The sequence below is a fragment of the Peromyscus maniculatus genome, chromosome X, assembly GCF_049852395.1.
Source record: "Peromyscus maniculatus bairdii isolate BWxNUB_F1_BW_parent chromosome X, HU_Pman_BW_mat_3.1, whole genome shotgun sequence".
Classification (NCBI taxonomy): domain Eukaryota; kingdom Metazoa; phylum Chordata; class Mammalia; order Rodentia; family Cricetidae; genus Peromyscus; species Peromyscus maniculatus.
In genome coordinates, this window is record NC_134875.1 from 70,936,120 (window position 1) to 71,224,477 (window position 288,358).

Here is a 288,358-nt window from a genome sequence, read left to right on the forward strand (position 1 = left end):
TAATCATATGTGTGTGTATGTAGACTGGTAAATAATAGATGCATGATAGGTGGGTAGGGCAATAGATAGATAGATAGATGGATGGATAGATAGATAGATATAGATAGACAGATAGATAGATAGATAGATAGATAGATAGATAGATAGATAGATAGATAGATAGAGAGTTAACTGTCAACTTGACACAATCCAGAAATATCTGGAAATAGATAAGTATCAGTGAAGAGTTGTGCACAGTGGGTTGGCCTTTAGGTATGTCTTAATCATTATGGGAAGAACCAGTTTACTATGGGCAAAATGTCCAACTCATATCACTCAGCTTTAAATTTGTTAACTTGTGGTGTCCCATAGAGATATTGCTTTCCTATATACAATCATTTCATTTAGACTCTTTTAAAATGTGGATATGACTGTATTTTAGGAAGCTCAGTTGTCCTAGGTTTTCTTGTGAGATTTTCAACCTGTGAACCTTGTGAGCTACAAAATTGACAGTATTGGCAAAACATTTGCATTGGTGCATGTCCTGGTTAGATTTTGTTAAATTGATACAAAGCAGAGTCATCTCTGAAGAGTTAACCTCAACTAAAAAACAAAAACAAAAAACTCCAGACTGACCTAGGAAAAAGTCAGTGAGGCATTTTCTTGACTGATGGTTGATGTGGGAGTCCATTAAGCTTGAAATATGTTTGAAAATATTTCTCTATTGATTCTTTCAGGTAAAATAAAACAATTATAAACTCCTCTTAATGTTAAAAAATAAACAGCCTTAATGTGGAAGTAATATTATGAGCATAAAAAGTGACATTCACAAATAGTCAAAATTAAAAAGCCTTTGTTGTTCTTATAAATCATACTGTAAATAAAATGATCATGGAAATTCAACACATTGGAAGATCTCTCCACTGTTGAAAAGAAATATTTACAATCAGGAATTAATATTTCCACATAGCATATGAAATAATTTATTTCTCATTATCAAACTTTCCCTCAATAGTGCTGTCCTGTCCACTTATGTACCTCCCATCATAATTGAATCCCGGGAGTCAAATATGGGAACAACTGATATCAAACTTCATGGTGTACATCCCAATCATATTGTGGGAAATAGACTTTCCCTGCCTCTCAAAAAGCTCATGGAAAATGTTTATTCACTATTAAAGATGTGTCAATACCTAATATTTTAACCTAGCTTATATTATGATGGAATAATTCAATGTACATGAACATGTAACATAAAATTATAACATACTCAAAATTATCACTCCCCAGACACAGATAATTAAAAATTATTGGATATATACAAAAAGAAATGTTGTTAGTGTAAAACAAATATTTCAATAAGAAAAATACTGGCGGATTTGAATTCTATATTCTAAAATTTCCTTATAAAATTAAATATAGAATCCGATGATGACAAAAATTACCAGTTAATTTGTATGTGAGACACTTCTGTAATTAATCTATTTTGGTTTAGAGAATTTAATCATTTCCACTAATTTGTGTTCTTTTTGTTAGGTCTCAAACCCAGAACAAATGGCTGAGATGCCTATTAACATATCAAAAGGGGCACTTGATGCTAGGTTCTCCCAGCATCCCTCAATCCTGTTACATACCCTGCCACCTACCCTAATCTTTTTATTTGTATTTTTCCCCCTCTTTGGCTTTTTGGGCTCTTGGCTTCCTGGCTGTTGCCCTTTTCTCTCTCCTCCCCTCACATGTCATGCCCACTCTGGACTCTCTCAGATGTCTCAGATGTCTCTGTCTCTGTGCCTTTCTATGTTCACCCTCATATCTACAATAAACCTTCACCATACCTAGGAGCAGTCATGTCATTCTTTATGGTGATATTTTATTTGTACTGAAATATGATTTTAATTTTATGTTAATAAATAAAGTTGCCCTGGGGTCAGAGCTATTAGAGCCATAGCAAGAGCGTGGTGGTTAGAAGAGCTAGGTAGATTTCTGTGTGTTCAGGGATACAGCCAGTATTGGAGACATACGCCTTTAAGACCTTGAGGGCGGTACTTACAGGCAGTCATGTGGTTGGGTTTTCAACCAATGAGAAGGCAGAACAGAAAGACTATTTAAAGACAGACAAACAGGAAGAAGCTCTGTTGCTAGAGTTTTCCGCCTTGCCCACAGTCAGGACAAATCTTTGTCACCCGCCAGTCCCACAGCCGCTCAGACCCAAACAAGTAAACACAGAGACTTATATTGCTTACAAACTGTATGGCCGTGGCAGGCTTCTTGCTAACTGTGCTTATAGCTTAAATTAGTCCATTTCCATAAATCTATACCTTGCCACGTGGCTGGTGGCTTACCGGCATCTTCACATGCTGCTGGTCATGGTGGCGGCTGGCAGTCAGTCCTTCTGCCTTCCTGTCCTTTTATTTCTCCTCTCTGTTAGTCCCGCCTATCCTTCCTGCCTAGCCACAGCCGATCAGGTTTTATTTATTGATCAATCAGAACAACTTGACATACAGACCATCCCCCCCCAGCACAGCCAAGTGCAGACCATTTCAGACACCTGCACTCAGGCCCATGGTCCTAATCATCCTCTATGCGGACCTGCTGGGTAACGCCACAAAGAACCCAAGAAGGGCTCCCACAGGACATACAGAACATCCCACAGCAAAGCTCTCTCTCGGGGAAGCTAGGAGCACTGCAGGAGGTAAGATTTTATCTCTGAGCTCTGACCTCTCAGCTTTCTCTTTTACATTGGCTCTGTGTTTCTTATTTTAATAAGACGATTGGTTACATCTACAATCCTTTTAATATCCTTTTTTATCCACTTTTTATTTATCTTTTATTTATTGTTTTAATTGTTTCAGTGAGTTCCATTTCTTTACTGGGAAATTTTATTGACTGAAAATAGATATGAACTTTCAGAGAACTTTTTTGTAATTTAATTTTCAGTTATTATTTGTGCCAGATATCCATATGAGACATGCACATACATAAACTGTTTTCTGAAAGATGAAGATAGAGTCCTATTCATGCATTCCAAAGGAATTCACATGATTACATACACACACATACATATATACACATATATATACCTGATTTTATATACATGCTATTAAATGTGACAAAGATAGCCCAAGTTTATTTGGCTATTTTGGACCTACAACAAACATTCCAACCTACTGAGAATCAGTCACATTTGTACAATATTTAGTGTAGGTGCTGCATTTTTCTGTGAACTTGAGCTTACAAATGTCAGCCCATCTTTGGCAATTACTGTCTTTTATGTTACACAATTTTGTGTAGAGCAGGTGAATCATGATATTTCTGCCAGTATCTGAGTCCTCCACCTTTGTGGTGAACTTAAACACCCCAGAGATAATCTAGAAAGACAGAAAAATATTTCTGGTGACATGTACAGAAATCATGTGGGTTTGCTCTGAAGATTAGAACATTGTATATCATGGTTTCCTCATTTAAGAGCAAACCCAACTGTCTCACATATTCAGAGGGCCTGATCCAGTTGGGGGCCACTCAGCCTTTGGTTCATAGTTCATGTGTTTCCATTCGTTTGGCTATTTGTCCCTGTGCTTTATCTAACCTTGGTTTCAACAATTCTCGCTCATATGAACCCTCCTCTTTCTCACTAATTAGACACCCGGGGCCTAGCCGTGGATGTCTGCATCCAGATTCCTCAGTCCTTGCATGGAGTTTCTGGCACAACTATTAGGGTGTTTGGCCATCCCATCACCAGAGTAGTTCAGTTCTCTGTGAGTTTGAGGCCAGCCTGGTCTCCAAAGCGAGTTCCAGGACAGTCACAAAGCTACACAAAGAAACCCTGTCTCAAAAAAAAAAAAGTTCCAGTTGGATTTGCTCTTTTTTTTAACTTTTTTTTTAAATTATATTTTATTTTACAATACTATTCAGGTCTACATAACAGCCACAGCCCTTGTTCTCCCCCTTCTGCCCCATCCCCTGCCCCCCAGCCCACCCCCTATTCCTACCTCCTCCAGAGCAAGGCCTCCCCCCCTGAGGACTGATAGACTCAATCCAGGCAGGTCCAGTCCCCTCCTCCCAGAATGAGCCAAGTGTCCCTGCATAAGTCCCAGGTTTCGAACAGCTAACTCATGCAATGTGCCCAGGACTTGGTACCACTGCCTAGATGCCTCCCAAACAGACCTGGACATGAGTGGGAGCAATGAAGGGCAAGGGTCGAGGAAAAGAGAGTGGGAGATCCCAGCTGGATCAAGAACAGAGAGGGAGAACAAGGAATAGGAGACCATGGTAAATGAAGACCACACTAGAAAAGGAAGAAACAAAGTGCTAAAGAGGCCCACAGAAATCCACAAAGATAACCCCACAAAAGACTGCTGGCAATGGCCAAGAGACAGCCAGGACTGACCTACTCTGTTGATGGGATGGCCAAACACCCTAATAATTGTGCCAGGAACCCCATCCAAGGACTGAGGAATCTGGATGCAGAGATCCATGGCTAGGCCCCGGGTGGAGCGCCGGGAGTCTAATTAGCGAGAAAGAGAAATATGAAAATTCTCTTGCTACAAGTGAACTACATTGTTTCATTGCTGATTTCAATGAAATTGATTCAACTTTTTTTTCAACTTAGGATAATGTTTACTGTGGGTTTGTCACAATATACAGCTTTTATTATGATTAGATATGTTCCCTCAAGTCCTATTGTCTCTAGTACTTCTATTTTGAAAGTATTTTAGATTTTGTCACAGGCTTTTCTGTATCTATTGTGATTTTTGTTTTTATATGCATCCATATGATTTAATATACTTCTTGACTTATATATTTTGAACCATCTCTGCATTATGAGATGAAAAAGTCAACTTTATAATGTGGAAGATCTTTTTGATATGTGCAAATCTTTTACTGAGAATTTTTCTAGCAGTGTTGGTCAGGGATATTGACCTATAGTTTTCTCTCTGTTTTGTTGTTGTATTTTCCCTAGGTTTTGGTGTTAGAGTAATACTTGCTCCATAGAAGATGTTTAAGAATGTTGCTTCTTAGCCGGGCGTTGGTGGCGCACGCCTTTAATCCCAGCACTCGGGAGGCAGAGGCAGGCGGATCTTTGTGAGTTCGAGGCCAGCCTGGGCTACCAAGTGAGTTCCAGGAAAGGCACAAAGCTACACAGAGAAACCCTGTCTCGAAAAAGCCAAAAAAAAAAAAAAAAAAAAAAAGAATGTTGCTTCTATTTCTATTGTAGCAGGAATCTTAAAAGTTCTTATTAATAAAATCATACCTGAGCCAGGTATTGGGGTGAACACTGGAAGATCAGAGAGACAGAACAAGCCACAGCTAACCTCACCAAGACACAGCTAACCTCACTTGGCCAACTTCTCAGCTGGTCTTGTTTCCTCAGAATGGAAGCTTCTGTGTCCTCATCCCAATGGCTTTCAGCTGAACTGTGCTGCTCAAAAGCCTGAAGCTTAACCAGCTAAAAGCCTAACCAGCCAAATGCTTCTAGCTCCTGGTCTTAACGCCTTATATACTACCATTCTGCTTTCTGTCATCACTCCCTGGGATTAAAGGCTTGTTTTCTGGGATTAAAGGTGTGAGTCACCATGCTTGGCTGTATCATTGAACAGATGGATTTCTGCCTCCAGAATGCTAGGATTAAAGGCGTGTGCTACCACTGCCTATTCTAAGTATCTAGTGGCTTTTCTGTTCTCTGACTGCAGATATGTTTATTAGGGTACACAATATTTTGGGGAACACAATACCACCACATTTCCTCTCTTTTTGTCTACAATTAAAAAAGCTTATAACTAATACAAGAAAAAATATATCCAATAAGTATATACAATATACACAGTCAAGATTACATTAACAATGTCTAGTCCATTTGACAAAAAACTCCATTAAAATATAACAATGTCCAGTCCGGTAACATTTGATAAACAAACTCAGACAAAAAAGTTTTCATTACTTATCCTATTTAAAATAAGTAGTTCCTTTTTAAAAGTATTTTTTCTTTTCATAATAGGTTCAGTAATCTACCTTTTGTCATTTTATATCTTCCCCTTTTTCTTTTTACAGTAGATTCAGTGATCTACCCATTTATCCTATTATTTCTTTATCTTTTTTTCTCAGAGTAGATTTGATGATCTACTTCATATCTACATTCTTTTTTCTTTTTCTTTCTTTTTTTAAACAAAACCTCTGAATATAATCTCCATGTTCAGCTTTTTTCCTGACAATTAACAATTAACAACTTGTAACCAACCATCATAAACAATGACAATATCCAAAACTCATTAAAAGACCAAAACCCTCCCATCCCACCTTGGTGTTAGAATAATACTTGCTCCATAGAAGATGTTTAAGAATCTTCCTTCTGTTTCTATATTTTGAAAAATTTAAGAAGTATAATGTTCTGATTGCTTTTGTCAATTTGACACATGTTAGAGGTATCAGGTAAGATGTCCTTCAATTAAAAAATGCCCCCATCAGGTTGCTTGTAGACAATTCTGTATTGTATTTATTTTCTTGATTACTAATTGGTGACAAGTCTAGTAGAATTCTGCTATGATTTCATCTGGGCCCAGGCTGTTTTTAGTTGGGAGAAATTTTATTACTATTTCAAATGCCTCATTTGTTATGATTGTGCTTAGATTGTTGACTTCTTCTCAGTTTAGCTTTAGTGAATTGGCTGAATCTAAATGTTCTTCCATTTCTTTATGATTTTACAAATCCTTACCGTATAGATTTACAGTATTACCTGATAGTACTCTGAATTTATTTGCTGTCTGTTGTATTTTACCTTATTCATTCTTTATTATGTAATTTGAATCTTTTCGTCTTTCTTTTTGTTAGTTGTATCAACGGTTTGTTGATCTTGATTTTCTTATTTCTATTTCATTAACTCCTGCTTTGATTTTTATTATTTATTGCAATCTACTGGATTTGGTTTTGGATTATTTTTTCTTTGTTCCAAATTGCTCAGTTGCATCATTAACACATTTGTTCTGTTTTTTTTATTATTATTATTTTATTTTTTAGTTATTCTCACATGTATTACATCCCTACCTGAGTTTCCCCTCACTCCTCTCCTCCCATTCCCCTCATTCCCAATCCAGTGCAGGCTTTCCATGATATCAAACAAACATGGCATATCAAATTGTAATAAGATTAGGTGTCTCCCCTTTGGAGGCCCACAAAGGGTTCCTAGTAAAATCTGAGCTTGTTTTACCCAGCAGGGCTGCACTAGAGGATTGTTTGACAACCTGTGTGGTTATCATGTGATTGGAAGGGTCTGCACTAGGCTGTTCTAGGGAGAGGCCTGTTGCTCCACCCCTTGGCATTCCTCTAAAAGTTCCTTTAGTAGATACAGGAGGGGCTGGTGGATATTGATCCAGGCCCTCCTGAGGCTATTCTGTGTTTCTATTTGTTTCTCTCCCCTCTATCCTTCTATCTAAATATTTCTCACTCCTTTCTCCTCAAGAGTACCCTGGGGAAAAAGTGGAATTGGACCTCCCACAGAGAAATGGGTAGGCCTCTCACATTCCCCTCATATTAAGGCTGGATGGGGCAACCCAGTAGGAGGGGGAAAGTACCTAAAACAGGCAAAAGCATCCAAGATAGGCCCTGCTCCCACTATTAGATAGTCCCACAAGAATGCCAAGCAATACAACCATAACATATATGCAGAGGGCCTAGATCAGACCTATGCAGGCTCCCTGATTGACGGTTCAATCTCTGTGAGCCACTATGAGCCTCAGTTAGTTGATTCTGTGGGGTTTTTGTTTTGTTTTTGTTGTTGTTGTTGTTGTAGTATCCTTGACCACTCTGGCTCCTATAACCCTTACTCAAGTCATCCCTACGATTTTTGACTGTGTGTCTTTGCATCTGTTTCTATTAGTTGTTGGATGAAGCCTCTATGACAATTATGCTAGGTTTCTCATTTTGAATATAGGAGAATATCATTATCATCAGGAATTATTTCATTTACTTTTTTTTTTTTTTTGGCTGGGTATTGGCCCCTCCCACAATTTCAGTGACACCTTTACCCCAGCACACTTTGCAGGCAGGACAAATTTTAGATTGAAGGTTTTGTGGATGGATTGGGGATCCTAATCCCTCCATTGAAGCCTTGCCTGGCAACAGGAGATGACCCTTTTCAGGCTCTGTATTATCCATTACTAAGAGTGTTAGCTAAAGTCACTCTCACAGATTCCTGGGAGGTTCCATTGTACTAGGTTTCTGCCTCACACTAGAAATGTCCCTCCCCCACCACCATTTCCAGTCATCTCTCCCAATACTCTATCTCTCCATCCTCTCCCAATGTGATCCCTCCAATTCCTGTTCCCATCTACCCCCGACCACCCTTGATATCTATTCTAATTCCTCTTCCAGGGAGATTCATACATTCCCCCAGAACTCTTCCTATTACTTAGCCTCTTTGGGTCTCTGGTAGCATGAATAACCTTTACTTTAAAGATAATAGCCACTTGTAAGTGAGAACATACTATGTTCGTCTTTCTGGGTCTGGGTTACCTCACTCAGGATGACTTTTTTCTAGTTCCATTGATTTTCCTATAAATTTCATGATGTTATTATTCTTAACACCTGAGTAATACTTCATTGTGTAAATGTACTACATAGCTCAGGCACTAAGATTGACAATTAATAAATAGGACCTCGTGAAATTGAAAAGCTTCTGTAAGGCAAAGGATATTGTTAATAGGACAAAATGGCAGCCTCAGAATGGGAATATACTTTTACCAACTCCATATCTGAAAAAGGAATAATTTCCAATATATACATATATATAAATTCAAGAAACTAGATATCAACAAATAATCCACTTAAAAATGGAGTACGGATCAAAACAGAGAATTCTCAACAGTGGAATCTCAAATGGCCAAGAAGTACTTGAACATTCAAAGTCATCGGGAAAATGCAAATCAAAATGACTCTGAGATTCCACCTTACACCTGTCAGAATGGCTAAGACAAAAAACACAAGTGACAGCTTATGCTAGAGAAGATGTGAAACAAGAACATACCTCCACTGCTGGTGTGGGAGGGGTAAAAGTGTACAGCCACTTTGAAAATTTATGGAAGTTTCTCAGAAAATTGGAAACTGATCTCCCTCAAGACCCAACTATATCGCTCCTGGGCATATACCCAAATGATACTCCATCCATCCACAAGGACACTTGCTCAACTATGTTCATAGCAGATGTATTCATAATAGTCAGAAACTGGAAAGAACCTAGATGACCCTCAACTGAAGAATGGATAAAGTAAATGTGTTTCTGATTTTTATAACATAGAAGCATAGTGCTCTACAGGACTGTTAGGACTTCTAGGACTGTTTTTAACGTGTCCCCAAAATGTTGATCATATTGTGCTTTTATTTGCATTTAGTTCCAGGACACATTTTTATGTTTATTGATGTTTTCATCATTCAATAATGAGTTGTTTAACCTACATGAGTTCCTATATCTACCAAAGTTTTGTTTGTTTGCTCTCTGTTTTATATTTTATTGAATTATAGTCAGATAGAAGACATGGGTTTATTGCAATTTTTTTTCTAGATTTCTAAAGTGTGTCTTGTGTTCCATGGTGTTTTATATTCTGCAGAAACTTCAATGAGCTGCTAAGTTGAGTATGTATTCTATGTGTTTGTGTAGAATATTATGTTGGTGTCTGTTACACCCATTTTATGTCTGATGTAATTTTATTTTATTCTGATGTTTCTCTGTTTATTTTATGTCCAGAGGAATTATGTTGGAGAAAGTAATGTATTGAAGTCACTCAGTATTATTTGGTTAGTATTTAATCTGTGTTTTCAGTTCTGGTACTATGTGTTTTATGAAATTCAATGTGTCAGAGTTGGTGTGCACATGTTTAGTATTGTATGGTCTTCTTGGTTAATTACCCCCTTGTTCAGAATGAAGAGCCCTTCTTTATTTATTCCAATTAGTTTCAGTTTGAAGTCTATTTTATCATTTAATGGGATAGCAATGCCTGCTTACTTCCTATTCCTATTTACTTAGAGTTTTTTCCTCCTTCCTTTTGCTTTTCATTTAATCCTATCAATAAAACTGACTTTCTTGTGCACAGAAGGAAGACTGATTTTGTTTGAATCCATTTAGCTACCCTGTCTTTTTATTAGAGAGTTGAAACCACTAATATGTGAAGTTATTTCTGAAAAATGTATGCTGATTACATTTTTCTGAAGTTTGTGTGCTTACTCATAATTTTTTGTTTCAGTAATTATAGCTTCATAATTTCTTTTCCTTTTTAGAGTCTCATGGGCATGCTCACTCCTTCCTTCAGTTCAAAGTATTTCTTCCAATACTCTCACTAGGATTGGTTTGGTGGACAGGAATTTTTTAACACTGTTTGTGACATGTAAAATTTTTATTTCTCCTTCAACTCTGGCAGATAGTTTTGCTCCTTACAATAGTCTAGGTGGGAAGTTAAGGAATTCTAGAGCTTGGGATGCATTACTGTCAACTCTTCCTCTTTTTAAAGTTTCCATTGAGAAATCAGCTAATATTCTGACAGGTTTCCTTTATATGTGGCTTGTATTTGTTTTCTCTTGATGCACTCAACCCTCTCTCTTCTGTGTTTTTAGTGTTTTTACTATGATATACCATGAGAAGTTACTTTTATGATCTTATCTATTTGGTGTTTTCTGTGTTTTTTTTTTTTTTGTACCTGAATAGGTGTATCTTTCCGTAGTTTGACATTTTCTTCTATGAGTTTGCTGAAGATCTGATCTATACCATTGATTTGGGAATCTTTCAGTTGTATATTTCTATAATTCATTTGTTGGATATTTTATGCTGTTCTGTATTTTCTGTGTGTTCTATTATCATTTTTTAAAAAATATTCTTTTCATGTGTGGCATAATTTCTCTACTTTATCTTCAAGTCCTGGTACTTTACCTTCTACTTGATCCATTCTACTTGTAAGGGTTTCTTCTGAGTTTTAATTGTGTTGATGAGTTTTTCAGTTCCATTTGAGTTCTCTTTAGTATTTATATCCTTCTATTGAATTCAATTTTCACATAGCACATTTTATTCATCATTTTCATTCAGTTGTACATTTGTGGTTTTTGAGCATCAGTTGTTTATTGGTATCCTCTTTAAGTTCATTGAACTGTTTTTTTCTACATTCTTTAAAGGCTTTGAATTTTTTGATGAAGTTTATCATTGTTTTGAGTTCTGTGTCTTGGTTCATCTAAGTAGTTTTAATGGGGAAACATTTCTATAGGACTAGTTGATTTGGGGGTGGGTATACTATCCTTTCATATTGTTTGTGTTTTTATTGTGAGACCTGGGTTTATAGGCTTTTTTTGTTGTGTGACTAATTACAAGAGTTTATGCTGCCTCAGTTGAGGCCAACACAATGGCCTGGGGGTTGGGCATGATGCTGTAGGAGATGTTTCAAAGACACACCAGCCTGGATTCTCACATAGATATATTATCTAGAGTTGGGTATGGTAAAGATGGTATATGGTGTGGGAGGATATCCTGCTGTGGGATGTTCTGTATGTCCTGTGGGAGCCCTTCTTGGGTTCTTTGTGGCGTTACCCAGCAGGTCCGCATAGAGGATGATTAGGACCATGGGCCTGAGTGCAGGTGTCTGAGATGGTCTGCACTTGGCTGTGCTGGGGGATGGTCTGTATGTCAAGTTGTTCTGATTGATCAATAAATAAAACCTGATCGGCTGTGGCTAGGCAGGAAGGATAGGCGGGACTAACAGAGAGGAGAAATAAAAGGACAGGAAGGCAGAAGGACTGACTGCCAGCCGCCGCCATGACCAGCAGCATGTGAAGATGCCGGTAAGCCACCAGCCACGTGGCAAGGTATAGATTTATGGAAATGGACTAATTTAAGCTATAAGCACAGTTAGCAAGAAGCCTGCCACGGCCATACAGTTTGTAAGCAATATAAGTCTCTGTGTTTACTTGTTTGGGTCTGAGCGGCTGTGGGACTGGCGGGTGACAAAGATTTGTCCTGACTGTGGGCAAGGCGGAAAACTCTAGCGACAATATCCAGACTAAACCTGTACACAGGAAAATAGGATAGAAAATCAGGAGGCTGAAGAGAGTGTAGGCCCATTTAGATTTGTAGAACTCACCAAAGTAAGCTCAGGCCGAGTCTGTGTCACCAGCTCCAGGCCTGGAGTTTCGAGTTTGGTGGTGGGAGCTAATGTAAGGAGTATTGATCAGGTTTGACTGGTACATTGGATGTGGGATCAGTCAAGCATGGAGGTGGAAACAATGTAGTTGAAACTGGTCGGATTGGGTCTGCAGACAGTGTGGAACTTGGACTAGGTCTGGGGACAGGATGAGTCTAAAGGTAGACAGCTTCAAAGAATGCATTGGAACTATACTAGGCTGATTGTTGATGGGGAACTATGCAAAGCCTGGGGCTTAGGTATAACCAGGAACACTGCAGTGGACAGCTAGGGGAGGAAGAGTCAAGTTGTTTTATCTAAGTCTGCACCACATGTAGTGTTTCTGGGGTCCTTTGTAGGAAGCAATGTTAAAGTCACTGGTGAGTTCCAAAGGAAAGGAGGTGGACTAAGAGGAGGGCTGAGGCAAGTTGCAATGTCAGAACTAGGGGAACCTAGGGAGACCAGAATGGGGAAAGGAAGGCAGGAGCATAGATGACCTACCAGAGTATTTACAACTTGTAGTGACTCTAGGAACTATGGTAGAATGTAGGACTGGGGTCTTCTGCAAATTCCAAAGGAATGGAGTTGGAATGATAGGGTAGTATTGGCAGGATTATGAGAACCATAGGGTGACCAGAATAGAGGCAGTAAAGGAGGACAAACATAACCTACCTGGGTCCCCAGTAACTGTGGTGGTTGTGAGATTCCTGGAAGTAAGCCACTAAGGTTTATTTTTATCACTATTTGTGGACTTCTCTGGTTGCCATTCAAACTTGAGGCTTGTAATGAGTAGATTAACCTTGCTTATGCAGGTAAGAACACAGGCATTGTTTCAGTGCTCCCTGGTCTTCTCATTTTGACACCTGACAGCTGATTTTCACCTCAGCTACCTCTAATTGTAGTCTACCAAATAGTCTAGCTGGAGTTTCAGAACATATTTATCTTCTCAAAACTTCCCTTATATTATTACTTGTCATATTACTTTATCGAGTAGGAAATGAGTTATTATTAGTGTCTGTGTTCTTACATAATAAATATATGCTAACCTGTCCACCACCTCCTGAAGCCTTTTTCCTATAAACTATGTCTTGGTTAGAACCATTACTTGCTTCTAACTTTCAAGGAAATATGCAAAGAACATCTATGAATAACTGCAGTGTCCTTACAAGGAAGTTTAAGCTTGATTCATAGTGACTTCCATAATGCCCAAACAGATGCCCTTATACTTTCTAACTTTGTTGAGGATTGTGAATGAAAATTCTTGGAAAGAAGCCTTGCTTTTTTACTGAATCTTCTGCAGGGCTGATTAACTGATTTGAACTTCAAAGATTGTAGAAAGTTTATAATTTTTCAGGTCCAGTGCCTAATTAAAATTTGTCTCAGACTATCTTTAACACTCTTATTATCCATTCCTTTGCCATCTCTGTATCTGATTTAATATCCATGTGACTATCAGCAGAAACTTTTTTGAAGTGTATTAACTTAGCAGTGCCTAGTTTTCAGTAACTGAAAAGCTAAAGTGTTATCAAGTAGCACCTCAGGCTTACAGCTAATATTTCCAAGCTTTGCTGTAACTCATTACCTAATGTGCTCACAAATGTAAGTGAAAACTGCCTAGATTTGTGACCTTATTTATTCTATTACAATAGAAATGTTTTCAAAAACTATTACCACTTTGTAGCCTAATATTAAGGGAAGCCTAAGTCCTAGGCCATGGTTATTATTTTTGCCTCCACAATGAACTATTTCTTATCTCCTCTCAGATAACTTCTGTTGTATTATTTTAACTTCTCTTTAAAAACATATTTATTTTTATAAAATCTTTTTTATTTTCATTCTTGTTAGGAAGTCTAATAATTTTGCATTGGATAAATTTATTTCTAAAGGTTCAACATTAGTTTACATTGTTTTATCTTATTAATTTCTCTTCTTACTGAAAATGACTGAATAAAGAAACTGGCTAGACAGCTAAGAGAAAGCATGCCTTCTGATAACATCCTTGATGGAAAATAGGAATACTAGAAGAGAGTTCTGGTTTTAGTTGCCTTTCACCACTTCTGTTAAATGAGCACCTCTACTTAGAAGTTATGTGTGAGGGTGTGATACAAACTCCAGCACAAACACTAATTCATTCTGGTGAATAGATTTGACTCTGAATCTCTGTATATTGATGGTCAAATGGGATGTATCTAATCCTCAATATCAGACCATCTCCTAACTGTTTCAGAAACTCCACTTAAGTAGTTATAAAATAGAAAATTAAAAATACCAAAGTATTTCTACAGCATTTGAATTCCAGTTATGAACTGTTGTTGTTAAAACGCAATGGAAGCTGGGCGGTGGTGGTGCATGCCTTTAATCCCAGCACTCGGGAGGCAGAGCCAGGCAGATCTCTATGAGTTTGAGGCCAGCCTGGGCTACCAAGTGAGTTCCAGGAAAGGCGCAAAGCTACACAGAGAATTCCTGTCTCTAAAAACCAAAAAAAAAAAAAAAAAAAAAAAGCAATGGAATAATTTCTTCAATGCTTGCTTTGTGTTTAAGTGAGAATAATATTAATAAGTGGAAGTAAATAAAGTTTCATGTCAATTTCATAGAAGATTCAATTCTGTGGCTTTAAGGTCCAAGTTCATGTTAAATTTTTAACACCTAAGCCGATAACCTAATGAACATATTTTGTAATTTTCAGATTACATCATTTATGTCCAAGTCATAAGTGACAAATGACCTTAAAACTTCCTAAATAGAGGGAGTATGTGTACCTCTTTTATATTACCCCCAAACAAGATAATATTGGAAGCAATAGAGCTTCCTAGATAGGATAACAATTTTTAAGAAACTCATAAGTAGCAGTAGCACTACTCATAGTATTATCATTTAGTTTATAAATCTCGCCTCTGAAAACCTATGATTATTCATGGCATCCAAAAGGGGACTACTGTATACTTAATTACAGGATCAACTTAATAGATGTTTTTGTGCCAATCAACCACAGCCTTTTATATTGACTTTTGACCAGTCAAGTGTGCCTTCTTGTTCTTACCAGAAAGAACATTAGAAGAAACTCACATCTGTTTAGAAAAGATAGTAGAAAGTCTTTCAAGGCAATGACAAAAAGCTACATTAACTCTTTATAGTCAAACAACGATGAACTAGATTTTGTACAGTCACCACTTAGCTTATTATTTTGAGCATACTGAGACAACAGGGAATACCAAGTAATGTATATATTTCAACCAGATGAATGTACATCAAAGGTCCCAAGTGAGAGATAAATCTAAGCAAGATGTGGGGATCTACCATATGGTTAAACATCTTACGTTATGATAATCATGCCATGAATGGTAGTAATAAATACATTTATTGCAATATAAAGTGTTACTGTGTTTCAAACATAACTCCATTGAAAATGATACCAATTCTTTACAACACTAGACATCAATTTTCTTTTTTTGGAGGGAGTTCTTTTTTAATTCAAATTTCTTTATTCATTTTACATACCAACCACATATTTAGTTTTAAATTAGTATACAATGCATTGGGGTTCACTATAGTATTTTCTGGCATCGATGAAAATATGCTTTGTTCTTATTTTTCCTCGTCCTCTGCTGACCTTACTTATTTCCCAATTTTTTTTTGTTGAACACATTTTCCCCCAGTAGCCTATAATAATGTTTTCATTACACATGTATGTCATTATCCTTTCTTTTCTACTTCTCCCTCTTCATTAAGTTCTCTTCTTCTCTCACTATCCTTTCACTAGTTACCAGTTTCATGGCATAGCCATACATATGCACATGAACATGTATAGAAAAATTAATGATGATGCTAGGCCCACTTTATCCTTTTTCAAAATCCCAACACATGGAGTGTGACCATTAACATTCAGATGGGGCATTCTCAGTTAAGTCTTCCTAGAAGAGACAGACCCAGAGGTGTGGATCCAGATAATTTTAAAAGCAATTAAGTTGACAATGAAGATTGACAGTGACATACTTCTGTCCATTTAACTGAATATATTTTATGATTACTTTTTATGGTTGTAGAAATTGTAAATGAGGTTTGTATCACATTATCTTTATTCATCCATTCATTGACATCTAGGTTGGTTTCATTTCCTGGTTATTTTGAATAGTACAGCAATAAACATGAATGTGAAAATATCTCTAGGGTGTACCTACTTAGAGTCCTTTTGATATACATAGAAGTATAGCTCAGTTCTGTAGTTTCATCTTTAGTTTGATGAGGTATCACCATATTAATTTTGCTAGTAGTTATATCAATTTGTAATCCTATCAAATGTGTATTAAAGATTTTCTTCTACAGTATATGTTCTTGTCATTTCTTTTTAAAATGGCAGCTTTTCTGACATAGAACTGATGAAATATCAATGTAGTTTAATTTACATTTCACTGATAACTAAGGGTATTGGATGTTTTGAAATAGTTTTAAGATGTGTATAGTATATATTTAGTTCCCTGACCCATTTATTGAGTAGATGTCTTCTAACTTTTTGGTATTTAATTTTTACAATTCCATATACATTCTACATATTAATATTCTCTATATATGAATTATATATATTAATCCCTTATTAAAATATAATTACCAATGCGGTCTTTTATTTTGTATTCTGTTAGCTATCTCTTCATTTTGGTTATTTTTTCCTTTGATATTTAGAAACATTTAAATTCATGTAATCTGATATGTCAATTTTGGCATTATTTTCCAACTTATCAGAATCCTTTTCAGAAATCCATTACCTATGTCTATATTTGAAAGAATATATTTGAAACCTATGTTTTCTTCTAGCTATTTCAAATATTAAAATATTTATTTAAAATATTTCTTAAATTTTGAATTGATCCTGTGTATGGTCAGAAATGTGAATCTAGTTTCTTTGCTTTTAAAGTAGATATTCAATTCTAACAAGTCAATTTTTCTTCAAAGCCCTTGCTTAGATGAAGAGCTACAGACACTTACTGGCTGCTAATAGAGAAAGAATAAATTTTCTCCAGGGATGTGCCCTCTTGTAGTTTATTGAATACCAAGTATTTATCCATAAGCACACATACATATGATGATTGTATATATGTGTGAAGTTATAAGAAAGTTAGGAGGAGATTGTGGAAGAGAGAGTTGTGTGGAAATTATGTAAATACAGTTCACACATGTGAAACTCTCAAGAAATAATATATGTAAAATATGAACAGAAGAACTTACTATTCATATCTTTCTCAAAAGGGCAAGAGTGAATGGGATGTCATTCCTAAGGGATGCATATTCTTAAATCCTGTGCTCTTATTAAGCTGTGATTGATATATTGGTTACTGATGGCCGTCATAAGATATGAGAACAACAGATATACTGAAGCTCAATATTTATTTCAAATGTATTCCTTCATAATCTTATTTAATAGCACTAAAACAGATTAATGATGAAAATCAGAGTTGATTACTCTGATAATATCATAATCCATCCTTCCCTTGGGCCAATTCTATGAACCACTTATATGACCAAGTAACAACTATAATTTTAGTGTTATTAGAATACTTAGAGTGCCCTTTGTTGGTAAATGAGCTTACCATTCAAACGTACTATAGATCAACAAACTCACAGTACAGAAGATAGGGAAATAAATTCTCCATGTGATAACTGGAGAGAACCATAACTCACTTCTGCTCACCAACTTAGAGAAGCAAATTATCTACTTGAAAGACACAAATAATAAAATGTCTTTTAGTTCAAAGCATAGAAAACAATGAAAAACTGAACATTTATAGTCTCAGATGTGATATTATTCAATATGTCACTTTAACTCTGTGTTATCAAATATATATTAGGAGGCAAAGTTAAATCCACACAATTAGCAGAAGTTCTAGCAAGGAACTTCATCAATGTTTCCTTAAGTGGGAGATACCCATTTTCTAGCAAGAATCTCATTAAAACGTTTGAATGACAGTACTTGTTTTAGTTAGAGTTTCTTTTGCTGTGATAAAACACTATAATTAAAGCAACTTGGAGAGGAAAGGGATTATTTTTCTTATACTTCTACATCACAGTCCATGCTCAAAGAAAGTCAGGGTAGGAACTGGGAAGTAGGGACTGATGCAGAGATTATGGAAGAACATTGCTTTATTGGTTTGCTTTCCATGACTTGTTCTTCTGCTTAACAATACAATACCATGCACCAAGGCCTGCACTCTCCAAAAGCAAATGGCTATTAAGAAAATACCGAAAAGGATTACTGACAGGCCAATCTTTTGGGCTCATTTTCTCAATTGTGGTTCTTTCTTCTCATACAACTTATGTCATGTGGACAAGAAGAAAGTACTGTATCAAGGGTTAAAGCTCAGTCAATAGCTAGTCAGTTGGACATTCAGCAGTGTCAAAATGTGGATAAGGAGAGGTTTTTAAACTTATCTCATACATACATTCTACCACCAGCTCCACCACCACCACTACCACCACCACCAAAACAACAAAATGATGGATTTTAGTGTGTGTACATTAGATTAAGAAATTCAGTAGTTGGCTGATCTCCACTCAACAAGTCATTCTATACACTTGGTTGTGAAGTCTGTCCTTTATGGTGCATACCTTCTTCCAGGTAATAATATCGCTTCCCATTCTGTGAACTGTCCTATAGATTCATATATAATTCTCTTCTCTTTTTCAGATTTTTATTTACTAAACTTATTCCTTCTAAGAATATGGACCATTAGGAAAGGCATTTTTAAATAACCCTATACTTTAATTTTTTTCTATTTATTCTTCCCTCATATAATACATCTTGATTCCAACCTCTTCTCCATCCACTCCTTCCAGTCTCTCCCTCCTACCTCCCCTCCAGATCTACTCCTTGTAGATGTAACCATCTTGTTAAATAAAAAACACAAAGCCAATGCAGAAATGAAAGCCCAAGAGGTCAGAGCTAAGAGATAAAATCATTACCCTTCACTGCTGCCGTCCTCCTCAGCAAGAGAGCTACTTCCTGTGTGTTTGTTTTTATATAGACATTCTATTCTGCCTTCTCATTGGTTGTCAACCCAACCACATGACCTCCTTGTCACTGCCCATCTATACAGACCTCCAGGTCTTCTATGGTTGGTATTGAGATTAAAGGCATGTTTCTTCATGCTGGCTGTATCCTTGAACACACAGAGATCTGCCTAGCTCTGCCTCCCAAGTGCTGGGATTAAAGACATGCACCACCATCACCTAGCTTCTGTTATGGCTTGCTATAGCTCTGGCGCCCAAGCAACTTTATTTATTAACATACAAATAAAATAACATTTCAATACAAATAAAATATCACCACATTTCCCCTCTTTCTCTTTTAATAAAAAGAAAAAGGAAAGTTGTAACTATTATAAGAAAAACTATATACAAAAGTACAATAACTATATACCATATATACAAGCAATAAATACCTAAGCAATGTCTAGTCCATTTGTATTTGATAAATTCAGAGAAAATAATTCCATTATCTATCCTATTTTGGTAAGTCCAAAATGCACGTAATTCACTTTCTATCCTAAATAATCTTCAACTCTAACTAATCTTCAACTCTAACTAACTTACCTTCAACTCTATTTAACTAATCTTCAACTCCCTCAGAGACCCAAGAAGGAAATAATATTACCTAACAAAAATAAAAACAGGAAGTGCATACAAGCAACTTCCAAAAAAATGTGAGTTGACAGAAACAGACAGCTGCCTGAAAAGTCACCTGAGGTTTCTCCGCAGTGTTGGGGCATCATCTTCACCCTATCTGAGGATGATATATAGCGTATCTGACAGACTCATTTGTGAACTAGGATGTACACAAGGTCAACAGTTCGACCTCACATTTGGTGAGAGCAGTCCATGTACCAGAAACACATGAATTCCACTAGAAACCTGTCATGATTCAGGATTTTAAATTCTGGAAATTGTTGATTATTTTTTTTAATTCAGCTGTCCATCCTTCTTGGCTGTGTGTGTATGCGGTTTCATCTCAGTATCCCATTCTTTTCCACATCCCTCTATTAAATGCCAGTCTACTATTGAGACATGTGAGCTTAGTTACTCTTCAAGAATAACTGTTACAGATGCTGTTCCACTGCACATCAGAAGCCATTGGCCCACTGCCTGTTCAGCTGCCTTCGAAGAAATGGGCACGGTACATTTTTCAGCTTGCAAAGGCCACTTCAGGGATGGTGCCATACTGTCCTGGCCCCAGAAGATGCCTTTTGATAAAGCCACCACACTTGTTTTGGCTAGAATCAGTAGTCCTTTGTTTCATGTCCTTTCTCTCCTGTTTGTCAGCAGTTGATTTAAGGATACTTTGTTGTCCAGTGGCTAACTTTTGCCACAATGAAAGTTAACTCCATATGTAGTTTCTTCAATGCCCATATTTACTCTGAAATAGATTGGTACTGCCAGGAGCCGACATGTCTCATAGTCATAACAAAAAACAAAAATTTCTAAGTTATTAAAACATTTTAAATGCTGTATTCTGTAGATCTCTGAAGGGTTTGAAGATGACCAGTCTATCTAAAATATATCTGCTCGATCTTGAAAACATACCTAATTTTTAAAACATATCTAATATGACTACAATTTTATTGTAATGACTAACTACTAACTTTAATTTCTTTATATCCTAATAGTAGGTAATAATAACATTCAAAGATCAGCAAATTGCATTACATTGTTACATGAATCGTATAAGTACAATATTTTGAACAAAATTAGAAATATACATATAGCATTTTCTAACAATATCAATTTCAATATATATGATTTGTATACAATATAAAAAATACAAAGAACATATAAAAATCCAACCCAGTGTAAAGTATTTGAAACTAGTAATTGTCTTTTTCTTTTTCTTTTCTTTCTTTCTTTTTTAAACAAGAACCTTAAATCTAATCTCTTTTGCTTAGCCCTTTTCTTAACCCTTGACAACAACTTGTAACCAACCCCCCTAAACAATGAAAATTATCCCAGACCCAAAACCCATTAAAAGACCAAAAAAAAACCACCTGCCCCATACCACTTCTTTGGGAATGTGGGCATCGTATTCTTAAAATTGCTTCCTGCTGTGTATGGGTGAAGGTATCTTTACTCTGAAAAGAAAAAAAATTGGGGTTAATTGTCAAATTCTAGGAAAGGTAGCTATATCCTTCGTTATCTAGTCTGTGTAATGCCAAAGTTCAGGGTTTATCTCAAGTCCTTATTCAAGTAGTCTTTGAGACTGGATCATCCCAGCTAGCCCTCTCAAAATTGCTCTGAGCACTTTGTAGTCTAAAGCAGATCTATAGATGATGTTTGTCAGTTTAGTGATATTATTATTGTCCATGTGGAATTGTTGTTGTTGTTGTGAGGCCCCATCTTCTTCCTGGAGACTTCAGTTAATGTTAGGCCTGGCCGTGATTTCCTGCAGAAAACTGATAAGAGACTTGGACACAAAGATATATATATATATATATATATATATATATATATATATATATATATATATATATGTAGGTAATTGAAGCCTTTTTTCTAGAATTAGTACTCTATATGACCACTCATATCTTAACAAAGTTTAAAATGTACATATATATATATATATATATATATATATATATATATAGTAAATTTTGATATAAAATTCATACTTTAAGGAAAGCTTAAAGTATCAGAATAGAATCAAAGAACTGAGATTAGTAGAAATAAAATAGTCCCTTAATTAATTTGGTTTTTCTCCTGTCCCATAGCAGAAGATGGCTCTTCTGGCATGATAAAGGGAGTTTGCATTTTCCCCTTAACAATATGCTTGAGTTTAAAGAAGGAGAGAGCCATTCTCCAACTCCAAAGTCAACTTCAAATTTTAATTGAACTGGGACTACAAGAAGAGCAATAGTGTAAAATTTAGAAAAGCAGAAATATAGTTAAATTTAGAAAATAGAGAAAGGCAGAAACAAACATTTAGGAAGATATATATATATATATATATATATATATATATATATATATATATATATATATATATATATATGATATACCCATAGGCCATTTCACTCTGTTTCCTGGGATAGATGATTTTTCCTTATTCTTCAGTTGTCTCACTTGTCTAGTGTTCTTCAGATTCCTTAGCCTTCATTCTCCTTAAAGACAAAACAAAAACCTTTACACAAGACTAATTTTGGGGAGGTTCCTTTTTTGCAAGTTATTATCTGATTAAATGAAAAGGCATAGGTTAATGGTATAAGTTAGTTTAAATTGGATGGTTATTCTGGTTGATGAACTATCACCTCCTCTAATTAAGAGGTCTCTCTTGTTTAAATCGAAACTTTATCAATTTTGATGGTACCCACAGCTTATCTTCTCCAGTAGAAACAAAAGCAAAACCTTGTCCCCAACGTAACACAAATCCTGGTTTCCATTCTGAGGTCAGCACATCCTTGCAGTATATAGGCTGATTTAATTCTGTAGTTTTTTCTATTATTAAATGTCTGCAGCTGATGTTCCTTTCTCATTAGTATTGAGAAAATTCAAAGTTAATAAAGCATTATTCAGTCTATTTCTGGGGTGTTTTGTTACCCCTTTCTGTTTATTTAGCATGTTCTTTAGAGTTATTTTTATATTTCTATAACTGCTTGACCTGTAAGATTATGTGGTATACCTGTAATATGCTTTATATTGTAATAAGCAAAAAACTGTTTCATTTTAACAGAGACATATGATGGAGCATTTCAGTTTTAATTTGTGCAGGTATACCCATGACAGTCATAATTCTAGCAAATGATTGATTACAGAATCAGCTTTTTCAGAACTCAAAGCAGTTGCCCATTGAAATCCCGAATAACCCTGCCCCAGACTTCCCTTCTGGACCAGAGGTGAGTATCCAGGTCCAACCCGGACCCCATCCCTGGGCACCAGCCACTCCGGGAAGACCTGCCCAACTTGGCCACAGGTTCTGGCCACCAGGCAGCTCCCCTTCTAGCCCCACCGGGAGGGATCCCCTTTTCCAAGCCCCCCGGCAGCCCCTGCAATCTCTGCGCCCTGCCCCCACGCCCATCTGACCGAGAGCCCAGCCCCATCCTGAGACTTAGAGACCGGCCCCCAGCTCCCATTCTGCCCCTGACTTACCTACTGGACCAGAGAGTTGGAAAAGAGAACTCCCGTTTGGACAAGAGAGACAGTCTTCCTGAATCTGTCACCTCTTTCTGAAACAAGTACACTGATAGGACCAAGAAGGAACCACAAGGAGATGGGCAGACATCAAGGCAGAAGTACATACAACAAAATGAAGAGCAATACAGCATCACCAGAACCTAGCCCGCCTCCAACATCTAGACCTGAACACCAAAAATTGGAAGAAGCAGAAGAAAGTAGCCTTATGAGTAACTTTATGAAGAAGGTAGAGGCTTATGTAGAGGAAAAGACAAGAAAATTGGAAGAACGCTGTAAAGAACGAGAGGAAAGGGCAAACAAATTAGAAGAAAACAATAGAGCCCTCCAAGAAAACAATAAAGTCCTGGAAGAAAACAATAAAGCGCTGAAAGAAAATCATGAAAAAGCAATGAAACAAACAAAGTAAACAGTCCAAGAACTGAAAGGGGAAATTGAAAAAATAAAGAAGACACAAACAGAGGGAATGCTGGAAATAGGAAACCTGAGTAAAAGATCGGGAACTTCAGATGCAAGTATAACCTACAGAATGCAAGAGATGGAAGAGAGGATTTCTGGCATTGAAGATAAAGGAGAAGAAATAGTTTCATCAGTCGAAGGAAACACTAAAGCCAACAAAGTCATGAACCAAAATGTTCAAGAAATTTGGGACACCATGAAAAGACTAAACCTACGAATTATAGGGATAGAAGAAGGTGAAGAATACCAACTCAAAGGCACAGAAAATATATTCAACAAAATTATAGAAGAAAACTTTCCCAACTTAAAGAAGGAAATGCCTATGAAGATACAAGAAGCCTATAGAACACCAAACAGACTAGACCCCCCAAAAAAGTCCCCTCGACACATAATAATTAAACAACTAAATGTACAGAATAAAGAAAGAATATTAAGAGCAGCCAAGGAAAAAGGCCAAGTGACCTATAAAGGTAAACCCATCAGAATAACACCTGATTTCTCAATGGAGACTTTGAAAGCCAGAAGGACCTGGACAGATGTAATGCAGACACTAAGAGACCATGGATGTCAGCCCAGACTAATATACCCAGCAAAACTTTCAATCATCATAGATGGAAGGAACAAGACATTCGAAGACAAAGCCAGATTTAAACAATACCTATCCACAAACCCAGCCCTACAGAAAGCACTAGAAGGGAAATTCCAACCGAAGGAAGTCAGATACACACTCAAAAACACAGGCAATAGATAAAGACACAAAAGGAAACCCCAAAGAAGGGAAGTACACACACACTACCACCAAAAATAACAGGGATGAAGAATCACTGGTCATTAATATCCCTTAATATCAACGGACTTAATTCACCTATAAAAAGACATAGACTTACAGAATGGATACGAAAGCAGGACCCATCTTTCTGCTGCATACAAGAAACACATCTCAAATTCAAAGACAGACACTACCTAAGAATAAAAGGCTGGGGAAAGACTTTCCAATCAATGGTCTTAAGAAACAAGCAGGGGTAGCCATCCTGATATCCAACAAAATAGACTTCAAACTAAAATCAATCAAAAGAGATAAAGAAGGACATTACATCCTCATCACAGGAAAGATCCACCAAGATGAAGTTTCAATTCTGAATATTTATGCCCCAAACACAAGGGCACCCACATATGTAAAAGAAACATTATTAAGGCATAAACTACATATAAAACCACACAGATTAATAGTGGGAGATCTCAACACCCCACTTTCACCACTGGACAGATCTCCCAAATCGAAACTTAACAGAGAAATAAAGGACTTAACTGATGTCATGACCCAATTGGACCTAATAGATATCTACAGAACATTCCATCCTAACAAGAAAGAATATACCTTCTTCTCAGCACCCCATGGAACTTTCTCTAAAATCGACCACATACTTGGCCACAAAGCAAAGCTCAACAGATACAAAACAATTAGAATAACCTCCTGTGTTCTATCAGACCACCATGGTTTAAAGTTAGATTTCAACAACACCAAAAACTACAGAAAACCTACAATCTCATGGAAACTGAATAATGCTCAACTGAATCACCAATGGGTTAAGGAAGAAATAAAGAAAGAAATTAAAGACTTCCTAGAGATCAATGAAAATGAAGACACCACATACCCAAACTTAGGGGACACTATGAAAGCAGTGCTAAGAGGGAAATTCATAGCACTAAATGCCCACATAAAGAAGTTGGAGAAATCCCACACTAGTGACTTAACAGCACACCTGAAAGCTCTAGAACAAGAAGAAGCAAAGTCTCCCAGGAAGAATAGACGCCAGGAAATTATCAAAGTGAGAGGTGAAATTAATAAATTAGAAACTAAGAGAATAATACAAAAAATTAATGAAACAAAGAGTTGGTTCTTTGAGAAAATCAACAAGATAGACAAGCCCTTATCCAAACTACCCAAAAGACAGAGAGAGAGAATCTAAATCAACAAAATCAGAAATGAAAAGGGGGACATAACAACAGACATAAACAAACTCAAAGAAAAAAAACCACATGATCATCTCACTAGATGCAGAAAAGGCATTTGACAAAATCCAACACCCCTTCATGATAAAAGTCTTGGAGCAATCAGGAATACAGGGAACATACCTAAACATAATAAAGGCAATTTATATCAAGCCAACAGCCAACATCAAATTAAATGGAGAGAAACTCAAAACAATTCCACTAAAATCAGGAACGAGGCAAGGCTGTCCACTCTCCCCATACTTATTCAATATAGTACTTGAAGTTCTAGCCAGAGCAATAAGACAACATAAGGAGATTAAGGGGATACAAATTGGAAAGAAAGAAGTCAAGCTTTCCTTGTTTGCAGATGACATGATAGTATACTTGAGTGACCCCAAAGATTCCACCCAGGAATTGATAAAGCTTATAAACACCTTCAGCAACATAGCAGGATACAAGATCAACTCAAAAAAAGCAGTAGCCCTCCTATATACAATGGACAAAGAAGCTGAGAAGGCAATTAGAGATACATCACCCTTTACAATAGCCAAAAATTACATAAAATACCTTGGGGTAACACTAACCAAGCAAGTGAAGGACCTATATGACAAGAACTTTAAGTCCCTGAAAAAAGAAATGGAAGAAGATGTCAGAAAATGGAAAGATCTCCCATGCTCATGGATAGGCAGGGTTAACATAGTAAAAATGGCAATCTTACCAAAAGCAATTTACAGATTCAATGCAATCCCCATCAAAATACCAACACAATTCTTCACAGACCTGGAAAGAATAATACTCAACTTCATATGGAAAAACAAAAAACCCTGGATAGCTAAAATAAACCTGTACAATAAAACAACTTCTGGAGGCATCACAATCCCTGACTTCAAGCTCTACTATAGAGCTACAGTAATAAAAACAACTTGGTATTGGCATAAAAACCGACATGTGGACCAATGGAATCGAATTGAAGACCCTGACATTAACCCATATACCTATGGACATATAATTTTTGACAAAGAAGCCAAAAGTGTACAATGGAAAAAAGAAAGCATCTTCAACAAATGGTGCTGGCATAACTGGATATCAACGTGTAGAAGGCTGCAAATAGATCCATATCTGTCACCGTGCACAAAACTTAAGTCCAAGTGGATCAAAGACCTCAACATAAATCCAGCTACTCTAACCTGCTAGAAGAGAAAGTAAGAAGTAGTCTTGAACGCATTGGCATAGGAGATCACTTCCTAAATATAACACCAGTAGCACAGACACTGAGACAAATAATCAATCAATCAATGGGACCTCTTGAAACTGAGAAGCTTTTGTAGAGCAAAGGATACGGTCAACAAGGCAAAGTGACACCCTACAGAATGGGAAATGATCTTCACCAACCACACAGGTGACAGAGGACTGATATCCAGAATATATAAGGAACTCAAGAAATTAGACATCAAAATGACCAACAGTCCAATTGAGAAATGGGCTTTAGAACTAAACAGAGAATTCTCAACAGAGGAAACCCAAATGGCTGAAAGACATTTAAGGAATTGCTCAACATCCCTAATCATCAGGGAAATGCAAATCAAAACAACTCTGAGATACCACCTTACGCCTGCCAGAGTGGCTAAGATCAAAAACACTGAAGACACTTTATGCTGGAGAGGTTGTGGAACTAGGGGAACTCTCCTCCACTGCTGGTGGGAATGCAAGCTTGTACAACCACCTTGGAAATCAACATGGCGCTTTCTTAAAAAATTGGGAATCAATCTCCCCCAAGATCCAGCTATACCACTCCTGGGCCTATACCCAAGAAATGCTCAATCATACCACAAGAGCACTTGCTCAGCTATGTTCATATCAGCATTGTTTGTAATAGCCAAAACCTGGAAACAACCTAGATGCCCTTCAACTGAAGAATGGATAAATAAATTGTGGCACATATACACAATGGAATACTACTCAGCAGAGAAAAACAATGACATCATACAGTTTGCAGGCAAATGGATCGATCTAGAAAAAATCATCCTGAGTGAGGTGACCCAGACTCAGAAAGACAAATATGGTATGTACTCACTCATAGGAAGATGCTAGATGTGGAGCAAGGGTGACTGGACTGCTGCTCATATCACCAGTGAGGCTACCTGGAAAACGGGACCCCAAAAAAGACATGGAGAAATGGATGAGATCTACATGAACAGCCTGGTCATGAGTGGGAACAATGAAGGGCGACGGTCGAGGGAAAGAGAGTGGGAGATCCTAGCTGGATCAAGAAAAGAGAGGGAGAACAAGGAATAGGAGACCATGGCAAATGAAGACCACATGAGAAGGGGAAGAAGCAGAGAGCTAGGGAGGCCCACTGAGGTCCACAAAGATACCCCCGCAAAGGCTGCTGGCAATGGTCGAGAGACGGCAGGAACTGACCTACTCTGGTGATGGGATGGCCAGACACCCTGATAGTTGTGCCATAAACCCCATCCAAGGTCTGAGGAATCTGGATGCAGACATACACAGCTGCGCCCCTGGTGGAGCACTGGGAGTCTAATTAGTGAGAAAGAAGAGGGTTTATATGAGCGAGAATTGTTGAAGCCAAGGTTGGATAAAGCACAGGGACAAATAACCAAATGAATGGAAGCAGAGGATCTATGAACCAAAGGCTGAGGGGCCCCCAACTGGATCAGGCCCCCTGAATGGGTGAGACAGCCATTTGGCTTGATCTGTTTGGGAGGCAGCTGTGTGTTGATGCCCGGTCCTGGGCTTGTTGAAGGAGTTGGGTGTTTGAATCCTGGGACCTATGCAGGGACGCTTGGCTTTGTCTGGGAGGGGGGGACTGGACCTGGCTGGATTGAGTCTACCAGGTCGATCCCGGTCCTCAGGAGGACCTTGATCTGGAGGAGGTGGGAATGGGGGGTGGGCTGTGGGGATGGGGAGGGGGGCGAGAGGGGGCGAACAGGGGAATCTGTGGCTATTATGTTGAACTGAATGGTGTTGTAAAATAAAAAAAAAAGAAAAGAGAAAAAAATAGCCCTTTTGAATAAAGTTGTGGGCTGGTGGATAAGAATCCAGGCCCACTCAAGTTTAAAAAAAAAAAAAAAAAGAAATCCTGAATAAGTATCGATGGTGTATATATTTCAATTTTCCAAATTCTGCAAAGTGAAATACGTCCATCTGCCAGAATTCATTCCTCTGAGTACCCTTTGGGTTGCATCCTGCTGGTCTGATTGTAAAAGGAACAAGTAGGACATTTCTTTATAATTTCCTTGGCTTGTTGCTAGGTTATGGAAAAATCCTTTTTTTAAACCTTTACTATTGACATGATGTTTTTTTTGAAATTCTGAGGTCTCCAGCACATTTCCTATCAATAATTTATCAATCTCATCTTTGCCTTGTGCTAGAGGCCCTGGCAGACCAGTATGGGATCAGATGTGAGTTATATATAAAGGATGACTCCTTTTCCTGATTGTATCTTGTAATTGAACAAATAGTGAAGTTAATTCTGAAGCATCAGGGATAAATTCTTCAGTCTCAATATGTAACACCACTCTTTCAGCATACTGAGAGTCAGTTACTATGTTGAGAGGTTCTGAAAAATCCATTAATACCAACAGAATAGCATACAATTCTGATTTTTAAACTGAATTATAAGGACTTTGAACCACTCTACTTAAATTTTCTGATTCGTAACCTGCTTTTCCTTGTTTGTTGGCATCTGTATAAAATGTACGAACTCCAGATATGGGTTTTTGCCGTACAATTCGAGGCAAGATCCAATCAGCTCTCTTTATAAGATCAATTCTATCACTTTTGGGATATTTGCTGTTAATTTCTCCCAAAAATTACTGCAAGCTCTTTGCCAAGGTTCACTTTCTATCCATAATTTTTCAGTGTCCTCTTTAGTTAAAGGAATGACCATTTCTGCTGGGTCTATTCCTGCTAATTGACAAAGTCTCAATTTTCCTTTCTAAATCAAGTCAGAGATTTTTCCACATAAGTTTTTAATTTTTTATTTGGTTTATTTGGTAAAAATATCCATTCCAATATAATATTTTCCATCTGCATTAATATTCCTGTAGGCGAATGCCTAGGAGGTGAAATAACCAAAATGCAATCCAGCTTTGGATCAATACAATCCATGTGCCCTTCATGTACTTTCTTTTCTACCAAGGCCAATTCTTTCTCAGCTTCAGGCAATAATTCTCTTGGACTATTTAAGTCCTTGTCACCTTCTAAGGTTTTGTACAAATTATTCAGCTGATCATTTTTTACCCCTACAATTGTTTGTAGATGAGAAATGTCTCCAAATAATCGTAGAAAGTCATTAAGAGTCTGTAGTCGATCTCTCCTAATTTGCACCTTTTGGGGTCTAATTTTTTGTAGCTCTATTTTATATACTAAATAATTAATAGAATATCCTCTTTGCATCTTTTCAGGAGCAATTTGTAATCCCCAGCAAGGTAAAATTTTATTTACTTCCTCAAACATTCTTTCTAAAGTATCTGCATTTGAGTCAGCTAGTAAAATATCATCCATATAATGATAAATTATAGATTTAGGAATTTTTTTATGTATCACTTCCAATGGATGTTGTACAAAATATTGGCACAGGGTTGGGCTGCTCAACATTCCCTGTGGGAAGACAATCCATTGAAACCTTTTAACCGGTTGAGAATTATTGTAAGTAGGCACCATTAAGGCAAATCTTTCTCTGTCTTTTCTTATAAGGGTATTGAAAAGAAACAGTCTTTTAATAACTATGAGAGGCCATCCTTCTGGTAACAGAGTTGGCAAAGGAATTCCAGGTTGTAGAGATCCCATTGGCTGAATTATTTTGTTAATTGCTCTAAGGTCTGTTACCATTCTCCATTTACCAGATTTCTTTTTAATAACAAATACAGGAAAATTCCAAGCGCTGGTTGATTCTTTAATATGCTGAGCATTTAACTGTTCTTCTACCAGCTCTTCTAATGCCTCCAGTTTCTCTGATGTTAACGGCCATATGCTTGTCTGTTAACCATTTTAAAGGTAGAGCTGTTGGTGTCTTTGGAAGATCATCAGTTGTTGTGCCCTGTTCTTGTATAATGTGGATGGCTGGTGACCACTCATTAGAATAATATCATGTAGTATTTCTCTCAGAAACATATGCTAGTTTATGGTTTGTTTCTGAGGTTGGAGGGATGTTAATCTGAGTATTCCACTGTTGCAACAGGTCTTGACCAAACACATTCATAGTTATATGTTAGCCACATATGGTTTTAATTTTCCCCTCTGTCTTTCTGGACCTACACAATTTAGCCATCTTGTACTCTGTTTCACTTGAGATAATGTTCCAATTCCTAACATTTGAACGTTTACTTCCTGAAGAGGACAAGTTGGATGCCAAAATTCTGGTGAAAATATGGTAGTGTCAACACCTGTGTCTACCAGACCAGACAACAAAATACCATTCATTCTTATTGTTTATAGAAGTTTGCCAAAAAATTTTCTTCATGTTTTCTCCTGAATTTTCTATTCTCTGTTTCATCATCTGGAGCAACCTGGTTCATTCCAATAGGCATTTGGTTATTTAATTGCTCTGAGTAGGGGTTTCCTCTATGACTGCAGGAAAGGTCTGAACTGGATTTGCTGTGGGGGCCTCCCTGAGGCCCCTCTGGGAATTTCCCAAAGACAGAGGCAAAGGATTACCTTGTCTGTCCCTTATTCATCTACATTCGTTGGTCCAGTGTTTTCCCTTACTACACCATCTGCATACTCCACAAGAAAGGGGCATTCTGTTGCCACTCTTCCTTGAAGAAACATTGTTTCTAGGAATGCCCTATTTACAGTCCCTTTTCAAATGTCCTTGTTTCCACATCCCAAACATCTGACATTCCTCAAACCTCTTGAAATTGTTTCTTCTATCCACATATAATCTTGGTCATGAGCCTCAACACTAATCGTTTCTTGAATCCAATCTTCCAAGGGTGCAGATCTTGTCTTTAACAGCCTGATTATTATCTTGCATGCTGCATTTGTGTTCACAAAAGCCAAAGATTCAACTATTATCTGACTGGCTTCTTAATTCAAGACCATTCTCTTTACTGCTGAAGTCAGTCTTTGTAAGAAAGATTCTTTTGGGCCCTGTATAACCTTTCTAAATGACTCAGTTTTCTTTCCTGGTTGCCCAACTCTGTCCCATGTATTCATGGGACACCCTGCACCATGAAACACCCTGCACCTACTATTATGAGTCCCATAACAACAAGCTAAAAAATCACAGCATGAATAGAGCAGACCTAGCAAAGACCCTCTGCGCACCTATGATCATTGTATACTTGTTTTTGTGGTCTGTGTTCTCCTGTAGGTCTCTGTAATTTTACATTAGACTATCAAGATGATTGCCTTTATTAATTTTATTTATTGTCACACTTAAATTAGACTGATGTGAAATATCAGTGTACATTTTCATGTGAGTCAATTGTATAAACTGATCCATCTAAAACAATTGAGACAATTTTATACTCTATTATTTGTGGATATAAAATACAAAAATGCCAAGGGTATATGAAGATGGAGAGTTTGGAAGGGAAATATAGATAGCAGCCATTTTTAAAGAATATTCTTGTGTCTCATGGTTTTCTTTACCATAGTCCTTTAGATCATTTCTACCATTAAATAGAGAAAATTTGGGAAGACAGTTATGTTGAATTATTGATGGATTTCATGATAATAAAATTGGCTCAGATAATAAGACCCAATTCTATTATCCATTCCTATTTGGTGATCAGAATGTCATATATCCTTGGCCATAGATTTGTAGCATATTTGGCTAATTTTTCTCCTTGACTATATTACTAGGGAAAATATTTTTTTGTCCTTTTGTACACAGTTAATTTTGAATCCTTATTATTAATTTTATTTTGTTTTCTATTATATAAATAATTTTATATATGAAGACAACTTCAAAGCACTCATTTATTTACACAGAAGTTCTTTAAATTTGGTCTGAGAAAGTAGCTCATCCAGGAAAGTGCTTTGCCTTTCAATTGTATATTCTGGGTTTGATCCCCAGGGCCTATATAAAAGTTGTTTGCTGTGAGATGTCCTGTATGCTGTGAATATATGTTGCTATGATAGATAGATAAATAAAATGCTGATTGGCCAGTAGCCAGGCAGGAAGTATATGTCGGCAGGACAAGAGAGCAGAGAATGCTGGGTAGAAGAGGGCTGAGAGAGATGCTGCCAGCTGCTGCCATGGGGAGTAGGATGTAAAGTACTGGTAGGCCATGAGCCACGTGGCAAGGTATACATTAATGGAAATGGGTCAATTTAAGATATAAGAACTGCCAGCAAGATGTCTGAGCCATTAGACCAAACAGTTTAAATAATATGAGAGTCTGTGTGTTTTATTGGGCCTGAACGGCTGCAGGAGCCTGGTGGACACAAAAATACTTCAGCATCAGTTTTTGTGTATCATTTCATGTCTTTGTAATTTCAGCATTGGGGAGGTGAAGGCACATGGATCACTGAGGCTCACTGGCAAGCCAGTCTAGACTGATTGATAGATTCTGACAAAAAAAATCCATCTCAAAGGAGGTGAGTCATATTCCTTAGGATGGCATTTGAAGTTGTCCTTCATAAATGTACACATATGTGCACAGCCTGACACCCCGGAAACATCAGTGCACACATACACACACACATGCATAAAAATAGTATGAAAAATTCAAATATATCAATTTTTGAAGCAAGAAAAATATTCCTAAATGGATTTCAGAAGTTCATATTTTCATCAGTGAAGGCTTATAACAATTGCTCTACAGTCACTCTTAATCACTCGTATCTCAAGATATCCAAAATTAATGTGATACTATTCTTATTTTTCTTACAATTTTACTCAGTTTCCAATTATATTTTATATTTTTGTTAATGTTTCTGAGTATTTTAAATTCCATCATGCCCATCAAATAAAATAGAAAGTAAAGCTCCTTTAAAATAAGTGCCTATCAGAGTGAACATCCCTCTAGATTTATGTCTAAGGAAATTCTTTGCCTAGAATACACATTTGATATTAGCTGATCTTGGATGGTCATGCTTTGCAACAAATCTTCATGAAATCTATATTTGTTGATTAAATATATCCTAAATCATATGCATAAAATGTTGGACAGATGTGCTGTAGAAATAAAGCAAATATGAGTATCATAATATATTATATAAACAGACAATAATGTGTTAAAAAACATCTGCTGTGCAAAAGAAGAATAAAAGATACATAACACAACGTTTTGAGTAGGAATTTAATTCAGGAGGAAAGTACCCAAAATGATTCTTTTGGAAGATATTTTTGCTGCTATTATCATCTTGAGGTCTAATGAGATCTTTCCCTTATTATTGTATTTCATACCACATCCAAAACTCTATCTCACTCAAATTTCAGTCTGATTTTATTATATCAATTTTTAATTAAGCTATTATACAGTTTGTTGTAGAAGTTATAAATATTTTAATCAATACTATAGGTACAGATTATAATAATTTAACTGAAAGGAATACTTTGGGATGGATATGTCCCTCAGTTGCTAGAGTGCTAGCCTAGCATGCATGAAACCCTACATTTGATCAGAAGCAACACATCAAACTGAGAATGATTAGCACATGCCCGTAACCCCAGGTCTTAGGAGGCAGAAGCAGAAAGATCAAAACTGAATAGTTTTTATCACCTGCATGGTAAATTTAAGGACACCCTGGAGTATATAAGAACCAGTATCCCAAAAACAAATGAACAAACCAACAAACAAACAAATAAATAAAATGGAACAATTTTTCCTCTTGTACATCTGTCTGGAGTGTGTGTGTGTGTGTGTGTGTGTGTGTGTGTGTGTGTGTGTGTGTGTGTGAACTGAACTGGATATAGGGTAAAGTTATATGGGAAGAGGAATCTCAGTTGAGAAAATGCCTCCATCTCAGTGCTTGTAGGTAAGACTGTAGGGCATATTTTGGATTGGTGATTATGTGTGAAGGCCCAGCTCACTGTCGGTGCTGATGCTCTTAGATAAGTGGTCCTGGATTTTATAGGCAATCAGGCTTAACAACCCATTGGTAGCAAGCCAGGAAGCATCTATCCAGGCTCTTACCTTGAATCCCTGCCCTAACTACCCTTCATGAAGCTGTAAGCTGAAATAAACGCTTTCCATGCCAAGCTGGTTCGAGTCATGGTATTTTATCATTACAGCCATGGAAACTTAACTAAGTCAACATCTTAAAATCAGTTCTACTTTCCCATGTTATTTATCTGGTAAAAAAATCAATCCTAGACATATACAAAGTGGTCATAAAAACTGTTGATAAAATGTCCTGTAGCAATTAATAATATATTAATATTGCCTCTAAACATTAGGAATAAGAATGATTTTATTATATTTTCTCAGGTAGAATATGGCTGTTCTTGGTATTTAATGTTTGATTTTGTTTGTCTTGTCAACTTCAGTTCTTATTTTAAAAGCATTCAGAGATTACTCTTGAGCCATTTTGAGTTACTGTTACCATGGTCCAGAAAAACAGATATATGTTAACCCAAATTCCAGGTTTCAATATGGGCAGTTTCACGAAGATTTTATAGTTTTGCAGAAGAAAGAAAGACATAAAACAAGGAAAATTTAAAATGAATTTGTGGGCACACCAGAGTAGGAAGAACGAGATGCTAGCTGATGACATTCTTAGCTTTTGCACTGGTGGAAGCTAGTGATTTGCTAATTCAATAGATTCTAAAAGGTTTTCATTTCTTATCACAAACTGTTAGTTCTGATACAGAATGGGCCAAGGAATGGCTGTTCCAGAAGGATAAAACTAGCCAAAACTTGGCCTCTGAACCTGAAAAATTCCAGTCTCTCCATAGTACTGAGATTACAATCAGTCCAATGGTCTCTATAGATATAGACTTCTTCCAGGAGATTTTTGTTCACAGCCAGATACAGTGTCATTTCGTTCATAGTCTCATGTTCAAATGTTCAGTAAATAAATCTTCCATGTTTCTTAAAAATAATTTTAAGAGCAATCTCTTTATTAATCATTTTGTCAATTGGTAATTCCTGTAACAAAATTGCCATTTGATTATGATATATTTTATTTACTCCCAGAGAGCTCTTCTTTGGGGTTTAATAATAAAAGTTGTTAATTAAGGGTAGATATTATTCTCATTTTTCTTCCCCATAATATTTACAGCTTTTTTTCAATCACATGTGCTTTTAAGGTTCTCAAACTAAATGAAGAAATTTTTCATTGAAATTTTCTGAGATGCCAGATATGTTCTATATCAGTTACCCTATCACAAAGGAACTTAAGCAAGAAGACTTCTGTGAATTGGAGGCAACCTGGACTACATAGTGAGTATCATATTTAGTTGTTTTGGTAAATTTGACATAAGCTACTGTTACCTGGGAAGAGGAATCTCAATTGAAAAAAAAAATGCCTCATACTGAATAGCTATAATGTAGAATATGAAACTAGATGCTTAGTGCTCACACAGCATACGCTCATTTTCATGTGGATCAAGGGCTTCAACATAACTAACCTGATATCTTGAACCTAGTTGTAGGAAGTAGAGGAAACTCTGAGTTAGTGAAGCCCACAGTGAATGTGTATTTTTGACATGCCACATTAAGGACCCCAATGACTCAGCTGCATCTGATGATAAATCTTTCCCTGAGCGAGTCTCAGAATGATGTCAAAGCGTTCCTCAGGATCTGAGTATGACAGATTGATCAGTGCATGCAAATCTAGCAACTTCAGCTTCCCCTGCTCAGATGTTAACAGCCTGAGACTACATACAAACAGTCATGAAAATGTGGTAATTGACTCAACCCACCTGACCCCAGATTTTCTTTAACTATGTCTGACCTTTCTTCATTGCTTTGCCACTATTAGTCAGGATTCCAGGACAAACCTATGTGAGTCATGGCCCCTGACAGAGGAAAATGTAAAAATTACACTTATAGGTTGAGAGGACATTTTGGACAAAACCCTGGGAGTGCAGATATTAAATCTAACAATTGACTGATGGTATCACATGAAACAAAAAAACTTTGGAGTAGCAAAAAAATATCTTTCTTAGTATGAAGAAGCAGCCTACAGAATGGGAAACATATTTGCTAGCTACCTCTGTGACACAGAATTACTGTCTAGAAAGTAAAAAAACAACTCAGAAACACAAACATCAAAGAAAAAACATTCAAATGAAAAATGCATCATGAAATTAAACAGTTCTCAAAATATAAAATGCAAATGTCTGAGAAAAATTTTCTAAATATTCAACATCTTTAGCTGTCAGACAAATGTAAATTAAAAAGTTTGTCATTTCATTTTATCTCATTCAGAATGGCTAATACTTTTTTAAATGACTACAAATTTTAACATGGTTCTTGGGAAAGGGGAATACTGATTTACTGTTATTGACAGTGTAAACTTGTATAGCCACTATACAAGTGTGGAGTTGTACAAAAAGCTACAAGTGCAGCTATGCCATTCTTAGACACAAACATAAAAGACTATATTTATTCCAGAGACATCTGCTATTCCATGGTCATTGCTATTCTATTTACAACATTCAGGAAATTGAAGCAGCTTAGTTGTCCATCAATCGATGAATAGATAATGAAAATATGGTATATTTACACATTGGCAACAGTATTCATCTATTAAAAAAACATGAAATTGAAAAATTTTCTGATCAAATGATGGAACTGGAAAATATCTTCCTCACTGAGGTTATCCAGGCCATGATAGAGAAATAACATATGTTTTCTCTCATTTGTGATGTTAGCTCAAAATCTTCAGAACTTTTGTTCTATTTTTAATACACATAGAAGTCAGGAAGCCGGGTGGTGGTGGCACATGCCTTTAATCCCAGCACTCGGGAGGCAGAGCCAGGTGGATCTCTGTGAGTTTGAGGCCAGCCTGGGCTACCAAGTGAGTTCCAGGAAAGGCGCAAAGCTACACAGAGAAACCCTGTCTCGAAAAACCAAAAAAAAAAAAAAAAAAAAAAAGAAGAAGTAAAAAAAAAAGAAGTCAGGAGATTAATAATAAGCTATTATGGGAAGATAAAATGTCCAAGGAGTGGCATACAGATAGTGATATACAAAGAGAACAGGAAGTAATGGAATAGGAAGTATTAAATGGAGTGGGAGATGGGAAAGCACAGTACAGGAGGGAATGTAGAGAAGGATAATTAGCACTAAAAATCTTCTGTGAAAGTCATTTGTAAAACTACTACTTCAGTTGCTTTATAGAATATAAACATGTAAAAAGATTTTAAGTGGAGTACCCTCTATTGGGGCAATAATATACCTAATAGATACCATAGGCTGACAAATACAAATTACAGTGACTGAATTGCATTTTCTCATTTGGAGTTGTTGTCAAATGAGGTACTACAGACTCCCCAAATTACATTGCCATTGCTTTGTAGCTGGAGTTATTTCTAGACCCGTCTTGGCCTGCAGTCACTCAGACCTAAATAAACACAAATACACTTATAGTATTTAAACTGTTTGGCCTCATGGCTCAGGCTTCTTGCTATCTGGTTCTTATATCTTAAATTAACTCATTTCTATTAATCTATAAGTTGCCACGTGGCCTGTGGCTTACCTTGCTTCACATTGCTTCTCATGGCGGTGGCTGGCAGCATCTCATGATTCAGCCTTCCACTTCCCATAATTCTTCTCTCTCTTTGTCCCATCTATACTTCCTGCCTGGCTACTGGCCAATCAGCACTTTATTTATTAACCAATCAGAGCAAAACATTCACAGCATACAGCATACATATATCCACAGCAGACAAATACAAATTCCAGTGACTGAATTGCCTTTTCTCAATTGGACTTGTCAAATGAGGTACTAGAGACTCCCAAAATTACAAGCTATTGTCATTGCTTTTGTTTGCCCTCTAGAACTTGATAAAACCTTACTGCTAAAGATACCATATAATTTTTTCACAGAACATAGAGAAATCAATCTGATATTAATCTAGAATATTCATCTCTGCTGGCTTGAAACTGCCATGTATACTACTGGAAGAGTAAGGGTGATCATTAATCTTACACAACTGTGAACCCTGTGAGTTACAATAATGACCATCCTGGCAAGACATCCCCAGTATTACAACTGTTACACTATTGTCATGGGAATAACACACCATTTTCTGAATGGATTTAAGTCTTGCTTTGCAAGGCAAAATCCATGCATGTCACCACAACTGGGGCCAAGAATCTGTGCTTAGACAAGGAACAATCACCAGAAAATGATCTCCCTTTGTTACTCTGATAAAAGATCATAGTATTAAATTGACTCCTAATATCCTATCATTGATTATTCTCATAGATTAGTGCAGTGTCTTGGGTGGAGAGTTACAAAGACACACTTAACTGGTCAAGGTGCTGACAATAAGAGTATGTAGAGTTCTCATGCCCAAATTGGACATCCATATCAACCAATTCTTTATTGCAGAAATATGGGTAGACAGAATGCAAAATAGAGGCATTGCAAAACTACAAGGAAACGATTTCTGGACACAATGGTGATTCTGCGTATATAAACTTAATGGTTGTGAAAGTATGTATAACACCTGTGTTAAATCCCAAGCCACAACAAATATCACCATGAAGATGGAAGATGGGCATGAAGTTTTGCCTCCATCAGAGTTAAAGCTATTGGTAATTGATAACTGCTGGGGGAAGTGAGAGTTAATTATCTTTAAGTGTGTGATCCCTGTTAGGTCAACCACCCAAGAGAACATGGGCAACACGAATTGGACTCAGTGAGCTTAAACAAAATGAAGACACATAGTTGGGTGGGGTGGGAGAGGGGTGGATCAGAGAGAAGTCTGAGGACATAGATGAATATGATAAAAATACAACTCATTAAATTCTTAAAGAATCAGTAAAAAGAGACCACAGTTAGATGAACTTATGTATATTTACTCACATATCATGTTAAATAATTATCCCTCGTATACAAAATGGGTGTTGATTTAGGTAAAAATTACATTGTAATATAGCAGAAAATAACAAGAATAAAATTTGAAGTATATTTCTGTCATTTACTATTGCATACAACTTATGATTTAGTTAAACATTAATATTTAAGTTTTATAGATGAAGCATGTAAATCCCAGTACATTCTCAGTAACTTTTTTTTGTTTGAAAAAGAATGTTAGTATTATAACAAGAAGATATATTTATTCAAGATAACATTGATTAGCTGTTATTTCATAAAACCAAACAATAAAACATTACTGAGGATTGGCCAGGTAAGACAAAGGGTAAAGTTTCTAGCTGTCAAGACTGGAGACCTGAATTCAGTCTACAGATTCCATGGAAGATGTAAAGAAGGAACTCAAAATGTCCTCTGAACTCAACCTATACCCTGAGGTATGTATACATATGCATGGACATGTGCCCACACATATTCATATACTACTAATTAATATAATTGAAAATACTAAAACACATGAACTTTATAATCAGAAGTAATTCTCTGTAGTTTATTCTCTGAGGAATATAAATGAATGTAATTAGTGGTAAACATAACTACACTCAGTTAAAATGTTTACCATTATATTACTGAATTGAAAGTGTTAAGCCTATAATTCCCATCTATTTTTGCCTATGTTATGTATATAGATCATGTTTATGCAAGAAGAATAATCCTAGAATTATTTCAAAGTATTGATTTTATCTTTTTCTCATCTCACCTAACCTGTATTTCACAATATGCAGCACTCTCTTAGTTAACAAATTAATGCAAGTATTTGTCTATAGGTAGCATCATTTTTTGTTCATTCATGAATTTTAGAAAATGAGGCATTTCTCAAGTTGCATTCTGCCAGTCTTCAAAAAATCTTCCATTATTTATGAGCAAATAATAAAATGTTATCTAGTAAGTGTGCTCTTGCTGGCGAACCTATTCTTATTGATGATTTTTGTATTATTGAGAGTTTTGAAATACAATGTTAAAATTGTAATATATTAAAGAGCCATAGAATTGAGTATTTAGAGCTGAGCATAGCATTACTGGAATGTAATCACAACACTCAGGAAAGCTGAGGCAGAATAATTTCAAATTCAAGACCTGTCTGGGCAGCAGAGAGTGTTGAAAATCATTCTATACAACTTACCTACACCCTGTCTCAAAAGAAAATATGCATAAAGGAACCATGGACATAGTGTAGTGGTCAAGCACTTAGCCTAATATCAAGTACTAGTACTTCAAAATTTAATACAAATGACAATAACAATGATGGAATAAAGAATAAATAGGAAATTGGATATTCAGAATAGCTATCCTTTTTTTTTCTGTAGTATGAGTGATATCAGAAAGTCCCCTTACAGAGGACTATGAAACAGCAAAAAGAGGTCTTAAGATGTGTTGGGAAGAAAAAAAAATTAGGCAATACAATATAAAAGTACAGGTGACAGAAAAAGAAATAGAACTGAGGCTATTGGAGTAAAGAGAAGACCAGCAGGGGTGGGAATGGATCTCTGCCTTCCCAGTGCTGGGATTCCAGTTACATGTTGCCTATCCCTGACTTAAAAACAACAACAACAAACAAACAAACAAAAACATGAGTTCTTGTGGGGCAGCAATGGTGCACGCCTTTAATCGTAGCACACGGGAGGCAGAGCCAGATAGATCTCTGTGAGTTTGAGGCCAGCATGGTCTACAGAGGAATCCAGGAATGGCACCAAAACTACACAGAGGAAACCTTGTCTCGAAAAATCAAACCAAAACAAAACAAAGCAAAAGCAAAACATGAGTTCTTATGAATCAAACTTAGACCTGCATGCTTGCATGGCATCTACTTCACTAGTTGAACTAATTGATCCATCTCCCCAGCCTACAATTGTACAAATTTTGTAATACCTTCCTAAGGCTGGAGGGTATTTCAGTTTTTACATATGCATAATTTGCTATCTTAAAGAATACTTGATTCTTTGTAAATGTCAGTGTCATTGTTACTGGGTTTGTAAACTTGTCAAAACTCATTAAGTTGTATAACCCGACACTGGGAAAAGGTTGAAACAAACAAAGGGAAATTAAATCTTAACAACTTTTCAGATTTTTTTCCTCCTGAAAGAAAGGAAGAGTTTTCTTAGCAATTCAGTGAACATAATTTAATTTTGTAATATTGTTCACACAGTCACAGTAAAATGATTTAGGCTTCATGGTGACCCAATATTAAATCTATCTTGCCTGTATCGTTATTTAATTTAGATTTGATTATTTACTACTGTTTTGATTTGAATTGAAAGCCCCCCATCTCTGTGTGTGTGTATCTGTCTCTATGTCTGTCTCTGTCTGTCTCTTTCTGTCTGTTTATCTTTCTGTCTCTCTCTTTCTCTCTGTGTCTCTCTCTGTGTCTCTGTCTCTGCTTTTCTCTGTCTCTCTCTCTTTCTCTCTCTCACACACACACATAACACACACACACACACACACACACACACACACACACACACACTTAGTCAAATTTTTCCAGATGATGACACTGTTTTGTAGATTTTGAATCTTTTAAGACATGCATATATGTAAGCAGAGGGTAGGTCTTTGAGTCAAAGACCAGCTCTGCTTCCAGTCTTGGTATCTGCTTTGTAGTCTGGAATGTCTTCTTACTGCCAGGGAACGACTCTGCCTTGCTTTCCTTGCATGAAAAACCTCTCCTACCTTCTGAAACACGGAAATAAACCTTTTTTCCATATATTTGTTTCTATCAAGTTTTCTGTCACAGCAGTGAGTAAAGTACCTAATAGAAGTCTTATTAGAGTAGTTGTTGAGTTAACTACTTAATCAGTATCAACAAATCACAACTGTTTCTAACTGGAGGCCAAAATTTATATAAAAAAATTATGCCACTTTTTCTTTCTCTCTCCTGCTAAGATGATTCATTTCCATGTCCCCAGGAGATTCAAGCCCTTAAATTTCATTTATTAAAAATATTGATCCAATTGGCACATAACCCAAACAATGGTTTGTAAGTAAATAAGGCCAGAAAAGAAAAGCTTCCTACAGGCATTCTCCTTAACTTTGCATGGACTGAATCAGAGGAACCAATGGTATTTCTGAAATGAGGATTTATCTCTTTCAAGGGCTGTATATTGGATTCATCTGTGTCCTTGTGATATTTCCTGGCTATTGATTACAAAGAAAGAAACTGGAGTCTCCTGTATTCTATTTCAGTGTCCTCCCATTTATTTGTACTGTGCAAAGAGTCCTTGGAGAGAGCGTTCAGATTGCAATAAGGAAATTGCATTTTCTGGATATAGATAAAATGGACCCACTGAAGCACTCCTGTGAACTCTAGTGGTTGTGATAGTCCTTGAATATGATTAGCCAGAGTGCAATGAGATATGTATGGTCCATGGAGGTGACCCACTCAGTTAAAGTAGACAAGATTATGATCTTAAAAAGAAAAAAATATGCTAAGAAGAGTTGAATTCAGCATAGGAATACACTATTCTAGAAATTGCCTTAGCAGTACCAAATATATGAATCAAAAGAAAAAGTTTTAAACAATAACTTAACTTGTTTATATTTCCCTTGGCATAATTTATTTAGAATTTTAGCTTTCTCTGTAGTCTTAATATATACTATACTATGCCTCAGTTAATTATATGTCCACATTATTTTCAAGAAAATGTTTGAGATTTTTTCTTAGACCTGTCAGAATTGCTAAGATCAATAACATAAGTGATAGCTCACAGTGGTGAAGATAGGGTACAAGAACACTCCTCCATTTCCAGTAAGAGTGGAATCTTGTACAGCCACTAAGGAAATCAGTATGGCAGTTACTCAGAAAACTGGGAATCGATCTACCTAAAAACCCAGCTACACCAATTTTAGGCATATACCCAAAGGGTGCTTCATTCCCCCACAAAGACAGTTACTCAACCTTATTCATTGTGCTTTATTTAAAACAGCCAGAAACTGGAAACAACATTGATTTCCATCAACCAAAGAATGGATAAAGAAAATGTGCTATATTTGCAAAATGTATTGTTATCCAGTTGTTAAAAAAAAAACTGACATCATAAAATGTGCAGGCAAATGGATGCAAGTATAAAATATCCATCCTGAGTGAGGATAACCCAGACTCAGAAGGATAAATATGGTATGTATTCACTTATAAGTGAATATTAGCCATTAAATAGAGGATAACCAAGCTACAATTAGTAGACCCAGAGATGTTGCATAAAGAGGAGAGGTCACAGGCTGAATCTCCTTGTGAAAGTGAAATAGAATAGATAGATTTTACAGGTGTACTGGAGCAGGAGGAGGGGATTAGAGAAGGAAGGATAAGGTTGAGGGGAATGGGATGCAGAGAAAAATTGGGAGGCATTTGGGGGATGAGGTGAAAACCTAATGCAGTGGAACTTCCTGGAATCTACAAAGGTGATCCTAATAAGGACTCCTACCAATGGGGATATGGAGTCTCAACTTGTCATTGCTTGTAGCCAGGTAAGATATACAGTGGAGGAACTGAGCTGCATTTAATTGAGTTGTTGGTCAATGGGGGAATCCCATGGAAATCCCCAAACAAACCAGGCTGATGCTAAGAGAAAGGATTGCTTTTCACAAACTGACAACAGGGTCCTATTGCTGTGGGCAACATCCACACAACTCATTTAACATGGACAAGTTTAGCTAGTGCCTATATGGAGCCTTCACTTCTATGTTCTAGTCTCTTTGGTACAGGAGGGTAATCTGCAAGTTACCAAAAGAGAAACATGGTCAACAAAACAGCCATAGAACCTTTAACCTACAATCTGTCCCGCCTTCAAAATATAATAGGGGAATGGTGGCACAGAATTTGTTGTAGTAGCCAACAAATATCTGATTTGCCTTAAGGACCACTCCATGAAAAGGAACCTATACCTGATACTACTTTGGTGACCAAGAACTAGTAGATAGTCCAGAGACTTAGGAAAAAAAACAAATACTACTGGTCTAAAAAAGTATAATAAAATGATTCCTAATAATACTGTGCTGTATTCAAAGATCAGTGCCTTCTTCCTGAAGCAAATGGGAATGGATGCATAGACCCACATCCAGACATTATGAGGAGAGAGTGTAAATTAGAGGTCTCTATCAAGTCCTCCTCTCTGAGCTTAGGGATTCCTTGTGAAGAAGAGGTAGAAAGATTAAGAGTCAGAGGTAACAGAAGATACCAGGAATATCCTGGTCCTCTGAATCAACTAAGAAAGGCACATTTGAGCTTATACAGACTGAAACAGCAGCAAGCACAGGGCCTACATGGGTCTTCACCAGTTCCTCTGCATAGCTATTAACTTAATGTTTTTATGGAGTTCCTGAGTGTGAGAACAAGTAGGTCTCTGACTCTTCTTTCTGCCTGCTTTTGGGACTCTTCTTCCTGTTGGATTGCTGTATCCAACTTCAATTTGATGATTTTGTTTGATCTTATTTATATTTCATTTAGCCGTGTATGGTTGTCATCTTTTAGAAACCTGTTCTTATGTAGTTAGAGACAGAAAGAGAGTAGATCTCAAGAAGAGAATAGGTGGGGAGTAATTGGGAGAAATAGAGGTAGGTGAAACTATAGTCAGGATTTATTATATGAAAAAAAATATATTTTCAATATGAATAAAAAATAAATATTTTGGAGTAATAACTATTTATGGATAGTTCTACAGAGAAGGAAAACAGAAATGAAATGTGCTTTTGTTGACTTCTTCATTTTTATTTAGTTAAAAGAAGAAATAAAATTAAATATAGATATTGTGGAGACCGGCCCCCAGCTCCCATCCTGCCCCTGACTTCCCTTCTGGACCAGAGGTGAGTATCCAGGTCCAACTCAGACCCCATCCCTGGGCACCAGCCACTCCGGAAAGACCTGCCCAACTTGGCCACAGGCTCTGGCCAACGGGCGGGTCCCCTTCTAGCCCCACCAGGAGGGATCCCCTTTTCCAAGCCCCAAGGCAGCCCCTGCAATCTCCGTGCCCTGCCCCCATGCCCATCTGCCCGAGACCCCAGCCACTTCCTGAGACTTAAGAGACCGGCCCCCAGCTCCCATCCTGCCCCCGACTTCCCTTCTGGACCAGAGGTGAGTAACCGGGTCCAACCTGGACCCCATCCCTGGGCACCAGCCACTCTGGGAAGACCTGACCAACTTGGCCACAGGTTCTGACTACCGGGCGGGTCCCCTTCTAGCCCCACCAGGAGGGATCCCCTTTTCCAAGCCCCCCGGCAGCCCCTGCAATCTCCGCGCCCTGCCCCCAGGCCCATCTGACCTTGACCCCAGCCACTTCCTGAGACTTAGAGACCGGCCCCCAACTCCCATCCTGCCCCCGACTTCCCTTCTGGACCAGAGAGTTGGACAAGAGAACTCCCTTTTGGACAAGAGAGAGAGACTTCCTGAATCTGTCAGCTCTTTCTGAAACAAGTACACTGATAAGACCAAGAAGGAACCACAAGGAGATGGGCAGACATCAAGGCAGAAGTACATACAACAAAATGAAGAGCAATACAGCATCAAGAGAACTTAGCCCGCCTCCAACATCTAGACCTGAACACCAAAAATTGGAAGAAGCAGAAGAAAGTAGCCTTATGAGTAACTTCATGAAGAAGGTAGAGGCTTGTGTAGAGGAAAAGACAAGAAAATTGGAAGAACTCTGTAAACAACTAGAGGAAAGGGCAAACAAATTAGAAGAAAACAATAAAGCCGTCCAAGAAAACAATAAAGTCCTGCAAGAAAACAATAAAGCACTGAAAGAAAATCATGAAAAAGTAATGAAACAAACAAAGGAAACAATCCAAGCACTGAAAAGGGAAATTGAAAAAATAAAGAAGACACAAACAGAGGGAATGCTGGAAATAGAAAACCTGAGTAAAAGATCGGGAACTTCAGATGCAAGTATAACCAACAGAATGCAAGAGATGGAAGAGAGCACTTCTGGCATTGAAGATACAGTAGAAGAAATAGTTTCATCAGTCGAAGGAAACACTAAAGCCAACAAAGTCATGAACCAAAATGTCCAAGAAATTTGGGACACCATGAAAAGACCAAACATACGAATTATAGGGATAGAAGAAGGTAAAGAATACCAACTCAAAGGTACAAAAAATATATTCAACAAAATTGTAGAAGAAAACTCTCCCAACTTAAACAAGGAAATGCCTATGAAGATATAAGAAGCCTATAGAACACCAAACAGACTAGACCCCCCAAAAAAGTCCCCTCGACACATAATAATTAAACAACTAAATGTACAGAATAAAGAAAGAAGATTAAGAGCAGCCAAGGAATAAGGCCAAGTGACCTATAAAGGTAAACCCATCAGAATAACACCCAATTTCTCAATGGAGACTTTGAAAGCCAGAAGGACCTGAACAGATGTAATGCAGACACTAAGAGACCATGGATGTCAGCCCAGACTAATATACCCAGCAAAACCTTCAATCATCATAGACGGAAGGAACAAGACATTCGAAGACAAAGCCAGATTTAAACAATACCTATCCACAAACCCAGCCCTACAGAAAGCATTAGAACGAAAATTCCAACCAAGGGAAGTCAGATACACACTCGAAAACACAGGCAATAGATAAAGCCACAACAGTAAACCCCAAAGAAGAGAAGTACACACACACTACCACCAAAAATAACAGGGATGAAGAATCACTGGTCATTAATATCCCTTAATATCAACGGACTTAATTCACCTATAAAAAGACATAGACTTACAGAATGGATACGAAAGCAGGATCCATCTTTCTGCTGCATACAAGAAACACATCTCAAATTCAAAGACAGACACTACCTAAGAATAAAAGGCTGGGAAAAGACTTTCCAATCAATGGTCTTAAGAAACAAGCAGGGGTAGCCATCCTGATATCCAACAAAATAGACTTCAAACTAAAATCAATCAAAAGAGATAAAGAAGGACATTACATCCTCATCACAGGAAAGATCCACCAAGATGAAGTTTCAATTCTGAACATTTATGCCCCAAACACAAGGGCACCCACATATGTAAAAGAAACATTACTAAAGCTTAAACTACATATAAAACCCCACACATTAAGAGTGGGAGATCTCGGCCGGGCGGTGGTGGCGCACGCCTTTAATCCCAGCACTTGGGAGGCAGAGTCAGGCGGATCTCTGTGAGTTCGAGGCCAGCCTGGTCTACCAAGTGAGTTCCAGGAAAGGCGCAAAGCTACACAGAGAAACCCTGTCTCGAAAAACCAAAAAAAAAAAAAAAAAAAAAAAAAAAAGAGTGGGAGATCTCAACACTCCACTTTCACCACTGGACAGATCTCCCAAATCGAAACTTAACAGAGAAATAAAGGACTTAACTGATGTCATGACCCAATTGGACCTAATAGATATCTACAGAACATTCCATCCTAACAAGAAAGAATATACCTTCTTCTCAGCACCCCATGGAACTTTCTCTAAAATCGACCACATACTTGGCCACAAAGCAAAGCTCAACAGATACAAAACAATTAGAATAACCTCCTGTGTTCTATCAGACCACCATGGTTTAAAGTTAGATTTCAACAACACCAAAAACTACAGAAAACCTACAATCTCATGGAAACTGAATAATGCTCAACTGAATCACCAATGGGTTAAGGAAGAAATAAAGAAAGAAATTAAAGACTTCCTAGAGATCAATGAAAATGAAGACACCACATACCCAAACTTATGGGACACTATGAAAGCAGTGTTAAGAGGGAAATTCATAGCACTAAATGCCCACATAAAGAAGTTGGAGAAATCCCACACTAGTGACTTAACAGCACACCTGAAAGCTCTAGAACAAGAAGAAGCAAAGTCTCCCAGGAAGAATAGACGCCAGGAAATTATCAAAGTGAGAGGTGAAATTAATAAATTAGAAACTAAGAGAATAATACAAAAAATTAATGAAACAAAGAGTTGGTTCTTTGAGAAAATCAACAAGATAGACAAGCCCTTATCCAAACTAACCAAAAGACAGAGAGAGAGAATCCAAATCAACAAAATCAGAAATGAAAAGGGGGACATAACAACAGATATTGAGGAAATCCAGAGAATAATCAGGTCATATTTCAAAAACCTCTACTCCACAAAACTGGAAAACGTAAAAGAAATGGACATTTTTCTGGATAGGTACCACATACCTAAGTTAAATCAAGACCAGATAAACTATTTAAATAGTCCAATAACCCCTAAGGAAATAGAAACAGTCATTAAAAGTCTCCCAACCAAAAAAAGCCCAGGACCCGATGGTTTCAGTGCAGAATTCTACCAGATCTTCAAAGAAGAGTTAATACCAATACCCTCTAAATTGTTCCACATAATAGAAACAGAAGGAAAATTACCAAACTCCTTCTATGAGGCTACAATTACCCTGATTCCTAAACCAAACAAGGATGCAACAAAGAAAGAGAACTACAGACCGATCTCCCTCATGAACATTGATGCAAAAATACTCAATAAAACACTGGCAAACAGACTCCAAGAACACATCAGAACAATTATCCACCATGATCAAGTAGGCTTCATCCCAGGGATGCAAGGGTTTTTCAACATATGAAAGTCCATCAATGTAATACACCATATAAACAAACTCAAAGAAAAAAAACCACATGATCATCTCACTAGATGCAGAAAAGGCATTTAACAAAATCCAACACCCCTTCATGATAAAATCTTGGAACGATCAGGAATACAGGGAACATACCTAAACATAATAAAGGCAATATATAGCAAACCAACAGCCAACATCAAATTAAACGGAGAGAAACTCAAAGCAATTCCACTAAAATCAGGAACGAGGCAAGGCTGTCCACTCTCCCCATACATTTTCAATATAGTACTTGAAGTTCTAGCCAGAGCAATAAGACAACATAAGGAGATTAAGGGGATTCAAATTGGAAAGGAAGAAGTCAAGCTTTCCCTATTTGCAGATGACATGGTAGTGTACTTGAGTGACCAAAAAGATTCCACCCAGGAATTGATAAAGCTTATAAACACCTTCAGCAACATAGCAGGATACAAGGTCAACTCAAAAAAAGCAGTAGCCCTCCTATATACAATGGACAAAGAAGCTGAGAAGGCAATTATAAATACATCACCCTTTACAATAGCCAAAAATGACATAAAATACCTTGGGGTAACACTAACCAAGCAAGTGAAGGACCTATATGACAAGAACTTTAAGTCCCTGAAAAAAGAAATGGAAGAAGATGTCAGAAAATGGAAAGATCTCCCATGCTCATGGATAGGCAGGGTTAACATAGTAAAAATGGCAATCTTACCAAAAGCAATGTACAGATTCAATGCAATCCCCATCAAAATACCAACACAATTCTTCACAGACCTGGAAAGAATAATACTCAACTTCATATGGAAAAACAAAAAACCCAGGATAGCTAAAAGAAACCTGTACAATAAAACAACTTCTGGAGGCATCACAATCCCTGACTTCAAGCTCTACTATAGAGCTACAGTAATAAAAACAGCTTGGTATTGGCATAAAAACCGACATGTGGACCAATGGAATCGAATTGAAGACCCTGACATTAACCCACACACCTATGGACATATAATTTTTGACAAAGAAGCCAAAAGTGTACAATGGAAAAAAAAAGCATCTTCAACAAATGGTGCTGGCATAACTGGATATCAACGTGTAGAAGGCTGCAAATAGATCCATATCTGTCACCATGCACAAAACTTAAGTCCAAGTGGATCAAAGACCTCAACATAAATCCAGCTACTCTGAACCTGCTAGAAGAGAAAGTAGGAAGTAGTCTTGAACGCATTGGCATAGGAGATCACTTCCTAAATATAACACCAGTAGCACAGACACTGAGAAAAACAATCAATCAATGGGACCTCTTGAAACTGAGAAGCTTTTGTAGAGCAAAGGTTATGGTCAACAAGGCAAAGCGACAGCCTACAGAATGGGAAAAGTTCTTCACCAACTCCACATCTGACAGAGGACTGATATCCAGAATATATAAGGAACTCAAGAAATTAGACATTAAAACGACCAACATTCCAATTGAGAAATGGGCTTTAGAATTAAACAGAGAATTCTCAACAGAGGAAACCCAAATGGCTGAAAGACATTTAAGGAATTGCTCAACATCCCTAATCATCAGGGAAATGCAAATCAAAACAACTCTGTGATACCACCTTATGCCTGTCAGAGTGGCTAAGATCAAAAACACTGAAGACACTTTATGCTGGAGAGGATGTGGAACTAGGGGAACTCTCCTCCACTGCTGGTGGGAATGCAAGCTTGTACAAACACTTTGGAAATCAATATGGCGCTTTCTTAGAAAATTGGGAATCAATCTCCCCCGAGATCCAGCTATACCACTCCTGGGATTATACCCAAGAAATGCTCAATCATATCACAAGAGCACTTGCTCAGCTATGTTCATATCAGCATTGTTTGTAATAGCCAAAACCTGGAAACAACCTAGATGCCCTTCAACTGAAGAATGGACAAATAATTTGTGGCACATATACACAATGGAATACTACTCAGCAGAGAAAAACAATGACATCATGAGGTTTGCAGGCAAATGGGTGGATCTAGAAAAAATCATCCTGAGTGAGGTAACCCAGACTCAGAAAGACAAATATGGTATGTACTCACTCATAGGAAGATGCTAGATGTGGAACAAGGATGACTGGACTGCTACTCACTTCACCAGTGAGGCTACCTGGAAAACGGGACCCCAAAAAAGACATGGAGAAATGGACGAGATCTACATGAACAACCTGGTCATGAGTGGGAACAATGAAGGGCGACGGTCGAGGGAAAGAGAGTGGGAGATCCTAGCTGGATCAGGAAAAGAGAGGGAGAACAAGTAATAGGAGACCATGGTAAATGAAGACCACATGAGAAGTGGAGGAAGCAGAGAGCTAGAGAGGCCCACGGAGATCCACAAAGATACCCCCGCAAAAGACTGCTGGCTTTGGTTGAGAGACGGCAGGAACTGACCTACTCTGGTGATGGGATGGCCAGACACCCTGATAGTTGTGCCATCAACCCCATCCAAGGACTGAGGAATCTGGATGCAGACATCCACGGCTGGGCCCCTGGTGGAGCACTGGGAGTCTAATTAGTGAGAAAGAAGAGGGTTTATATGAGCAAGAATTGTTGAAGCCAAGGTTGGATAAAGCACAGGGACAAATAACCAAATGAATGGAAGCAGAGGATCTATGAACCAAAGGCTGAGGGGCCCCCAACTGGATCAGGCCCCCTGAATGGGTGAGACAGTCATTTGGCTTGATCTGTTTGGGAGGCAGCTGTGCGTTGGTGCCGGGTCCTGGGCTCATTGCATGAGTTGGCTGTTTGAACCCTGGGACTTATGCAGGGACACTTGGCTCGGTCTGGGAGGGGGGCAATGGACGTGCCTGGACTGAGTCTACCAGGTTGATCCCGGTCCTTGGGGGAGATCTTGATCTGGAGGAGGTGGGAATGGGGGGTGGGCTGTGGGGAGGGAGAGGGTGGCGAGAGGGGAAGAACAGGGGAATATGGCTATTATGTTGAACTGAATGGTGTTGTATAATAAAAAAATGAAATAAAAAATAAATAAATTTAAAAAAAATAAATAGACATTGTGTATTATTTCCTTAATATTTGTCACCTACTTCATCATTTATAAATAATCACTAAAACATTTATATGGAAACAAATGAACACTATTGACAACTGAAAAAAGTCTCTGAAATTAAATATCATGTTAGTAGGTAACATTACATATGTGTAAAACATTGTAAAATTGTGTAATGCTATTTTGAAATAGTTAAAAATTTAAGAACATACTCTTGATACATAGGGTACAGAATAGAAGCTAAACGTTATACTTTTCTTTAAATATACACATCTCTTATTCCACTTTGCCAAGGTTCACTTTCTGTCCATAATTTTTCAATGTCCTCCTTTGTTAAAGGTATGACAATTTCTGTTGGGTCTATTCCTGCTAATTGACAAAGTCTCAATTTTCCTTTGCAAATCAAGTCAGAGATTTTTTCCACATAAGTTTTTAATTTTTTATTTGGTTTATTTGGTAAAAATATCCATTCCAATATAATATCTTCCCTCTGCATTAATATTCTAGTAGGAGAACGCCTAGAAGGTAAAATAACCAAAATGCAATACAGCTTTGGATCAATATGATCCACGTGTCCTTCATGCACTTTCTTTTCTACCAAGGCCAATTCTTTCTCAGCTTCAGGCAATAATTCTCTTGGACTATTTAAGTCCTTGTCACCTTCTAAGGTTTTGAACAAATTAGGCAGTTCATCATTTTTTACCCCAACAATAATTCGTAGATGAGAAATATCTCCAAATAATTGTAGAAAGACATTGAGTCTGTAGTTGATCTCTCCTAATTTGCACCTTTTGGGGTCTAATTATTTGTAGCTCTATTTTATATCCTAAATAATTAATAGAATATCCTCTTTGTATCTTTTCAGGAGCAATTTGTAATCCCCAGCAATGCAAAATTTTCTTTACTTCTTCAAACATTATTACTAAAGTATCTGCATTTGAGTCAGCTAGTAAAATATCATCCATATAATGATAAATTATAGATTTAGGAAATTTTTTACATATCACTTCCAATGGCTGTTGTACAAAATATTGGCACAGAGTTGGGCTATTCAACATTTCCTGAGGGAGGACCCTTCATTGAAACCTTTTAACCGGTTGAGAATTATTATAAGTAGGCACGGTAAAAGCAAATCTTTCTCTGTCTTTTTCTTGTAAGGGTATTGAAAAGAAACAGTCTTTTAAATCAATAACTATGAGAGGCCATCATTTTGGTAATAGAGCAGGCAAAGGCATCCCAGATTGCAGAGAGCCCATTGGCTGAATTACTTTGTTAATTGCTCTAAGGTCTGTTACCATTCTCCATTTACCATATTTCTTTTTAATAACAAATACAGGAGAATTCCAAGGGCTGGTTGATTCTTCAATATGCTGAGCATTTAACTCTTCTTCTACCAGCTCTTCTAAAGCCTGGAGTTTCTCTGTTGTTAAAGGCCATTGTTGGACCCATACAGGCTTGCCTGTTAACCATTTTAAAGGTAGAGCTGTTGGTGTCTTTGGAAGATCATCAGTTATTGTGCCCTGTTCTTGTATAATATGGATGGCTGGTGACCACTCAGTAGAACAATATCTTCTAATATTTCTCTCAGTAACATGTGCTAGTTTATGATTTGTTTCTGAGATTGGAGGGATGTTAATCTGAGTATTCCATTGTTGCAACAAGTCTTGACCCCACAGGTTCATAGTTATGTTAGCCACATATGGATTTAATTTTCCTCTCTGTCCTTCTGAACCCATACATTTGAGCCATCTTGCACTCTGTTTCACCTGAGATAATGTCCCAATTCCTAACAGTTGAACGTTTACCTCCTGAAGAGGCCAAGTTGGAGGCCAAAATTCTGGTGCAATTATGGTAATGTCCACACCTGTGTCTACCAGACCAGACAACAAAACACCATTTATTTTTATCGTTAATTTTGGTCTTTGTTCGTTAATAGAAGTTTGCCAAAAAAAATTTCTTTATGTTTTCTCCTGAATTTTCTATTCTCTCTGTTTCATCATCCTGACCAGCATGATTTATTCCAATAGGCATTTGGTAATTTAATCGCTCAGAGCAGGGATTTCCTCTATGGCTGCAGGAAAGGTTTGAACTGGATTTGCAACGGGGGCCTGCGTGAGGCCCCTCTGGGAGTTTCCCGAAGACTGAGGCAAAGGATTACCTTGTCTGTTCTTTGTTGATCTACATTTGTTGGTCCAGTGTTTTCCCTTACCACACCTTCTGCATACTCCAGAAGGAAGGGGCATTCTGTTGCCATTGTTCCTTGAAGAAACATTGTTTCTAGGAATGACCTGTCTATAGTCCCTTTTCAAATGTCCTTGCTTTCCTCATCCAAAACATCTAACATTTCTCAAACCTTTTGAAATTGCTTCTCCTACCCACATATCATCATGCTCATCAGCTTCAACATTAACTGTGTCTCTAATCCAATGTTCCAAAGGTACAGATCTTGCCCTTAATGGCCTGATTATTCTTTTGCATGCTGCATTCGCATTCTCAAAGGCCAAAGATTCAATTATTGCCTTACCAGCTTCTGAATCCGAGACCATTCTCTTTACTGCTGAAGCCAGTCTTTGTAAAAAAAAAAAAAAAAAATCTGTAAAAGACTCTTTTGGTCCTTGCATCACCTTTGTAAATGACTCAGATTTTTTTCCTGGTTCCTCAAGTCTGTCCCATGCATTCAACGCTGCCGTTTGACATAAAATTAGGGTTTGGACATCATATAAACATTGTGTTTGTACTGAAGCATATTGGCCTTCTCCAATAAGCTGATCCTGGCAAACTTGTATTCCTTTATCCCTCCATTGCTTTTCTATGTTTTTAGCCTCATCCTTAAACCAGATGAGAAATTGAAGTCACTGGCTGGTTTCCAGAACACCTTGTGCAAGGTCCCGCCAGTCTTGTGGTACAATCCTATTATATGTTGACCAAGAGTTTAACATTTGCTTCACATATGGGGAATGCATGCCATAAGTTACTATTGCTTCCTTAAACCTTTTTAAATCCAACATTTCAATTGGAGCCCAAATATTTTGTGTAGCCATTTGATCAGGCATCTGCTGTACGGTTACAGGATAAATTAAGGGTGACTGTGTGAAAACAGGCTTTCTTTCTGTAACCTTATGATCCAGACTTGAAACAACTTCACTGTTAATTTCTTCTGTCTGAATTTTTACAGGTTTAACAAGTTCTTCTAAAGCTGTTATCCTGGCACTTAAATTGACTATCTCTTTAAATATTAAAATGAGGATTAGCATAGTGATAAACTGCATAATTCCACCAATACTAATCTTCTCATATAGTTGTTCCATTGTCAGACTGCCTAAAATTTCAAACAAAAACCAATTTTCTTCCAATGTACACATAAAACCCATTTTTTTAATGTGGAAAAAATTCTCTTTTAGATAGTTTCCTTTAAAATATCTGATATGTTTTGACTTACCAAATCTGCATAGAACAGTAGAAATCCGAGGGGATTTTCAAAACAGCCACCTAGTGTCCGAGGTGTAAATACAGAGAGAGAGAGAGAGAGAGAGAGAGAGAGAGAGAGAGAGAGAGAGAGAGAGAGAGAGAAAGGAGAAAGAGAGAAAGGAACGGAGAGAGAGAGAGAAAGGAAAGAGAGAGAGAGAACGCACAAGAAAGCGTAGCTGGCTAAAGCTTAAATCCAGCCACGTGTTCCCTCTTGTGCCGAGTCAAGGCTTGGGTCTGGCTTCCTTAAGATCCGACCACATGCATTGGCTTTACAGGCAGGGCCCTGTTCGGCAGGGCAGGTCTGAGTTGTTTGTGGCACCGGCTTTAAGCAAGCAGGCTTTAAGCAAGCAGCTCAGTTAGTCTGGCCTGAGGCCAAGCAGACCTAGGCCCGGGCTAGGAAGCCAACCGCTCAGACTAGGGGGTCACCGCTCAGACTAGGAAGCCAGCCACCCGGCCTGCTGCCCAGCCTGCTGCCCGGCCTGCTGCCCTTGCGGGAAAGTGGACCTGCCTCCAAGCCAAGTGGGTTTTAATGGATTCTTGTCATGTTGGGCGCCAGATATAGATGTAACCAACTCTCTTATTAAAAAAGAAACACAGAAACAATATAAAAGAGAAAGCCAAGAGGTCAGAGCTCAGAGCTAAAATCTCACCCTTCCTCCTGCTGTCTCAGCTTCCCAAAAGAGAGCTATTTCCTTGTGTGTCAGTAGTTTCCAAGTCATTCTGCCTTCTCATTGGTTGTAAACTCGAACACGTGACTGCCTCGTCACTGTCTGTATGTACAGCCCTCTAGGTCTTAAAGGCGTATGTCTCCAATGCTGGATGTATCCCTGAACACACAGAGATCTATGGGATTAAAGGCGTGTGCCACTACCGCCATGTTCTTTCTATGGCTCTAATAGCTCTGACCCCCGGGTAACTTTATTTATTAACATACAATCAAAATCACATTTCAGTACAATTAGAATACCACCACAACACTGTATCTTACTCTATATCAGGTTCTAATGTGATGTTTTATAACATGATTTATTGGAAAGAAAATTAGTCTAGAAATGTATGATTTTAATCTCAGCCAAATATTTCTCTTAAAGTACTTACCTTTCTGTTACCTCTGTCTTCCACACCCATGAGTACACATATATGTCACTCTTATATACCTGTACATACATACACAATTCCCCCAACCTAAATTATTATTTCTAGCATTCTATGCTAAGGAAAAAAATTGTAGGTTCTACAAACTCTTCCCATACACTGTATCATTAAAGTTATAGCTCATGGCTTCTCCAATGGACTATTGCTGTGGGATAATGCTTTGTATACTGGTTTAATAAAATGCTGATTGGTCTGTAGCCAGGCAGGAAGTATAGGTGGGATAAGCAGACAAGGAGAATTCTGGAAAGAGAAAGGCTGAGTCAAGTGATGCCAGCCAGCTGTCCAAGGAGCAGCATGTAATGATAGATAGTTAAAGCCATGGATAATGTGGCCACACATAGATTAACAAAAATGGAATGAGTTTAAGTGTAAAAGGTAGTTAATACTAAGCCTGAACTAATGGTCAAGCAGTTATAATTAACATAAGCCTCTGTGGGTTTACTTGGGTCCAAGCGGCTGCAGACCAGGGGACATACAAAAACTTCCAACTACAGGCTCTTAATGTTTGTATCACTAGTAGCCAGCTAAGGAATTACAAACAAGAATATAGTCCACATCCTGTGCAATTGAACAAATTATTCATGCATTTTGATGCATAAAGAGAAGTAAACCTGTTGGGGGAAAATAAGTAAATGCATGACTGTATCATGTTAATGCATACTGTAAAAATAAACACATTTACTAAAATCATGAACTGAAGTTAGGCAACTATATCTATATCAATTATGAAAGGACAAATCGTACCTTAACTTCTTAGAAGCTAATTTTAGTCACTGCTATTAGAAACATATTTTATTTTCCCTTGGTGTTTAATAGCAATTTATATTGCCATATGTTATTCACTCTGTTATATAATAGATACAACCTTTATCCATGACTTTTAAAATATCTTTAGACATAACTCAGTTTTCTAACATAATTGTGGAGTTGGAACTATTTTCTTTTGACTATGTAAATTGAGAAAAATATTTTTAATAATGGTTTCTTCGGCTACTAAAAATTATGATTAACTTTTCTTGGTGAGTGGTGAGAGCTAAATTTATCTGTGCATATAGTGATTAATATTTAGAATGTAGTCAGGATTTTTGCCAGTTGAGTAAAATGGTGGTTGTAGGTTCTCTTCTAAGATCTATGACTTCAGTACGGCTAAGTTCCAGGACTAGGCATAATTTTCATCTTGTGGAGAAGGATTTAAATCAATTATTGGTTACCACCCAGGTATTTATGCCACTACTGTACCCTTAGGGTTATTGTGCAGTGTTCATTATTTGTTGTGGCTCATAGGCAGAAGACACTTGATTATGTCTTTCATATGGAAGCTTTCATGGTACCATGAAAGGTAGTCCCCAGGAAGAATGACTTTCAGAATAACAGATCCAACTTGAGGGCTCTGGATCTTGTGTTCAATGTACATAGTGTCTTCAACAAAGAGACTAACCTTCCATCTCTAAAAGAAAACCAAGGATAATAGCAGTAACCTATAAAGTTTTGGGAGTTTATTGGACAACTCTGATCAAGAATTTACAATCTAAAAGAGGGTTCTTATGCCTGGCAATGGAATTTTGTTACATGGTCTTTGGCTTTTGGAGGGAACATTGTCAGTCTAGATGGAAAATTTTAATTAAATTACATATGTATATTTATACACTAGCCTAGGTGTATTATACATTTTTTAGGTATATAGTTAATTGTATGATACTTTATGAATTTTTCAGAGATATTTTCTGTTATTTTATACTCCTCCTTCATTCTCTTTTTATCTTCTTCCCCCTCCCTATTTAGATTCCCCTTCACCACAATTCCCATCATCCCCCTTTGATCACTTGCTAAGGAAATTCTCTTTATAACAAATGGAATTCATTACAGAAAGTAATACTAGTAGACCAATAACAGAACTCATGGGTTTTTTTTTCTGTTGTTGTTGTTGTTTTTTGTTTTTTGTTTTGGTTTTTCGAGACAAGGATTCTCTGTGTAGCTTTGCGCCTTTCCTGGAACTCACTTGGTAGCCCAGGCTGGCCTCGAACTCACAAAGATCCGCCTGCCTCTGCCTCCCGAGTGCTGGGATTAAAGGCGTCTGCCACCACCGCCCAGCTCAGAACTCATGTTTTTAAGGCTTGGAGATCATTGCAGAAGGGGGAGAAAAAAGACTGTAAGACCCAGAGGAACAGGAAGTTTGCTTTGAGACTGTGTCTCCTAGAATTGTGAGAAGTTACACACAAGAAGTCTCACTTACATGGCTACTTAAACATAATCTAAACAAGGATGACGACAATAAATATAATATTATAGATAGGGGAAAGTTCTTGAACCCTTAACCCTAAACAATGTATTACAGGCAACGAAGAAATACTGAGAGTAGGAAATAATCTTCCTCAGGGAAGTGTGTAACAATTTGTTGTCTAACACCAAATGATCAGCCAAGAAAACATATATACATGTAACATTATTCAGGAGGGCAGGTTGGATTTATATACCAAAGAGAATACACATATCAAAGAAAAAGAGGCCATGAATTTGAAAGAGAACAATTTAGAGGGAGGAAAAAGAAGGTGGAAATGATGCAATTATATTATAATCACAGAGAATAAAAATATTTTTAAATTATGTGTAAATATGAATATTGTTACAATGATCAAAAGAGAAAGTATGTGAAGAACATAGGAATGTACATTCCTTAGAATAATAAAAATTATTTAATTAAAAAAATAAAATATAGCTTAGAACACAGATTGTAGAAATGTATAAGAGGTATTAGAATACTGTATTTTCTACTTTCCCTAACATAATCAGAATGGATTTGCAATTATCTACTATGATAACAATGTATGAAAAGATAAAATAAATTATGAGTTAGTGGGTTGAGGAACTGATGGTGTAGGATGTTCTTATATCTACATTAAATGTTTATTGAATGGAGATTTTGGGGATGCTCCTTGTTTGTTTTATTATTTAGCAGTTTATCCTTGGGTTTTTCCTTAGTTACTTGATAGAAGAGCAAGCAAGAAAGTAAAAATCAAAAAGTCTCAGAATGTTTAGTCTCAAAATAAGAACTCATATTCTGCTCTGGCAGTTTTCTCAGAGTAGATAATAATGCTAGTTCCTTAGCAAGGGGTGGTAATAGACACTGCATCTCATTAGAACAGGTGAAAAGTTACATGATATAGACTGTTGAAGAGAAAAAGGAGGACATCTGCAATAATATTTGCAATCAGTCAATTACATATATAATCAAGTTTCTACATATAATGTGACTGAAAGAAGGATGTTTTGGATGGCCATATTAAAGAAAGATGCTATAGATAGTAAGAAAGACCAACCTAATAAATTAGAAGCATCTCTGAAGCTTTGCTTATCAAATCATTTATGTTGAATGTATTCTGTATCTTAGAACTTAGGTAACTTCACTGTAACTATAACCTTTGATAAGATGCTGTACAATGAAATATGTCACTACAGAAATATAAGCACATGGAGAAAGATAAGATGGAAGTTGCAGATGACTAAGGAAACACTGAGCAAATAGAAACTAATGTATGCCTAAGCATAATAAAGGACTGGCAGTAAATTTTAATCATTACCTATGATACCTTAATTCCTTGTGATTTATTATTTTACTTGATTTTGACATAATTACACATATATTAAAACTCTTCTTTTTTACTACCCCATATGAGGAAAAGTAGAGTTTAAACACTGATGAAATTCAAACTCTATCTGTTTTCAAAATATTAAAGTGATGTTAATCATTGAAGCAACCCATGGTTTAAATAATGAAAGAATTTTGAAATGATAAAATACAGTAAGTTTTACAGAATTGGTAATGGAACAAAAGAACATGATTGATGGAGGAATATCTTTCTGGATGCTGCAACATATGTTACTCTGATTGGCTGATAAATAAAGCTTTGGGCCTATGGCAAGGCAGCTTATAGGCAGATGGGAAATTTAAAGAGAGACAGGAAGAAGGTGGGGAGATGTGTCAGGGAGCTGTCCAAGGAGCAACATGTAATGGGACACAGGTAAGGTCACAGAACATGTGGTGATACATAGATATAAGAGCTAGCTAGCAAAAGGCTTGAGCCATGGCCATGTGGTTATAATTTATATAAGCCTCTGTGTTTACTTGGGGGATGTGAGTGGAAGAGATTTGTTCCAATCACCTGCAGGCTGGGACACAGGAAATCTTCCAGCTACAAAGGACGCCCAATGACTCAAGTTTCCACTTGAAACCTGAGAATATTTAATAAGCAATTCTAAATGTAGCCAAAAACAATTTCTGCTTCATGTCTCATGCAGTCAGTGAGATGCCACAGCATTTGGGCTTGAGTGCAACATGGCAGATTCCCACTGCAGTACACAGAGGCATTTCCAAGCTTCATAGTACACTGTGTAGTGGATTTAGCTTTTGCTAATACAAAAAATAAATAAAATAAAAAGAAAGAAACAAAAGGTTTTTGGGCTACATACTACTTTAATTGAGGCATAGACTCACTGCTTCTGAGAGTTGACGGTACATGTGGCCCAGAGCTGGACGTGAATTACCTCCATCATGTTGGGAAGCTGACATGGGTGTAGACAGAAGCCAAGGCTTCTGTTTCAGTACTAGCCACTGCAGTTTAAAGCAATAGATTCACATTAAGGCAGATTCAAATAAAATAAGACTTTAAATGATTTACAATGTATGTAGGCTTAGAAGAGAGAAGAAAATGAATATAGACAGTTATATGAAGAAATAATTTTTAAAAAATAAAGTCTTTAAAGGGACAGTAAAAGTAATTAAAAAATAAGCCACATAAAGATGGAAATCACACATAGAGTCCTGATTGTCTTTGGGATTTTTAACTACAGAGAGACATTTGATTGTAAAAGCTGCTAAGTTAAATAAATATGAATATTTTAAACATATTTTGAGTTCAAAATTTATGTCGATGAATTCATTGCTTTGAAAAAGAGGTTCTTCTTTTCTTTCCACAGAAGATGAGAACCTGTGGATTGCTTCCAGGCTAATATGGTTTGACCAGCCAAGATCCCCTGAAAGGTCTCCAATGACACCATGGCCCAGATTATCCAACATTCAAAACCAACTTCAAGGCAACTAGCTCAGAGAATACAGCCTCACAGACTACTCCAGTCAGAACTTGACCATAATTCTTAATTTTCTCAGGATCCCCATTAGATTGCCAGCTCTCTCATCTAGCAGGAAGTAGTATGAGAAGCTATGCAAATTCCAAAAATATTATTTATGAATGTTTATTTTTTTAAAGCAGGTTGATTATAAATGCAGTCTCTTTCTAAAGAAGAAAAGGGGATAATATACATATGATAGGGTGAAAGGGTAGATGAATGAACCTACTTTTAAAAAGCAACAACTTGTTTAAAAGTGTTTTACATTGCTATGGATTTTAATTTATTGATACAAATTTAAAGTTAATTTTGTTATACTATATGTATATTTTTATACTTGTTTAAAGTATTATGTTTGTACAGCTCATTTGAAATTGCAATGCATAATTAAGAAATACAGATTAATAGTTAATCATCTATAATAATAAAACATGTAGTTATGTTAGTTAAGTTTTCTAAGAATACATAGATATATTTCAGATAGATAGGTAATCTTCAGACATGTCAAAGACCTACAGAATATGGCATTTAAAATGTTTTTTAAAATTTAGATTTTCTGAGGAGAAGTGGATGAGATCTGCATGAGCAGAATGAGTGTGGGAGGGGTGGCAGAAGGCGAGGAGTGGGGGATGAGACCATAAGGAAATGGGAAGATCAAGATGGAACAGGGACAGAGTGTGAGGGCAGGGAGGGAGATACCATGATAGATGAGGACATCATGGGAATAGGAAGAGGCAGGGTACTGGGGAGGCTCTCAGGAATCCACAAGAATGACCTCACCTTGGACTGCTGGCAGTGGTCCAGAGGGTGCCTTTACTGGTCTACTCTATTGACCACCCTAGCAAGTAACCTAGTTGTCATCATAGAGCCTTTGTCCAGTGACTGATGAAGGCAGATACAAAGATCCATGGCCAGGCACCAGGCTGAGCTCTGGGAAACTAATTGATGAGAAAGAGGAGGGATTCTGCAGGTGGGGGACATTGAGATCATGATGGGAAGATATGCAGAGATGACCAGCCACACTAGTGGAAGCCCATGAACTGTAGACTAGTGGCTGTGGAGCCTCCATTAGACTAGACTAGGCCCTCTGGATACGGATGATGGTTGCTTGGCTCAAACTGTTTCGGAGGCACCCAGACAGGGGCATCGGGATCCATCCCTGGTGCATGGGAAGGCTTTTGCGAATCTGGTGTCTGTAGTGTGACATATTGTGCAGCCTTGGTGCAGTGGGAAGGGGCTTGGACCTGCCTAAGCTCAGTGTGCCAGGCTCTGCTGACTCTGGAAACTTTGATTTGGGGGGTGTGGGGATGTGGGGTAGCTTGGGAGAGAGAGGGCTGGTGGGTGGGAGGAAGGAGGAGGTGGGATCTGTGAGTACTAGGTAGAGTGAGTAGAAAATTTCTTAATAAAGAAAAAATGAAAAATTGAGACTTTCCAGGCAGTGAGATATGTCTGCTCTTGACAGGTCTGATTTACTTCGGAGAGGAGGATGGGCATTGAAGACACTCCATATAGAGATGATCTTCTTGGCAAAAATAGCCATTTGTGCAAGAAACTATTCTTGCCTGGACTGCTTGACAAAATGTTTCATTGACTGGACATGTAGGGCCCTTAGGAAGGTGACCACTGAACTTTTCAAGGTGAGATGGTCCTTTAGGTTTGTGCTTCAGAGCTACACATGATAAATATACAAGTGGTGCTCCAGAAGATGTAACAATACATCATAACTTTGGGTGTGGAGAACAACAAAAAATCCCTTCTCATAGTTTTGGTGCCCCGGAAGTCTAAATATGATGTTTTAGCAGATGCCATGTCTTTTGAGGGCTTACTTTTTTATGGATGAAAAATCTACTCATTTTATTTTTACAAGATCAAAAGTTGTAAGCTTTTAGGGGCATGTTTTATAAGGTAAGTAACTAGTCATAATTATGAAAGGTCAACATTCATGAACTAATTGTCCATCAAGGCCTCTACTTCTAAAATTAATTTAAGTGTTATAATTTAACAACATAAATTTGGGGTAAATGCATGTGTCAGACAGCAGTAAGCTCCCTTTGGTACACCAAACATCATGTATTTCTCAATTATAAATTGTCTTTCTGCCATTTCAGTAGTGTCCCAGATTTTGACTTGTCCCAGCTTCAACTCTGAAATTTTAAGTCTTATCTTATTAAAAATAGTTATAGATAATACTGAAAATATGCCACCCCATGAAGCAAATTATTCCTCATTTTTTAAACCTATGAAATTAAACATATCATGTGCTCCCAAAATATAATGGTGCGAAAGAAGCAGGCATTTAATTTGTAAAAGGGAGCATGGGGAAAGAATAAATGAGTAGCAGCCCCGAATAAGGGCATAATCCAACAAGAGAAACTGATATTATGCTTCCACTTTCTGGACTCACTGGGGACAAAGGCAGACCCCAGCATTCTAGACACACTAGGGAAATAACATCGGTCCCATAGATTTTCACTAATGCCATAGTTGAGAAAGCTTCTGGCCGCTATGTTTCCTATGTCAGAGACTTCAGTTATATTCTAATAGTTCCCTCAGGCTTGATTGAAATGCCAATGCTTTATTGGTCCAGGGTTTAAAAGGTCATCTCACTTACACAGCTCTCATAGACATTACTTTAATGGGCTCCAAAGTGGCATTATGTTTACAAAAGTACTATGTACTCATGATGTAAATGATAGTGCCAATTATTTCTGAATTAACATTTAAGATCATGCTACTATCATGTTTCCATGTCCAGTTTAACTTCTATTTGATGATAGAGTAATCTGTTTATCACATAGGCATTTGGCCACACATTTAGACTGCTTATATGAACACATTTTGTGTGTGTGTGTGTGTGTGTGTGTGTGTGTGTGTGTGTGATTTACAATATAAACAGGTGGAGAGTTTCTCATGTATTTGTATTCTGTTCCTGTTTGAATGACAGTTTATACTTAAATAATTTCTCATCTCTCATACTTTACTCAGAGCAGCCAAGAGAAACCAAAGCAGACATTTGATACATAAATATTTCCTCATCCATATCCAATTTCATTGCTTATGAGCTCCACCTTCCAGAAAACATTATATCACTGTATCCTCAGCCAAGTAAGAACAGTTTTTTTTCTTTGACTAAATAACAAGTTTCTCATTTTCATAAGAGACTGCAACATGGTGGCTTATCACCATCAGCCTTTAATCATTCTGGTGACTACCACATAGATGTTCTGTAAGACATTGGAAACTTTGTCCATAGCTCTTAGTTTCTTATGAAATATCAACAGAACAACCTTTAAAAGTGTATTCATATTAATGTAGACTTCCTACAATGAGCAACTGAAAACTCTGCTTGCTATTGCATATTACACAGTTCCAACTCTATGCTGTCTTTTCCAGTATTATTTACAATAATCACCTTCACTTCATGGTAACTGATTTGTCTTGATTTCTAATAGATTACAGGCTAGAAAGTCAAAGAGTAAACTATAAGTATATTGACTACCTAAGCAAGGATAGATTCCATATATATATATATACACATTTTTGCTGTCTTTTCATAAGAAAAAAGAGATGGGCTAGCATTGAAGGATTTTTATTTTCTAAAAACCTTATTTAGAGGGCTCTACCCTTATGAGCAAAACAACTTGCAAAAACCCAAAGTTTTCAAATCCACTTCTTATGATTACAATTATAGCATACAAACTTTGAAGGTACATAAATATTCAGACTATAACGCATGGATTGAAAAAAACTTTAGAACAGCCCCTGCTACCTATTAAAATTCAAAGGACAAAGCCTATATATAGAATTTAAGATACAGAAAATAATGATGGGTGAAAAAGACAGAGGATAAATATCAGAAATATACTTCTGTGGTGATATTTTATTTGTACTCTAATAAATAAAACTTATCTGGATATCAGAGGGCAGAGACAGCCACTAGATTAGATATAGAGACCAGATAGTAGTGGTATCCCTCAAGAGACAGAGATCTGTCTGGACTTCTGTGAGTTCAAGGCCACACTGGGAGTAGAGCCAGTTATGGTGGCTCACATCTTTAATCCTAGCACTTGAGATCTTATGTCTTTGTTTGGGAAGGACACAGACCTTTAATCCCAGGAAGTGATGGCAGTAAGCAGAAAGGTATACAAGGTGTGAGGACCAGGAACTAGAGGCTTTTAGCAGCAGTTCAACTGAGACCCTCAGGGGTGAGGACTCAGAGGCTTTCAGTCTGAGGATTCTCGGAAACAGGATCTGCTGAAAAGTTGTCAAGGTGAGGTTGGTTGTGACTTGTTCTGCTTCTCAGATCTTTCAGCTTTTACCCCAGTATCTGGCTCCAGGTTTTTTATTAATAAGTCCATTTAGCAATTCATGTTAGCAAATCTCAGATGTCAGCAGCAGATGAAAAATGAAAATTGGTAGTTTAACTGCTAAAATCTTTCAACAAAATGTCTTGAAATTTAGTTAAAAAATAGAAAGCATAAGGCTGGAAAATGGAAAAATAGAATGATGTGACAAGAGAGTTGGGGAAATGGTATTGACACACTTCTTAACACAATTAATGAGATGCATTGGGACAAAAGGGAGAGCCTAGTATACTCTGTACCATGCTTCACAATGTACAGGCTCATCGTTAACTTTGAGTAAGAAGTGAAAGGAAAAGCTATTGGATATCTTATGGAAAATGGATAGTGAGTTTTTTTTTTTAATATCTTGAGATATTCCCAATCCACTTCCCCTTTGTTTATGTTCAGGAAAGGGCAGGCTTCCCACCGATATCAACAAAACATGATCTATCAAGTTGCTGTAAGAAAGGAGGGTAGAAAGGAGGGAAGGAGGGAGGGAAGGAGGGAGGGAGGGAGGGAAGGAGGGAGGGAGGGAGGGAGGGAGGGAGAGAGAGAGAGAGAAAGAGAGAGAGAGAGAGAGAGAGAGAGAGAGAGAGAGAGAGAGAGAGAGAGAGAGAGAGAGAGAATGCCACATATCATTAGAAATATTTAGAGATAATTATGTCCAAATGACTTTGGACTTTGAAACAAGATTGAAACTCTTATAGACTATGGGGACTTTTGAAGTTGGGCTGAATGTATTTTTATTTATTTTTTGCATTATGATATGGTTATAAGTCTTTGGGTGCCAGGGCATCGAATGTGGTGATTTGAAAGAAAATGGCTCCCAAAGGGACATCACTATTAGGATGTGTGACCTTGTTGGAGAAAGTGTGCCACTGTGGGGGCAGGCTTTGAGGTTTCCTTTACTCAAGCTTTCCTCAGTGCAACAGTTAGTTGACTTCCTGCTGCCTTCTAGTAAAGCTGTAACACTCTCAGCTCCAGCACCACATCTGCCTGTATGCTTCCATGTTCCCTGTCATAATGATAATGTACTGAACCTCAAACTGTAAGCAAGCTACCCCAATTAAATGTCTTCTTTATAAGAATTGCCATAGTCATGGTGTCTCCTTACAGCAATAAAAACGCTAACCTAGACACTCCCCCTCTCTCTGATTCTCTCTCTTTGTGTCACTGTCTCGGTCTCTCTCTCTCTCTCTCTCTCTCTCTCTCTCTCTCTCTCTCTCTCTCTCTCTCTTTCTCTCTGTTATGAGAAAACCAAAAAAGGATCGTTATTCAGTATGACCACATTGGGAAACAGTATAACGAGATAAACTGAGTAACACCTGTAGCATGAATCTTAAAGAGTCTTATTAATAAAAACAAACCTGGAGCCAGGTATTGGGGTGAATGCAGGAAGATCAGAGAAGCAGAACAAGCCACAGCTACTTTGCCTTGCCAGTTGCTCAGCTGATCCTGTTTCCTCAGACTGGAAGCCTCTGAGTCCTCATCCGAATGGATCTCAGCTGAACTGCTTCTTAAATGCCTGAATGCTTAACCAGCTAAAAGCTTCTAGTTTCTGGTCTTCACTCCTTATATACCTTTCTGCTTTCTGCCATCACTCCCGGGGATTAAAGGCTCACTCTTTGGGATTAAAGGCGTGAGTCACCATGCTTGACTGTATCCTTGAACACACATAGATCCAGGTTGATCTCTGCCTCTGGAATGCTAGGATTAAAGGCGTGTGCTACCACTGCTTATCTTCTTTGTTTAATATTGTGGCTGTTCTGTTCTCTGACACCAGACATGTCTTTTAGCGTGCGCAATATTTTGGGGAACACAATACCACCACAAACATCTTACCCCAATTCCAAGTCCCTCTCTTGGTTCTGGCATGAAGGAAGGGTTTAAAATAAAAAGATTATATTACCATGAAGGTCAATATTCACTTTCTAGTCCAGTCACATGCATGTTCCACAGCTGTGGGTCTAAAGTTTGTGAGTTCTTTGAGCTTGGTTCATTTGTCTCTGTAGGTATCCTCATCATGATATTGATGCCCCTTGCTCATAGAATCCCTCTTCTCTCTCTTCAACTGGACTCCTGGAGCTTGGCCTGGTGCTTGGCTGTGGATCTCTACATCTGCTTTCATCAGTTACTGAATAAAGGCTCTATGGTGACAGTTAGGGTATTCACCAATCTAATTACCAAGGTAGGCCATTTCAGGCACCCTCATCACTCTTGCTAGTAGTCTATTCTGGGGTCCTCCTTATGGATTCCTGGGAATTTCCCCAGCTCCAGGTTTCTTCTTTACACCATAATGTCTATCAAGATATCTTTTTCATTGCTCTCTCTGGTGCATGAGCTGGCTTTCTGGGTCCTATTACCTATGATCGGTCACTTTGCTCATCCTTGATGCATTGGAGAGGGGCTTGGTACTGCTTCAACCAAATGCACTTAGCTGTTCTCCCATGGAAGAATTTACCTTGTTGAAGGAGGGGATGAAACATGGGTTGGGGGGTGTACGTGCAGGGGAGCAGGAGGAGGGATGAGAGGGGAATCTGTGTTTGGTATGTAAAATGAATAAAAAAAAATTTAAAAGCTACACTACCTACTACTCTCTCAGCTCAAAGGCTCTTTTACAAGGTCAGCCACTCCTGCAAGGTCATTGAATAAGTTCTTAGTTCTTACAAGTTGATTTTACTTGAATTTTGTGGTATGTGTATGTGTGTGTGCACTGGCATGTGTGTATGTAAGCACATAAATATTGATATGAGTGTATCTTTTGGATTTTCATGTAAATCAAAATGATTAGTGGTGACTACACAAAATACTACTTTTGAATGAGGATCATTTTACAATGTTTATTTTGTCTATTTTATAAACTTGTCTCTGAATTAAACCTCCCCAAATAAAGGCATATTTCTATAAACTATACTTAATGTCCCTAACTTAGTGCTATAATTTAGAAAGTATTTAGCTCACTGAAAAACAAGTTTTATAGAAATGATTTTTGGAAAGTTCATAGTTTTCTTAATGTTTGAAAAATGAATTATGATTTTCTAAGTTACAGCAGTTAAACTTAGAAATATGTAATTTCTAGGCTTTGACCTTCCCCAAAGTACTTCTTATAATATTCATTAATTTTTCATATTAATTAACAAGTTCTTATAACATGCAAATAGTTACCCTACAATGACCTCATTTATGTTCAGCACCCTAGGAAGCAAGTTATTAGGTTTTCCAGGTGCGAATACATCAAAAATATTCAAATTAATTTTCACTAGGTGTTTCCAAAGACTACTGTACTGTCACGTTTTATAAGCCTGATTATTACTACTTTTCCTCAGTAGCTATAAATTAAAATAGTAGAAGAGCGATGACTGAACATTAATTTTTACTTTATTGTCCACCTTGGCTTTTTTTTTGACATAATTGCTTTAAGTTCTTTCAAAATTTGGTCTTTTCTTTCTCATGCATGATTATATATGAATAGTAGAAAAAATCTATATTTTACTCTTTAAAGAAATCATTCTACTTTATTTTTGTTCTGTCTCTATTAAATGGTATTCAGTAATTTTTTTCTGTGCTCTTTTTAAAATTTTTTCTTTCACCAGTATAAAATTTCATCAAACTTTAAAAATCATGCAATATTTGTTCAATATTTGTTAACTGTACAAAACATTGTGGTGTTTCATTGAGGGCTTTCCCTAGTAAATGGATGAAAAGTAATGCATAATAAATTTATAGGAATTGAGCTTTGATAATTATTAGGTCATTATAAATGATAAAATAATTTAAGAATTGACTCAAATGGACACTCTAGAACAATTTTATTATGGTTTCATAATAAAAATATGTGGTGAATAATTTGTAAATTTCAGTAGCTACCCAAAGAAGGAGAATGGAGAAAAGGTGAGAATAAAAGCCATGTCAATTGAGTTCTGTTGACTCAGAGATCAGCTGTATGTTAGGCATATAGCCACATAATGGGGAATGGAGCTCTAAAAATGTTGAAAGTGTTAGGGAGAGCATCCTTAGAAAGAACTACAAAGCAGAAAAACAAAATGCTAACAGTGACTGTGCTGGGGCAATAGGAATTCTGTAAAGAAAATGAATCATTCCATTCAAGGACTAGTTATACCTTCCATCTTTTGAACTTCCCAAGGCATGATTCCTTGGTTAGGTTTTTAACCTGACCCACTGGATTTTCTTTTATGGGAGGAAACAAAAACTTATCTCTAACTAGCAGCAGAGTCCTGACTTTGCTATAACTGTTTCATGGAGGTACATTAAATAGTTGTGTTTAATGAGAGTATAACTTGATCAAATCTTAATGCCTATTATTTCTATTTATAATTTTATAGTATGAGAAACAATAGTAAATTAGTCCTTGATGTATTGTGATGTCCAATTGTTGTTGCCAACTTGACTACATTTGGAATCAGCTAAAACTCAAACTAATCACAAAATTTTCTTGATGAGATTATGTGAAATGAAAAGACTGGCTGTAAAGCTGGGCAGCTTTCTGGTAGCAGCTACAATAAAAATAACAGGAATCAACAAACAATGCACAGTGATAACTCTCAATCTTAATTCCCTAATAAAAAGAAAAGGAGTAACAATTGACTCAAGAACAGGATCAATCCATTTGCAGGTTCTAGGAAACATGCCTTAACATCTAAAGGATAGACATCATCTAAGGGTAAAAAGATAGAAACATATTTTCCAAGCAAATGGACCTGGTAAACAAGCTTGAATAGCCCCTTTTTTATCTGACAAAATAGACTTCAACCCAAAACTTTCCTATCAGAAGAGATATGGAAGGACACTAACATATTCATCAAAGGAAAAAATCTGTCAAGAGGGCATTTCTCTTCTTTTCTTCTTTTTTGTTTTTTGAGACAAGGTTTCTCTGTATAAGAGTTATGGCTGTCCTAGAACTCATTCGGTAGACCAGGCTGGCTTTGAACTCAAAGAAATCTACCTGCCTTTGCATCCCAAGTGCTGGGATTAAAGGTGTGTGCCACTACAACCCAGCAGATATTTCAATTCATAAAACAGCAATATTTTAAACACAAGGCCATACAAGTTTGCACAATAAACAGGGAGAAATATTTAATTGCCAGTACCCATATAAATCTGTATTAAGCAAATAGGAAACATTGATATTTGGTCCTACAGAAGATGTCTTTGCTGAACTACATGTAAGTTGTAAGAGTGAAAGCAATACTCAAATATTAGCAAATTTGTAATTTGTAGATTTCTATCTATATTGCAATCTATCTTCTTGAGAACAAATGTGAAGGAAAGAAGGAAACAAAAACAGATTTAATTTTAAATTATTGACAATAAATTTGTTTGTCAAAGAATTTATAATATAATTATTTTTCAGTAATAAACACAAGCATCAATAAAATAAAGTAAAAGATCTCTTCACACTAATCTTCAACAGTTAGGTCAAAGTCTACCTGATATAAGCTACCTAAGATTTGAGGTAAGAAATACTTAATGTAGTCTCTCATTCTATACAAATTCAATATTTAATTAGCGATTTCAATTTCTTCCAGCATGCCTATACACATCTATTTCCATGAATGCTGTTAATTTTTGAATATTTCATTAGAATCTCATTTCAGCCACCAGTCTCTTGTATTTCTTAGTTTTTTATTGATTCTAATTATTTCTTGATATATCATGATGTTTATTGATGATTTTCCATTTACTAGCACTGATTAAAGCTGGATACAAAAGTGATAACATACTCTGAAGCTAATAGATGTTCTGGTATGCTAAAACAAGGAGAGGACCCTAGCAAATATTTCTTGATCTCTATCTTATATAAAAATAATAGAACTGAGATATTCTAGAAATGAAGGCCACAAGCAAAGTGAACTTTTTATTGAAGTTAATATTAATTACTTAAACTTTTTGGTTAAATGGATCATATTGCATTGCCTTTGTATTTTCAAAACAAAATTGTGTAGAAAAGAAGCTAAATCAATATAAAAAGCTATGTTTGTGATTGTATTTTAGGTTTCAATAAGTAGAAGAAAGTTATGTTTCACATAATCTTCAAAAGCATGAAAGTGACATTTATAGAGGCTTACCTCATGAAGATCAAATCCTTTGCATTGCAAGTCTTTATAACAGTGTCACAACCTTGCCTTGATCATCTGAAGATTTCACTGTAATATATAAGATCCAATCTTATAGGAGAATGTGAGTAATAAAATGTAGGCCTCATAAACTCAGACTATGTACCAGAACTGCATCTTAATATGAACTCTCTACTTTCAGTATCATTAAATCTGACATACCAAATTTTATTCTCTTTAGCCTTGTTGTTAGGATGAGTGACCACAAAATATGAATCTTATGTGGAGATTGCTTTACCTTGATACTGTTCTTTCCTGCTTCAATTAACTTTAATACTTACCCTGTTTCAATTAACTGTGTAACTTCTGTTAGAAAAGTCTTATTATTAATGCAGAACATTCTTGTAAGAAAGTAAAGCAGATTCTAAATGTGTCGTATCATGTAGGTGTATTACTTTCACAATGTAAGTGGATGGGAGAACAAGAATTAGAGGATATAATAAACAAGACTAACACTACAAATCATCATTTCCTTTCTCTCCAATATTTATAACCATTTCGTCCTCGCTTGCTATCAGCACTATTAGTATAGAACTGTATTGTACATCCCAAAGCAAAGAGTTCAAATTTAGCTAGCACTGTGAGATTAATGTAATACTCTATTTATTAGCACATAATAGAGCTATGAGTGGTCATATGGTCTTATTATATAAGACTTCTAAGGTCACATTTGGAAAATATTTTCTAGTTGAGTAGAAAAATATTAGATATGATCTATCCTGGGTATCCAATTGCTGCATATTAATATAATATCTGAAAATATAAAATCCATATTGAAGCACTTAAAGGTAAACAAAGCCACCATGACACTCCTAAAATGCCTTCTAAAACCATTTACTTTATAAATATTCTTATCTATGAGAAAGGTAAACATATACTGATAATTTAATCAATGATAGTCAATAATATTATTGTGATTATAACTTACTCCAGCTTTTGTTTCACCAATGGCCAACCACAGGTCAAATATATTATAAGTATTTACTTCTCAGTCCTGAGACTTTAGGTTACTCATTATTTTGTTAATATTTTCTCATTTTTATTTGAACTCAGCAGAAGACTGGGACATAAATATTTGATATATTTTCCAATTTGGGGACCCAGAGTGAATTAGTATCCATTACTTGACACACTTGATCATATAGGTAACTACTGGATTCTCATGGGAAATGTCAGTGATGAGCATTTTTTACAAATTTATGTCATCTGTCCACTTAACAAATAAATTATATCCTTAAACCAAACATTACAGAAATATATCCTCACTGCAGAGGAGAAAAGATATGTGAGCATATTTATTTATTTAATTAATGCAATTTATAAAAATAATTTTGATTATGGATTTACTGATATGTCATAAATCATTTAATCTTTATTTTATGCTTACAAAATATAATTTCATATAATAAGTATAATTTAGAAAACTTTGTAAGATATTTCAAGAAAAATCATCAATAAACATCGTGCTATATAATAAATAATTATAAACAGTAAAAAAACTAAGAAATACAAGAGAGTGATGGCTGAAATTAAATTCTAATAAGATATTCAAAAATTAACAGTATGCATGGAAATAAGTGTGTATAGGCATGCTGAAAGAAATTTAAGTCACTAATTAAATATTGAATTTGTACAGAATGAGAAACCACACTATTTCTCACCTGCACATCTGAGGTAGTTTATATCAGGAAAACTTTGACCTAACTGTTGAAGATGAATGTAAAGAAACCTTTTATTTTACTTTACTGATGCTTGTGTTTATTACTGAAAAATAATTATATTATAAATTCTTTGACAAATAAATTTATTGTCAATAATTTAAAATTAAATCTGTTTTTCTTTCTTTCCTCCATATTTGTTCTCAAGAAACAGATCGCAATAGAGATATAAACCTACCATTAGATACTTTCCAATCACAAACTTGCTAATATTTGAGTACTGCTTTCACTCTTACAACTTACATTTGGTTCAGCAAAAACATCTTCCATAGGACCAAATATCACTACTTCCTATTTGCTTGATACAAATTTATATGGGTCCTGGCAATTAAATATTTCTCCCTGCTCCATTGTTAGCTGATAATTCCATGAATCAGAAAAAAAGATACCATGAAGACTTTCTTGATGACTTCTTATAACTTATTGAAAAAGCAAAGAATTTATTTTAATTATTTTTCTATCACTGTGTCCAATTTACCTGAAATAGACCAATTAAAGGAGGAAAGATTTATTTGTGCTCATGATTTAAGATGATTCCTATGTCTACCATGACAAGAAGGCATGGCAGAGAAGTACAAATTCACATTATGACACTAAGCAAAGAGAAGTTATTGCTTCTTCCTGGTTTTCTTTTTTTCTCAATTGTGTAGGTTCCTAGCCAATATGCTAGTGTCACCCATATTCAGTGTGAGTGCTTTCTCCTCAGTTGATCCTCTTGATATGTTTTCACAGGAATATCCAGAAGTTTGTTTCAGTTACCTATAGTGTTGTAAAACTGGTCAGATTGAAAACTGACAGTAACAATTACTGGAACATTATTATATCCAAATACTATTTACAATAATATGGGAATAGTGATAAATGATAAATCCATAAAAACCCATTGTAGCAGGAATCTTAAAAGTTCTTATTAATAAAATCAAACCCGAGGCCAGTTATTGGGGTCCATGCTGGTAGATCAGAGAGACAGAACAAGCCACAGCTATCTCACCTCGCCGGATCCTCAGCTGGTCTTGTCTCCTCAGACTGGAGGCCTCTGAGTCCTCATCCGGAATGGGTCTCAGCTGAATTACTGCTCAAAAGCCTGAATGCTTAACCAGCCAAAATCTTCTAGTTTCTGGTCCTCACGCCTTATATATCTTTCTGCTTTCTACCACCACTCCCTGGGATTAAAGGCTGGCTTTCTGGGATTAAAGGTGTGTGTCATCATGCTTGGCTATTTCCAATGTGGCCTTGAACTCACAGAGATCCAGAGGGATTTCTATCTCTGGAATGCTAGGATTAAAGGTGTGAGTGCCACCATTTTCTAGCCTTTGTATCTAGTGGCTGTCTGTTCTCTGACCCCAGATAAATTTATTAGAGTACACAATATTTTGAGGAACACAATACCACCACAACCCATACTCATAAAAATCGATAACTGTTGGTATAATAGTGAATGTGAAATGAATAGTAGTTACCATTATTATTAAGCAACTGTTTACCAAACCCCATTACCACAGGAAAGCCTGAAGTATGCTCTAATTTCATGTTAATGATCAAGTAGTTAAGAAAAAATGATTATACTTGTAAGTAAATAAGAGTTATACAGAGTATTTTTCTTTTGACGGTAGCAAAAAAAAATAGACTATAATAAGGAATGAGAAAGTTAAGTTTGGCTAAGAAAATGTTATGAGGTTTTATAATGTTTCATATCAGGCTTTTATTATTTTTTAAGTATAGATGATTTGTGAAGCAGCAAAAATAATTTCAACTTCAAGGAAATACAGTGCCTAGATATAGGTTCATGTAATGGTTAGGTTTTGTAAACTTGATACAAAGTATAGTCACCAGGAAGGACAGAACTCCAGTTAAGGAATTGTCTTCAACAGGATGGCTAGTATGCATTTCTGTGTGGGAATTTTCATGATTAATGATTGATGTGGGAGCACCCAGACCAATGAGGGCAGGGCCACCACTCACTAAGTGATCCTGGCTTTTCTAAAAATGTAAAGTGGTCAGAAACCTGGTAAGTAGTTTTCCTCCATGGTCTCTGCTTCAGTTCCTGATTTCTGGTTCCTCCCTTGAGTTCCTCCCTTGGATTTTCTTGGTGTTGAACTGGAACATTTAAGCTGAAATAAACTCTTCTTACTTAAATTTCTTTTAGTCATGGTGTCTATGAGAACAACAGAAAGCAAATTAGGAGAGTATGCAATCTAGATACCAAAATCAAAAGGAATAATAAAATATAGATTGTGAAAAATAACATAAAAATAATGTGATAACAATCTTAGCCAATAAAAGTATTATAACATATATGTGAAAAGTAACAATGGTTCATGAACATTTCTAATGTAGACCAAATTTAGTTGAATCTGAATGTAAGGATCTAAAATATTATCATAATATTTCATGCTGAGATACGCTAAAATTACACAGGTACCCCATGAAGGAAATTTAAACAAAGCATGAAACCTATGACATAAGGAATTTTTCTAACTATGAAGTCTTTTAATACTTGGAAATAGTGAAAATACAGCCAACCTTGTCTGAGAATATACTAGTGAATATTCATATAGATTTTATAATCAATAGAGCTTGTAAAATGCTCCTTTCCCATAGCTACATCACATTAACTTGAGAAGGCAGCATTTAGAGAAAAGTCAATTTTATAATTCAGGCAAGATTATCTCCCATAAAGTGCTAAAACCCATAATGAGCAAACAAAAATTAACACACAATTGGAACATAACAAAGAAGAAAACATAGTTTGCTGGTCATAAATGAACACAAAAAACTCTTGACAGCAGATTAAATTAGAATACTAATTAAAATAATTAAGAAATATTGACCAATTAAAATATTGCTTGTGCTGGTGAATATTTACTTATATTAATTTGTCAGAACAGTTGAAATTATGTAGTATTTTCAATTGTAGAGAGTTGAGGAATTACCAGGAGAGAAGTCAGAGACCAGTTAGTATAAATCCTAATGAAATGAAAAGGTTACTTGAATAATATTTTTGATCAAATATAAACACATCAGGTCATACATTGAAGTCCAAGTAAGTATGATGTATTTCATGACCACATTTAGTTTTCTCTTTTGTTTCCATGTAAGTTTTTTTAAGGTGTTAATTCTTAGGTTTATATACTTTAGTTTTGCATGCTGTTTGTATGAAATAATGTAAGAGTTCAGTTTTTTTGGATATGTGTGTCCAGGTTTCAAAGAATCAATTTTTTGCAGATATTAATTTACCATTTTCATAATGTCAATTTTATTATTACAAATAATATTTTTAAATAAAAAACTATATATGTACATATAAGCATGTATATATACATAGTAGCAGCATTTGATAATTTTATAAAGCATAAATAAGTAAAAATAATTAAAATGAGCATTTAAATTATAAGTGACAATAAATGAAATTATTTAAAATAAAATAATATTAAACACATTATTATTTTTATAAATATCCCATACTAAGCAGAAAAAATACATATACCCCAACAATAAGTATTAGAAAAACTGACTTTTATGGCATCTCAAGATATTCATATTTTAATTTGTAGTTTACCATTTTTCAATGAGGGGTGATCTGAGGTAATTGTGAAGGAACTATAAAGGGAGCTTGATAAGCTTGTGAGGCTGTGGGAATTCACAAGGAGCTTATTCTCTGGTACAGTAAATTGAACATAAGTGGACATGAGTAATAACAACTGTATGTATTATTTAGCACAATATTAATATGAAATGTCCATATTTCAAATTCAGAAATTGTCCCTAAGTTGCCAATATGGAGAATAGTTTGCAATACTTTAAGGATGAAGTAAGAATGGACAGAGCTAATAAATGAATACAGAGTCATGAAATAACTTATGAAATATCATAAAGCCATGTAGCACGAATTGTTAGAAGGTCTTATTAATAAAAACAAACCCAATGTCAGTTATTGGGGTGAATATTGGAATATCAGAAAAACAGAACTAGCCACAGTGAACCTCACCTCACCAATTCCTCAGCGAATCTCATTTCCTCAAACTGGAAGCCTCTGTGTCCTCATCCGAATGGATCACAGCTGAACTGCTGTTCAAAAGCCTAAAAGCTTAACCAGGCTCTAGTTCTTGGTCCTTTACACCTTTTTATACCTTTAGGCTTCCTGCCATCACTTCCTGGGATTACAGGTTTGTGTCAACTTGCCTAGCACCTCCCACTGTGGCCTTGATCTCACAAAGATCTAGATGGATCTCTGCCTCCAGAAGGCTAGGATTAAAGGTGTGTATTACCACTGTGTAAACTCTACATTTAATATAGTAGCTATTCTGTTCTCTGACCCCCAGATAATTTTATTGGGGTGCACAATATATCAACCACATTTTCCCTTTTTTGTCTAAAGTTTTAAAAAGTTTATAACTAATACAAGAAAAACTATATCCAATAAGTATATACAATATATCCAGTCAAGGATTACATTAACAATGTCTAGTCCATTAATATTTGACAGATTTAGACAAAAAAATTCCATTATATATGTTAACAATGTCTAGTCCATTAACATTTGAAAAATTCAGACCAAAATTTTTCATTATTTATCCTATTTAAAACAAATAGTTCCTTTAAAAAAGTAGATTCAATAATGTCCCTTTTTATCTTATCATATCGATATTCTCTTTCTTTTTTTGAGTAGATCCAAAAATCTACATTTTATCTTATCATTTCTATATTTCCCTTTTTTTCAGAGTAGATTCAATGATCTACCCTTTTCTATATCTTCTTTTTTCATTTTCTTTTAAACAAGAACCATGCATCTAATCCCCTTTGTTTAGGTTTTATTTTTTTTTTGACCATTAACAACTAACAACTTGTAACCAACCAACATAAACAATGACACGTCTCCATAAGCCATTGAATGACCAAAAAACACCCACCCCACCTCTTGGGAATGTGAGTGTCATTTTCTTAAATATACTCCCTGCTTTCTGGGGGTGAAGACCTCTTTAGAGGATCCCAAAAAGAAAATGTTTGGGTTAATTGTCAAGTCCTGGGAGAGGTAGCTGTATCATTTGTTGTCCACTCTCTGAATAATAGGAAAATGTAGGGCTTGTCTCAAGTCCTTGCACAAGTTGTCTTTGAATCTGAATCATCTCAGCTAGCCATCTCAAAATTGTCCTGAGCAGTTTGTAGTCCAAAGTCGATCTTTCCGTGGTGTTAATCAGATTAATGGCTTTACCATAGTCCATGTGAAATCATTGTTGTGGGGTCCCATCATCCTTTTGAAAATTTCAAAGTTGCTGTTAGGCATGATCATGGTTCCCTGCAGATTTTTTTTTTTTTTGTGTGTGTGTGTGTGTGTGTGTGTGTGTGTGTGTGTGTGTGTGTGTGTGTGTCTCCTCTATGGTTTGGAGCAATCACAATCTGATTAAATGTCTGTCTCTCAGAACCATGAATGTTCTTCCCAGAATATCTTCACAGCAATTTCTCCTCACCATTTGTCTTGACAAACTTTTCCAAACTGACCTTTGCTGATGTTTTCTTGTAAAAGGATGGCCCTGGCAATTCTCAGAACAAGCAGCAGTAAACTCTTCATCCCAGGTAGCAGCATCACCGCAGTCACCAACATGATGAGAAGCAGCCAGCAACTCGGAGCAGCAGTCTCTGTCTCTATGGTCCCACCGCTGTTTGTGGCTCGGCCCAGGCTGAAGCTTCTCTTTAGCAAGCCTCCTAGGCCGGCCTCAAACTCAGGATCCTCCTGCCTCTGTCTCCTTCAGTAAATCCAACCGATATGCTACCACAACTGGCAATGTGTAGCTACGGTCTGAGCTGGGGCCCAGAAGGCCACAGGCAAGTAACTTTTTCTCAAATTCATACCAAGAAGGTTGGGAACAAGATGTAGCACGAATCTTAAAAGTTCTTATTAATAAAATCAAACCCAGAGCCAGGTATTGGGGTGAACGTTGAATGATCAGAGAAAAAGAACAAGCCACAATCACCTCACATTGCCAATTGTTCAGCTGATCCTGTTTCCTCAAACTGGAAACCTCTGAGTACTCATCCAAATGGATCTCAGCTGAACTGCTGCTCAAAAGCCTAAAAGCTTAATAAAGATGTAGTTCCTGGTCCTCACACCTTATATACCTTTCGGCTTCCTGCCATCACTTCCTGGGATTAAAGGTTTGTGTCAACATGCCTAGCAGCTCCCAGTGTGACCTTGAACTCACAGAGATTTGGATGGATATCTGCCTCCATAAGGCTAGGATTAAAGGTATGTATTACCACTACCTAAACTCTATGTTTAATATAGTGGCTATTCTGTTCTCTGACCCCCAGATAAGTTTATTGGTGTGCACAATATATCAACCACAAAGCTAAGCTGTGGAGAATTTAGTATTTTACTGAGTGCATAAAAGGAATATAAAGAAGAGGAGAAGATTATTTTCCAACTTGCATAACTACATAGAGATTTGTGTCAGTTACAACTACACAAATTACAGAAGTTGTAGCAAATATGATGGAGAAAGAATTAGTGAATACAGTCATTGTTTAAAAATGAAATATCTATGAGGCTAACAGATGTATCTATTGTTAGATGAGTGGATGGATTTGTTAGGAATGTCATCATTGCTGAAGAGGTGTATTTGAAAGTTGTTAGAACATAATGTGATGTTTGAATACATAGCTGTTTGAAATATTATATATATATTGTTTGTATAGAATGAAAATACAGTGTGCATCATAATGAAACTTAAAGGACTATCAATATTTAATATAATACTAATCAAAGAGGAGCCCTAGAAAAGTAATATATGGAATGCTCTCAGATATTAGAGAAAGGAAGGAAAGGGGAATGCCCTTGAAATCAAGGGCAGAAGCAAAATTCCTAGGAAGAATTAACAACATAAAATAATATACAAAAATAGGAGAAGAAGAGGAACAAGATGTGCTTGCTAAAAATGTCATTAACAGTTTGACCTAACTCAAAAAGAGAATAATATTTATTTGATAATTTTTAATTTAATTGTTCTTTTACTCCTGAATGTACAGTCCAGCAAATAATTGAGCTTCTATAAGATTTCCTAAAATTGCAGTGGTTCTTACTGATAATTCCAACTAAATTCCTTTCCAACAACTATAATAATTACAGATATATTTATAACAAATTCTTGGTTGAAACTCTGAGTGGTGATTATGCTACTGAGTCTCAGTTTAACTGCTGCTTAGTTCCTTCTTCCTCAGGCTATATACACCTTTCTCTGCCCTGCCATATTACTTCCTGGGATTAAAGGCATGTGTGCTTCCCAAGCAAAGGCAAGAAATCTCAAGTGCTGGGATTATAGGTGTGTGCCACCACTGCCAGACCTCTATGTCTAATCTTGTGGCTGGCTCTGTCCTCTGATCCTCAGGCAATTTTATTAGAGTAAGCAATATATCACCAGAAATAGCAGTGTAGAAATCCCTACCTACATGACTATCTGAGGTCATAGTCTTTGACTTGCATAACCACCAAGAAAATTTTCCAACAAAGTTAGACGCATTTACAGAAACAGACACTTGCAGGTAGTAGTTAAAACATTCCTTCCTTAGCAAACAGGATCTATAGTTTGACCATATAACTGTGTAATCCTTTCTTATGGCAATTTCCACAAGTTTTTGCCTTCCCTAGATGAGAGGAAGTGGTTTTAACAAGCTAGCAGAACTTAACACACTCAAATATTTCAGAAGCAACAATTTGATCCTTCTCTATTCCTACACAGTCATATAGTTTCTAGTCAAGGATTGCTATAAGGTTTTCATAGTACTGAGTACTGATTTGATTTTGTATTAACATGTATATATATTCTTTCTTCATATGGGTTTAAATAAAAGAACAATTAGAGCACTTTGTATTGTTTGAAAATCTACATATTATTCAATCTTTGATGCAATATTATATAACTTTCAGATCTGTTAAATGATTTATCATTACACTTCAAATTTAAATATAATTAGTAAAAATGAGTATAAAATAAAGGAGTGAAATCAAATTATCACCCTGGAATGTAGATTTTATTACTTCATTTTTTCCTTATTTCACCTACCATTTAAGCATTAGAGAAGGAATGCAGCATGAATCTGAGTAGACTAGGAAGTTATGAAATTGAATTACAATGAAAAATTTGTGCAGGTTAAAATAATAGTATTGTTTATGCATTGATCATTATTGAAAATATGTATCACTTTATTTTGCAATGCATACAATATAAGTAAAAATGGTGACACAACAGAATATGAAATCCATAGGGAAATGGAAAAACATGTAAGAGAAAAATGTTACTGTGTTTTATTCTCTGTTTAAAAACTTAACCTGCTAGACTACAGTTGCCAAGGTCAGATTGTATGAGTTCAGATCTTAATTCCATCATTTTTAAACTGGAAGCTAATATTTACCTTAGAAAGTTTGCCTAACGGGTTTTCAACTACCGCATACATATGACTCAAGCACCTACAAAATCAATAGATATTTGTATAAAATTGAAAATAAAACAAATAAAATAAACTTTGCCTGAATATTTCTATCTGTTTTAATAAATTGACTACTACTATTGTGAGTAAAAATTATTTTATGAAATGAATTACAGCCAATATAAAAAGTATGCCTTTGAGAAGTATTTCATACTTATAAGGGGGAAGGTAGTTAATATTGAACATTTCCATTATTCAATGTTTCTAATTTTATAAGGATTTTAAGTAAGTTTCATAGTCACTAAGTAGTTTTGGAAGGTAGGATTAGTGACACTTTTTCTTCATGCTTTTAAATGACATGACAAATTATTTTATTCAAATAATTTTTTGCAAAAAAGAAGGTTCTGTGCTAGTTGTCTTTGAAAGTTTTCATACTATTTCAGGAACAGATTTGCTGGAATGGATTTGATGTCACCTAGGCCTGAGAGAGAGCAAAATTGTAGAAATTGTCCTATATCTTCTGTGTGTACTGCGAACTCAGTAGCACTGCTTATAGGAGTCTGCTGAACTAGACTGTTCAATAATTCTACCAAATTCTAATCTGAGCAGCAGATAGGGTTTGCACAAATTCCATGGCTCCAAATGGGTGTTGGCTTCCTTCTCCAGCCTCCATGCCAATAGGTAGCCAAATATGGCAGTGTCCTCAGCACCTCTGCCCAACCAGCGGCACCACCCCAGGCTGGAAAAGAGAAATTCCAAATCCACTGTCTTAATTGAACTCAAGAACCTTGAAGAATTTACAGGAAAGAATGTGCTCCTCCACTACAGAGTGACAGGAGAAACATGGGTACATATTCTGAATATTTATAGCTTACTGCTATGATTTTAAGAGTAATTGTTAGAATACATGATAGAAAAATATGAAATGTTGTAAAATATACACAGGTTTCACTTGATTAAAGAAGCAGAGTTAGCTCTTAAATAACCAGTGTATGTGTAGTTTGATGCAATGGAACATAAAACTCTACATAACTTGCCACCTCTGTATCAAATGCTAAATTGTCTCAAATTATATATTAAGTATTATAATGGACCTACCATATCTGCTGGTTGGATAAACCGGGCGTGCCTCCCCAAGACGTGTAAGCACACACACACACACACACACACACACACACACACACACACACACACACAAAGTGCAACTCAGCTGGACACCAACAATGGAAGAAAATACAGTATCAACATAGTCCAATTTGTTGAGACCAAGGAGTTTTTCTTTCTTATGAAGGATTAATTATAGGAATGTGGATGATACTCAAAAAGCTGCAAACTCCTATGCTGTGGGATGTTCTGTATGTCCTGTGGGAGCCCATTCTCAGGTTCTTTGTGGCGTTACCCAGCAGGTCCGTATAGAGGATGATTAGGACCATGGGCCTGAGTGCAGGTGTTTGAGATGGTCTGCACTTGGCTGTGCTGGGGGATGGTCTGTATGTCAAGTTGCTTTGATTGGTTAATAAATAAAACCTGATCGGCCGTGGCTAGGCAGGATAAAAGGACAGAAAGGCAGAAGGAGACGCTGTAGCCGCCGCAATGACCAGAGAGGCTGCAGCCGTCGCCATGACCAGAGACACTGCAGCCGCCGCCATGACCAGCAGCATGTGAAGACGCCAGTAAGCCACCAGCCACATGGCAAGGTATAGATGTATGGAAATGGACCAATTTAAGATAAAAGCACAGTTAGCAAGATAAGGACAGTTAGCAGGAAGCCTGCCACGGCCATGCAGTTTGTAAGCAAAATAAGTCTCTGTGTTTACTTGGTTGGGTCTGATAGGCTGTGGGACTGGCGGGTGACAGAGATTTGTCCTGACTGTGGGCAAGGCGGAAAAATCAAGCTACACTCCTACTCTACCATAGATGGTGACTTCATGGAAAACTACATTATTGAGTGCTTCTTTCAATTAAGTTTTTGAACCATGTCATATATAGTCTCCAAGACCACTTAAAGCGGGAGAGGAGAGTAGGAGGTTGTAATAGCTTGAATCCCTGGGGATGTGTCAATGATTCTACTTTCAATGCTATAGACCTGGCCACTATTTTATTTTTCTGCTCTAAATGGTACAACTGTTGTGCCAAGGTGTCTCCACTTGAAGATATCATGATACAGGTAAAAACACCATATTGCACTATTTTTATAAATACTGGTCATCTATATTGTGACATCACACTGAAAACATAAATCTGTAGCATTTTCTTAGTTCTAAATTAATTTATATTAGTACAAGAAAGTAGGCAAAGATAATCCTACAAAAGGCAATGATATGGGTGATTTGGAAACCATGTTCATTTAAACAGAATGTGTGATTTCAGTAAGTACTTTACTAAGAAAAATATAGTAATACTCACTTGGAAAATTACAAAAATGAAGAGGGGCATACCATATTATACTGTGAATCTATTCTTCAGGTAGCAGAAACATTGACGATTATAAATACGATCACAACTTTCTTTCTGTCTATATTTCTTTGACTTTTTGTTGTAGTTCAAATTTTTGGGGTAATCTTACAAAATAATGTCTTTATTTATGACATTTTTTGCTCATGTATATCATTGTACTTTGTTCAAATTTACCGTCCCTGATGTGCATAACTTCAATTTTCTTCATTTTTTTTAACTTCTGTAGTTGTATTAAACTTTCTTTTGAATCTCATTTCTAATGAGCAGGGGTAAATATATAATCAGGTTTCTTTAAGAAAACACTACACTGTCTTTTTTGAGTAACTGATCAACTAGTATTCTGTTTGAAATTACTCAGTTTCTAATTCAAACTTAGTATCAAAGATATTGTTACCTCTTAATAAAAGTTCTTTCTCTCTCTCTGTCCCTCTGTCTGTCTGCCTCTTACATAATACAAGGGTTGTTCACAACTTCAGCATTTGGAAGGGGTATATAAAGCAAAAGTACCAAAAAATCCAGGAAAAAAACTTACTTTTAGTATGGGTATACTCTGTCATTACTGTTCAATAAAATATATCATGGTCTAGTCATTGTGTTGTGGACACTGTACTTAATTTCTTAACAGTATTATATATTGGACAATTAGGAGATAATAATTTGTTTGGAGGCCACAGTTCATCAAATCCAAATGATCTATGACTGTCACTGGGAAAGTATTTTAATATTATCCCCAGATCCTCACTATTGAGTTGAATACAATAACTAACTGCAAAATTGAGTAGTAATAGTGCATACAAGTATATAGATATATGACAATAATTACTGAAATGCATATATAGTAAAAGCACTGAAACTAAATACCCAGTATCAGAAGCATAGCATGTTTCAGAAACATTTGCTGGTTATTGACTAGGTTCCTTAACAGGATGTTCATTTATTTTATAATTTATATTTTACCTGGTCCAAATTTTATGAGATTGCTCAATTCAATGCAAATAGTTAGATGAGTTTTTAGAATGATAAAAATGGTTTTTCAACAAATATATCAACTGATGAATTGTATTATGGAAAGTCACAGAAAAATTTATGTCTTGATTCTCAAAAATAGTGAAAATGCCATTGGATTTATGGTTCAGCCATGTTTTATTTATGTCTCAGTTCTTTTACCTAGATCTTTAATTTAGATCCAGGGGGTCTTTTCATTTTAATCATCTATAAAAATTGAGTAATAATAACACATAATTCATGTACTGCCACTCAAATTATGTGGAATAATAATCATGAATATCAAACACAATATCTATAATTTAGATTATGATCAATATATAATAGGAATTTTCTATTTCTCAAGTTCTTATTCTTCTCAAAATATATGTTTGTCAGATATCCTAGTCCATAAGACACTAAAACCACTCCTAAGGGTTTTTTCATCCTTGAGAAAATGAATCAGTGAAGGAGAAGGTTAGCATAGAATGAGATTAATTCTACAGGTTTAACATGCTCTAAAATGTACTGGTAGTTTATATCTTTATAAAGATTTAGAGGCATGAAAATCCTTATCCATCCTGGAGATCATTAGCTTCTTACTGAAGCTATGATGATGCTATTCTGCTTGAATCTACCCCAAATATTTACATGTTCTCATTATGATTTCCATGTATTGATACATCCTTAATGTCATAGGCAGTATGCTGTAGACTATGCGACAGTTGATGTTAGGAATTACTATAAATAATAATAAATATTGTTCCATCAGGTGCTTATTTAGTGACTTAAATATGAATAAATTTTCCTCCATTCTGGGTATAAAGTAAAGCACAATAACATTAAATAAAGGTAGCTAAACACAGACCCTTTGTTCTCAGCCTCAAAAAAATATGTGCTCATATGATTAAATTGGGTTCTTTGCTGAAACTCAGTGTAACCTCCCACTGTGTCACACTACAGGTTCCACAATGAGATTTTTCTTTTTTTTTTCTTTTTCCCTTAAATTTTATTTTGTTTTATTTTGGTGGAGAGGGTACAAAGGCAGAGGGTAGATACAAAGAGAGAGGGAGATGAATGGGATCAAAATGAATGATGTGAAAGACACAAATAATAAAAAGAAAGTTTGAAAAAAGGTGTGCATATATGGCATTTTATTATCTGTCTACCTTATTGATACTGATAAGTGTCTGTCACATAATTAATTTCGGTTCAAATTTATTTCAGCATCAAAAGTTGTAGGTGAATAATAACTGGTGATCTGTTATTCAGTCCATGCAAAGGAAGTTAATTTTTCATAGTTTTGCCTACTTGTCTCCTCAGTAAGAAACTCACATAACATTTTACACAGATGGATGATTGAAAGAATGAAGTAGTCCAAAACAGCAAATGGAGAGCAAAGAAATAAGTAATATTTTTGTTACCCAATCTTGTTTCTTTCACATCACATCACTAAACTCATGAATCATTTCTAGGATATTTAAAAAAAAAGGTTCTTAGAGAATTTCTGCAATCTGTTCATCACAAACACAGACTATTTTATTTATTCCTAATATATATGCTTGCATTACTTTTCCTTGCCTTACTGATCTACCAAGTGCTTCCAGTATGATCATCTTTGAGAACAATGAGAAAGAATTTATTTCCTTTGTTCTAGCCTCCAAGAAAGCATTAAGTCACAACTACTATGTTAATTAGATATTTTACATGTATTTTTTTTACCAGTTTGAATAATTAAATAGTCTTCAGTTTGGTGAAAACTAATTGTTTAAAAAGTGGATTCTCACATTTAATGAAGATTTAATTATAATATGTTGAATTGATCACATCTTTTTCTCTTTTAGTGTATTAATTCAGCACATTGCATTTTGATTTTAAGTTGTTGCATCACCAATACAAAGTCAATATTGATATATTTTACTGTTTCCTGTGCATAGTTGGACTTGATACTTCTAACTAATTTTTGCAATTCTTGCATTTGTTTGCTGGCATGCTTTCCTTGTTATTGAGAAATATTTGTATCTTTGTACTTTTATCTTAAACCAAATTTAACCAATTATCTTAAGGTTTTCATTCTCTTCTCATTTCTAGATGAAGTGCAGAATTTCTTTTAATTGATATGTAATTTGTATATATATTTAATGAAATCCTTCCTTCTTTATAACCCTTTTTCTGTAATTTTCCTTTATTGTTTGTGAGATTATAGTAATGACTTTACCACAGAATTTACTGTCATTCCATATCTGTAAATATTCTCTTATGCTTTCTTTGCAAATTTTAATTCTTCTTTTGATGCATCTTAGAGAACTACTACTAAACCTTGTTTAAGGTTATGTTACCAATATTTTTCTGATTTGTGTTCTTTGCACTTGAGGATTTCTATGGTTTTTTATCTAGTTTTGTTTCTGTCTTCTCAAATTTTCATTAGGTTCTTTATAATGTTTTCATCTCTCTATGAAATAATTTATTTTACATTGCACAGCATTCACTGATTTTCTAGATAAGATCTTTATATACAAATCTGGCTAAGCTCCCAAGTGCTAAACCTGTAGTCAAATGTCAAAAAGACCAACATTATTTTTCTGTACTGTTTGATGCTTTTACACAGTAGTGATACCTACACTAAATGCCTTAACAAATATTTCTAATATCTAGGCTACTTCTGGACCTGAGTGTACTTAATCCTCTGCATCTTGTGTATATGCTGACCTATTTTGGACTTTTCACATTTCTTATAATTTGGGTGCTGAAATCAGACATGTTATCTTAACAGCAGTGAAAAAAGTAAAGTTAATCCTAGCAATGATTATGCCATTATTTCTACTGGATTTTAGGTCTAGTACCTATGCTCACTTTCTTTTACTGTAGTTGAAGTTTAGTCAGAAGGCCTACCATGTCCTTAAATTGCTATAGTAAAATGATAGTAGGTTCCAGCAATATCAGTTGATAATGACTGGAATATGGAAGTAGATGTACACATTCAAAGAATTTTCTATATGTTATTTAAACATTTTAAGATTAAGAGGTTCACCTAGGTAGATCTTAAATGCAATAATATGAATCCATTTACAGTAAGAAACAAAGGAATATTTGATGCAGATATGTACAGAAATCAGTGTAAACATACAGTTAGAAATTTTAGAAATTAGTGTGATATAATTTTAAAAATCTGTAACATAGCTTCAATAAGCTAGAAGAAAAAGGCAATGAATAATTCTCCACAGGTTTTAGAGGTGTGTTCTTGCCATCATGTTGATTTTAGCCCACTGATGATGATCTTAGACTTTAAGAGGAAACAGAAGCTACACACATGGACACACACACACACTATATATATATATATATATATATATATATATATATATATATATATATATATATATATATATATATATATATATATATATATATATATATGAGAGAGAGAGAAAGAAAGACAGAGAGCAGAGAGTCTTTCAATTCAATATAATCTGACCTCAAAGTTACTATGTAATACATGGATTCAGCTTGGCAAATTTCTTGCTATGGTTTTGGCCTAGTCAAATTTCTATTTGCCTATTCACACTTTCATCCATCTGTACCAGGTGTTCATCATTTCATATGGAAATGATCTTGACCTTGGCTTTCCTTCACCACTTCAGTTCAACTCTGACTGAAAGTCCAGTAGCTCTAATAGATTTTCAGCTTATTCTGTGGCTGTATTACACGAGTTTTCCCATCCCTTCACATACTTTTCATTTCTCTCACTCTCCCACATTTGGCCTCACAGCTCTCTTTGAAACTCCTTGCCCCTTTAGCCCTTTGTAGATATCCTGTATCCCACATATAGCATACATACATATAATTATATGGTTGATAGTATGGGTATATTTACTATAAGATGCTTAATGTATAATAATTGCCAAATTTGGAATAAATAAACCAGTATTTGCCTTATTCAGACTATCATGGAAAGAGGAACTATCTAGAAAATTGCTGTCAAGGAAACCACCTTGTGAGTTAATGGTTAGTCAATCAATTCTGACATAATGAATTTATACAACATAGATAATATAGATTTATATGAATGTATTAATCTGTTTCATATATAGCATACAAATGACAGAAACTTTATATGTCTTACACAAGATATTTTAAATATCAGAGCAGATATTTTGTCACATCTCCCCCCTTATTTTATCTAATACTATTTTTCATATGCAAAAAAATATTTTCCAAGAACATGAGAGGTAAGCTAAAAGCTGAATGTGAGGAAGGAGTCTTTCCTCAAAGACCTTCAAGCCTCCTAATTTGTAACTATTTAGCAAGCTAACTTTACAAGCCATTAAACTATTCCTATGGTAGACATAGTTTATCTGTTGGACCAATTGTATACTTTTTTTTTTACTAATAATGCTCCAAATGTTTGAAAGTATCATATACATATACTATTTAATCAACTTTCTAAAAGAATAATCACTGAAAACTTTTTGTGGTTAAATATTAAATTTTAATTTGTTCATTCCCATGACATTGTATTCAAATTTGCATCTAATTATTTTAACAAAAGTCCAGATATAATGAAGATATGACCTCTTGTTTTTGATATAACAATTTATTTTCCGCATTTCTTTTACATTAGTCCTATGCCCTTTTTGGGAATCTGATTCTTTCTGATCATATATACGTAAATATACACATGTATTTCTGCAACTGTATTGAATAAAAACTGTCAACCAAATGACATATTTCCTGTACATCTAAAATGAAACACTTCTTGACTGGTATTTGCCCTGCCCATGACCTTGGGCTATATGGCCAGAAAGAGGCAATGCGTCTTGCCTTTTGTAAGTGATCTCTTACAAGCAGAGAGAGAAGGGTCAAGTGCTTCTTGGCATGATTTGACACGGGACGGCCAAGTGCATTCTCTCTGGGACAGAATAGAGGATGATTCCAGCTGTTTACTTGGTCCTGTATTCATGAGTGTATTTCCCCAATTTATATCTTTTTTATTTTATAATGAATTTAATTTTACATATCAGCCATGGATTCCCCTGTCCTCCCTCCTCCCATCCCCCAGCCTTCCCCCAAAAAACAACCCCCCATTCCCACCTCCTCCAAGGCAAGGTCTCCCCTGGAGATTCAGCTCAGCCTGGTCCATTCAGTTTAGGCAGGTCCAGTCCCCTCCTCCCTACACCAAGGCTGAGCAAAATGTCTCTCAGCATAGGCCCTAGGTTCCAAAAAGCCAGCTCATGCACTAAGGACAGGTCCTGGTCCCACTGCCTGTGGGCCTCCTAAATTGTTTAGGCTAATCAACTGTCTCACTTATCCAGATGCCTGATCCAGTTCCATGGGGGCTCCTCAGCTATTAGTTCATAGTTCATGTGTTTCCACTAGTTTGACTATTTGTCCCTGTGCTTTTTCCAATCATGGTCTCAATATTTCTTGCTCTATAATCCCTCCTCTCTCTCACCAGTTGGACTCCTGGAGCTACACCTGGGGCTTGGCTGTGGATCTCTGCATGAAGAGATCCCCAATTTATATCTTATTAAATCCCAATTACCTATTCAATAGACTCACGTGAATTGATCTTAACACACTTCCCCTAGTGCTCATTGCATTCATGTAGCACAGAGGTTGTTAGCTTATAAGCTTTGCAGTCAGGTGATAGTAATGGACACATCATACACTTGTCTTCTCTGTGCTCAAAGGGTTCAGCAATAACACTAATGAAATGTTTCTTCAAATAGCTCCCACCTCCTTTGTGGGAAGTTTTTTTTTATAATATGCACATTATTAGCTTTAGTTTTAATCACTGTTTATTAAATTTGTTAAGTATATCATGTCATACAGGCAATAAATTTGGGATGATAAATATCCTTTCAAATGTCTTCTTTCATGTAGAATAGAAGAAAATTTTGGAAAGCAAATACTTCTTCTTACTATGAATTCTTGAGACCTAAAATTATTTTATTATCCAAGGACATTTTTTTCTCTACTTCAGCCTATGGGAATAATTAATGATATTTTATTTGATTATAAGTATCTATGTTAGGAGGAAATAGAAGTTAAAATAAAATGGAATCTGTGGAGCAGAGGGGTGAATGCTGACTTACCACAATAGAACTTAGGTTGTTTCGCATACACTGGACTTCTTGGTTATTGCATTCGGGTTTCCATTTATTTTAAAAGCAAAACATTCCAGGTTTAACATCAGAAATGTGTTTTACTTTCAGATTAAAAAGTTCAAATCATATACATATTTTCATAAGTCAATAGTAATTATATTAATATTAAAGTAGAATAATTAATGATTTATGAACTGAGAGAATTTTATTTACATATGATGTACTGCAAATATCATACACAGTAGCTCTTTTAAAAAATAGCAATTTCAAGTCAGTTTAAAAAGAGATAGATCTGTTCTACTAATTCATAATTTCTATTAGTTTCATGACAATGAAAGAAAAATTAAAAATAAAAACTAATAATCATTTATATTGTTTACACATTTAATTTAGGCATTTATAATCAAGAATATATATTTACATACTATATATGCTGATAACTGTCTTCTCATCAAATTTTATAGGCTTTTATCTTTCTAAAACATAGCAAATATTTTCATTTGAGCTTTTAGTGATGAAACAAAATGAAACTTTTTTTTTCTTTGCTAGCTAGCTGAAAATACCGAGTCTCAGAGAGGTGAGAAAACTTGCAATGTGTATAGGATGCCAGATGTTAGAGCTGTGATTGGCCTCCTAGGCTGCCAGATGACAAATACTTCACATTCTTTGCCTTTGGGATTCTAAACGTCTGTGTTGGTGTGATTATTCTCTTGTTGCTCCTGGTGTCTTTAAGGAAATCTAAGGTTCAGAGATTTTCAGTTTTCTATCCAAATATCACAATTCTCTTAACTTGAAGAAATGATTAAAGTGCAGATTTTTGAAACCTCTATAGTCATTGTTTTATATTTTCCATGCTGAATGCACTGTTAATAAGAAGTCTTTAACAACTTCCCCTCTTGGTCTGACCTCAGCTTGCATAGATTATGCACATTCTATCAGCTATCAGCTGTGAACTCATATCTGCAACTGCTCTCCTATGTATAGAAATGTGTTTTCTTGCAATCTTCTATGACCTCAAGCTCTTACAAACTTTCGGGAGCCTTTTCCATTAATTACCCTCTTTGAGATATAATGGACTGGACCATCATACTGTCCATCATATTTCCTTTAGTGAATGCATATATCCATGCTCCTTTGAAAAACAAACAAAACAACAAAAAGAAATTTTTAGTCAAGTATAGATGTGAAAATTAGCCAACTCAGTAGACACTACAAAAAAGTCACTACACGACACTATTTCTTATATGCAGTAATTCATTTATGTGTTTTCCTTGTATATACAGCCATTAGAATTTTGTGGGTTTAAACCACTCATATTAGCTCTCACTTATAATCCTAGCATTCAAGAGGCTGAAGCAGGAGAATTACAGCCAGTGAGGGATACAAAGTAAGACCTTATCTTGAAAAAAAAAACAACCATATCTAATATAAATAGATGATTATAGTTTTACTTTGAGGTCTTTGTTTCAGGTATGTTTGCTCAAAAATAGAGGTGGTGATTGCTGCCATTTGATCATCGTTCGTTTGATCCTTCCATGTACTTCAAGTCACTTTAAAATTAGCTGTTATTATTATTATTATTATTATTTATACATATAGATATTATTAATTCCAGCCAAAAACCTGGACAGCATCTCTGTGATCATGAATGCTAAGGAGAGTCTTTGTTTCCACCTACACTCAAGGCCAAGCCTGAAGAGGCAGTCTATTATTTTTCCTTCTGTGAGGGAAGACAGATATCCCTGACTTGATTTTTCAGCTTTATGATGTTACAAAAGCCATACACATTCAGAAGAAACTATAAATTGAATTTTGGATTTTAATTACAAGCAGCTACATGTGGTAAAATTCTCTCTAGCAGTATGCAGGGAAAAAATGTCAATGAGGTAGTTCTTGGCTATGCTAAAACAAAGCAACAGGGTGTAGCTCCTAATCAAACACAGGATCAGAGGGGCAAATGACTCACAGCTTATTCTATTGTTACTATGTTTTTGATAGTGCATTATATATTTTTCATTCTCCTACTTTGTTAAGAAATGTGCTTTGGGTTAAATGCCATTGCCCAGCTACAGGCTGATTCTTAAACTTACAAAGCGAAGTTTGAGTATATCTAAGTTAGCCTAAGCAAGGCTAAAACATTTAATAAAGGTGAGTAAATTAAATGTATTTTAATATGCTGCATTTTAAACTTTAGTTTATTAAGATATTACTCCATTGTAAGTTCAGAAGTATTACTATATTCTTCCATTGTAGCCTGAGGTTCCTAATCGTTCTTGATTAAAGAATAAAGTCAGTGATGAGTATGGTTCCCACTTTTGCCATGTTGGAAAGCTGAGGATGATGGAGCCAGCAGCCAAAGTTGCCATTTCAACCTGAGTCAATTCTTTAATTTTCTTTAATTTTGCCAAATACAAATAGACTAGCTATTATAACAGTAATTCTTGCTTGATAACTGTTCTATTATATGTAATTTTACTATGTTAGAGTTAAAACCTTCCTTTTTGATTAGACAGAAAAGGGGAGGTGCTGTAGATGTCTTTCTGTAGGCTATGGATATGTGTTGCTCTGATTGGTTGGTAAATAAAATGCTGATTGGCCAGTAACCAGGCAGAAGTATAGGTGGAATAAGCAGACAAGGAGAATTGTGGGAAGAGGAAAGATGAGTCAGGAGACACCAGTCCACTGTCCAGGGAGCAGCATGTAATGACCCATGGAAAGCCATGGAAAATGCGGTGACATATAGATCAAATGAAATGTGCTGAGTTCAAGTGTAAGGGCTAGTCAGTAGTTAGCTTGAGCTAATGGCCAAACAGTTTTAATTAACATAAGCCTCTGTATGTTTATTTGGGTCCGAGCTGCTGCAGGACTGCTGGGTGAGAGAGATTTGTTCTGACTGTGGCCCAGGCTGGACACAGAAGACCTTCAGTTACACATTTCAGTTCAACAAGAGGAAAATTGATATGTTCAGACAATAGGTATGCTAATTAGATTGATTCAATAAGTTTATTTCTATAATATAGCATCACTTTTTAATCACCAAATATACATAATTACAGTTTTGAAATATCTCATGATTATATGAATAGACAGACAGATAGACAAATTCTTAATGTGGGCAGGCCCTGAATTTCTTGTCTTCCATATGTATGGCTATAGAATTGCCACACACATACACACACGCACCTGCGCGTGCACGTGCGCGCACACACACACACACACACACACACACACACACACATATATATATATATATATATATATATATATATATATATATATATACATACAGAGAGAGACAGAGAGAGAGATGGAGGGACTATGTGTTTGCCTGGGTTTACATATGTGAACTACATGCATACAATTACAATGAAGATTGGAAAATAGCCTAAGATCTTTTGGAACTAGGTACTAAGTGGTCAGTTGTGTGATAAATTGTAGGGTCTGGTAACTGAACATGGGTCTTCTTCAAGAGCAGGAAGTCCGCTTAACTGCTTAGCCATCACCATAGCCTCATTTTTTCATGGTTTTTATCATGGAAGGATATTGATTGTCTTCTGTGTCTTTTGCAATGATCATGTGATGTCTTTTCTTAGGCTGTATATTCTATTACACTGACTGATTTGTATTTGTTAAACCAAACTTGTGTGTCCAGAGTAAAACCATTTTTTCACAGTATATGATCTTCTTAAATTATTTATTTGTGTTTATTTATTTACTTATTTATAAATTTTTATTTATTCTTTATTTATTTTTTGGTTTTTTGAGACAGGGTTTCTCGGTGTGGTTTTGGTGCCTGTCCTGGATCTCGCTCCATAGAGCAGGCTGGTCTCAAACTCACAGAGATCCACCTGGCTCTGCCTCCCAAGTGCTGGGATTAAAGGCATGTGCCATTGCTTCCTGGCCTTAATTTAATTTTATATAATTAAATTATAATTACATCTATTCTACCCTCCTCTTCCTTACTACCACTACCATGTCTGCCTACTCCCAAAATTCAGAGCCCACCTCTTTAACCATTGTTCTTAAATATACATATAAAGTAATAAAAATGTAAATACAGGTAGCATACTCTCATCAGCGTGTGTGTGTGTGTGTGTGTGTGTGTGTGTGTGTGTGTGTATTTAGGCCTGACAACTTTGTACTGGATAATCATTTAGGGGTCTTATCCCTGAGGAAGACTAATTCTCCCTCTCACAGTCATTAATGGTATGTATCTGTTCATCTATGAGTGGTGCCTCGTGTGATTACACCCATTCATGTTGTCATGTCAACTTGTGTCATAATTTAGGCCTTGTATAGGTAACATAATTAAGATTTCATGGGTCTGGCTTCCTTGTCATCTCTAGAAGGCACAATTTCAAAACAGACTTCCTGGGCCTTTGGTTCTTGCAATTTTCTGCCCCCCTTCTATAGAGATGTTTTCTGTGACTTAAAGGCAGGAATTGTGTTGTAGATATATTCATAGGGGACAAGAATCCCATTATTAGTCTTTCTCTGCATTTTTACAGCTCAGTGTTTTCTGTATACAAAGAACGCTTCTCTGTTTCAGGGTAAAAGCTGTACTTATGTAACTAGGCCAACTCACAGGAGTTGCAATCATGACAGAACCTGTTGGTGGGGAACAGATCTTCATAATACACTATGGAACTTCATTTGCAGGTGTTCTAGTTGATGCTTTACAACTATGTTCATAAGGGAAATTTCTCTCAATATTTCTTTTTACTGCAATTTCAGTATCAGGATAATATTGTATAGCTAGAGTTTTCCAGGTCCTGTCTGGCCCACAGTCAGGACAAATCTCTTTCACCTGCCAGTCCTGCAGCCACTTAGACCCAACCAAGTAAACATATAAAGAGACTTATATTGCTTACAAACTGTATGGCCACAGCAGGCTTCTTGTTATCTAGTTCTTATATCTTAAATCAACCCATTTCTATTAATCTATAAGTTGCCACGTGGCTCATGGATTACTGGTACCTTACATCTCGCTTGTCATGGCAGCGGCTGGCAGCATCTCTCTGCCTTAGCCTTCCTGTTCCCACAATTGTTTTCTTTCCTTGTCCTGCCTATAATCCCTGCCTGGCTACTGGCCAATCAGTGTTTTATTTATTAACCAATCAGAGCAACACATTTAACACAGAGAACATCCCACAGCAATATTGGTTCCATAGAATGAGATTGATAGTGTGATCTCCTTTTCTATTTTCTGTAACATGAAAATTTTTGGATTTTAGCTCTTTTTTGTTTTTGTTTTTGTTTTTGAGACAGGATTTCTCTGTATAGCTTTGAAGCCTATCCTGGAACTCACTCTGTAGACTAGGCTGGCCTCAAACACACAGAGATCTACCTGCCTCTGCCTCCCAAATGCTGGGTGGTTTTTAGCTCTTTTAAAGGCTGTGAGAATGTACATTTCCATTGATAAGTTTTGCTTTCATTTTAATTTGATTCTAAGGATTCTTGAATATGCTCCTTGACTTCCTCAATGACCCGCTGGCCATTCAAAAATGTAATGTTCACTTTGTCACTATTTATGTAGTTGATGTAGTATTCCTTTTCATTTAATTCCAGTCATTTCACCATGATCTGATAAGAAACAAGAAATTGTTTTTGATTATTTTCCATTTGTTAAGCCTTGGTTTTTGGCCTACAATATCCTCTGCTTTAGTCTAGTTTATTTGTATTTTGAGAATAATGATTATCTTATATGTATTGTATGGAATAGTATAGAGATATTTGTTAAGTACATTTTAATTATGTTATAGTTTATTTATCAATTTTCATTTTGGATGACACATCTTTAGATGATAATGATGTATAGAAGTTACTTATCATTATTGAACCAGGAATTTTATGACTATTTGTTCTTATTGGCATTTGATTTATTAATTTAGTTCCCAATATTTGCTAAATATGCTTTTAAAATTATTACAACTTCTTGATGGAAGATTTTTCCCTTTTGTAAATATACAATGACCTTCTTTTCATCTTCTGACGAGTTCTCAGATGACTTTTAGTGGAGTACATTCCTTTTTACATAAAGGTAATATAGATACAGTGAAATATTTTTCTAACAACAAATCATATTTTCATCAGTTTTGCCCATGATACTGTTAGTGTCTACCTGCTATATAGCAGCACTTTTCATCTATAGCACAGCTTACTCAAGTCTAAAGTGGTTTGTGTGGATATAAAAAGGTGTGCACCTAACTGGATGGTACAGAAATTAATTCAATCAAATCTCTATAAGGACCATTTATATCTAATCTTTCTCTGCTGGAGAATATTATGGGTAGAGCAATGCTTAGTCTACATGATCTTTGCAGAAACTGTATACTGCTATAGGTTTCCTCACCCTGTTTATCAGATGAAAAATAGAAAAGAATAATGAAATACTTAATACTCAAAAATATACCAATTGATAAATGACATAGTCCAAATTAGACACCAATTTGAGTTTTCAAATCACTGTTCTAGTTTGCCTTCTTTGTAATCTAGCATTTAATAATTTATTGAGGCAGCTAAACAAAAATACAACTATTTACAAGGCCCTGTGCTTTTGGGTAACTTCTTTAGTGTTTTCATTAATTTGTTTTTTTCTTATTTCAACTCATTTTGAAAAAATAAAGCATTGAATGGTGAATAAATGGTAGTTGTTATAAATCTTATTAAGAAATAGGTAGACTTAATTTAGAAAGCATAAGTGAGCAGCAAGAAAAAATTGTGAGGACCTAGATAAAATAATTAAAGTATTAAAATGTGTGATAAACCTTATTTTGTTTTTGAATTTGTAGCACCAAAAATTATCAGGCTTTTCTATTTCCTTTTCTCCTAGATGAAATTAAATAAGTACTTAGGGAAACATTGGGCTAACACTTTAGGGAAATAATTTACAAATGGGATTTTACTTCAAAGTTGACTTCTGATTATGTACGCTTGGGTTTTCCTCATTGCAGGGTTGGGAAAACTGCTATGCTGTGTGGGAAAACAGCTTGGATCCAATTTGGTAAATTCTCATTTGTTTTTAATTCTCTAAGCCAATTTTGCTTCTCATTTATACGTTGAATCTGAAGATGACCAGATGTCAGTTTTACATATTGTCCTTTGAGGATTGCACATGGAAACAGTCACTAAAGACCACAAAGAAGTTTATCCTATATTCAAACATTGGTTACAGAGCCACAGCAATGGAAGTGATGAGAGCAGGCTCCAGTGTATTTGCATTCCCTGGCAGACAGTTTACTACTTAATTTCCTGTCCAGGTCAGATGGTTATAAATATCATTTGAAACAAATGTGCACTCTCTCTAAATGCCTCCAACTACATGCCAAATCAGCTTCAATTTGGAGAGGATCTTGAAGAATGTGTTCACCTTTTATTAAAAAGAGCCAGAGGAAAATTAATTGAAGGATTTAATTGAAAAAATTGCATTTGTTTTAACATTAGTGTACCCATTTGATTCAAAATTGTCTAATTTTGAATCTTAAGATTTGTAGGAATTACTATTTCCAAATAATTGACTCTTTACTTTCAAACAATAGAGTAAATGCAAAATCGTATCCATGATGCCCACCTGATACTGACATACAATTTTCAAAGGACAGATATAATGAAGAAATAGAGGACCTATCTTCTAAATTAAATCATAATTTTATTACATTTATATATTTATTGGTTGTGTGTGCATGTATGTATGTGCCACAGACCTACTCATACACTTAAGTTGACCATTATCAGTACAATAACACTAAGGTAATTCTATAGGTGTATCTCAGGCTTAAAAGGCTTAAGAAAAAATTCACTTTCCAGGAATTTTTCTTTCTTCTTTAATAAGCTGCTAGGTTAAATCAGAGGATAACTTGTGGGGCTTGGAGGATTTCTTTCCTTTAACCATGTGGGTCCCAGGGATCAAATACAATTTAGTCTATTATGAAGTTCTTTTATTAACAATTTGCTTTTTATTATTAATTTATTCTTTGATAATTTCATACACGTACATACTACTTTCTGGTCATACTCATGCCTCTACAAGCTCTAATCCTTCTCTCATCCCTGTAACATGAATCTTAAAAGGTCTCATAATAAAAAAAAACCCAGAGCCATATATTGGGGTGAAAGCTGAAAGCTCAGAGAAACAGAACAACCACTAGCTTTCCTCTATGAAATCCTCAGCCTCAAGAGAGCGAGTTCCTGTTTCCTAATGCCTTATATACCCTTCTGTGTCCTGCCATATTACTTCCTGGGATTAAAGGTGTGTGTCATCAATGCCTAGTTCTGTGTCTCTCTTGTAGCCCAATGTGGTATTGAACTCACAGAGATCCAGACTGATTTCTGCCTACTGAGCAATAGGATTAAATGTGTGTGCCACCATCTCCTGACTTCTGTGTCTAATTTAGTGACTGGCTCTGTCCTCTAATCCCCAGGTAAGCTTCATTGGTGTACACAATGTATCACTGCATGCCCCATCAACTAGCCTGCATTTTTTCCACTAAGTCCCTATCTCACTTTCTTGTCTTAATGTTTACTTTTATTTTTGTTTTGTGACATACTGGATTTAACAAGGGCTACTTGTGATAGCATAAATGTGACACACTACCCACGAGAACAAGGATAATTCACCAGTTGTTATATTACTGAAGAAAATGAGTTTCTCTACACCAGAAGCCTTCAAATGATAGTAGCTTTCTTGAGTGGAACTCCATGAAACCCTCCTCCATTGATAACTGAATATACACTGGTTTAGTCTTTACTGGACCCTATGCAGGCAACCACCACTGATGTGAAATCTTTCTAGAAGTTGCTATGCAGAAAGCTGAAAGAGAAAAAATCATAAACAGTTTTAGCCAGCTTTAGAAATTGCATGCTATAGCACCGTTTTACAAGCAAGAGGAGCTTCTTTCTTCAATAGTCATCTGATTGTTATAGGAGTAATCAACTTATTTTTTATGGGATCAGAGGCCCAGTCTATTGGAGCAATTTCATTCTTGGTAAATATTGTAGATGTGGCCAAAGTTTCATGACTGGGGAGGTCATAGATACTAGGAGTGAGCCTATTGCTATTGTCTTACTAGTTGAGAATGTTGTCAACATACTGCTTACATATTTACACTTATACCCATAGAGAAATGCTACTCTCAACCTCAATCAAAGAAGCTTCTCATTGCAGTAAAAAGTAGGCAGTGGTAAAGGCAGAGACTTATTGATGGTAAAGGTCCTGAGAATAATATACCACTTATTATTAGCATTAAATGTGACACGGTATCACCCTCATAAAGATTTAATGTATATCATGAAAGAGGAGGTAAAAAAAATGTAAGAGCCAAAAATAAGGAGGTGGGCAATGAAGTTCTATCTTGTGGGCATGGCATGGCAGGGACACTCATAAATTGATATTTTTACATAGTCAGTTTTGTGAGACACTGTGGCTCATTATTGGTTGTGGAACTATATATAATTTTCTTCCCAAAGTTATCTGATGAATAATCAACAACCTCAAATAATTTTGAACATATATAGTAATTTTTGTGAAATGCAAACCCATCTGCAAAATTTGATAATCTCTGTTGTAGATAATCATTGGCATAGATAATATAATGTCATATTGTCAATTCCATAGTTATATGCCATATACAGAAAATAGAATTTTCTCCCTGTTGCTGCCGAGTTTTCTCTCCGGGTCCCGCCAAGCCTCAGCAATCTGACAGCCCACTTATAAAATAAACACACAGATGCTAATAATATTTAAACTGTTTGGCCTAATGGCTCAGGCTTCTTGTTAACTGTTCTTATATCTTAAATTAACCCATTTCTATGAATCTATACCTTGCCACGTGGCTCGTGGCTTACTGGCAGAATGGATAGGTATAAGATATTATGGTAGATTATTGTATACACTAGTAAACAAATTTAGTAAAATAGCAGCCTTAGATAATTTACATTGTCATTTGTACTGTCATGAATTCTTATATGTTGATACAAATATAAACTATTTTTATATTCATGTTTAAGATAATTTGTATATTGATACATATACAGAACTATATTTGTTATAATATACACATATTTTTACTCTTATTTGAAATATTTGTATATTGATACAAATGTAAATTTATATCTATCACACTGTATGTATGTTCTACTTCTGTTTAAGATATTCTGTATGTTGATATATATTTAAGATTATTGTCATATTGCATATTGCACTATGCATTCATGCCTCTGTTATAAATATCTTATGTATTGTCACAATTTTGAAGTCATCGTCCTTTACCATACATTTGCTTATAGACTGTTCACCTTGTTTACGGGAAGTCTTAGTCCTTAGGTTATTTAAGTAGATAAGACTTATAGATTTATAGTCACCTATGCTTGTCATCTCTATAGTTGTTAGTTAGGTTATTCAGACTTACAGATACATAGGTCAGATGGACAGGTAATCTTCAAACACTTCATAGACCTAGAGAATATGGCATTTAAATAACTTAGAATTCTGTTAACATGAGACACAATTGCTCCTGGCAGAACCAATTTGATCCTGAGAGAACGTTGGGCTTCTAAGACATTTCTATTTGGAAGTATGTCTTCTGGGCACAAAATGGACTATTGGGCAAAGAACTGCCCTTGCCTCAACTGCTGACAATACGAGTGCTGTCATTCTGGACAAGCGGGACACAAGGAAAAGTGACTTCTGAACTCTGCCAAGACAGGGTATGATGGTCTTTCAGAATTCCTGCTTCTAAAAATGGCCTGTCAGATACTCTAGGCCTATAGCCAATTTGAATGCACCAACAATGCTGAGAAACATTAGGTGACTGTCCAGGCTGCCAGCTGTCTCTATCTACTCTTGCAAGATTCCCGAAAGTTGCTTGCATCCATCTTCCATTTCTCAGGTACCATTATATTCCTTCTCAGGTCTTTGATGGGATTGAAGATTCGCAGTTATAGCTACAACTTTATATGTATATAAAGTATAAAGATTGAGGTTTTTTTTAGGGTAGGACACCTTTTGGAATGATCTTTGTAACATGCCATTTACCTATACTCGATACTTCTCTGGATTTTAGTATGTGTTTCTTGCTTGATATTGTTTGCATTGGTTGTAGTTCCATCTTATCTAGGTCATTATCCCTCATTATTCCTGGACAACATTTGATAACCATTCCTTTGTATATAGTCTTGTATTAGGTTAGAACCTTCTTATTTAGACAAAAGGGAGAGATGTAGTGGGTAGCCATTCTAGCTTTGGTCTGGAAGTTCCAACCCCCATTGAGGCTTCGGTAACTGTCACACCTACAAGGTGAGGCCAAGAGAGGACCCTGAAGACCCAAGATCAGGATGAACTGGCTCTCTTGGTTCCTGGACCCTGGATGCTGGAGGTAAACTAAGCAGAATTCTCCAAAGAACACTGCCAGACTGTGCCACGCCTTTCCCATACTCTGTAAACTACCCATTCACTTGTAAGTTACCCCACAAAATAAACTTCCCTTTTAACTATGTGGAGTGGTCTTAATAATTTTACCAATACTCCCCAGTTATGCAGTACAGTGTTTTTCATCTTGATTGTATACATTAGAAAATACCACATATGTTCTGTGACAGGCTTTATAAGGCAGTATTTGTAGAGTTATAATGAAAGTCATATTAAATAATAGGGTGATATAAATAACAGTTTTCACATTATTCGTATTGTAAGTAACTTGCTTCTTTCATTATTTGCTTAAAGTATGTGTTTCAAGACTGGTACCTTATAGATTCTGACTTAACAGGACTTGTTATATTTTCCAGTTCTTTCTTTTTTTTTCTTTTATTTTATTTTACAATACCATTCAGTTTGACATATCAGCCATGGATTCCCTTGTTCTTCACCCTCCTGCCCCCCTCACCTTCCCCCCAGGCCACCCCCTATTCCCACCTCCTACAGGGCAAAGACTCCCCCAAGGACTGACATCAACCTGGTAGATTCAGTCCAGGCAGGTCCAGTCCCCTCCTCCCAGATTGAGCCAAGCATCCCTGCATAAGCCCCAGGTTTCAAACAGCCAACTCATGCAATGAGCACGGGACCCCCAGTACCACTGCCTAGATGCCTCTCAAACAGATCAAGCCAATCAACTGTATCACCTATTCAGAGGGCCTGATCTAGTTGGGGGCCCATCAGCCTTTGGTTCATAGTTCATGTGTTTCCATTTATTTGGCTCTTTGTCCCTGTGCTTTATCCAACCTTGGTTTTTGGTTTCAACAATTCTAGATCATATAAACCCTCCTCTTTCTTGCTAATTAGACTCCCGGAGCTCCACCTGGGGCCTAGCCATGGATCTCTGCATCCATATCCCTCAGTCCTTGGATGGGATTTCTAGCACGACTATTAGGGTGTTTGGCCATCCCATCATCAGAGTAGGTCAGTTCTGGCTGTCTCTTGACCATTGCCAGCAGTCTATTGTGGGGGTATCTTTGTGGATTTCTGTGGGCCTCTCTAGTACTTTGTTTCTTCCTTTTCTCATGTGGTCTTCATTTACCATGGTCTCTTATTCCTTGTTCTCCCTCTTTGTTCTTGATCCAGCTGGGTTCTCCTGTTCCCACTGGCTCTCTTTCCCTCGAACCTCGCCCTTCATTACTCCCACTCATGTCCAGGTTGTTCATGTAGATCTCAGCCATTTCTCGGTCATTGGGTGATCACCGTGTTTTTCTTGGGGTCCTGTTTTCCAGGTATGTAAGAAACTTAAGAAATTAGAGATCAAAACAACCAACAGTCCAATTAAGAAATGGGCTATAGAACTAAACAGAGAATTATCAACAGAGGAAACTCAAATGGCTGAAAGACATTTAAGGAATTGCTCAACATCCCTAATCATCAGGGAAATACAAATCAAAACAACTCTGAGATACCACCTTACGCCTGTCAGAATGGCTAAGATCAAAAACACTGAAGACACCTTATGCTGGAGAGGATGTGGAACTAGGGGAACTCTCCACCACTGCTGGTAGGAATGCAAGCTTGTACAACCACACTGGAAATCAATATGGCACTTTCTTAGAAAATTGGGAATCAATCTCCCCCAAGATCCAGCTATACCACTCTTAGGCATATACCCAAGAAATGCTCAATCATACCACAAGAGTAATTGCTCAGCTTATGTTCATATCAGCATTGTTTGTAATAGCCAAAACCTAGAAACAACCTAGATGCTTTTCAACTGAAGAATGGATAAATAAATTGTGGCACATGTACACAATGGAATACTACTCAACAGAGAAAAACAATGACATCATGAGGTTTGCAGGCAAATGGATGGATCTAGAAAAAATCATCCTGAGTGAGGTAACCCAGACTCAGAAAGACAAATATGGTATGTACTCACTCACAGGAGAATACTAGATATGGAACAAGGATGATTGGACTGCTACTCACATTTTTTCCAGTTCTTATGATCGGGTGAATTTGGGCAATAATACTTGTGCAATTGTTTCCTCCTGGTTGAAACTTTCCCTTTTCAATGAGGAAGGAGGCTCATAGGAGTCATGGAACTCACAATAATCTTATAAGAAAAAAAGGATGCTTTTACAAAAAGATTATATTAGAAAAAAAAGAATTACTAGTAAAGAGCAGTTTCTTAAGTGGAAAGACATTTAAATGATTCAGGAAAATACAATAATTTGTTTTTACTTGTTGTCACCACACTAGGATAGATATTTTGGTGTTGCCATTGTTTAAATCACCATTCTTCTGTGGGTAACTTCTCACCCATTTTTCTGTGAGTAACCGCAATAAAGTAGTTAGTTTCACAAACTCTATTTGGGTGGAATCATTTCTTTTGTATGTCATTATTGCCTAGTAAAATCATGTTTGTTATGTCTTCAGGAAAAGCCACACAACAGAATGCTAACCAATACAGCTAACAGTGATTTTTTTAAAAAATATCTTTTATTTATTCTTTATGAATTTCACATCATGCATCCCTTTTATCTCTCCATCCTTTCACATCCACTCTCTTCCTTTGCAATATCTCCACCAAAATAAAATAAAGACTAAAAACAGAAAGTAAAAAACAAAAACAAACAATTAAACAAGAAAAAGTCTCAGCATAGAAGCTGCAGTGTGACACAGTGAGTCATACTGTCCCAAAGGATATGCTTCTTTACTTGTAAGTGTTCATTGCAATGAGTCATTGGTCTAGTTTGAGGTCTCTGGCATCTGATACAACATTAATACCGGGCCTTCACTGGAACTTCTCTTGGATATTCTGTTGTTATCTTGTGTCATGAAGATCCTGTAGCATTGGATCTTTAGGCCCAAGCACCATAGATTAATTTCTGTATTAGCTCTGTCCATACACTTCAAGAAAATGCAAGAATTTATAAAACCATGTCTTCCTTGGTGTCATGAAAGGTCAGCCTGGTCCTCATGAAACAAATTACCAGGCTCCACCCTTGCGACCTACCTGAGGACAAGGGCTTGCTTCCCATATCTGACTCTTCTAGTGGACTGTCTCTATACTTATTTTTATCAATTTATCTATTGATATTGTTTCAGCGGATGACCTGAAGCTTTGAAAAAGGATATTGGCAAACTCTTTACCTTGATAGATACTGTTCACACACACACATGATGATGGACTAAACCAGTTTACTAAATAAAATTTGACCATGAGAAATGTTAAAATAGAATACTAGAAAATCTCTTTGTAAAATAAACAATATTTTGTAAGATCTAAAGAGGTACCTTTTGTGTTTTTGATCAACAGTTCATAAGTACAAGGAAAAGATGGCCTAATATTACCATTTCTTTTCCTGAAGTCCTAACCAAAGAAAGAACAAAATTAAATGAAATTATGAATAAAGAATGAAAGAGAAAGGAAGAAGAAAAGAGGAAGACTAAAGAGAGAGAATGAAATAAAGAAAGAAAGAGAGAGGAAGAAAAGAAAGGTAGGTCAAAAATTATTTTGCAGTTTTTGGGCAATCATATCATTACTTTAGACTACTAAATGGGAAACTGTAATTTTTGAATGTACATGCAAATTGTCGATAGAAAAATACACAGTTATAAGAGAGCATGTATTTTTGTAATAATTAATTGGGTCAATCTGTGTACCACCCAGGGATATCCAAATGACCTCTGTACTTCAGAATGAGAAAATCTGCTTTCTAACTCTGATATCCCAAAGGCACCTGCTGTTTTTGCCTGCTGTTGATTTTGTAGTCAATCCAACCATAAACACATTTTTAGTTGTCAAAAGGTGTATAACACATATGTTATTGATTCATAGGGTATTAAAAGGTACAAGCTTAATTAAGTACCTTGAAAAACATATTTTCATTATTTACCATACAAGTCTTATTTACTTGCTTATAAAATGTAAAATTTCACTATGCTATTTTGTCCATATATTGGAAAGTTTACACTATTTCAGTGAATTACACTTTCTATGTGGTATCTTTCAAATAAATATTCAGGCCCTCATTTCAGCATTTCTAATGCTTAGATTTTAATATTTGATGAAACACCCAGAGTTTATTTTTTATGGTTATTGTAATTGAGTCAGTAATTTACCATGCATGTCTCATAATATTAGAGTTTTTATAGATAAGTTAAAAAAACAACATTGTTATAGGGTTTGATGACATATAAACTATGCACAAAGGACTCTTCTTCCCCACAGAATATTATTTTTAGTCCTTTGTTGGCTCTAAGCTTTCAGCATCAATGCCCTAGACCCATGTAAAAAGAAACAATTAAGTGGGTAAAAAAGAAGTCATAGTTGTTAGCCTGAGTTTTATAGAAGCTGTAGCATCAAAGGGAATATTGATGAAACCAGTGAATAGCAACTTTATTGTCTCTCCAGACACAATAATATTCATTAAGAAAGATGAAACAGATATACTTCCTTGAATATACACTTCAATGTTTTTTATGCAAATATGATTCTTACTCTTTTAAAATGATTATGCTTTAAATTTATTCTTATCTTAGTTTTTGGAAAATCATGTAAAACCAGATCTACTCTCTTTGGAAACTTTAAAATTTACACTATAATATTTATAGTTATTAGCATGATGTATCATTAAATATCAAAGCTTGAGTTCTTTATGTGTGGTATAATTAGAATACATTGTATGGCACTGGTATAAAATTTGTTCCCTGACACATAAGAAAGGAAATGAAACATGATGATTAATGGGTTAGATACTGACTGCATTTGTGTAACTTGATCTTATATCTCAGTTTTGTGACCTATATGACACAGCTTGTCACATGTATGCAATGACAATGACCAAGCCATTTTAACCTCAAAGTCTTTTTATTCTACATGTAAATTGAAAGCTATCAATTGCCTTTCTAAAGGGGTTATGGCAGTCATGAAAATTAGATAATATTGTGAAGCCATTATAAAATATCAAATTAAACATCTAACTCAAAATAAGTTATTAAGTCTGCTTTTACAATAAGCATTTCTAAACCTGAAAGGAAAGATGAAAGGAGTATAGGTCAAAAACAAGTTTAAAATTATATTATATATTTATAATTATTTCAGGAAAATTTATGTCAAATCAGATCAAGACTCTGTTCACTTTTTAAAATATGTACTTCAGTAGATAGTTATTATCATGATGTATCATTAAAAAATTTTTGGAGCTATCATTTTATTAAGTCACCCCTGAGAATGACTGTAACATCTTCTCATGCACAGTAATTGTATTATTTTTATTGATAGATTGATTTTTTGATTAATTTATTTTAATACATCCTGACCACAGTTTCCTCTCCCTCCATTCATCCCCTTCCTGCATCCCTACTCTACCTCCTATCTCCTCCAATTCCACTCCTCCTTAGTTTCCATTCAAAAAGAGTAGAATTCCCAGGAATATCCACTGTACACGGCATAACAAGCTACAATAAGACTAGGCATAGGCAACCCACTGAAAAGGTCCCAGGAGCAGGTGAAAGAGTCACATATTCCCCAATCTCCACTACTAAGGGTCCCATAAAAACACCATGCTCACAATCATAACATACATGCAGAGGACTTATTGCAGACCCATGCAGGCTCTGTGATTGTCACTTCGGTCTCTATGGGCCCCTCTGGGCTTTATTTAGTTGAAGTCTATGGGCCGTGTTCTCCACCCCTCTGGTTCCTATATTTCTTACTCCCCTTCTACCACAGAATTCCTAGATCTCCAAAGGGAGGGATCCAATGTCGATATTCAATTTAAGCTATCTCTCTGCCTAATGTTTAGCCTTGGGTCTCTGAATCTGCTCCCATCACCTGCTAGCTCTAGTCTCTTTGATGAAGATTGGAATAGGCAACAATCTAAGTATATATGGATATCATTAGGATTAATTTTATTGATATTGACTTTTTTTTATAAATCCCTGGGCTCTCCAGCCTCTGATTCTTGGTCATTCAGGTGGTGTCAGGCATAAGCTCTCTCTCATGATATTGGCATCAAATTAGACCCACCTTTAGTAGGCCAGTTTCACAAGTTCTATGCCTTATTTGTCCAAGTACATCTTCCAGGCAGGATAGATTATAAGTTGAAGGCTTTGTGACTGGGATGGTATCCCAGTCACACCTCTAAAATCTTTGCCTGATTACAGAAGATGGGCAGTTCAGTCTCCACATCCTCCATTTTTAGGAGTCCTCACTAGGGTAACCTTCAAAACCATGAGAATTTCTACTGCCGTAGGTTTCCTCCATATCACCCTTCCTCAGTACCCTCCAATTCCAGTCATCTCTCCCAGTACTTTCTCCCCTCATCAAAACATCCAGCCTCACCCCTCCTGTTCTCATCCTCACCCACCCTAGTCTACACACAAAATCTACTTTTGCTTCCCAGGGAGATCCAGGTGTTCCCCCTTGAACATTCCTTGTTACTTAATCTCTCAGGGTCTGTGGACTGTAGGATTGTTATTCTTTATTTTATAGCTTATATCCACTTATGAGTGAGAATGCATGTAAATACCATGTTTGTCTTTCTCAAGTTACCTCATTCAGGATGATTTTTTACTAGTTCAATCAATTTGCCTGCAAATTTCCTGATGTCATTGGTTTTAACAGAATAATAATTCTCAATTTTGCTAGTGTGTCATATTTTCTCTATCTATTCTTTGGTTGAGGGACTTCTAGGTTGTTTCCATGTTCTGGTTATTACAAATAAAGCTGCTATAAACATAATAGAGCAAGTGTCCTTGTGGTATGACTAATCATCCTTTGGGTAAATAGCCAAGAGTGGTATAGCTGGGTCTTGAAGTAGATTGAGTCCCAATTTTATGAGAAGTGGCTATATTAATTTCCAAGGTGGCTATAAAAGTTTGAACTCCCACCAGCATGGTTGGAGTGTTCCCCTTCCTCCACATCTTTGTCAGTACGAGCTGTCAATTTGGTCATTCATCTTAGTCATTCTGACAAGTGTAAGATGGAATTTCAAACAAGTTTTGATTTTCCTGATGGCTAACCTGGTTTACCAGAGTCCATGCATACTGCTGGAATTCCAGGTAGGCTGCATGACTGCCAAACTCCCCCACAATCTCAGTCTTTCCATGTCTGCCCACCCTACCCCAAATTCCGTGCCCTCCTAATTGCTGTATCTCAGCTTGCTCCAATTGGAGCATACACTCCTTGTTTTACCAGAAACTATGCTGGCAGCCAGAAGTCCAGCCCCCAACTTAAGTGGAGGCCCCATGCTTAATCACAAGTCACACTGACCAGAAGACCAGAAAGGAAACAGAAGCCAAAGAACAAAATACCTATCCAATAAAGATAAGCTCAGATATCGGCACTTAGATCGATAATTACCCCAAACCCAGATGCCTAGACACCAGTCTAAGTACACAGTCAAAAATAGCCTTAAAATCAACTTTATGAAGGTGATAGAGGTCTTTTAATAGGAAGTAAATACATGCATCCCTTAAAGAAATCCAGGAAAATACAAACAATAGGAGAAAATGAATGAATCCCTGAAAGAGAGCCAAGAAAAAAAATCAAACAGTTGAAAGAAATGAATAAAACTGTTCAAGACATGAAAGTGGAAATAAAAGCAATAAAGAAAACACAATCTGAGGGAATGCTGGTAATGAAAAATCTAGGTAAATGAACAGGAACTACAGAGGCAAGTATCACCAACAAAATACAAGAAGTGGAAAATATAATAATTACAGCTAATAATTTTTTTGAAATTTTGGAGTTGGTGATTTTCATATATTATTTCAATTATCCCATTCAAGTAAATTTATATTTAAAATCAGGACGCATATAGACAGGAGAATCTACCATAAAAGTCCATATATTCAAGTTAATATAATAAATATGATGCAAGGAGTTTAAAAATGGAAAACTAGATGTAAACTTTCCTTTTGGCAGTGTGTGTTTTTAAATGTGCTGTTTAAAATCTACACAGAGACATAAATGCAGGCAAAACACCAATGAACAAAGAATAAAAATAAATTTCATGTGTATATATTTTTTAAAAAGCATTTGCTGTTACCCCAGGTTCACACAGGAGTACTCTGTAGTAGAAACTTCCTGCAATCTGTTAGGGTGACCCTAGAGAAAACTCCTAGTAATGGAGGACAAGGAATCTGAATTGGCCATCTTTTGTAGCCAAGTAAGGTGGAACTGGATTACATTCAGTTGAATTGTCAGCTGAGGATGTCCATAGAGATCCCTGAACAACCCAGGGTGAAAGATTCTAGGACAGAATATCCCTCTCTGTAAAGTGATAGCAAGATCCTCATTGCCAAGGATAACTTCCACACAGGTCATTGAACTTAGAGTGGTTGAACTGATGTGGATTTAGAGCCTTCATCCCTACGTTCTAGTTTCTTTGGCATGAGAAGGTACTCAGCACACTATGTATAGAGAAACCTAGACCCTGAATAGGCCACAAAACCCTTGACCTACAATCTATCCTGCATGGAAATTTTGCTGGGGCAATGACTGTGAAGAAATTATGGGAATGGTCAATCAATATTCTGTTTAACTTGAAGCCCATGTCAGGGTGTCCATTCCTTACACTGCTTGAATGGCCAGAAACAAGAGATTGGATAGCCCAAATAGGACTCATCTAAGAAAATCAATGAAATGATTCCTAATGATATTTTGCTAAACTCATAGATCAGTGTCTTGTCCAGTCAACATCAGATAGGCTTCTTGAATAACAGATGGGAGTAGATGCAAAGACCCACAGTCTGACATTTTGCTGACAGAGAACCTAAATTGGAAGTCTCCATCAGATCCCTTTCCTTGGAGATTGGGGAACCCTGTGAAGAGGGGAAGGGAAAACTGTAGGAGTTGAAGTGATGAAGAACACCAGTAGAGCATGGCCAACTGAATCAACTAAGCAGGGCTCACATGGACTCACAAAGACTGAAGCAGCAAACATGAGGGCTTCATGTGTCTGCATCAGGTCATCTGTGTATGTGTTATGGCTGTTAGCTTGATGTTTTTGTGAGACTCCTAACAATGGTAGTAGGTACATCTTCAACTCTTTTGCCTGTTCTTGATAATCTTTTCCTCCTATTCGGTTTTCTTGAACAGGGCTTTTGACTAATTGTATATTGTTTGTCCTGTATGGCTGTTGTCTCGAGAACAGGCAAAAGTGTTGAAGATACAACACATCCCAAACACAGGTTCCCCTCCCTCCCCTCCTCCCAGCCCCATCACCTACCCCTCTGTTTACTCTTCAGAAAACAGCAGACCTCCAAGAGACAACAGCTAAACATGACAAACAAGATCCAATAAGACAAGTCAAAAGCCCTCCTATAAAGGCTGGAGAAGGCAACCCAATAGGAGGAAAAGAGTTGTCTGGGGAGGAGGGGAGGTGGGTGATGGGGTTGGGAGGAGTGGAAAGACGGGAACCTGTGGTTGAGATGTGTTGTATGAGAGAATAATTTATTTTCAGTGAAAAAAAAAACCTTGTGAAAAGAAAACATTCAAAACAAGACACTAACACTTCTACAAATTTTGAATAATGACAACCATCTTTTAAGGCTGAGGTAAATAACAAAATATTTGTTATTACCATAGTTCTTTTTACATAACAAATACTCAAAGTGGGCTTATATTTTTAACAATAAACAGCAAAACTACTCTATAGGACTTTTCTAGGCTCCAAGGACTTGGGAGTGGTCACTCTCTAGGCATTTTTTCTTTCCTCCTGAATAAACTGATAGGCTGTCTCCCACATTACTTTATAACTAGATGGAACCTACTGATTTAATTGTGCAGAGGAATATAGAAAATAATGATATAAATTAACTCCAAGCAAGGTTCACAAATCTCTAATGTCTCCATTTCTTATCAACCAGCTGAATTCAGTGCCCTGGAGAAATCTTGGGAGATAAGCATTAAAGATAGCAAGGCCTCTGGAACACTTAAAGTATAGGAGCAGAAATCTTGCCTCCTCTATCTTCTACATCCCTTTTTTCTACTCTTTTTTTTTTTTTTTTTGGTTTTTCGAGACACGGTTTCTCTGTGTAGCTTTGCGCCTTTTCCTGGAACTCACTTGGTAGCCCAGGCTGGCCTCGAACTCACAGAGATCCACCTGGCTCTGCCTCCTGAGTGCTGGGATTAAAGGCGTGTGCCATCACCGCCCGGCTCCCTTTTTTCTACTCTTAACCTATGTGGTCTTAGCTAAATAACCTTTTTAAGATACAGTTTTTTGTTTGCAAAATAGAGAATTCATTGGTACATAGGTGTCATGAGCATATTGTCAGAAATAGAGGTGAATATGGATTTATCTTTTCAGAATGTTAGTATTATTGAATAAAAATGAATTCACTAGATTTGATGGTTTTGTTGACTACAATTTGCTTAGTAGTCCTGCTTTCCTTAATAGCCACCCAAGCAAAACATGCCTTCTTTCATTCCAGCATTAATTGGTAACATTAACACTTAGATCACACACTATATATCACATCACACAGTAAATATATATCTGTATATCTGTGTGTGTGTGTGTGTGTGTGTGTGTGTGTGTGTTTGTATTAGATTGTATTAGAAAGTGAATACAAAAGGCTGAAGAGACCCTAGATGAGCTCAAAGATTTTTCAAAAGCCTGAGAGGTAAAAGCTGTTAAGTGTGTAAAGGTAGTGTCTACAGGTATATCATAATGAACTTAGTCAAGAGATTTTGCTGGAGATACTTCTGCTGCCATTGCCTTAGACTTAGTATATAGAGTTGACTTGATCTGCAGAAGCAAGGTATGGTGGAAGCAATGATGACTATGAGCAGGGCCTGGTGGTACACATCTATACTCCCAGCACTCTAGAGGCAGATGTAGGCAGATCTCTATGAATTGAAGGCCAGCCAGTTCTACATAGTAAGTTCAATGTTAGCCAAAGCTACTACATAGTAAGACCCTGTCTCAAAAATATCAAAACAACAATAACAAAATAAGGATGAAACAAAGGGCTAATGTAGGTCCAGATGAATAAATGGGAGATTTGGTGTCCAGACAGCCATTTCAGTAGCAATGTATAACAGTGGAGACAAAGCTTATCTGAATCTGTTGGAATAGTTGGGAGTCTGCTGCATGTTGTTCCCTTGATTTACACACTGTGTGGCCAGATTACATTTTAGTTGGACTGTTTCAACTACAGTGTTAGGTGTCTCCCTTTTTTAGAAGTTCAGGTAAGTGAGTTGTATACATACTCTTTCCCCAGTCTGGTATGCCCTATAATTCTCAGGCCCATATTTTTGTGTTTGATTTTAATATTCCAATTTAGTTTGATAAATTTATACAGTGGAACAGTTTCCTTTTTTTGTATTAATTATTTATTTGTTTTTATATCCCAACCACAGTTCATAGTTTCTCCTCCCTCATTCTCCTTCCCAGCGCCCCCATCCACTCCTCCTCCTCCCTTTCTCTTCAGAAAAGGGCAAGTCTCATGTAGATATCAGCCAGCCATGATATATCAATTTGCAAAGATACTAGGTACCTCCTGTCTTGTTGAGGCAGGATAAGGCAACCCGGTAGGATGAAAGGGTCTCAAAAGCAGGCAACAGTCAGAGACAGCCTCTGCTCTCATTGTTAGAAGTCCCACAAGAAGGTCAGGGCACACAAATGTAACACATATTCAGAAGGCCTAGGTCAATCCCATGCAGGCTCAGTGGAACCATTTCTACTACTGAAATAAGTCACTTGTCATTCTGTGCAATGTGGGTGGTGCTGGACACTTGGAGTTCCTTCATATGTTCACCTAGATAGGGAGTTATCCTTCATCCTCAAAATGGAATCAGAGCTGCTTATAAAGTGGAGTCACTTGTGGCTAGGCAAAAATCTGAAAATACATTGTTTTATACAACAAGGAGTAATTAAGGGCAGAGCATGGTAAGAGCTGAATACATTCAATAGATTATTTTTGAGGGAACAAATAAACTTATGTGAAACAAAGGCCTGTGGTTTCTAATAATAATCAATGATAATGTAACAAGAGATTCTGAGGAATAGTCTGGGCTCTGGTATCTCCAGTAGGCTAGACTGGGGCCCTGTTCCAATATACCAGTTAAGAGACAGGTAATGTGTAGAATAGAGAGGGGAGGTTAGTTCATTGTGGAACAGGTAAAGGGGCCAGTGACCCCCAAGTCCTTCTTTGTGATATTGACAAGACCTATATGAGACTCTTAATCTCAGGGTCATGGGTTCGAGCCAGATGTAGATGTAACCAACCGTCTTATTAAATAAGAAACACAGAACCAATGTAAAAGAGAAAGCCAAGAGATCAGAGCTCAGAGCTAAAATCTTACCCTTCCTCCTGCAGTGGTCTTAGCTTCCCGAAAGAGAGCTATTTCCCTGTGTGTAAGTCGTTTCCAAGTCATTCTGCCTTCTCATTGGCTGTAAACCCAAACACGTGACTACCTCATCACTGTCTGTATGTACAGCCCCCCAGGTCTTAAAGGCATATGTCTCCAATGCTGGCTGTATCCCTGAACACACAGAGATCTATGGGATTAAAGGTGTGAGCCACCACCACCACATTCTGTCTATGGCTCTAATAGCTCTGACCCCTGAGCAACTTTATTTATTAACATACAATCAAAATCACATTTCAGTACAATTAGAATACCACCACACCTATAGGTTCAAACAGAGGAAGAATCAGGAAAGAAAGCAAAAATAAAACAAATAAACAAACAAAAAAACAGTACTGACCAAGCTATGGTCTTATGATCCTCTCAGCTCCTGTCCTACAGCTGGTCCAAAGGCATCCTTATTGCTGAGGAGAATAGGCTAGATTTCAGGAGATGATTACTGGCCTCTAGGGTACTATCTTACTTCTATGGATAATAGTTCTCTTCTGAGGGGTGATCATCCCTGAGAGGTCATGATGTTCTAAGAACCTGAGATGAATCAACAGAAAAAAGTTAAAGACTGTGACCTATCAGTGTGGCTTCTGCCAAAGTAAAGGAGACAGACAGATACAAAATTTAAGTGAAGATGTCAAATTCTGTCCTATTTTTACCTCACTACTGGGTCCAACATGAAGTTGAGGCTTTTAAGCAACAGCAAGTTCTATATGTATATTTTATTATTACAGTTCTTTTCAATAAAATAAGAGACAGGATTTTATCCCATGCTAAAACTAAAAGATTAAGGAAGGAAAGAGGAAAAATGACTATTCTGTAAAAATATAATGAGTCAGTAAATGAAGAACAATAGAGTCAATCAGCATAAAACAGAGTCTATGACAGATTTCTAGTTATTCCTCTACACAACCAGAGTTGCCTTCTAATACAGAACCAAAGACAAGAAAAGAACACTAAGGGACTTAAGAACACTAAGGGAAGGTGGAAATTAGAATAAGCCCCTCCACTGCCATTTAATCCCATATCTTGACTTTTTTCCACTAGTAAAAAAAGTGTGTTTACAATCTTGAGTGACAGAACAAATGTTGCACATAAAAAATGCTATCTCATTCCTTTTTGTAGCCTTGTAATTAAGGACATTTGATCTTTAAAAGGTATTTTTTTTATTGAAAACCAAAGTTTAAAGTTCATATTGACCAAACTCAAAGGATGTATGCTTGTGTTTATTATATGTAATATTGTTAAAATATGTTTCCTTGCTTCTATTATAATTTTATGTAAGAACAAAATTAGATATGTGGCATATGACATTACAGAAATTCTGCATACCATGTTTTTCAAAGTTAAAATTTCTAATAATTTCTTTCAAATATCTATTATGCTTGAAAATCACTTAAGTTTTTCTCTATTAATTTGTCATGCTTAAAGACAACTTTTGGGAAGAAAATAAGTATGTAGTAGTGACCCAAATTATAGAAGAGGCACTTCAAAGCTGCTTTTGCTAGACAATTGAGTTCTCATTTGGACACACACCAAAGCAAAAAGCATGATGAAAATCTTATTATCTTTGCCTTCACAGTTTTTCTTTCTTCAGCTGAATGCACAGAAATAAGGAATTGTCCTCAACCATTTCTCGAGTCCCCTTGGATTCTGGAACCCACAGAACCTTGAAATATAGACTATACTCTAAATAAGGACAGCTATCCATGAGGTGAGGTAGCACCATGGCTCAGAAGTGATAGTCTCCTGTTTCCTCTTCTGGTCACTTTTCCATGATCAAATTGACCACAACAAGCCAGGACTGCTTAATTAAAAATACCCTTTGCCTTTTCCCCAATCCTGCCTCTTTTAAAACATATACTTCACAACTGTGCCTCAAAGACAGATATGGAGTCAGTGAACCTCTGTATCTTCTTCTCTTCTCTGTGTGGCTGCTATGAATAAATCTCCTTTCTCTGTTTTTACCATTACTTTTTGCTGTGGGATGGTCTGTATGTCAAATTGCTCTGATTGGTCAATAAATAAAACACTGATTGGCCAGTGGCCAGGCAGGAAGTAGGTGGGACAAGGAGAGAGGAGAATTATGGGAAGCAGAAGGCTGAGGCAGAGAGACACTTCAGCCGCCGCCATGACCAGCAGCATGTGAAGACGCCGGTAAGCCACCAGCCACGTGGCAAGGTATAGATTTATGGAAATGGTTAATTTAAGATAAAAGAATAGTTAGCAAGAAGCCTGCCACGGCCATTCAGTTTGTAAGCAATATAAGTCTCTGTGTTTACTTGGTTGGGTCTGAGCGGCTGTGGGACTGGCAGGTGACAGAGATTTATCCTGACTGTGGGCCAGGCAGGAAAACTCCAGCTACAACTTTCTCTTTTCTTTTTTCTTCTTCTTCTTCTTCTTCTTCTTCTTCTTCTTCTTCTTCTTCTTCTTCTTCTTCTTCTTCTTCTTCTTTTTTTTTTTTTTTAATTAGCGAATTGAAGACAAGTAGCTGAGCCTGACTTACTGGGGTGACCAGAGACAGGCTTCTACACTAAAAACTGATTAAAATCAGAGAAAGACAAACTTTTTAAAGATATATTTTGTTATCTGATGAAACAAGCATGAAGTTAATATATTAATTTCTTAGTCTGTATTCCTTGAAGTGTATGTTGCAGAATAGCTCCACCTGCTGGCAGCTGATAGTGTCTTGAATTCATTTTGATTTAAATGTTTCATATTTGCTGTTTTCAAATAACTTCTCTGAAAAATAAATTGGAGTGGAAAATATTTGATGTGCGTATAATTTTTAATAAGTCGTGGATGAACTTCTTTTATAACTAGAGTCTTTGTCTTCTGTGTGATATACTTTACTTGGGTATTATGAGGGGGGATGCTATTGCTCTTAAAGTTTAAAGTGAAATATAATCAGTGTCTGCAACAGATAAATGCATTTGAAAGGAAATGTTAGCATATATGCAGTGTGGGATATTTAAAGATAATGAAAAATCTATTTAGGAAGACAGCAATAAAGAATCTCAACAATGTACTTTATGTAAGTGGCAATTACAATGCTGGTGTATCATTGAATTTAATTCTCTATCATGCCTTTCAAAGCATAAATATACTATCATCATATTATAATTCAGATGGTTAGGTTAACTCCTGCATGGGAGCTAATCTGAATAGTTATAACTAGCAAAGTAAAAGTCAATAGGAAAAAGACTAAAATAGGTTAAGAGCAATTTGGCTAAAAGGTAGAAGATGACTTCAACCCAAAGTATTTCCATAGCATTTGGCTGAAGTTTTATATAAGGAAGGGAAAGCAGTTCCCAACCTTGTTAACTGTTTCATTTCTCTGAGTGATACTGATCATCATCAGACCATGTAGAGATGCTCCCAGCCACATTCGAACTGCGTAAATGACTTTACACATCTCAAGCAGTGTTTGGCACTGTCTCGTGAGAAAATAGACTCCCTGTCATCTGCAATGTGTGCTTCACAGCCGCATATGTTTGTTCAGAATAACATTTCACGACTCATGGCAGGGAGCGGGTGTCTAATTGTGATCTGGATTGGAATTCATGGGAAGGAAAGCTCTCCATCTTCACCCTATAATAGCAGAATTAGAAAAGGAGAGTGAGGAATTTTCTCCAGAATGATTTTGCCACCTTCAGAAGTTGACATCTTGGTACTTTCTCACAGCCTTCTCATGCTCCTTTAGATATATGAATACTCTCTCTACTTAAATGATGCTTTTTTTTTTCCATCCTGCACTGTGCCTGCGTACAAAAGGCTTTTCTTGAGGAGATTTAATTGCTAAAAGCTAGGTTCTTAAACAGCAGTTTCCCAGATTTGTGAGATGTCTATAAAAGGGTAATTCTTAACATTACAAGGAAACATTTTAAAAGGAAACTTTAGAAATGCAGAAGAGACAGCAGAGTGAGCTGGAACAGATGCATGACAATTTTAATTTCTTAATGACACCAGACCAGTACAGCCCTGACTCAACTCAAGGGAAAAGGTTACTTTGAAGAGTACAACCACACCCTTCATTCTGACATACTTCTTTGCCATTAACCTAGGAGATCTTAGGTCATATAGTCCTGTCTAACTCTGGATGGGAAAAGCATAGATAAAAGGCACAGATTTTCACAGCATGAAGATGATCCCTTGTGTGCTGTGTTGTTAGGTATAGAGTGAATAATAAAGCTTTAAACCTGTAGAGATGTAAACCTTTACATTCCCTACTGAAATAACATGTAAATACTCAGAATTTATGAGTAGCATACCAAATCAGTTGTGCTGTGCACTTTATGGACTTCAAGATGGTTTGTTTTTCTTTATGAAAGGATAGTGTTTTCTCAGACTTTGAATTTGGAGCACAAACACATTTTTTGTTGGTAAAATTGGTGTGTAAATTTAGTTTTCATATTTACTTCTTTCCAACCAAACATATGAATCTTATGATACAGATATGATGAATTAAAGTATCTTTTTGTTCTCATTGTGAGAAAATCATTATCCTTGTTTCAAATAACAAGCAGTTTCTTACCTGCTTCATTATGTCTGAGGTCTTAACTTAGTGCTATAGCTCTTTTGATGAGATGTGATTTCCAAGTTGAGAATGTAATGGTTTTTGTTTGTTTGTTTGACATAGACATATTGAACTCTTTATGATGGTTTTCATGAAAAATAAATATCATTAGCATTATCACTAGCATGGAAATTTGTGAAAATAAATAAATACAACTCAGAATGAAATAAGAGAATTACTTACAAACATTCTAGCAAGACTGTGGAAACAAACATGTTTTCCATAGCTACAATAGAAAAGATGAATAAGAAATTCACAGTTTACAATAATAGACATCTCCTGAATTAATATCCAATAAACAGAAGATGACATTTACTTGATTACAGTTATAACAAATTAAAAATGATTGTATCAAAAATTTAAATATGCAACTTCATTGTAAATATTTCAGGTATAAAAGTTTATTTCTCATTTAATTAACTTAGACCTGATTACAAGTACATAAATCAACATATTCTTTAAGACATTCATGATTTGGTGTTTCTGTTGATATTTTCTGAGGTTTATTGATTTAAGATTTTTCATTGCCTACCATTATTTTGTGAAAAATACAACTTAATGAAATTTGCCTTCTATTTTTAGGAAATTTTAATACAGAAGCAATGTAGCACACTAAAAAAATATGTTTGATCATATCAAAACATGAATAAAATTTCTACATAATGTAGCTTACCTGTGGTATAGAAATCAACATTTAAGTTAGACACAAGCAAATATACAAACAAATCTAATTGGCTACTGAATGTAAGAATACTGGTGTGATGAATTGCTAATGCAAATGTTACATGTCCTGGTGCACAAATTATTGATGTGAAATAAACACACTACATAGATAGATGATGAATAGATGGGACTCCTTCCAACAGCATAGAGGATTTTCTTACTTCTCATTCATACTAGACAATTCAACACCTTATTTTTATTAATCTAAAAAATGATGAAGGCATTATAATTTCTTTGTATCAACAAGTCTCTAGTAATGAGATAAATGATAAAATTTCTTATGTGAACATCCTCGAACTTTAATAATGCTTAATTAATATAATTAACTCTAATACTAAATGCTATTTTCCTGAAAACCCTTTAAATATTATGATTAAAAATAGATTTTCATTCCTTGTCTATTTTATATGTAAAATAATAATAGTAGTAATAGTAATAACAGAAATAAACTTTATAGAGAAAATAATAGAATCTCAACATAATTATTCTCAGTGGTGACATTTATTAAAGATTTGTGTCATAGAGTCAACATCTGTTTGTTTTAAAATATAAAAAAAAAACCTTACTGAACTTGGGTATCATACAAACCATTAGTTATATAAGTACTACCTTTATATCAGATAAATACATATTAATAAAATGTTTAAGACACATTGTGATTGTATTTTAAATATCAAAATATATAAAAATTGAAGTTTGAGAAACATGGCTCATGAATGAAGTATTTGTTGATCAATTATGAGAACCAGAGTTCAGATTCCTTAAACTCATGAAAAAAGTTGGTGCAGTAGTTCATGCCTGAAAACCCAGTCCTAGAGAGGTGTCAACAGGAGGACCACAGTCCAGTCAAATCTGTGATCTCCAACTTCAGAAACATATTCTGTAAAAAGATAAGGTAGTGAACATGCAAAGAAGACATCTGATATTCACTGCAGCCCTTGTCATGCCCAGACATGTCAGTACATAAATACACACACATAAATACCACACAGACACAGAGACACACACAAAGACTCACACACACACACACACACACACACACACACACACAATTTAACAATGAAGACTATAAAAAAACACCATCCTTCCCTGAAACTTCCTAAATTGGTTGAAAACATTCAACCTACAAGTTACTGCTACCAATGTCAGTTTAAATAATAGTTTAAGAGGTTAGAATAAGCACTCAGTGGTTAAGAGCACTGGCTGCTCTTTCAAAGGACCAGGGTTTTGTTCCCAGCACCTACATCATGGGTTACAATCATCCATATGTCCAATTACAGAGACTCTAACACTTTCTTCTGGCCTCTGCAGGCACCAGATATCACCTAGTATGTATACCTACTTGCAAACAATGCATTCATATACATAAAATAAAAACAAATAAATCTTTAGACAATTGTTGTAATGAAACTTAAAAACCCAGATATTTAATGACTATTATGTCTTCATGCAAGTTTAGTGCCATGATGGAGCCCAAAGGTTTTTAGAAAATGTCATTATCATTCATTCTTACCAAGAATAAATGATTAGAGAGATGAACTACTTTGAATTTGTAACACCATATGATTCTTTTTAGCTGCCTTTGTTATAAGGTAAAATTATGAAAATTTCATGTTATTTCTTACTAAAATTATTCTAACTACAGACCAATCTCCCTCATGAACATTGATGCAAAAATACTCAACAAAATATTGGCAAACCGAATCCAAGAATATATCAAAACAATCATCCATCACGACCAAGTAGGATTCATCCCAGGGATGCAAGGATGGTTCAACATATGAAAATCAGTCAATGAAATACACCATATAAACAAACTGAAAGAAAAAAACCACAGGATCATCTCCTTAGATGTTGAAAAAGCCTTTGACAAAATCAAACACCCCTTCATGATAAAGGTCTTAGAAAGATCAGGAATACAAGGAACATTTCCAAACATAATAAAAGCAATTTATAGCAAGCCAACAGCAAACATCAAATTAAATGGAGAGAAACTCAAAGCGATACCATTAAATTCAGGAACAAGACAAGGCTGTCCACTCTCCCCATATTTATTCAATATAGTACTAGAAGTTCTAGCTAGAGCAATAAGACAACAAAAGGAGATCAAAGGGATGCAAATTGGCAAGGAAGAAGTCAAACTTTCACTATTTGCAGATGATATGATAGTATACATAAGTGACCCCAAAACCTCTACCAAGGAACTCCTACATCTGATAAACTCCTTCAGTAAAGTGGCAGGATACAAGATCAACTCAAAAAAAATCAGTAGGCCTCCTATACACAAATGATAAAAGGGCTGATAAAGAAGTCAGAGAAACATCACCCTTTACAATAGCCACAAATAATATAAAATACCTTGGGATAACACTAGCTAAACAAGTGAAGGACCTTTTTGATAAGAACTTTAAATCTCTAAAGAAAGAAATTGAAGAAGATATCAGAAAATGGAAGTATCTCCCATGCTCATGGATAGGTAGGATTAACATAGTAAAAATGGCAATCTTGCCAAAAGCAATCTACAGATTCAATGCAATCCCCATCAAAATCCCAACACAATTCTTCACAGACTTGGAAAGAAAAATACTCAACTTCATATGGAAAAACAAAAGACCCAGGATAGCTAAAAGAATCCTATACAATAAAGCAACCTTTGGAGGCATCACCATCCCTGACCTCAAACACTACTATAGAGCTATAGTAATAAAAACAGCTTGGTACTGGTATAAAAACCGACATACGGACCAATGGAATCAAATTGAAGACCTTGACATTAATCCATGCACATATGAACAACTGGTTTTTGACAAAGGAGCCAAAACTATAGAATGGAAAAAAGAAAGTATCTTCAACAAATGGTGCTGGCATAACTGGATGTCAATATGTAAAAGATTACAAATAGATCCATATCTGTCACCATGCACAAAACTCAAGTCCAAGTGGATCAACGACCTGAACATAAATCCAGTTACACTAAACTTAATAGAAAAGAAAGTAGGAAGCACTCTTGAACGCATTGGCACCGGAGACCATTTCCTAAATAAAACACCAACAGCACAGACCCTGAGCACAACAATTAATAAATGGGACCTCTCGAAATTGAGAAGCTTTTGCAGGGCAAAAGACACAGTCAATAACACAAAAAGACAGCCAACAGAATGGGAAAAGATCTTCACCAACCCCACATCTGACAGAGGATTGATCTCCACAGTATATAAGGAACTCAAGAAACTAGACATCAAAATACTGAACAGTCCAATTAAAAAATGGGCTAAAGAGCTAAACAGAGAATTCACAAAACAAGAACTACAAATGGCTGAAAGACATTTAAAGAAATGCTCAACATCCTTAATCATCAGAGAAATGCAATCAAAACGACTCTGAGATACCACCTTACACCTGTCAGAATGGCTACGATCAAAAACACCAGTGACAGCCAATGTTGGAGATGATGTGGAGCAAAGGGAACACTCCTCCACTGTTGGTGGGAATGTAAACTTGTACAACCACTGTGGAAATCAGTATGGTGGTTTCTCAGAAAATTAGGAATCGAACTACCTCAAGACCCAGCCATTCCACTCTTGGGCATATACCCAAGGAATGCTGATTCATACCATAAAGATAAATGCTCAGCTATGTTCATAGCAGCACTATTTGTAATAGCCAGAACCTGGAAACAACCTAGATGCCCATCAACAGAAGAATGGATGGAAAAAGTGTGGTTCATATACACAATGGAGAACTACTCAGCAGAGAAAAACAATGAAAGCATGAAATTTGCAGGCAAATGGATGGAACTAGAAAAAATCATCCTGAATGAGGTAACCCAAACCCAGAAAAACAGTCATGGTATGTATTCACTCATAAGTGATATAAAATAAAGAACAATCAGACCACAACCCATAGAACCATAGAGGCTATATATATATATATAGCATGGAGGTCCCTAGGACGACTGTGGCTTATAATAAACTTCGGTTTTACTCAATTATTGAAAAAAATAGCCAAATGAATGGAAACACATGAACTATGAACCAAAGGCTGAGGGGCCCCCAGCTGGATCAGGCCCTCTGAATAGGTGAGACAATTGATTGGCTTGGTCAGTTTGGGAAGCAACTAGGCAGTGGGACCAAGTCCTGTGCTCATTGCATGAATTGGCTGTTTGAAATCTGGAGCTTATGCAGGAACACTTGGCTCAGTCTGGGAGGAAGGGACTGGACCTGCCTGGACTGAGTCTACCAGGTTGATCTCAGTCCTCGGGGGAGGATTTGCCCTGGAGGAGGTGGGAATGGGGAGTAGGCTGGCGGTAAGGTGAGGGGGTGGGAGGGGGGAGAATAGGGGAACCCGTGGCTGATATGTAGAACGGAATGGTATTGTAAAATAAAATAAAATAATAAAAATAATAATAATAAATAAAAGAAAAGAAAAAAATTATTCTAAAAATGTCAAACTCTCAAGCTGGATTTTGCAGAATATACTTATGTTTCTAGCATTTATGATGTAGAAGTCAGAGGATCACAAGTGGGAGGACAGCCCTGGTGACATAGTACGAGACTATGTCAGTAAATACATAAACAAATAAATGAATATTGTCATTAATTATGTAATAAATTACAGTTAGAATCTGACTTTAAATGATCTCAATGCATATCAGTTAACCAACTTTTGACTTAAGCTAAAAGATTGCTAAGCAATCTTTTTATATAACAAAATTTTTAATGTTTTTAATCATTTCTTTTTAGCTTTTGAGATTAAATTTGATTACCTCATTTTCCACTTTCCTTTCCTCACTCCAAACACTTTTATATACCTCTTCTTGCTCTCTTTCAAATTCATGCCCTCATTTTAATTGTTGTTACTTATGTATATATACATGCACCTGCACACACACATACACATATACACAGATAATTTTTTGTTTCAATATTAGACATTCTAGTACTGAGCATGATATCTAGGGACACTAGAATCTAATCAATTAAAAGAAAAATATGTAAAAGCTTATTTCAAACTGCTACTTAAAAATCAACAGTGTAATTAAAGAATCAGAAAAACTGGCTAAGCTGATAGTTTATATATCATCCTACAAACTAGAATGACTACTATTGTTAATGCCTTTTATATTGGTTTCAGGTAGGGAGTTAACTCATAGTGAGACTAACCATAGGCTTTCTAAAATATGTCATAAAAATTATGGTGGTCTCTCCACCTGGACAAGCTTAGGGTTCTAAAACAGGATTTAAATGTAGTGGTGGTAGTTTGGTGGTCACGATAATACAAAAAATATTGGTGGTAATTTCCAGATAAGGCAGCTCAGTGCTCCAAAACCAGACAGCAGAAAACAATAGGTGGTTGTGGTCAAATTCTCAGCCTGCTTTTTTTCTGAAGAACATGTTTTTGCTTCCTTGCTTGTTCTAATTAAACTCTTGACTGCTTCTTTTAGTATGGTTTCCTGTCTGAATTCTTCATGTTAGGGAGCACAAGAATCGAGACTGGTACTAGGGTTGAGACTAGAGAAAACTGGATTTCTCCTGATAACACTGGCATAATTATATTTGCAGGGCATCTAGGCTTCTTCTGTGACAATGGACATTTCATTAACTGCAGTTAAAACTTTCTTTAAATATTCAGAGTTAAAAGTAAAGCATAGAAAATGCTTAAGGTGTAGAATTAATAGCAAATCTTTTCCTGAAAACGGAGCTTAGTACAGCATTTAAAGTGAGAGTTCTAACATAAATTTGGAGACATACAGGCCTTAAAAGGAAACATAGAAACTAATACATTAAAGTCAGGATACCTTCCCCATCACAACTTTGCATGAGAGATAAACCTAGCCAGTAGATTGTAAAAATTAAACTACACCAGCGATTTTTCCTTCTTTTTTAAAAAACTATTATTCATTCATGAATGTATTATTTTCCATGTTTCCCTGTTATGTTACGAAGCTGTCATATTTCTTATTAAATTGCACAAGCTATGGAGGTTTCAAAATTGTTGTATTTTTTTCACTTATTTGAGTATAATTTCTGTACCGTGCATTGTTACTCATGAGACGTGTAAGAAGAAAAGATGCCAAAGAACTAATGTGTTTGCATATTTTAAATTCTCTGCAGTGATTAAAAATAAAACATATGACGTTAAGAATATTGATAGCCAGTTTAAACAATTATAAATAATTTTGCATCATTATCTTTTATATTGAAAATGATTCTTTTGATTTTGGGCATATGGAACCAAATTGAACAATTTGCTTTGGGAAATCCTCCCAACAGATTATGCATATAATGTATGTAGCCTCAGGTTTGCTTCTGAGGTAAAATCTACATAATTTGCTGTTTTATTTCCCTCCTGCAGTATCACTTACTGGTGGTGATGCATCTTAACACAGCTTATCCATTTCGCAGGAGGGGGCTACAATATCATTGTAGTTAGGCATTGATAATAATGTATGATTAAATGATGAAGGAAATTGGTCTTATCCTAAGGGAAATGAGCTTATTCTTTACAGGATACTGACAGTGTAATTAGAGGCATCAATATTAAAGGCAGGAAGTATTGGTCAGAGATGAAAGCTATTTTAACTCTTACTTCTGTCAATTTTAGATGTTTACTAATAATGCTTAATTGCAAGCTATATAAAAACAAATTCTAAATGGCTCCATTCACAGTTGTTTGCACGCTGATGCAGGTTTTTACACAATTCCAATTCATGCAGTACTCGTTTTTTTTTGTCTGGGATCTTCGACAAAAGCCACAATCACTGACAAATTGTTGCTGAATAAAGAAACATAATCCAATGGTTTATAAAGGGAATGAACACATATACATTTTTAAAACACAATTTGAAAGTTAGAACAATAATACAAGCAATTGGTGTGGCATTTTAAAGTGCGCAATAATTCTTCAGAATGTTGTTTTTCTTTTTTCCTTTCTTTCTCCATGTGGGGGATCAAATACAGGGCCCTGCCTTTACTGAGCAAGTGTTTGATCATGGAGCTAAATCACTAACCCTAAGAATACTGTTTTTAAATTACATAAGGAACATATATCTTTTAAAAAATATAAATATTAGAGACAAGCCAGTAAATCTTGCAAATGGAATTAGTACCCCCAGGAAAATTGCAAAACTACAGAATTTCAACTTGTACAGTGATTTTAAATATTTACAAATGTTTTTATCATCTATTTTGTGTAATATTAGGGGAGTTTGTGTTGTGGTAAATATTTAAACAGATGTTTAAGAAACAGAAAACACTGTTAAGATATAGTAGCATTAGTTTCATTTTGACTTGTATATGAAGAACTGAATAGGAGTCCCAAATAACCAAATACTTGAACTTTTCCTATAAGAAAAATACCCTTGAAACTATTTTGAGAACATTACAATTATTTTGTGAAGAGTAATTTTCCTACTTTTCTTTCCTTTTTTTTTGTTTTGAATAAACTGGCACACATACCACTGTAGAATGTGAAAAACTGGATTGCTACAGTGTAAACCTTTGAAAATTCTATAAAGCAGCATGAGACATAGTTCTTAATTTCAGCTATTGATCCAACTGAATACTTGTTTAAAGACTGCCTCTGCAGCTTTATTTGTACACAAGATATAGTTTATCTTTACAGAGAGGGTGTTTGGGCATTTTGTTTACATGGAGGACATCTTATGCATAAAAACTCCTCATGCTGAGGACAATAAAGTAATTCTGTCCCTGAAATTTATATTGTATTTCTCTAATGCCTTGTGCGTAAACAAACTCATGCATATGTAACAAAAAAAGTGATTAAAAGATGGCATATGATCAATTCTTTGAGGATTAGAAAATAATGCAAATATAAAGTTAAATGACTTAAATTTCTGTGTCTTTCCTAAGCAGTACATCTGAATAGACTTCAAGAGGCCAAATAGCACGCATAACAAATTTGATATTTTTCTGATTACAATACTTTTAAATTCTGTAGAGGATTTTAGTGCACACTGAGAAAATTTATAAATAAAAGAGCATTCTTCTCAGAGGAAACATGTATGTCTGTGATATATATATATATATATATATATATATATATATATATATATATATATAAAATTAGTTCCTAGTTATCAAATTATAATTCTACTAGGTAGTGATGCAACTCCATAAATGAAGCTATCGTCATAAAGATAAATAAACCTAAGAAAATGTGTTTAAAAAGGCTGCTGATTTACTAGAATAGAAGTATGCATGTAAGAATAGTGGAAGTGTTTAAAATAAAAGGTGACATTACTTATTTTATTGGTTTCCTTTGGTTTCTTCTCTCTCTCTTACTCTAAATCTCTTTCTCTCTATTTAATTTCAAGAAATGGAGAACTGATTCATGACTAGGTTCACAAAGTTCAACTTCTAAGTAATATTTTCCACAAACCATGTAATTATAGTCTAGGTGAAAATGAAAGAAAAAACACAATAGTGAAATCTCCAACTGCATCAGTTTATATATCTTGATCATTGCTGTTGCAAATAATATTATAATAAATAATTTGTAAATCAGTTTTATATAAAGTAAAATTAATGCAAAAGTTGGGATAAAGGTAAGTAAGTCTGAGATTTTGTGAAAATTCTTATGACCATCAATCTTAGTATTTTAAATGTGTTCTTTGACAATTTTATACATGTATACAACTTATTTTGATCATACTCACTTTCCCATTTCATTACTCCAACTCCCTTCAGGTTTCCTAACATGTTTCTCTCCTGACTTCATAACCTGTTCTCTTTTTTAATATATTTGATAATTCAAATTTCTTCATGTGGCTTCATTTAGAGATTAAGGAAAAATCTTAGCAACCACATAGTATTTAAAACTTTACTTATTTTTAAATTTATGAGTGTAATATTAAAATTATATGCTTACAATTATTTCATAAGTTGAATAAAGATTCAATTAACATGCTTATATGCATATGTAGATATTTCTACATTTAAAAATACGAAGTTACTGTATTTTTGCATTTCCTAATATATATTATTTGAATTTAGTATTAATATCAATCATGGCTCTGATGATATAGCTGAAAATTTTGAAATTTTTACCAGAACTATGTCAGTCATAGCCAAAATAGTTCTCTCAAAAGGTCATCAAAGCATCTATATTAAAAAAGAAAAGAAAAAGATATCAAATAATTCAGATGGTTTAATAAAAACTCCATTCTTGTCTTCTAGAAAAATGTCTCACAGATTTCTATTTTTCTCTAATCCTTAACAAGAGTAAGATCTAGAAGTGAGATGTGAAAATTGAAAATTAGAAGTCAGTGTCGCCAAGCCAATTTATTATGATTTTCTATGTGATATTTTGAACTTTATTTATTCTCTTTTCCCCTCTCTTATTCTCTTTTTTTTCTAGATATGTCAATATTTTCATATTTGCAAGATAAGGAAACAGAAGCATTATAACAAAGAAAAAATTTACCTGAAGAAATGAAGAAATCAGGTTTTAAATTTGATTGAGCCTGTTCCTGTAAACTAGTTACTCAGTATCAGGCATTACAATGTGATGTTTAAAACTATGAACTTTCAAGTCAAATAAACAATTATTTGATATTAGGGTTTGACCAATAGCTGTGGAATTTCACAATCTGTCTTTGTCACCTTTAAAATATATATAACACCAGGAAAAATCATAATGTTGTAAGGATTAAATAAATTAATGTGGGTATTTCATTCATAACTTCATGTGTCCTCACAGGGTAATCATTGCTCTGAATGTTTTATCTTCCACTGCAATTAGATTGTGCCTTGAGATCAAGTTGTGTTACAGTTTCTAAACAATAGGTCTGGATATCTTACTCTTCAGGATTATTTGATGTGATACAATAATGAATTACACTAAATTACTAACATGATGAAAATAGAATATTGACTTAGTATTTCATATAGTATTATAAGCTTTTGTAAAGCAGTATTGACTCATTTTCAGTGAGAATGTCAGAATATATGAAAAGGAAGTAAGAGTAGAAAACATTATGGCTATTTTAAACATGTTTATATAATATATATATACATATATATACACACACACACACATATATATATATATATATATATATATATATATATATATATATATATATATATATATATATATACCACTGTGGTTTCCTAATCTGTTGCTGCATAAACATGATGATAACATTTAAATCTTATCCAAGCATAGAAAGAAGGAGGGAAGAAAAAAGTAGATAAAAAGAAAATTAGAAATATATATCCATGTATCCAAAATTGTGTTCATTCTTTTTCTGACATGCTATATAAAAAATTATTTGTGTTACAGGTTCTTGTTAAAATATTTACTTTGTCAAATATACTAGCATAACTAGACTTGTCATTATTCCAATCAAAACATATTTACTTCTGTCCCCTAAAGCAATTGTCACTGTACCTTTCTAATTGTTCCTCTGCATGAAAAGCTGTGCAGCAAAGATTAGTAGTCAGGGACCAAAATACAGATATGTTCCTTCATATAGTAATTTTACCTGTGTTTTATATATTTTCTAGCACAAAGAAAAAGATCACTATGACTAAAATAGATTTCAGATATTAAGTAGCTTATTTCATGAAAGTCAAATCCCACTCTGTGATTTATTTTTAATTTTTGGCTTATTATTTTTATTTAGAATACAAAATAGTGGATTTTATTATGATATCTTCAACCACATATGTCATTATTTTCTCATAAATATTTATTACTATTTTCCTGATATCTTTTCTTTTCCAAAATAATCTCTTGCTTGTAGACTATTTCTAAATTATCTTATTAAATAAAAAACATGGAGCCAAATATAGGGGTAAAAGCCTTAGAGATCAGGGAAATGGGGAAAGCCACCAGCCAACCATACCTCACCAACTCTGCAGCTTCTAAATGGCATGACTTCTGTCTACCCAGGCATTATATGCCTTGCATTTTTGCCCTTTCATTGGCTCTTAGCCCAGCTACCTCGCTTCCTTCTCCTACACAGCTCTGTCACTGTCTCTCTGTAAAGACCTCCAGGTTTCTATGGTTGGTACTGGGATTAAAGGTGTGTGTCTCCACGCATGGCTCTCTTCCCTAGTATGGCCTTGAATACACAAAGATCCTGCCTGCTTAGGGATTAAGGGCATGTGCTGCCTGACTTCTTTGTTTACTTAAAATGGCTGGCCTTTTCTCTCTGATCTCCAGGCAAGCTTTATTTATTAAAGCACAAATATAATATCACCACACGTGCTAACAGAGCTATCTAAGCTTTAAATAGATTCTGATGTTGACCTTGTTTTGGATTTTAAGAAAATTTGAATTCATTCTGATACAATTTTGTTGGAGACAAGGACTTAAAAATACTTTAATTTTTAAATTTTTCTATTGAATATTGTCATAAGCTCAATTTTTCCTATCTAAAACTTATGTTAAACCTACTACATCAAAATATGACTATTTTTAGACATGGGGCCTTTTATGTGGGAAATAACTAAAAATGTATTCTTTGGAGCAGATCTAAAACAAATTTGAGTGTTCTAAGAAATCATTAGAATACATGCAGAAGTGTATGTAAAGTGAAGATCATAAACCCAAGAAGAAGAAAACTCTGCCAACAGCTTGATCTTGACCTTCCAGTTTCCATAATATGAGAAAGTAAATTTTTGTTGTATATGCCATCAAGTTCAATAAGATTGTTCTAGAAAACCAACATTACTATGTAACATTTGTTCACTCCACATTTCTTCAAATACATAAACTTTCCATCTTGAAAGGAAACCCATTAAATGGATGTTAAAATGTAAATGAAGGAACAGGATGATCTAACGGGATGTGAAACATTCCATCCTGCAGAAAAGCTCCTTAAAGCTCAGGAAGTAAACAACTTAATGGCTCTAGGAAGTACCTGGAAGTGGTTAGATTCATTAGGACACTTCATCTGCATAAGTATATCTGTAGGAAGGACTGTGGAGTGACACTTGCAGACAAACAAAACTGTCCAGAAGAGGCTCAGGAAAACTGCGCCACCTGGAAATGACATTTTCCAACCTCTTGAGGTTCTTGAGGTTATGCAGTATGCTCTAGAATACCAATTTTGGTGAGCTGCCAGAGCCTTGTGGGGTGGGCTTTGGTGACATAGCTATCTTTGAGTCATTTCTGCTCAAATGTGTGTAGCCCCACATCCATATTCCTGAAAGTAACCCCAATAAAATTCATGGGTTCACCAAGCTGGCCTTCAGTTGTATCCATGTTTTGGTCTTTCATCAATTTCCAATATGGAATAAGTAAAACATTTGATTACATCTCTCCAGAAATAGTATCCCTTAACATAATTGTGTCAAAATATCATTATATGTATGTAAATTAGTAGCTAAATAAGTTCAGAAATTATGTATATAAAGTAGTAGCTAAAGAATTTCAGAAATTAAATTCTTCTGCAACATCTGCCATAAAACATTTGGCATAGGGTAGCAGAACACCCCTGCAATTCCATCATTTAGTGTTATAGAAGGTTAGTCAGTGGACACATGAGTTTAAGATCAGCTTGAACTATAAAATAAGAGTTTGTGTTAAAGGAACAAATGCCAAAACTGTAGCTCTGTTGTAGAACTCTTATCTAGAATATGCAAGGCCTAGGATTTGATCTGAAGCACCATTGGAGCATAACAGAAAAGTGAGGGGAAGCAAGGAGAAAGAAGGTAAGATTGAATACACCTTGGCTTGTACTTGACACGATATATTTAATGTAAGTTTTATAAATAGCAATTATTTATTTTTCAATTCAATCATAATATATGATTTAGATAATTCAGTCTGTTTCATAAAGTGAAATCTCAACACAATTAAGATTATAAGAAACAATAACTGTTATGAAAGAATAGCTAGATAACAAATTGCAACCAATTTGTCAGCAGCAGTAAGTTTGCTGCCTTAATTCTAAATGCCCTTTTTTGTCCTGTCCCAGTTAAGTTGTTTGTGTGAAAAATGTGCAGTTGGGTTCCGGAGGGTGCTGGAGATCAGTTCCCCTGTGGTTTTTCCTGTTTGGAAAACTGTCCGGCTTGCCTCTGGATACAGAGTAACCATTCCTTGACTCCTGCTATTGGAGGGGTATATAAGCCCATGTTGGTATGAATAAAGAGAGCTGCTTCCCTGATGAACTGAAACTGGGTGTCTAGAGTGCTGTTTAACCTTGGCGTCCCTGACCAGATTTTGTGCTCCAGCTGTGCGGGTCACAGCACCATATCATTTTCCTTAAAACTACATAACAAGTTAATCGACTCTCCATTCCTACTATTCAAAGGATGTTAATGGCTTGTTGTAGGTATTTGCAAGCAGTTTTCTTCACTTACAGTAAATAAATATACTTATATATGGCGATAATTCTCACTAAATCTTGAAAAAATATGAACATGTTCAAAATAAAAAGAAGAAACTTATAGAAATAAAATATTCTTTTCTCATACATATAAACCAAGAAAACAAATAAAAATAGGACCAACATTTAGGGAGACTGAATGGGACAAACCTGGGCCGTTTGCATGTGTGTGACAGTTGTGTAGCTTGGTCTGTTTGTAAGGCTACTAGTGGTGAGATTCAGACCTGTCCTTGATGCTTAGCTGGCTTTTGTGAACCTGTTCCTCATTTATGCTCAACTTGATGATTCCTGCTTTGTTCAAGACCATGGAGGACTTCCATTTTCTGAATGGAGACAGAAGAAGAGTGGATGGGGAGGTAGATGGGAGGCAGTGGGGTGGGACAGGAGGAAAGGAGGGAGGGTAAAATGTGGTTGGTATATAAAATAAATGAAAAATTGTTAATTAAATAAAATAAACTTAAAAACAGTAAATTAAATTATTTCTTATGGTGATATTTTATTTGTACTGAAATGTGATTTTAATTTTATGTTAATAAATAAAGTTGCCCTGGGGTCAGAGCTATTAGAGCCATAGCAAGAGCGTGGTGGTTAGAAGAGCTAGGTAGATTTCTGTGTGTTCAGGGATACAGCCAGTATTGGAGACATATGCCTTTAAGACCTGGAGGGCGGTACTTACAGGCAGTGATGAGGGAGTCATGTGGTTGGGTTTACAACCAAAGAGAAGGCAGAACAGAAAGACTATTTAAACACAGACAAACAGCAAGTAGCTCTCTCTCGGGGAAGCTAGGAGCACTGCAGGAGGTAATATTTTATCTCTGAGCTCTGACCTCTCGGCTTTCTCTTTTACATTGGCTCTGTGTTTCTTATTTTAATAAGATGATTGGTTACATCTACATCTGGCACCCAACGTGACAAGAATCCATTAAAAACTGCTTGGGGCCGGCTCCCTAGCCTGAACAGCCACTCCCTAGCCGGAGCAGCCAGCTCCCTAGCCCCGGCCCAGGTCTGCTTGGCCTCAGGCTGGACTGTGAGCTGCTTGCTTAAAGCCAGGGCTACAAACAACTCAGGCCTGCCCTGCTAAACAGGGCCCCTGCCTGTAAAGCCAAGCCTTGACTCAGCTCAAGAGGGAACAAGTGGCTGGATTTAAGCTTTAGCCAGCTAGGATTTCGCTTTCGCTTTCTCTCTCTCTCTCTCTCTCTGGATTCACACCTAGGACACTAGGTGGCTGTTTTGAAATTCACTCGGATTTCTACTGTTCTACGCAGATTTGGTAAGTCATAAAGGAAACTATTTAAAAGACAAATTTTTTCCACATTTAAAAAAAATGGGTTTTCTGTGTACATTGGAAGAAAATTGGGTTTTGTTTGAAATTTTAGGCAGTCTGACAATGGAACAACTATATGAAAGGATTAGTATTATGGGAATTATGCAGTTTATCACCATGCTTATTCTCATTTTATTATTTAAAATATAGTCGATTTAAGTGCCAGGATGACAGCTTTAGAAAAACTTGTTGAACCTGTAAAAATTCAGACAGAAGAAATTAACAGTAAAGTTGGTTCAAGTTTGGATCATAAGGTTACAGAAAGAAAGCTTGTTTTCACACAGTCACCCTTAATTTATCCTGTAACCGTACAGCAGATGCCTGATCAAATGGCTACACAAAATATTTGGGCTCCAATTGAACTGATGGATTTTAAAAGGTTTAAGGAGGCAATAGTATCTTATGGCATGCATTCCCCATATGTAAAGCAAATGTTAAACTCTTGGTCAACATATAATAGGATTGTACCACAGGACTGGCGGGACCTTGCACAAGCTGTTCTGGAACACAGCCAGAGACTTCAGTTTCTAACGTGGTTTAAGGAGGAAGCTAGAAATGTAGAAAAACAATGGAGGGATAAAGGAATACAAGTTTGTCAGGATCAGCTTATTGGAGAGGGCCAATATGCTTCAGTACAAACACAATGTTTATATGATGTTCAAACCCTAATTTTATGTCGAATGGCAGCCTTGAATGCATGGGACAGAGTTGAGGAACCAGGAAAAAAACCCGAGTCATTTACAAAGGTTATGCAAGACCCAAAAGAATCTTTCACAGATTTTTTAGAAAGACTGGTTTCAGCAGTACACAGAATGGTCTCAGAATCAGAAGCTAATAAGGCAATAAGTGAAGCTTTGGCATTTGAGAATGCGAATGCAGCATTCAAAAGAATAATCAGGCCATTAAAGGCAAGATCTGCACCTTTGGAAGATTGGATTAGAGAAACAATTAATGTTGAGGCTGATGAGCATGATGATATGTGGGTAGGAGAAGTAATTTCAAAAGGTTTGAGGAGTGTTAGATGTTTTGGGTGTGGAAAGCAAGGACATTTGAAAAGGGACTGTAAACAGGTCATTCCTAGAAGCAATGTTTCTTCAAGGAACAATGGTAACAGAATGCCCTTTCCTTCTGGAGTATGCAGAAGGTGTGGTAAGGGAAAACACTGGACCAATGAATGTAGATCAACAAAGGACAGACAGGGTAATCCTTTGCCTCATTTTTCGGGAAACTCCCGGAGGGGCCTCATGCAGGCCCCCCTAGCAAAACCAGTTCAAACCTTTCCTGCAGCTGTAGAGGAAATCCCTGCTCTGAGCGATTAAATAACCAAATGACTATTGGAATAAATCATGCTGGTCAGGATGATGAAACAGAGAGAATAGAAAATTCAGGAGAAAACATAAAGAAAATTTTTTGGCAAACTTCTATTAATGAACAGAGACCAAAATTAACGATAAAAATAAATGGTGTTTTGTTGTCTGGTCTGGTAGACACAGGTGCGGACGTTACCATAATTGCACCAGAATTTTGGCATCCAGCTTAGCCTCTTCAGGAGGTAAATGTTCAACTGTTAGGAATTGGGACATTATCTCAGATGAAACAGAGTGCAAGATGGCTGGAATGTATAGGTCCAGAAGGACAGAGAGGAAAATTAAAACCATATGTGGCTAACATAGCTATGAACATGTGGGGTTTAGACTTGTTGCAACAATGGAATACTCAGATTAAAATCCCTCCAATCTCAGAAACAAATCATAAACTAGCACATGTTTCTGAGAGAAATATTAGAAGGCATTATTTTGAGTGGTCACCAGCCATCCATATTATACAAGAACAGGGCACAACAACTGATAATCTTCCAAAAATACCAACAGCTCTACCTTTAAAATGGTTAACGGACAAGCCTGTATGGGTTCAGCAATGGCCTTTAACAACAGAGAAACTCCAGGCTTTAGAAGAGCTGGTACAAGAATAGTTAAATGCTCAGCATATTGAACAGTCAACCAGCCCTTGGAATTCTCCTGTATTTGTTATTAAAAAGAAATCAGGTAAATGGAGAATGGTAACAGACCTTAGAGCAATTAACAAAGTAATTCAGCCAATGGGCTCTCTACAATCTGGAATTCCTTTGCCTACTCTTTTACCAAAAGGATGGCCTCTCATAGTTATTGATTTAAAAGACTGTTTCTTTTCAGTACCCTTACAAGAAAAAGACAGAGAAAGATTTGCTTTCACAGTGCCTACTTGTAATAATTCTCAACCGGTTAAAAGATTTCAATGGAGGGTCCTCCCACAGGGAATGTTAAATAGCCCAACTCTGTGCCAATATTTTGTACAACAGCCATTGGAAGTGATACGTAAAAAATTTCCTAAATCTATAATTTATCATTATATGGATGATATTTTACTAGCTGACTCAAATGCAGATACTTTAGAAAGAATGTTTGAAGAAGTAAAGAAAATTTTGCCTTGCTGGGGATTACAAATTGCTCCTGAAAAAATACAAAGAGGATATTCTATTAATTATTTAGGATATAAAATAGAGCTACAAAAAATTAGACCCCAAAAGGTGCAAATTAGGAGAGATAGACTACAGACTCTTAATGACTTTCAAAGATTATTTGGAGATATTTCTCATCTACGAACTATTGTTGGGGTAAAAAATGATGAACTGCCTAATTTGTTCAAAACCTTAGGAGGTGACAAGGACTTAAATAGGCCAAGAGAATTATCACCTGAAGCTGAGAAAGAATTGGCCTTGGTAGAAAAGAAGGTACATGAAGTGCACGTGGATTGTATTGATCCAAAGCTGGATTGCACTTTGGTTATTTTACCATCTAGGCATTCCCATACTGGAATATTAATGGAGAGGGAATATATTATATTGGAATGGATATTCTTACCAAATAAACCAAATAAAAAATTAAAAACTTATGGGGAAAAGATCTCTGACTTGATTTGGTAAGGAAAATTGAGACTTCGTCAATTAGCAGGCATAGACCCAGCAGAAATTGTCGTACCTTTAACTAAGGAGGACATTGAAAAATTATGGACAGAAAGTGAACCTTGGCAAAGAGCTTGCAGTAATTTTTTGGAAGAAATTAACAGCAAATATCCCAAAAGCAACAGAATTGATTTTATAAAGAGAGCTGATTGGATTTTGCCTCGAATTGTACGGCAAAAACCCATATCTGGAGTTGGTACATTTTATACAGATGCCAATAAACAAGGAAAGGCAGGTTACCAATCAGAAAATTTAAGTAAAGTGGTTCAAAGTCCTTATAATTCAGTGCAAAAATCAGAATTGTATGCTATTTTGTTGGTATTAATGGATTTTTCAGAACCTCTCAACATAGTAACTGACTCTCATTATGCTGAAAGAGTGGTATTACATATTGAGACTGCAGAATTTATCTCTGATGCTTCACAATTAACTTCACTATTTATTCAATTACAAGATACAATAAGGAAAAGGAATCATCCTTTATATATAACTCACATCCGATCTCACACTCTTCTGCCAGGCCCTTTAGCACAAGGCAATGATGAGATTGATAAATTATTGATAGGAAATGTGCTGGAGGCCTCAGAATTTCATAAAAAACATCATGTCAATAGTTAAGGTTTAAAAAAGGATTTTTCCATAACCTGGCAACAAGCCAAAGAAATAGTAAAGAAATGTCCTACTTGTTCCTTCTATAATAAAACGCCATTACCAGCAGGATGTAACCCAAAGGGTACTCAGAGGAATGAAATCTGGCAGATGGACGTGTTTCACTTTGTAGAATTTGGAAAATTGAAATATGTACACCACACCATTGATACTTATTCAAGATTTCAATGGGCAACTGCTTTGAGTTCTGAAAAAGCTGATTCTGTAATCACTCATTTGCTAGAAGTTATGGCCATCATGGGTATACCTGCACAAATCAATACTGACAATGCTCCATCATATGTCTCTGTTAAAATGAAACAGTTTTTTGCTTATTACAAAATAAAGCATATTACAGGTATACCACATAATCCTACAGGTCAAGCAGTTATAGAAAGATCAAACAGAACTCTAACGGATATGCTAAATAAACAGAAAGGAGTAACAAAACCCCCCAGAAATAGACTGCATAATGCTCTATTAACTTTGAATTTTCTGAATGCCAATGAGAAAGGAACAACAGCTGCAGAGAGACATTGGATAATAGGAAAAACCACAGAATTAAATCAGCCTATATACTTTAAGGATGTGCTGACCTCAGAATGGAAACCAGGGTATGTATTACGTTGGGGACGAGGTTTTGCTTTTGTTTCTACAGGAGAAGATAAGTTGTGGGTACCATCAAAATTGATAAAGGTTCGATTTGAACAAGAGAAACCTCTTAATTAGAGGAGATGATAGTTCATCAACCAGCATGAACATCCAATTTAAACTAACTTGTACCAGTAACACATGCCTTTTCATTTAATCAAATAATAACTTGCCAAAAAGAAACATCCCCAAAAATTAGTCTTGGGGAAAGGTTTTTGTTTTTTGTCTTTTAGGAGAATGAAGGTTAAGGAATCTGAAAAACACAAGACAAATGAGACAACTGAAGAAAAGGGACAAATCATCTATCCAAGGAAACAGAGTGAAACGGTGTATGGGTATATATTATCTAAAAAATTTTATGTCTTCCTAAATGTTTGTTTATGCACTTCTCTAAAGATTTCACACTATTGGTCTTCTAATAGTCCCAGTTCAATTAAAATTTAAAGCTGACTTTGGAGTTGGAGAATGGCTCTCTCCTTCTTTAAACTCAAGCATGTTGTTAAAATAAAAATGCAAACTCCCTGTATCATGCCAGAATAAAAGAGCCATTTTCTGCTATGGGACAGGACAAAGCCAAATTAATTAAGGGACTATTCTATTACTAATCTCAACTCTTTGATTCTATTCTGATTCTTTAAACTTTTCTTAAAGTATAAATTTTATATCAAAATTTACAAGATTAATATATATATACATTTTAAACTTTGTTAAGATATGAATGGTCATATAGCGTACTAACTAATTCTAGAAAAAAGGCTTCAATTAGCTGCATATATATGTCTTTGTGTTCGAGTCTCTTATCAGTTTTCTGCAGGAAATCACGGCCAGGCCTAACATCCACTGAAGTCTCCAGGAAGAAGATGGGGCCCCACAACCACAACAACAACAATTCCACGTGGACAATAATAATATCACTAAGCTGACAAACATCATCTACAGATCAGCTTTGAACTACAAGGTGCTCAGAGCAATTTTGAGATGACTAGCTGAGATGATCCAGTCTCAAAGACTACTTGAATAAGGACTTGAGATAAACCCTGAACTTTGGCATTATACACAGACTGGATAATAATGAAGGATATAGTTACCTTTCCTAGAATTTGACAATTAACCTAAAATTTTTCTTTCAGGATAAAGATAACTTTGCCCATACCCAGCAGGAAGCAATTTTAAGAATAACAGCCACATTCCCAAAGATGTGGTGTGGGGCGGGTGGTTTTTTTTGGTCTTTTTAATGGGTTTTGGGTCTGGGATAATTTTCATTATTTAGGGGGGTAGGTTACAAGTTGTTGTCAAGGGTTAGGAAAAATGCTAAGCAAAGGAGATTAGATTTAAGGTTCTTGTTTAAAAAAAAAGAAAAGAAAAAGACAATTACTAGTTTTAAATACTTTACATTATTACCAACTATTAGGATATAAAGAAATGAAAGTAGTTAGACATTACAATAGAAATTGTAGTCATATTAGATATGTTTTAAAAATTGAGCAGATATATTTTAGACAGGTCATCTTCAAACCCTTCAGAGATCTACCGAATATGGCATTTAAAATGTTTTAATAACTTAGAAATAATTCTTTTTTGAGACATGTAGGCTCCTGGCAGTACCAATCTACTTCAGAGAAAATATGGGCATTGAAGAAACTGCATGTGGAGTTAACTTTCATTGTGGCAAAAGTTAGCCACTGGACAACAAAGTATCCTCAAATCAACAGGACAAAATGGACAGACAGAACACGAAACAAAGGACTTCCGATTCCTGCCAAAACAAGTGTGGTTATGGCTTTATCAGAAGACATCTTCTGAGGCCAGGACAATATGGCACCATCCCTGAAGTGGCCTTCACAATCCGGAAAAGGTACAGTGCCCTTTTCTTCAAAGGCAGCTGAACAGGCAGTGGGCCGATTGTTTCTGTTGTGCAATGGAACAGCAGCTGAAAGCTCATGCCTCTCGAAAGTAGACTGGCATTTAATAGAGGGATGTGGAGAAGAAGGGGATGCTGAGATGAAGCCATATATACACAGCCAAGAAGAATGGACAGCTGAATTCAAAAACCGTCAACAATTTCCAGAATTTAAAATCCTGAATCATGACAGGACACTAGTGGAATTCAGGTGTTTCTGGTACATGGACTGCCCTCACCCAATGTGAGGTTGAACTGTTGACTTTGTGTACATCCTACTTTACAAATGAGTTTGTCAGATATGCTAAGCCTATAGGCTGAAGATGATGCCCCAACACTGCGGAGAAACCTCAGGTGACTGTCCAGGCAGCTGGCTGTTTCTGTCAACTCACAAAATTTTTGGAAGTGGCTTTTGTGCACTTCCTGCTTTTATTTTTGTTAGCTAATATTATTTCCTTCTTGGGTCTCTGAGGGAGTTGAAGATTAGTTAGTTATAGTTGAAGATTAATTAGGATAGAAAGTGAATTAGATACATTTTGGGCTTACCAAAATAGGATAGATAATGGAATTATTTTCTCTGAATTTGTCAAATACAAATGGATTTCAAGGGTAGATAAGATAGATTATTTGCCTCAAATGTGCAAAGCCTTGGTTTGATTGCCCCACGCTGAAAATAATAATAAACTGATTTTTAAACAAAAGTTATGGAGGTGTAAATTCTGGACACAGAGAAAGGATTTCTAAAGAATTGCTGATCATTATAATAACATCAAGAAACTCTTTTTATTTTTAAATAATTAGGCTTAGAATTTATGACACCCAATGTTATAGCTTTGTTTCTGTTATTTTGTTACTCTAACATTATGGTCAGAAGCAACTTGGGTAGGAAAGAGATCATTTTACTTGCATTCACTCATTACAATTCTTAACTGAGGGAATTCATGGCAAGACTTCAAGGCAAGAACCTGAAACCAGGAACTGGAGCAGAGATCTTGGACAAACTACCCTTATTGAATTGATGCCCATGGCCTGTTCAGCCTGATTTCTTACACAATCCAGGATCACCTTCCCAGTGATGACACCACCCACAATGGATCAATGTTCAAGAAAATTCCTCACAAACTTTCCTCTAGTCCAGTCTGATGGGGCCATTTGCTCAATTGTGTGGTTCCTCCTTCCTAAATGGCTTATGAGAAATGTGGCACACATGCACACACACACACACACACACACACACACACACACACACACACACACACAAACTAACCAGGTCCCACACCCTCCTCATTGCCATGTTCCAGCTTGGAACTTAGGCAGAAACTAAATGCATTATAAGAAGCTTAATAGGATGCCAGAAGTCCAGTTAGGCCACCAGTCCTCTATTGGTGTCTCCAAAACCTCTACCCGTTCCTTGCCCACCATGGCACTCTGTACCAGACCCCAACTCAGGCTGAGACTCTATGCACTACCAGAGGCCACATCAGCTTCCAGAAGTCCAGGCAGGCCTCCTATTCACTGACAGTTAAGCAAATAGTTAAAAGAAACAAATAAAACTGTTCAACACCTAAAAATTGAAATAGAACCAATAAAGAAAACACAAGCAAATGAAAATTTGTAAATGAAAGCTCTATATAAGCAAACAGAAACTGCAGATGCAAGGAACACCAACAGAATACAAGAGGTGGAAGAAAGACTCTCAGGCTCTGAAGATGAGATAAAAGAAATAGTTAAATCAATTAAAAAAAATCTCATAGCTAAAATATCCCAGACACAAAATGTCCAAGAAATATGGAACACTATGAAAATACTAAACCTAAAAATACTAGGGATAGAAGAGGGAGAAGAAGTCCACCTCAAAGACCTAGGAAATATTTTCAATGAAATCATAAGAGAAAATATTGCTGACCTAGAGAAGGAGATGCTTATAAAGGTACAAGAATCTTACAGAGAATCAAAGAGATTGGACCAGAAAAGAAATTTCACTCAGCTCATAATGAAACACTAAAGATTCAGAACAAAGAAAGAATACTAAAACCTGAAAAAAAATGACCAAGTAACATATACAGGCAGACATAATGGAATTAAACCTGACTTCTCAAAGAAAACTCTAAAACACAGAATGGCCTATTCAGATGTGTTGCAAACTCAGAGACCACAGATACCAACTCAGCAAAACTTTTAAGCATCATAGATGGATAAAACCAGATATACCATTTAAAAGATAAACTTATACAATATCTGTCCACAAATCCAACCCTAAAGATACTAAAAAGAAAATCCAACCCAGAGACTTAACTACACCCCTAAAAACATAGAAAATAATTGATATTACAGAAGCAAAACCAAAAGAAGTGGCATTCATGTGCATATGCCCACACATACCACCACCACCACCACCACCATCAACAACAACAAACATTAACATTCATTGGACATTGATATCACTAAATATCAATGGGCTCAATAATAATAAGACAATATCAATGAAGTCGCAAATAAAAAGACACAAGTTAACAAAATGGTTGCCAAATTGGGATCTACTCTTCTGCTGCACACAAGAAACATACATCAACATTAACAAAAGATATTACCAAAAGGTAAATGTTTGGAAAAACATATTCCAAATAAATGTACCTAAGAATCAAGCTGGTGTAGCTATTTTAATATCTAACAAAATAGACCTCAAACAAAAAATTAATTTAAAAATACAGGGAAAGACACTTCATACTTGTCAAAAAAACTATCTACTAAGATGATGTTTCAATTTTAACATATATGCCCCAAACACAAGGGTATCCACTTTTGTGAAAGAAACATTAATAAATCACACATTGGCTCTCACACAATGATAGTGGGAGACTTCAGTACCCCACTCTCACCAATAGACCAAACATTCAGACAAAAAGTAAACAAAGAAATGCTGGAGCTAACAGATGTTATGACTTAAATGGACCAGATAGATATTTACAGAACATATAATACATATAATACATATTCTTCTCAGCAGCACATGAAACATTCTCCAAAATTAACCATGTTCTTGGTCACAAAGCAAATCTCAACAGATACAAGAAAATTTAGATAACTCTCTACATCCTATCAGACCACCATGGATTAAAGCTAAATTTCAACAACAGAAAGCCTAAAAATTCCTGGAAACTGACCAAATCTCTACTAAATGAAACTCAGTCAACCCTGGAGTTATGAAAGCAATTAAAGGCTTTTGAGAATTCAATGAAAATAAATACACAACATACCCAAACTTATGGAATACAGTGAATGCAGTGCTAAGAGGAAAGTTCATAGCATTAAGCACTTACATATACAATCACACACACACACACACACACACACACACACACACACACACACACACACAAAACCAAAATTTGGAGAGATCTCATACTAGCAACTTAACAGCACACCTTGAAGCTCTAGAACAATAACAAAAAATAACAAGCACATTTAAGAGGAATACACAGCAGGAAATAAACTGAGGACAGAAATCAATAAATAGAAACAAAGAGAACAATACAAAGAATCAAAGAAGCAAAGAGTTGATCCTTTCAGAAAATTGATAAGATAGACAAACCCTTATCCAAAGTAACTAAAAGACAGAGAGAGAATATATACCTTATCAAAATCAGAAATTAAAGGGGGTGCGCAATAAACACTGAGGAAATCCAAGGAATCGTCAGGTCTTACTTCAAAAATCTGTCCTCCACAAAATGGAAAATCTAAAAGAAATGGTCAATATTCTCCATAGGTACCATTTACAAAAGTTAAATCAAGATCAGACAAACAATTTAAATAAACTGATAACACCTAAGGAAATAGAAGCAGTCATTAAAAGTCTCCCAGGCAAAAAAAGAAATCTAGGTCAAGACAGTTTTAGAAGAGAATTCTACCAAACTTTCAAAGTAGAGATAATGACAATACTCCTTAAATTATTCCACAAAATGGAAACAGAAGGAACATTGACAAATTCATTTTGTGAAGCCACAGCCAACCTGATACCCAAACCATACAAAGATTCAACAAAGAATAAGAATAACATAGCCGGGCGGTGGTGGTGCACGCCTTTAGTCCCAGCACTCGGGAGGCAGAGCCAGGTGGATCGCTGTGAGTTCGAGGCCAGCCTGGGCTACCAAGTGAGCTCCAGGAAAGGCGCAAAGCTACACAGAGAAACCCTGTCTCGAAAAACCCAAAAAAAAAAAAAGAATAAGAATAACAGACCAAGCTGGGTGGTGGTGGCGCACGCCTTTAATCCCAGCACTTGGGAGGCAGAGCCAGGCGGATCTCTGTGAGTTCAATTATTATATACTTCAAAAGAACTATACTCAACTTCATATGGAAAAACATAACTAAAATAATCCTATACAGTAAAAGAACATCCAGAGTTATCACCATCCCTGATTTCAAGCTGTACTCTAGAGTTGTGGTAATAAAATGCATGATATTTTTTACTGCAATAATAGTTTTTATATGCAATTTTTTTACATGTAGCAAACAAAACAAAAACAGACAGATTCATCAACATAATTGAATCAAAGGCCCAGAAGTAAATCCATATACCTATGAACATCTGATTTTTGATAAAGAAAAAGAAATACGTAATGGAAAAAAGAAATCATCTTCAGCAAATGGTGCTGGTCTAACTGGATGTCATCATGTAGAAGAATACAGATAGATCCATATCTATCATCCTGCACAAAACATAAGTTCAAGTGATCAGAAACTTCAACATAAAACCAGATATACTGAACATGAACATGATAGAACATGATAGAAAAGAAAGTGGGGAATAGCCTTGAATGCATTGGCACAGGAGAAAGCTTCCTAAATAGAACACCAATAGCACATACACTAAGATCAACAATTAATGAATGGGACCTCATAAAACTGAAAAACTTCTGTAAAGCAAAGGACACCATTAATAGGACAAAATTACAAACTGCAGAATGGAAAAAGAGTTTCAACAACTTCATATCTGACAGAGGGCTGATCTCTAAAATATATAAAGAACTCTGGAAACTAGATGTCAACAAGCCAAATAAACCAATTAAAAAATTGGGTATAGTTCTTAACATGGAAACATAAGAGAGAAAACCCAGATGGCTGAAAATTGCTCAAAGAAATGTACAACATCCTTAATCATCAGGGAAATGGAAATCAAAACTACTTTGAAATTCCATTGCATACCTTTCAGAATGGCTAAGGTCGAAAACGTACATGACAGATCATGCTAGAGAGGATGGGGAACCAGGGAAATATTCCTCAATTGCTAGTGAGAATGCAGACTTCTACAGCCACATCCAAAATCAATATGGTGGTTTATAAAAAATTGTGAATCAGTCTACCTCAAGACCCAGATATACTACCCTGCTCATATACTCTAAGGACACTCTACTGTACCACAAGGACACTTGCTCAACTATTTTTACAGTAGCTTTATTTGTAATAAGTAGAAACTGGAATAAACTTAGATGTCCCTCAACAGCAGAATGGATACAAAACATATAGTGCATTTGCACAGTGGAGTGTTACTCAGCTGTTGAGAAAATTATACCATGAAATGTGGAAGCAAATGGATGGAAATAGAAAAAAAATTGTGAGTAAGGTAACCCACACCCAAAAAGACAAACATGGTATAAACTCACATATAAAAGGATATTAGTTTGAGAGTTAAGGGCAATCTCGTTACAATTTTTAGGCCAGACAGGCTAGTGATAAATGGTGGCTGTAGCTGGAGTTTTCCTGGTCCTGCCTGGCCCACAGTCAGGACAAATCTCTCTCACCCGCCAGTCCTGAAGCTGCTCAGACCCAAGTAAATACACAGAGGCTTATATTATTTACAAACTGTATGGCCTAAATGCTCAGGCTTCTTGCTTGCTAGATTTTACGTCTTAAATTAACCCATTTCTATAAATCTATTCTTTGCCATGTGACTCGTGGCTTACTGCTACCTTTACAGGGGGCTCAAGAAGGGGAAGCATGAATCTCTTTGGGAGAGGAAATAGACTTACTAGGTGGATTAAGGGTGGGTGTACATGGGGACAGGAGGGATAAGGTGAGAGCAGGATGGAGCAAGAGCATACTGGACTATGGTAATTGAGCTAAGATATTTGGGGGGTTAGGTAGAAATCTAGTGCAATGGAAACTCCCTAGCATCTACAAGGGTGACTCTGAGGAAGACTCTAGTACTGGGGGATATTGATATGAACCAGCCATCTTCTATAACCAGGCAAGACGTCCAGTGGAGGGATTGAGACACCAACCCAGGCACAAAACCTTTGACCTACAATTTTGTCCTCATACATGCAAGACACACTTAGGTAAAGGTGGTGTAGAACTTATGGGTGTGGCCATCCAATGGCTGGACCAACTTGAGACCCTTTCCATGAGTGGGATACCATGCCTGACACTGACTGGAGGGCCATGAGTCAGAGCCTGGATAGCTCAGAGACCTAGAATAGAACCAAACAAGACTGGACAAAAAAATGTCAATGAAATGAAACATAATGATTTTTTGCTATACTTGTAGATGGGTGCCTAGCACAATTGTCATCAGAGAGGCTTCATCCCAAAACTGATAGGAGCAGATGCAGAGACCCACAGACAAATGTTAGAGGGTTCTTGAAGAGTCCTGCAGAACATCCATAAGATATATTGTAGGAGCTAGACATGTCAAGGACATCATAAGAACACAGCACACAGAATCAACTAAGCAAGGCTCATAGGGTATCACAGAGACTGAACTGACAATCGGAGAACCTATATATGTCTGAACTAGGTCTTCTGCTTATCTGTTATGGTTTTGTAGCTTGGTGTTCTTGTGGGACTACTAACGGTGGAATTGGGGACTGTTTCTGACTCTTAACATTTTAGCTTGCTTTTGAAACTCCTTTATTCTCACTAGGTTGTCTCATCTAGCCTTGATATAAGAGTTTGTGCCTAATCTTATTGTAACTTGTTATTCCATGTTTGGTTGATGTCCCTGGGAGGCCTGCAATTTTTGAAGGAAAAGGAGGAAGAGTAGCAAGGAGGTGAGTTTTTGAGGTACTAGGAAGAAAGGAAGGAGGGGATATTGTAGTTGGGATGTAATAGATGAGAGAAGAATAAATAAAAAAGAAAAAGATGAAAAGAAAGCAAAACAAAACAAACAAACAAACAAACAAACAAACAAAAAACTAACCAGGATGCCTACCATGGTAATCCTGTAATTTAGGCCAAAACAAAACCATTTCTACATGATTTCTCTTAGGTTCTTCATGGACAGATAATGAAAATAAGTGAAGGAAATCCCTTCTGTAACCTGCTATAATCAATATCAAATGGGAAAAATAAGTTGTTGTCAATAGACTTCCATGTAGCTGGAGTTTTCTCCAGTCCTGCCTAGCCCATGGTCAGAACAAATCTCCCTCACCCACCAGTCCAGAGGTGCTTAGATCCAACCAAGTAAACACAAAGAGATTTATATCACTTACAAACTGTATGGCCACAGTAGGCTTCTTGTTATCTAGTTCTTATATCTTAAATTAACCCATTTCTTTTAATCTATAAGTTGGCACCGCAGCTCATGGCTTACCGCTATCTTAACATGTTGCTTCTCATGGTGGCAGTTGGCAGTGTATCCATTCCTCAGCATTCCACTTCCCAGAATTATCTTCTCTGCTTGCCCCACCTATACTTCCTGCCTGGCTACTGGCCAATCAGCATTTTATTTATACAGAGTGATATCCACAGCACTTCACTTATTTTTTTAAAGGAAAGTTTTAACTTTCACATAGTAAAATTACATAAACAAAATAGTAATCTAGCAATAATTACAATTACAATATCTAGTTTATTTATAATATCTAGTATATTTGTATTTAGCAAAATTAAAGAAGATATCCTATCTATCCTATATTTGTGAGTATGGGGTTTCATATCTAACATATCTTTTATCATAACTGAGGAAATTATAACAATCTAGTTTTCAACTACATCAAAGGCCCCAGAAGGATATAATATTATCTGAGAAATGGAAGAAGAACACAAGCAACTTTTGGGAGTCTTGTGACAGTAGACAGAGACAGCTGGCAGCCTTAATAGTCACCTAATGTTTTTCTGTAAAGTTGGGGCATCTGTTTTCAGCCCACAGTCCTACAGTCTCTCAGTCACTTCTCTCTGTAACCTGTAGAATGTCTGGCAGTTTCCTCTGTGAAGCAGGAACCTGAAGGACCAAGAAAAGTTCAGTGGTGACCTTCCTATGTGTCCTACATGTCCAGTTGATCAAGCAGTCCAGGCAAGATCAGTTTCTTGCCCAAATGGCTATTTTTGTCAAGGTGAAGATAAACTCCATATGGAGTGTCTTTGATGCCCATCCTCCTCTCTGACATAAATTGGTGCTGCTAGGAACAGACATATCTTACTGTCCAGAAAGTCTAAATTTTTAAAACATTTTAAATGCCATATTCTGTAGGTATTTGAAGTGTTTGACGATTACGTACCTAATTGAATTATATGTATGTATACCTAGAAAACAACTAACATGCTACAAGATTGAATATCATAGAAGACTAATTATTAATCTGTATTTCTTAATTATCCATTACAGCCTAAATGAATTACATAAACATAATACCTCAAATGAGAGTAGAAATTATATATATATATATATATATATATATATATATATATATATATATTATAACAAAATTAAGTTTAAACTTGTATCAATAAACTAAAATCCATATCAATGTAAAACCTTTCAAACAAGTTGTTGCTCTTTAAAAGTAGATTCATTAATCTATCCTTTTATCCTATCTCTTTTTTTCTCTTTTTTTTTTTTTAGAAAGAGATTACATTTATAATCAACCCGTTTTAAGTAAAAGTATTGGTTTTTCTGTCCCATGCCAGAGGGCTCTTCTGATATGGAAAAAAAGGAATCTCTCAACTTTTCTTTTTAAGCAATACATTTGGGTTTAGAAAAGGAGTGAGCCAATTCCATCTCCAAAGCCAGCTTGGTATATTTGGGAATTTTGGTGTAGCTTCTCTCCTGCTGGAGGGGGGGGGGGGGCACTATATTTTATGGAGACAGAAAGAAAATTTTAGGATTATGGAGTGGTCTGTGAGGGTGTATCATCTGAGCCAGTTGCTTTGAAACCATTCCAGATGTTGGATCATTTGGGCCCTGGTATCATCGGAGACCTTTCAAGGGGTCTTGGCTGGTCAAATCTGATGTATCTTAATCTGGAACAAATCCATAGCCTCTGGCTTTCTGTGGAAACTAAATCAGAGCCTTCTTTCCAAAGCAACATATTCTTACATCCAAAATTTGAAGTCAAGGTACCTTTAAAATATGCATATTGACTTAACTCAACAGCTTTTATGATCAAATGTTTTTCTGCAGTTAAAAATCCCAAAGACAACACAATCCAGAATGAGGCACCTGCCAGCGGCACATTACGCTGTGTGGTAGATTTAGTCTTTACTAGTATTAAAAAAAAAAGGTTTCTGGGCTACACGCTGCTTTGATAAAAGCGTAGACCTACTATTTCTGAGACTTGATGACTCCCAGAGCTGGAGAAAATGTACCACCCCCATGTTGAAAAGCTGAAGGGGGCAGAGCCAGCAGCCACAGTGCCCTTTCAGGCTTAGAAGGCTACAGTTTAAAGAAATAGGTTCACAATAAGACTGATTCAGATGAAATAGTTTATAATGCATGTAAAAATGTACATAGGCTTAAAAGAGAAAAAAAATATACCATTATATAAACAAATAGTATCTAAAAATAAAGTGTTTAAAAAAAACAGTAAAGGTAATAAGCCACATAAAGATGGCTATCACACAGAAAATCTGGATTATGTTGTCTTTGATATTCGTAACTAAAGAAAAACATTTGAATGTAAAAGCTGTTCAGTTATGTCAAAATGTAAATTTATTTATTTATTTATTTATATATTTATTTATTTATTTATTTATTTATTTTTGTTTTTTTGAGACAGGGTTTCTCTGTGTAGCTTTGTGCCTTTCCTAGAACTCACTTGGTAGCCCAGGCTGGCCTCAAACTCACAGACATCTGCCTGGCTCTGCCTCCCTAGTGCTGGGATTAAAGGCATGTGCCACCACTGCCCGGCTCAAAATGTAAATTTTAAAGGTAACTTGATTTAAAAATTTGGCTATAAGGATATGTTACTTTGGAAAAGAGGTTCTGCTTTTGTTTCCACAGAAAGCCAGAGGCCATGGATTTGTTCCAGATTAAGATACAACAGGTTTGACCAGCCAAGACCCCGTTTAAAGATCTCCGATGACACCATGGCCCAGATGATCCAATATCCAGAATGGTTTCAAGGCAACTGGCTCACACAATATAGCCTCAAGGACTACCCCATAGGCCTAAAATTTTCTTTGTGTCCCCATAAGATACAGCACCCCCCTCCAGCAGGAAGTAGTAAGAGATGCTATGCCCAAATTCCCAAATATACCAAGCTGGCTTTAGAGATGGAATTGGCTCACTCCCCCTCTAAACCCAGACATATTTAAAAAAATGGTTAAGAGATTCTTGTGTCCCAAATCAGAAGAGCCCTCTGGTGTGGGACAGAGAAAAACCAATATTTTTATGTAAAACAGGTTGATTATAAATGCAATCTCTTTCTAAAAAAGAAAAGGAGATATGATATATATATATATATATATATATATATATATATATATATATATGATATAAAGATGATAAGATAGAAGGGTAGATTAATGAACCTACTTTTAAAGAACAACTTGTTTAAAATGTTTTACATTGGTATAAATTTTATGTTTAAAATGTTTTACATTGGTATAAATTTTAGTTTATTGATAAAAACTTAAAGTGAATTTTGTTATCCTGTATATATATTTCTATTCCTGTTTGAGGTATTATGTTTATGTAACTCATTTAAAATTGTAATGGATAATTAAGAAATAGATTAATAAATAGTCATGTATGATAATCATATTTATAGCCATGTTAGATAAGTCTTCTAGGTATACATAGATATATTTCAGATAGATAGGTAGTCTTTAAACACTTCAAAGACCTACAGAATATGGCATTTAAAATGTTTAAAAAGTTTAGACATTCTGGACAGTGAGACATGTCTGCTCCTGACAGCACTGGATTTACTTGGAAGAGGAGGATGGGCATCGAAGACACTCGATATGGAGCTTATCTTCACTTTGGCAAAGATAGCCATTTGGGCAAGAAGCTGTTCTTGCCTGGACTGTTTGATCGACTGGACATGCAAGACCCATGGAAGAAAGACGACTAAACTTTGCTTGACAAGATGGTCGTTCAGGTTCCTGCTTCGCAGAGAAAACTGCCAAGACATTCTACAGGATACTGAAAAAAAATGACGGAGAGACTCTAGCCCTGTGAACTAAAGACAGATGCCCCAACTTTACAGAGGAACATTAGGTGACTGTCCAGGCTGTCCGCTGTCTCTGTCTGTGCTACAAGACTCCCCGAAAGTTACATACATCTTTCTGCCATTTCTCAGGTAATATTATATCCTTCTGAGGTCTTTGATGTGGTTAAAGACAAGATAGTTATAATTCCCTCAGTTATGATAAAAGATAAATTAGACATAAAACCTTAAACTCACAAATATAAGATAGATAGGACATCTTCTTTAATATTGTAACAGTAATACTTGCTCGATAATTGTTTTGTTATATGTAATTTTACCATGTTAAAGTTAAAACCTTCCTTTTTAAAAAAAGAAGAAAAGGGGAAGTGCTGTGGATATCACTCTATATAAATAAAACACTGATGGCCAATGACCAGACAGGAAATATAGGCAGGACAAGGAAAGAGGAGAATTGGGGAAACAGGAAGAAGGGGGAGAGACACTGCAGCCACCGCCAGGACAAGCAACATGTAAAGATGCTGGTAAGCCACAAATGATGTGGCAAGGTATAGATTTATAGAAATGGGTTAATTTAAGATATAAGAACAGTTATCAAACATGGGATTGTGAAAGGGAAGGCTAAATTGAACCAATTTATTGTTGAGATATATATATATATATATATATATATATATATATATATATATATATATATATATATATATATATCAACAAATGTTATAGCTAATCTTTCCAGACTTGGCCATTTTCTCAATTATCCCAGGGACCCCTAAAGATGTCTTCCCCCACAGACAACAGGAAGCAGTCAAGAGAACATAATGGCCACATTCTCAAGACATAATGTGGGTAGTTGTTAGTTATTTGGTGGGTTGTGGAGGTTTGTTATTGTTTCGAGGAATATAGGATAAAAAGACAACTATTGATATCAGATATTTTACATTGGCATGGACTTTGGTATATTGATACATATTTGAAGTTGTTTTTGTTATACTGTATATATGTTTCTACTGTTGTTTAGGGTATTGTGCTTATACAGCTCATTTACAAATAAAATGTATAATTAAGAAATGAGTTTAGTAGTTAATGTATAATAATCAAACTTGTAGTAACATTAGGTAATGTTTTCAAGGTTAGACAGGTATATTTTAGACAGATAGGTGATTTTCAAACACCTATCTTCAAAAACCTACAGACTATGGCATTTACTATGTTTCATAGCCAAAGCTTTTTCATGACAATGAGACACATCTGATCCTGGCAGCATCAACATACTTCATAAAAGGATGATGGACATTAAAGAAACTCTATATAGAATCTGCTTTCAATGTGGCAAGGCTAGCTATTTGGGCAAGAAACATCTCTGACAATATGCTGTACAGACTGGACAAGCATGACACTGGAAAATGACTGTTGAACTTTGCTAAGACAAGGCAGGACAGTACTTCAAGTTTCCTACTTCACAGAATAGTGTGTCAGATAATCTGCAGGACACAGAGGATTGTGACTGATGAACTTTGCTGATATAATGTGGTGATATATTATTTGTGCTCTAATAAATAAAGCTTGCCTGAAAATCAGAAGAAAAAGCCAGCCATTGAAAGTTAAACACAAAAGTCATGCAATGTTAGCAATTACCTTTAATCCTATCACTTGGGAGGCAGGGATCTCTCTGGAACTATGTGAGTTCAAGGCCACACATGGGACAAAGCCAACCATGGTGGAACATTCCTTAAAATTCCAAAACCAGTTAACCATGGAGGTATGGAGGTCTGTACAGACAGATAGGAAGTGAAAGAACTGGGCATAAAGAGAGAGCAAATCAGATGGCAGAACGGCAAGACATACAGGCATGGGTATACAGGAAGTATCTCACTTTTGGAAGCTGTGGAGTTGTTGAGGTGGGTTTAGCATGTGGCTGTTTCTATTCCTCTGATCTCTCTCAGATTTTCACCCCTATATTTGGCTCCATGATTTTATTTAATAAGACTGCTTAGAAATTTGTTTACCATATAAGACAGGACAGTCCTTCAAATTTCCTTCCTCACTGAAAAGACTTTCAGATAGTCAAGGTTTGTAGGCTGAAGATGGATGCTTCAACCTTGCAGAGGAACTTTGGATGACTTTCCAGGCAGCTAGATGTTTCTATTGTTTTGTAGTATTACATCCTTCTGGCATCTTTGATGGAGTTAAAGAGTATATAGTTAATTTTCCCTTAATTATGATAGAAAGTAAATTAGGTATGAAAATTTGGAATCATTAAGATAAGATAGATAATAGAGTATTGTAGCATGAATCTTAAAAGTTCTTATTAATAAAATCAAACCCGAGGCCAGTTATTGGGAGATCAGAGAGAAAGAACAAGTCACAGCTATCTCACCTCACCGGATCTTCAGCTGGTCTTGTCTCCTCAGAATGGAGGCCTCTGAGTCCTCATCTGGAATGGGTCTCAGCTGAATTACTGCTGAAAAGCCTGAATGCTTAACCAGCCAAATGCTGCTAGTTTCTGGTCCTCATGCCTTATAGAACTTTCTGCTTTCTACCTTCAGTCCTTAGGATTAAAGGCTCGCTTTCTGGGATTAAAGGCAAGAGTCACCATGCCTGGCTGTTTCCAATGTGGCCTTGAACTCACAGAGATCCCAGATGGATTTCTGCCTCTGGAATGCTAGGGTTAAAGGCATGTGCTATCACTGCCTAATGAGTGGCTTTTCTGTTCTCTGACCCCAGATAAGTTTATTAAGGTACACAATATTTTGGGGAACACAATACCACTACAGAGTATATTCTCTAAATTTGCTAAATACAAGTGGAATGAATATTGTAAGTGTAATTGTTACTTGATTACTGTTTTGTTGTTAATAGTTTTAGTATGTTAATATTAAAACCTTTCATTTTTATTTAGACAAAAGGGGGAACTATTGTGGCATATTAGTTTAAGTTGTGCTACACTCATTTATGCTGTGGAATATTTGTTTAGTGATGAAAAGATGTGTTGTATTCTTTTATGTTGCATTGTTTAACTCTGTGAAGCTGTGTTACTTTGCTTGCCTAAAACATCTGATTGTTCTAATAAAGATCTGAATGGCCAATAGCCAGGAAGGAGAGATATATAGGTGGAGTACATGAGCAGAGGGAATAAATAGGAGAAGAAATATAATGAAGAGAGTATGGAGTGAGAAAAGGAGAAGGAGAGGGGGATGCCAGGGCCAGCTACCCAGCCACACAATCAGCCATGAATTAAGAAGGAAAGAAAGATATATAGAATAAAGAAAGTTAAAAAGGCCGGAGACAAAACATAGTTAAAGAGAAACAGGATAATTTAAGCTAGAAAAGCTCACTAGAAACAAGCCAAGCTAAGGCCAGGTATTCATAAGTAAGAATAAGTCTCCATATATTTCTTTGGAAGCTAGATAACAGGCCCCCAAAGAGAAAACCAACAACTACATATACTGAAGACAAGCTGAGGTATGCAGCCTCATGGAATATACAATTATTCAAATTTTGGCTTCCCTTCAGGAAGGTTATAGTCAGAATATAACCTGCGAGACCCTCTAATAAATATTTGCACATGTATGTTTGAAATTTATATGTGCACATTCATTATATCAGTTCTGTTTCTCTAGAAAACCCTGGCTAACAAAGGGTAGAATGGTACAATGGATGGACCAAGGGGTTTCAAGAAGAGAGAGATGGAATATCAACAAAAACAAATTTTGTTTAAAATGCAAAAGAAGAACATTTAATGTTGATTTTCACTTTAAGGAGAAATTGTAGATGTAACCAATCATTTTATTAAAATAAGAAACACAGAGCCAATGTAAAAGAGAAAGCCGAGAGGTCAGAGCTCAGAGATAAAATATTACCTCCTGCAGTGCTCCTAGCTTCCCTGAGAGAGAGCTACTTCCTGTTTGTCTGTGTTTAAATAGTCTTTCTGTTCTGCCTTCTCATTGGTTGTAAACCCAACCACATGACTGCCTCATCACTGCCTGTAAGTACCGCCCTCCAGGTCTTAAAGGCGTATGTCTCCAATACTGGCTGTATCCGTGAACACACAGAAATCTACCTAGCTCTTCTAACCACCACGCTCTTGCTATGGCTCTAATAGCTCTGACCCCAGGGCAACTTTATTTATTAACATAAAATTAAAATCACATTTCAGTACAAATAAAATATCACCATATTTCCCCTTTTCTATTTTAATAAAAAGAAAAAAGGCAAAAGGTTATAACTAACAAAAGAAAAACTATATACAAAAGTATAATAACTATATACAATATATACAAGTAACAAATACCTAAACAATGTCTAGTCCATTTGTATTTGACAAATCAGAGAAAATAATTCCATTATCTATCCTATTTTAGTAAGTCCAAAATGTATCTAATTCACTTTCTATCCTAATTAATCTTCAACTATAACTAACTAATCTTCAACTCCCTCAGAGACCCAAGAAGGAAATAATATTAGCTAACAAAAATAAAAGCAGGAAGTGCACAAAAGCAACTTCCAAAAATTTTGTGAGTTGACAGAAACAGCCAGCTGCCTGGACAGTCACCTGAGGTTTCTCCGCAGTGTTGGGGCATCATCGTATCTGACAGACTCATTTGTGAAGTAGGTTGTACACAAGGTCCATTCTTCAGTTGAAGGGCATCTAGGTTGTTTCCAGGTTTTGGCTATTACAAACAATGCTGATATGAACATAGCTGAGCAAGTGCTCTTGTGGTATGATTGAGCATTTCTTGGGTATATGCCCAGGAGTGGTATAGCTGGATCTTGGGGGAGATTGATTCCCAATTTTCTAAGAAAGCACCATATTGATTTCCAAAGTGGTTGTACAAGCTTGCATTCCCACCAGCAGTGGAGGAGAGTTCCCCTAGTTCCACATCCTCTCCAGCATAAAGTGTCTTCCGTGTTTTTGATCTTAGCCACTCTGACAGGCGTAAGGTGGTATCTCAGAGTTGTTTTGATTTGCATTTCCCTGATGATTAGGGATGTTGAGCAATTCCTTAAATATCTTTCAGCCATTTGGGTTTCCTCTGTTGAGAATTCTCTGTTTAGTTCTAAAGCCCATTTCTCAATTGGACTGTTGGTCGTTTTGATGTCTACTTTCTTGACTTCCTCATATATTCTGGATATCAGTCCTCTATCACATGGGGGGTTGGTGAAGATCTTTTCCCATTCTGTAGGGTGTCTCTTTGCCTTGTTGACCGTATCCTTTGCTCTGCAAAAGCTTCTTAGTTTCAAGAGGTCCCATTGATTGATTGTTTGTCTCAGTGGCTACGCTACTGGTGTTATATTTAGGAAGTGATCTCCTATGCCAATGCCTTCAAGACTACTTCCTACTTTCTCTTCTAGCAGGTTCAGAGTAACTGGATTTATGTTGAGGCCTTTGATCCACTTGGACTTAAGTTTTGTGCACGGTGACAGATATGGATCTATTTGCAGCCTTCTACACGTTGATATCCCGTTATGCCAGCACCATTTGTTGAAGATGCTTTCTTTTTTTCATTGTACACTTTTGGCTTCTTTGTCAAAAATTATATGTCCATAGGTGTGTGGGTTAATGTCAGGGTCTTCAATTCGATTCCATTGGTCCACATGTCGGTTTTTATGCCAATATCAAGCTGTTTTTATTACTGTAGCTCTATAGTAGAGCTTGAAGTCAGGGATTGTGATGCCTCCATAAGTTGTTTTATTGTACAGGTTTCTTTTAGCTATCCTGGGTTTTTTGTTTTTCCATATGAAGTTGAGTATTGGTCTTTCCAGGTCTGTGAAGAATTGTGTTGGTATTTTGATGGGGATTGCATTGAATCTGTAAATTGCTTTTGGTAAGATTGCCATTTTTACTATGTTGGTCCTGCCTATCCATGAGCATGGGAGATCTTTCCATTTTCTGACATCTTCAATTTCTTTTTTCAGGGACTTAAAGTTCTTGTCATATAGGTCCTTCACTTGCTTGGTTAGTGTTACCCCAAGGTATTTCATGTCATTTTTGGCTATTTAAAGGGTGGTGTATCTCTAATTGCCTTCTCAGCTTCTTTGTCCATTGTATATAGGAGGGCTACTGCTTTTTTGAGTTGATCTTGTATCCTGCTATGTTGCTGAAGGTTTTCATAAGCTTTATCAATTCCTGGGTGGAATCTTTGGGGTCACTCAAGTATACTATCATGTCATCTGCAAACAGGGAAAGCTTGACTTCTTCCTTTCCAATTTGTATCCCCTTAATCTCCTTATGTTGTCTATTTGCTCTGGCTAGAACTTCAAGTACTATATTGAATAAGTATGGGGAGAGTGGACAGCCTTGCCTCGTTCCTGATTTTAGTGGAACTGCTTTGAGTTTCTCTCCATTTAATTTGATGTTGCCTGTTGGTTTGCTATATATTGCCTTTATTATGTTTAGGTATGTTCCCTGTATTCCTGATCGCTCCAAGACTTTTATCATGAAGGGGTGTTGGATTTTGTCAAATGCCTTTTCTGCATCTAGTGAGATGATCATGTGGTTTTTTCTTTGAGTTTGTTTATATGGTGTATTACATTGATGGACTTTTGTATGTTGAACCACCCTTGCATCCCTGGGATGAAGCCTACTTGATCATGTTGGATAATTGTTCTGATGTGTTCTTGGAGTCTGTTTGCCAGTATTTTATTGAGTATTTTTGCATCAATGTTCATGAGGGAGATCGGTCTGTAGTTCTCTTTCTTTGTTGCATACTTGTTTGGTTTAGGAATCAGGGTAATTGTAGCCTCATAGAAGGAGTTTGGTAATGTTCCTTCTGTTTCTATTATGTGGAACAATTTAGAGAGTGTTGGTATTAACTCTTCTTTGAAGTTCTGGTAGAATTCTCCACTGAAACCATTGGGTCCTGGGCTTTTTTTGGTTGGGAGATTTTAATGACTGTTTCTATTTTCTTAGGGGTTATTGGACTATTTAAATAGTTTATCTGGTCTTGATTTAACTTAGGTATGTGGTACCTATCCAGAAAAAAATGTCCATTTCTTTTAGGTTTTCCAGTTTTGTGGAGTAGAGGTTTTTGAAATATGACCTTATGATTCTCTGGATTTCCTCAATGTCTATTGTTATGTCCCCCTTTTCATTTCTGATTTTATTGATTTGGATTCTCTCTCTGTGTCTTTTGGTTAGTTTGGATAAGGGCTTGTCTATCTTGTTGATTTTCTCAAAGAACCAACTCTTTGTTTCATTAATTTTTTTGTATTATTCTCTTAATTTCTAATTTATTAATTTCACCTCTCACTTTGATAATTTCATGGCGCCTGTTTTTCCTGGGAGACTTTGCTTCTTCTTGTTCTATAGCTTTCAGGTGTGCTGTTAAGTCACTAGTGTTGGTTTTCTCCAACTTCTTTATGTGGGCATTTAGTGCTATGAATTTCCCTCTTAACACTGCTTTCATAGTGTCCCATAAGTTTGGGTATGTGGTGTCTTCATTTTCATTGATCTCTAGGAAGTCTTTAATTTCTTTCTTTATTTCTTCCTTAACCCATTGGTGATTCAGTTGAGCATTATTCAGTTTCCATGAAATTGTAGGTTTTCTGTAGTTTTTGTTGTTGTTGAAATCTAACTTTAAACCATGGTGGTCTGATAGAACACAGGAGGTTATTCTAATTGATTTGTATCTGTTGAGATTTGCTTTGTGGCCAAGTATGTGGTCGATTTTAGAGAAAGTTCCATGGGGTGCTTAGAAGAAGGTATATTCTTTCTTGTTAGGATGGAATGTTCTGTAGATATCTATTAGGTCCAATTGGGTCATGACATCAGTTAAGTCCTTTATTTCTCTGTTAAGTTTCGATTTGGGAGATCTGTCCAGTGGTGAAAGTGGGGTGTTGAGATCTTCCACTATTAATGTGTGGGGTTTTATATGTGGTTTAAGCTTTAGTAATGTTTCTTTTACATATGTGGGTGCCCTTGTGTTTGGGGCATAAATGTTCAGAATTGAAACTTCATCTTGGTGGATCTTTCCTGTGATGAGGATGTAATGTCCTTCTTGATCTCTTTTGATTGATTTTAGTTTGAAGTCTATTTTGTTGGATATCAGGATGGCTACCCCTGCTTGTTTCTTAAGACCATTTGATTGGAAGGTCTTTTCCCAGCCTTTTATTCTTAGGTAGTGCCTGTCTTTGAATTTGAGATGTGGTTCTTGTATGCAGCAGAAAGATGGGTCCTGCTTTCGTATCCATTCTGTAAGTCTATGTCTTTTTATAGGTGAATTAAGTCCGTTGATATTAAGGGATATTAATGACCAGCGATTCTTCATCCCTGTTATTTTTGGTGGTAGTGTGTGTGTACTTCCCTTCTTTGGGGTTTCCTTTTGTGTCTTTATCTATTGCCTGTGTTTTCGAGTGTGTATCTGACTTCCTTCGGTTGGAATTTTCCTTCTAGTGCTTTCTGTAGGGCTGGGTTTGTGGATAGGTATTGTTTAAATCTGGCTTTGTCTTCGAATGTCTTGTTCCTTCCGTCTATGATGTTTGAAAGTTTTGCTGGGTATATTAGTCTGGGCTGACATCCATGGTCTCTTAGTGTCTGCATTACATCTGTCCAGGTCCTTCTGGCTTTCAGAGTCTCCATTGAGAAATCAGGTGTTATTCTGATGGGTTTACCTTTATAGGTCACTTGGCCTTTTTCCTTGGCTGCTCTTAATATTCTTTCTTTATTCTGTACATTTAGTTGTTTAAATATTAAGTGTCGAGGAGACTTTTTTTTGGGGGTCTAGTCTGTTTGGTGTTCTATAGGCTTCTTGTATCTTCATAGGCATTTCCTTCTTTAAGTTGGGAAAGTTTTCTTCTATAATTTTGTTGAATATATTTTCTGTGCCTTTGAGTTGGTATTCTTCACCTTCTTCTATCCCTATAATTCATTGGTTTGGTCTTTTCATGGTGTCCCAAATTTTTTGGACATTTTGGTTCATGACTTTGTTGGCTTTAGTGTTTCCTTCGACTGAAGAAACTATTTCTCCTACTGTATCTTCAATGCCAGAAATCCTCTTCCATCTCTTGCATTCTGTTGGTTATACTTGCATCTGAAGTTCCTGATCTTTTACTCAGGTTTTCTATTTCCAGCATTCCCTCTTTTTGTGTCTTCTTTATTTTTTCAATTTCCCTTTTTAGTTCTTGGAATGTTTCCTTTGTTTGTTTCATTGCTTTTTCATGATTTTCTTTCAGTTCTTTATTGTTTTCTTCCAGGATTTTATTGTTTTCTTGGAGGGCTTTATTGTTTTCTTCTAATTTGTTTGCCCTTTCCTCTAGTTGTTTACAGCATTCTTCCAATTTTCTTGTCTTTTCCTCTACATATTGGAGAAATTATTTTGGCCACTCCACGTAGTTAAAAGGATATTTATTTAATGGTGTAACTCACAAATTAAGTAATGGGTAGGTCGCAGGGTCTGGGGAAGGTGTAACGCAGTCCAACGGTGTTCTCCGGAGCTCTGCACAGTCAATCTGCACTGGTCAGCGTCCCGGCACCAAGAGAGCGCCCAGAGAGAGCGCTGACCCATCCAGCTCTCGGGTCCCCCGGCGCCTCCCCTTGCCCCACCTTGTAGGCGTGACAATTGCCAGAGTCTCAATGGGGGTTGGAACTTCCAGAACCAAGCTGGAATGGCTACCTACTACATCTCCCCCTTTTTGTATAAATAAGAAGGTTCTAAACTAATACAAGACTATATACAAAGGAATGGTTATCAAATATTGTCCAGAAATAATGAGAGATAATGACCTAGATAAGATGTAACTACAACCAATGCAAACAATATCAAGCAAGAAACACATACTAAAATCCAGAGAAGTATAGAGCATAGGTAAACAGCATGTTATAAAGATCATTCAAAGGTGTCCTATCCTAAAGAACCTGAATCTAATACTTAATATGTTCTATCTAAGATATTATATATACTAAGTTGTAACTATAACTGCTAGTCTTCAATCCCATCAAAGACCTGAGAAGGAACATAATGGTACCTGAGAAATGGTAGATGGATGCAAGCAACTTTTGGGAATCTTGCAAGTGTAGACCAAGACAGCTGGCAGCCTGGACAGTCACCTAATGTTTCTCAGCATTGTTGGTGCATTCAAATTGGCTACAGGCCTAGAGTATCTGACAGACCATTTTCAGAAGCAGGATTTCTGAAAGACCATCTTACCCTGTCTTGGCAGAGTACAGTGGTCGCTTTCCTTGTGTCCCACTTGTCCAGAAAGGACAGCATTGCATTTGTACTGTCAGCCATCAAGGCAAGGGCAGTTCTTTGCCCAGTAGGCCATTTTGTGCCAAAAAGACAAACTTCCAAATGGAAATGTCTTAGAAGCCCAACATTCTCTCGGGATCAATTGGTGCAGCCAGGAGCAATTGTGTCTCATGTCAACAGAATTCTAAGTTATTTAAATGCCATATTCTCTAGGTCTATGAAGTGTTTGAAGATTACCTGCCCATCTGACCTATGTATCTGTAAATCTCGATAACCTAACTAACGTAACTATAGAGATGACAGGCATAGGCGACTATAAGCAAATATATGGTGAAGAATGATGACTTCAAAATTGTGACAATACACAAGATATTTATAACAGAGGTAGGAATATATAGTGTGATATGCAATATGACAATAACCTTAAATATATATCAATATACCGAATATCCTAAACAGAAGTAGAACATATATAAAGTATGACAGATATAAATTAACATTTGTATCAATATAAATATGTTTCAAATGAGAGTAGAAATATATGTTATAACAAATATAGTTCTGTATTTGTATCAATATAAAAATTATCTTAAACAGGAGTATAAAAATAGTTTACATTTGTATCAACATATAAGAATCTATAACAGTACAAATTACAGTGCAAATTATCTAAGGTTGCTATTTTACTAAGTTTGTTTACTAGTATATACAATGATTTACCATCATATCTTATACCTATCTGTTCCATTTCTTCTCCCCCCCCTTTTTTTTTACAATACTGAGTTAATATTTTCTTCCACCCCCAACCCTATAACCGTCATCCATAACCCTGAGAATTATGAAACCTAAGGGAGAAGGGGCGTCGTTTTCTTAGAATTGCTTCCTGCCATTTAGGGTGTGATGTTATCTGTTGAGTACTGTGAGAAAGCTCAGATAGTTAAATCTCAGTTAGACTAACTGTAGGTTCTGCAGCAAGTTTTAGAGTAATGGGTAAGATTGTCTGAAATTCTGGCAAGAAGTGTAGTATGATGATGATTACCATGGCATCATTCTGGATTGGGTAGAGTTGTTGTTGTTGGGGCCCCATCTTCCTTCTGGTGACTTCTGAGATTGCTATCGGAAAAACTTATTTGTTATCAAAAATGGGAGGTTTGGATTTAAAGAGGACATAGCATGTGAGAAAGGATTCTGAGAAATCAAGAGTAAGCATGGAGAGAATTAGAATTTAGAAGACAATGGTCCCTTTTTATTGGTTTCCTTCTGTCTCACACCAGAGGGCTCTTCTGATATGGGACTGAAGAATCTCTTAAACTTTTCTTTTAGCAATATGCTTGGGTTTAGAGAAGGAGTGAGCCAATTCCATCTCCAAAGCCAGCTTGGCTATAATTGAATTGGAACCACAACTTTTCTAGATTGATAGAAAGATGTTAGACAGTGAGATTTTACCATGTGTAGATTGGTACCAATAGATTCTTCCTTTCTGCTGTAAACATCCGGATATCCAAGGCCTTGTGAGTTTTGGAAGATGGGTATTTCCATTATCCTGGAAAGACAAAAACAGAACCCTACCCCACCCTTTGATTGTTAAATTTTTCTTACAACTTGTAGAGATGTCACATTGGTGGATGATCTTTTACTTCTCTTTATCAAGGGGTTTTTCCTGTTCGAATCGAATTTTTATTAATTTTGTTGGTATCCATAGCTTTTCTTCTCCTGCAGAAACAAAGGCAAAACCCCTTCCCCAACGTAGAACATATCCAGGTTTCCATTCTGAGGTCAGCACATCCTTGAAATAAAATGGTTGGTTTAGCTCAGGAGTTTTGTCTGTCGTCCAATGTCTCTCCGCAGCTGTTGTTCCTTTCTCATTAGCATTGAGAAAATTCAAGGTTAATAAAGCACTATGCAGTCTATTTCTAGGAGTCATTGTTACCTGCTGCTGTTTATTTAGCATATCCTTTAAAGTTCGATTGGATCTCTCTATGACTGCTTGGCCTGTGGGATTATGTGGAATACCTGTAACATGCTTTATATTGTAATAAGCAAAGAACTGTCTCATTTTATTGGAGACATATGCTGGGGCATTGTCTGTCTTAATTTGTACAGGTATTCCCATGATGGCCATAACTTCTAATAGGTGTGTAATCACAGAATCAGCCTTTTCAGAACTCATAGGAGTTGCCCATTGAAATCCTGAATAGGTGTCAATGGTATGATGTACATAATTTAATCTTCCAAATTCTGCAAAATGAAACACATCCATCTGCCAAATTTCATTTCTTTGTATACCTTTTGGATTACTCCCTGCAGGTAATGGAGTTTGGTTATAGATGGAACAAGTAGGACATTTTTTCACAATATCCTTAGCCTGTTGCCAAGTGATGGAGAAATCCTTCTTCAAACCTTTGCTGTTTATATGGTGTTTCTTATGATATTCTGAAGCTTCTAGCACATTACTTATTAGTAACTGATCAATCTCATCATTACCTTGTGCTAAAGGTCCTGGCAGACCTGTATGGGATCTGATATGTGTTATATATATAGGATGTTCCCTTTTTCTGATGATTTCCTGCAATTGTATGAATAATGAAGTTAATTCTGTATTATCAGGAATAAATTCAGCAGTTTCAATATGTAAAACAACTCTCTCTGCATATTGAGAGTCAGTGACTATATTGAGGGGTTCTGTGAAGTCCATCAGTACCATAAGAATGGCATACAGTTCTGCCTTTTGTACAGAGCTATATGGACTTTGCACCACTTTACTTAAGTCTCCTGATTTATATCCTGCTTTCCCTGATTTATTTGCATCAGAATAGAATGTGAGGACTCCAGAAATTGGCTTTTGTCGTACAATGTGAGGAAGGACCCATTCAGTCTTCTTTATGAATTCTATTCTCTTGCTTTTGGGATAGTGGTTGTTAATCTCTCCCAAAAAGTTACTGCAGGCTCTCTGCCAATATTCATTATCTTTCCATAGTGATGAAATTTCCTCATTAGTTAATGGTACTACAATTTCTGCTGGGTCCATTCCTGTCAACTGGCAAAGTCTTAATTTACCCTTTTGAATCAAATCAGAGATCTTTTCTATATAAGTCTTTAATTTCTTATTTGGTTTACGTGGTAGGAATATCCATTCCAATATAATATCTTCCCTCTGCATCAAAATACCTGTTGGGGAATGTCTGGAGGGGAATATGACAAGAATGCATTTAAGTTCTGGATCCACATGATCCACATGTGCTTCTCTAATTGTCTTTTCTACTAGAGCCAATTCCTTCTCAGCTTCGGCTGATAATTCTCTTGGACTATTTAATTCTTTGTCCCCTTCTAGAGTATTAGCCAAATTTTGTAGTCCATCTTTGGGTATTCCCATGATACCCAGTAAGTTGGAAATGCTTCCTAATAACTTTTGAAAATAATTAAGAGTCTTCAATCTATCTCTTCTTAGTTGTACCTTTTGGGGTCTAATTTTTTGTAGCTCTATCTTATATCCTAAGTAATTAATAGAATCTCCTCTTTGTATTTTTTCAGGAGCAATTTGCAGTCTCCAGCGAGGCAAAACTTTTTTTACTTCTTCAAACATGCTTTCCAATGTATCTAACTTTGGATCAGCTAATAGGATATCATCCATATAGTGATAAATTATGGATTGTGGAAACTTTACACGAATTATCTCTAATGGTTTCTGCACAAAGTATTGACACAAAGTAGGGCTGTTTAACATTCCCTGTGGGAGGACCTTCCATTGATATCTCTTGACTGGCTGAGAATTATTATAATTAGGTACTGTGAAGGCAAATTTTTCTCTATCATTTTCCTGTAAGGGTATGGTAAAGAAACAGTCTTTTAAGTCAATAACTATTATAGGCCATTCTTTTGGTAGAATAGAGGGCAAGGGCATCCTAGTCTGTAGGGAGCCCATTGGCTGAATTACTTTATTAATAGCTCTCAGATCTGTCAGCATTCTCCAATTACCAGATTTTTTTTAATAACAAATGCAGGAGAATTCCAAGGACTGGTAGATTCTTCAATGTGTTGAGCATTTAACTGCACTTGAACCAGCTGTTCTAAAGCTTGTAGCTTCTCTTTTGTCAAAGGCCATTGTCCAACCCAGACAGGTTTATTAGTTAGCCATTTTAAAGGTAAGGCAGTTGGTACTTCTGAGAGTTCAACAACAGTCGTGCTCTGTTTGTGAACAGCCTGAATGGTTGGTGACTGATTTTTATAGCATGTTATGATATTATTCCTAGAAACATGCATTGGTCTGTATTCCTTTTCTGAAAGTGTAGGAATTTTAATCTGGGTATTCCTCTGTTGTAACAGATCTCGGCCCCAAAGATTTACTGCTACATTTGCTACATAAGTCTTCAGCCTTCCTCTCTGTCCTTCTGGCCCTATGCATTCAACCCATCTCGAACTCTGTTTTATCTGAGATAGGGTGCCAATCCCTAACAGTTGGACATCTACCTCTTGAAGAGGCCAATTCGGATGCCATGATTTTGGTGTAATTATAGTCACATCTGCACCTGTGTCTACCAGGCCCTCCAGAACCAGGCCATTAATTCGAATTCTAAGCTTTGGTCTTTGTTCATTTATGGAAGTCTGCCAAAATATTTGTTTTATAGTGTTCTTTGTAAACTGTGATCCAGCTATCAAAGCTGTTTTATCATCCATTGCAGTATTGGTATTTACATTAGGCATTGGTTTATTCAGTTGTCCTGGAGAGGAATTTCTTCCACAGTGGCAGGGAATGTTCGTACTACGTTTGGTTTGGGGCCTGCAAGAGGCCCCCTGAGGCGTTTCCCGCCAGTAAAGGGTTGCCTTGTATATCTATTTTTGATCTGCACTCACTGGTCCAATGTCGGCCTTTGCCACATCTTCTACATAATCCAGGAGGTGGTTGGGGTCTCCTGTATAGGCTATTCCTAGAAGGAATATTGCTTCTAGGAGTACCCCATGTACAGTTTTTACTTATATGACCTGGTGTACCACACTTAAAACATTTGGTAACACGGGGCCTTCTTTCACCTCTGGGATTTGTCTCTCCTATCCAAGCCTCATTACTGTAGTTAAGAGACTGAACACCATTAGTATATTGAATCCATTCTTCCAAAGGAGCTGATCTGATCTTTAATGTTGTAAGTATTCTTCTGCATTCTGCATTAGCATTGTCGAATGCCAAGGACTCAGTTAATACTTTTCTTAATTCTTTGTCTGACACAGCTCTTGTTATAGCTCTGTTCAGTCTTTGTAAAAAATCAGTGAAGGGTTCATGCGGTCCCTGAAATATCTTTGTGTATACCTCAGTTGGTTTTCCAGGTTCTATAATTTTTTCCCAAGCATTTAGAGCTGCTGTACGACATAGGGATATTGTATGCTCATCATAAGTGGCTTGTACATTCCTGTCAGCAAAACATCCCTCACCAAGTATTTGATCTTGGGAGATCACAAAACCTCTGATTTTACCTTGTTGTTCTAAATTTTTTGCCTCTTCTCTCAACCAGCTTTTCCACTGTAACTGCTGACTATATTCTAGAACAGCTGAAATTAACTGATGCCAGTCATCTGGAATGATTCTATGTGAGGTAGACCACGAATTTAACATCTGTTTTACATATGTGGATTGTATCCCATACGTAACTACTGCTTCCTTTATATTTTTAAAGTCCCTTGTTGAAATTGGTTGTAATGTATATGTCATATATGGCTTGGGGTGTGTGTCATCTGCTGGCTTCTCATGGACAATAACAGGATAAGCCATTGTATGAGAGCCATTTGGAGATGTTACAACCTCTATGGCCTTGACCTTCTGCTTATTAGTTCCCTTGTCATGTTTACTGAGAGTTTCTTCTAGGACTTGCAAACGACCACCTAGGGTCTGTTCTAGGGAGTGAACCTCCTCTCTTGCAAGGGACTCCATATTTCTCATAGAATCATAGAAGTTTTTATGTTCCTCAGAAACACATGATTCCATGGACCTTATCCTATCAATTAACGATAATCTTTCTTCCTTATATACTGTCTGAGTAGCCACAACTTCACTCTGGAGAGTTAGTGTTCTATCCATTAAATATTCATATTTATTATCAATAAAATCAATTTTGGGTACAAGCCTGTTTTGTAAATCCTGATTAGCAGATTCTAGAGAAAGAATCTTTTTCTCTAAGCCTTCATTGCTATCTTTGAAAGCAGATTCCAGAGAGAGAATCTTTTTCTCTAAGCTTTCATTGCTATCTTTGAAAGCAGATTCCAGAGAGAGAATCTTTTTCTCTAAGCCTTCATTGCTATCTTTGAAAGCAGATTCCAGAGAGAGAATCTTTTTCTGTAAGCCTTCATTGCTATCTTTTAAAGCCTGTATCAGTCCCAATAATGACTCATCTTTGTTCTTAAACCAGTGTTTGAACACTGTGTGAATTATTATGATGAATGCCATGATGGTATAGCCCAGATATGCCTTAGGAATGTCGTATATTTCCAGGAAGATGTCATTCATCATACAGGCAAAAAGATTTTTAAATTCTTGTGAGGTAATGTTGTCGGCCATATTACACGAATTACTCAAAATTTGTTAGTCAATTTTAAGGTGTAAAATTATCAAGTACCTTTACTTGAAACAATATGCTTACCTTTCGTGGGATTGGGGGCGTGTAGTAGCACTTTTCAGCCAGCAGGTGGCATTGGTACAGCTCCAAAACAGGGCCTGCTGGCGATCTTGGCTGGAGTCGGAGGGAGATGGTGGAAATGGCGGAGATGGCAGAAATCGGAGCTAGCACTCTTCTGCCTCTTTCCCTGGTCTGGGGCTAAGCTAGGGAATTGAGATCGGACTAGCTGCTCCCTTTTTCGGGAATGGAACCGTGTAGGTGTTCCCTGGTTATATGGAACTTTGCAGGCGGGTTTAGGTACCCGCCAGCTAGGGAGGAGACGGCGGGAGCTGCCCAGGCCTTTGGAGTTTGCCCCACGTGAGCGCCAGATATTGGAGAAATTATTTTGGCCACTCCACGTAGTTAAAAGGATATTTATTTAATGGCATAACTCACAAATTAAGTAATGGGTAGGTCGCAGGGTCTGGGGAAGGTGTAACGCAGTCCAGTGGTGTTCTCCAGAGCTCTGCACAGTCAATCTGCACCAGTAAGCGTCCCGGCACCGAGAGAGCACCCAGAGAGAGCACTGACCCATCCAGCTTTCCGGTCCGCGGCACCTCCCCTCGCCCCGCCTCGTAGGCGTGACAGTTGCCAGAGTCTCAATGGGGGTTGGAACTTCCAGAACCAAGCTGGAATGGCTACCCACTACATCTACACAAGCCTCTACCTTCTTCATGAAGTTACTCATAAGGCTACTTTCTTCTGCTTCTTCCAATTTTTGGTGTTCAGGTCTAGATGTTGGAGGTGGACTAGGTTCTGGTGTTGCTGTATTGCTCTTCATTTTGTTGTATGTACTTCTGCCTTGACGTCTGCCCATCTCCTTGTGGTTCCTTCTTGGTCTTATCAGTGTACTTGTTTCAGAAAGAGCTGACAGATTCAGGAAGTCTCTCTCTCTTGTCCAAAAGGGAGTTCTCTTGTCCAACTCTCTGGTCCAGAAGAGAAGTTGGGGGCAGGATGGGAGCTGGGGGCCGGTCTCTAAGTCTCAGGAAGTGGCTGGGGACTCGGTCGGATGGGCGTGGGGGCAGGGCGTGGAGATTGCAGGGGCTGCCAGGGGTTTGGAAAAGGGGATCCCTCCTGGTGGGGCTAGAAGGGGACCTGCCCGGTGGCCAGAACCTGGGGCCAAGTTGGGCAGGTCTTCCCGGAGTGACTGGTGCCCAGGGATGGGGTCAGGGTTGCACCCGGATACTTACCTCTGGTCCAGGAGGGAAGTCGGGGGCAGGATGGGAGCTGGGCTGATTCAGGATTTTAAATTCTGGAAATTGTTGACAGTTTTTGAATTCACCTGTCCATTCTTCTTGGCTGTGTATATATGGCTTCTCCTCAGCATCCCATTCTTCTACACATCACTCTATTAAATGTCAGTCTACTATTGAGAGGCATGAGATTTCAGCTGTTGTTCCATTGCACAACAGAAGCCATCAGCCCACTGCCTATTAAGCTCTATTCGAAAAAAAGGGCACTGTACCTTTTCTGGATTGCGAAGGCCACTTCAGGGATGGTGCCATATTGTCCTGGCCTCAGAAGATGCCTTTTGATAAAGCCCTAACCACACTTGGTTTGGCAAGAATCAGTAGTCCTTTGTTTCGTGTCCTGTCTGTCCTGTTTATCAGCAGTTGATTCGAGGATACTTTGTTTTCCAATGGCTAACTTTTGCCACAATGAAAGTTAACTCCATATGCAGTTTCTTCAATGCCCATATTTTCTCTGAAGTAGATTGGTACTGCCAGGAGCCGACATGTCTCAAAAAAGAAAAATTTTCTAAATTATTAAAATATTTTAAATGCCATATTCTGTGGATCTCTGATAGGTTTGAAGATGACCTGTCTATCTAAAATATATCTGCTCAATTTTTAAAACATGTCTAATATGACTAGAAGTTCTACTTTAATGTCTAATTACTAACTTTCATTTCTTTATATCCTAATAGTTGGTAATAGTAACATTCAAGAAAATTGTATTACATTGTTAAATGAATGGTATAAGTACAATTAGAAATATACATATAGTATTTTCTAACAATATCAATTTTAATATATATAATTTGTATACAATATAAAACAATCCAATCCAATGTAAAGTATTTAAAAAACTAGTAATTGTCATTTTCTTTTCTTTTCTTTCTTTCTTTCCTTTTTTAAAACAAGAGCCTTAAATCTAATCTCCTTTGCTTAGCCTTTTTCCTAACCCTTGACAACAACTTGTAACCAACCCCCATAAACAATGAAAATTATCCCAGACCCAAAACCCATTAAAAAGATAAAAAAAACCACACACCCTACCCCACCTCTTTGGGAATGTGGGCATTGTATTCTTAAAATTGCTTCCTGCTGGGTATGGGCGAAGTTATCTTTATCCTGAAAGGAAAATTTTAGGTTAATAGTCAAATTCTAGGAAAGGTAACTATATCCTTCATTATTAACCAGTCTGTGTATAATGCCAAAGTTCAGGGATTATCTCAAGTCCTTATTCAAGTAGTCTTTGAGATTGAATCATCTCAGCTAATCATCTCAAAATTGCTCAGAGCACCTTGTAGTTCAAAGTTGATCTGCAGATGATGTTTGTCAGCTCAATGATATTATTATTGTTCATGTGGAATTGTTGTTGTTGTTGTGGGCCCCATCTTCTTCCTGGAGACTTCAGTTGATGTTAGGCCTGGCTGTGATTTCCAGCAGAAAACTGATAAGAGACTCAAACACAAAGACAAATATTTGCAGCTAACTGAAGCCTTTTTTCTAGAATTAGTTAGTACTCTATATGACCATTCAATTCTTAACAAGTTTAATATATATATATATATATATATATATATATATATATATACATATATATATATATATATCTTGTAAATTTTGATATAAAATTTATGCTTTAAGAAATTGTTAAAGATACATAATAGAATCAAAGAGTTGACATTAGTAATATTATAGTCCCTTAATTAATTTGGCTTTTCTCCTGTCCCATAGCAGAAGATGGCTCTTTTATTCTGGCATGATACAGGAGATTGCATTTTCCTTTTAACACATTCTTGAGTTTAAAGAAGGAGAGAGCCATTCTCCAACTCCAAAGTCAGCTTTAAATTTTAATTGAACTGGGACTATTAGAATACCAATAGTGTTAAATTTCTTTAGAGAAGAACAGAAACAAACATTTAGAAAGACTTATAAAGAATTTTTAGATGATATACCCATATGCCATTTCACTATTTTCTGGGATAGATGATTTGTCCTTTTCCTTCAGTTGTCTCATTTGTCCTGTGTTCTTCAGATTCTTTAACCTTCATTCTCCTAAAAGACAAAAACAAAAACCTTTCCCCAAGACTAATTTTGGGGATGTTCCTTTTTGGCAAGTTATTATCTGATTAAATGAAAAGGCATGTGTTACTGGTATAAGTTAGTTTAAATTGGATGTTCATGCTGGTTGATGAACTAACATCTCCTCTAATTAAGAGGTCTCTCTTGTTTAAATTGAACCTTAATCAATTTTGATGGTACCCACAGCTTATCTTCTCCTGTAGAAACAAAAGCAAAACCTCCTCCCCAATGTAATACATACCCTGGTTTCCATTCTGAGGTCAGCACATCCTTAAAGTATATAGGCTGATTTAATTTTGTAGTTTTATCTATTATCCAATGTCTATCTGCAGCTGTTGTACCTTTCTCATTGGCATTAAGAAAATTTAAATTTAATGGAGCATTATGCAATCTATTTCTGGGTTTTTTTGTTACCTCTTTCTGTTTATTTAGCATGTCCTTTTGAGTTCTGTTTGATCTTTCTATAAGTGCTTGACCTGTAGGATTATGTGGTATACCTGTAATATGCTTTATATTGTAATAAACAAAAAAAATGTTTCATTTTAACAGAGACATATGATGGAGCATTGTCAGTTTTGATTTGTGCACATATACCCATGATGGCCATAACTTCTAGCAAATGAATGATTACAGAATTAGCTTTTTCAGAACTGAAAGCAGTTACCAACTGTAATCCTGAATAAGTATCGATGGTGTGATGTACATATTTCAATTTTCCAAATTCTGCAGATTGAAACACGTTCACCTGTCACATTTCATTCCTCTGAGTACCCTTTGGGTTACATCCTATTGGTAATGGTGTTTGATTGTAGAAGGAACAAGTAGGACATTTCTTTATTATTTCTTTGGCTTGTTGCCAGGTTATGGAAAACCTTTTTTAAACCTTTACTGTTGATATGTTTTTTTTATGAAATTTTAAGGCATCCAGCACATTTCCTATCAATAATTTATCAATCTCATCATTGTCTTGTGATAGAGGGCCTGGCAGACCAGTATGGGATCAGATGTGAGTTATATATAAAGGGTGACTCCTTTTCCTGATTGTATCTTGTAACTGAATAAATAGTGAAGTCAATTCTGAAGCATCAGGGATCAGTTCTGCAGTCTCAATATGTAATACCACACTTTCAGCATACTGAGAGTCAGTTACTATGTTGAAAGGTTCTGAAAAATCTATTAATCCCAACAGAATAGCATATAATTCTGATTTTTGAACTCAATTATAAGGATTTTGAACCACTTTACTTAAATTTTCTGATTTGTAACCTGCCTTTCCTTGTTTGTTGGCATCTGTATAAAATGTAGGAACTCTAGATAAGGTTTTTTTTTTCCCCAAATAATTAGAGGCAAGATCCAATTAGCTCTCTTTATAAGATGAATTATATCTTTTTTGATATTTGCTGTTAATTTCTCCCAAAAAATTACTGCAAGATCTTTGCCAAGGTTCACTTTCTATCCATAATTTTTCAATGTCCTCCTTAGGTAAAGGTACGACAATTTCTGCTGGGTCTATTCCTGCTAATTGTCAAAGTGTTAATTTTCCTTTCTAAATCAAGTCAGAGATTTTTTCCACATAAGTTTTTAATTTTTTATTTGGTTTATTTGGTAAAAATATCCATTCCAATATAGTATCTTCCCTCTGCATTAATATTCCTGTAGGAGAATGCCTAGAAGGTAAAATAACCAACATGCAATCCAGCTTTGGATCAATATGATCCACATGCCCTTCATGTACTTTCTTTTCTACCAAGGCGAATTTTTTCTCAGCTTCAGGTGATAATTCTCTTGGACTGTTTAAGTCCTTGTCACCTTCTAAGGTTTTGGACAAATTATTCAGTTGATCAATTTTTACCCCAACAATGGTTTGTAAATGAGAAATGTCTCCAAATATTCATAGAAAGTCATTAAGAGTCTGTAGTCGATCTCTCCTAATTTGCACCTTTTGGGGTCTAATTTTTTGTAGCTCTATTTTATATCCAAAATAATTAATAGAATCTCCTCTTTGTATCTTTTCATGAGCAATTTGTAATCCCCAGCAAGGCAAAATTTTCTTTACTTCTTCAAATATTCTTTCTAAACTATCTGCATTTGAATCAGCTAGTAAAATATCATCCATATAATGATAAATTATAGATTTAGGAAATTTTTATGTATCACTTCCAATGGCTGTTGTACAAAATATTGGCACAGGGTTGGGCTGCTCAACATTCCCTGTGGGAAGACACTCCATTGAAATCTTTTAACTGGTTGAGAATTATTGTAAGTAGGCACCATGAAGGCAAATCTTTCTCTGTCTTTTTCTGGTAAGGGTATTGAAAAGAAACAGTCTTTTAAATCAATAACTATGAGAGGCCATCCTTTTGGTAATAGAGTAGGCAAAGGAATTCCAACTTGTAGAGAGCCCATTGACTGAATTACTTTGTTAATTGTTCTAAGGTCTGTTACCATTCTCCATTTACCAGATTTCTTTTTAGTAACAAATGCAGTGGAATTTCAAGGGCTGGATGATTCTTCAATATGCTGATCATTTAACTGTTCTACCAGCTCTTCTAAAGCCTGGAGTTTCTCTGTTGTTAAGGGCCATTGCTGAACCCATACAGGCTTGTCTGTTAACCATTTTAAAAGTAGAGAGGTTGGTGTCTTTGGAAGATCATCAGTTGTTGTGCCCTGTTCTTGTATAATATGGATGGCTGGTGACCACTCAGAATAATGCCTTCTAATATTTCTCTCAGAAACATGTGCTAGTTTATTGTAGCTTGATTTTTCCGCCTCGCCCACAGTCAGGACAAATCTCTGTCACCCGCCAGTCCCACAGCCGCTCAGACCCAACCAAGTAAACACAGACACTTATATTGCTTTCAAACCGTATGGCCGTGGCAGGCTTCCTGCCAACTGTCCTTATCTTGCTAACTGTGCTTTTATCTTAAATTGATCCATTTCCATACATCTATACCTTGCCATGTGGTTGGTGGCTTACTGGCGTCTTCACATGCTGCTGGTCATGGCGGCGGCTGCAGCCTCTCTGGTCATTGCGGCGGCTGCAGCGTCTCCTTCTGCCTTTCTGTCCTTTTATCCTGCCTAGCCACGGCCGATCAGGTTTTATTTATTAACCAATCAGAGCAACTTGACATACAGACCATCCCCCAGCACAGCCAAGTGCAGACTATCTCAAACACCTGCACTCAGGCCCATGGTCCTAATCATCCTCTATACGGACCTGCTGGGTAACGCCACAAAGAACCTGAGAATGGGCTCCCACAGGACCTACAGAATATCCCACAGCAGTTTATGATGTTTCTGAGATTGGAGGAATGTTAATCTGAGTATTCCATTGTTGCAACAACTCTTGACCCCACAGGTTCATAGCTATGTTAGCCACATATGGTTTTAAGTTTCCTCTCTGTCCTTCTGGACCTATACATTTAAGCCATTTTGCATTCTATTTCACCTGAGATAATGTCCCAATTCCTAACAGTTGAACGTTTACTTCCTGAAGAGGCCACGTTGAATGCCAAAATTCTGGTGCAATTATGGTAATGTCCACACCTGTGTCTACCAGACCAGACAACAAAACACCATTTATTTTTATCATTAATTTTGATCTTTGTTCATTAATAGAAGTTTGCCAAATTTTTTTCTTTATGTTTTCTCCTGAATTTCCTATTCTCTCTATTTCATCATCCTGACCAGCATGATTTTTCCAATAGGCATTTGGTTATTTAATTGCTCTGAGTAGGGGTTTCCTCTACGACTGCAGGAAAGGTTTGAACTGGATTTGCTATGAGGGCCTGCATGAGGCCCCTCTGGGAGTTTCCCAAAGCCTGAGGCAAAGGATTACTTTGTCTGTCCCTTGTTGATTTACATTCGTTAATCCAGTATTTTCCCTTACCACAACTTCTGCATACTCCAGAAGGAAGGGGCATTCTGTTACCATTGTTCCTTGAAGAAACATTATTTCTAGGAATGACCTGTTTACAGTCCCTTTTCAAATGTCCTTGCTTTCCACATCCAAAACATCTAACATTCCTCAAACCTTTTGAAATTGCTTCTCCTACCCACATATCATCATGGTCATGAGACTCAACATTAACTGTGTCTCTCATCCAATCTTCCAAAGGTGTAGATCTTGCCTTTAATGGCCTGATTATTCTTTTGCACGCTGCATTTGCATTCTCAAAGGCCAAAGATTCAATTATTATCTTACTAGCTTCTGAATCTGAGACCATTCTCTCAACTGCTGAAGCCAGTCTTTGTAAAAAAAAAAAATCTTTGAAAGATTCTTTTGGGTCTTGTATAAACTTTGTAAATGACTCAGTGTTTTTTCTGGTTCCTCAATTCTGTCCCATGAATTCAAGGCTACCGTTCAACATAGAATTAGGGTTTGGTCATCATATAAACATTGTGTTTGTATTGAATCATATTGGCCTTCTCCAATAAGCTGATCCTGGCAGATTTGTATTCCTTTATCCCTCCATTGTTTTTCTATGTTTTTAGCTTCATCCTTGAACCAAGTTAACCACTGAAGTCTTTGACTGGGTTCAAGAACAGCCTGTGCCAGCTACTGCCAGTCCTGTGGTATAATCCTATTATATGTTGACCAAGAGTTTAACATTTGCTTTACATATGGGGGAATACATGCCATTGAATACTATTGCATCCTTAAACCTTTGTAAATCTAACATTTCAATTGGAGCCCAAATATTTTGTGTAGCCATTTGATTAGGCAACTGCTGTATGGTTACCGGACAAATTAAAGGTGACTATGTGAAAACAGGCTTTCTTTCTGTGACCTTATGATCCAATCTTGAAACAACTTCACTGTTAATTCCTTCTGTCTGAATTTTTATAGGTTTAACAAGTTTTTCTAACTCTGCATCCTGGCACTTAAATTGACTATCTTTTTAAATAGTAAAATGAGGATAAGCATAGTAATAAACTGCATAATTCCAACAATACTGATCTTCTCATATAGTTGTTTAATTGTCAGACTGCCTAAAATTTCAATCAAAGCCCAATTTTCTTCCAATGTACACATAAAACCCACTTTTATTTTAAGGTGGAAAAAATTTCTCTTTTAAATAGTTTCCTTTAAAATATCTGATGTTAAGTGACTTACCAAGTCTGCATAGAACAGTAGAAATCCGAGGGAATTTCAAACCAGCCACCTAGTCTCCAAGGTGTGGAGAGAGAGAGAGAGAGAGAGAGAGAGAGAGAGAGAGAGAGAGAGAGAGAGCAAGAAAGCATAGCTACTAAAAGCTTAAATCCAGCCACATTTTCCCGCTTGAGCAGGGCTGGCCTGAGTTGTTGACAGTAGTTGACAGTTGGAAACTGGACCCTTCTGCCAAGCCAAATCAAGCGGTTTTTAATGGATTCTTGGCACATTGGGTGCCAAATGTAGATGTAACCAACTGTCTTGTTAAATAATAAACACAGAACCAATGCAAAGAAGAAAGCCAAGAGATCAGAGCTAAGAGCCTTACCCTTCCTGCTGCAGCTAGCTCTTCCGCCAAGAGACCTCTTTGAAAGAGAGCTACTTCCTATCTGTTTGACTTTATATAGACTTTCTGTTCTGCTTTCTCATTGGCTGTAAACCCAAACACATGACTGCCTCTTCACTGCCTGTCTGTAGAGACTTCCATGTCTTCTATGGTATTGAGATTAAAGGCATGTGCCACCACCGCCATGCTCTTGCTATGGCTCTAATAGCTCTGATCCCTGGGCAACTTTCTTTATTAACATACAATTAACATTTTAGTACAAAATAAAATATTGCCATACATAAGTACACACACATACACACACACACACACAAAATGAAACAAAAGAAACAGAAGTTGTGTAGCTTTATCCACATCTAAAAAACTTTTAAATTAGTAAAAAAGTTGTACAAATTTGTTTTTTTTTTTAACTCATGCGTTGTGAATGTTTTACTTGAATCAGAGTAATATTCTATAATTAAAATTGTTTAATTTTCAATTATATTGATAAAGGGCACTTAAAGGTGGCTTACATTGAAAAGAACATTCTAATTTCAAAATGTACAATTTGCATGGCATCACACCTGTAATAATATTAACATAAAATGCTTGCAGATACAAATTTACGCTTAATTTTAAAGGAATTAACATATTTAGCAAACTACCTTATTCATAAAGTAAAATGTTTTTTACAAGATCAGTATTATTCTGTGATTTATTTCATATGAAATTATTTGAATTTCCATAGAAACTGTATATATTCATATTTAAAAAAATAGAAATTCTAATTGTTTTCATAGAAAAATGTTCTGTGCTTGTCAAGGATTTTCAAGATACATGTTGAGAGTGGTTCCATATTCTTTAGTGATAAAATATTTGAATCCCCCATAAGTAATTGAAATCAATTATTCACTTAGAGTCACAAGCCTCACAAAAAGAACATTAATTAGATAGAAAAATACTTTGATAAAAAGAAACTAACTGTAGCAGGCTTTATTGCAGGCCGCCGATCAGTTCCCAAATCATGACATAAAGACTTATTATTAGTTTTGAAAACTCAGCCTTATATGCTTGTCCCACCCGATTTTATAATTTATATTAACCTGTTTCTATTCATCTATGTTTTGCCTTGGGACTTTTTACATTTCGTTCATTGTATATGTCCTACTCCATGTCTAGTGGGCTGGCAGCTGCTGGTTTGAGATGACCCAGGGTATCTCCCTCTCTTTCTCCTTTGTTCTCCCCCTTCTTGTTCTCTCCTTCTCTTTGGAGCCATGATTTCCTGGCTATCCCTATATTGCTTAGCTATTGGCTATTCACCTTTTTATTAAGAAAATGCAGTGCCTTGGGCATACAAACAAGACATCTTTACATTGTTAAACAAATGCAGCATAAATAAACGCAATGCATATTTACATTGTTAAACAAATGCAGCATAAACAAATGTAACACAACTTTACATAGTTAAAGTAATAACCTGTAATATAAACAAACATAACACAACTTTCCATAGCTAAAGTAATATTCCCAAACAATCATCTTTAAATAACTATGCTAATTTTTGCCATTGGATTCACTTCCATTTTTATTTACTTATGAATTCAGAAAATTGCATGTAATTTATGTGGAGTGACATTAAAATGAGCAATAGTTTTCCTGCCATTGGAGACATGATGCTACTCTGAAAGGTAACTTGCGAACAACCAAATAAATCCCACCAGTAACTCTGATTCTAAGAAACATTTAGTGGGATAAAGAGATAGCTCAGAGCTTTAATATCCTGATGCTCTTGAAGACAATTAAAGTTACATTTCCAGTGCCCATGTCCAATGGTTCACATCTGCCTAACTCCTGCTCTGGTGGATGCAAGGTGTTTGGCTTTCATGGGCACTTGGACTAAGGTGAGCATACCCACATAAAGACTCATACACATTCACATAGATATAATTGATAAAAATAAAATATAGAAAAGTTAGTCTCCCATCCAAGTACTAAGGATGTGGAGCAAGGAGAACACTCCTCCACTGTTGGTGGGAATGCAAACTTGTACAACCACTTTGGAAATCAATATGGTGCTTTCTTAGAAAATTGGGAATCAATCTCCCTCAAGACCCAGTGATACCACTCTTGGGCATATACCCAAGGAATGCTCAATCATTCCACAAGGACACATGCTCAACTATGTTCATAGCAGCATTATTTGTAATAGCCAGAACCTGAAAACAACCTAGCTGCCCTTCAACTGAAGAATGGATAAATAAATTGTGGTACATATACACAATGGTGTACTACTCAGCAGAGAAAAACAATGATATCATGAGGTTTGCAGGCAAATGGATGGATCTAGAAAATATCATCCTGAGTGAGGTAACCCAGACTAAGAAAGACAAACATGGTATATACTCACTCATAAGTGGATACAAGATGTAAAGCAGAGGATAACCAGAGTGCAACTCACAACTCCAGGGAGGCTACCTAGTAAAGAGGACCCTAAGAAAGACACAGGGTTCTCCCAATGACAGAGAAATGGATGAGATCTACATGAGCAAACTGGATGTGAGGTGGGGGGTGGTAATGGAGGGCAAGGGTCGGGGGGAAGAGAGCTTAGCGGGAGGTCCCAGCTGGATCAGGAACAGAGTGAGAGAATAAGGAAAGAGATACCATGATAAATGAAGACCACATGAGAATAGGAAGAAGCAAAGTGCTAGAGAGGTCCCCAGAAATCCACAAAGATACCTCCACAATAGACTACTGACAATGGTTAAGAGAAAACCCGAGCTCACCTACTCTGGTGATTGGATGGCCAACACCCTAACTGTCATGATAGAACTCTCATCCAGTGACTGGTGGAAGCAGATGCAGAGATCCACATCCTAGCCCCAGGTGGAGCTCCAGGAGTCCAATTGGCGAGAGAGAGGCAGGATTATATGAGCAAGCAATATCGAGACCATGATTGGAAAAAGCACAGGGACAAATAGCCAAACTAGCAAAAACACATGAACTGTGAACCAATAGCTGAGGAGCCCCCATGGAACTGGATCAGGCCCTCTGGATAAGTGGCAGTTGATGAGCTTGAACTATTTAGGAGGCCCCCAGGCAGTGGGACAGGGACCTGTCCTTAGTATATGAGCTGGCTTTTTTGAACCTAGGGCATATGCGGAGACACTTTGTTCACCCTTATTGTAGGAAGGAGAGGACTGGACCTGCCTGAACTGAATCTACCAGGCTGAGCTGAAATCCCAGGGGAGACCTTGTCTGGAGGAGGTGGGAATGGGGGGTGGATTAAGGGTGAAGGCAGGGCGGGTAGGAGGAAGGATGACAGGGGAATCTGTGGCTGATATGTAAAATTAAATAAATTATAAAATAAAATTAAAAAAAGAAAAGAAACTTTAAGCCAGACAAGTTTCATGAGCCATATTTAATTTTCAACATCCTTTTGCAGGATGGAATATTAAATCTAGACAAGAAAATTATTTCCAGTATAAATAGGATACATGTTTATTAAATGTCATGGATTTGTATCCAAGAGGCCCATTCTCATGATACTTGGTGTCAATGATGTACTGTAGTAACCGTGTTTGATAAAATGCATTAAAATAAAATGAAAAATTAATTAACAACATCTAGGGGGAAATATTTAAGATAAGAAATTACAATTAATGGAAAATCAGTTAATGCTACAATGTGTCAGCAGCAGTATGAAGTTTCAGAATTGTAAATATGTAAGCTTACAATTTCATGTTTAAATCTTTTGCCATGTGTTGTCATAATGAAGAAAAGTAATATTTTTGAAGTGGTGAAGCAATGTATCATATGCAGAAGATTGAGATACTGATATAATTATTGCTTCAGAAGTCAAATGTAAATAAAATTCCTCTGTCATTTAGTTAACATGACAATGATCATACAATAGTTCACAATATTATTGAAAATGCATGTGGGCCTAATATAGTAAAACAAATACTGACCAGAACCATTTGCTTCTGCTTTTACTTGCTCTGAATTTCAGAACAGTGAGAAAGATCCATGATCTAAATCTAGCCTCTTCCAAATGCCTGATTTTATTTAGCAGCTCTCCTGCATCCATGTTAAGAAATGAGGCAGAATCATCCAATAAAGAGATACAAAATTATTTTAAATTCTGTTTGCTAGAATGGCTAATTTTACCCAGGACCTTTTATTTGTTTATTATAAAGCAACTTGTATCCTTATTCATATATACTCTTTTGTTGGTGCCATTTCAAAGTACTTGTATATAATGTTTTCAAGCTATATGACATTTCTTCCTCTCTTGGTCATTTTATTATGACATTTTAATTTCCATATTTTCCCCCCAAATACAAGACCATATATCAGCATCATTTGATAATATTTTGTAATTCATAGTTTCATGAAACCTTACCTGATTGCAAAATTGGAAAAATATGTTGATTAAAAACCAATACAAGGGATAAATATAAAGTTCCTTTTTTAAAAAAGGAAATACTGAAGGCAATGATTCTCACAAGGAACTTTGAAGCCTTGTCAGCATACTCATTTAGGTGTTCATTCTTTAGAATCATATTAACATATTGATATTGATTGTGATGTGGTTTTGCCCAATTGGAATTCAACATTTCTTAATGCCATTTAAGATTTATTAAGGTTGTCTTCATTGTCCTTGGCTTTTCTGACAATGCAAATCAAACTTTTCAATCCCTGTAGGCATCTTATAAGAGCTCCTTAGACTCAGATTTATTCATAATGAGTAAATCAAACAATCCTCTAACATGTTAATAGCTTTAATTTGCTTCTTTTCCTCAAGGTCTAAAGATTTGATAACTGTGATGAGAATATAAAAATGAACATTATAAATTAGCTGCTGTCAGAAATGGTCAAAAGAAAAATTGCAGATGCTTAAAACAATGAGTGGTGAATAAAAATTAATACTTCTGTTTATACTTAACACTGTGTAAAAAGAATGTTCTATTTTACATGTTTGCCATGGATTATAGTAGGGAAAATAGCATGAGTGTGACATGTCGCTGAGTATATAGCTGGTATTATCACAGTACATGTGTGCTCTTCCATACATGTTAATTTTCAAAATTAAAAGAAGAAATATCCCTTGTGAATAAAGACAATAATTATAAACAGAATAAAGTGACTCACAGTTACATTAATGTAAAATTGTCTTATCATGTAAAGTGTATCTCTTTCTATTGTTAATTTTTAATATTCATAAAATTGGACTGAGATAATTTGTTGAGGAAGCCATTCCAAGTACTATAAAATATAAATGTTTAACTTGGTCATGAAATTATGCTTTGATTAAATTCCTGATATATATAGAATTTGATCTTTCCCCTGAAAATTCCTTGGTTCTGGATTTATAACCTTAAGAGCTAATTTTAATATGGGAAATGAAGAAAACATACATATAATGAATGTTGGATACAAAATGGTGAATATTATCATCTTAAAATCATCAGAGAAGAATAAAAGTATTTTGAAAAATCGCTGGAGGATAATAAAAGTATTTTGAAAATCAATGTCAAAATAATAGATTTTCATTATATTCCCAACTTTGTTTATTCTATCAATTGAATGATATCTCTGTCATGAATATTGGAAACACTATTCTAGATGACTGAAATTTGTAAGTAAATAAGCAGATATGTTTTTGCCATCATAGAGCTAATGTTCATATAGGAGAAAACAGTGCTTCCACACTAATTCTGTTACAATACTTTCTGTATTTTGTCAATTTTCTTTAAATATCTGTTTCCACTGGCAGAAGTAGATCTTTATGAGAATAATTTTTTTAAAAAATCATAGTGGTCTCTGAATCCCTAGTACAGTGTTTATTTAAAAAACATGCTGATGGTTCGATTTTAAAATTTATAATCAATAATTTACTAAACTAGGATTATTTCTAACAGCAATCTACAAATATTTGCCCTAATACCTAGAGATAAGTGTAGTCTTTACCCATATCAAAGAAACATATCCTTGCAGCAGACAAAGGTCAATACAGAAAGCCACAAGGAATCAATATACAGAACTATGGAGCCCAGTTCCATTGGAGACAACCATAAAACACTTCCATAGCTAAGGCTCAGGGAATACTGCAGAAGAGGGGGAGGGATGATTGTAAGAGCCAGGGGATCAGGGACTTTGCTGTAAGAATGTATCTTCTAGTAACACCAGAAGCTATACTCATAAAGTCTCACAAAATGACTCCCCAAATATAATATAAACAAGGAAGACATAAATGAAAGTGACAAACTGGCTGGAAGAAAGACAGTACAATCCAAATCCTACACAAACAACTATAGGCAACTGAATAAAGCTGGGAATGGGAAATTTGGCCCACCACCGGGAAGAGCACAGCTGTTTTTTTTTTTTTTTTTTTTTTTTTGTGTGTGTGTGTGTGTGTGTAGTGCCAAGCAGTCAGACTTGAGAACATACACCTAAATAATATTATATGGATTCAACGGGGTATATTTAGGAATATATATGTATATACAAATACAAATATGCATGCCATAACAACTGATGAAAAAAGAGGCCATGAATTTAAAGGAGAGTGTGAAAGTCTTCATGGGTGGGCAGAAATGGAAGGGAGACATGTAATTAAAATAGTTCTCAACAATAAAAAATTGTAAGTAAAGTATAACATGGAATGAACATTAGTTGTCATGAAATTAGTCTGCTAAATACTCTTAAAAAATAGAGCCCCCTCTTTCCAGTTGTATGAGTTTACACTGACAGCACAGTTATAGAATATTTTTGCTACTTCCTGGGATTAACGAATTGGAATTGGAATAGCATAAAAACAGGTATAAGGAGAGATCAATTATTTTGTCATTCTTTCTAAGATGTTCTACAAAACAACATTTTCTATTAAAGATATTCTGCATTATGTTTGGAGCCCTAACTAAATATTCACTACCCAATTATCTGTCACAATTTCCTTCCCTTATTTTCTTTTCTTCACAGCACTGATTAATTATGTGTCAAGATGTTCACTTAACTTATATCTTTAACTTTATAGTCGGGTAATTTTGTCTATTGATTAAATATTTGTTGTCACTTTATAAAAATTTGCCTGTAAAACATACAATACTTTTTAAAGTGTCAATCAAAGATGGATGGAACTATTCATGAGAATATGCTTCTAGGGTCTAACAGTGGCTTTTCACATGGGAATTTATTCTTTGCTTTCTCCAATAGTCTCAATATATGTTTATTGTTTTTATTTAGTAAGACAAAAATTTTTAAATTTTATTTACTATAAATAAAATGAATCTAATCAAAGAGAAGTAATAAGATCTGCATTATACCAAGATTTAAAGGTGGTACTATATATTTTAACTTATTTTTATAGAATTGTACCTTATTTACCCATTTATAAATTTAAATCTTAACTATTTAGTACCCCTAAATCTGCAGTATACAGACAGCCTAAGGTGTTGTGGAGCCCCCACAGCTGTTGGTATAAAGTTCACGAGTTCTCACTAGCTTGGTTTGATTTTCTCTGCAGGTTTCCCCATTATGATCTTGATGCCCCTTGCTCACAGAATCCCTCTTATCTCTCTTGGACAGGACTTTTAGATCTCAGCCTGGTGCTTGGCTATGGATCTCTGCATCTGCTTCCATCATTCACTGGATGAGGGTTCTATCATGACAGTTAGGGGGTTGGCCATCAGATCACCAGAGTATTTCAGCTAAGGCTTTCTCTTGACCATTACCAGTAGTGTATGGTGGAGTCATCATTCTGCTTCTTCCTATTCTCATGGAGTCTTCATTTATCATGGTATCTCTTTCCTTATTCTCCCACTCTGTTCCTGATCCAGCTAGGACCTCCCTCTCCCCTAAGCTCTCTTTCCCCCACCCTTGCCATCCATTACCCTCCCTCACCCCAACTTTGCTCATGTAGATCTCATCCATTTCCCTGTCGCTGAGCAATCCCTGTGTCTCTTTCTTAGAGTCATCCTTACTAGGTAGCCTCCCTGGAGTTGTGAGTTGCCATCTGGATATCCTCTGCTTTACATCTAGTATCCACTTATGAGTGAGTACATACAATTTATTTATCCATTCCTCAGTTTAAGGGCATCTAGGTTGTTTCCAGGTTCTGGCTATTACAAACAATGCTGATATAAACATAGCTGAGCAAGTGCTCTTGTGGTATGATTGAGCATTTCTTGGGTATATGCCCAAGAGTGGTATAGCTGGATCTTGGGGGAGATTGATTCCCAATTTTCTAAGAAAGCGCCATATTGATTTTCAAAGTGGTTGTACAAGTTTGCATTCCTGGGAGAGCGGACCCCAGAGAGCCTGAGAGCCCCACCGCCGCCGCCGGCCTAGTCACCATCACACCCCGGGAGGAGCCGCAGCCGTTGCCGCCAGCCCCAGTCACCACCACCGCAACCATGAGCAGTGAGGCTGAGACCCAGCAGCTGCCCGCCGCCCCTGCCGCAGCGGCACGGGGAGTGGCGGCCCGGGTGGCCTCACATTGGCGGTGGGGACAAGAAGGTCATCGCAACGAAGGTTTTGAGAACAGTAAAATGGTTCAATGTAAGGAATGGATACAGTTTCATCAACAGGAATGACACCAAGGAAGACGTATTTGTACACCAGACTGCCATAAAGAATAACCCCAGGAAGTTCCTTCGCAGTGTAGGAGATGGAGAGACTGTGGAGTTTGATGTTGTTGAAGGAGAAAAGGGTGTGGAGGCAGCAAATGGTACAGGACCTGGTGGAGTTCCAGTTCAAGGCAGTAAATACGCAGCAGACCGTAACCATTATAGACGCTATCCACGTCGTAGGGGTCCTCCATGCAATTACCAACAAAATTACCAGAATAGTGAGAGTGGGGAAAAGAACGAGGGGTCGGAAAGCGCTCCTGAAGGCCAAGCCCAACAATGCCGGCCCTATCGCAGGTGAAGGTTCCCAACTTACTACTTGAGGAGACCCTATGTGCGTAGACCACAGTATTCCAACCCTCCTATGCAAGGAGAAGTGATGGAGGGTGCTGACAACCAGGGTGCAGAAGAGCAAGGTAGACCAGTGAGACAGAATATGTATCGGGGTTACAGACCACGATTCCGCAGGGGCCCTCCTCGCCAAAGACAGCCTAGAGAGAATGGCAATGAAGAGGACAAGGAAAATCAAGGAGACGAGACCCAAGGTCAGCAGCCACCTCAACGTCGGTACCGCCACAACTTCAATTACCGATGGAGACGCCCAGAGAACCCTAAACCACAAGATGGCAAAGAGACAAAAGCAGCCGATCCACCAGCTGAGAATTCTTCTGCTCCCGAGGCTGAGCAGGGCGGGGCTGAGTAAATGCCGGCTTACCATATCTACCATCATCCGGTTTGGTCATCCAACAAGAAGAAATGATATGAAATTCCAGCAATAAGAAATGAACAAAGATTGGAGCTGAAGACCTTAAGTGCTTACTTTTTTGCCCGTTGACCAGATACACTAGAACTATCTGCATTATCTATGCAGCATGGGGTTTTTATTATTTTTACCTAAAGATGTCTCTCTTTTTTTTTTTTTTTTAAGACAGGGTTTCTCTGTGTAGCCAGATCTCATTACAGATGGTTGTGAGCCACCATGTGGGTGCTGGGAATTGAACCAGGGTCCTCTGGAAGAGCAGTCGGTGCTCTTAACCTCTGAGCCATCTCTCCAGCCCAAAGATGTCTCTTTTTGGTAATGACAAATGCGTGTTTTTTTTTTTTTTAAAAGGTCTGGTTTTTCTCAATACACCTTTAATGGTTTTTAAATTGTTTCATATCTGGTCAAGTTGAGATTTTTAAGAACTTCATTTTTAATTTGTAATAAAAGTTTACAACTTGATTTTTTCAAAAAAAAAAGTCAACAAACTACAAGCACCTGTTAATAAAGGTCTTAAATAATAATAAAAAAAAGTTTGCATTCCCACCAAGAGTGGAGGAATGTTCCCCTTGCTCCACATCCATTCCAACATAAGCTGTCATCAGTGTTTTTGATCTTAGCCATTCTGACAGTGTATGATGGTGTCTCAGAGTCATTTTGATTTGCATTTCCCTGATGACTAAGGATGTTGAGCAATTCTTTCAATGTATTTCAGCCATTTGAGTTTCTTCTGTTGAGAATTATCTGTTTACCTCTATTTTTTAATTGTACTGTTAGGTATTTTGATATCTAATTTCTTAAGTTCCTTATATATTCAGGATAACAGCCCCTCTGTCAGATGTGGGGTTGGTGAAGATCTTTTCCCATTCTGTAGACTGTCATTTTCTACTGCATAGAAAAAAACACACCTCAATTTCAAAGATAGATACTACCTCAGAATAAAAGGCTTGGAAAAGTCTTTCCAATCAAATGGTCTTAAGAAGAAATCTGGTGTAACTATCCTAATATCCAATAAAATAGACATCAAACTAAAATCAATCAAAAGAGATCAAGAAGGACATTACTTACTCATCACAGGAAAGATCCACCAAGATGAAGTTTCAATTCTGAACATTTATGCACCAAACACAAGGGCACCCACATATGTAAAAGAAACATTACTAAACTTTAAATCACACATAAAACCCCATACATTAATAGTGGGAGATTTCAACACGCCACTCTCAACATTGGACAGATCTGCCAAATTGAAACTTAACAGAGAAATAAGGGACTTAACTGATGTTATGACTCAAATGGACTTAATCTATATCTACAGAATATTCCATCCTAACAAAAAAGAATATACCTTCTTCTCAGCACCCTTGGAACCTTCTTTAAAATCAACCACATACTCAGTCACAAAACAAATCTCAACAGATAAAAAAAAAATGGAATAACCTCCTGTATTCTATCAGACCACCATGGTTGAAAATTAGATTTCAAGAACAACAAAAATTACAGAAAGCCTACAATCTCATGGAAACTGAATAATGCTCAACTGAATCACCAATGGGTCAAGGAAGAAATAAAGAAAGAAATTAAATCTTCCTAGAGATCAACGAAAATGAAGACACCACATACCCAAACTTATGGGACACTATGAAAGCAGTGCTAAGAGAAAAATTCATAGCACTAAATGGCCACCTAAAGAAGTTGGAGAAATCTCACACTAGTGACAGCACACCTGAAAGCTCTAGAACAAGAAGAAGCAGTCATCCAGGAGGAATAGACATCAGGAAATAATCAAATTGAGAGCTGAAATAAATAAAATAGAAACAAAGAGAGCAATACAAAGAATCAATGAAACAAAAAGTTGGTTCTTGAGAAAATCAACAAGATAGACAAGCCCTTATCCAGACTAATCAAAAGGCAGAGACAGTATCCAAATTAGCAAAATCAGAAATGAAAAGGGAGACATAACAACTGACAATGAGAGAATCCATAGAATCAGTATTCCACAAAAGTGGAAAATGTAAAAAAAAAAAAATGGATAATTTTCTGGATAGGTAACACATACTTATGTTAAATCAAGACCAGATAAACTATTTAAATAGAGCAATAACCCCTAAGGAAATAGAAACAGTCATTAACAGTCTCCCAACCAAAAAAAAAAAAAAAAAAAAAAAAAAGCTCAGGACCAGATGGTTTCAATGCTTAATTCTAGCAGATCTTCAAAGAAGAGATAATACCAATACTCTTTAAATTGTTCCACACAATGGAAACAGAAGGAATGCTACCAAACTCCTTCTATGAGTCTACAATTACTCTGATTCCCAAGCCAAACAAAGAAAGAGAATTACAGACAAATCTCCAGTAGCACAAATCTTAAAAGGTCTTATTAATAAAATCAAACCTGAAGCTAGGTATTGGGTTAAAGCTGGAAAATCAGAGAAGCAGAACAAATCACAGCTACCTCACAACACCAGTTCCTCACCTGATATTGTTTCCTCAGACTGGAAACCTCTGTGTCCTCATCCGAATGGATCTTAGCTGAACTGCTGCTAAAAACCTAAAAGTTTAACCAGCTCTAGTTCCTTGTCCTCACGCCTTAAATACCTTTCTGCTTCCTGCCATCACTTCCTAGGATTAAGGGCTCTTATTACCATGACTAGCAGTTTCCAGTGTGGCTTTGAACTCACAGAGATCCAGATTGATCTCTGACTCTGGAATGCTAGGATTACAAGTGTGTCTGCCATCATTTTATGGCCTCTATATCTAGTGGCTGTTCTGTTCTCTGACCCCAGATAAATTTATTAGGGTGCACAATATTTTGGGGAACACAATATCACCAAAATATCCTCATGAACATTGATGCAAAAATACTCAAGATCTTATAAAAAGATCAGTTTGAGCTTTTTCTGCGTTTTACAAATCAGTACAGATGCCCTGACGAATTTGTATTTGTGTGAACGAAAGAAGAACATAGTCTGGTTGTCCTTTTTCTTACATCTAGTATCCACTTATGAGTGAGTACACACCATGTTTATCCTTCTGAGTCTGGGTTATGTCACTCAGAACAATATCTTCTAGTTACATCCACTTGCCTGCAAATTTCATGATGGCATTATTTTTTACTTCTAATTATTACTCAATTGTATATATGTATCACACTTTCTTATCCATTCATTGGTTGAGGGGCATTTAGGTTGTTTCCAGGTTCTGGCTATTATGAATAATACTGCTGTGAACATAAGTGAGCATGTGTCCTACTGGCATAATTGAGGATTCCTTGGGTATTTGCCCAAGAATGATATAGCTCAGTCTTGAGGTTGATTGATTCCCAATTTTCTGAGAAACTGCCATACTGATTTCCAAAATGGCTGTAAAAGTTTACACTTCCACCAATAGTGGCAGAGTGTTCCCCTTACTCTGAGTCCTCTCTAACACAAGCTATTATCAGTGTCTTTAATCTTAGCCATTCTGACAGGTATAAGATGGTATCTCAGAGTCATTTTGACTTGCATTTCCCTGATGACTAAGGATGTTGAGCAATTCTTTAAATGTCTTTCAGCTATTTGAGCTTCTTCTGTTGAGAATCCTCTGTTTAGCTCTATAGTCCATCTTTTAATGGGATTGTTTGGTATTTTGATGTCTAGTTTGTTGAATTCTTTATATATTTTGGAGATCGGCCTTCAGTCAGATGTGGGGGTGGTGAAGATCTTTTATCTGTTCTGTAGGCTGTCATTTTCTCTAGTTTACTGTATCTTTTTCCTTACAGAAGCTTCTCAGTTTTAGTTCCAGAGAAGCTAGCTAACAAGGAGGACCCCTAGAGGGACACATGGATTGTCCTGGGAATGAGAAATAGATGATATCTCTGTGAGTGAACTGGGGATGAGGAGGGGCAAATAGTGTGTAGGGGATGGGGGATGATAACATGAGGGAACAGAATGGTGGAGCTGGAACAGGAAAGGAGTGGGAGAACAATGAAAGATATGCCATGATGGAGGCAGACATCATGGGGATAGTGATAAACTAGGTGCTAGGGAAGTTCCCACAAATCCACAAGGGTGACCCCAGCTTAGACTACTAGCAATAGTGGAGAGGGTTCCTGATCTGGCTTACCCCAGTAATCAGATCAGTGAATATCCTAACTGTCATCCTAGAGCCTTCATCCAGTAACTGATGGAAGCAGATGCAGAGATCCATAGCCAAGCACCAGGCTGAGATCTAAAAGTCCAGTCCAAGAGAGATATGAGGGATTCTGTGAGCAAGGGGCATCAAGATCATAATGGAGAAACCTGCAGAGAAAATCAAACCAAGCTAGTGAGAACTCGTGAAATTTATACCAACAGCTGTGGGGTCTCCATGAGACTAGACTAGGTCCTCTGCATAAGTGAGACAGTTGTGTAGCTTGATATGCTTAAGGACCCCTGGCAGTAGGATCATGATCCATCCCTGGTGCATGAGCTGGCTTTTTGGAGCCCACTACCTATGGTGGGATGGACACCTTGCACACCCTTGATGCAGGGGCAGGGGCTTGGACCTGCCTCTACTGAATGTAACAGTGTCTGCTGACTCTCCATGGGAGGCCTTACCATGTCAGAGGTGGGAATTGGAAGTGAGTTGGGGGCAAGGCTGTGGGTTGTGAGGATGGAAGAGAGGGGGTTCTGTGGTTGGTACGTAAAATGATTAAAAAATTCCTTAATTAAAAAGAAGAGAAAAAAATCATAAGTTCCTCATTAACACAGTATGAAACATACAACTCTCATGGTAAAGATCACAAATGCTGACTTAATTCTTATCATTCAGAATATTTTCAAGTTGTATTAGGTAAAACTCTTTCTCAAAGTACTTTCTGTCAGTTATGAGTGAGTGGGAAGCATTTTTAGCATCTTTTGTAATAAAGACTAAGACAATAAATAAGGAACAAGTTAGTCAACTTAGCATGTGAAAATTGAGAAAAGAGCATGATAAGTTCAATGAAAATGTTACATATTATCATATACTTGAGGCAATAACATTTAGAGGAAGAAAGGGCAATAGGACCCAGATGGTGAAGGAACCTAGATAAAATTATAGGCTACCCAGATTTTTAAATATATGAAGTTTTTACATAGAGATGTGAAACATTTGTTTTAATTTCAAAATTAATTTAAAATGTAGATATCAGTACAATAAAAGTACTATTAGTAGACAAAAATAAATGCTAAAAGTTAAATTGTTCACAAAAGCAAGTATAAATAAAGTAAGAGAAAAAATATTTATAGAAAATAAATAATAAAATAGCATACTTAAGTACTAACAAGTTACTAATTATCATAGAGTTAAATCGCTTAACTTTACCAATTAGAAAAAAAAAGATTGGCATAATATATTTAAAAATGCTTCCCACTCACTCATAACTGACAGAAAGTACTTTGAGGAAAAGTTTTACCTAATACAACTTGAAAATATTCTGACTGATAAGAATCAAGCCAGCATTTGTGACCTTTATCATGAGATTCATATGTTTCATACTGCATTAATGAGGAACCTATGATTTTATTTTTTTCAAATAGATAATCAAACATTTTTAACTATGGACAAATTTTCCTATTTATTGAGCAGTTTATAGTACAGGGAATAATAATAGAAAATAAACATTTGGAGAAGATGCTCAATATAACTAGAAAATGCCAATCAAATCTACATACCAAATCTTGATCTAGTCAGAATGTCAGTAATTAAGGATGTCTGCTGCTAGGAGGTCTAGCTGGTAAAGGCACTGGCTACATAAGCCTCGTGATCTGAATTTGATACCTGGATCACACAATGAAAACGCCAAACATCTGACCTCCATGCATGTGCTATAGCACATACAAACCAACACACACACACACACACACACACACACACACACACACACATACACACACACACACCATCATATATATAGGAATGGTATAACTAAAATAGAAGTGAGAGAGGCTACAGCAAATGCTAATGAGTGTATGAAGGAAAGGGAACCGTTGTAAACCACTCAGAAATGTAACTATTACACTAGATTATCAGGATTTTAGGGAGGCCAATTAGGGGATACTATTTCTCTGGTCTGTGTAGAGGCCTAGTATTCAAAGCTACCATCAAAACAACAGAGCTAACCCAATTACAGAAATCATTACATGGCTAAGGGGCCATTCTATAAGATGGCAGACCCACCTTAAACCATGATAAAGAGATAGGAAGAATACTTTTCCTTTTAATGAGATAATTTACACATTCCAAGAATTGCCACTACCACTTCCTATAGTAGTTACTTATAAAGCTAAAGCTGTGTGGCTTCATAACTCAACTTGCTTTTCTGAATTGTTGAGAAAAGTGTAACTTTTCTTCTTTGTATCTCTGTTTTAAGCACATTTTCATTAACGTTTTGGGTTTATTCTTTCTCCAAAGTTTCTCTTTCCTCTGTGTGTTCCTTTGTATAGCTGAATAAATCTTTTTTATGCTGTTTACTTTCATACTTTTTACTATTAATCTGGCTGTTTAAATCTGTTTCTCAAGGACAAATAGCCTAACACATCTTTTTTGTATACACACTCTGACTCTAAGTTTTGTGGTGAGTAGGGGTGTTACTCGAAAACCTAGACACCCAGGTACACTACTTCTAAGTATTCATTCAAAGAACTCCATACCATATATCATAAAGACACACATCAGTTTACTGTAGGTCAACTCACTAGTAAATTAAGGAACAAACCAAGGAGTCTTAGGAAAATGTTTTATTTATGCAGAATGGGCTTTTTAAATGAATAATAGTCATGTCATTTGTAGGAAAATATATGCCACCAGAGACAATCATAATAAACAAGTTAGCGGGTCTCAGAAAGACAAATACTGTGTGTTCTCTCACTTGTGGTTCCTACATTTTATACTCATATAAATTCATGTGAGTAGACGTGAAATTGTCTAAAATAACAAGGTAGAGTTGTGTCCCACTACATTCTGCTTGCATTTGTTTTATTTCTATTTTTAGCTTTTATAAATTTTATATTTTAAATTAATTTTACATATCAGCCACAGATTCTCCTGTCCTCCCTCCTCTCCCCACCCCCCCTACCCCCGCCTTCCCCCCAGACCACCACCCATTCCCATCTCTTACAGGGGAAGGACTCCCCTGGGGATTCAGCCCAACCTGGTAGATTTAGCCCAGGCAGTTCCAGTCCCCTCCTCCCAGGCTGAGCAAAGTGTCCTTGCATAAGCCCCAGGTTTCAAACAGCCAACTTATGCAATGAGCACAGGACCTGGTCCCACTGCCTAGATGCCTCCCAAACAGTTCAAGCTAATCAACTGTCTTACTTATCCAGAAGGCCTGATCCAGTTGGGGGCTCCTCAGCTATTGGTTCATAGTTCATGTGTTTCCACTAGTTTGGCTATTTGTCCCTCTGCTTTTTCCAATCTTGGTCTCAACAATTCTCACTCATACAATCCCTCCTCTTTCTCACCGATTGGACTCCTGGAGCTCCACCTGCTGCCTGGCTGTGGATCTGTAGCTAGAGTTTTCCTGCGTTGCCCACAGGCAGGACAAATCTTTGTCACCCACCAGACCCACAGCTGCTCAGACCCAACCAAGTAAACACAGAGACTTATATTGGTTACAAACTGTATGGCCATGGCAGGCTTCTTGCTAACTGTTCTTATAGCTTAAATTAATCAATTTCCATAAATCTATACCTTGCCACGTATAGATTGCTTATCGGCATTTTCACATGCTGCTTGTTCTGGCGGGCGGCTGGCAGTGAGTCCTTTTTGCCTTCCTGTTCTTTTATTTCTCCTCTCATAGTCCTGCCTATACTTCCTGCCTAGCCATGGCCAATCAGGTTTTATTTATTGACCAATAAGAGCAACACATTTGCCATACAGACTATCCCCCAGCACAGCCATGTGCAGACCATCTCAGACACCTGTACTCAGGCCCATGGTCCTAATCATCCTCTATGTGGACCTATTGGGTAAAGCCACAAGGAAACCAAGAACGGGCTCCCACAGGACATACAGAAGATCCCACAGGATGGATCTCTGCATCCACTTCCATCAGTGATTGGATGAGATTTCTAGCATGACAGTTAGGGTGTTTGGCCATCCTATCATCAGAGTAGGTCAGTTTGGGCTTTCTCTCGACCATTGACAGTAGTCTATTGTGGAGGTATCTTTGTGGATTTCTGGGGACCTCTCTAGCACTTTGCTTCTTCCTATTCCCATGCGGTCTTCATTTATCATGATCTCTTATTCCTTGTTCTCCCTCTCTGTTCTTGATCCAGCTGTTTTATTTCTAAAAGTGATCTTATTGATCATAAGCAGAAAGACTAATTTTAATATGTACATTTTTTTAAAACTGCATTTGGATGAAAAACGTCAAAACAACAGGCAGATAGGACAACAGAGAAACAAGCAGAAAATACTCTAAAGGTCATAACTGACTGGTATCCTCTGATCTGTCAAATTAGTTGTCAAAAGGAAGCAATCTTGATGTCAGTAAATGATAACATATCCATAATATCTTTTTTGGTTTTCCGAGACAGGGTTTCTCTTGTGTAGCTTTGCGCCTTTCCTGGATCTCACTTGGTAGCCCAGGCTGGCCTCGAACTCACAGAGATCCGCCTGCCTCTGCCTCCCGAGTGCTGGGATTAAAGGCGTGCGCCACCACCGCCCGGCCATAATATCTTTTAAAGAACAAGGAAGTCTGCCCTTCACCAAGACAAATCCATGTGCAGTAGAACAGTAGAACATTTAACTCTATCACAGATTTAAGCAGTCTATTATGTTATATAAATGTTTAATTCCTAGAATTCCTCCTGAGAATAATGTTTGTATTTGAATATAGCACTTAACAAGGTGAACGTTCCTTAGAAGAATATTTAACAGCTCTTTCATTATTTGAATGTAATTTTGTCAGTGCAGTGTTCTTTGACATATACAGTGGAAGCAATCATTTTTATTTACAATGTGTTTCAGGTAAAAGACTGTTAAATGACAGACAAAACATTCAAAAATGAAAGTTGTTTTTATTCTTTTTAACATCTCTAACATAGAAAATGATATTCACTTACAGTGAAAATTTAGAAAAGTAATCATTTAGAAGATAAAAAGCAAAAGCACCTCTAGTGCCACTAATTCAGTGTTTTCAGCATTAACTTCTTAAGAAAGTGTTTGTTAAGTGATAACTACATAGAAAGCAACACAACACTTCCCTCAGGTAGAAACCACTAGCTTCTTGTCTGAAGTCTGTTATTCCTTTCTTACTTACTAATAGAACCCTACCTTTAGTCTGGTGGCAGGCAATATGCCTAGAGAATTTAACACTCTATGCTGCTTGTCTTGAGGAGCTGTTCTGTGATCCAGTTGTAACCAATCAGATACAGATAGAAGTCCCTGGAGTCCTTTTGTTCACAAATCAAATACCACTGGCTTTAAAGCTGAAAATTTTTGACATTTATTTTTCTCAATTCCCCTTCTTCCTGCTTACCACAAAGAGACAATGTATACATAGATAATATATTCTAACTACAAATATGAAGAATCACACAATGAATGTGTTGGCTTCAAAATAAACATGGGTCCATACAGCATCCTCAAACAGCCAAATGAGTTACTACCTTTGTTTGAAATCTCTCGACAGCCAATAAAATCCTTCACTTCTTATATCGTGCAGTGAGATGTTTTGTTTGTTTGTTTAATGTATAGGCAAAATCATTCTTAACTGGTATTATTTCATTCTTATAGCAAAACAAAAAATTGCTTGCTCAGTAGTGCATTGCTATCCTGAAACTGCCCTTCTACTTTTAATTAGAAACCTTAGACATTAGAGGAAATACAATTGGCTCTTTTGGTATCTTTTTCTTAACAAGATAGCAAAAGAAAGACAGGGTAGAATAGCATCATTAAGTGTCAGTTCTTCAGGGGGAAAAATGAGGCTATAAACTTGTGAACCACAAAGTCATTTCCAAAATTGTCAGTCCTAAGAAACAGAGTCATCAAAGAGCCTTACTCTTTCAGTTTCTTCTGGAGCAGCAATTACACTGCTTCTCACAGCTCTACTTGTTTGAATTTTATCTATTGCATTCTGTTTATGTATTTACATAGTAACTTGCATGAAAACACTAAATGCAATCTGGAAAAATCTGCAGAATAAATTGTAATAAAACAGCTACTAACAATGAAAACCAAAACTTGCAAGGTAAATTTGAAATCTTCAAAATAGTTAAAATTATTCAATGTCCCAGTCATGCAGTTTAATTTTACTTAAAAATTTATTTTAGACATTTTGTCTTTTTCACTATAATTTGTAACCCATATTGACTTAATGAGAAGACACTGTAACAACCATGTTTATACAGAAATGCTAGCAAAATGAGGCAAGGCTTGAAAAATGTGATTTCATCTGTCACTGTAGAATTGTAGCAATTTGAGATTGTAAGTTGAATGTTATTATGTTTGTATGTGCATGTATTTACATACTATGTTTGGCATTTAAATGTTCGTATCAAAAGCCACTATCAATAAACTACCAATGGAAGAAATACGTAAAATAGGCATGCAGAGATGGGAAAACAGCTTTCATCCCTTTCTTAGACATGTAATAGTCTCAGGACACCAATGCACTCAACAACCTAGAATCTCCTTGTTTAACAGTATTTATAACACAATCTCCCTATCTCCCTCATTTGCCTGACAGTAATGGGCTGAAGGTTTCTATTTTTCAGTCACAATCACACCACAAGTTTGATCTTGCTGGTGATTAGTCCCATCCTGAGGCTGCTTCAATATACCACCCTCAATCACCATGTTAGTATAAACTCAGGACTAGACTAAAATACTTAACAGAAAACAAAACAAAACAAAAACAAAAAATCCTACTTCTATAGCTTAGAAAATACTGAGTTGTAAGTGCTGAAGTTCTTGACAGAAATTATAACCTACTCCTACTTTATAACATGTTAAAATTGTCTCTTATAATTGTCTATCAAAATATTATATCAAGTTAAAGTCTCTGCCCATTTCTGGAGGTCATAAAATATAAACTGGGTTCCCCATCTAAAGAAATGTGACTTGTCATCCCAATTTTTTTTCAAGACAGGGTTTCTCTGTGTAGCTTTGGAGCCTGTCCTGGAACTTACTCTGTAGTCCAGGCTGGCCTCCAACTCACAGAGATCTGCCTGCCTCTGCCTCCTGAGTGCTGGAGTCAGAGGCCTGTGCCACCACTGCATGGCTGCCATCCCAGTTTGTGTGTGTGTGTGTGTGTGTGTGTGTGTGTGTGTGTGTGTGTGTGTGTGTGTGTGCCAGTATCATGATTTTTGTTACTCTAGCTGAGTAGTGGAACCTGAAGTCAGGAATGGTAATATTACCAGCAAAATATGTACTTTGTGCTTGTCATTCAGGATTGTTTTTGCTATCTTGTGTATTTTCTGCTTCTGTATACATCTTAAGAAAAATTGTTCTTTAATTTTGTGAAAAATTATGTTGTAATTTTTATGGAGATGGCATGGCTCTGTAGATTGTTTTTGGTTGGGTGAATATTGTGGTGGATTGTGTAGTAATTTAAACCAGAATGTCCCCCAGAGGCACATATGTTTGAATACTTGATCCTCAGTTACTGAAACTGTTTTGAAAGGATTAGGAGATATGGCCTTAATGGAGTAGGTGTGTCACTGGGGGTAGAATTTGAAGTTTTAAAAACTCCAGACATTTCCAGTATGCCTTCTAACTGCCTTACTGCCTCCTACTTAAAGACACAGATGTGAGTTATCAATTGTTCCTGACACAATGTATTTCTTTGCTCAGTCATCATGGACTCTTAACTCTTTGAAACCATAATAAGCCAAACTAAATGCTTTCTTTTATAAGTTACCTTGCTCAATGTGTTTTATCACCTTGTGACTAAGTAACAAAGACAGATTGTTTTCTTTATTGCAATCTCCATGTGGATACCATTAGGAAGTAGAACAGTTACTTATTTTTGTGTGTTAATTTTGTACCTTTCACTTTGTTGATAATGTTTAGTTTTCCAGTCCTTAGGGTATTTTAAGTATTGAAAATTGTTTTCAGCAAACTATGATTAATTGACTTATTCTTTTCTTATTTGTATTTTATCTACTTATCATATCATTTTTCTATAAAAATGCTTTTGAAAAGATAAGTGTTTAATTTAAATAGAATCGCATCCCTTTCCTTCTCTCTTTTTCTCCCTATTCCCTCCCCAGTTATGTTCACTTAAATCCATAAATTTCTATACCAAATTTCAAGATAATAGTCTCTTTTCCTTTAATTATTTTCATCACACACACACATACATATAAATGCTATATGGATAAATATCTATAAATACAACCTTCTTTCCCCATTTTGTCATTTTGTTGTTCATGTGCATATTACATCAAGGTTGACCTCTTTGAATTGAATAATAAATATGAGAGCTCCTACCTCGGATAATATTGCAGTGACTTGAATAAGAATAGTCTGCATAAGGTCCTATATTTTAATACTTTGTCTCCTGTTTGTGGAACTGTTTATGAGGAATTAGAAGGCGTGCCCTTGTTGAAGGAAGTGTGTCACTAAGTGTGCTCTTTGAAGTTTCAAAAATCCATGCCATTCTGAGTCTCTCTCTTTCTCTCTCTCTCTCTCTCTCTCTCTCTCTCTCTCTCTCTCTCTCTCTCTCTTTCTCTCTCTCTCTCTCTCTGCATTGTGCTTATAGTAGATCAGTTGTAGGGGATCAAGTAGTGCTCTAGTGTCATGCCTGACTGTTTACATGTTCTTCACCATGATAGTCATGGAATTCCAACCTTCAGGACATGTAAGGCCCAAATAAACTCTTCCTTCTATAAATTCCCTTTGTCATTTTCATAGCATAGCACTAGAAGGACAGAAGTTGGTACCAGCAAGTGGACTATTGTTCTAACAGGCCTGATCATGCTGCTTTGGGGAAGAATGTGGAAGACTTTGGGACTTTGGACTCAAAAAGTTATTGAACTGTAACTGGGGCTTAATAATCCATCCTAGTAGGAGCTTAGAAGACAGTAGAACTGAGAGCAATGTGGACTATGGAGGCCCAAATCAAGAGGTTTCAGAGAGGAAGGATATTATCAATGGTACTAGTGGACATTCTTGCAATATTTTAGAAAAGAATGTTACTGCTTTTTGCCATTGTCTTAAATATTTGCCTGGGGATAAATTGAAATTTTGAATTAATTGCTTTGAAAGAGGAGAATTCAAGCCAGCCTAATATTGACCCTGTTTCACAGTTATTATTCATCATTCTTATGCACATCTACAGTGAAAAGTGCAAATGAGAGAATGAGGAATATAAAATGTAGCATTTGAGGAGCAAAATTTTATTGAAATTTGATGTTGAATCCTGGAGCCATGGTTTGCGGTGGAAGACCTAAGAAGTAAAATTAAGGGAGTGGTACACTCAGTGTAAAACCCCATTCTGGTGATACCATTATTCATGAAAAGAAATGGCCTATGGAATTTTCTGGTCACAAAAACACCATCATTCAAAGAATTACATCCCTAGCAGGTTGCTGAACTTGACAGCATAGGCCACCTTGTTCTGGATTTAGAGTCACAAATAATACAGGAGGAAAGGGGATATGGAATCTTTCTTCATTGTTAAGGAAAGCTGCTGAGGCAAGGCATGTGTCAGCGGTGTCCCTATATGGATGCCCTGGGAGGCCATTTCATGAAGCTCTGAAGGTGAAACCTGGATTGTGCTGGAGACTCCAAGATACTGAAGATAACAGAGCTATTGCATGTCTTTGCAGATGGGGTTGAACTAGCCCAAGAGAGAGAAATGTGCTTCAGTCAGTGAAACTGGAAGGGAAGAGCCATCTAAGTCCTTGATAGAACTATTTGGAATTGTCCCTGTTGGATTTCAGTCCAGTATTTCCTCTCTATACCCCTGTTCCTCCGTTTTGGAATGGTAATGTATCTTTTGTGCCATTATATGTTGGGATTATGTAATTTGCTTTTTGATTTTATAGGCACTTATATTTAAGAGATTACCTTAAGTTTCAGAAGAGACTTTGAACTTTTAAACTATACTAAGACTGTCAAAGTCTAGAAGGACTTTTGAAGTTGGATTAAGTTCATTTTGTTCTGTAGTATGTCCATAAGCCTATGAGAGCCAGGAAGTGGAATGTCATCATTTAAATAAGAATGACCCCCATGTATTCTTATGTATGAATACTTGGTCTCCAGTTGGTATGTCTTCTGGAGAAGGATTAGGAGGTTTGGCCTTGTTGGAAGAGTTATGTCACAAGTTGTGGGTTTTGGAGTTTAAATATTCCAAGCTCTTCCCAGTTAGATCTCTGTTCCTTTTGCTTATGAAGCAAGATTTAAGTTCTCAGCCACTGCTCCAGCATCATGCCTACCTGCCGCCTGCTGCCATGCTCCCTATCATGATGATTTTCATGAACTCATCCTCTGATAATGTAAGCACTAATAAACTTTTATAAGTTTTTTAATCATGGTATCCTATCTCATTATTAAAAAAAGGAAAACATGTACCACAGGTTGGAAAGTTCTTAGACACAGATTGTATTCTTTCTCAGATAAGGCTGTCAGAAAAATAATGAGCAAGTATTCTCAGAGCTTTTTATAAAAACAGAACAAATTGCGTTCATGAAAATGAAACCATCATAATCCAGCCATGACCCAAAGACCTTTACTACTAATTCCATCACACTGTTTACATTTTAAGGCATAAATTTTGAGAGAAATAAACCTTTTAACCAGATAATTAACTAAACAATTCAAAGCCAGGTCCACATTATACCTTGTATTGAAAAGCATATCGAAGTCTTCACAGAACTTTGCATTGTACCAACAATCAGTATGTAAGCTATGGACTGAAAGTGACTATAATAACAAAAATTGTGTGAAATTTAAATATTAATATATAATATATCCTTATAAATATGATCAATTTTTAGAAAAAACACAGCATGAATATTATGTCTCTATTGGTTGACATACAGTTTGATCTTTTGTCTAACTCATTTCAATTATTCAAGATCAGTTTGTTTCATTTACTACTACACAACTAAAAAGAAAATTGAAGAACAAGTTATAGACATATATTACTGTGCTGAGTTCAGCATAGCAATTACTTAGTTATAATGTCTGCATAATGTTCCCATATTAGTTCTAGATATTGATAGAGTGTTTCCATTTTCTTGTTTCTGGATATGTATTTTTATTTCATTTTTAATACCAAACTACTCTTTGCAGTTATGGAAATTCATAAAAATTAGAATAGGTTATAATGTCACTACCATTCTTTCAGCTCATTTTGATACATAAAGCTTCTCAAAAATATATTAGATTAAGAGCTATGTTTTAAGGCCATGGGTTGATAATTGCCAAACAATACAGAGTATTTGATCATCATTTCTAATATAATGTATTCAATCTAATTGAGACTTAATTAAGAAGTCCACTTAAATGGGACATTTCCCAAGTTACTGAATTAATACTAATTAACAACAATGATCGTTGTTTAATTGGGATGGTAATTCTGCTTAATTGGGATGGCTGCTAGTGATTAAATGGTGCTCAAAAAGGAATGTCCCAGCTTGGTTTAAAGGCTAATTATACTTCATTTCCCCTTTAAAGACCTTTCTAAAAGTATTGCTAACAAAGAGCCAGAAAATAATTTTAACTAACCCGTCCACTCTTCCTGATGTAACAGGAAAGATTTGCAGTTCATTAATTGACATCTTCTTCTCAAGCACTGTACAATTGTTCTTTAGTAGTTAATCTTGCAAGACCCCAACTTTAGCAAACTATACTCTTCAAAATATAGAAAAACTCTCTCTCTCTCTCTCTCTCTCTCTCTCTCTCTCTCTCTCCTCTCTCTCTCTCTCTCTCTCTCTCTCTCTCTCTCTCTCTCTCTTCTCTCTCTCTGTGTGTGTGTGTATGTGTGTGTGTGTTCATGCACACACATGCATGCATGCTAGGATCCAGAAGCTAATATGCACAAGAAAAAAAATGAACTTAAAACTTGTAAATCAGTTAGTTGTGATCACATATGCCACCACTTGAGAGACAGAGGTTAGAGGATTGCCACAAATTCAAGGCAGGATTGTATAACACAGAGAGCTCTTGTTAGAAAAAATGAAGAAAGTTTGCCTCAATAAACTTGTCTCAAAGTATTAGGGGAGATATAGGCATACATCAGAGATTAAAACAATATATTAATGCTTTATGTGTGGGCATTAAATTATTACAATAATTCCAAAAAGGAACAGATTATTATGATATAGGAAAGACTCAAAATTACATTTTAAAAAATTAGACTGAAAGTAGAGATTAGATTGGAGAACAACGTTGCCTAAAAGAAGTAGAAAAGCTAACTTTGAGCAAGAAGAAAGAGTATAAAACCAATAATAGAGAAAACACAACAAACAAAAAATACAAAAAGCACTTTTGGCTGGGCATGGTAGTACACTGGGGAAGCAAAGGCAGGTGGATACCTGTGAGCTCAAGTTCACATCATAACAAAATGAGTTCCAGGCCACCAGTGAGGTATATATTGTAATACCCTGTCTCAAAAAAAGAAAAGAATGAAAGAAAAGAAAACAAAAGAAAGAAAGAAAAAGAAAAACATCCACACAAAACAAAAAAAATTGACTGAAACACAAGGTAGCAAGGATGAGTACAGAAGTTACTATCTGAAAGAACTCTAAAGAGATGCTGAATTTGAAGAAAAAAAAAAAACATGTTTGAGATTTCTACCAGGTCATCTAGAGTCTAATGTTTATCAAATACATAATATACCACCAGGGCATTTGTTACATTCTTCACTAGAATCATTGTGGAATTCTTCCTTCTTTACTTCAGAAGAAAAACAACAAACTGGTATAAGGGGAAGTAAGATCTTACCCCTTAGTGTTAACTTAAGGACAGCTGTGGGAATGACTAATAGGCCTCTTCCAGAACACTAAAGATTATGTGATAGCAAACACTACTCTATTGAAAAAATAGACCTCATTTTAAAACAAAGTTCTTTCTTGTAGAGTACTTTCTCCTAAAATCAACCAACATGATTAACAAGCAAGCCATCTCTTCAGCCTCCTAAAATTATTCTTAAATATGAATAAAAATTTCAGGTTTAATCTGGATTTGATAACAATTGATGGAGAAAGGGAAATTACAACTTTTATTTATTGAATTTACAGTGCACTACTAAAATCCCATTCCTTGCACAAAAGTTATATCCGAATATGGAACATAAAAATTTTAATAGAAGTCTATGGACATTATATTAGGAAAGTATTACGCTGTTGTTATAGTATAGAATTTAAACCATCCAACTCTAAGCACAAATATATTTGCAGTCCTTTATGGGACTAAAATGTTATTAAAATATCTACAAATCTCAGGGCCTTTGTATTAGAGTGTCATGTGGTGAAGTGATTACATGACTTTGGGCAAAATCATTTTACTGTAAAACTCCAGCTACCTAATTGTTGTATTACTGTTACTTGAGAGTGTTTTATAGTGGTAAAACACCTGCACTAGAACTCAACAGAGGTTATTTTTTGTGACAGGCAAAATGAAATACTGTCAAGATGAGTTATATTGCCAGAAAGAAATTAAACAGAAACAGCTTATATTCAAACAGCATTAAGTCAGAAGCATAAGCCTTCTGAGACAAAGAAATTTTCAGTTTTCTAATACAACACTCCTTGGTAATATCCCCATGTGACTAAGCTGTATTCACCAATTTGAGCCTCCCTGAAGGTCTTTTTTAACAGCAAGTAATGTTATACTATCATGGCAAACAGTTATTACAATGAAAACTAAACAAGAGTCCTGGATATAAATACTTGGGCACCTCCTAAAATAGTGCAGCTCTATCTCATACTTTACAACAGTCAATTTGTGATTACAAATTCTCTTAAGAAATTAAAGAACATTCAGATAACAAAGTAACTCTTTGAACTTGAAGTTATACATGAACTTAAAGCTTCAGTCTTTGTGCGTTTCTTTATTCATTATATTGTATTGAACCAGTTAATGGACATAGAATTTGATAAAACGTAGCTATCTGCCACGGTTTATATTAATGTGGATGGAAAAAGTGTTAGCTCAAAGTGAGAGGTTAAAGGAAACAACAAATATCTCTTTGGTAATCACAGCATTTTGTTCACTGTGTTCATTTAGAAAAACAACATTAAAAGTTTTGTACTTCTTTGATACTGATATTCTTGTTTTTCAAGAGGTAAATATTACTTGCCTTATAATCAAATAAAAAGAGTCATGCATTTTATTACTCATAAATTATTAAAATAAATGTCTTAGTTTATTAATAACAATTAGTTTAAATCATAGAATAATATGTCTTTAAATTTGATCAAAAGTCTGGGTGTAGCTTAAAGGAAATAATCAATATGAATACTAGGGAGGAAAAATTAAAAATTATTAAACAAACTATTTCCATATAAATTTCTTCCTTGTTGAATTGTCTTGTGACAAAAGAACTGAAAATATTAATTATTTTCTTTTTTTTCACTGCTTAAAGTATGACCTACAAAAAGCTATGGATAGATACATAATATTCAAAACATTCTTGGTGAAATGTATGGTCTCCTTTGCCCTTATGTTTATATTTGTCAACTTGAAGAACCACTCCCTCAATATCACACTCAATATCACTCACTCAATATCACAAACAATTGTTTGTGATATTGAGGAAATACCTATGGCTTTCTCTGTAATATCATCCTATGCCCTATAGGCCTGTAAATTATGGTGATATTTTATTTGTAGTGAAATGTGTGGACTTACCAAAATAGGATAGATAATGGACTATTTTCTCTGAGTTTGTCAAATGCAAATGGACTAGACATTAAGTATTTATTGCTTGTATATATTGTATATAGTTATTATACTTATTGCATATAGTTTTTGTTATATTAGTTATAACTTTTTTTCCTTTTTTCTTTTTATTAGAATAGAAGGAGGAAATATGGTAATATTTTATTTGTGCTTAGATGTGATTTTATTTGTATATTAATAAATAAAGTTGCCTGGGGATCAAAGCTAAAAGAGAACGATTTAATAGAAGTCAGGCGGTGGTGGCACATGCCCTTAGTCTGATTTAATGGCCGGCAGAGGCTGTGTGTGGTCAAGTACACAGCCAAGCGGTGACACGAACTTTTAATCCCAGTACCAACCATAAAGAGTTGGAGATCTGTATAGACAGGCAGTGATTAGGAAGTCATGTGGTTGGGTTTAGAGCCAATGAGAAGGCAGAACAGAAAGGCAATAAAAAGACATTCACACAGGAAGAAGGTCTCTCTCTGGGGAAGTGATGGCAGCAAGTGGTAAGCTAAAGGCTATTCACTAATGCTCTGATCTCTTGAGCTTTTAACTCTGTATTTGGCTCTGTGTTTCTTATTTAATAAGACCATTTAGAAATACATCCACAGTAAAGTTTCTGAAGAGAAGTCCTTGGTTTTATGAATGCTCCCATGTATGTCTCAAGTTGCTTTTATTTGCTGTTTTCAAAATCTCCTTTGCCTTGACAGTTTTTTTTTTTTGGTTTTTTTTTTATTATTATTATTATTATTATTATTATTATTATTTTACAACACCATTCAGTTCAACATAATAGCCACAGAATCCCCTGTTCTCCCCCTCTCGCCCACCCCTCCCCCCAGCCCACCCCCCATTCCCACCTCCTCCAGATCAAGGTCTCCCCCGAGGACCGGGGTTGACCTGGTAGACTCAGTCCAGGCAGGTCCATTCCCCCCTCCCAGACCGAGCCAAGTGTCCCTGCATAAGTCCCAGGATTCAAACAGCCAACTCATGCAACGAGCCCAGGACCTGGCACCAATGCACAGCTGCCTCCCAAACAGATCAAGCCAAATGACTGTCTCACCCGTTCAGGTGGCCTGATCCAGTTGGGGGCCCCTCAGCCTTTGGTTCATAGATCCTGTGCTTCCATTCATTTGGTTATTTGTCCCGGTGCTTTATCCAACCTTGGCTTCAACAATTCTCGCTCATATAAATCCTCTTCTTACTCACTAATTAGACTCCCAGTGCTCCACCAGGGGCCCAGCCGTGGATGTCTGCCTTCAGATTCCTCAGTCCTTGGATGGGGTTTATGGCACCACTATTTGGGTGTCTGGCCATCCCATCACCAGAGTAGGTCAGTTCCTGCCGTCTCGCGACCATTGCCAGCAGTCTTTTGCGGGGGTATCTTTGTGGATCTCCGTGGGCCTCCCTAGCTCTCTGCTTCCTCCCCTTCTCACCTTCTCATGTGGTCTTCATTTACCATGGTCTCCTATTCCTTGTTCTCCCTCTCTTTTCTTGATCCAGCTAGGATCTCCCACTCTTTCCCTCGACTGTCGCCCTTCATTGTTCCCACTCATGACCAGGCTATTCATGTAGATCTTGTCCATTTCTCCGTGTCTTTTTTTGGGGTCCCGTTTTCCAGGTAGCCTCACTGGTGATGTGAGTAGCAGTCTAATCATAATAAAATGTATATACTTGTCTTTTGTATTCCCCCATATTTTTAAATTCAGTTTTTTTGTTTTAGCAAAGAAAGTAATGGTACTACTTTCTTTCATTATGGTATTTTCATACATATTTATTCTTAGTTTTTCTCTTTCAGCCTTCTCTTGCTCCCCTCCCTTCCTCTAACTTTTCCCTTTCTTCCTTCTTTATACTCCTGCGTGTCCGTTCATATAGACTACACTCTCCTTTTTCTTTTTCCCACATCCTCCTTCCTTTAAATTGTCTTTCCTTGCCAAGGTCCTCTTCTATTTTCAGGACCTCGATCCCCCTTATAAATATGCAAATTGAGAGTTATCACATATGACAGAAAAAGACTAAGTATCTATGTGAGTCTGGAATATTTTCCTTAAAATAAAGATTTATTGTTTCATTTATTTATTTTCTGAAAATGCCATATTTTCTTTTTCTTTATGGGAAAATGAAATTTCATAATGTGTATATGCCACATTTGTATCTATTATCTGTTGATGCATATCCAGGCTTGCTTTACTTTTTAACCTCTTATGAATAATGAAGCAATAAAAATGTATATGCAATCATCACTTTTGTACATTGTAGAGTCTTTTGGATACATATTCAAATGCACTATAGCTAGATCACATGATATTTTTAGAACCTGAGGAACATTCATAGTGATTCAATAGTGGCAGCCCTGGCATATATTTTCACTACCAGTAAAAAGAGTTCTTGTCAACATTGTTGCCATTTTTTATGTTAACTATACTCACTGGGGTGAGCTAAAATCTCCAAGTATTTTTTGTTTCTATTATTACTTTTTGATATTCTTTGATAAATTCGCATATAAATGTAATGCAATTAGGTAATAGCCAACTCACTCTCCCTTATTCCACCAGGACCTTCTCTGTCATTTGAATGTGGTCATTTGTGTTTCCTCTTTGATGATCATTCAGTGCATTATTTTGACCTGAGTGTGGAACACAGATTCAGTTTTGTAGTTCCTTTACATACATTCCAGATATAAATCAGCTGTCAAATGTATTGTCATCAAAGATTTTCTTCTATTCTGTAGTGTGTCTTAATTCTGCTGACTGCTTCATTTACTGTGTGGAAGTTTTTATGATTAGCGTCCTTTTCAGAATGTTGTTGCCTATGCCTGTATCTTCAAATAGTTATCTGTGGCTTTCTCTAACCAAAGGTTAAGGTCATAGAATCAACTCTGTCAAGGGTACATTTTATTTCTGCCATAATCATTATTTCTTGCCATATATATTGTATTTGTTATGGGCTTCTCCTTGATTTTATAAAACCTCAAGGTACATTATGAAGTTAATCATTTGCAGTTACTTGAAACTTTTAAAATGTAAACACTTGCAAGCTATAATCTTTTAATTAAGAACTATTTTAGTTGTGTTCCATAGGTTTTCTCAAGTTGTGCTATCATTTTTTTTAATCTTTTTTTGCTTTCATTCTAGGAAATTTCTTTAAATTTTGTTCAGCTATAAAGAAAATGAAGGTACTTAAATTTAGTAATATATTGGGACTAAAAAATATTAAATTCAGCAGGATAATTCAGGTCGAGAAAAACAAATATAACAAGTTCTTTCTTATATAGGTTCCGAACTTCTAGTGTATATGTGTGCGTGTTATTGTGTGTGTGTGTGTGTGTGTGTTAATTTATTTGAGAGTACGTGAGGCTAGAGATAAGGAAACTAGAAAAGGAGTCCAAGAGAGAGGCAGACAGGCTTTAAGGAAATGGGTGAGGAGGTTAATAGAACACATGAAATATTAAAGTTGAAAAATAATGCTATGGGTAGAAGTGTACAAGCAGAATTGGATGGCAGGGAGATGGAACAGAAGTGACACAGGGATAGTGAGGGGGCAATGAAAATTAAGTATGTATATAAGTAAAGAAATCTGTTATTTGCATAATAATTGGTAAAATATATGCAAAATATAGAAAAATGAAATGGAAATAAAACAGAAAATAAAATGCAATAAGCTTAGTCAGTACTTCTTCTTGATTAGGATGAATATGTCTTATTCTTTTCCCTCAATTAGTTTTGTAGCAGTATCTATACATAGGAAAGGGTTGCTAGTCTCATCAACTCAAGCATGATGTCAGTATATCCTTCTTGGAGAGAGAGGTTTCCATACAGAGTTCTACTTTCTGCCTATAGTTTCCAGTATAAGATGACCTGCATATTCAATATAACTTTGTATCTGTTACTTTAGATGGTGTTTGCATAGAAGACTTTCAGGGAATAATGCTCTGAGTAGGGGACAAAGTCCTCTCTACTTGTGTTTAAGGTTTTAAAACAGATAGCATATTCTTGGCCACTCCCATTGGAGAGACTGTGCTGTGTTCAGTAGCATACTTCTTAGGTTGTCACATTGTCACTTGCTCAGGGAGTGGCAGAGATGAATCCTTCTTAAGCTATTCACTGTAGGGTGTCAGGGAAGTATCTCATTCTTAGTAACTGTATCACACTTCTGCCTTCATCTTCATAGCCTGTGCTGCTCTAGCTATCTTTCTACCTACAATGTATCCAGCCGCTGTACACATATTCACAACTAATCCAGTCTCTGGTCTTGTGTAACTCTTGTAACCAAAAAGAGAGAGCATCTCAGAGTCAGCTACTTGTGAAACAATCCTTATGTAAGCAGCACCTTGTGGACAGGCAACAATTGGTGGCAGCTTGTATAAGCTTCTTTGTGTAAGATGTATCATCTAAGTTTATTGCTTTCTTCAGTTCTTTCACTGACAGTTATAGTGAATTATTTCTATCTTTAATCTTCTCTTGAGATGCATTGAGGTGTCTTCTAACCTCTCATCATACCCACAAGTCTTTTCATTCACTTTTTGCAGCTGAATTTGAATATGTCTAGACATACACTATTTTGAGATAAAAAGGAGGATTTGGACATTGTAAATCTGAATGTTCATTTTCCTGCCAAGATTTGAACATTTTCAGTGTTTTTGCAAACATATCTGTCTCTTTCATTATTCTATAACTCAAATAAAGTAAAAGAAAATCATTTGATGATGTTGTACAGGTCATACAAATCTCTCTCTCTCTCTCTCTCTCTCTCTCTCTCTCTCTCTCTCTCTCTCTCTCTCTCACATACCTGTATGCATTCCTCACATGTCATGCATCATTTTGTTTTGAATTACAACCAGACTCCAGGTTTTGCTCAAGATATCTGCTTCCCTTCTTTTTTGTCCAAAAATATAACAGGCCATGTTGCAAACCTCACCAATATTGGCATAGCTGCTTCAGCTATCTTTCATTTAATGCTATGATGGACTATAACCCTTGAAACATGAGCCAAAATATTATTCTCCTCCATAAAATTATTGGCCAAATATCTATCATAGCAATGAAACAATTACTTGATATAGAGAATTTGTATTAATTATTCAGTTGCTGTTGTGATGAGCCTGACCACAGACTTAAGAACTAGTTTGTGCAGGGATTTGAAGAGTTTGGAGCTGAAACATAGAGAATCTTTAGAATATTATAATCAGATTTGAATGGGCATTAGAGTAGGTATTCAGATAGTTTGAATGATACTAGAAATATTGATGAGTAAAGGCTTAATTTAAGAGCTTTCAGTGAGGAATAAAAACATCAAGAATTGGAAGAGATGCCATTTTCATATTCTGCTAAAGAATGTGACCCTTCTGCTCATATTCTCAAATTTGAGAGAAGCTGAATTTAAAACCATGAGTTTTTTTTTGACAGGGGATATGCCAATAACATAATATTAGTCAGGCTGTGGCATATTTGCTGCTCAGTGTATATAGCTAGATTGAAAGAGAAAGAGAGAAAAATGTTTAAAATTCAGTTTGGTGGGGACAGGGCATGAACATTTAAAGTTATGGACTACTCCACACTGTGGAGACCAACTACCTGCATTTGTTAAAAAGATTAGTGATGTTAAGAAGAAACATGTGCACTTCATTATAGAACAATAGGATAATGGTAAGGCTGAAGGCTTCAAAGTATAAAATTGAAAATCCATTGACACAGCATTCATTTGAAAGTACATTACCTTAAATAGATTTGATAAATGTAGGGGCCCTCTGCAGGTGCTCCTGTTTAGCAACTGGCCTTTGGTGGAAATGCTTTTCTAGATTTATGTGTAAAGACACTGGGCCACTGCAGCTGTGATCTAAGAAGATTGGGTTACACCTCAAGATAGCAACAGCACTTTGTCCCATTGTCCATATAGTTAATGTCACAGCAGATCAGTAGCCAAAAGAATTGGCTGCCAAATATCACAACCTGAGATTTTTTTCCTCAGTATCCATATGGCAGAAGGAGTCAATGTCTACAAGTTGAGTTGGCCTGTGACTTCCTGAACATGGAATTTGTTTGATCACACACACACACACACACACACACACACACACACTCACACACTAAAATTAATTTTATATTTTTATAGATCATCTCTCTTTTTATAATCTATGAGAATGCATATGATCTTTACAATACTAGAGATTAAATACATGGCCTTGAGCATGCCAGGCAAGCACGCTTGCACTGAGCTAGCCTCAATCGTGACATGATGTACTTTTAAAATGGGTGAAAATGGGTAGTCTACTTACTTTAAAATAGTAGTATAATCTGTCTTTGTTAGGTAATAAAAATCATCTCATTAGGACAATTCAGAAGTATTTTTCTATGAGTATATAAGATATTTAATGGTTCAGATACATACATGTGCAGTCTGGATAACAGTTCTTCAAATATGGAAACATTACAGAAATAAGTTGAATTTTTTAAATATAACTTTCCCTTTGGCTTAGCCAGTAAGAAGTCTAGAAATGAGTTGATTGAGAGAGCTGAGAGTAAGTGTGTACACATGTGTGAGTCAGGGATTATTTTTCTATAAGTTTGTCTTAAAATATAAAATGTGATACTTAACATCACATTCTTCTGAAAATATCAGACTTCTTCTGGTAATATTGATATCTTTTGTAGGTACTAAAGCATAAATTAAGTACCGCAGATGAAGATTTATATTGTATTTTATATTAACTTAATAGATTAAATACTTGCTATTTTAAAGATATATTTATAGGTTAGATAACGGCACGGAAACATGAACTAACTAGAGGTAGATCCAACAGAAAAATGTTGCTCAGAGTTTATAATGAGTATAAAATAAAGAAAGCATTGTTGGTTCAGTGTTATCATAGAAGTTTTTGAGTGAATCACGGAAATAGAAAGAATAAAACATTTTAGAAGGCAAGAATAATGCAAAATAAAAACAGAAAAATGGTTAACATCAATTTTTAGTATACTTTACACTCCAACACACACACACACACACACACACACACACACAGAGAGAGAGAGAGAGAGAGAGAGAGAGAGAGAGAGAGAGAGAGAGAGAGAGAGAGAAAGAAAGAGAGAGATAATTGAGACAATTGCTACTAGTTATTTATTTTCTACTTAAAACCTCAGGAAACTTTCAACTTCTCAGAAAAATCCTATATTCAGCAGGGTGCTATATACAGCATGTTGTTTCTGTAGTAAATTATCTGATGGTTATATAAATTTACTAGTTAAAAGAAACTGAAAGCTTCACTCTAGGGAACAGTACAAAAAGAGGAGCTTTAAAGGTCTTATGACTCAATATCAGTCTTAATCCCATTGTAAATCAGTTCTCTTATCTCACGTCTTCAATGATTACTTTATTCACTTTAGCAAATAGAAAACCATAGTCACTCCTTACAGAGTTCTACCAGATTTCTCCAAAATTTATCCCGAGATACTGCTCATTTTAATATATTTTACCTAGCTAAATACAAACATCTTATAATGGATGTCTCTTTTTCTATCCTACTCTTAGAAATGAAACTGATATGCAACATCTTAATTGATTTTTCCCTTTATATAACTTTGCAATGTCCTTGACTTTTAAAAGTAATTCTATGTCATCTTATTTTCATGCAGTACAAGGAGTATTGACAATTACAATATTTATTCACGTAATCATTTATCAACATCTGGCCATTTTTAATAGGTTTCACAGTCATTAATGAGAATTAGTAAAAGCCAACTAAATTTGCATATTAATTAATTTGACAGGAAAGCTCTAGTTGCATATAGAGTTAACAGACATTTACTGAATGTAAATGACAATTACACCATATTTTGGAAGTGGTTAGTATATAGGAAAAAGTTTGAGTTTAGCATTACATGTACATATAATCAGTAAAAAAAAAAACTCAAAACATTACCTTGTAACAAAATAATTTTTACTATGACATTTCCTAAGAATATGTTATCAATGTTTAATTTTCTTTAATATTTTCAAAAAGTACATGAAATATGTGCAATGTTTAGTATGTCACACAGTTGCTTAATATAAACCAGGTATCTTTTGCTTTCATTTGTTTATATGTAGACTTAAGGATGTTAACAGAACAGGAATCATAGAAAAAAAAAAGACTATTTTGTTGCAAAGTGAGAAACTACAATGTATTGAAATATATTTGTAGCTAGAGTTTTCCTGCCTTGCCCACAGTCAGGACAAATCTTTGTCACCCACCAGTCCCACAGCCGCTCAGACCCAACCATGTAAACACAGAGACTTATATTGCTTACAAACTATATGGCCGTGGCAGGCTTCTTGCTAACTGTTCTTATAGCTTAAATTAATCTATTTCCATAAATCTATAGCTTGCCACGTGGCTGGTGGCTTACCGGTGTCTTCACATGCTGCTGGTCATGGCGGCAACTGGCAGCGTCTCTCTGCCTCAGCCTTCCACTTCCCAGATTTCTCCTCTCTCCTTGTCCCACCTATTTCCTGCCTGGCCACCTACTTTCTGCCTGGCCACTGGCCAATCAGTGTTTTATTGACCAATCAGAACAATTTGACACACAGACCATCGCACAGCATGATTGTTATTAATTATATTAAATATATATATATTCATTTATGTGTTCCTGTCTCTGTGTGAGTACATGTGCAGATTTGTGATTATGCATGGGTATACATGTGCTGAGGCAAGAAAATGCCATTAGGTCTTCTTAGTCTTTGACTATTCCTCTAAGGCAGGGTCTCTCCTTGAACCTTGGTTCTCATTTTTCTCGGCTAAACTGGAAGTCAGAAATCCCCAATGATTCTTCCATCTCTGAATCCCTTTAAGCTGAGGTTATAGGCAAGCAGTATATGCCTGGATTTTATTTGGGTTTGGGGATCTACCCTCCAGTTCTTTAAATGGTATAGTCAACACGCGTATCCTATGAGCCATCTCTCAAACCTTATGATAGTTGGTATTAGTTGCCAAGTTGTTTGGATTTTGAAATGCCTGGAAGATTATTGAAACACACCTTATGGAGTTTTTGATGATGTTTCTGGTTAGATAATGTACGTCACGAGATTATGTGTTTGGGTGATATATTTTACCCTGGCCCCTTTCTATATTCCTACCATCTGTTTCCTATATACTATAAGGTGAACAGCCTATTCTAGCACTTTATCTTCCTACCATGATGGTTTGTTACTGAAGACCTAGAATCAACATAGCTTAGAACTATATGCTGAAATTTTGAAACCTTGTGTAAGAATGATTTGTTTTATTACTATTATTATTATTATTTTACTTTAAGTTGTTTTTGTCAAATATCGTGGCTGTGTTCCAACACAAAAAGAAAGTTAAATTAGTGCACTCAGATTCTTAGCATATTAGAACTTTATTTGGTCCTATGAACAAGAATGCAACCTAACATCTTCCATGACTCATGCAATTATGTTCATTTATGAAACAGTTACTATTTACTAGTGTATCTCATGTATGAGAAGCTTAATGTGTCTTCATTTTCTTTTGTAGTGCTAAGGTACAGCATTCTTACCAATTGCAATTTGAGGAAAGAAAAGGTTTATTTTGTTGCTGTATGTGTCGTTCAGTTTGCTTTTTAATTCCACCTAGGACCACTTGCCCAGGAATGGCACCACTCACTGTAGGCCAATACCTCTCACATTAATCAGTAATCAAGAAAGTACTCCACAGATATCCCCAGGGGAAAATCTAACGGATGCATTAGATGTATTCCTCAGGTGAGATTTCCTCTTCCTAAATATGTGTCAAATTGACAAAAACACACTGGCATGGTATGGAAACCTTCAGACTAGTTACCATTTAAAATCATTTGAGTTTACACTTGTGCCATATCTTCTGTTTCCAAACGGATTCTGGAGACTATGATGAACATATAGATTAATAATATCTACTATATTAAGATAGGTTTAGAGTACCACTCACTGATTATAGGAACATTGCAATTGTTTTATCTGAAAATAACAGCAGTTAAAGCATTTCTATAGTTTCAGAATGTTCTTTGTATCCATGAACACTCTGAATGTAATCTATTTAATCAACATAGACGGTGCTTTTATGTAAACCTTAAAACAGCTTTTACAAACTACATGATGTAGATTGGTTTCTGATATTGTTAAGAGAATGCATAGACTGTTTCATCATATACTTCATACATTTTACTGTCAACATTTATCTCAGTAATATAACTTAGATTAAGTCTGTCCTTCTGTCTCCATATATTACAGCTCAACTTTTCTTTGTTGGATATAAAACTGCAGTGCTATTTGAAATGATGTTTAGCTGTATAAGGTAAATATCGTGATCAATATAGTCTGTTAAATCATTGTTCATGTGTCCTCTAAAAAACTGTATCCAATCAAGATAGATATATAATAAATGGTTTCTGTTTTAATGTAAGTTTATATTTCTTTTTTTTCTCTCTTGCCTTGGCATTTATTTTTTTATTTTTTATTTTACAATACCATTCAGTTCTACATAACAGTCAAAGATTCCCTTGTTCTCCCCCTTCCTGCCCCCTCCCGTTTCCCCTAGCGCCCCCCCCATTCCCATCTCCTCCAGGGCAAAGCCTCTGCTGAGGACTGAGATCGACCTGATAGACTCAGTCCAGGCAGGTCCAGTCCCCTCCTACCAGATTGAGCCAAGCGTCCCTGCATAAGTTCTAGGTTTCAAACAGCTGACTCATGCAATGAGCCCAGGACCTGGTACCACTGCCTAGATGCCTCCCAAACAGATCAAGCCAATCAACTGTCTCACCTATTCAGAGGGCCTGATCCAGTTGGGGGACCCTCAGCCTTTGAGATGGCTCAGCCATTAAAGGCTAGGCTCACAACCAAAAATGTAAGTTTATATTTCTTATACAGATTGCGTATGGAAGATTGTGAATATATTCAGTGTTTGAAAGTATTCATAAAAACATCATATGAGATAATATGTCTTTGACACTGTGCAAACTTTTTTCATTCATTGCCATATTAACTTTTACAAAGACATCACAATTTTGATAATTTAATCTTCATGTTATCAACACAAGGAAACTTACTGTACAAGTAATAAAGTTGTCAAAAGTCATTCTTTCACAAGGATTAGAATTCAAATAAAAGTTCCTGGCTTCAAAATCTTAACTCTGTCAGCATATTCAATTGCTTTTAAATATTTTACTGTTTGGAAAATGTTTATATTTCCTCATTATATATGTAAAGCAGACATAAGATTAAAACATTTTTTTTTCTATTTTATGAACTCAAGTGCAAATATCACATCACCATATACTGGATTTCTTAAATCCAATGATTAAAATTGATTATGCCTTCTGTCCCTTTTTCAAGTCAATACCTATAACTGTAATTAATGAGGCAATTTCACATAATTTATCTGGTAATCAAGAGAGGTTTATTTCTGGGGTAACTTATGGCCAATAGGGGTTGGTTACAGGATCTGGAAGAGATGTGGTACCATCCAGCAGAGAACTCTGGCTTGGTTTCTCATCCAGGTTCCAGGACCATGAGGTATCCAGAAGGGGTCAGCACGGAAACACCTTGACTCTTAAGGGGCTCACTCTCAGCCACACCCCAGGGGCAGGTCATAGGCAGGTGTGGCAGTTACCTGCTATCACTTTAGGGGCAGTGTTTTAAGGTCAAAGCTGGAACATCTACCAACTACAAATACCTATTTACCCACCTCTACTAAAATGATATTGCCAAGGTCTCCATCAGTGCTTCCATAGACCTTTGATTTCATGCTTTATCTATAACACTAAAATTATATTCTTTATACTAGGACATGGCAGAAAATCTATAATGCAATCCCTTCTCTGAAATCCTAACCTTCATAGTCATCTACATATTTCATTATACTTTTATAAATTATTTTTAAATATTTATTTTTATTTTTAATTATGGAACAGGATGGTTATTGTTGGCTGTCAACTTGACTACATCTAGAACTAAAACCTAAAAATGGAGAGAGCACACATGTGTAGCAGGGTCCTCTGCTGTTGTTCCCTTTGGGGGAGGGGACCAAGTAGGCACAGAGTCAAACCACACAGACTCCAGGAGAATGTCAAAACAACAAGCTCATTTTATTCAGGAAGAGGCAAGACTTATATACCCTCCACCCCACCCTGGGGGGAGGTCTGATAAATATGCATCTGCTGATATGACATTGCTGCCTCTCATTGGTCCAGGTCATCTCCAGATCATGTTTTAGCTGCTGTTACTAAGACCCTTAAGCATACCCAGTTTGGCTCTCAGAAAGTATCTTTTTTACTTGTTTGGGCCCACTGGCTTTCAAGCCTGTTAGGGATGAATTTGCTTGATTTGAAGTAGGATGACCCACTTTTAGTTAGAAAGACACATTCCTTTAATCCAGATCATGTTGCAAGAGACATGTGCCTTTAATCTGGAATTTGAGGCTGGAAAAAAAATCTTTAATCTGAGCCCCACCATCAGTGGGAAGCCAGTATAAGGACATGGAAGAAGGTAGCTGTTACTCTCTGCCTGCTTGCCTCATCTAGCTAGCATGTCCATTCCTTCACTGTCATTAGAGCCTACTTCTTCTGAACATCAGGTAAAACATAATCTTGTGGCTGAGCAATTATGGGATTATTGGACTTTCCATTCATAGTCAGTCATTGTTGGATTAGCTGAACTACAGACTGTAAGTCATTCTAATAAATCATATATATATATATATATATGTGTGTGTATGTATATATACATATATATGTATATATAGTATATACATATTTATATAACAATATGTTATTTAAATATGCATCCTTATAAATTATATTATATAAAACATACATTATATAATATGTAAAACACATTATATGATATATAAATACACACATATGTATGTAGAGAGATTAGATAGATAGATAGATAGATAGATAGATAGATAGATAGATAGATAGATAGATAGATATTTATTCTACAATTTCGGTTACTCTAGAGAATCCTGAATAGTATATGGACACATGCATGTGTTTGGATATATAAATATACACACACATATATGTAGACAGTCAGATAGATTAAATGGATAGATAGATAGATAGATAGATAGATAGATAGATAGATAGATAGATAGATAGATAGATAGATACATGTGTGTGATTGTGTGTCTGTACAACAAAATGGCCATTTTATTTTTGAGATCATATAATTACATCATTTTACCTCGCCTTTCTTTGCTTCAAACACTCCCATATATACCTCCTTGTTTTCTTCCATACCCATGGCCTCTTTATCCTTGTTATATGTCTAATTATAACCTCCTCATTCTGTATAATGTTTCTCTATGTATGTTTTCATGAATGAACTTTTGGTATTGGATAAGTAGTTAGTGTGCTCTTCCCTGGAGAAGACTATTTCTTCCATTTTCAGCATTCCTTATTTGCCTGTACTTCTTTGTGTAGGGTTGAGGCCTCATGGACTTTCTCTCATACACTCTGGTGTGTTTATTGGTGTCATCCTGTTCACTTCATGTTTAGGCAATCATTATGGTAAGACTTTGTGTTTCCCAGGGCTGTGGAATGTTGTTCTGTATGCTGTTAATGTGTGTTGCTCTGCTTATTTTATAAGCAGCTGAGGGACCATGCAGCTGGGTAGGACACAGGAAAACTTTCAGCCACATCCCAGTAATATAAAAAGCTAAATTCTAGCCAGGCAGTGGTGGCACAAGCCTTTAATCTTAGCATTCAGGAGACAGAACCAGGCAGATCTCTGTGGGTCCGAGGCCACCCTGGTCTACAGAGTGAGATCCAGGACAGGCACCAAAACTACACAGAGAGACTTTGTCTCCAAAAACAACAACAACAAAAAAAGCTAAATTCTTAGTGTTATTTATAAAGATAGCAGAGATCGTCAGATAATCCCAACCATTCAAGTGTATGGAAAAAAAATAACAGCTCACTAAATACATAAAGAAGTAAATAAGTAGCTATCTTCTATGTACACTTCTTATAGAAAAATGGCTAGTTTTCAAAACTAAAATGAATGAATTCTTCAAATTCATCAACAAATATTTGCAACTAATTTCACTAAGCTCCAATAATATATCAAGATTCCTAACATCAGGACACATAGGTTCTACTGTGGGAAGAAGTAAATAAGAATTATTTTAGTCACATTACACAAACATACAACAGAATTTTTTAAAAAAAATAAGTATCATGGTATTACATTATCTGGCATCTCTGGATAATTCGCCTAGGAGGCAATACTTCAAGATATTATGCCAAATGGATAACTGATGAGGAAGTGAAGATGTAGGGAACTTCAAATAATATATACATATCTATAGTACATCAAGTTATATTGTGAAATACACAGTTGATTGTTAATCATGCTCATTTATTGCATTTCTTCCAGATAGATGAAAATGTTTCTGTGGATACACACACAATGTGACTATGGGATTTAGGCCATAACAGATATGTGGAGACAATAAGACCTCTTTTAGGGGTCTACTTTTGTCCAACTTCCTATGGTGATCAAGATGAGGTTATAGCCTTGCCCAACAAAATCATTTCTAACAGAGCTGTCTCAATGATGCTCAAATAAGATTAGGTGAAACATTGAACAGATTGTAAATAAACTTTCTTTGAAGCATAGTGGAAAACAGGAGAAAATTAATAATAAACTCTATTTCCAAATTAAAAAAAAAGATTTATTTTAATGATCATATTTTTCTTTATTTTGGTATTTCATATAATGTATTTTGACCATATTCATCTTCCTTCTTCAACTACTCCCAGATCCAGCACTCTTCCACATTCTACCAACTTTGTGTCCTCCTTTTCATTTTACACATATTAAGTTTGATTTGCCCTGTCCATGAACTACTGGGTATGTGGCCATCTACTGGCATATGGTCAACATATCAGGCACTACATACCCAAACAAACTTAACTCTCCTCCCAGTAGATAATAAATACCAATAGGTCCTCAAATGGGAGTGGTACTTTGTACCCATCTCCACATGTCATGGTGAGATTCTGTATGGCTTGAGTTTACAGAGGTGTTGTGCATGCAGTCACAGCTGCTAAGAGAGTTCACATATGCAACTGAACTTTTTTTGGGGGGGAAATGTCTCCTTGAAGTCATCCACCAATGTTGGATTATAGAATCTTTGGACTTATTCCACAATGACCCTTGTGACTGGGAATGAAAGGATGGTATATAGATATCCCCACAAGGACAGATCACTCTAGTCTCTTGTTCTTTGTATCTTGGCAAGTTGTGAATCTCTGTATTAATAGCAATCTACTATAAAATGAAACATCTCTGATGAGGCTTGAAACATTAATCTATAAGTTTACCAATAAGTTATTATGAGTCAGTTTAATATTATGTCCATTAAGTAAAATAATAGTAGTAAGTTCTGAACTATGGTATATATTTGGTCTGGTGTGTTCTTTGTCAAAATAATGGTTCCAGGTATGGGTTTCATCTTATGGAATGGACATTGAATACAATAAGAAAAGATTTAATCACTCTCATGTGATTAGTGCTTACCAATGAGCAAATCTTGCCAGCTTGATCATTATTGTAGCTCACAGGATTCAAACCTGGGTAAGACTGATGATCACTTTTCTTATCTGCTAGTGTGAGTAGCACCTTCCAAAACTATGAAATATTGGGGAAAATTATAAAGGCCACTCCACGTAGTTAAAAGGAAGATTTATTTAGTGGATGATTTACAAATGAAGGAATGGATAGGTTGCAGGGGTCTGGGGAAGGTGTATCACAATCCAGCGGTGTTCTCTGGAGCTCTGCACAGTCAATCTCCACCGTCCAGGGTCCAAGCGCAGAGAGAGCGCCCAGCGAGAGCGCTCGCCCATCCAGCTCTCGGGTTTCCAGCACCTCCCCTCGCCCTGCCTCGTAGGCGTGACAGTTGCCAGAGTCTCAATGGGGGTTGGAACTTCCAGATCCAAGCTGGAATGGCTACCCACTACAATGAAAGGTATCCAATATGGATGATATTTCCAGATCAGTAGCAGCTTGATTTCTACTTGTTTTATGATGCAAGTATGTGGTATCTTCAGCACAAAGATTGTACCACCAAGTTCTCGAAGGTAACAAAAAAGCATTGTCACTAGTCTTTAATATTTGGGACTTGTTTAGTTACTTTTTATTGTTGTCATAAAACATCATGAACAAGGCAATGCATAGAAAAATGATTTATTTGAACTTATGGCTCAAGATGAGTAAGAATACATCATGGCAGAGAACCAAGGGAGCAAGAAGCAGCTATGGGGACAGGAAGAGCTGAGATCTCACATCTCAAACTGTGAGATGGAAGTAGGGAGAGCACACATGGAGCAGCATTAGTTTTCGATGCCATAAAGCCATCCCCCAGTGATAATCTTCCTCCACCAAAGGTCACACCTTTTAAATCTACCCAAACAGTGCAGGGAACTAGGGACCAAGTATTCAGAAATGAATCTTTTGGGAATATTTACATTCAAACCACCAGTGGGTTTTATTGAACTTCAATGGCCACCAACTTCTAAAGAAGTAACTGATTTCTAGTACTAGGGTTTTTGTAACACAACTTGCTAAAATGGTTTTTTAATAATAAAAAAAAAAAGAGTCAGATATTGGAGGAAATGTTGAAAGATCAGAGAGACAAAGTAACAAGCCACTGTCACATCTTGCTTCTAGGAATCCCCAGGCTTAAAAGGCTTCATTTCCTGTCTCCTCCTGCCTTATATACCTTTCTTCTCCCAGCCATCACCTCCTTTCTAGTGCTAGGATTAATGGCATATGTGCTTCCCAAATACTGGGATTAAAGGTGTGAGATCTCAAGTGCTGTAATTAAAGGTGTGCCACCACCACTGCCTGGCTCTGTTTCTCTTCTATACTGAATCAATCTCATGTAATCTGGGGTGGTCTTGAACTCACAGAGGTCCAGATGGATCTCTGCCTCAGGCTCCTGAGTGCTAGGAATAAAGGTGTGTGCCACCTCTGCCTGGCCTCTGTGTTTAATCTAGTGGCTTGTTATATCCTTTGATCTTCAGGCAAATTTTATTAGAGTACACAATATATTACCACAGGTTTTTATTTGCTACCCTGTGTAACAAAAATTACTAACGATCTTATTAATAAAAAAAACGAGCCAGATATTGGGGTGAAAGCTGAAAGATCAGAGAAGCAGATCAAGCCAGCCACAAGTTCTTAACCCTACAAAATCCTCCACCAAAACAGAGAGATTCCTGTTAACTCACACCTTATATTTCTTACTTCTTCCTTAGTCCTGGGATTAAAGGCATGTGCCACCATGCCTGTCTCTGTTTCCAGTGTGTTACCCTGATAATTATGGATGTTGAGCAATTCCTTAAATGTCTTCAGCCATTTGAGTTTCCTCTGTTGAGAATTCTCTGTTTAGTTCTATAGCCCATTTCTTAATCAGACTGTTGGGCATTTTGATGTTTAATTTCTTGAGTTCTTTATATATTCTGGATATCAGTCCTCTGTCATATGTGAGATTGGTGAAGACCTTTTCCCATTCTGTAGGCTGTTGCTTTACCTTGTTGACTGTATCCTTTGCTCTACAAAAGCTTCTCAGTTTCAAGAGGTCCCATTGAATGATTGTTTCTCTCAGTGTCTGTGCTACTGGTGTTATATTTAGGAAGTGATCTCCTATGCCAATACATTCAAGACTACTTCCTACTTTCTCTTCTAACAGGTTCAGAGTAGCTAGATTTATGTTGAGGTCTTTGATCCACTTGAACCTAAGTTTTGTGCACGGTGAAAGATATGGATCTATTTGCAGCCTTCTAAACGTTGATATCCAGTTATGGCAGCACCATTTGTTGAAGATGCTTTCTTTTTTCCATTGTACACTTTTGGCTTCTTTTATCAAAAATCATATGTTCATAGGTGTGTGGGTTAATGTCAGGGTCTTCAATTTGATTCCATTGGTCCAAATGTCAGTTTTTATGCCAGTACCAAGTTGTTTTTCTTACTGTTGCTCTATAGTAGAGCTTGAAGTCAGGGATCGTGATCCATCCAGAGGTTGTTTTATTGTACAGGATTCTTTTGGCTATCCTGGGTTTTTTGTTTTTCTGTATGAAGTTGAGTATTATTCTTTCCAGGTCTGTGAAGAATTGTGTTGGTATTCTGATGGGGATTGCATTGAATCTGTAGATTACTTTTGGTATGATTGCCATTTTTACTATGTTAATCCTGCCTATCCATGAGCATGGGAGATCTTTCCATTTTCTGACATCTTCAATTTCTTTTTTCAGGGACTTAAAGTTCTTGTCATATAGGTTCTTCACTTGCCTGGTTAGAGTAACCCCAAGGTATTTTATATCATTTGTGGCTATTGTAAAGGGTGATGTATCTCTGATTTCCTTCTTAGCCTCTTTGTCAATTGTATATAGGAGGGCTACTGATTTTTTGAGTTGATCTTATATCCTGCTATGTTGCTGAAGGTGTTTATAAGCTATATCAGTTCCTGGGTGGAATCTTTGGGGTCACTCAAGTATACTATCATGTCATCTGCAAATAGGGAAAGCTTGATTTCTTCCTTTCCAATTTCTATCCCCTTAATTTCCTTATGTTGTCTTATTGCTCTGGCTAGAACTTCAAGTACTATATTGAATAAGTATGGGGAGAGCGGACAGCCTTGCCTCATTTCTGATTTTAGTGGAATTGCTTTGAGTTTCTCTCCATTTAATTTGATGTTGGCTGTTGGCTTGCAGTAATTTGCCTTTATTATATTTAGGTATATTCCCTGTATTCTTGATCTCTCCAAGACCTTTATCATGAAGGGGTGTTGGATTTTGTCAAATGCCTTTTCTGCATCTGGTGAGGTGATCATGTGTTGTTTTTTTTTTTTCCTTTGAGTTTGTTTATATGGTGTATTACATTGACGGACTTTCGTATGTTGAACCACCCTTGCATCCCTGGCATGAAGCCTACTTGATCATGGTGGATATTTGTTTTGATGTGTTCTTGGAGTCTGTTTGCCAGTATTTTATGGCATATTTTTGCATCAATGTTCATGATGGAGATCAGTCTGTAGTTCTCTTTCTTTGTTGTATCCTTGTTTGGTTTAGGAATCAGGGTAATTGTAGCCTCATAGAAGGAGTTTGGTAATGTTCCTTCTGTTTCTATTATGTGGAACAATTTAGAGAGTATGGGGTATTAACTCTTCTTTGAAGATCTGGTAGAATTCTATGCTGAAACCATGTGGTCCTGTGCTCTTTTTGGTTGGGAGACTTTTAATGACTGTTTCTATTTCTTTAGGGGTTATTGGACTATTTAAATAGTTTATCTGGTCTTGATTTAACTTAGGTATGTGGTACCTATCCAGAAAATTATCCATTTCTTTTAGTTTTTCCAGTTTTGTGGAGTACAGGTCTTTGAAATATGACCTGATGATTCTCTGGATTTCCTCAATGTCTGTTGTTATGTCCCCCTTTTCATTTCTGAGTTTGTTGATTTGGATTCTCTCTCTCTGTCTTTTGGTTAGTTTGGATAAGGGCTTGTCTATCTTGTTAATTTTCTCAAAGAACCAACTCTTTGTTTCATTAATTTTTGTATTGTTCTCTTTTTTTCTATTTTATTGATTTCATCTCTCAATTTGATAATTTTGTGTGGTAAAGAGAGAGAGAAAGGGCATGGAGTTGGGAGGGGGTGCGAAGGAGTTAGAGGATGGGAAAACAAGCTATCCTTGCCCTCACTCTGTAAATAAGGCTGGCATCAAATTTAGAGATCTACTTGCCCCTGCCTTCAAAGTCCTAGGATTAAAGATGTGCACCAGTACTCCCTGTTGAAAACTTTTCAATTAAAAAGGATAAATTAAAGGATAAACCATTCATCTGGGTCTCCATTGTAGATTATACTCAATACAGCACTAACTTGAAGCATGTAGTCATATTACACCCACAATCCAAAGCCAAGAACAATTAATTAAATACACACTCGTATTAACCTGCAACTTTTGCTTAAATTTAGGATGCAGCCAATGAAATGGTGTCATTCTCATTCAGGGTGTGTCTCTCCAACTCAAATAACACAAATAAGAAAATATAATAAGGTGGCACATACCTTTACTTCCAGTACTCCGGAAGCAGAGGCAGGCAGATCTTTGTCAGTTCGAGGCTACAAAGCTAGTTACAGGACAGGCAAAGCTGCTCCACAGAGAAACTCTTTCTCAAAAAATCCCACAAAAATACATACATACAGACAGACAGGAGAAGGAGAGAGAGAGAGAGAGAGAGAGAGAGAGAGAGAGAGAGAGAGAGAGAGAGAAAGGAAGGAAAGATTTTTCCTACAGGCACACCTACAGAAGAATTTGATTATTGATACATCTTTTCAAGGTAATTCTAGATGATGTCATATTGACAGTTAAAACTGACCATTACATTTGCATTCAGTGTAGAAGAAAAATGATGGAAAAGTCTTTCTCATCACATAATGTAAGGTTCATCGTTGCAAAGAAATGTTCTTCCTGGTAGAACCCTCCTTTCATCTCATTAGTAAGAACTAGGTCATCTACCAACATTTAAAATACTTTTGTTAATAAGTGATCATTTAGAAAATCATGATTTGTTCTCTGGTGGTGGGGAAAGACACTATAGAGATGATTGTCTGTGTATTTCTTAAATAGCTTTTTCTGTTGGCAAGGAAGAAAGGTATTCTGTGTGGATGTGGTTGGAGAATGACAACATTTGCTGCATGTCCAATTTATATGGTAAGGAAAATGCATCACCCATACAATATTACTTATTTTGTTAGTAAATACTTATAGAGGTCACTGGGAGGGTCTGCTGGAGGTATACTGTAGATTTTACAATTATGTCCACATGATTCTCTGAATTTTCTGTCTGTTGTATTTTTGTCCCTTTTCCTCTCTAATTTTATTTAGATTATCTCTCTCCCTTTTAGTTAATTTAACTAAGGTTTTGTGAGACAATTTTGTTGATTGTAAATCTTTTCACATAAAACAACTCTTCATTTCATTGATTTCATTATTGTTTGTTGTTTCTATCTCGATAATTTTAGTCTTGAATTTATTATCTCTTTATTTCTTTATTACCTACTTTTGGTGGTATTGTGCATTAATATTTTAAAGGATTTCATTTGTATTATTAAGTTAATATTTTAACCATGTTGCAATCCACAAACTCAGAGAAACTATGTAACAAGGAGTGTTCAAGTGGGGATGCATGGTTCTCCCTAGAAAGGGGAAATAAAAGCGATCTCCTGGGTAGAGTGGGGGAGGATGAAGATGGGAATTTGAGGGACTGACTTGGGATTTGGATGAAAGAGTAGAATACTGAAGGGGGGGATGAGGATGAGAATTTGAGGAATTGTGTTGGGGTTTGGGTGGAAGGATAGAATACTGAAAGAGAGAACTCAAAAGGAGTGACTTTTTAGAGACAGGTAAAAACCTGATGGAAGGGAAACTCCACAAATCTACAAGGGTGACCCCAGCTGAGACTCCTAGCAGTAACGGATACTTAGCCTGAACTCGCCATCTATTGTGATCAGATTGGTGACTACCCCAGTTGTCATCAGAAAGCCTTCATCCAATAACTGATGGAAACAGATGCAGAGACCCGCAGCCAAACATTAGGGCATGCTGCAGGAGTTCTGCTAAAGAGAGGAGGAAGGATTGTAGGATCCAGAGGTATCAAGGACATCACAAGAAAACATACAGAAACAACTAACCTGGCTCATAGGAACTCAAGAAGTCCGAACCAACAACCAGGGAGTCTGTATGGGACCTACCTATGCCCTCTACAGATATGTGACAGTTGTTTAGTTTGGTCTGTTTGGGATAATCCTAACAATGGGAGCAGGGCCTGTACCTAACACTTTGGCTGGCTCTTGGGAACCGTTTCCTCATACTGGATTGCCTTACTCAGCCTAAGTGTAAGGGGCAGTGCCTATTATTACCAAAACCGTATATAGCATGTTTTATTGATATTCATCAGAGGCCTTCTGCTTTCTGAACAGAAACATGGGAGGAGTGGATGGCAGGGGAAACTGGGGGAGGTAGGGAAGGGAATGGGAAGAGAGGAAGGAGGAGAAATTGAGGTCAGGATGATAAAATGAATAAAACAAACAAACAAATGAATGAATGAATGAATGAATAAATAAATAAATAATAAAAGGAAAAAATACCCAGCTTTATTTATGTCAGATAGAATATAGATGTATATATGTTTTTGACACTCGCTTTATGTCCTAATATGTGATCAATTATTAACCAAAATTCCATGGCCCATTGAGAAGAATTCATATTCTTTAGTGTTCAGGTAAAATTTTGTACCTGTCTATTAGATCCATTTGATTTATGATGACATTAAACTTCAGAATTTTCTAACTTTAGTTATATTTTCTCCCATGTGACATTTCTTTTGGTGAAAGTGGGATATTGAAGTCATCCAATATAATTGTGCAGATTTAATCTGTGGGTTTTATACTTAACATTTCTCTGGTTGTCCCTCTGTTTAGTGCATATATTAAGAATTGTAATACCTTGTTTGTGGATTGTTCCTTTAATGAACATGAAGTATCTCTTTTATCTCTTGTCTAGTTTTGGTTTGATGTTTTTGTCAGACATTAAAATTGCTATATTTGATGTTACTTATTTCCATTTGCTTCGAGCAACTTTTTCCACCCTCTTACCCTAAGGTAGTATCTATCATTTATCATCAGATGTGTTTCTTGGAGGCAGCAAACATATATCTTTTTTTCCAGTCCAGTTTTAGTTTGTAGTTCTTTATTGAGAAATTGAAAAATCTATATTGTTTTTGAAACAAGTGTGTCAAGTCCTATCATTTTTTTTGCTTTTGTGATATTTACTTGGACATATTTTGATTAAATGGTTTGATATTGATTATTTATTCCCTGTGCATCCTTTGGGATGCTTATTCGTCTCTTTAGCCATAGGTACCTTTTCCAGTATCCTTTGTCGAACTGACTTATTGTTCAAAATTTTCTTAAATCTGTTTTTGTCATGGATTTTTTTCTTTTGCCTTCACTTATGCTTGGTAGTTTTTCTGGGTATAGTAGTTAGGGCTGGCATCTCTGGTGTTTTGTAACTTTGTTAACAATGGTTTAAGAATTTGGAGCTTTCAAAGTCCCCCATTGAAAGAATTAGTTGTTATTTTTGTGAGCCTGCTTTTAAAAAGATATGATCCTTCTGACTTTGAGCTTTCAATATCATTGATTCCTTTCTTTGCTCTGTACATTTAGTATTTTGACTATTATATGATATGGGGAGCTTCTTTTTTGGTCCTGTGTATTTAGTGTCTATATGTCTCTTGCCCCTAAGAAGGTATCTCTTTCCTTACATTCTCCTTTTCAAACTTAGCTAAAAATATTTTGTGTGCCTTTTATATTGTCCTAGACATCTTGCATATTTTATTCATTATTTTCTGTTTTTAACATATTCTTTAAATGAGAGATCCTATTTCTTTGTGTTTTGGAGACCCGATGTTCTTTCTTCTTTCTTCTACTTGATCCAATTATGGATGAGACTCCTGATCTTTGTATTTGACTAACTGATGTTTTATTATTTTCCGTTTTATTTATATATAATTTTACTATATTAAAGTTAAAAACTTCCTTTTTAATTAAATCAACTGGATATGCAGGACTCATAGGAAAGTGACTACTGAACTTTGCAAGGCGAGATGCTCCCTCAGGTTCCTGCTTTGCAGAATAAACTGCCAGACATTCTACAGGACACACACACAAAAAAAAGTGACTGAGAGACTCTAAGCCTATGGGCTGAAGATGGATGCCCCAACTTTGTAGAGGAACTTTGGGTAACTGTCTAGACAGCCATCTGTCCCTACCATTCTAGATTTTTGAAAGTTGCTTACAGTGCATTTCCTATTTACTTAGATAATATTATATCCTTTTGAGGTCTTTGATGTAGTTGAAGACTAGATAGTTATAATTACACTTTTCCTTAGTTATGATGAAAGATAGATATGAAACGTTAGACTCACAAATAAAGGACAGATGATAGAATATTTTCTTTAATTTTACAAAACACAAATTCTTGTTTTATAACTGTTCTAGTATATGTAATTTTACTATCTTAAAGTTAAAACCTTCCTTTTTGATTAGACAGAAAAAAGAGAAGTGCTGTGGGATGTCAGTCTGTATGCTGTGAATGTGTTGCTCTGATTGGTTGATAAATAAAATGCTGATTGGCCAGTATCCAGGCAGGCAGTATAGGTGGGAAAGGAAAGCCGAGTCAGAAGATGCCAGCCACCACCAAAGGAGCAACATGCCAGCAGACTGGTAAGCTATGGCCACGAGGCAAAATATAGATGTATAGAAATAATTTCATTTAAGAAATAAGAACTAGATATCAAGAAGCCTGCTATGACCATAGTTTAAAAATAATATTAGCCTGAGTGTATTTATTTGGTTCAAGTAGCTATGGGACTGGCAGGTGAGAGAGATTTGTTCTGACCACAGGCCAGGCGGGACACAGGATAACTTTCAGCTACATATAGGTTCTAGGATTAAAAAGAGATTTAGAACAAATTTTATTAGCAACATGATATTTGAGCAATTTCTGCAAGCTGATTGTGTTACTGTGGGGATATCTAGCTGTTCAATATCACTTGTTACAAGTTTAACATATTCAAAGCATTGAATCAAGCAATGTACCAGGAAGTATAAAATGGACAAGAGTAGAAGCTAAAGTCAGTTAAGGAGGAGTTCATGTATAATCTTGGGCCATTACAGAGATATGCATCTCTGCTCTTAATAAACAGGAGAGTTATTGCAAAATTTTGAGCACTGATAAGAAAAAATTGCAATGTATAATAGTTGCAAAATATAATAGTCTTCAATGTGATTTTTCATAAGTGAATATAGTGGTATAGTTTGATAATATTCATCCCCAACATTGTTGTCTCTTGACACTTTTCCCTCCTCTTCACAGTTCATGCCTTCTCGCTAGATCATTTCTCTGATTTTATATGTTAAAAAAGGTAAAAATTCTACATTGAAAGAATACATATGATATTGATATTTCTAAGTCTGGTTCACTTTTCTGTATCTGGTTCAAGCTATTCTGCTATAATCTATTCATTTCTAATGGACACATAGACTGATTACATTTCTAAACTTACCTGAATAGTGTTGTAATTACATTTACTACTTTTAAATATTGTGTCTTTGTGTGTGTGTGTGTGTGTGTGTGTGTGTGTGTGTGTGTGTGTGTGTGTGTGTCTTAGTGAAGAAACTGGAAAATATATCATGAATCTGGTATGTTTGTGAATACTGGAACCCTTGGTGGATACTGGAACCCTTGGTGGATACTGGAACCCTTGATGGATACTGGAAGAGAAGTGAAGGAAACTTTTGGAGAGAAGACGCTAATAATTATTTGTACCTTCCATGCTAGATACTTCTATTCTGCAAAAATTTACTGTATACACTTGATATGTTCAAATATCAGTATAGATGTCAATATAATATATGTTTCTATAGTTTTATTTACAAATCTGAAAGTGTCAAAATGGCATTCTTTTAAAACACTTTTTCCAGGATATCTCTGGGGAAAAAAAGCAAAAATCTAGCTTTGAGCCTCATGCATCCCACTGGGCATTCTGTCAAATGTATTATTCTTGTAACATTACCCATATGAAACTAGTACTCATCATTTATTTGACTATTTTTCCTCTCTTTATCACTTCATCTGTGGATTTCCAACTTAACCCAAGCTTCTGCTATATCTATTATGTAATTCAAACAACCCACTTAACTGTGTAGCTGAACAATTATATATTACATATTCAAGTTCTCCAATTTGTTATTGTTTTTATACTTAAAAAATATTCATTTTACATACCAACCACAGATCCTCCTCTTATCCCTCATCCCACTCCCTCCAGCTCCCACTATCCATTCCCTATCCCCTCCTCCAAAGGAGTAAGGCCTCTCATAGGGAGTCAGCAAAGCCTAGTATGTTCAGTTGAGGCTGGACCAAGTCCTTTCCCCCTGCATCAAGGTTGAGCAAGGCATCCCACCTTAGGTAATGGGCTCCAGAAATCCTGCTTATGCACCAGGGATAGACAGATACTGATTCCACTGCCAGGGACCCCTCAAACATAACAAGTTACACAACAGTATTCCTTATGCAGAAGGCCTAGTCTGATCCCATGAAGGTTCCACAGCTGTCTTTCTAAATTTTGTGATTCATAGGAGCTTGCTTCAGTTGTCTCTGTAGATTTTCCCATTATGATCTTGACCACCCCCCTTGCTAATCTAATCCCTCTTTCTTCTCTTTGACTGGACTCCCAGAGCTGGGATTGGTGCTTGTCTATGGATCTCTGCATCTGCTTCTAACAGTTACTGAATGAAGGCTCTATGATGACAATTACCATATTCACCAGTCTGATTACCAGGGTAATAGGCTACAGATCTAAACAGAGAATTCTCAAAAGAAGAATCTTAATGGCCACATTTAAGGAATTGCTTAACATTCTTAGTCATCAGGAAAATGCAAATCAAAATGACTCAGAGATACCATCTTACACCTGTCAGAATAGATAAGATCAAAAACACTGATGACAGCTTATGTTGGAGAGGATGTAGATCAAGGGGAACATTCCTACACTGTTGGTGGGAATGCAAACTGGTACAGCCACTTTAGAAATCAATATAGCCATCTCTCAGAAAATTGAGAAACAGTGTACCTCAAGACCCAATGATACCACTCTTGGGCCTATATGCAAGGCATGCTCAAGTCATACCACAAGGACACTTACTCAACTATGTTCATAGAAACATTATTAGTAATAGACAGAACCTGGAAACAACCTAGATAACCCTCAACCAAAGAATGGATAAAGAAAATGTGGTACATTTACACAATAGACTATTACCTAGCTGTAAAAACAATGCCATCATGAAATTTACAGGTAAATGGATGGATCTATAAAATATCATCCTGAGTGTGGTAACCCAGACTCATAAAGACAAACACTGTATATACTCACTCATAAGTACAGATGTAAAGCAAAAGATAATCAGACTACAAACCATAGCTCCAGAGAAACTAGGAAACAAGGAGTACCCTAAGATAGACACATGGAATCACCTTGGGAAGGAGAAACAGAGGAGATATACACAAGTGAACTGGGGGTTGGTTGGGGCGCAATAGAGGTAGGGGATGGGAGATGAGAACATGAGTGAATGGAATGGTCGAGCTGGGAGAGGGATGGAGTGAGAGAGTAATGAAAGAGATATCTTGATAGAGGGAGATGTTATGAGGATAGGGAGAAACCTCGTGCTTGGGAAATTCCCAGGAATTTACAAGGACAAACCCAGATTAGACTACTAGATGTTGCTAGAGTTTTCCTGCCTTGCCCACAGTCAGGACAAATTTTTGGCACCTGCCAGTCCCACAGCACTTCCCCTTTTCTTTTTCTTTTTTTCTTTTTTTTTTTTTTTTAAGAAGAAGGTTTTAACTTTTACACATCTCCAAAGCCAGCTTGGTATATTTGGGAATTTGGGCGTAGTTTCTCTTACAACTACCTGCTGGAGGGGGGCACTGTATCTCATGGGGACATAAAGAAAATTTTAGGATCACGGAGTAGTCCATGAGGGTGTATCATCTGAGCCAGTTGCCTTGAAATGGTTCTGGATGTTGGTGTCATTGGAGACCTTTCAGGGGGTCTTGGCTGGTCAAACCTGATGCATCTTAATCTGGAACAAATCCATAGCCTCTGGCTTTCTGTGGAGACAAAAGCAGAGCCTCCTTTCAAAAGCAACATATCCTTACATCCAAATTTTGAAGTCAAGGTACCTTTAAAATATACATTTTGGCATAACTCAACAGCTTTTTCAATCAAATGTTTTTCTTCAGTTACAAATATCAAAGAGAACATAATCCAGGTTCTCTGTGTGGTAGCCATCTTTATGTGGCTTATTTTTATTTATTTATTTATTTATTTATTTATTTATTTTGGTTTTTTGAGACAGGGTTTCTCTGTGTAGCTTTGCGCCTTTTCCTGGGACTCACTTGGTAGCCCAGGCTGGCCTCGAACTCACAGAGATCCGCCTGGCTCTGCCTCCCGAGTGCTGGGATTAAAGGCGTGTGCCACCACCGCCCCGGCCCCTGGCTTATTTTTTATATTACCTTGAGCCTATTGCTTTAAACTGCAGCATTCTAAGCTTGAAAAGGTGGTGTGGCTGATGGTTCCACGCACTTCAGCTTCCCAACATGCGTTGGTATGTTTTCTGCCAGCTCTGGGAGCCATCTTGGGTCTATGCTTTTTTCAAAGCAGCGTGTAGCCCAGAAACCTCTTTTTTTTGTTTTGTACTAGCAAAGGCTAAATCCACCATGCAGCTTAATGTGCCACTTGCAGAGGCCTCATTCCTGCCAAACTACAGGTCGAGGGCACATGCCAGGAACCAGCCATAGTAGCTCAAACATGCAGGTTGCCACTAACTTGAAAGAGACAACTAGGAACTGTTTTTTACTCCGTTTTAGAATCTTTTTACTCAGGTTTTAGGTGGAAATTCTTGCCAACACATTGGGTGCTATTTGTAGCTAGTGTTTTCCTGCCTTGCCCACAGTCAGGACAAATCTCTGTCACTCGCCAGTCCTACAGCCACTCAGACCCAACCAAGTAAACACAGAGACTTATATTGCTTACAAACTGTATAGCCATGGCAGGCTTCTTGCTAACTGTTCTTATAGCTTAAATTAATCCATTTCCATAAATCTATACCTTGCCACGTGCCTCGAGGCTTAACTGCATCTTTACATGCTGCTTGTCATGGTGATGGCTGGCAGTGTCTCCCTGCCTCAGCCTTCTGCTTCCCAGAATTCTCCTCTCTCCTTGTCCCGACTACTTCCTGCCTGGCCACTGGTCAATCAGTGTTTTATTTATTGACCAATCAGAGTAATTTGACATACAGACCATCCCACAGCAACTAGCCATTTATTATTAATTATTTATACTGCATATTTTTTTAAACATTAAGCAAAATTTTATTACACAAATATGTCATAATCAGGTAGTTCTTTTTTGTATACAATTATTTCTACTCCTCACAAAAAAACCTGCTTCTGAACTTTTCATCTGGTGATGGAAGCACTACAGGCCTGAGTATAACAGTATAGCAGAAGTACTTCAGTTATTTAAGTTGAAATCAGTACACTGATATAGATATATGTCTCTTGCAGTGTCAGGAATGTAAAAAATGAGTCTACTCAAATACACAAAATAAATTATCCATAGGCATGGATAATGATAGCAGTAAGCCATTATATATTCTCAACTGAAACTAGTAGCTGTTAGTTACTTTCCTCAGGTGACATCACTGAATTTATTGCTTTGACCTTCCTGATTCCATTCACTGATAAGATCATTGATAAGAACAAAACACTGCTGTACCACTTACTATATGCCACCACCCCATAATCCTACTCATTGGGCTCATTCCAGCATCTTTCTGTTCTTTAGGATTTCTATCAGTACAGCTTCTGGTGGTTAAGAGAGAGGTCACCCATGACAGCATCCAGTAAAGCAGTTCTTACAAACTTTGTCAGATCAATGTTTCCCTTTTCTACCATATTCACAAATGATCATAGTATCAGAGTCTTTATCAAGTTCATGCCTTCAATGACTTCTAATTCATTGTTCAGGGTTTTCCTGTCCTTCACTCTAATGATGCCCTATCTTCAAATCTTTTTCATTGCATTAGAAATGATGTTTTCTTCGGTTGCTTTTTTTCTTTTTTGTTTTGTTTTGTTTTCATTGGCATAAATTGTAGCAACCAAAGCACTTTCTTCAGTGGTTGTCACAGGTTTAGAATGCTTTGTAAGTTTAGCAATTACAGTATCAACAGCAAACATCACACCTCTTCTGATTTCCACTGGATTAGCACCTTTGCTGATCTGCTGACCTTCTCAACTGAACAAGTGAGAGCAGTGACAGTGGTGGTGCCATCCCTATCCTCTTCATTTGTGTCATCGACCACATCTTGAACAAGTTTTGCTCTGATACTTTTATATTTATCCTTTACATCAATGACTTTACAACAGTTACCCCATCTTTTATGATTTTGGGATTTCGCCAACACTGTTCAATCATCACTGTTTTTACTTTTGGCCCCATTGTAACTGCTACAGACGGCATCAACTAAAAGGTCTACATCTTGCAGTATGAAAGCTCAGACATCTGTTTCCAATTTTACAACTTTGGAATAGACCTGAGTGAGATGAAGAGCCAGTCCACAAGACACTGGTGAAAGACCGTGGGTAGTCAAAGCATTTCTGCAGGCAACATCAGTAGTGGATATGATGAGTCAGGGCATCAGGAACCAGGGAGAATTCTTGCATAAATTTCATAATGCCTTTATCTCTATGGGAATTTAAAATTATCATATTTTGTACATATATTTGTTTACATACAAAAGATACACAATTAAAGTCACAATTCAATTAGTTTGGATATAAGTATAAACTCTTAACTCCACTCTCGCAAACTATAGCATAAACCTATTTATCACTTCCAAAAGTTTGTGTCTGTCCTCTAATATGTTGCTCTAATCCCTGTTCCTTAAAGTTTGTATTGTGTTCAGAGATTTAAAAATATATTTCAGGCAGTTTGTGGGGATGCAGTTCAATGCTGTGGACAATAGAGGTACAGAAGAACATCATTGGATATTATTCACCTAGTGTTTCTGAAACTGTAAACACTTTTGACTACCATTTCCCATGTCTGTACCCCTTTTCCCTTTGACAAATGTCATTGTAGGCTCTGCTTCTATGCATTTGTATATTTAACATTATTTAAGGTTACTAGAGACACATGTACAAGGAACTATGTTTAAAATGTGGGGGAAACCATCTGACACATTTTGGGCACTTTTATCTTGTATTTCTCAACTTATAGAGTAGTTTTAAAGGAGAGGTCCAAGAAGCTCCCTGTAAGACTCTGCCTCCTATATTTTAGCCCTGATACAGATCTACTCAGTTATATCTTTATTGGGCTTTCCTGTGGTTCAGGATGCTGTAGACAACCCACAACAAGGATCAAGTATTAAATTCTGTATCCATGTACTGGCTTCTATATAGATCCTGAAGAGTATAAGAGATAAGGGTTAGATTCATTGTACAGACCCCTCACTAGGGATTTTCCAAGCAAAGCCAGCCAAGCCTGGATTTCCCTCAGACTCAGGTCTACTAAAGCTACCAATATGCAAACCATACCAGAAAATCTAGAGGAAACAATTCCAACCTCTGAAAACTCCCATGCTTGCATTACTGATCAAAATATTTGAGTTGATGCTACCTGTAATCTTGAGAACCCAACTTTAACTTTCACACATCCAAAAGGGAGAACACTGAAACAAGATTACTGTCCAGCCTAAAAATTTAATATTGCTTACCCTGTTGAGTTTTAGAGTTCATTCCGAAACTTACTATCCTACTTTTTGTATTTCTTGAATTTCGAATAGGAATATTCATACTCTGCTATATTCATTGGTGTATTTTGAAATCATAACTTCTTTTATTTTGTAGGTAGCAATAGGAAGAATCTTTGCTTACAATAAATTCTACATTGAATTTCATCTATATTTGATTTAAGTGATATTTAGATGAGAGTGTGAAGTTCAGATTTTTAAATGATATTAGAAATAGTTAATATTCGGGAACTTTTGAGATGGTGTGGATATATGTTACATATGAGAAAAACATGTATTTTGAGGAGCAAGGGCTGAATGTTGTGGTAGTCATATGCTGGCAAAAAGAAATATTTGGCCAGAGGGGGAAAGGGATAAGAAAAAATAATGAGAAGGTTTTGATAAAAAAACATTACAGTGTGTGTGTGTGTGTGTGTGTGTGTGTGTGTGTGTGTGTGCACATATATGTGTATGTTTGTATGAACTTATGAAATGATACATTAATTTTTGGAAAAGGAAATTTTAACCTCAGTGTAATAATAATAATAGGTGGGGTTTGAGATATGTGATTACACTGTGAAGTTTTACTTTCATAAATGATATAAGTGTTCTTATAAAATGGAAGTGAAGTAGCCATCTTTGAAACAAATTGAGCTCTCACTTTTTATCAAATGTAGTACCTTGGTCTTAGACTGTCTAGCCTTTGGGAATGATGAGCAATAAACACATGTTTGCAAATTAACCAATGTAAGATATTTTGGACTTAGTGAACTAAGATATAGATAAGCTTCAGAGCATACATCATTCTTTCTCAAATTTGCATATTATCTCTTTGGTTTTATATTCAGAAATGTCTGAGACCAATTTCTCTGGATTGTAGTTTTATTTAACTTTTATGGGATCTCCACATTTGTGTGTCTTTATCAGTCACCTTACCTTAATACAAGAAATAATCACTGGGAACTACTCTTTCTGTGATCTAGATATTGAATCTTGCCATGAATAATTCCTGTTTGCCATGCTCCCACCAAGAAATTCTTACTTCCATAAAATCATGTATGGTACTTTAGGTTCTGTTATTCTTAGGTTTGGAGGAGTAAAAGTGTGTAGAGAGTCAACAGTGCTGCTGAATTTTTCAGTTTTTGTTACTGACTCTTAATATCTTTTTTATCTCCCTGTTTCTCTCAAATTACCTCTGTAACTGGTGCTAAATGATCCCTTTCTTCACATTGTACAAAACAGGGAACTTCTATATTCTCAATAATCTTCCAGTTTCAATAACAATTGAAAACTCTACTGTATATCAGAGGGAACATAAATTAAGACTCTGATCACAAATAAAACATTTTCATTTTGCCTGTCTTGAACTTTCAGCTTTCTGTTCCTATGATTTCCATCCACATGAATTATTCCTCAGAGATTTCTATAGCTTGCTTAAGAAATACAGACAGCTAAAGCTCCCATATTTTCTTGAATTTTCACAGTTGGTCTTGTGAATTTGAGACAAATGCCCACAATGTATTGCCACTACATATCGCATATGGTTCATTCTAAAATTTAGTTATATTAAAATGTTTATTTTTCTTGTTATTTGTCTTTTCAGTGTTGTATCTAAGAACAAGTTAAGCTAATAAACACATTGAAATAATATTATAGGAAAGTTGTGTATACTCACACACCTGATACTCTAAACAATGGCATCTGGGAGATTATTGTTATACATACTTCAGTAGTGTTGCCCATGACTTGTATACAAAATGCCAGATTTTATTCAGATAGCTCTAGCATTTCAATGCACATGTTTTTTTGGTCTTAGAACTATTCAGGATATGGCACCACATTTACTTGTCAATTTTCCTTCATTTATTATGATCTGTGTCAGCTTCTTAGTTTTTTCCTTGTTTTATAGAACTGTGAATCTTTTGAAGAATACCGATTAGATATTTTGTGACTTGACCCCACACTGATTTATATTATGTTTTATCATGACCATGCTTAGATTCCAAGAATTTGGGATAAATCAAAAAAGTAAAATGTCTCTTTCTCATCATAGGGTGTCAAGATATACATGTTTGCATCAATATTAAAGAATTTACAGGCTAAATTTGTTCATGTCCCATTCCTAGGATGAGCCAATTCAGCATAAAGACTTGGTTCTTTTTGTTAAAAGTGGTATCCTATACATACACACTAACTTAGGTATGTTCACATATCTATCTTGATGTATTTATATATCTGCTCATATATTCAAATAAATAATCCCTATTTATATTTCCTGCTATAATTGAACAAGGTTCTTATTAGCAACATTCTTTGACAGTTAGATACTTGAGTCTCATCATATTCCTAACTGATTTTTTAAACCCAATATACAGTAAATATAAATCCAAAGGTAATTTTAAAATCACTAACGTGAAATCACCTTACCAATCACTCTACAGTGTTTACATAAAGTTTTCATCTTTAGGTTTAAGACACGCCATCAAAACATTGTTCTCTTTGGAACACTGGGGGCTAAATGGAATTTCTCCATCAAAGCCCGGCTCCCTTGTGGCTCAGGGAACCCCACAGAAGAAGAAGCAGAAAGAATATAAGGGCCAAAGGGGCTAAGGAGAGCAAAAAATAAGGCCTGCTAAATCAACATGATAGATGCACATTTGAACTCACAGAGACTGATGCAGAATGCACCATGAATGCAGAGGTTGACTAGGAGTCATAGAAATGAAAGGAGACTAGACACATGCCCCATCCATAATCCAGAAACTATCTCCAATTAATAACCACCTGCAAATGAAAAAAAACTTTTTCTATTTTTATGACTGAGTAGTCTACTATATTTATGGTCATTCTTACATATTCATCAGTTGATAACTATCTAATTATTTTCTAGTGTTTCATCTATCTTGAAAAATAATGCCATGAATATGGAATCTGCAATTTTATTTTATTTCTGTGTCTGTACATGGAGGATCTTATGTCTTCTTTTTTCATTTTACACCTCTTAAATTTTCTTTGTTTTTATTTATTATGGACAGAATCACTATTTGATGGTGAATAATAGAAAAAAGGGAAATTTCCTTATCTTGCCAAAGCATACACCAAGAAAGCATTTTTTCTTACATTGTTAAAACAACTACTTGTATGTTGTATGGACAGTCTTCTCAATTTGAACAATACCTATTGTATGTTTTATTTTGTTGAAGAGATTTGGTCAATAATTGTTTTGGTTGATACATTTCTTTCAAAGATTTTATGCATCCACTGGGCTGACCACATGGTGTTATTTAACATCTTAGTGAATATAGAAAAATTACAATTATTTATTTTGAATAATGGAAATATTTAACATGTCAAACATGAATTTATTTAATACTTTTCAAGTTATATTTAATTTCCTAATATTTCTGATCATAGTCAATAGTTTTAATTTATTTTATTAATATAATTTAGTTCTGTAAATAAGAAAATATTGTTCTCATAAAATTAATGATCATACTTATTAAAACTTATAAATGAATGTTGTTATGGTTTCAGTGTGAAATGCATCCCATAATCTCATGTGTCTGAAAACATGATCCCCAGATGGTGATGATGTTTTGGGAATCTTGTGGATATGTTGGCTAGCTTGAAGATATAGGATTGTTAAAGTGTGGCTTAAGAGTTATTGTCTGATCCTTGTTTCTGCCAAGATCTTTATGTCTTAATTGTCATCATGATATAACCAGATTCTACTCTGGCTGCCCTATCACTGAACTGCCACAACTATCATGAACTTCCTACATTGATTAAATTACTGTAACATCTAAAATTATGAGCCAGAATTAATCCTTCCCGCTTAAGTTTCATTTTTCAAATATTTCATCACAGCAAAAAGAAAAGTCATTAATATAAATTGGATTTCTTCGTTAAGTGTTTGGAAATAAAAGAATATTTTAAACTGTCACTTAAATTTAATTTATAGATAAATGTATGTTAAGCATATCTTCCGGAATCAGTTTTACCAGTTTGGAAATAATCCTGGTCAATGTCCCTCATTTTCTAGCAGAAGCACAGAAGACTGACTCTTATATATCTTGTCTGAAAGTGCAGAGAGATGAAGAAATTTCAGCAACTAGGGCTATGGAAAAAAGGGATGATAGTTATACTCAGCATGCAAGTTAATGACAGAAATCTATCCCCTAAATTCTGCATTTGATTGGGAGGGGTATAGAAACTTATTTTTTTCTAGGAAAGGAATTAGTTTGGCATATAATTAAATGATACATTTTTCATGATACTACCATGAATCATCACTGTCAGTCTTGCTTATCTAAAAGTATGACTCACTTTAGATACTTTTTGTGGGAAACATGGAACAAAAATTGTGATGAATCATCAATGTGATAAAAAGGCTACAAGAATCCCAGAAAAATCTAATTAGTAAGGATTTTCCTCAAGACAACACTATTATATGTCAATTGGGAGGGGTAGTTATTGTTACCAATGTACAGACTCTAAAAGAGGCATGGAAAAGTTGAAGAAACAGGGAACTGAGTTCTAAATAAAGGAATAGCATTAATACTCTGAATAAACCCTAACTGTATGTAGTTGTAGAATTTACCTGATAGAAGAATAAAAATGATCTTCTTAAAAGTGATCACCAAGGTCAGGAAAAAAATGAATACATAAAGTAAGAATTGAAAAGTAGTTAAATTAAAAAAGCAAATCATAATATAGTTTGAGCATTTTACTAAAGTTCCAAATCCAATTTAGACAATTTTATGTTAACTGAACATTTCCATTGGCTATTATTCAGTAAAAAGAATAGAACAAAGAGGGAGTAAACTTAAAAGACAATTAGAACACCATCAATAAATTCAATATATGTTTTATAGAATCCTCAAAAGGAAAACAGAGATTAGAGAGATTACTCAAAAAATAATGAGTGAAAACTTCTGACACCTTGGGAAAGAAAGCAATATCATTCTGTTCCAGAGCATCTACAGGACCTCAATATAAATAATTCCAATAAATTTGCAATGAGAGATATTTTAATACTCAAATTCTCAAAATTCAAAGATAAAGAGAATCTTGTAAGCAGAAGAAGCACAGCTTTTAGTATAGAAGTGAAAGTTCATAAACAGTTAACAAAAAGGTTACAGATCAGGAGAGGACAAGATGATGTATTCAAAATGTTGGAAGTCTTTTCGCTTCTTAGATTTATTTATTTTAATGTGTACAGCATGAGAGTTTTGTTTACATATATGTATGTTCAGCACTTATATATGTGATATTCATGGACATCAGAAGAGAGTGTCAAATGCCTTGGTACTGGAGTGATCAATACTTGTGAACCACCATGTCTGTGAGAGGATATGAACCTGGTTTCTCTCCAATAGCAACAAGTGTTCTTAACTGATGAATCATCTCTACAGCACAGAGTATATTTATTTTAATAAAACAAGCACAGTACACATAGTAAAACTGTTTTTCAAAAGTAAAAAAAAAATGGATGAAACTTTTCACAGAAAAACAAATGTTGCTGTAACACATAACCAGCAAAACTGCCTTACAGGAATACAAAATGGAGTCCTTCATCTTGAAGTAAGATTGTTAAATATTTTCATTGTAGCAGAATACATAATATAAACCTCCTAGCAAAATTAAATATAGGCATGAATATTAAATGCTATATTTCTCTGAAGATATCAAATAAATCACTTGACTTAAGTGTAGAAGCTGATATGCTAACCTTTTAATGGATACAAAATAAGAATATAAAACATGATATCAATAACATAAATTATGAAAGCATAAAATAATTTAAAGGTATTGTAGATCATAGCATATACTATTTGAGAGACTGGGGAATCGCTCACCAAATAAGAACTCAGCAAACATAAGGACTTGAGTTCACATCCTTACTATACAAGTAAATGTTCCTGGGCAATATAACAATATATGTCGATGGGTACAATAGTTACAGAAGTGTTATTGGAGTGACCACTGCCTTCCGATTGGCATGAAGGCCAACTCCACGGGAGGGAACACGTGCCTGGTTCTATAACTGTGGCCAAGAAGCTATGGTTGGGGAACTCATAGGCATTAAATATGAACGTACTACTATTATTTTGTTAAATAGAAGGAATATAAAACTGTGTGTGCCTACAAAAGACTTGTACAAAATCAACCCAGTCAATATTATACCATGGAATTGGAAGGAGACTCATGAACACCTATCTTTAATTGAGGAGCTATGGGCATTTGGTGCCTATTAATAGAGCTCTAATTATTATTTTTAAGACTTTGACTCCTGTCAGGTCAACCAAAATCAGTCAACCTGTATGCAAAACTATATGGGTAGCTCAAATTTGATTTTTGCATGTTACTAAAAAGAAGAAGAAAAAGAGGAGGCTGGTGTGAACTTGGGAGGGAATAGAGAGAGGTAGGGGAAATGAACATATATATAGGAGTTGGGGAGGAGCTGTGAGTCAAAGTGACCAAAATATGTTGTATGTATATACAGAATTCTCAGGATATTAGTAAATTATTTTGTCCTTTTAAAAGACACATGCTCCTGCAACCCCTTCACTGTGGAGCACCGGATTGCTGGTGGTTGTTGCTGCCATCTCAACAACAGTTCCAATGACAGATCCTGTCTCAGAGGAATAAGGCAGATAATGGTAGAACAGGACCACGGAAGTCCTTCTCTGGCCTTTGGTTTTTCACAGTTGTGTGAACACTGGCACACACATGCACAAACACAACACACAGAGAGAGACACAAAATAGACTACTAAAAATTAAAGTAATTTTATAAAAGATCTGTTGTATCTATGAAGAAAATGCAAAAGGAAATACAAAAAATAGAATTGAAGTCTAAGAATATATGAGAACACCCAGAGAGGCCATCAAAAATGAAAAATAAATTAAAAATAATAAAAGTGTAATGATAAAAGAAAAATAGCAGTAAGAGTAAATCTTTCCATGTTAGTGATTAATTTAAATGGAAAAGGATTGAACCTAACCATCAAAAGACATCAAGCTGACTCAGATGTAAACTCTGGTACTTATAACAATGATTGGCCATGCAAGACATGTCCATTAATGCACTAGTAATATGAACATCTTAAAAATAACCAACCACTTTCTGATTGGATTAAAATCCTCCTCCACAAGATGAAACCTCTGAGAGCCATACCATGCATGACTAAGAACCTGTTCCTTCACAAATTATAGACCCCACAGGGGAGCTTACAACTATCATTCTGCTAAAGGGAAAAAATTAAGCTGACTTCATTTCTTCAAAAATTAGGAAATGTCTCAAACTTTATCAAAGAATCTTCTATTACAATAAATGATAATTAACCCAGAGGCCCATGACTGGTCTAGATGAAGAGAATAAGATCATGAAATGCTCTAAATGAATATTTATATCACAAACTCACCTCCAAAAGCTTAAGAATCATTGCAGAAAAGAAGTAAGAATGCTAGTAAAAGCAGAGATGGTGAATGACATCAAGGAAAGAGTCTTATTTGAACACAGCAAGGCAGCTGTATATATGAATTTACAGTGGTTGTGAGAGAATATATATATGATTGACGGAAGTCTAAAATGGAACAAATAACAGTCTGGAGAATGGAGTTGGGCACACAGTCCCATCCCTAGCCATGGAGTGGCTGGAAACTAATTACTGATGGAAAAGAGAGACTCAGTTTTCTTTAAGAGTATGCCACCTGATAGATCAGTCATGCTCTGGTTTATTTATGTCAATCTGTGTAAGTGTAGTTTCAGTTCACAAGAGTGGTAGGCTCCATTACAGAATTACAAAGAAGTAAAAATTATAAAAAAAAATCACACTTCGTATGTAAAAGCATCCTCTAAAAACTTACTTTGATAATTTCCATTGCTTAACTTGATCTGTTCTTGTTGTGGGCCGCAGGAACTCATACGAAACTCATAAGAACTCAGCTGGTTATGGCAAAGTCACTACCTGGAGGGATCAAAGAATTCCTCCAGAGGAAGCCAAATTCCAAGGAGTTTTTGGTGTTATTTGGCTTGTTATATATCAGCTGTATTCTGTTATGAAAATCATGTGTGCCTTCTTAGTTTTCCCAATTGATTTTTCCCTAAGAAGGGCTAACAGTGTGGACAGATTACTCTCTGGACATACACATTCAAAGTATTTGGAGAGCAGCCTCAGGAAAGGCTTCCTCTCAAATCAGATATCTCCCTTAGCCACTTTCAAGGACTAGCAGTAATAACAGTCCACATGCAAGTCTCCTGATTTAAGGTAAGTTCCACAAAGAGATACCACCTAGGTAAGATGGATGTTAAGTAATAGCTTTACAAAATTTATCTCAGACCCTCTTTTCTTACAGCCTTACTAACTTTATAGACCTCTAATTCCTTACCTAACAACTTCTAGGTATATTTAGATAACTTTTTGTGCTGACAGCTATGCTCAGCTAGAACCCCAGTTCAAGTCTCCCTGTAATTATCATCATTGGCAGCATCTGGCCAGGTCCATCCTCAGTTGGAGGAAAGTACCTAATCAGAGATACCTCTGTACTCTCTAAGAACAGACTTAAGCATCCAGACTACCTGTTTGATAAGGCCTGGCAGATGTGCCAATTATGCTTACCTTCCTCCTTTCCCAATTCTTACCTCTAGTTCCAGATCTCCCTTTATTACCAGAGGCATCTTGCTGTACACAGGTTGCTTAGCAACCGAGTATACTTTCCCCCACCCTGCAGAAAAACAGCAGATAGCTTGGACAGATATGAGCCACAGGAAAAAAGAAGGCAGTTTGATTTTCTCCCATTGACCTAGCAAATTACAGAGTCTTAACATTTTCTACCAATCATGTTTAAGACTATAGTGGAGCACATAAGATTCCTCTTCTTAGATATTACCTGAATTTAGCCTTTAGTTAATTCCTTTCCCCATTAGTCACTTCCTTTTTGGGTTCCAAATGATAATTAACTATTACTACCTCTCTATGTGATTCTTATCACCCCTCCATTTGCCCCTAGAAGCCTGGCTTTACACTGACAAGGGATTACTGCTTGTAAGTGTATATATACTGGGACTTCCAGGGCATGGGGCAGAGAAGAGAAAAGAGAAGAGAAGAACTAGATGGTTAAGAACTTGAGAGAAACAAACTGAGATGGGGAAGAACTAGATTGAATGGCTAGAAGAGAATACTAGAGGAACAAGATGGAAGATGAGGAAGAGCCAGATGGAGAAGTACCAGCTAGGTAAGAACAAATGAAAAGGACCTAGATGAGTCAGAATTAAGATGAGAGAATTAAGACAGAACTTAGAGGGAGTAGTACATAAATATAGAGAGAAACAAGGCAAGACAGGAGCTAGGCATGAGAACAGAACTGAAGCTGTGTAAATAGGATGTTATCCCAGAGAAATTAAAGCAAGTGGACTATAGAGCTTGGTGTGCTGAGATTCTATTTCCTCAAAATAGTCCTTGCCGTTAGTAGTTCTCTCTCCTGAGCCCCTGGGATGTATAATATTAAGGCTGGTCCCTCTAATAATATACAAGATATTCTTTCACAAATAATGATTCTCTTGTCATTTATAATTTGGAACTATAGTTCCTTCAATAATTTTACAGAAAAATGTTTTTCTCATCAAGGTCACATCACCCTTCACTATTTGTCTACATATTTCTTTTCAATGTTTTACAGGGACTAGTCATAAACATGGAGAAAAATAGAGATATGATTCCCTGTACACCTTTTTCTTCTATTTACAATTTTGAACATTTCTTCTGTACTGAACTCCACATTTATTGTTTCTTAAATTATCTCATTTATTATATTCAAAATGAAGTAGGTAGTACTGTGATACTTCAGTATTACATGAATAGCAGAAGGAACACAGGGCTTAAACAACCTGAATAATGTGAAAAACCCAACTTCATTCTAATTCAGCCTTTTGTAATGCCAGAGTCTATATTCTCAATAAAATCTCAAAAGAATTCTTGGAAAAGTCAACAGAACATATTACTTACGAGTCCATATTCTTTTTTAAAAAATAGAGTCCATATTCTTAATAATATCAATAAATTTCAAGGAAAATCAGCCATGTATTGCACTATATAAAATTCAAGTCAAAAAACCACAAGACAACAAGAACTTTAATTATGAAAAAGGAATCAATTCACAAGGAATATGAAGAAAGCGCACACACACACACACACACACACACACACACACACACACACACTATGATGTATTCATAACACATGAATCAAAACACTGAAATATACAAAGCAAACACTGGCAGAACTCAAAATAAAAAAGAAATATAGGAATACTATGAGATTTCAACCTCTTTTAATAACATGTGGAATAACTAGAATATTAACAAATAAACAATAAACTTCAACATCATTCTGAACAAGTGGGCTTATATTTTCAATTTAACAATTTTTCAGGCACTTTTGGAAAATTCTCCAGAAGAGACTACATGTAAATTTCCAAGAAGATTTATCAATAAATTTAATAAGAATAAAGTCTTTCCAAATATCTTCTGAACATATTTAACTGAAACTAGAATCCTATAACAGAACATATTTAACTGAAATTAAAGAACATTGAGAGCAGAAAAACTGAGGAATTCACAAATATAGGTCTATAAACATTTGCTAAGTTAATGAAAGAAATCTAAAAAGTTTCAGAATATTCTAAGAAAAATTAAAACAACAAATTTACCAAGTGGATAAAAAGATGGTAACTTATGGTGACATTTTACTCAAAGGAATATATATCTACACAAAGAGAAACTAGAAAATAGTAAACTAAGTCAAAGTTAGCAGAAATTAGGAGATAATAAGCATTAGAAATTAAAATAAACAAAATAGAAAGTAAAATTCAATAGGAAAATCAAGACAAAGAATTAAATATTTTGAAAGAAATCCCAGATTGAATAATATTGTAAAGGATTAAATAAACTTGTAAATGAAAAAAGAGACATTATATCTGATTCCAGAGAAACAAAGGGTCATTAAAAGAAGGATTTGGCATGTCAGCTTACTCCTTTAATCCCAGCACTCAGGTTGCTGAGTCAAGCAATTTCAAATGAGTTTAAGGCTAGTCTGGTTTATATGGTGACTTCTAGTCAACCCTGGATTAAATGTAAGATACTGTCTCAGTAACAAAAATAACAAATCTCTGAAACGTAAGAACATTTAAATAGTAAGATATTAATTAACTAGAAGAAATAGACAAATTCCTAAAATACACAAACAATAAAGCCAGAATCATAAAGAAATAGATTGTCTCCCATTCTGTGTGGGCTTCTTTTTCACAAGTGGTCTGCCCAGCTGGATCAAGAACAGAGAAGGTGAACAAGGAAAAGAGACCACGATAAATGAAGACCCCATGGGCATAGGAAGAAACAAAGTGCAAGAGAGGTCCCCAAAAATCCACAAAGATACCTCCACAATAAACTACTGGCAATGGTCGAGAGAAACCCTGAACTGACCTACTCTGGTAATCAGATGGCCAAACACCCTAACTGTCGTGGTAGAACACTCATCCAATGACTGATGGAAGCAGATGCAGAGATCCACGAGCAGGCCCCAGGTGGAGCTCCGGGAGTCCAATTGGTGAGAAAAAGGAGGGATTGTATGAGCAAGAACTGTTGAGACCATGATTGGAAAAAGCACAGGGACAAATACCCAAACTAATGGAAACACATGAACTATGAACCAATAGCTGAGGAGCCCCGAACTGGATCAGGCCCTCTGGATAAGTGAGACAGTTGATTAGCTTGAACTGTTTGGGAGGTACCCAGGCAGTGCGACAGGGACCTGTCCTTAGTGCATGAGCTGGCTGTTTGGAGCTTGGGGCCTATGAAGGGACATTTTGCTCAGCCTTGGTGTAGGGAGGAGGGGACTGGACCTGCCTAGACTGAATCTACCAGGCTGAGCTGAATCCCCAGGGGAGTCCTTGCCCTGGAGGAGATGGGAATGGGGGGTGGGATGGGGGGAGGTTGGTGGGGGAGCTGGAGGAGGGAGGACAGGGGAATCTGTAACTGATATGTAAAATTAAATTAAATTATAAAATAAAAATCAAATAAATAAAATAATAAAGTCCTTAAATGCAAAAAAAAAAGTACGAGTGTTCTGCCCTAGACACATACACATATGTAAGGAACAGCACCTAAATGATCTCAGCAGGTTGTACTTATATATGCATATGCCTACATACATACCCACATACATATATACACATGTGTACATGCATGTGCATACCTATGTATATGTACACATACATACATATGAGTGTGCATTTGTGTATAACAATTAAGAAGAGGTCATGAATTTGAGGGAGGAGGGAATCAAGATGGGGGACATGTGAGCAGCTGGAGGGAGTGAGGTAGAAATGTAAGTACTGTATTCATGTATGACACTGTCAGAATAAAGCAGATATACTGACCATAACTTCTGACCTCTCTTTTACTCTCTCTTATCTAGGCATCAAAAGTAAGACTATCTTTGTATTATGTCAGGTTTTTTGTTGGAAAAACAAAAGTTTACAAATACTGACTGGATTACATCTGTCAATATTCTTGGCACAAAGTCCTAGGTGTTGAACCCATTATATACTCAATGAATGTGCTGACAAGCAAAAAATAAATTTTAAGTTAAAGGAAAATAAACTAAACCCGAAGAGGTATACAACAAGTGATAGATTATTCAGTGATTAAAATTCAGGATAAGAACCTTAGAACCAGATCAAGATGATTTCACTGATGAGTTTATTGCATATCTAAGAAAGAAAAAAATAAGAGAAGAAACTATTTTCAATAAAAATAAATTTACTTACATAGAAAAATAGAAAATCTTTATAAAATATATCAGTGGGAAATAGAAAACTCTCTTACTACTATAAATGTTTTATTCTACTAATTATATGTTTGGGAAATAAATAATTAGCAATTTTTGATATTCTTTAATTCCTTTTGTCATTGTATACCCTCATTTTTATTTTGCCCATTTTGAAAATTTGTTACTACCATTTTTACAGTTTCAAGGTCATTTGGGAAAGAGAAAGAGGTTCTTCTTTTAGCATCTGTAATAACACCATTCTCATGTTCTGTGTAATTGCATAATCTTACTTAAACAGCAGTAAACAGACTCCTTAGTAATAAGAAAAAAGAAAAAGAAAAAATGCCAATGCTTTTCAAAATGTAGAAAATAGAAAGGGTAATTTAATGACATTTACATTAACATGATAGCAAAGGCAGATACACCCGAAGAGCAAAATAGCTATTTGCTATTTGTGGTATGAACGAATGCAAAATTTTATGACAAAATACTAGCAAACTAAACTACTGGCAATTATCATAAGATCTGTGTACTAGTATGAGGAGAGGTTTATCCCTGTGATGCAAGGCTGATTGAACACACCCAAAAAAATAAGACTATCACATAATAAAGATAAAGGATAAACATCCTATGACTGTCAAGAGATACAGGGGGGAGCTAGAGAGGTGACTCATGAAAGACTTGAAATGAACCTAATACTCAATATCCATGGGATAGTGTTTTAGCATTTCATGCCACAGATGTCATTTATAAAAGCCTGTTCTAGGGAACTATGCTGGTTAGTTTTATGTCACCTTGACACAAGGTATACTTGTATGAGAGAAGTGAACCTCAATTGAGAAAATGCCTCCTGAAGATCTGGCTAGAGTACACTTCCTTAATTAGGGATTAATGGGGGAGAGCTCGGCCAGTTTGGGGTAGCAACATCCTTTGGCTTGTGGTTCTAGCTTCTATAAGAAAGCAAGCTGAGAAAGCCATGATGAGCAAGCCATTAAGCATAAATCTTCCATGACTGCTGCCTCAGCTCCTGCCTCCCTGTTCCTGCCCTGTTTTAGTTTCTGTCCTGACTTCCTTCAATGATGAAGAGTTTTTGGAAGTGTAAACCAAATAAGCCCTTTCCTTTCCAAGTTTCTTTGGTCATGGTGTTTACCACAATAGTAACCCTAACTAAGACAGGCCCATCTTATCATCAGTGTTAGTTATGGCTTGTAATTATTTGAGGTAGAATTCTGGTTTATGTGCTGCAAATGATCCTGTGTGGAGGGCAATATTGCTGTGGGTTTTCTCACAGTAAAGAAAATGGACTTTAGCTTCTTGGATTTATGCTAGTGGACACTCCATTCATTTTATTCACTGTTCCCAGTCTGGATTCTATAAACAGTGAGATTCTACAGATGGTTCATCAACACCTGGCTCAATGTGTAATTCATTGAGAATAAGGGAATGAAAATCTCCTAGTAGTAGCTACTGCAATAGAAAAGGGATCCAAATATTCAATGTAATGCCTATATCCAGTAAGTCTGGCCTAACCTGTATAAACATGTGAAAAATTTAATTCACAGGAAAGTAAATTTCCTGGTAATAGAAGAAGCAACGATTGGTCTACAAAATGTGAGTTCCTCAGAGGAGAATTGGTAGGTTTGTAAAAAAGGAAATTTCTCAAAAAGAACTCAGGTGTAAACAGCAATTAGTAGAAAAAAAAAGATCTGAAACTCTTTCATATTAGAATATAATGCAGCACATATTAAGGTACTTTTATTCAGAAAGTTAATGATAAATGGAACAAGAAACTTTAACATGGTATCAGAAATACTACTATTGATTGTAATGACAAAACTAGTTTGTGTATAGCTATAAACAATTCTAATGTCTTGAGATACCATAGTTGTAAAGGGCAACAATGTATTTTTATTTCTACTCGCATTAAAAAGAGAGACATTTCCCAGATAAAACACCCACTCCCTCTAAAAAGGCACTACTTTAGAATTCTGTGTCCCTATTTTCCTCAAGCCTTTAGAAAATAAGGAGCTGTTGACTCTGATATTGCTGTAATAGCCACAAAAGATAATGCCCCTTGGGAAATTGTGAAGGAGGCTTATACCTCGCTACATAAAATTAGAATGCCACAATGAACATAGAGTTTCACATAACATCTTGAGGAAGAGGTTATTATTGAATGTGAAACAGTTGTTTTAGATAAAAGAATTGATTTTTATTGGCACCTTTATTATTCGATAGCTTTAGTCCTAAGTGACACCTATTCCACTATTGTACAAAGATCTCATTGTATAGAGATGTTTGCAGATCACAAAGGAGGTCTGCCAAATTCCCCATGATTTAACTTTTGAACATTTTCAATCAGTTTAATATGCTCCAGGTTCCTCAGCTCCCACCTTACTCCTTACATCACAGTCTTAACGCATCTGTGATGATTTGTATTGGAAACGAAGGTACCACATAGATTTAATTTTTTAAAACAGTCACACTGTAAGTATAAGATATTCTAATTTCTATCCTATTCTTTATTAACAATAGTTTTAAAAGACCATTTTATCTGTTATGAGTAGTTCCAATGGCCTCTATGTTAGCTACCACAAATTCATTATTTTTCTGGACCTCAGGCATCAGTGAAGGGCAGTTGCTTCTATATTTCCTATTACATACATCAGAATCAATATACTCTCTTCATTTTTCTGGATATTTTAGATATTGAAAGACAAATTGACGTGCTGGCCAGAGATCATTCTGAAAATAAGGCATTTGCTTCAAATTAATAAGAGGTATTTTGTTTAAAAAAGTTCTAGCTAAGTTATCAGATAAGATTTGAGAAAACATCTGGCAGCTGTCTCATCTCTTAAACTAAAATGGCCCATAATTGAAATACACTATACCTCAGGATCACACATTAATTCAATGCTCTCTGTTATCGTCTCTTTATTTAATATTACTAGCCATTTCAAAACCCTGCCATCTTGATTCTCCACAATGATGGAGAGAATCTTTATATTGTCTGCTGCACAGTCCTAGAGCAACATGTCTTTGTTGCATACTAGTTACTAAAGGGAACAAAACCCATCACAAGGACTCCACTCATCTCTCTGCATGCAGTGGTGACCACTATGATATGCTGAAGAACTAATCACCTTAGCAGCTTTACATAGTCACATACTCTTTATTCTTTGTCTGTTTGTTTTCTAATTTTAATAAAATAAATCTTATTTTATTAAATTTTAATAAAATATCCCAACAGAGGCTACATAAGGGAGAAAGAGTTTATTTTGTTCACAATTCCAGGTTAAAGTTCATCATTATGTAGAAGTAAAGGGAATGGGAACCTGAAGAACCTAGTCACACTGCATTAATAGTCAAGAACAGAGAGTAGTGAATTAATACATACTTTCCTGTGTTCAGTTAGTTCTCTCTTTATTTTCAATCCAAGACCGAACAGATGAAACTCTGACACACACAAATTCATGATTTATCTACCTAACAGACTTAAACCAATTTAGGAAATCCCTCGCAAGCATGCCCACAGGCCAAACTAATCTAGATAATGCCCCTTTGAAATATCCTTCCCAGGTGATTCTACATTGTGTTAAGTAGACAATGAAAGCCAGGCGGTGGTGGCGCACGCCTTTAATCCCAGCACTCGGCAGGCAGAGGCAGGCAGATCTCTGTGAGTTCGAGGCCAGCCTGGTCTCCAAAGCGAGTTCCAGGAAAGGCACAAAGCTACACAGAGAAACCCTGTCTCGAAAAACCAAAAAAAAAAAAAAGTAGACAATGAAAAGTAATTACCACGATATTACAAATAAATTGTACCTTCCAAAATAGTTGTACTCTTGACACCAAATTCTGGAAGGATGTGGCTTCCTCTTTTCTCAGCCCCTTTCTACCTGAAGGCTTCTTTAGATTTGGCAATATTACAATGCACTGACTACTTCAGGACAAATTGAGGAAGAAATGGAAGCTGTATATAATATTAATGGCAATACTAACATCACATGTGACACAGCTTGGTGAAAGGCGGCCACATTCATTCTGAACAAGATGCCATCAGTGTTTATGAGTTCATTTGGATGCCCAAAGTAAAGTTCACATATATTTTTTTTTGTGATATATATTTTTTATTTTACAATATCATTCAGTTCTACATATCAGCAATGGGTTCCCCTATTCTCCTCCCTCCCATGCCCTCCCCTTACCCCCAGCCCACCCTCCATTCCCACCTCCTCCAGGACAAGTCCTCCCCCGAGGACTGTGATCAATTTGGTAGACTCAGTCCAGGGAGGTCCAGTCCCTTCCTCCCAGACTAAGCCAAGTGTCCCTGCATAAGTTCCAGGTTTCAGACAGCCAACTCATGCAATGAGCACAGGACTTGGTCCCACTGCCTAGATGCCTCCCAAACTGATCAAGCCAATCAACTGTCTCACCTATTCAGAGGGCCTGATCCAGCTAGGAGCCCCTCAGCCTTTGGTTCATAGGTTATGTGTTTCCATTCATTTGGCTATTTTTTTTAATAATTGAGTAAAACTGAAATTTATTATATGCCACAGTCGTCCTAGGGACCTCCATGCTATATATATAGCCTCTATGGTTCTATGGGTTGTGGTCTGATTGTTCTTTATTTTATATCTAGAATCCACCAATGAGTGAGTACATACCATAACTGTCTTTCTGGGTTTGGGTTACCTCACTCAGGATGATTTTTTCTAGTTCCATCCATTTGCCTGCAAATTTCATGCTTTCATTGTTTTTCTCTGCTGAGTAGTACTCCATTGTGTATATGTACCACATTTTTTTCATCCATTCTTCCGTTGATGGGCATCTAGGTTGTTTCCAGGTTCTGGCTATTACAAATAGTGCTGCTATGAACATAGCTGAGCATGTATCTTTATGGTATAAATCAGCATTCCTTGGGTAGATGCCCAAGAGTGGGATGGCTCGGTCTTGAGGTAGTTCGATTCCTAATTTTCTGAGAAACCGCCATACTGATTTCCACAGTGGTTGTACAAGTTTACATTCCCACCAACAGTGGAGGAGTGTTCCCTTTGCTCCACATCCTCTCCAGCATTGGTTGTCATTGGTGTTTTTGATCGTAGCCATTCTGACAGGTGTAAGGTGGTATCTCAGAGTCGTTTTGATTTGCATTTCTCTGATGATTAAGGATGTTGAGCATTTCTTTAAATGTCTTTCAGCCATTTGTAGTTCTTGTTTTGTGAATTCTCTGTTTAGCTCTTTAGCCCATTTTTTAATTGGACTGTTCAGTGCTTTGATGTCTAGTTTCTTGGGTTCTTTATATATTGTGGAGATCAATCCTCTGTCAGATGCGGGGTTGGTGAAGATCTTTTCCCAATCTGTTGGCTGTCTTTTTGTCTTACTGACTGTGTCTTTTGCCCTGCAAAAGCTTCTCAGTTTCGAGAGGTCCCATTTATTAATGGTTGTGCTCAGGGTCTGTGCTGTTGGTGTTTTATTTAGGAAATGGTCTCCGGTGCCAATGCGTTCAAGAGTGCTTCCTATTTTCTTTTCTATTAAGTTTAGTATAACTGGATTTATGTTTAGGTCTTTGATCCACTTGGACTTGAGTTTTGTGCATGGTGACAGATATGGATCTATTTGTAATCTTTTACATATTGACATCCAGTTATGCCAGCACCATTTGTTGAAGATACTTTCTTTGTTCCATTGTATAGTTTTGGCTCCTTTGTCAAAAACCAGGTGTTCATATGTGCATGGATTAATGTCAGGGTCTTCAATTCGATTCCATTGGTCCGTATGTCGGTTTTTATACCAGTACCAAGCTGTTTTTATTACTATAGCTCTATAGTAGAGTTTGAGGTCTGGGATGGTGATGCCTCCAAGGGTTGCTTTATCATATAGGATTCTTTTAGCTATCCTGGGTCTTTTGTTTTTCCATATAAAGTTGAGTATTTTTCTTTCCAAGTCTGTGAAGAATTGTGTTGGGATTTTGATGGGGATTGCATTGAATCTGTAGATTACTTTTGGTAAGATTGCCATTTTTACTATGTTAATCCTACCTATCCATGAGCATGGGAGATCCTTCCATTTTCTGATATCTTCTTCAATTTCTTTCTTTAGAGATTTAAAGTTCTTATCAAAAAGGTCCTTCACTTGTTTAGTTAGTGTTATCCCAAGGTATTTTATATTATTTGTGGCTATTGTAAAGGGTGATGTTTCTCTGACTTCTTTCTCAGCCCTTTTATCATTTGTGTATAGGAGGGCTACTGATTTTTTTTGAGTTGATCTTGTATCCTGCCACTTTACTGAAGGAGTTTATCAGCTGTAGAAGTTCCCTGGTAGAGTTTTTGGGGTCACATATGTATACTATCATATCATCTGCAAATAGTGAAAGTTTGACTTCTTCCTTGCCAATTTGTATCCCTTTGATCTCCTTTTGTTGTCTTATTGCTCTAGCTAAAACTTCTAGTACTATATTGAATAAATATGGGGAGAGTGGACAGCCTTGTCTTGTTCCTGAATTTAGTGGTATCGCTTTGAGTTTCTCTCCACTTAATTTGATGTTTGCTGTTGGCTTGCTATAAATTGCTTTTATTATGCTTAGAAATGTTCCTTGTATTCCTAATCTTTCTAAGACCTTTTTCATGAAGTGGTGTTGTATTTTGTCAAAGGCTTTTTCAGCATCTAAGGAGATGATCATGTGGTTTTTTTCTTTCAGTTTGTTTATATGGTGTATTACATTGACTGATTTCCATATGTTGAACCATCCTTGCATCCCTGGGATGAATCCTACTTGGTCGTGATGGATGATTGTTTTGATGTATTCTTGGATTCGGTTTGCCAATATTTTGTTGAGTATTATTGCATCAATGTTCATGAGGGAGATTGGTCTGTAGTTCTCTTTCTTTGTTGCATCTTTGTGTGGTTTGGGTATCAGGGTAATTGTAGCCTCATAAAAAGAGTTTGGTAGTGTTCCTTCTGTTTCTATTGTGTGGAACACTTTGAAGAGGATTGGTATTAGTTCTTCTTTGAAAGTCTGGTAGAATTCTGCACTGAAACCATCTGGTCCTGGGCTTTTTTTGGTTGGGAGACTTTTGATGACTGTTTCTATTTCTTGAGGGGTTATTGGTCTATTTAAATGGTTTATCTGGTCTTGATTTAATTTTGGTATGTGGTATTTATCCAGAAAATTGTCCATTTCTTCCTGGTTTTCCATTTTTGTGGAGTACAGGTTTTTGAAGTATGATCTGATGATTCTCTGGATTTCCTCATTGTCTGTTGTTATGTCTCCCTTTTCATTTCTGATTTTGTGAATTTGGGTGCTCTCTCTTTGCCTTTTGGTTAATTTGGCTAGTGGTTTGTCTATCTTGTTGATTTTTTCAAAGAACCAACTCTTTGTTTCATTGATTTTTTGTATTGTTCTCTTGTTTTCTATTTCGTTGATTTCAGCCCTCAATTTGATTATTTCCTGGTGTCTATTTCTCCTGGGTGAGTTTGTTTCTTTTTGTTCTAGAGCTTTCAGTTGTGCTGTTAATTCATTGGTATGGGATTACTCCATCTTCTTTATGTGTGCATTTAGAGCTATGAATTTTCCTCTTAGCACTGCTTTCATAGTGTCCCATAAGTTTGGGTATGTTGTACTTTCATTTTCATTGAATTCTAGGAACTCTTTAATTTCTGTCTTTATTTCTTCCTTGACCCATTGATGTTTCAGGTGGGTATTATTCAGTTTCCATGAGTTTTTGGGTTTTCTATAATTTTTGTTGTTATTGAGTTCTAACTTTAAGGCATGGTGGTCTGATAAGATACAGGAGGTTATTCCAATTTTTTTGTATCTGTTGAGATTAGTTTTGTGTCCAAGCATGTGGTCAATTTTTGAGAAGGTTCCATGGGGTGCTGAGAAGAAGGTATATTCTTTTGTGTTAGGATGGAATATTCTGTAGATATCTATTAGGTCCATTTGAGTCATAACATCTGTTAGGTCCTTTATTTCTTTGTTAAGTTTCAGTCTGGTAGATCTATCTTTTGGTGAGAGTGGTGTGTTAAAATCTCCCACTACTAATGTGTGGGGTTTGATGTGCGTTTTAAACTTTAGTAGTGTTTCTTTTATGAATGTGGGTGCTTTTGTATTTGGAGCATAAATGTTTAGAATCGAGACTTCATCTTGGTGGATTTTTCCCGTGATGAATATGTAATGTCCATCCTGGTCTCTTTTGATTGATTTTAGTTTGAAGTCTATTTTATTAGATATTAGGATAGCTACACCAGCTTTTTTCTTAGGTCCATTTGCTTGGAAAACCTTTTCCCAGCCCTTTACTCGGAGGTAGTGTCTGTCTTTGGAGTTAAGGTGTGTTTCTTGTATGCAGCAGATGGATGGGTCCTGTTTTCTTATCCATTCTGTTAGCCTGTGTCTTTTTATGGGTGAGTTGAAACCATTGATATTGATGGATATTAATGACCAGTGATTGTTAATTCCTGTTTTTTTTTTTTTGGTTGTGTTGTGTTGTCCTTCTGTGGTGTATGTTGGTGTAGGATTATCTATTGCTTGATTTTTCATGGATGTGTTTAACTTCTTTGGGTTGAATTTTCCCTTCTAGTGCTTTCTGTAGAGCTGGGTTTGTGGACAGGTATTGATTAAATCTGGTTTTATCCTGGAATATTTTGTTTACTCCACCTATGGTGATTGAGAGTTTTGTTGGGTATAATAGTCTGAGTTGGCATCCGTGGTCTCTTAGTGTCTGCATGAGGTTTGTCCATGATCTTCTAGCTTTCATATTCTCTATTGAGTAGTCTGGTGTTATTCTGATGGGTTTGCCTTTATATGTTACTTGGTCTTTTTCCTTTGCGGCTCTTAATATTTTTTTTCTTTGTTCTGTGTGTTTAGTGTTTTGATTATTATGTGGCGAGGGGACTTTTTTTTTGGATCCAGCCTATTCGGTGTTCTGTAAGCTTCTTGTATCTTCATAGGTATTTCTTTCTTTAGGTTAGGAAAGTTTTCTTCTATGATTTTGTTGAATATATTTTCTGTGCCTTTGAGTTGGTATTCTTCGCCTTCTTCTATCCCTATTATTCTTAGGTTTGGTCTTTTCATGGTGTCCCAAATTTCCTGGACATTTTGTGTTAGGACTTTTTTGTCTTTATTGTTTTCTTTGACTGACGAATCTATTTTCTCTATCGTGTCTTCAGCGTGAGAGATTCTCTGTTCCATCTCTTGCAATCGGTTGGTTATGCTTGTTTCTGTAGTTCCTGTTTGTTTAGTCAGGATTTCTATTTCCAGCATTCCCTCAGCATGTGTTTTCTTTATTGTCTCAAATTCATTTTTCAGATCTTGGAATGTTTCTTTCATCTGTTTAATTGCTTTTTCTTGGCTTGATTTGATTTCTTCCCATTTTTTGTTCATTTTTTCTTCCATTTCTTTAAGGGAGTTTTTTATTTCCTCTTTAATGGAGTTTTTCATTTCCTCTTTAAGGGAAGTTTTTATTTCCTCTTTAAGGGAGTTTTTTATTTCCTCTTTAAGGAAAGTTTTTATTTCCTCTTTAAGGTAGTTTTTCATTTCCTCTTTAAGGAAAGTTTTTATTTCCTCATTGAGGGAATGTTTTATTTCTTCTTTAAAGGCCTCTATCATCTTCTTAAAGTCATTTTTAGGGTTGATTTCTTCTGTTTCTTCTGTCATAGTATGTTTAGGTCTTGCAGGTGTAGAATCACTAGGTTCTGATGTTGCCATGTAGGTCTTTATGTTGTTGCCTGTATTTTTGCACTGGCGTCTACTCATCTCTTCCTCTGTGCGGTGCAGATGGTGTCTGTGTCTGAGAGTGCTTCTCTTGTTCTAATTTTTAGTCTTGGTTTAGTAGTGGTTCTTGGTTAAATTGGTGCTATTGGGCTATTTCTTCAGGGGCAGCTGATTTCGATCGGTGAATTATATACTTATGATTCTGGTGATCTGATTTGGTGTCTGGGTAGCGCCTTCTTCTGTGTTCCCAGGTCACGTTTTGTTCATTTGTCAACACCTCAGCTGATCTTGTTTCTTCATACTTTAAACTGTAGGCATCTGAATCCTCTCCCAGATGAGTTTCAGCTGAGCAGGGTAGTCTCACCAACACCTCCAAGTTGTTGGGTTTCACAGGATCAGCAGCTGGGCCCTGAGTTGTCCTCAGAAGAAGTGTTCAGATTCGTTCTGGTTCTGACCCACGGAGATAGTTTCTTCCCCAGATGTTGGGGTTAGGGGCGTCCCTGTTCCAAGCTGCGTCTGCTTGTCTCCATCCCTGGGCCTGTCTACCTCTGTGGTCCGCCGCCGGGCCTATATGTCCCTGTCAGTTGCCGCTGGGTCTGTCTGCCTCTGGGGGCCGCCACCGGGCCTGAATGTCTCTGCCGGCTGCCGCAGGGACTGAATGTCCCTGTCGGCCGCTGCCGCCAGGCCCGTTTACCTCAGCGGGCCGCCGCTGGGCCCGTCTACCTCTGTGGGCCGCCGCTGGGCCTGAATAGCCCTGTTGGCTGCTGCCGGGTCTGAATATCCCTGTGGGCTGCCGCCGCTGGGCCCGTCTATCTCCACGGGCCGCCGCCACAGGCCTCCACATATATTTTTATGTGTTCACCAGATGTATTTGAGCAGTCTTCCTTTGCTTAACCCAATGACAAAAAATAATTCCATTATTTAGTACATAGATTTATTGAAATGATCTGTTTGACAAGAGCTGGTGAATGTAACCCCTGGATTTTGCGTCTTTCAAAATGCTGTTCAGACAAGGGTTAATGGGCCTGAGGCTCTGCAATGAGTAAGATAAAATATAGCCCAGATTTTCCTTATTCAGTCCATCTTGGTGCCCCTTTCAGTTATCACTATATGTGCATAAGACTTCTTAATCTTCCACCTGATAGAGTGGGACAGTGCTAAAAGGCCAAAACTAAAGGGCAGACTTCTAAAACAACTCACAGAAAAATTGCTGTTTATAATATTCATTATGCAATCAGATGTGACATTAGTTAATGGGATTTACTGTAATTTCCGTTTGAGAAGTATTCTCTACAGTTGATAGCAAAAAGACTATATTACGTCTTTCATTGCTTCAAAAATGGCCATGAATTGCAGTATGATAAATATCCATACAGATCTCATTTTGTCTTTTACCATCAGCCATGTCAAGGCTGAACTTACATTACCACCTTTGCTAAAATCAAACTGGTTGCCTCGAGGTCTCCCTATATTCTTGCTTGACAATAGGGCTCCAATTATGAAATACAGTATATGCAACACTGGTTTCAGAAGCAAGATGGGCATTGGAATATCTAGTTAGCATATCGCAGCATGTGATAGTTTAATTGAAAGCCCTCTCAATGAGATTCACTTTTGTACTACGACTGAATTACTCTTAATTCAAGACCTTTGGACAGACTTACACCATTAATAATTTTAAATAAACTTTCCCACTAAACTTTTTCTATGTTTTAATGGGTATGTGTCTCATTTTATGTAGATTTTTATTCATGAGATTCTTTAATAATGCATACTCATAGATGAATATGAAATTTTGATATTGCCCCTAACAACTGGAGGCCAGATTTAGAGCAAGTATTATCTTAGGACCTATTGATTATCAACTACCCTATAAGACTATTATCTGCTCATTTTTATTATGAGACATAGGAACATAAATTTCCACTTCAAAGCTTTCCATACTATTCAAGTAATAATGGATAGATGATTAACATTGCTTCATATTCTAATTACCTTTAAAAAACTGAAATTTTATGGGACCTGTTTTCACGTACTGTGTGGCTGACAAAGGTGGAAATAAAGCCATCCCACTATGTAAAAATTACACTGAAAGAAATACCAATGTAAATTTCTTTCTACTTCACTTGATGAATACCAAAAAACAAAGAAATATGCATTGGAAATCAAATGTCCCATAATAAGGTAATCAATTAAGTGACACTTAGTTTTGTCATTGTTGACCTACTGCTATTATTGATATGAGTGAAGTCATTTTTTTTATCTACCAGGTAAAATATTCCAAATATGATAACTAAATTGCCTATTTGTGTTGTGATGTATCAAGTCCTGTATGAAAAGCTGAGAACATAAGTTGTCGTAAACAAATATAGTAAATTCAAAATTATGTGCACCACCAAATGTAAATTATCCAAACAATGAATGTCAAAGATTTTGAAGGATTGTCTGCTAATAACTGAAATGACATCCAACACAAGAGACCAATAGTAATTGTCTGTGTCATAGATCCAGACATAGCCCAGTGCATTTTAATTAGCAAGGAATCACTCTTTACTAACAATGTGCACCCAACTCAGGCTATATTATTTCAAAACTGCTTTTAGCATAACTATTTGAAGATTGACTAGAGAGAAGTTTCACATAAAGGAAACAGGATGCTCTCATAATCTAAACGGTACATATTTATCTCTCAAGCAAATAATGTAATTTGTTAAGCAGAAAGAAGCTAACAAGCCCCTCATTTCTTTAAAACCATTGAGAATACTGTTAGTATATACACAAATGTGATACATACATCTGTGACAAATACCTACCATTCACTTTGATTCAATTGTGTATAACAAACATGAATATTAATAAGATAGCACCTCAATTATTACCACTTTCGATTTCTAATACTTTTGAGATTTTTTTTTTTTTTTTTTTTTTTTTTGGTTTTTCGAGACAGGGTTTCTCTTGTAGCTTTGCGCCTTTCCTGGAACTCACTTGGTAGACCAGGCTGGCCTCGAACTCACAGAGATCCGCCTACCTCTGCCTCCCGAGTGCTGGGATTAAAGGCGTGCGCCACCACCGCCCGGCTAACTTTTGAGATTTTTTTAAAGTAGGCATTTTGTACTTACACAAGAAGATTATACAGTTGATGTTCATTTAGATAATAAGCTGCCAACTACCTATTTCTTCCCATAATTATTCAATAGGGCTTATCTTTTTAAAAATCTTTTTTGGTAAATAGTAGATTTGACTCTCTAGACTCAATCTGGAAAACTACATTTGAGCCACTCTAATAAACCAGTCAATTTGTAAATACTCTACTGTGACGTTGATTATGAGATAGACTTTCCAAACCATTTTACCCAAAAGTTTTCTTTTATTTAGTAAAACTGTGAATCTTCTCATGGATCAAGCTCAAATTGTCAGTAAGTAGAAAGTGCCATGGTTCAGAACATGTTAACCCCAAATAAGATATTTGATATGTTGAATATTTAATATGATAGAATTTGATGAATGGTAAGTTCAAATTGAATTCTCACAGAGCTAAAGTAAATAAACATATATACTCAGAAGGTGGAAGAATCTAATACTTCTTAAACCATTACCTTCCTAATTAGTTTTGCACGAAATGACACTAGCTGAAAACACAGTATCTTTTCACAATTTCTCACTATTTATTTGAGTCTACCAGGTCAATCTCAGTCCTTGGGGGAGGATTTGCCCTGGAGGAGGTGGGAATGGGGGGTGGGCTGTGGGAAAGGGGAGGGGAGCAGGAGGGAGGAAAAGAAAGGAATCTGTGGCTGATATGTAGAACTGAATGGTATTGTAAAATAAAATAAAAGGAAAAGAATTAGTATCTATGTATCAGACTTTATTTTCATTTTAAATTAAAAATTCTCTTTATCTTTATTTATTTAATGCATGTGTATACACAACAAGTATATACACATGTGTTGTATGGTACTTTCCTCAACATTCTGAATTGAAACACTCCATTCATGAGTGATTCAGGAGTGTCATAGCCTCAGGAAGTAAAGAAAGGGTCATGTGTCTGTGAGGATATTGGAAAACTAACAAAACAACATGCTATAGTAGGTCTGAGGACAACTTGCAGGAGTTGGTACTCTCATTCTAAAATGGGTTCTTGGGTCAAACACAGCTTCTCAGGCTTGTTAACAAGTGTTTTTACCCAGAGACATTTCATTGTCTTCTAACTGCTTATTTTGGGGGGTTCATTTCTTCTGTTTCCATTTATCTTATGTAAAATAAATTGCATACTTAATAGATATTCATTATTTTGTCCTACTTATTTGTCTAATGTGGTTTAACTCTTTGGTCCACCTGGAGACTTTAAGAGGTTAAGAAAATACCCTATTCTGCTATGAAATGAAACTCCTTAACTATCAATGGAAGTATGGCAGAATTTAGTCTAGGTTTGAAAGGAGACTATACTTTCATCTTAGATAAGGATAATGATAAGATTGCATATTTATAGTTGCAAATTGATTCATTATAAATGACAACAGCTATATTGGGAGCATAAATCTAGTCTTTGCTATTCAGTATGACACATAGCATTATGTGTTGGTAGTCAGTACTTGAGCTATAATAACTAAGATGGCTGGTGGTATAACTGTATGTAAAATTTCAAAATTAGAAGTTGGAAAATAATTGGTAACATAAATCTCTTGCCAAGTCTTAAGAACTTCACTGAAACCACATGTTTTTGGTTCCAAGATCAGATTAATTTATGTAGCTCTTTCTTGAATTCATTCCGCAATAGTTTATGTTGTCATGTGTACTTCCAAAAAGTATTTGATTGTGCATGTGTGTTTGTATAGCTCTTCATGATTTAGAATAAAAGATACTTTGTATATATTCATTTTTTGTACTTAAATTTAAAATATTCAAAAGTTCTTCTAAAATGTTATTCATTGCTATGAATAACATTATAAGGAAGTATAATAAATAAAATGTAAATGATTTATTTAATAAAACATATTTTGAGTTTCAAAATATGAAAAAGCTATTTGTAGATGTAACTGTCTTGTTAAATAAGAAACACAGGGCCGATTGCAGAGTTAAAAGCCCAAGAGGTCAAAGCAATAGCTAAGAGCTAAAAACCTTACCCTTCACTGCAGCTCCTGTCCTCCTCAGCAAGTACGCTACTTCCTGTATATCTATCTTTATATAGACTTTCTTTTCTGCCTTCTCATTGGTTGTAAACCCAACCACATGACCTCCTCATCACTGCCCATCTATACAGACCTCCAGGTCTTCTATGGTTGGTATTGTGATTAAAGGCATGTGTCTCCATGTTGGTGGTATCCTTGAACACACAGAAATCTGCTTGTCATGTGATCGGGAATAAGGGCATGTGCTACCACTGCCAGACTACTGCTATGGCTTGCTATTAGCTCTGACCCCTAGGCAACTTTATTTATTAACATACTAATAAAATCACATTTCAGTACAAATAAAATATCACCATAGCTATTCTAAAAAATTATTCATTTATCATTAACAACACTGTAAGGAAATTTAAGAAATAAAATGCAAATAATTTATTTAATAAACCATGAAGTTAGTGACAGAATTTTAATGCTTTGTTTGCATTGATGAGTTCAATACACAGTTAAAACTAATTAATTACACATTTGTTGTTTAATACTTCATTGGCATTAAATCAACTGATACTAATAATTTTACTATCTTAGGAAATATATCAGTGTTAGTGTATTTAGAATATAAATGATAGGAAATTATAGGGATGCTGTATTTTTATATGAAATTATAGCTCATTCTATGATATATTTAATTCAAATTAGTCAAATACTATTATGAATTGTGAGTACCCTGAGCCTCTTATATTAAAAGATACATGCCATATTTGATTATATTTTGATCCTAATCTAATTTCCAAGTCAAAGATTTGTATTTATATATCAAAGTAAAGAAAGATAATGTCATATTGTTACTTTAAAGTTGGTATCATATTGATTGATCTCATCTGTCTTAAAGATCTTAAATAATATCTTCAATAAGCATGAATTCAAGAATGCAAATAAAGTGTCTACTGAGATTAAGAAATATAAACACCATTATTCCTGAGTGTTAATTAATTTATTCAAGTCAATTCCAGATAATATCCAAGAGGAGTCATTCAATCATCTAAGAAATATGCCTTAGGACAAACGAAAAATTTTTAATCACAATATTTATTGAAGTGATAAAAATAATACATCTATTTGTTATCGCATTTTAATATCTATGATAGAAAAATATTCTAGGAATTGTCAGAAAATTATTCTCTTATGTATAGTAAAGATTTTGAAAAAATTCTAATTATGCTTCAGTGAAATAGATGTGTTCTTTTATTAAATTAATTAAATTTGTTTAAGGTTCTCCTCCTCTAGACCTCTTTAATCTGAGCATCACTGTGGGCTAATGGAAAAATGTATGGCCTGTGAATCTTAATTTTCTTCCTGAAATTAAACTAGCCCTGTGATTCAGAGTCACTTAACCTCAATGAACATCATTTGCTTTGTCCATAAAAATGAGGGTAGTTACTGAACTAGATCAGAGATTCTTTATTTTTATTTATTTATTTATTTTTTTGAGACAGGGTTTCTCTGTGAAGATTTGGAGCCTTTCCTGTAACTCACTCTGTAGCCCAACCTGGCCTCAAACCGACAAAGATCCTCCTGCCTCTGTCTTCCGAGTGCAGGGATTAAAGGCAGGTGCTCCCATCACCCAGCTTTAAATTAGAGATTCTTAACCTTTCTTTTCTTGTTCTTCTTGTTATTACATTGCATTTCTTCATGTTTATTTAATATGAAAGTTCTTCCTTCAAGTAAATTCTTAGTACAGGGCAAAATTTTCTAAGGCTTGTACAAAAGAGAGTGTGCACATAAATGATCTCTAATTGAGATTACTGTCCATTCTAAAATTCTAAAAGATATATTTTCTTTTAAATTTAATTACATCTGGAGAAGATAATTCATATTAGTTTTTATTTATACTTTATCAAAGGTGAGAATGCAATGTGTAGAACATCTCAACTCTATGATCTACATCCTCAAATCAGGAAAAATCCTATTGGGCTAACAAATTTGAATGTATAATAATTCCTGAACTCTGATTTGAAATTTTCCTTTTCTCCTTTTACCTAAGAGCATTCTTTCATTTTACATGCATTTTAAATATAAATGCATTTTCATAAATGGTAAGTGAACAAGAGAATATTAATTTACTTTTTGTGGATATCTGCTAAATATTTGTTTAAATATCTGATATTCTGTAATGTACAACATTGTGAAACTAAAAAATCTTATTTATTTAACCATTAGCATGTTTCTAAAAGTCTGATATAGGTAAGCAGAAAAAATATAAGTTAAAGCCATAAGGTGTAAAAACATAACACTAATTTTGATACCTTGGATAATTATAAAGACATTAGAAAGCTCAAACCATGTATCATTTTTCACCAGCAGAATAATAACACCAAACTTTGACACAAACTAACCTACTAACCTCTTAGAGATCTATGTAATGCCACTTTGTTTATCTATTCACAGCAATTAATCCTTTGCATCCAATGATTATGTCAATAGTTATTTGTCTTAACTTTCCTGACTATTTTTTCCTGGAGGAGGGACAGATGTTTTGTTGTTCTTTTGTTCTGTCATAAAACAGTATCTACAATGATAATACCCATTGTCATTATGATTCATTAGGGCAAATAATTATACTTTCTTTTATGCATATTATGCAATATTATCATTTAGGCTTTGTAAATGTGTTATATCTTACTGACAATATTTTCAGCTTCATGTTCTGTCCATTCTACAAAGTTGGTAACATAAATAGATTACATTTATATTTGCAAAACATTTAATTCTTCTTCAATTCCTGTTCTCTTCTCATATAATGAATCCTGTCACCACATCCACATTGAGAAAGAAAACACTCTTCAAAGCAAAAACAGAAACAAGAAAATGAACTATTAACTTGAAGAAAGAAAGGAAGGGAATGAAACTCATGGCATAGTTTTAATATTTGCTATGAGTTCAGAACTCTTACTTTTACTTTTAATTTGCTGGTGAGTTTGTGTGTGTCCAACTGTATTTCTTTCTCCCATTGGTCTTGAGGAAAAAAAAGCAAGAGTTCTAGCACAAAGTTTGATTACAAGTCCCACTTCTGAAACTTCATCAGACTGGAAATATAGCCTCTAATGAAGTAGTATAAAAACCATCCTGCATATATATGTGTTCATATATTTGTGCTTTGAGTTAAAATGGCTATAATTCATATGGTTTCTAGAATAGAAAAGATAAATGATTAATTTTAAATAATATGTGATAACCCAAGCATAATTGCAGAAATTTGGGACATATTCTCAGCATTTGGGAGTGGTGGGGAGGAGAGTTCATGGTTAATCATCTGCCACATGGGAATTTTAGATCTAGAAAGAAGTACCTGTAATTAAAAAATTTAATTAGAAGGGTTATTAGAATATATGTTTCATGAAAGGAGAGGGGGGAATCCTTGCAATTAAAGATTTAAGTGGGAAAGGGGATACAGGAAAGTAGGGGATAAGTGAGGGTTGAATCAAATCTAGTTATGTATGAAAAGTCAAATCTAGTTATGTATAAAAAGGCCTATTTGAATCTACTAATTAACAAGCTAATTTCAAAATATATATTCTTAAGGAGTTTAAATGGAGACAGCCTACATGATTAGACAGCAATTGAAGTGCCAATGCTGAGATATCTCTACAAACAACACAGGCTACTGCCATTGGTTGTGGTTACCACCATAAGTATATACTAAGACCATATTAATGAAGACATCACACTCTTTGGGTGCAGGACTTAGAGAAATATATTTTAAACAGACAAGAGAACTCCTTCCCTGATAGTGCTTTCATAGTTTTGGAGGAGAAAAATTTTCAGTGATACTGCTCAGCATGGTATCCTTCACACTATAATACCAGCTTGCCAGTCAGGTCGTACAAAATGGTGTACAATCTGTACACCACGTTCTGATTGGATTTAAGGACTGTTCTACAGGAAGGATCATACCTAATATTGTAGACTCGTTCAAATGCCCATGGATAGAGAGCTCATAAGCCCTGGAATGGAACCTAGCTTCCACATAATTTTTTATGAGAATCACATTTCTCCCTTTACTTTACTCCACTCAAAATCTCCCATATACCCCACCATGCTCTCCTGCAAATTCTTTGTCATATTTTCATTAATTGTTACAGCATTCACATATGTATAGGTGTATAAATATATATATTCCTGAATATAACTTGCTCAGTCTGTATAATGTTACCTATGTTTATGTTTTCAAGGCTTATCCTTTAGCACTAGAGTGTGTTCTTTCCTATGAAGCACCACCTCTCCTGCTTCAAGATTTATTCAGTTGTCTGTAGTTCTCTATGTAGGGTTGATGCCCTCTGAACATTTCCCTATCCAGTTCAGCATTTTCATAGGTGTCCTCTTTGTTCAGTTCACATTTGGGTGGATATGTTGGTGAGATAATTTGAGTCTAGATTCTGATGTTACTAGGAGACATGATCTCAGGGCAAATTCCCTGATTCTCTGGTTCTTACAATCAATCTTTCTATTCACTCACCTTCAATATCTCTAGAGCCTTAAGTTCAAGAACTGTTTTGTAAATATATGTAGTGGATAGCTGTTCCAGCTTTGACCTTGAAGCACCACCACATTGAAGCATCTGATAACTACCACACCTATCTAGGACCTGCCCCTGAGGCATGGGTGGGACAGGAGCCCTTAAGACCTGAGATCTGGACTTGCTGGCCCTGTTGGTTCCTCATGATTCTGGATGCTGGATGGCAGACTGAGTCAGAGTTCTCCAGAGAACCCTACTGGACTGCACCTCACCTATCCTGGATCCTACAACCAAACACTTGATCCTTATGTGCATGAGCATGGGATCATCCACTGGATCATGGGGAACTAAACAGTGACCACAGCCCCAAAGAAACATGATTCTCCTTTCAAAAAACAAGTATCACTGCCAACAGCTCCTTAGTTGTGGGTGGGTTCTAATTAGCTATTCATAAAGGGACATAAACTACAGTTGTGAACAATGGCTCCTGTAATTCATGTCATATCCCCAGGACAGAATATTACTTAGCATAAAGGAAGCAAGCACTCTAATGACAAACATAATACCATGCATGAATCTCAAAACAATTTAACTAAGTAAAATAGAAAAGTATAAAATAATGTTTTGGACAAAAATTCTAGAAAAAGTCACACTTATTTAGAGAAAGCAGATGAAAGTTTTCCATAACTTAGATACTAGAGTGGTAGTTGTGTAAACTGACAAAAAGCATGAAGAAACATCTTTAAATTTGAATTACTTTTAGATTTACTAAGATATTGCGAATATGTTCGAGACTATTCCTATAAATCCTTTACCCAGTTTCCATTAATGGTAATGTCTTATGTAGCAAAGATATCAACATTAAGAAATTGACATTACTGAGACACAAACTCCATGCTCTTACTTGTATTATTCTAGTTTTCTCTCCCCAACCTACTAATTGTTATTGTTGTTTTGTCTGTGTAGTGATTAAACTCACTCTATTGTGTTACATTAACCACAAAGTTTTAGATTCTTTTGGTTTGCCACTTTTTATTAATCTTTAGTCATTAAGAGCTATTTGAAATGCTACTTATGCATTTCATAAGGAAACACTCAATTTATGATTGTTTAAAGATTTACTTATATTAAGATTATACATTTGGGGAAAATTCCAGAAAGTTGATGTTCCTTTCTTATCTCATTATGTTAAAGGTTAATTTTATTTTTTAATTATATATAAGGGAGTGCATGCACATGTGCATGTCAATGCTGGAGTTCATGGAGCTCTGGAGATGGCTCCCCATGGAGATGTAGAAAGGCAGTTATGAGTCACTTTAATGTAGGTGCTGGGAACAGTATGCAGGTCCTCTTCAAGGGCAGAGTGTGCTCCTAACCAATGAGCTATCTCTCTACCCCTTATCACATAATATTTCAGTACACATGATTATAATATTGTTTCTTGGTGATAATTATCTTCATGATAAGTTCTGTTTATTCTGCCATAAAGATACTTATCTTCCTACCTCTATTCTCTTCTTTGAAAATAAACCACATTTAAGCCATATTCAAGGGTATGAAAAATATACATTTCTTATTTAGAAGTCTTCTGTAAGAAAGATTTATAGAAATAATAAAAGTTATGAGAGTGGAGTGTGGATTTAGTGTGAGGGGACAAAAGACAGTAGGGCAATGGGTGTGACCAGAATGTATTATATACATATATATACCATCATAGAATTAAAAAATAAAAGAAGATAGGCTAGATTAATGCTCAATGTGTAAATAATAGAAAAAATATTTGTGCCTTCTCCTAGGTTAAGCATTTATTTAATGCTGTAGGTATATTCATATGTAGTTACCTGTATTTATTTTATTTTTTAATCATAACATAGCATTATGTTCACCTTAATTCTCAAATCATTATAGATGCAATGGACTACATTGTAACTTTGACTTCTGTATTGTTTTAGTAAGTTACCATCCTTATTATTTTCAGTATTTCCTTGCTGTCTGATGTGGTGGTATTGTGTTCCCCAAAATATTGTGTACCTTAATAAACTGATCTGGGGTCAGAGAACAGAAAAACCACTAGTTAGGCAGTGATAGCACACACCTTTTATCCTAGCATTCGAGAGGCACAAATCCATCTGGGATCTCTGTGAGTTCAAGGCCACATTGGAAACAGCCAGGCATGGTGACTCACACCTTTAATCCCAGGAAGCAAGCCTTTAATCCTAGGGAGTGATGGTAGAAAGCACAAAGGTATATAAGGCGTGAGGACCAGAAACTAGAAGCATTTTGGCTGGTTAAGCATGTGGCTGGTTAAGCATTCAGCTGGTTAAGCTTTCAGGCTTTGAAGCAGCACAGTTCAGCTGGGATTCATTCTAGATGAGGACTCAGAGGCTTCCAGTCTGAGGAAACAGGACCAGCTGAGGAACTAGTGAGGTGAGATAGCTGTGGCTTGTTCTGTCTCTCTGACCTTCCAGTATTCACCCCAATAACAGGCCTCGGGTTTGATTTTATTAATAAGAACTTTAAAGATTCCTGCTACAGTCTGATAATACTTTATATATATCAGGGTATGCTTATAGTTCATTTGTCTTTTTTTAGAATCTGTCATTTTTCCATAACATCCTGGTCCATTCTGCTTAAGATACTGATATTTCAAAACCAGCATTAGGTTTTACGTCAGGTTGTTATGGAAGAATTCTCTATTTTATTACACTATTGAATTTGTCCAAACTCATCAATATATATTCTTAAATAGTACACATTTTTCTTTACTTACTCTATGTAACTTTTTATTTATTTGTTTGTCTTAACAGACTACCAGAGACTTAGGACTGGTAAAGAAATTTTGAACTTTAAAAGTGTTCAACTTTGAAGCCTGAGGTATTTTTTGGAAGTGGATTTTATATCAAAATATTAATATGAGACATGGAAAATGGGGTAAAATATGGCTCAAAGTGGCATGTTCATACGTTGCATGGACAAAGGATAGATTATGTTGGTTAGCTTCAATTGTCAACTGGACATAAGCTGTAAGAACCTTGTAAGAGTGTTAATGGTGTATTATTTAGATCATATTGGCCTGCGATCATAACTATGGGCAACTGTCTTGATTATTAATTAATGTAGGAAGACTCAGTCCATTATGAGAAGTACCACTCTCTAGACAAGCAGTCCTGAACAACATAAGAGAAGATAAGTCTAGCTGAGAACAAACAAGCCTGCAAGAGTCCATGTATTTAGTCCATGTATTTAGAAGAGATTCTCCTAAATGTGGATGTGAAACTGTAAGTTCCTACCTTGACTTCCAACCAAAAACAGAGTATAATCTGGAAATATAAGTCAAATAAAATCCCTCTTTTTTAAATTACTTTTTGAAAGAGTATAATATTTGCATCAGAAATGACATATTTCAATATCTCACATTGAGAACATGCCTCAATAAAATTGTTTGGAGAAGACCTTTTTTATAATATTAACTCCTTTTTTATTATATTGTTACATTCTGAAAGAGGCACAAATTGAAATAAATGAGATCTGAAATTGATTAACTTTCATATGTGATTTGTCAGCTCTTTTATTTTTGTTATATAGTCAAGTGGGTACACATATATGTGTGCATGTATAATAAAAAAGTAGTTTTACTTATGAGAGGTTTTGTCACAATTAACTTTTTTACTTTTAGTATTTTTTATTTATTTCTTAGTTATATAACAAATAAGTAGGACTCACACATTTTGCTAAGGTTCTTTTCAATTTCTAAGTGTCAGCATACATTCTTTGATGGGTGCTTATTATCTGACTCTTATTGTCAGACAATATCTATCTTACAGTATTACAAAGAAAGGTAAGAAAAGCAAACCATCTGAGTACACAGGATATTGGATGTAGCACCCTAACTTTTCTAACAATTTGGATTGTGAAACTTGAGTGACAGTGTTTGATAAGCCATCAAGAAGTCTCACATGAACAGGAAAAAATCGACTACTTCTATGATTGTGTGCATCTGATGTGAGCTTTGACATTAAAGTCACTCTCATGGTTGGCTCCTGTGCTGATTTCTCCTTAGAGAACACTTTTAGACAGTTTGTAATTATTAGATGTGATCCATTACTGGCTGCAGACACTAGCAAGGGGCTTTTGAGTAGGAACTGAGAGTGCTTTTGTCATTAGGATGTGCCAAGGTTCCTGTGGAGAATCAAAGAGTTTTGTGATCCCAGTGATGAACTAGTGAGTTTCCATCGAGGAACAAGAGCATGCCTATTTTCTTCCATTTCCTAAAAATGGAGAAAGTAAGGTTGCAAAGTCTCTTTGTACAAGATAAAGCAAATGGTTCAATGGCATTAGACATTGTCCAAGCTTTTGTTAAACCTATAGTTTCAGGAGAGCTCCTTTAATTAAGATGTGAAGACCAACAGTAAAAATCCAAATTTAAGTCCAGAGGCTTAAACAGATCTCTTATCAAAATTGCGCTGTTCAGTTATAAATATCTCAGAAGAAGATGTGACATTCTCTAATGTCCACATTTTATAAACAATGAATATATTAGCATATAGCTGAAGTTCATTTAAATGGATGTACTAATATATTAAAAATAAGTGGTGAGTCATGTGTATACTTTAGTGTTACAGTATGTATCTAACATATATAATGTCCTTGGTTCAAACCCAAGCAGCACAAAAATGCAATAGAAAAATAGTGAACTTTCTTTAATTGTATACTTCAGAATTAGATTAGGTTGAAAAGTTTTACCTGCCTGAAGGAAAATTTTTAAACTCCATTGGGCAGTAAATTTGTACCAGTTCAAGAAATTTAGATTACTCTTAATTTGAAATTTATACAGTTTTTCTCATGAAAACAATTTAATAATTTCACACAATTATCCCTATGTTTTTTTTTTCCTGTCAACATCCCAAACTAAACCCATTTTTCATGTTTTCCAAAACTGTTCCTCTCAGTATATTTGCAGGAAATTTTTCTTGCATCATTTGATTCTTTTACTTAATTTCTTGAGTTATGTCTGTGAGAAGATTTTACTATCAGTGTTACAGTCACAGAGGATTTTGATAACAGTGTGATGCCCGCCCCCCAGTTTCAGAGCAAATTTTAAGTGTCATTATGTAATTAACATAACTAATGGCAAAGATATAAGAGTTAATAATAAATACAATAAAATTTGGTTTAAACAATTCTACATTTAATTTTCACTTAAACTATTAGACAGTTACATATTATCTGTTTGTTCCTCTTATTTTGATAGCACATACTAAATACATTAGTGTAGAAATAATGAGAAAATAAGATATAGCCCTTACTCACACTTTTAATCATTTTGAATATAATTATATCTGTAAACTATTTTGTTTTTGTATCATTTGTCAATTAGAATTTTTCTGAGATATAAAGGAAATTTTGTAAACATATCATAATGCTTGGTATATGATAGCCGGTCAATGAATTGTTCATTATTAATAGCAATATTTTTGATACTTATTCATACACTGTGATCTAGGATCTTGCATAAGGTTTTTAATTTCAATCTTTACTTAACATTCTGATGTCTTATACATTATTATTTTCATTTCTATTTTGTAAACTGATATTCAGAAACACTGAACTTTTTCTTGGTTTACAAATCTAGGGGATTAAAAACTATAAGATTTTGGGACCCAGATATGTCAAGCTTGCAGAATTTCTGGGAAATTAAGTAGCCACTACAGTGTTGATATAGGAGCTAGCTATATGGGTATTAAGTCTGGTTAAGTGTTTCATAATCTATGTTTTATAACTACATCTGGATAACAGCTTTATTTATTTTGCTGTAATAAAACTTTACATAAGATGTTCTATGATAAAACTTTACATCATAAAAGAAGTTATAAAAACTTAATTTAATAGAAATTCAATCACCACAGTATTTAGCAATTTCCCCATAAGCTTCTGTTTTATCTCTGATTATTCATGATGGCTTTTGTTTGCCATCAGTTTTATGACTGAGACATCAACCCAGCCAAAAAAACTTTGACCTACATTTGTCCTGCCTGCAAGATGTGCTTGGGGTAATAGTAGCTCTACTGAAATTGTGGGAGTAGCCAATACCCAGCCCCCCAAAAAAAATCAAAGTAAAAGAAATGATTCCTAATGAATTCTCCTATATTTGTATGAGGAACATAGCATAACTGTCATCATAGAAATTCCATCCAGCAACTGATGGAAACAGATGCAAAGATACACAGCCAAACATTAGGGACGGGATCCTGGAGAAAAGAGGAGGAAGGACTGTAGGATCCAGAGTGGTCAAAGACACCTCAAATAACTCACAAAATCAAATAACCTAGGCTCATAGTGGCTCACAGATAATGAACTGACAATTGGGGAATCTGTCAGGGTCTGACCTATTCCCTCTGCATATATGTTATAGTTGTATAGCATGGTCTTCTTGTGAAACAGTGGAAGCAAGCTCTGTCTCTGATGCTTTTGCCTTCTTTTGGGACTCTTCCTCCTATTGTGTTGACTCATCTAGCCTTAATATGAAGAGAGATACCTAGTCCTATTGCTACCTGATGTCATGTGTAATTGATGTCCCTGGAAGACCTGTCCTTTTTTGAAGAGAAATTGAGCAGTGGATGAGGAGTAGGGGAACAAGGAGGAGAGCAGGGAGGGGAAACTGAGGTAGAGATGTAGAGAGAATAAATAGTAAAAGAGAAAATCAGAAACAGTGCAACTCATTATGTCTTAAAGCAATTCATTCCTTTAGGTTTATACATTCATTCTTCATTTAATTTTTAGCAAACAAAGAGAGACAAAAGATATTTTTGGAGAAGAAAAAACATTTACTTGCATTTCTCTATATACAAATCAAGAAAGCTAGTTTAGAATGGCAAGAGAGGAGAGAGAGAGAGAGAGACAGAGCCAGAGAGAGAGAGAGAGAGAGAGAGAGAGAGAGAGAGAGAGAGAGAGAGAGAGAGAGAGAGAACTTGTGAGCCTGTGGGTTTGTGGTTTTGACATTTTGTGTTTATCTGTGTATGCGTCAAATTAATTAGTGATTTTTTCTGAATTTTCATGTTATATGGTAAAAATTGTTCTTAACCATGTGGTGCCCAGCCTCAATTGAAATATCTACAATACAACTCTACTTAGGGCTCAGTGATCATAGTAGAAGTAGTAGAGGAAAGACTCAGAGCCAGAGGAACAGGAAGCTTGCTGGGAGATTTCATCTCCTAGAAAGATCAAAGAAGTTACACCCAAAATGAAATCTCAACAGCATGACTGCCTAAACAATGTCTAAATAAGGATGACACCAATTGACATGCTGAGGTGAAACAGGAAAATCTCATAGCGCCTTAACCATAGACAAAGAACTACAGGCAACTCTGGAGTACTGAGAGAGAAGTAGTCTTCCCTGAGAAAAGTACTCTGATTAGCCAAAGCCAAAAAAAGATCTGCATTTCCCTGATGATTAGGGATGTTGAGCAATTCCTTAACACTGCTGGTGGGAATGCAAGCTTGTATAACCACTTTGGAAATCAATATGGTGCTTTCTTAGAAAATTGGGAATCAATCTCCCCCAAGATCCAGCTATACCACTCCTGGGCATATACCCAAGTAATGTTCAATCATACCACAAGAGCACTTGCTTGGCTATGTTCATATCAGCATTGTTTGTAATAGCCAAAACCTGGAAACAACCTAGATGCCCTTCAACTGAAGAATGGATAAATAAATTGTGGCACATATACACAATGGAATACTACTCAGCAGAGAAAAACAATGACATCATGAGGTTTGCAGGCAAATGGATGGATCTAGAAAAAATCATCCTGAGTGAGGTAACCCAGACTCAGAAAGACAAATATGGTATGTACTCACTCATAGGAGGATACTAGAGGTGGAACAAGGATGACTGGACTGCTACTCACATCACCAGTGAGGCTACCTGTAAAACAGGACCCCAAGAAAGACATGGGGATCACCCAATGATAGAGAAATGGATGAGATCTACATGAACAGCCTGTAAATGAGTGGGAGCAATGAACGGCGAGGGTCGAGGGAAAGAGAGCAGGAGATCCCAGCTGGATCAAGAACAGAGAGGGAGAACAAGGAATAGGAGACCATGGTAAATGAAGACCACATGAGAAAAGGAAGAAACAAAGTGCTAAAGAGGCCCACAGAAATCCACAAAGATACATTCTGCTCTTCTTTTTCCCTTCGTTTTTTAACGTTTCATTCTTTCTCCTCTTTGTTTCTCTCTATCTTTCTTTATTGCTTTATTTTCTTCCCAACTTTCTTGTCCACCTTTTGGGTTACCTAGTCCCTTCACAGTTTGGCATAACACGTATAATGAACTACTTTAAGCTAAGATTACCCTTAGTGTGAGTTGACCAAATTCAATCAATTGAATGATAGAATAAAGAGAAAGGTGTTTCAGAAAAGAAGAAATTTGCCCCAACCCTGTAGTATAAACTTTTGCTCAAGTTTCAAGCCTAATTCCCTTCCAGCCAGTCCATACATTCTGGATGTATCTATCACTATAATGAAGTTAGCCAGTCTTTAATGTAGACACACATAAATGCACACACATCCACACTCATATGCAGAGAAGGAGATAGAGAGAGAAAGCAGGAGACAGAAAGAGAAAGAAAAACAGAAAGAATTGATCCTCATTAATTGTAAATTACATATTGTGAAATTATATACTCATGAAAAATATTTGTGATTTACTATAGTGTGGATTCTAGTTGGGCTTAACAATAAAAACCTGGATTGAAATATCAGTGTCAAAGCTGAAAGATCAGTGGAGAACAGCCAGACACTAGAGAGACTTCTTACCTCTAGGAATCCTCAGACTAAAAGGGCCAAACTCCTGTTTCCACTCCACCTTATCACTTCCCCTGTCCACTCAGCCATGTTACTTCCTATTTCCTTCTCACAAGGATTATAGGTATCTGTCTCTCAAGTACTAGAATCAAAGGCATGAGAGCCTAAGTGCTGGGATTAAAGGTGTATGCCACCACTGCCTGGCCTCTAGTAGCTAATACTGCACTCTAATCTCCAGGCAAGCTTTCTTTGTTAGAGCACAAAAAATATCACTACATTTCCCCCTTTTTGTCTAAAATAAAAAAGGTTATAACTAATATAAGAAAAAATATATACAATAAGTATAATAACTATATATGATGTATATAGGCAATAAATACATCAACAATATCTAATCCATTAATAATTGATAAATTGAGAGACAATGCTCCATATCTGTCCTATCTTGGTGAGTCCAAAAGGTTATACTGAAGTCACTTTCTATTCTAACTTGCATTACCAAAACTATCTTTTAATATCTCTCAACCTCATACAATTTACACCTCTTTAGTGAATTTCTTTTTTGAATCTGGTAACAAGGAAAACTATAACTATAAAGTCCTCAATTCCATCAGAGACCCAAGAAGGAAATAATATAACCTGAGTAAGCCAAAACTACAAGAAAGCAATTTCTGAAAAATGTGAGAAATGACAGAAACATCTGTCTGCCTGGACATTCATCCAAGGTTCCTTTGCAAGGTAGGGGCATCCATCTTCTGTATACAGGCCTAGAATATCTGATAAACTTTTCTGTGAAACAGAATATTCTGAAGGGCTATCCTACCTTGTCTTGGCAAAGTTTGGCTGTCCTTTCTTTTGTATCCTGTTTGTCCCATTTAGACAGCATACTATCAGCAGTTGAGACAAGGGCACTTTCTTGTTCAGTGGCTAACTTTTGCAAAAAAGAATTAAAGCTGTTTTCTTCTGCTTCTTCCAATTTTTGATGTTCAGGTCTAGATGTTGGAGGCAGGCTAGGTTCTGGTGATGCTGTATTGCTCTTCATTTTGTTGTATGTACTTCTGCCTTGGCAGGAAGGGGGAGAACAAGGGAATCTGTGGCTGTTATGTAGAACTGAATAGTATTGTAAAATAAAATAAAATAATAATAAAAAAAGGCTGCTAACAAAAAAAAGGAAAATGAAAGAAATTAAACCCAATATGGACTTCCTTCAATGGCCATCATCTTCTTTGAAATAGATTGGTGCTGCCAGGAGCAGACACGTCTTAATTGTCATTAAAACAAAACAAAACAAAAAAAGAGCTATGCTATTAAAACATCTTGAATGCCATATTCAGTAGACCTCTGGAGTGTTTGATGACAACCTATCTATCTAAAATGTATCTCCTTGACCTTAAACACATACCTAACATGACAATAAGTTTAATTGTAATAGGTGACTACTAATATGCACTTCCTTATTATACTAAATTGCTGTTAATAATAACTTTCAAGGACTAAAATTTTACATTACATTGTTAAATGAGTTGTACAGGTACAGTAATTGAGCAAGATTAGAATGTATGTATAGTATGTTCTAACAAAAATAATCTCAAATTTTTATCAATATACAAAGATCCATATCAATGTAAAATATTTAAAACAAGTAGTTGCTTTTTAAAAGTAGATTCAAAATTTACCCTTTTATCCTATAATATTTACATACCTCTTTTTATTACAAAACTAGAACCTTGAAACTAATTTCCTTTGTTCAGCTTTTTTTTTAAACGTCACCAATAACAACTTGTAACAAATGACCCTATATGATGAAAAATATCCATAACCCATTGAATGACTAAAATCCACACACCCCACCTCTTGGGAATGTGGGTATCATGCTCTTAAATTTACTTCCCACTGTATGGGGGCAGTGGCATATTTAGGGGACACTGAAAAGAAAAATGTAGGTTAATTGTCAAGTCCTGGGAGAGGTAGATATATCATTTCTTATCCAGTCTCTGTGTAATGGGAAAGTGCAGGGCTTGTCTCAGCTCCTGGCTAGAGTAGTCTATGAGGCTAGATCATCTCAGATATCCACCTCAGAAATGTCCTGAGAATTCCAAAGCCAATATTAAGGTGGTGTTTGTCAGCTTAGTGGCATTATCATAATCCATGTGGAATTATCATTGTGTGGTCACATCATCCTTTTGGAGATTTCAAAGGTCATTGTTTTGTGTGGTAATGGGTCATTGCAGAAAACTTAAACATTTTAAATGTCATATGCAGCAGATCTCACAGAAGTTAAAGGATCAATATTGGTTATGTTCATCCAGTATACATAAACATAACTTTAGTTACCTGATAGCGACTCAAACCTGAAATCATGTACAGAAAGCAAGATGAAGTTTTTTTCTAGAATTAATTAGTATTGTATGTGACTATTAATATCATGACAAAAAGTTTAAAATATATATTAATCTTATTAATTTTGAGATAATATTTATATCTTAAGAAAAGATTTAGAGGGAAAAAAACAAAAGATTATGTGAATAGAATACTCCCTCAATTTTTATTTTTTCTTTTTGTCCCATATCAGGTGTCTCTTGTGACATGAGATAGGGATTTTGGATTTTATTTTAACAAGCATGCTTGGGTTTATTGAAGGAGAGAGTCAAACTTCAACTCCAAGCCAGCTTTAGTTTTCAACTGGACTGGGACTACAAAAAGATAATTTGTGTTATGAGTCTATAAAAAAACATCAAACAAACATTTGGGGATTCTTTTTTTTTTTTTTTTTTTTTTTTGGTTTTTTTCGAGACAGGGTTTCTCTGTGTAGCTTTGCGCCTTTCCTGGAGCTCACTTGGTAGACCAGGCTGGCCTCGAACTCACAGAGATCCGCCTGGCTCTGCCTCCCAAGTGCTGGGATTAAAGGCGTGCGCCACCACCGCCCGGCACATTTGGGGATTCTTATGACATTTTATAATATCTTCCCTTTGCATTAATATTCTTTAGGAGATTGCATAGAGGGGAAAATAACCAAAATGCAATCAAGCTGTGGATCCAAGTGATCTACATGTGCATCCTGTACTTTCTTTTCCACCAAAGCCAATTCTTTCTCAGCTTCAGTTGATATTTCTCTTACACTATTTAAGTCCTTGTCACCATTTTAGGTTTTGTACAAATTACTCAGTTCATCATTTTTTTCCCCTAATAGTGGGCCATAGATTGGAAATGTCTTCTAGCAATCTTTGAAAGCCATTAAGAGTCTGCAATCAATCTCTCCTAATTTGGACCTTTGGGGGTCTAATTTTTTTTTTGTAGATCTATTTTATATCCTATGAAATTAATAGAATTAATAGAATCTCCTCTTCATATTTTTTTCAGAAGCAATTTGTAATCACCAACAAGGCAAATTTTTCTTTACTTCTTCAAACATTCTTTCTAAAGTATCTACATTTGAATCAGGTAGTAAAATGTCATCCATGTAATGGTAAACTCTAGATTGATGAAATTGTTTATGTATCATTTCCAATGGCTGCTGTATAAAATATTGGCACAAGGTCGAGCTATTTAACATTTCCTGTGGGAGAACCTTCCATTGCTATATCTTAACAGGCTGAGAATTGTTATAAGTAGGCACTGTGAAGTTGAATTTTTCTCTCTTTTTCTAGTAAAGGTATAATGAAGAAACATTCTTTAATTCAGTAAGTGTGGTGGTATTCTAATTGTACTGAAATGTGATTTTGATTGTATGTTAATAAATAAAGTTGCCCGGGGGTCAGAGCTATTAGAGCCATAGACAGAGTGTGGCAGTGGTGGCACACGCCTTTAATCCCATAGATCTCTGTGTGTTCAGGAATACAGCCAGCATTGGAGACATGTGCCTTTAAGACCTAGGGGGCTGTAAATTCAGACAGTGACGAGGCAGTCACGTGTTTGGGTTTACAACCAATGAGAAGGCAGAACAATAATACTATAAAAAAGACGTACAGACAGGATATAGCTCTCTTTCGGGAAGCTGGGACAGCAGAAAGAAGGGTGAGATTTTAGCTCTGAGTTCTGACCTCTTGGCTTTCTCTTTTACATTGTTTCTGTGTTTTTTATTTAATAAGACGGTTGGTCACATCTACAAGTAAGTATAAGAGGCTATTATTTAGGTAACAGAGAAGGCAAAGGAATTCCAGACGGCAAAGAGCCCATTGGCTGAATCACCTTATTAATAGCCCTTAGATCTGTTACCATTCTCAATTTCCCATATTTCTTTTAAATACCAAATACAGCAAAATTCCAAGAGCTGATTGATTCTTCAATATGCTGAGCATTTAACTGTTCCTATACCAGCTCTTCTAAGGCCTGCAGTTTCTCTGGTATTAAAAGACATTGCTAAACACATATAGGTTTGTCCATCAACCATCTTAAATTTAGGGCTGTTGGTGCCTTTAAAAGATTAGCAGCTGTTGTGCCCTATTCTTGTACAAAGTGAATTGTCAGTGACTCCTCTTTATAATACTTCCCAATATTTTCCCCAGAAACATATGTTAATTTATGATTTGTTTCTGAGTTTGGAAGAATGTTAATCAGGGTATTCCATTACTGTAACAAATCATATTCCCATAAATTCATTGCTATGTTAGCCAAATATGGCTTTATTTTTTCTCTCTTTGTCCTTCAGACCCTGTACATATAGCCCATCTTTCACTCTGTGTAGAAGAACAGTCTTATTAAATAAGAAACACAGAGCCAAATGCAGAGTTAATAGCCCAAGAGGTCAGAGCAATAGCTAAGAGCTAAAATCCTTACCCTTCACTGCAACTGCTGTCCTACCTCTCTGCAAGAGAGTTACTTCCTGTGTATTTGTCATTTTTATTGACTTTCTGTTCTGCCTTCTCATTGGTTGTAAACCCAACCACATGACCTCCTCATCACTGCCTGTCTGTACAGACCTCCAGGTCTTCTATGGTTGGTATTGAGATTAAAGGCATGTGTCTCCATGCTGGCTACATTCTTGAATACACAGAGATTCACCTAACTCTGCCCTCCCAAGTGCTGGAATTAAAGGCGTGCACCACTACCGCCCAGCTTTTGCTATGGCTTGCTATTAGCTCTGACTCTCAGGCAACTTTATTTATTAACATACAAATAAAATCACATTTCAGTACAAATAAAATATCACCATAACTCTGTTTTACATGGGATAACATTCCAATCCCTAAAACCTGAACATTTATCTCCTGATTTAGATGCCAAGCTTCTGGTACAATTATTGTTACATCTGCACCTATTTCTACAAGACCTTCAATGACAATGTCATTGATTTATTTAAATTCGGTCTTTGTTCATTTATAGAATTTTGCCAAAATATTCACTTCATAGTTTCTGCCATTTTTTTCTCTTCTATAGCTGTTTTATCATCCAGAGCAATATGGTTTCTTATAATAGGCATTAGGTTCTTTAATTGCTCTGGGAAGCAGTTTCCTCCACAATACAGGAAATACTGAATGAAATTTGACATGGGGGTCTGCAAGAAGCCACTCAAGGCATTTCCCAATGGCAAAGGGTAACCTTGAATTTCCCTTATTGATCTACATTCATTAGTCCAATGCCTGTCATCACCACACCCTCTACATAATCCAATAGGGAGGGACATTCTGTTGGGATTATTCTTAGAAAAAAAAAACAGTGTTTCTAGGAATGCCCTGTTTACAAACCCTTATTTAGGTGACCTTGTTTACCACAACAGAAACACTTGATATTTCGATTTTTCTTCAAAACTCTGGAAATTACCTCTCCTATCCAAGCATCATCATGGTTATGTGATTCAATACTGACTGTATCTTGAATCCATTCCTCTAAGGATGCTGATCTTGCCTTTAATAGCCTAATTACCCTTTTTCATTGTACACTAGCATTTTCAAAATCTAGAGATTCGATTATTATTTGTCTAACTTCTGGATTTTGTATCATTCTATTTACTGCTGAGGTCAATCTTTGTAAGTAGTCAGTGAAGGTTTACTCTGGGCATTGTATAACTTTAGGAAATGACTCAGTTTTGTTTCCTACTTTTTTCAATTCTGTCTCAAGTATTCAAGGCCACTGTATGGCATAAAGCCAGGGTGTGGTCATCTTATAGAGATTGTCTTTCTACATTAGCATAATCTCCTTATCCAAGAAGTTAGTCTTGGGAGATTTCTATACCTCTAGCCCTACTTCATTGTTCAATGGTCTTAGTCTAATCTTTCAATCATATCCTCCACTGTAACTGAAAACCAGGCTCCAAGACTGCTATAACCAAGTCTCTCCAGTCTTGATGGATAATTTTATTATAAATGGACCACGAGTTTAATATCGGCTTCACAAAAGGTGAATGCATGCTATATGAAAATAACACTTCCTTGAATGTCCTTAAATCTAACATTTCCACAGAAGTGCACTCAGCTCTTACACTGCCTTAAGGATATCTATCATTTGACAGTTCCTGTAAGGTTACTTATAGGATAAGTAAGTTTGAGTGCTTAAAATCCTTAGGTTTTTCCTCTCTAACCTTAAAATGTAATGCTAAGATTGATTCTCCTTTAAATGCCTTGTATGGGTCTGAATATCTCTATGATATGTTTTAATAAGTTTTTCTAAAACTTTTATCTTGGCATTCATATTAACCAACATTTTTAATGATAAAACTAAAATGATCAAACAGATAATCTTTATAATTGATATTACATAACTCCCATCTAAATTAATTATCTCAATTAATTGCTCTGTTTTCAAACCATCCAGCATATTATCGTACAGAGACCTTATTCCCTCCATTGGAATAGTGTTTCACATTTTTTAATGTGGAGAAAAACTCTCTCTTCTAATTCCTCCCTTTAAGAATTCCCAATTTTCTCACCAAATCTGCAGACAATGACAATGAAGATGTGAGGCTGACTGCGTCTACATAGATTTGTGGACGACTGAGCAGGTTTTCAAGGCAGATACCTAGTGTCGCAACAGCCCAAGGAGGAGGTCGAGGGAAAGCCCACTACCCACTGAGAGAAAAGAAGCCAAAGAGCCAGCTGTCTACAGGGGGGAATTTGTGAAAGCATGGCATTTGGGGTCCAAACACCTATGAAGTTTAGTGTAGAGAGGCTGCAACAGAAAAATCCAAGACCCACTTAGAGGCTTAGGGAGAAAAGAGAGGAGAACCTAGCCAGTGAGGTGATGACTCCAGCCACATGCAGCTCTGGTCTGCCATTGCCTACAAAGCCATATGTAAGTGACGTTTTCATGAATTTGTGCCCCAAAAGTTGGATGGCAGATGTAGCGCAGATTCTAATTGTTCTTAATAATAAAATCTCACAGTCATGTTTCAGGGTGAAAGCTGAAAGATCAGAGAAGCAGAGCAGCCAGCCACTAGAAAGACTTCTTACCGCTAGGAATAGTCAGACAAGGGTCCAAGCCCTGTCTCAACCTTGCCTTTTCACTTCCTCTCTCTGAACAGCTATATAACATCCTGTTTCCACTTCACAAGTGCTGATAATAAAGACATGTGCTTCCAAGTACTGGGATCAAAGGCATGACATCCCATGTGCTGAAATTAAAAGTGTGTGCAACCACTATCTGGCCTCTAGTAGCTAGCTTTGCACTCTGATCCCCAGGCAAGCTTTATTTGTTAGAGCACAAACAAAATATCACCACAACTGACAAATAAATTCTCATTCATAGTTTCATTTTTCTGATTTTTACTAGTGGGAAAATTCTAGAGTTGTCCAATATACCTATTCTCCATAGAAGATGAATAAGGCTACAACCAGAAAAGGCAGAAAACTGTAGTCACTGCAATATATGTTAGGAGTTTCTTGCTCTAATCTCAACTGAACAAGATTTGTTTGACAAATCTGGAATCTATTAGTGTACTGGCCACCAGAGACACATTTTCTGAAATTTGTTTTCTTCTTTGTGTCATTTTCTGGAATGGGTTTTCTTCTTTGTAAAATGAAGAGTATTGAATTCACAAGTGTGAGTTGTTGAGGTGATTTTATATAAAATTTACATGAGATGGTATGTGTGTGTTCACATATGTGTCTCTCTGTGTGTGTATTTCTACAGGAACAATAGTTTGCAATTCATAAATCCCAAAGTTTGTGTTAATATAAATAGCTAGTATGATGAGAAAAAGGATAAATATACGTATAATGTCCTTACAGCAGAAATCTGTTATATTTGGGATAGCTCAGTTTTCTTTTGGGGAAGTGATTGGTGTTTAGGATTAAGCCTATAGTTTCATGCCTGATAAATAGAGCTTAGCACTGAGCTCTATGGTGGTATTTTATTTGTACTGAAATGTGATTTTAATTGTATGTTAATAAATAAAGTTGCCCGGGGGTCAGAGCTATTAGAGCCATAGCAACAGTGTGGGGGTGGTGGCGCACACCTTTAATCCCAGCACTTGGTAGAAGAACTAGGTAGATCTCTGTGTGTTCAGGGATACAGCCAGCATTGGAGACATATGCCTTTAAGAC

The 288,358-nt window shown here is 36.2% G+C and overlaps 2 pseudogenes; one reads left to right on the top strand and one right to left on the bottom strand.

The window, feature by feature from the left end:
• Window positions 1–83,077: 83,077 nt before the first annotated feature.
• On the bottom strand, window positions 83,078–83,340 carry LOC121825603 (protein Hikeshi pseudogene; annotated as a pseudogene).
• A 57-nt stretch (window positions 83,341–83,397) lies between these two features.
• Window positions 83,398–188,761, top strand: LOC102926714 (Y-box-binding protein 1-like; annotated as a pseudogene).
• The last annotated feature ends 99,597 nt before the right edge of the window (window positions 188,762–288,358 follow it).